We start from the raw sequence: 282,411 nt of genomic DNA on the forward strand, positions 1-282,411 counted from the left end.
CTATTTTGACTTCTATCACCACCCGTTTTGCCTTCATGAAGTTCATGTAAATGGAATTATATATTATTTTCTGTTTTGTGCCTGGCTTCTTTAGCTCATTGCAATGTTTGTAAGATTTTATCCATATTGTTTTGTATATCTTTATTTATGCTTTTTTTTATTGCTGTTTAGTGTTTAATTGTATATTCATTCTCCTTTTGACGGATTCTGGGGTTGTTTCCAGTTTGGGGCTATTATTAATAATGCTGTTATGAATACTATTGTTTTAGTGGACATGTGTTGCCCTGGTTTTTGCTTTTGAAAATATAGTCAACATATTGTAGAATATGAATAAATGTCATGGAAAAAAAGACATAGGTTCTCACAAAAAGAATCTATTTCCTAGATGGGGTTTTTGTTAAGTGAAATGAAAAGTTAAATACCGTATAATGTCATTTAAATAACATTCTCCAAATGACAAAATTGTAGACGTGGAGAGGAGATTAATGGTTGCCCGGGGTTAGAGCTAGTGGGGGGAGGGAGGGAGGTGTGCTTACAAGGGCATCACACAAAGGAGATCTGTATGGGGATACAATGGTTCTCTATCCATTCAGGTGGTTACCTAAATCTACACATATGATAAAATGTCACAGAAGTATGCACACCATTGTGCCAATGTCAGTTGTGCCAATTGTGTCAAATTGTGCCAATTTCCTTCATTGCTTATAGTTATGTAAAATTCACCTTTAGTAGAGCTAGGTGAAGGGTACACAAGGACCTCTTTGTACTATTTACATAACTTCCTGAAAGCCTATAATTATTTCAAAACAAAAAGTTTTAAAAATCATTGCACAAAAAGATAACAAACAGAAAAGGTAATGTAATTAAAGCACCTAGTTCATGACAGATGCTCAATAAAAAGAAATCACTGTTCTTATTTTTTTTTTAATTTTTAGACTTTTATTAGGACAAATTTAAAATGTACAGAGAAGTGGAGAGCACAGTGTATTGAACTTCCATATACCCATCACCAGATTTTAACAATTGTTAACATTTAGCCACATTTTCTTCATCTGTTTTTATCTATCACATCAAGTCTTTTTTCCACAATGCTATTTTCACACTCAAAATTCTAGTAATTCCTTAATGTCATCTAATGCACATACTCAATTTCCCCCAATTTCTCAAAATGTTATTGTTTTTTTTTTTAGGTGAGGCAACCCTTGGTTGACCTCACAGATTGCCAGAACCTTGTCAACTTACAGTCCTTTTTTTTTTTTTTAATATTCTTTTTATGCCTACAGCACCTGGTCTTCCTAGGTGGTCTTCCATCCAAGTACTAACCAGGCCCAACCCTGCTTAGCTTCTAACACTGCTTAGCTTCTGAGATCAGACGGGATCAGGCTCGTTCAGGGTGGCATGGCCATAGACTCAAAAATGTTTTTTTTTTTTTTAATTGTGACAAGAACATTTAACATAAGATTTACCCTCTTAACATTTTTAAGTGCACCATATACTATTGGTAATTAGGCATAATGTTGTGCAGCAGCTCTCTAAAATTATTCATCCTGAATAACTGAAACTATACCCTTTGAACAGCAGCTCCTCATTTCCCCCTCCCTCCGGTATTTGGGAAATCATCGTTCTTATTGATGATAACATTATTACCATTGTTGTCTAGGAGACTGCGTCTTTTCCTCCCTGTTCTTATACCGTTGGGGATTTGAAGACCCATAAGTAGGACTCTCCAGTTGTTCCTGTTAAGATGCTTCTCGTAAAAGACAGTCTACATAGCTCCCGCCTTCTAAGGTCTCTGGAGTCCAGATGTGTCATCCGAAACGCTGACCTCTGTCAGCACGATGCTGAAGCTCTGCCCCCTCACTCTATCCTGCCATCTGTCTCCTCCCAGCCTCACAGCCTCCCAAAGGGGAGTTGTGTATTTGTAATTCACCATGGTCACTCCTCTTGGATGGGACCTCATCTCTGAGGAAGGGATACGGGGTTGTCACTCAGGATCTATCTCCCCATGTGGGCCCTGACCATTCATGAGAGGTGTGGACTCCCCTGAGATGAGCAGGACATGAGAGAATAAGAACGTCAAGGGCTTTAACAGAATGGTCGTTCTGTGACCTGGAAGAGAAAGCTGGCACAGCCTTAGTCACTGTTATCCACTATCGCCGTTCCTCACCACGTCTCCCCTCCGCTGCTGACTGTCAGGTCCAAGCCACCATCATCTTGCATTTGAGTCATTGTCATAGTTTCCTCACTGGTTTTGCCCACTTCATTCATTTTCCCCCTTCAGGCGATCTTCAGAACAGCAGCCAGAGTGATCTTATTAAGAACTAAAGTTAGGTCATGTCACTTGGCAACCTGAAACACTCCAAGGGCTTCCAAAGACCTCTAAGGCCCCACATGACTCGGCCCCCCACCGCCTTTTATCTCTCACTATTCTCCAGCTCCATCACTCTGCCGCAGCCCTGCTGGCCTCCCTTCTGTCAGTCAAACACACCAAGCTCTCTTGCTGTTCCCTCGGCCCGCCCGGAATGCTTTCTCCCCAGGTGACCGCATGCCTCGCTCCCTCGCGTCCTTCACTCCAATATCACCTTCTCAGGGATGCCTTCCTTGACCACTCTAAATATATCGCCATGGCCCCCAGATAAAATGTTTCCTCATCCTCTCCGCTTCATTTTTCCCTCCAGAACTTATCACCAGCTAACATAACATATCCTGTTTATTGATTTGCTTACTCTCTATCTCCCCCATACAGAATGTAAGCTCTAAGGTCTGGTGTTCACTGCTGTATTCCCAGCATGTACTAAGTGTTCAAAAAATCATTTGATCAATGAATACATGAATTGTCTAAGAGAAGTTTTAATGAGTGATACCATGGTTTTATTTTTTTGCTGTTTGTAGTGCCTAATGGCAGTAGGGCACGAAGAGAAATGAGTTTTAATTTGTAAAAAGGACAGCAGACCAGAGAGATATATGGAAAAGCTCACCAATCTTGAGCAGATAAATTCTAGATGGGTGAAAAAGACATCTTGATACTAGAAGCAGGCAGTAACCATCAATATTGGACTGTTCAACCATTGGCACCCAACCTTCGCTTTCAAATAATCCCCCAAACACAGGTCCCCAAGTTCTAATTCCATATTTCTGTTAACTAATTCATTTATTCAAAATATATTTATCAAACAACTCGAATGAACCAGTTAATTTGCTAGTTCCTGGACATATAGCCATGAGCAGAGCAGATAAAGACCCTGCTTCATGGAACTTTGAGTCTAGTGAGAGAGTCAGATAATAAGGAAATGAATAAGGTAACTTCAGATTCAAATAAATATTGTGAAGAAAATAAAACAGGTTGAAACGATGATGAGGAACCAAAGGTCATGAAGCCCTCTCTAAGGAAATGAAATCTGAGCTGAGTGCAGGAGGATGAGAAGGTGCCAGTCTTGCAAAGACCAGAATCAAAAAGGTTACAATCGTGAGTGTGGAAAGAAATCGATTTATCTGAGGAACAGGAAGGAGGCCAGCACGGTTGGAGTTTGAGGGCCTGGGGGAGGGGCCTGGGGGAGTCACAAGCTCCCCAAGTGGGGGGGAGTGTCCCCTGCACACAATCTGCAACAGTAGTGCCTTTCTTAGACCACGGGACACGTAGAGAAGGTGAAGACGTGTTTGGTTTTTTTCTGAGCAAAATTTCCATTTAGTACAAAAATTTGTACAGAGCCTACTGCTGTACCAGTCACTTCACTCAAAATAGAACTCGGCTTAGTATTTTCTAGACTCTAAACCCAGCGCTCCATCAGCGCGGCCCATGTCTTCTCCTCATTACCCCACCCCCCACCATACCTCTCTGTCCGGTGGAAGCTGGAAGCGGGGAGACAATCCTCCCTGGGTCCAGTGTGCAGCTGTCCCATGCACTCCCTCCTTAGCCCACCCCTCAGCAGCTGCTTTTGTCTGAAGAAGAGTAAAAGGGACTATTTAAAGAGTCAAGGGGGTTGGGGAGCAAAGGAGGCCTTGCTCGCACTCTGGATGAACAGAGGAGGCCAGAGAGGGCTGGTGACCATCCAGATGGGCCTGCAGATGGTTTTTCAGGTCTCCAGGGCTAGGCAAGTACATTGGGAAGAGAGGTGACCACAGGATGCATGCTGCTGGGGTCAGGGCAAGAGGGACGGACATGCTGTGATTGAAAGGTACCACCTGTCAGGTCTCTGTGGGAAACCCGAGCCTCCCAGGCCAAGGAGAGTGTTGTACCAACAGGGCGTAAACAATGCTCTTCTGAGACCCAAGGCTCCTGAAGTGGGGGTGGGGTGGAGTGGAAGGAGGGAGGAAGGTACAGGGGGGACAGGGACGGAGGAGCTGGGGGCTAGAGGCCTCTGGGGCTTAAAGGCAGCCCAGGAGTAAGGCCGCTCAGCTAGAAGAAGGAGACAGCTCCCAAGTCAGAAGGCAGAGGCCGCACAGGTAGGAGAAGCCCTGGGCCCCTTTCTAAGCCCCTCCCCTGCCTACCCCATCTACCAACCCCTCTCCCACCTTCCAAGGGCGGGAGCTTCCAAGCGGTGGGGCCCCACGGTTGGAGAAATCCAGGCTTTTTTCTAATTCTCTCCACTACTATGTCAACCGTCTTTAGAAGCCAGACTCAGGGACCCAGCCTTGGGGTGCTGAGAAACTTGAGATCACCTACAGAGCAGCTCACTGGTAGCCACCTTGCAGAGGACTTGACAGGAACCTGACAGGGTAGAGAGTCTCAACAGTCCAGCCAGGTAGGAAGACAGACTCCCTAAGCAGTTAAGAGTGGCCTCGCCCAGGGAGGGTCCCTGGCTGGGGCAAAGGACAGTAGAAGCCTCAGGACCACCTGAAGACAGACAAGGTGACAGTGGGTCTGGAGTTGTCAGCAGAACCATCAAATGTCATCTATATTATCTGGGGCTCGGAACTCGGGCTCCTGGGTTCCTTTCCTTTGGGTCTGCCGCCAAGAGCCGGGAGAGAGGGAGAGAGGAGCTGTCTGCAGTGCTGCCTCAGACACGAGACAGGGGTGGTACGAGGGCTTCCCGGGGAAGGAAGGAGGAAGGAAGGTGGAGAGGAACGAAGGAAGGAGAGGGCCTGCTGTGCCCTTAGAAGAGAGAGCGCTGAACTCCTGAGACATGTGTGTCTGTCCTTCCCGACCAGGGGTCCCCTCACTCTGGGCAGAAGCCTTTAAACGGACACTGGCTGAGGACCTGGTTGCAGCAGCATCTTTGGCGCAGGCTCCAGACTGGTCGTCAGGGGTTCTAGGAATGATCTGGCCATGAAATTGTCCTATGACTTTAGTCAAGGGACTTGAACGCCCCCAGCTCCAAATCCCTCATCTGTTCACCTATTCCCTAGGATTAGAGGAGGGGGGTGGGGGCGGTGGGGGGCGGGAGGGGGCGAGCGAGGTAAAGTGTGCACTGCAGCAAGAGCTGTGAGCTGCTCTAGAGTTGTTAATGCTGGGGGTGGGGGTGTTATCCTGGTTGCTGAGCGTTCTGGGTTTCTTCACTCCTTGTCTATTTATGACAAGCCTGGAGGGTGGAAAGCTGAGGTGATGAACACGCAAGATGGCCAAGGAGTGTGTGTGTGCGTGTGCGTGTGTGTGTGTGCGCGTGCGCACACCTGCCCTTCCCCTCCAACACGCCAAGCGTGTAGCACGTAGGTGAAAGAAAAGATGGTCGCAGCACTCTGCTATGTCTTAGCCAACCACGACCGCATTCTGAGGTATAGAAAGAGCTTGTTATCGACTCCCTGGCGTTCGGTTCTCTTTGCCTTGTCTCGCTAACTAAATGCCCTCACGGCTGGGTCAGGGCCTTAACCTGGCACAAGGCAGGGCAGAGGCCAACCTACGCCGTACGTGTACTGAGAGCTCCCTCCGTGCCAAGCACGCCTTGAAGTACTTCCTGTTCGCGGGCTTTCTAACCTCCCCAATCCCCGCTGCGGTGAGACTTGTTTTTACCTCCAGAAATCGAGACACTGGGAGGGCAGGTAGCTTGCTCAAGGTCACACAGTCAGTCAACTCTGGGAGCTGGGAGCCCATCGTAGGAAGCCTCCTACTGCTCCACACCGTCTTCCAAAGAAGAGCGTGGCGCAGGAAGGGATCGTGTGGGTCATTCGGACCAGCGTTTGCCATCCTCTCTTCTGCTAAACGTGGCGTTGCTCAAGGGGGTAGTAATAGTGGCTTCTCAGGAAAAATAGCAAAAAAGTAAAGGAAGCAAAAAATAATGATGATAATAATTCCTGGTCAAACACGTGTGGAGGAAAGTGAGTTAAATAAGGCTAAGCAAAGTTAAGGGTTCTCTACTATGGGGTATCTATTTAAGTGCTAACGAAGAATATTTCTAAAAGGATAAAGAGTAAGTTCTTTCTGGAACAACCTTAGCCAGAGAATAAATCCCTTCCCCCAAGCCCCTGTTAATGTCTTAGGAGACCCTAGTTTTCTACAGAACACAGTTCAGAAAACCTGATCTAGGCCAATCCTGTCATTGTCAGTGGAAACCGAAGCCCAGAGAGGCAAAGGGACTTGCTCAGGTCTTAGTGTGAGTGACTGGGAGGCAGGGGTCAAGGCCAGCTTCACGGCCTCCTGGCTCCCTGCTGATGTGCATTCCACGTCCTGGCTCATTTGCTGCCCTCTGGAAGGGGCCCAAGCGGGAGGGGTGGAGCTGGAGGCTCTGCAAATCCCGGCCTGCTTCCCAGGAAACAGTGGGAGCACCGAATCCAGGGACCCCAGGACTCTGGTCCGGGGGCAGTAGAACCCACATTAGTGGCAGGATAGAGCCACGGCCGTCATCTGCCTGTCTTCCTGCCTCTGTCCCAATTACCCAGGTGCCCTGGGTACTGTCACCCAGAACGATGGCACTGCAGAGGGCAGGAGGTATTTTTAGCCAGTGACAGGAGTGTCTACTTTTCTTTCTGCCTGAGTCATGCCCTGAACACTATTTGGGGATCATTTCTCTGTAAACAGACCCCCGAGAAGGGCAAGGGGATTCAGGAGCTGGCCCTGTCCCCCCACCCACCTGTTTTCTTAGATCCTAGAGTAGGTACAGTACTTGAACAGGAAACCCCAAGTTAGGATGTCGTAATCTCCCCGACTCCCGCCACCCGCAGGCAGTTGGGGGGTCAGGTTTCCCTGCAGAGATTAGGGAGAGAACATTTCTATTCTTCACCAACAGAAAGTCTTCCATGTCCGGGCCCACCTTTTCATAGAACCAGAGGCTGGCAGAGGATGCCCCAGGCCCAGAGACAAGCTGGCCCAGGCTTTCCCAAATTTCAGGCATTTTTCTACCACTTCCATGATTTAGCGACATCTGTACCACCTACATTCTGCTTTCCTGAATGCCTTCCTCTGAATTAACTTACGTTTAAATCCAATACATGTACTTTTATTTTTATTTTTTTATTCACTTTTCAAATTTTATTTTTTTTAACACCTGCAGCACCCAGTGCTCCTAGGTGGTCTCCCAACCAAGTATATTAACCAGGCCCGACCCTGCTTAGCTTCTGAGATGAGACGAGATTGGACACGTTCAGGGTGGCAAGGCTGTAGACCAATTCATGTGTTTTTAAACGAAACTTTATATCACTATTGGAAATGGAAACTCAGTATCATTGGCCAGAAATAGAAAGTAACAGTAAAAATAAATACGATGGAGACCAAACAGTATTACTAGACTCTGTCTTGACACTCCTGCCTGCTTTGGGCTGAGTCTGAGGCTAGCCACCTCCATTCAGAGGGGGAGAGTAGCACCTGCTCCACAGGTTTTGCTGGATGCCACTATGGCATTGTAGCCGCCTCGTCGTCTTGATCCAAGAGGCGAAATCCTTGAAAAGGCATCATGAGGCCCCAGTCACAACCTGCGGAGGACCAGGAGGTGAACGCCACCCAACCTCGCGTCGGCGGGGCCCGCACCCCACCTCTGGGGGAGCAGTGCTCTGCCCCTTCGTTTTGCCCCAAGGAAAACGGGTACTCGGGTCACATGTCCAAGTAGAGGGGACCCAGAACTGAACCGCAGGCCTCCAGCCTCTAGGCCGGTGGTGTCTGCAGGCAGGCCTTCACCTCACGCAAACACGGAGCGTGACCAGGTCGGCCTGTCTTCTCTTCCCAGAAATGGAGCAGAAGGAAGAGAAACCCTCTGAGGATGGGACCACTGTCTCCCCAACCGCAGGAACTCCGGGGTCGCTGGGAGGTGGAGCCTCCGCAGAGGAACAGGCCAAAGGCACGGCAGGGAGCCCCATCACAGAGGGGCCCCCCGATGGGGCAGGACGGCGGGAAAGAGCTCCAGCCCAGAATGGTGAGGCGGACGAATGCCAGGCAGAAGCTGATGGGTTGGGTGAAGTCGAGGGGGAGCCCCAGGCGAAGGCCGAGCCTCCAGCGGAGGACGGTCGGGGGGAAGAGACCACAGCTGCTCCTCAGGAGCTGAGCGACGGGAAAGAAGACAACAGAGCTGAACCCAAGCAGGCTGAGGGGAAAGAGGAGGCAGCGCAGGCCTCTGGGAAGCAGGAGGCTGGCACGAAAGCAGCCGAGCCCGAAGCCAGGGAGAAAGGCAAAGCGGGTGACGAGGCCAAGGCTGAGCCGAAGCGGGCCGCTGGGGAGCCGGAGACCACGGCGGCCTCTCGGGAGGAGAACCACCAGACAGAGACGCCCAAGGCCGAAGCCCAGGAGAAGGCAGGTGCCCCAGAGGCCAAGTCGGACTCCGAGGGGAGGGCTGCTCTGGAAGCCGAGGCCAAGGCCGAGCCGCAGGAGGGTGACCTGGAAGAGGCAGAGGTGAGTGAGGCGGAGCAGCGATGGGAGGGGGCCCCACCCCCTTCTGGAGTCCCCAAGCCCCCTGCTTTATTCCCTGGAGAAAGGCCAGTCTTCCTCCCACTGATATCAAGAGCCTGGGGTGGGGCGTGCAGCACTGTGGTCCCAGGCTGCCTTCTAGATCTTTCTGAAGTCCTCGCAAAGCCTTGGGCAGGCTCTTGTGTGACCACTGCTCACACAGATCACGTTTGTTCCAGAAGCCAGGTAGTCCCCGTGAAGAGCAGGATCAGGCTGTGGAGACAGTGTCGGAGGAAGGGGCAGAGGTGACCCCCAGCTCCCCCGAGGAGTGGCCCGAGAGCCCCACGGAGGAGGGCCACAGCCTCGGCCCAGGTGAGCGAGAGCCCAGGAGCCCAGGGGCTGCCGCAGGGGCCACCCGCAAGGGGCATGCAGGGAGCACGTCACTGTCGCTGGTGGCCCCACTTTCCTCCCTCCTGCTCCTTTCCTCCAGATGGGTTGGGCCCAGACACTGTAGCTTCTGGAGAGACCAGTCCTTCAGCCAGGTAATGTCCAACCGCAGGGCCCCGGCGCCAGGTCCCCCTACCACCTGCTCCCTTCTAAGTCTGCCCTCCCCTGAGCCTGGGCCTCCCCAGCACCTGACCTCTAGACGTTCCAGAATTCCTGGCATTTAGGCCCTCTCCCAGGGCAGAGCCCAAGAAACCAAAGCGACCAGAGCCAGGGGCGTGTGCGGCACACCTGGTCCACCTCTCGCTCACTCCTGAGGCCTCTCGGCATCCCTGACAGGTCTTATAGGGACCCTCATCTTGCCACTCAGCATGCTTCCAGGTTTCAGCACCATCCCTAGAGCATGGGCAGCGATGAGTTTGGACGAGGACTCTGCCTCTTACCAGCTGTGTGACCTTGGCCATGTCACTCTGCTGCTCCTCATCTGTGACCTGGGTGCAGTCACCGTGGTTCCCTCGCAGGATTATTGTGGGGCTTAAACTATGAAATGTGTGCAAAGCGCCTAGCGCAGTGCCTGGTGCCTGGTGGGCGCGAGATAAATCGAGAGCTCTATTCTTGCCATTGCCCTACTTTAGTCATTAGAAGCCTCTTCCTTTATTTTGGCCAGAAATCCACCTCCGTGTGACTTTCTTGGGGAAAGGTAACCAGTGACTATTCGCTGAGCACTCAGGCAGTCAGTCATGTGACAGACACAGCGGAGCGCTGTCCGTTCCCCGTCTTGCCCAAGCCTGAGAACCACCTGGGAGGGAGGTGTTGTCCCCATGTTATAGATGAGGAAGCCGAGGCCCAGAGAAGTGACATGGCAGCCCCGAGGTCACACAGCGAGGAAGAGGCAAAGCCAGGATTCTCACTCCGGTCAGACCTCGGACTTGTCCTAGTCCTGCCCGCACATCCCACCAGACCACGTGCTCCCCAAGTTAGATCGAGCCTCCTTGTTCCTTCGCAGCCCCCTCCTAGCGCTTGGCGCAGAGGAAGTGTGTACCCCTTGGAGGAAGTGGGTGCCCCAACTGTGCACGCCCCTTCAGACTGCGCCCCAGCCAGCCCCGCGCCCCTCCCTACGCCCTGCACTCTCCGGTCCCAGACCCTCTTACATGTCTTTAAACCTTTCCACGTAGCGAGCCTTCGCCCAGTGAGGTGCCCCAGAGTCCGGCGGAGCCCCCGCCCCCACAGGAGAAGAAGAAGGAGAAGGCGCCCGAACGCAGGGTGTCAGCCCCTGCCCGGCCCCGAGGGGCCCGTGCGCAGAACCGCAAAGCCATCGTGGACAAGTTCGGCGGGTAGGATACAGCCCTGGCTGGGCTGGGCTTTCTCCGGGAACCATGGCGGGTCTGGGGGAGGCCTGAGGGGCAGTGGTAACAGCCCAGGCCAAGGCGGGAGAGCTGACCCTGGCGCTGGGGCTCCTCCCCGAGGGGGCCTCCCAACGGCCTCCCACCTCTCTGGCCTGGGCTTCTCCGTCCCTCCCCTCACAGGGCGGCCTCGGGCCCCACGGCCCTGTTCCGGAACACTAAGGCAGCCGGCGCGGCCATCGGTAGCGTCAAGAACATGCTCTTAGAGTGGTGCCGAGCCATGACGAGAAACTACGAGGTGGGCACGGGACGGGGACCCTTCCCCAGGGCCAAAGTGCAGGGTCTGAGCAGGCGGGAGGCCCAGAGCGGGCCGAGCCCAGGCCCCGCGGCCTGAGGCTCACCGAGGCCTGCTCCGGCCTGCCCGCCTGCAGCACGTGGACATCCAGAACTTCTCCTCCAGCTGGAGCAGCGGCATGGCCTTCTGCGCCCTCATCCACAAGTTCTTCCCTGACGCCTTCGACTACGCCGGGCTGGACCCCACTGAGCGCCGACACAACTTCGCCCTGGCCTTCTCCACAGCAGAGTAAGCCGCAGCCGCAGACAGCAGGGCCGGCAGGGGCTCAGGGCGCCTAAGCCCAGCGCCTCACTCACAGCGCTTGGGGAGGGGGCTGCGGCCACACATTCAGGTAACCAATAGTGTTTGATGGCCAGTGAGTGAAACCCCCAAAATCCCTGCTCGCCATGGCCGATACTCCAAAGGGAGAGAGATCATAAACACACATGCGCGTGAAATACAGCACCGGGGGCAGGAGCCATAGAGGCAGTGCCAGCAGAGTGAGGGGCTGAGGCGGGGCAGGTCGGGTCTGCTGTTTTAGACAGGGTGGTGCAGAGAGTCAGGGTCAGGGGCAGACTCAGCCGTTTGTCGGCTGTGCGATCTTAGGCTCCTTTACCAACCGATCTGAGCCTCCACGTTCTCCTGTCCAAGTACTAACCAGGCCTGACCCTGCTCAGCCTCCGAGATCAGACAAGATCGGGCACATTCAGGGCGGGCTGGTCATAGATTGAGCCTCCATATTCTGATCATTAAAATGGTTTGAGGTTTCCTCTTTCGCAGGGCTATTGTGAGGTTTCCTCTTTCCCAGGGCTATTGTGAGAATTAAGGAAGTAACTAAGCAAGGACCCTATAACAGTGCCTAACCCGTGGCAAATGCTTCAAAATATCTTAATAGCTGTTCCTGTATTATAATGAATGATATCACAGCTGTTATGATAGCTATTATTTGCTTTGGAACCTGGAGGACATTTTATTCTCGAGATTCACATAGCTGGGTGCTCGGGTGGGGGCAGGATGGAGAAAGGGGGAGGTTCTAGAAAGGCAGGAGGGATGTGAGGAACAGTGTGGTCCAAGGAAGAACCTGAGAGGCAAAGACGAGACTTCGGTTGGCAGAGGAGGGGGAGGTTCTCTCACCAACAAAGCACCAAAACCAGCCTCGGTTGGAGACCTCCATCTCTACCCACCTGCAAGGCCCAAACACCCTGATGGCATTCAGGCCCCCAAGGAGCTCACACAGCGAGCCCCGGTTCTTCTGGCCCCAGAGAGAAGCTTCTGAGCTTTTCGGTAGAGACAGGACTGTGCAGAGGGCAACAGCCAATGAGGGTGGCTCCGGGTGCATTTCTAAAGCCCCATCACAGGGGAGAAGCCACCTGGGATGTTAGCAGCGCCTTGGCCTGGGAAGCTGAGCCCTCTGGTCCTGTCCAGGCCTGACCACCAACTCGCAGGGAGGCCTGGGGCAGCAACCTTCTCCTCTCTGGGCCTGCATGTCCCCATCAGCAAAACGTGAGGATTGAATATTGATCTGTGCTTTTCAGATGGTATTTTGTTTTTATTCAGCAGATTCCTCAAACCAAATATTAAGTGAACGCCCAACATATAAAACAGATTAAAATACATTTTTAGGTTGGGAGGGGTCCCTGGAACTCAGAGCCCGACCTCCCTTCCCAAGATGGCCCTGGAGGCATGTCTAAAGGGCCCCAGGGCACCAACAGTGCCATTTGGAAAACCACCAGGAGATCTCTCCCAGTTTCACAGGATCCTGCCTGGGGAAGGGGTGAGTGCCCCGGGGGTGGGCAGCCGAGAGGGTCAGGAGCACATGCCCTGCTCTGGGCTCAGAAACACCTTTAGTGTTGATGACGAGCCCCGGAATGGAGAGGGATTAGCTGCCAGGCGTTCTGCTAAGTGCTCTCCTTGGATCGTCCTACTCGATGCTCGTGGGGATCCTAGAGTGTGGACACGAGTGGAGAGGTTGTGTGACACCCCGGGGTCGTACAGGAGGGCTGTGGCAGAACCGGGATTTGCAAGTGGACTCCTGGTTGGGACCGAGAACTCCAAGTGAACATCGAAGGGCATGTGGCTCCACCCTGACCAGACGTCCCCGTCCCATGGGGCACTGGTCATTGTCCCGCGGCTGCCTTGCCTTGGTTCCAAGCCAGGCAGAGCCAGAAGAAGGCGGAAGGAATGGCCAGTGATAATGTCAGGCTGACAGGAGGCATCAGGCAGCAGTGAAAAGGGGAGGACACGGTGGGGACCGTGGGGCTGGAGGGTGGAGAATAGAGGTTGAGGTCTGGGTTTGAATCCTGCCTCCTGCCCAGCTCTGTGACCCTCGGCAGCTGACTTCACCTCTCTTAGGGGTTGGTGTGAAGATTAAATGTGCAAAGTAAGGGAGCCCCTGCTTTGGCCATCGCGCCCCACTGCCCATTCTAGAACTATCCTCTGATTCCTTGGAGTCCTGGCATGAGGGAGGGGAGCAGCCGGTGCTGGAGCCCCTGTGGGCTCGGTCAGCCATGCTGCTGGAGGAGTTGGACCGGCTCCGCAGGGCCAGTGGGAATGAAGCTTTTGCCTGTCCAGTGTGGAGGGACAGGGCCCGCAGGAGCCAAGATCACCGTGTTGGGTCCAGGGAGCTTGGCCTGTTCTTCGAAATCCTCCAGCCTGTGGTCCTCCCCCTTGCGCCCAGGCCAGTGCGGCTTGGGTTTCGGCCCAGCTGTCTCAGCCCCAAGAGAGGATTTCCGCCGGGGACCCTGGTTTCTCCTACTGCCAGCACCCATGGCGATCTGGCAGGCTGGGGCTGCTGGGGCCTGGCTCCAGGGCAAGGATGCCAAAGGTGGCGGGCCAGCCTGGGGTAGAGTCCCAGCTGTGTTACTCGCTTTGACCTTGGGCAAATCACCAAACCGCTGAGTCTCCAGTTCCTCTTCTGCTGGTTGAGGGCGGAGGGTAGGCGTGAATGAGACCGATCAGGCGGAAGCACTTGATAAAGTGCCCGGCACACGGCAGTGAGGCCCCAACAGTGGTTAACTCAGATGATCGGCCTTAGCGAAGCCAAGAGTGGCGGGTCGCCCCAAAGGGCAGCTGGGAAGTTAGAGAAAGAGGACTTGGGGCTAACTCCCACGCAGTTCCTCAGACACATCGAGCAGGCCTGTCTCGGGGCCTTTGCACATGCTGCTTCCACTGCCTGGGATCCTCTTTCCCCAGATTTATTCTCTTCGACCTCCCCTAAGCAACCTGTTAAAAATACCCACAATACGGGAAGGTACGCTGCCTCCCTTTCCTGCCTCATTTTTCTCCACGGCGCTTCTCCCCCGTCCGACGCGCTGTCTGTGACACGAGTTCGATGACTGTTTCCCACCACGAGAATGTCGGTGACGCGAGGGCAAGAAGTTTGGGTTTTGTTCAGCGCTCAATACTCTCAGTAAATACACGGAGACTGAGTGAAGACGGAGCCAGGGCGGCTGCAAGCCAGCCTAGGACCGGGGTTCTGTCCCTTAAGCGCTTCCTGAGGGGCCTGGCCCTCCGTGGGACAAATCCCAAATCCGGCAGCATGAGGAAGGGGCGGGTTAATGCAGAGCTGGAGACCAGAGGGTCTCGCGCCCATGTGAGAACACAGTGCAATGGAAACGGGAGCTTGGGGATCTGACTAAGCTGAGCCTGAGTTTTAAGGGTCGAGGCCTCTATTCCCTGACCTACACAGTGGGATGGTTGGCCCCGGCGACGCCCCATCTCTAACACACAGGATCCGTCCTTGTCGAGCTGCCCCCACCCTTTCCCCTAGCTCCCATGTCCTTTGCCTTTGGCTCTCTGCTCCTCACGCCGCCCCACCCCTGCCTCCCAGGAAACTGGCCGACTGTGCCCAGCTGCTGGAGGTGGATGATATGGTACGGCTGGCAGTGCCCGACTCCAAGTGCGTCTACACCTACATCCAAGAGCTGTATCGCAGCCTCGTGCAGAAGGGACTGGTGAAGACCAAGAAGAAATGAGCCGACCCAGCCCGTGGGCAGAGGTGGGCAGGACGCCCAGGTGGCCGGCCACGGCCCCGAGGCTCCCTTCTGCTCTGTGGAGACGGGAGAGTCGGGGCTCGGGCAAAGGGCAGGTGGCACTGGTCTTAGTGGCATTAAAAGTACTTTTGTAAAATCCTGTCTGGCCCCTCAGCGCTCCCTCCCTATCCCACCCAGGAAGCTCCCTTACTCAAATAAGAATAAACTCCAGCAGCTGCCAGGGTTGCTCACCTGGTACAATCCTCTCAACAACCATGGGAGGCATTTGGGAAAGGTCAATGGCCTGGGTCCTGCTGCTAACCAGCTGTGTGACCTTGGGCCAGTGAGTTAACTTCTCTGAGCCTCAGTTTACCACCGGAATGGGGATAACAGGAATTCAAACCTCATGAAGATGTTGCGAGGGTTAAATGAGATCACGAAAAGAAAAAAACCTTACCTGGCACCTGTCACATAAGTATTCAATAAGTGGTGGCCAAAAGTAAAAACAAATCTTACATTGCGAGCCATCGCTGGCACTTCTCCCAATTCTCTTCCCTCTTTCCACACTCCTCCCAGATTAGGGAGAGTTCCAAGGCAGGGGCTGGAATCGAAAACTCCCTAGAAATCTCACTCAAAGTGGGCTCGTTGGGCCTACGCTGATTTCTTTGGCTCAAAGATACTCTACATTCTGTCTCTTAAAAGCAGGTACTTTTCCAGTAGCCTAGAACCGCTGCACCCAGAAAGTTCTTCCTTTGAGTTAAGTTAATCCCTCCAACTCTGGCTGAAGTTCTGGCTTGTTTTATATTTTTCCATTGCCCGTTAGAGATGAACCGCTGAGCTGATGATAATGTCCTGCTAACAATCCTGTCTGGCTTTATCAGCCGCTCGGAGAATGTGTGCTGATGTGAACAGGCCATGAAAAACACAAAAACGAAAACCAGCCAGCTTGGTACTGCAGCAGGTGTGGACTCTGCCCTGACGGGCAGAGTGGACCTGGCAACGCACTGAAGCAATCCACTGTGCCTCTGTTGCCTCATCTACAAAATGGGGACATTACCCTTCCGGATGCGTTAACGGTCCCTCTGGCCGGGATGGCCTAGTCCCTCGTGGCCCCACGATGTCTGGGGTTACATGAGGCTTGAGGCCATCAGTTCATGGGAAGCAGGGTCACACCTTTTATTAGGTGGCTGCTAAGTCCCCGACCTTCTCCTCTCCTGATGAAATCACTCCATTCGTTCAGTGAGCACTGAGCCAGATTCCACAATTCATTTGTGACTTTATTTAATTTATTATTATTATTATTATTATTATTATTATTATTATTTTATTTTTATTTTTTTTACACCTATAGCACCTGGTCTTCTTAGGTGGTCTCCTATCCACGTACTAACCAGGCCTGACCCTGCTTAGCTTCCGAGATCAGATGAGATCGGGCACACTTGGGGTGACATGGCCGTAGACATCTGTGACTTTAATGGCTGCACAGACACATGGTTTCCATGACTCCCCCTGGATGGGACACTCCCTCTAGCCTGAAGCTTGGTCCCCAGTAAGGAGCAGCCCAATGAGGCTGCAAGTGGCTTTGAAACCATGTAGTCAGATGTCTAGGATAGATATCATATTCACCACTTAGTGATTCATCTGTGGAACAGAAAGGTTCAGCACCTAAACTATAGGTCTATCAGCAGCCTGGCCGATTTCAATCATACAATCAACCAAGTGCCCAATCATAAGTGACTCCCTCCGTATGTCTCACCTCTCACCCTTACTCCCCACCTCCCACCCCTCCCCCCTGATGCCTGGGGCCCAGGGAGATTCCGGTTGGCTGCCGGGCTCATTTCCTGTGAGCTGGCCTGGAAGGTGACCTGCATCTCTAAGATGGAACAACTAGTGAGACCAGGGTCCCCATGTCAGAGAGTACTGGAGAGCCGGCCTGTGACTCTGCAAACCTAAACTGCCTGACTCTGGCTCAGAGAGAGGGCGCGGGAAAGCACACCTGTGGCCAGGTGAACCTGGGACTGAGTCCATACACACTACATGCACAACCTAAGAAGGAAAAAAATGAGCAGGGAATGGGCCACGAACGGGCTCTGGGCCCCAGTCCATGTGTGTGTGTCCGTCACGCGCAGAGGGTCGGGAGCAGAGTTAGGAGGGCCGGTTCTCTCCAAACTTGAGGGTGAACTCTTCGGCCTCCCTGTAGAATAGCTCCGGGTCCTGATACTGCTCCAGCTCCGGTCTATTCACCAGCATGCACAGGTCCTCCAAGACTGGGGAGAGGCCAGATCAGCCCATCAGCACGGACAGAGAAACCCCGGGGAAGGAGGCAGTGGCTGCTCACTCCCGGACCCCCCCGCACCTCCGCGCACACTCCTTGGGGGACCCCCCCAAGGAGATTCCATAGTTCGGGATGACTCTCCAACCAAATCAAATGCCCTCACATTCCTGGCTGATGATGCCCAAAGCCCTGACTGGTTCCATCAGTGGTTTTCAAACTACGTTCTGTGGCTTCAGAGGCACCTCTGCAGGAGGGGTCAGTGGGATGAATGGGGTGTCTGGGTCCCCCTCCCCTTCTAACAATAACCAAGCCATTTTCCTCTGTTTGGTATTAGGATTCCGAATAGAATTTTATTTGGAGACAAAGAGTTCTGAGGCTAAAGACTGGACACCCCTACTGACCCGTGGCTCTGATCTTTTGCAGATGCCCTTGGCCCATGGCTCTGAGCTTTCGCAGATGCCCTGGGGAATGAGTGAGGCAGTGACCTGTTGCCCCGGGCACGTGTGCACATGCACGAACATGCAGTTCTGAGCTAAGAACGTTCCCAGAGCCCCTGAAGCTCATCCAAGGGCCACTCTGCCAGTCCCCCCAGGAGCCCCGTTCCCGGGATAAGACCTCCCGAGTGGGCCCTGAGGCAGAATCACACACAGCGATTACACCCAAAGGCTCAAAGGGACATGCTGTCCAACAAGGTGGCTGCTAGCCACGCGTGTATCTAAATTTAAATTAATTCAAATGAACTACAATTAGAAATTCATTTCCTCAGTCTCATTAGCCACATGTCAAGGGGTCGAGAGCCACATGTGCCAGTGACCATGGAATTGGACCATCGCGGCAGACAGTTCTGCCCGACGGGCTGCTCTAGAGTCAGCCAAGCCTGACTTCGCATCCCGGCTGCGCCACCTGAAACCCGTATGACCTTCGGCAAGTGCTTCACCTCTCCTTTGCCTGAGTGTCCTCATCTCTGAAACGGAGCTAACGAGAGCACCGTTCCGTGGGGTTGCTGGAGGGATTAAGCAAAACCGGTGTGTGAAGCTCTTCGCACAGTGCCAAACGCGCTAAATTAAGTGATGTGCGTTATCATTTTGGGGCCAATCCCCTCAACTGTCTGTTGTGTAGGGCACTGAGCCCTGGGAAGGAGCGAATCCTTCACTGAGGTCCACGGATAGGGCAGTGGGCATTCCCATCCCAAGCCCTTCCCTCTGCACTACAGCCCAGCTGCTTCTCTCGCTCATGAACCTGACAATGTTGCTGTCATACCTGCCTAGGTGTAAGAACAGGGGCAGGAACAGGTCAGCCAGCCTAGGATCTCAGGAGGCATCCCTTCTATCCGACAACAGCCTCAGCTGAGAGCCGTAATTTTTCATCTCCTCTCTTTTGGGCTTCTCTAACTCAAAATCAGCCCGTAAGCCCCACCTGGCCTTCAGGCACCGCCCAGCCTCACCTTGGTAGGTCTTGGTGTTAGGCTTCCAGTTCTCCTTGCTGATGATGGCCAGGCAAACCCGGCCGCTGCTGTCCACGTTGGGGTGGTAGATCTTGGTCGTGAACGTCACCTTGGGCGGCATGAAGGGATACTCCTCGGGGAAGGTGATGAGCAGGTTGAAGGCCCTGAGGTTGTAGGGCGGCTTTTCCTGTGCACCAGAAGAGGTTGCTCTGGAAAGATGGTTTTCCTCCTCGGCCTCAGTCTGGTTCCCACCCCCACCCCAGGGTCCTAGGCATCCTCCGTTCCACGCTTAGGAAGAATCATGAACAGGGACAGAGGGTTGGGAGTGGGGGGAAATGAGCATTTGTCAACTGATCTACGGTTTAGTGGAAGAGTGGAATCACAAAGAATACTGGCCTGGGGAGGGAGGTCACAAAAGTCGGATCCTGTGTGACCATGGGCCGGCACCTCCCATCTCTAGGCCTCAGTTTCCTCATTTGAAAAATGGGTAAAGTCTGACTAGATGAGTTTTAAGGGCCATCTCAGCTTCCCCCCACCTCCGCCCCAGCTTTATTAAAAAATACATAACATCTATCACTGTATCAGTTTAAGGCGTACGGAGTGATGGTTTGATTTACATGTATTATGAGATGATGACCGTGACAGGGTCAGCAAACACCCGTCTTCACAGACAGATACGATAAAAGGAAAGGAAAAAGGGGGAAAAAATGTCTTCCCGTGACAAGAACTCTCTGACAACTTTCCTACGTATCGTACAGCAGGGTGACCTGCAGTCCCCAGCCCGGGCACCGCGTCCCTGGCGGTTACTTATCTTACAACTGGACGTTCATATCTTTTAACCGCCTTGCTCAGTCCCCCCACTCCCAACCCTCTGCCTCTGGTAACCACGAGATGTCTTTTTCCAGCAGTTTTTTGTTTTGGGTGTCTTTTTTTTTTTTTTTTTTCTTTTTAGATTTCACATATAAGAGAGATCATATGGTATCTGCCTTTCTCAGTTTGCTTTCAAGGTCCACTCCTATTGTCACAAATGGTCATCTCGGCTTTAAAGTTTTGCTGAGAGTTATGGAAGAGGAGCTGTTTTGGAGCTGTTGGCAACTGCAAGAGAACCTAATCATTACAGGTGAGGAAAGCGAGAAAGTGAAGAAATCAGAAGAACTCAGAGCGTTGGGGGTGTAAAATGGTGCGGCCGCTGTGGAAAATCGTAAGACGGTTCCTCAGGAAATTAAACACAGAATTACTATATGATCCAGCGATTCCGCTACTGGGTAGACAGCACGAATAATCAAAAGCAGAGACTCACACAGGGATTTTCACACCTGTGTTCACAGCAGCACAATTCACAATAGCCAAAAGGTGGACACAACACAAATGTCCATTGATGAATGACCAAATAAGCAAAATGCGGCCTATACATACAGCAGAATATTATTCAGCTTTAAATAGGAACGAAACTCCGACACGTGCCACAACATGAACTTGGAAGACATTACGCCAAGTGGAATAAGTGGACGAAAAGGGATAAGTTTTGTATGACCGCACTTATGGGAGGTACCTAGAACAGTCAAATTCACAGACATAAAACAGAAAGGTAGTTACCAGAGGCTGGGGAGAAGGGGGAATGGGGGGTTAGTGTGTAATGGGTATAGTTTCAGTTTGGGAAAATGAAAAAGCCCTGGAGATGAGCGCTAGTAATGCCTGCATAACGACGCGAATGTACTTAGTGCCTCTGAACTGTCCATTTGAAAACAGTTAAGGTGGTAAATACTGTTACGTGTCTTCTACCATGATTTAAACAAATAAAGAACCCAGGGGCTGGAGTGACCAAGGGTTGGGAGCTGTCGGGATCAGGTAGGAAACCCTCCAGGTTTTGGGCAACCTGAAGATTTTCTTGAGGACCTACTCTGTGCTGGGCATGACACACAGTGGCCCATGTTGCAGAGTGTCGGAGTTACATGGACTCTGGAGCCAGCCTGCATGGGTGTGATTCTAGGCCCTGCCACTCCCTAGCTGTGCAACCGCAGGCCAGTAACCTAACCTCTCTGTACTTTCGTATGGCAATAATAACAGACTTCTTCATAGGACTTACGTGTGGATCAAATGAGTTACTTTATGCTAAGAACGGGGCCTGGGACATGCCCCAGGCTACGTATACATCAGCTATTACAATGGAAAGTATTATGAAAACTCACAATTATCGGCATCTCCATGTTCAGACTGAGGAAACTCAAGTTCAATGTACGCAGCTAACGTGCCCAGGGTCGCAGTGGCAGTGCCAGGATGGGAAGCCAGTGCTGTCAACTTTACGTCTCTACACGTGAGCACCACTCTCCATTCTTAGGGAGGAACCTCAGAAACTGGGTGACCCCAACATGGAGCACAGGGGCCTCCAGGCTGGTTCCAAAGCCTCAGACTCTTTCAAAACCTTCGTCATTGAGAAAACGGACAGGATGACATATGTATTTAAGCACAGAGGCAAGGATTTAAGAGCGGTCCTCTACCTCACCAGAAAGGCAAAAGAGAAGTCATAGTGGACTTGGATGTGTCTAAAACAGGAGATGAGGCAACTGCAAGGGAGATAAAGAAAATGTCTCAGCTTCATGTCCTCGATAGCAAGGGACTGGGACCTGGACAGCAGAGACAAGGCCAAGGGTTGGCCTCTTATCTGCAAGCTTTGGAATCTGAACAGCACTACTCCAGTATAACTAAGCAGTAACGTCGTGGGAAAACCTCTCCTAAATAAAACATTCTCGGTTCCGTTTGCTCATTTTTTGTGTCCATTTTCCCTGACCCCCTTCAGGATATTGCATGAAATATGCTTTATTTCGACAACCTTTTACTGAGGTCTCTCGTGTTCAATGTGTTAGCTTCACCGACGGTCTTGACATATAACAAATGTCTGGATAACACGCTGAGGTTGGCAAAATTTCGGAAACTAATCTTTACCCTCTATCAACTATGAGAAACAGGGAGATTATCTCTATCCCTTGATAAAGATCCAAGAGATTTTTTTTTTTTTTTTTTTTTTTTTTTGTCTGCTGAATCTTCTGTGGTGGGCTACCGGTTTGAGAAGGGGGTCTCCAACCCAGTCCAAAAGTCGTTTAGCTTTTTCATCAGTCAACTTCAGCCTCAGAAACAATCAATCCAGAGAGAGACTCCCTCTGCCAATGACAGGGGCAGTAAAAAAAAAAAGGGCTCTAAGGCAGGGAGAATTCTTGTGCAGTCCTAACCCTCCCTGCCCAGGCTCCTGGCCTCAGTCCCTTCGACCTAAGGTCATGATCCCGGGGACACTCACGGGCAGGAGGACTGCATGCCACACCAGGACGTTGTTGTCCTCGCAGGACAGTTTCCACAGGTACGGGGGGAGCTCGTTCTGAAGTCTCTCCAGCTCCTGCAGGAGGCACAGCAAGGGGACAGGTGACTAGTCTCTGACTTCCGCTGCACAGGCTGTCCCAAGTCCCGAACAGCACACCCTGGGGGACGGAAGCCTGCAAAGTCAGAGCCCCCATTTATCGAGCACTTCGTTTGTGTCAGGTGTGGCGCCAAGTGCTTTCAGTGACTTCCCCAGCATTAGCCTCGGCACCACCCTGTACGTGCTAGGTGGAGGGCAATGAAGGTCACTGCTTCACGGCGTCACAACTTAGAAGTCGATTTTCCTTGGAGCCTTCTGAAACCAAGGCACTTAACCTCTGTCCTCTAGTCCTTTTCCTAGAGAGTCACAAGGTCCTGATACCCGCCCTCCCTCCCTTCCTCCCATAGGCTCCACTGAGTGTCCAGCATGACAACGCCATGATAGGGCCCATGGCATCAGAGACATCGCCCTGTGCCTGTCAGACTGCTCCAGCCCAGGGCTGGGGAAGGGGGATGACTCAGATGGACCACAGCAAAGCAAAACTCTATACACCAAGCAGAGAAACAAGGGGATAAGAGTGACCGGCATTCCCAATCACCGAGACATCACTAAATTCTCCCAGCAGCCCTTTCATGAGCATCCTCTACGGACACCTGACTAAGGCAGAGCCCAGCTCTCAAGAACTTCTTTGGAATAATGGCAGAAGGAGGAATGTGATTATGTGGACAATGTGTGGAGACAGAATGGGGAAGGAAAGGAGAGGGCGGCAGGAAGGCTTCACAGAGGGTGATGGTGGGCTCGGCCACGTAGAATAAAGGAGCTCGCTGTGCAGAGAAGGGGGAGGCAGCAAGGCAAAGGGCCCCGTCAGAGCAACTGTGTATGGTGGGTCCCACGCGAGGTTAGTAGTTATTACAGGAAAAGGGTTCCATGGTCGAGTACATTGAGAAGCACTAGGTTGAACAGACTTCTTGTCTGCAGGACTTCCCAAAGCCTTTAAATGCTTTTGTGTATCGTCAGTCTTTAAGATGTGCGGCCAGGGCATGTGGCACTTCCCAAACGTATCTGACCAAGGAGCCCTTTCAAGGTCCATCCTGTGGGACAACAGACTTTTTTTGAGGGGCGGGGGGGGGAGGGAGGGTGGGAACAATTACAATATTAAAGATTAGAAGACATTCAAGGGCAGGTCACATGCTCTGAAACACTGAAGGCGTAAACCAGTGGTTCTCTACTTAGGGCAATTAGGGGATACTTGGCAATGTCTAGAATCATTTTGGGGTGTCACCATGGGGGAGTGCCACTAGTTATCTAGTGGGCAGAGGCCAAGGATGCTGATAAACAAATTATTAGGCCCAGAATGCCAATGGTGACGAGGCTGAGAAGCACTGGTGGAAATGAAGGCAGAGAGAAAACTTCCCACAGCCCGTCCACGGATGGGGAGGGTCTAACACTGTGGACCACCGAAATGTTCTCTACGCCCCACATGTAAACACGCCCGTCCCCCACTCCCTAGCTTTCTGCCCATACTCCGTGTCTGTCCATACTAATAATTGCTTCTAGAGCCTTCTGCCCAAAGTCTACTCTCTGACTTTCATTTATCTTTTATTTTTTCCCCCAGTTACCGTTAACATTGACTGTTATATTAGTTTTGGGTGTACAGCATAGTGGGTAGACACTACCCTCAAACTAGAAGCATCTGCTACTTCGAGTCCTAGTTCCAATATCAACTGTGTCTCTTTGGCAAGAACGAAGGTCAAGGCCGAAGAGAGAAGCCGTGGGATGGATGTTTTCCGGCTTCGCTGTAACCGGAAACACTTGGACTGTCATCAAAAGTCCCGCTGAGTTCTGCCAAAACTTTCCCAAAGTCTGAGGATGTCGAAACCCGAGTGAGGAAACACAGCTCTTCACCGATGCCTGTGAGGAAATCACTCGACTCAGAGGAACAGAAAATGAAAGTAGAGAGGCCACTCGAAATAACCTGCTGGGTGGAGCTCTACTGACCTGCGCTCAAATCCCAGCCCCCTCACTCCCGACTGGGTGACCCTGACATCTGAGTCATTATCTCTGAGCCTCAACTTCCTCATCTGTAAGGTGAGGGTATATGACTTATCTCACAGGGTTGCTGAGAGAATAAAATAAAATAACTAATATAAACTGCTTGGCACTTAATAGTGCCAATGGGCTAAACACCAAACACCAGCTCCTAGCTCTTTCCCATTTGGCTGGAAAGACCGTCTGTCCCGTCTGGGTGCCAGCCTCCTTGCTGCACCTGCTCTGGGTGCCCCCATCTGGGACCATCTTCATCTCAGAGGCTGAGGGTAGTAGGCACCCCCTTCTATTCCCCTCAAGACTGCACCCCACTCTGTACATTGTAGGGGAACTTCTGAGCTACTCCAAGTCTGGGAGGTGTCACACCCACCTCACCAGGATTGCTCTTCCTTCCCCATCTACTCCCGTCTCCATCTCCCGGCTGTTCTCCAGTCCTGCAAACACTCTGGGTTTTCCCTCCTCCCTGGGGGGAAACTGGTCCCTCCCTATCTTTCCGGGCTGCATTTCAAATTGTTTTTAATTGGAAAGAAAGCTCGCTGAGGGCAGGATTTTTGCTCCTCTCTGCCTCCCCAACTCCTAGAGCAGGAGGCAGCACACGACAGGAATTTAACACCTGTAGAACGAATGAACGCACGCCACCTACTCTAGGACGCCTTCCAGGTCCTCCTCGGCAGCGTTTCCTCCCAAGAATACCCAGGGAACTTTGCTCGCGACTCCTACTCAGCAGCATCCCAGACTTCTCGCGACTCTAGTTAGGCAGGTACCAAATTAGGGGGCGGGTCCTGAGCTATTCCGAGGCCAGGACCGTGTCCTAATTATGTCAGTTCAGAACCATCCCACCCCGCCCCCCAAGCAGAGAACCCGGTTCCTGGGACCCTTGGGCAACCTGAGACGCAAACAATTGTTATCACAAGTTTCTGGCAGATGAAAAGAAACTGAAACCAGTTTGGGAGAAGCCGGCTCATCCTCATCTCCTGCACAGCTTAGGGAGCCTGCGACATCCCCGCCGGATATGCCCCTGCCCCCCAAAACTCTCGCTCTGGCCCCTATGGAAGAACCACTCTTCCTCTAGGAGTGGACCGTGATAACAGGGTTCAGGCCGCCCCGAAACTGGGACAAACAAATGCACAGCGAGAGCCCGGGGGAAGGAAGGATGGAGAAGGGAGTGAGGAGGGCGAGGGGATCCGTGAGAAAGGGGTCACCTCCGCAGAGTTACCTTCGCCACTCGCTTGCTCGCCGTCATCTCGGGATGGAGTGTGGACTCTGGCGACTCCAGCGAGATTATGCGCTGGCCGGCGGCCTGGTGGCGCCCCGCCCCGGGGGCCTCCGGGAGCCCCGCCCGCGCTCCGCTCACCGGCGCGCCCTTGACCGTGTGGACCTGCTCCTTGCCTCCTCCGCTGACCTGGGAAGCCGTCGAGGGCAGGAGCCTCCCGGGCCCCACCGGCGCAGTGGACAGGGATACCCGGAACTCGCGCTCTTTGTGGGGGAACCCGGCGGGCCCGGGAGCGCGCGTCGTGGCGGGATCCCAGTATCCCACTGGGGGGCGCCGTGCACCAGGCTACGAGCGCTCGCAGGCTGGAGGCTGGGGTCCGCCCATCCGGGTTCTGATTCCAGCTCTGCCGCGGGAGACCGTGTGGGGGCTCCCCCATTTCCCCGCTGCCCCAAACAGACACTCCTCCTAAGTCAATACAGGATGCTGGCTTTGCTGTCGCAGCTCCCGACAGCTTGCTCTGCGGCTCCACCAACAGACCGCCGCCCTGAACTCCCCTAGCGAATTCCTCAGGCCCCCTAGACCAGTCATTTCCCCTCTCTGAGCCCAAAGCCTCATTACGCCCTCCAAAGACCCCTCCCCTAGCAGTTTGAGATCCTTTGTGTGGCTGCATGGCGAAAAGCACCCTGCAAAGGGGCGCTGTTGGACCCATTCTCTCTCGGTTTAGAGTTTGGGTCCTTTAGGTTTAGCTTCTAGTTGAGTTCCTACTATGTGCCCAATAAGGAAACAGTTGAAGGGGGCGGCCCTACGACGGATTAAAAGAGCCTCCCTTATTTTACCATCAGTCCATTACAAACCGCGGGCGTACCTTTTGCCCCCACAGACTTTAGCCAGGAGTGCAGAGATCCCCAGAAGGGCAGAGATCCCTTCCCCCAGCCCGGAGCTGAAGCTGCGGTGGAAGAGCAGCCGCTGAGCGCCGAGCAGCACCTGGGGAAGAATGTCCTAGTAATAACCAGACTCCTCGGGAGGACTGAACCCATCTTCCTCACCCCCGCCGCTTTTCGGCTCACTGCCTCCTGTAGTTTTCATCTAAGTGTCTTGGAACCAAATGACTTCTCCGTTCAGATGTGGGATGTATTTTCAGAACGATTAATTCTGTCTAATTCAATTCAATAAATTGTAAGTGGGCATCTTCTATATTCCAGAAATGAATAGGATGCTGTCCACAATCTTAACCCAGGTAGCGATGAGGCAACCCAGGCACTTGACCTTGCTTCTGGTCATTCATCTCGGTTAACATGCATTTACTACTGACTGTCAGGCACTGACTTTAGGGAACCGCCGGATGAGAAAGTGGGGTCCTTGTCCCTGAGAAGGGAAAGAATACAGCCTCTGCATTTTTAATGCACAGTGGTAAGCATGTAGGGTAAGGATACAGGGAACCATCTGGTGCTGCGAGAGCCTGCAGAAGAGTCACGTGATGCAGACTTAGAGAGGGGCAGAGGTTTCCTGGAAGAGAGAAAAATCCAAGAGAATTGCAAAGCACCGTGAGTTAGTTACAGTCAGAACGTAGGATTAGGGAGTTCCCAGAAGAGGATGAAGGTGCAGTGTATGGAAACTGAAAGCAGTTCCAGAACGTGGAACAGTTTGTCCCGCGCCAGAGAGACTCTGCGTCCCCGAAGCGAATTCGGAGTCATGGATTTAGCCCAGCCTCCCCATCCTGGCATGAATGCTAACCGCCCATATAGCTGGGACACTCACATGCATATCTTTGTACCCTCACACAGTGCAGGCCTTTGAGTGCCAGACCAAGCGCCCAGAAGACTCCAACTCTAGTTCCACATCCGCCCTCCAGAGCAGGATAGTCTCCATCCGCGGCCCCGCCCCCCATGCAGCATGGCCTCCGGTGGGCTGTGGAACCCCCCCACCTGCTTCCCAGGAACGCTGTGAGGCCAAGCTCACAGAAGTGGAGGAACTTTGAAAATTGTACCTTCTAGCTAGAAATAATCAGGGTTCAATCCCAGCTTGACTATTAATGGCTGAGTAACCTTGGGCAAAGTATTTAAGCTGTCTTTCTGAGCTTCCATGCCCTCATCTGTAAAATGGGACTAAGAATAATGGATGAGTCTATAGCCATGCTACCTTGAACAAGCCTGATCCTGTCCTATCTCAGAAGCTAAGCAGGACCTGGTTAGAACTTAGATGGGAGACCACCTAGGAAAACCAGATGCTGTAGGTGTAAAAAATAAATAAATAAGGAATTGTAAACTGATAAGGTCCTTGCAATTTGTGAGATCAACCAAGGGTTGTCGCGCCTAAAAAACAAACAAACAAAAAGAATAGTGGATGTGAAGAGTAATCAACTGATATTCGGACAATAACTGATAGTTATTATAGTAATATTTGCCTCTGTATGCCCGTAGCACGTCTAAAAGGACACATGATACTGTGACTGTCTTTGGGGAAGGTAGCTCCGGGACGGCATGTGGGAGGGGGAGGAAAACTTTTCACTATTAATCCCATTTCCTTTTAAATTTTTGAACAATGTGAAGATGCTACCTCTTCAAAAATAAATGACTTCAAATTGAACAACTTTTTATCTTTAAAACTGCAAAGTTTTTTACATTAAAATGTTTATTCCTGGCTTCTCTAAGAACATAAGACTCTGGCCAGTACTAGGCCGGTGATCCCTCATGAGGATGTTGGCCGGCTGGAGTTGGCCACCATGAGACTCTGGGCAATATTAGGCCCATGATCCCTCATGGGGATGTTGGCTGCTCCTTTAAAGCAGGAATGCAGGCCAGTTTACTGGTTTTCCATGGGCCTTACCACTCCCTGTTCCCCCTGCCTAGCCGGCCTCACCTGCTTTTTTAGCTGCCTAATCCTGTAAGGAATCCCCACTCTGGAGTCTCTTTACACTGGCTAACTTCCTATCTCTCAAACCCTCTCTTTTCTTTCTTTCCTAGGGTCAGGGTTTTTCATACCCCTTGATGGCTGTGGCCTTTGTAGACAGGGAAGTGTAATAGGGAGGTGTGACAGTGCCCGGTTCCCGGTCAGAACCATTCCAGGGACTTCACAGGGAAAAAATTGTCATCTTCCACTCCTGGCAGCTCTGTCATTGCTGGGAGAGGGGCAGGGGTCACAGAGACCATCTGAACAAAAGAAGGGAAAAATACTTTTCATACACCATCGACAATGCGGCATGTCAGTCGTGTGTTTAAAGACCACAGCGTATACATTTATGTTTGCATGTTAGAGACTAAGCTGGAAGACGCTTAAGAACCCAAGAGAGTAGTTATCAGCTGGGGAGGAAAAAATGTGGCTTGTATACAGCACACCCTTTTCAGATGTTCTGCCTTTCATCATCTTTGAGTTATTACACACTCTGTAAATTGTCGTAAGTGATGGCAGGCAAAATAACTCTCATAGACATGCAAATGATTTCTGTCCAATATAAGTTTAATTGATTTTCTTTCTCCTACCCTACGGAAAAATCAGCTTTGCTTTTAGTTGCATGTTCATTTCAATACTCTTGATCTATCTATAAACGTGCCTGTTTTCAGATTCTCTTTGGTTCTAACATCTGCCTTGTTCCCTTGTCAATTAATGAGTAGAACGAGATCTCAGATACGTATCCATTTTATATCTGTACGAGAGTCATGATTTTGCCTTTTTTCTGAAAATTATCTTTATCGAGTTGTAGACTAATCTGGAAGGATGCTTAAGAAACTGACAAGTGGTTTTACCCACTCAGTGCGGGAAGCTGTGAGTCCCAGGATGGAGCTGGAAAGAGGCTTCCTTTCCACTGTTTTGTACTTTTAAATTTTCCTACCATGTGAATAACTACCCATTCAAAACTATAAACAAATACTACATGTTTTTTTTTTTAAAGAAAATTAATCAGAAAGAGGGAAACAAGAACAGGACACATAACCTAGCAGTGAAGAACATGGGATTCAAGGTCAATTAGACCTAGATTTCCAGCTCTGACATTTTCTGAGTGATTTAGGGCAAATTACTTAACCTAAGTTTTAGCTGATCTATAAAATGGAGATAATAATACCTTGTTCTCAATATATTTGCGAGGATTATGTGAGATTTTAAAATGAAAAATTTTAGCCCAGGGCCTGACACACAGTGAGCACTCATAACAAACCTGGACCACAATAATGTGATAACCAACATCATCATTGTCTTCTCCATCACCAACAAGTCCAGTGTCTCCCAGGTACTGAATGAACCCACTAATGGGGTGTCAAGCAATTTTAGGTGGTACTAAATCACAGATTAAGAAAGTTTTTTCTTATTCAATATTTTTCCGGCCCTTATTGATTTCTCAAAGACAAAGTTTCAGTTTAGGGTTAGTGATCTTTTGTACCCAACACATGCTAATTTCATTTTTTAACAAGGAATGAGGAGGCATAGAAAAAAGGAGGTATAGAGATTTCAGCAGGCAGAATCAGCTAGAATTAAGTAACATCATTCTGTTTCATAGCTAGCTTTCTTTCTTTCTTTCTTTCTTTCTTTCTTTCTTTCTTTCTTTCTTTCTTTTTTTGGCCAGTTAAATTATATTTATTATATAAATCCTATAACTTGATATGAAAAACAAAGCAACTCCAATAAGTACTACAAAGGCAAAGAACATGAACATTTGACCAGAGAGAAACACAGCTACTCAAAAAACACAAATATTTAACCTTATCAATAATTAAGAAAATGATTGAGATGCCATTACTTGCTCATTCAAAGCACAAGGGTAACAGCAATTTCTACTTTTTCTATTTTCTAAATGTACTCAACTGTGCTATTTTTAGTCATAAAAAATTGAGTCTTTAAAAAAGAAACATTGAAAGTATGAAAATTTCTGCAGAAATCATAAAAAGCATGAAAATGAACCAACACTTGTATAGGCAGCAAGGTTCAGATCCCTAGAAGCCAATTCCTTTTATCTTGGTTCCTGAGTTTTATTATGGGATTGCCAATAAAAAGAAGGCTGTTCCTAATTTACACTGTGACAGCCTCCCAAGTGTAAGGGTCTACATACACACGTGTAAGTGTATATGTATGTATGTCAATGTCTATATGTAAATTTTTTCTTCAGGTAGATTATTATGCCAGGATAGGACTTCTTCAGAATCATTCAACCAGTGGAGATGCCCTTGGTACTGAAGAGGCTGAAAATCTACTTCAGTGTTGTCTGCAAGACAGCAGTATCCTAGACCTTCTGTGGCTAGCACCTTAGAGAATCTGAGATTAGTCCTGTCCTTCAAACATAGCCCAAAGGACATTTTTCTGATTCGATGCAGAACAGAGTATCTCCCGCTTGCTCAGATCATAGCCTTGAGGCAGATCACACAAAGCTCAAGATGCACAGGGCCTGAGCAGCACCAAGGCAACCAGCCCAGATCAAATCATCATGTTAGGGTGACTAAGTTAGGAGACTGAACTTCAAATTCTATAACTTTGTTCAGCATATTTCTTTGCTTTTATAATGTCATAACTTTCATTGATAAAGAAATGGGAAACAGAAAACAGCGGAGCCTAAATTGACCGAGCGAAAACAATTGTCTGAAACCTGAACGTCGCTAAATAATCTGTATAAAAGCAACTTTACAGAAAACAATATACAGGTAGGAAAAGTAAACAAATTTCATCGGAAGTAACAATTTAGTCAAATGCTGAATTTGGTTTACAATATGTCGTAGCCTTTCTCTATGTCGATCCGGTATGACTGCAAAGACTTTCTTCTCTGGCACTGAATTCCTCCTAGCGTTCCTTTATAGGCACATTCATTCCAGGGCTACATTCTGACTTTCAGGGTCCCTAGGTACTTTGGCCTTGGGGGGATCTTTTCTCCATTAAAAAAAAAGAAAAAAAATATTAAAAATTAAATTTTATGGTTGTAATGGCATAAACAATTAATCCAGGCCATATTCATTACTGTATTTAGTTTTTAAAAATTTTTTATAAGATTAAAAAGAAATTAAAATTAAAGGATTTTTGTAGGCCCCTAAAAGTATCCTAGGCTTGAGGCCCTGTGTTTGGTCTGCCCTGATTCATTCTATTAATAGTGAGGGCTACTGACTTTCCATTTCCAGAGAAGCTGTCAAATTTCCTTCTTATATAAATAAGTGTATTCAAGTAAACAACATGAGTCCATTAAATAGTATTGTATTAGTCAACTTGACTTGCCATAACGAAATGCCGTAGTCTGGGCGACATAAACAATAGAAAGTTATTGTCTTCCAGTTCCAGAGGCCGGAAGTGTGAGATCAGGGTGCTAGCATAGTAGAGGTCTCAGGACGATTCTCTTCCTGGCTTGCAGATGGCCTTTTCCCTTGGCGTCTTCATATGGAGGGTGTGTGTGTGACTCTCTTCCTCTTACAAAGTCACAGTCCAGTTGGATCTGGGCCCCGCCCTTACAACCTCAGTAAATCTTAATTACCTCCTTAAAACCCTAATTCCAGACACAATCACACTGCAGGTTAGGGCTTCAACATTTGAATTGTGGGGCAACACAGTTCAGTCCATAGCAAATACGATAATACATAGTAGTACAGGAGTGTATGAGAATATAACAAAAATGAAAGCCATCATTTTACAGAAGAGGAGTCTAGGGCTATAAAGCCCTCTGATATCAAGACTAGAATTCCTAAGCCTTCTGGACCCTTGAGGCACATTGGGATGAGGCACCTGGGCTCCTGCAGGGCAGCCCTGGGAACGGGGGGGGGGGGGGGGGACCCCTTCCCCACTGGCCTTACGTGGGCACAGGGGTGCGGGACTTACCGCACAGCTGCTCTTGCCCACCCCTGGGGTCTGGGGAGTCGGCTTCCAGAGAACCCAACTAGAACTGGGCTTTGTTTCCATCAGAACACTGCCCTAAAAACCATTTAGAGAGCCCAAGAAAGGACAAAGTCCCTTTAAATCCAGGCGGCAGCACCTTGTTACAAAATAATAATAATAAAGAAATGAGGGAGCTTTGAAGTAAAGTAAATTAGCGTTCTGTCTGGGGGCCTTTTCAAAGGCCTGCGGACTGACTCCTGTCACCCAGGTAACCAGATCCTGATCAGGGGATGCTTCCTAAAGTGAAAAGAAGGGGCCCTAGCTACCCCATCCCCCCAGGGTTTTGTTCTCCCCTCACTTTTCCATTTTAGCCCAGTGGAGAAGACGCCGAGGAGGGAGTCCAGAGGCGAAGCAGGAAAGCCACATCCACCAACGCACCAGCTTTTTGGGTCAGCTTTTCGTGTCATCTATCTGGATGGCAAATGAGAACGACAGTGGGGGACGAAAATGCAGTTCCGTGAGCTGGGAGCTTCTGCCGCTAGTCCGAGCTGCACCGCGGACCGAAGCAGGGACCAGAGAGGCCCCAGGGAGCTTCCGACTAAATGAAAAGACTCGGCCGGGTTCTGTTCCTGGACGGAACCGTCTGCACGCTCAGTAGTTCCAGCCAAGAGACAACTCTGAGATGATTTTATGAGAAGGAGCTTTATTGTGAGCCAGCAAGCAAGGACATTCTGGAGATTGTTCCTAGAGCCAAGTGTCCCTGAAGAAGCACCACATCCACCTTTATTAGGGGAAATCGAGCGTACACATCAAGGCAGACTTCGCCATAGGGCATTTCAGCACACACACAGTCAGAGTATATGGCTATGCATATATGCCTGTTCAAAAACAGCAGAAAATTTCTGCCCCTGGAAGGAGATTTTAGTATTATAATGAGTGCATAATGAGGACAGCTCACAAGGAGGTCACCGAAGGGTCTTTCCAGATGCTCTAGCCTTTTCCAGGCAGTTTCAGCTGGTTCGCCCCCTGGTCCTGTAAAACATCCTGGGCTTTTTCCTGAAAAACAGTTCTACCATTTTCCATCAACGTCAGAGTTGGCATACGTATGGATGAACATCTGACTAAGTCTTGATCTTTCTGTGAAACTTTCAGCAAATTACGAGATAGCATTGCACAAACCTTATACATTTTAGGGTGATCCAAGTGGGGTTGTAAGTTAATGGAGGCAAAGTTATGAACTCTAAACAAAGGTTAAGTTATGCTAGGTTACCTGAATAGGCTACATGTGTAGATTAGGTTACAGTTGAAATCCCAGATGAATACTAGGCTAAATGAGTCACCCCAGGGATGAAATGAAGATAGAATAGAGCTGGGTTAGATAGAAAGCAACAATCCAGCCCTATTTGTAATATTTAAAAATTTTCACCCAAAGATCATTTTCTTGTAGCACATACATAAATGTAGGCAACTAATGTAAATTTCTACTTATTTAATACAGTGGTGTTTTTAGTGGGAAAATGAGAGTAACCCAGGGCTAGCAGTCACAGGGAAAGCATGGCTGAAGTATGCTGGGGTACGGAGGTGGGGAAGGGCGAAGAACATGCCCTAGACTTAAATTGTTACTGTGCTCCTGGAATTTGAGGAAGGGCTTTCTCTCTCCTATCTCACACTCACCTCCAGGGAATACTTTTGCGTCTCTCCTCACTTAGCCTGATCAGTTCTCTAGAGAAGGTAACAGACACCTAGAAGCAGCTGCCAGAAGTGCCTGATGGATGTATAGGAGAAAATAACTGCTAGAAGGCACAGTGGGATGATTTCATCTGTGTCCTTGGTGGCCAGTATCAAAGGGCCTTGCTCATTGAATCAGTCAACGAATATCTACTGAGTTTCTGCTGTGTGCTGGTGATGGGCAGAAAGAAAGTTACATGGACCCAAAGTGGAATCTGAGCCTTTCGCATGGCAGGCGAGAATTTGGACTCTGAACCACAAGGACATCCCTGGGAGTACCCCACATTAGCCCCAGCCACACACAAGTTAACAGTGGACACAAGTTTGCAATTGGTGTGCTTCTTTTAAATCCCACTCTTAGAAACAATAAGCAAAAACAGTAAAGTTTCTGAATACAAAATCAATGTTCAAAAGTCCATAGTGTTCCTGTACTCTAATAACAAAGTGTCAGGTAATGAAGTGGAAAAAATAATTCCTTTTGTAATTGCAACAAAAAGAATAAAATACTTAGGAATAAATCTAACAAAACATGTGAAGAATCTATATAATGAAAACTATAAGACCCTGTTAAAAGAAATCGAAGAAGATACAGAGAAATGGAAAGATATTCCATCTTTTTAGATTGGAAGAATAAAAATAGTTAAAATGACCATATTACCTAAAGCATTATACAGATTTAATGCAGTCCCCATCAAAATCCAACAAAAAAAAAAAAATCAAAAGATTTATATGGAAGCACAAAAGATCTCGAATTGCCAAAGCCGTACTGAGAAAAAAGAATGAGGCTGGAGGCATTACTCTGCTCGTCTTCAAATTATACTACAAAGCAACAGTAATTAAAACGGCATGGTATCGGCATGCCAATAATTAAAACAGGCACATGGACCAGTGGAACAGAATCGAGAGTCCAGAAGTAAATCCATATTTATAGGGGCAAATAATTTTCAACAAAGGAGCCAAAACCTACAGTGGAGAAAGTAAAGCCTCTTCAATAAATGGTGCTGGGAAAACTGGAAAGCCACCTGCAAAAGAATGAAACTAGACTGTTGTCTATCACCACACACCAAAATTAACTCAAAATGGATTAAGTACCTGAGTATAAGACCTGGAACAATAAAATGCATAGAAGAAAACATAGGAACTGAACTCAAAGACCTTGGACTTAAAGAGGATTTTATGAATTTGACCTCAAAGGCAAGGGAAGTAAAAGCTAAAATAAGTGAATGGGACTACATCAAACTAAAAAGCTTCTGCTCAGCAAAAGAAATCGTCAACAAGGTAGAGAGACAATCATCTGAATGGGAAAATATATTTGCAAGCAACGCCTCCGATAAGGGCCTAATGTCCAAAATATACAAGAACTCATACGACTCAATAACAACAAAAAAATGGGCAGAGGACCTGAACAGACACTTCTCCCTAGAGGACATACAAATGGCCAACAAATATATAAAAAGATGCTCAACATCGCTAGCTATTAGGCAAATGCAAATCAAAACCACAATGGGATACCATCTTATACCTGTTAGAAAAGCTATGATCAATAGGACGAGTAATAATAAATGCTGGAGAGGATGTGGAGAGATAGGAACCCTCATACACTGCTGGTGGGACTGCAAATTGGTACAGCCACAATGGAAAACAGTATAGAGTTTCCTCAAAAAACTAAGAATTGATATATCATATCCCTCTATTGGGTATTTACCCCAAAGACTTGAAAATGCATATCCAAAAAGATATTTGCACACCGATGTTTATAGCAGCATTATTCATAGTGGCCAGGACATGGAAGCAACCGAAGTGTCCTACGACAGATGATTGGCTACAGAAGCTGTGGTACATATATACAATGGAATATTACTCAGTCATAAGAAGAGATGAAATATTGCCATTTGCAACAACATGGATGGACCTTGAAATAAGCATACTAAGTGAAATAAGCCAGACAGAAAAAAGGTGAAAATCACATGATATCACTTTTATGTGGGATATAAACCTGAAAGCAACAAATGAACAGGACAAACAAACAGAAACTCATGGACATGGACCATAGATTAGTGGTTCCTGGGGTAGGAAGGTAGCCAAGGGTGAAAATTTTAAATCACTTCTTCAAGTAAATAAGAAAGTTAATTAATTTTTAAAATATTAGAAATAAAATCTATTCCTCAAAAAAATAAATAAAAATTAAAAATACAATAAATAAATAAATAAACACCCACTCTTCCTGTTCATGGGTTGTCTTCTTCCTTTCACTTCCTCTGATGAAGGATGGAGAGGGATCAGAAAGACGAAATTGTTAGAGACCAACAGGTGGAAATTCCAAGTGCCTATAACTGGATAAAGAACTTTTGTACTGGGATCACTCCAAAGTAATTCACCCACCTCCTCGCCCAGACATGTATACCATGTACATATGAAGCTGAGAGTCCTTATGACTTTGATTAAAAATGCCTTTAAACTCTAGTTCTAGAAATCATATTGCTTTTTCTATATATACCCCTTAGTGACCTAGCCTTTCCCACAGATAATCAACAATCCCCAAGGCAGCAAAAGACAGTAGCCCAGACCTGATCAATGGTCACACGTTCTGAACCTCTGGCAGGATAAAGATAACATCTTGACCTAAGTTATGTTTCAGTTCCTGAGACCTAAGGTGGAACAACAGCCTGGCTACTTTCCCATGCGACTGGACAGAGGGGCTTCGGAAAAGACCTCAGAGCTGTCCTCAAGGTCTGAAGAAATGATTTATTACCCTTACCTCATCTCCAACAAATCAGCCCTAACCACAACCCCAAACCCCTAACCCATGGTGTTTTATAATTTTGTCCTATATAATCTGTAACCTACAAGCCATCAAGGATCCAGATTTTTGAGCATTAGCTCACCTGTGTCTCCAGACTTGCACCATTTCCTTAAATAAATCTTTACTTTCTTTGCTGCAAACCTCTGTTCGTGTCCTGTTTGGCTTTGATGCACACAGGCGAATGATCCCCTTTTAGTTTGGTAACACCAGGAACAGAAAGGTGAATGAGACAAACAGGGTCCCTGCCCTCGTGTAATTCACAGTGTGATGGGGAAGACAAATAATAATCAAATAAACAATGGGCAAATAAAATGGTTGTCCCTCTTGCGATAAATGTGATGAGAAAAATCAAAGGGCCACTCTTGTAGAGAATAGCACAGAGGGTGATCCGCAAGGTCTCTGAGGAGGCACATTTAAAAGCTCAAACCTGATGGATGAACCAGCCGCGCAAAAAAGTAGATGAAAGAGCAATTCTGGCACTGAGAATCGCAAGGGCAAAGGCAAGAAAAAGCAAACATCCCTAGAAACCGTCATTGGCGGGGTAGGTGGAATTAGGGGTTGAGTAATACAAGAGGGGTTGGCCAGGGAGGCTGAGGTTAGTTTGGATCAGTCTCGTTGGCCAAGCTAAATAGTTTAGATTTTATTATAAGTGTGGTGAGAAAGCTCATGGAAATGCAAATTATCTTTTTTTTTTTTTTTTAGATGAGGCAACCTTTGGTTGACCTCACAGATTGCAAGGACCTTGTCAGTTTACAATCCTTTATTTTTTTAATATATTTTATGCATACAGCACCTGGTCTACCTAGGTGGTCTCCCATCCAAGTACTAACCAGGCCCAATCCTGCTTAGCTGCCGAGGTCAGACAGGATCGGGCTTGTTCAGGGAAGCACGGTTGTAAACCCAATTCATCTTTTTACAGTTCTGGCTTTGAAATGGAGAATGCACAGAAGGGTCCGAGTGGAAGCATGGACACCAGTTAGGAAGCTAGTCAGTGGTCGGGGTGAGAGATGGCTGTAGCTAGACGGGGTTCATACTTCAGAGAAGGAGAGAAGTGAGTGGATTCTGGCTGGGTATGGGGTAAGATCAATCGTCCTCAGGCATTATGGGTGAGAGGTTGACCAGTCTTCCATCACTTTCTGCCCTCACACACTGAACTCCAATGGGAATACTGGATTCAGATTAGGATCTAAGATTGAAGACCCAAAGCCAACCAAATTCAGTGTACCTGGGGCTGAAAAGTAAGTACAACATCTAAGACCACTAGGCCAGTAATGAAACTAGGCCTTGGTACACAACCAGAAGAAAGGGGAACTAGACACAAAAATGATTTTTAATAATATAGATCAAACTAAAATATAAACTGTATTTACTAACATAAAATATATCAAGGACCTAGGAATAAAATGAGCACAAATAGGTGGAATACGGCTGCAGATAAAAGTATACAACTATCTTGAGAGACATTAAAGAAGACCCAAATAACTGGAAAACTATAATCTATTTACTTATTAGAACACTTGCCATTGTGACGTTGTCAATTTCATCCCACAAAATCTGTAGATGTGAAGTGATACCAGTCAAAATCCCAACGGTTTTGTTTGTTTGTTTGTTTGTTTTGTTCTGCAGAACCTGACAACCTGATTCTAAAATATGTATAGAAATGCAGGGATCAAAAAGAACAAAGATACTCTTGAAGAAAAAAAAAAAGTGGAGAGACTTGGTCTACCAGATATCAAAACTTATAAATGGTGCTGTCACAATTTGATATCCACATAGAAAAAAGAAGTTATACCACACTACTTTACCCCCTAGGAAAAAAAATTAGTTCCAAGTGGATTGTAAACTTAAATTTGAAAGCCCTTTCCCCAAAAAATTTTAGCTGACAAGAGAATACATCCTTAACCACGGATGGAAAAAATTTAAGAACGAATGCAAAATCATACTAATCGTAAAGGAAAAGAGTGATTAATTTGACTACATCGCAGTGAAGAATTTTTATTCTTCAAAAGACAGTATTTAAAATAGAAGGAAAAGGCAAACCACAGGATAGACTATATTTGTAACATATATAACTGACAAAAGACTTCTATCCAAAAAGAATTCCTAAATCAAAAGAAAACTCCAAATGGAGAAATGGATAAATATTAGTTAAAGTAGACTAACGGTTATGACAACCAAGTCCCAAATCTCAGTGTCATATACAATGAAAGCTGTAGAAATTTATCTCTTGCTCAGATAAAGTCCAAAATTAATGTTCCCCATCAGAGGAAGTTCTGCTCCAAAAAGTCACTCAGGCACCCAGGCTGACCGACACTTGGCTATCTTCAACATGTGGCCAAAGGCATCCTGGACATAAACATCCAGCCAGCAGATGGGAGAGAAAAGAGAGTTTCAGGAGTGAGAGGATTTTCAAGATCAGGCATAGAAATGGCTTGTGTCACTTCGACCTGCATTCCATTAGCTAGATCTCAGCCACATGCTCACATAACTGCAAGGGAAGATGGGAAATCCAGCCTAGCTGTACAGCCCGGAGAAAAAGGAAACAACTTGGATAAACACAGCTCATCAGTTTCTGCCACAAGGTATTTCACTAAAGAAAAAATCTGAATGGCTCATAAGCATGAAAAAGTACTCAATCTCATTAGTAATCAAGGAAATAAAAATTAAAACTATAATGAGACATTGATAGATTGGCTAAAAGTTTAAATTATGGCGATACCAAGTGTTGGGAGAATTTGATGGAAGAGTTAACTTTTTCTTTTAGACACCTCTTATTCATTCCTTCGGTGAGGGGGGGTATTACTGCCGTATGGTCAGTGGGGTGGTTGAGCACGTGACCCCGACACTGAACAGATAAGTAAGATCAATGGTAGCTTATTGGTCACAAATACTTACATCCCAAGGGGGGAAGATATCACATGCCACATAAGACCTCATGGAGATTTCATTCAGGGACAGAGTGAGCAACCAGGGTTGTGGGATGCAGACTTTCTAGTACCAAGAGGACGTGGGGCCCCCTGGTTCCCATGGGAGGGTGCACGTGACTGGCTTTGAATAATTCTGCAGGTTTGTAAGGAACTGAAACCCACCACTCAGAGGTAAGCAGGAACTCTGCCTGGTCTCCTTGATAAGGAAGTTAGTTTGACTAGGGGACCTTATCCAAGGGAGCAAAGAGGACAGGGGACTTGCAGTTAGGCCATTCAAATCTCTCAGGGTTTCACCAGTTTCACCGGGTGTTGAGGCAGCACAGAGGACTGAGTCTTCGGTTTAGGGCTGTATTAGGGTTAGCCTGAAAAGCAGAACCAATGGGACATGTGTGTGCACACACATGCGTGTGTGCGTGCTTATGTGTGTACATACATATATACATATACATATATAAATCAGTGGACTTTGAATAATACAGATTTCTAACTATGATCGGTTGAAGGCCTTGCTAGAACAAAACTGACCTTTGTCTGTCTGTCTCTCTTTCTTTTGATAGATCGATAAAATGGATAAGATAGATATAGATATATAGATGTCTCGATAGATATTTCAAAACAAGATTCAAAACAGGAAATCACGATTTGGAGAGAACTACATTCACAGCTAAGTAAATTGTCCAAATCTGTGGCTTCTATCCAAAGAAGTGGCAACAGAGAGCCGGAGTCAAAGGTCAAATAAAGAAATATGGCAGAGAACCCAGGTAAGCTGCTAGATGAGAAGTGTGAAAGTGGGCAGGCAAGAGGGAGCCTTTTGGAACCAGCATGCAATTGGGGGGTTAGAAATCAATCTAAATATCTCTCACTGCGAGATCAAAGAAATACTTTGTGATACGATGGAATACTATGCAGCTGTTAGGAAGAATGAAATAAAGCTGCCTATAATGACATGGTACAATGCCTGTGATATTTAATTAAGAAGAGGAATCATGAAAGAGTAATAACTATGTGTGGGGGAGAGGTGTATACAATTGTATATACAGAAAAGAGAGTCTGGAAGAATATACTTGTCACTGTTACCAGTAGTTCTATCTGGAATAACTTTTCATTTTCTACTTGTCAGGGGTGTCTGAAAACTTTTACAAATTTTTAAAAAACTTTGACGAAATAATATTAAAATGTCCTTAGAAAGAAATGAGCCCATTTACAACACCCATTAGGAGTCATAGCATGTTTCTCTTCCACTCATAAAAGTTTTATGTTCCTTGGCTTCTGGGATCTTCAAATAGGTTATGAATGTCAGGTTCAGAGTTTTGGTGTCTGAACAATTATTTGGATCTAATTCCTGTCTTTGTCCCTCATTTCCACCCACCTCCTACCAGAAGACTGAGGGAAGATGAAAAGAAGAGGATCTATCTTATTTTATTTTGAGAAGAACACAACACGAGATTTCTCGTCTTAACAAATTTTGATCGCACATTATTGTGGAGTATAGATATAATATTGTACAGCAAATCTCAAGAATTTGTTCATCTTATTTAACCAAAACTCTATGCCTGTCGATTAATATCTTCCTAGAACCCCCTCCCTCACAGCCTCTGATAACCACTATTCCAATCTTTGATTTTGTGAATTTGACTATTTTAGGTATCTCATATAAGTGACATCATATAGCATTTGTCTTTCTGCGTCTGGCTTATTTCATTCAGGTCCAATATGTTGTCTCTTATTGCAGAATTTCCTTCTTTTTTAAGGCTGAATAGTACTCCACTGTGATACATATCACATTTCTCTTTATCCATGTGTCGATGGACATTTAGCTACGGTGAACAGTGCTGCGGTGGACATGGGAGTGCTGATGTCTGAGAAGATGGTCTTCAGCAGAAAGGTTCTGTGAATGTAGACTGTCTGGTGGGTTGCCAGGAAGGCTTGGTCCTGGAGAGTTGAGCAGGAAGGAGCCCACGTGAGACAGACTGGTGAGGAAGGGAATGAGTGAAGATGTCAGGGGCACGCTGGCAGCAGGAACCCGCACGGCGGCCCCTCCACTCACGGCTGCCAAACCCGTGCCTTCCCGCAGGGAGGATTATGTAGGAGCAGGAGACACGGTTACAGAATATCTATAGCCCCACTAAAGGGAAAGCCACAACACTGTTCTCAGAACGGCAGAAACATTCTTACACAAATGCACAGTGAGAGCATGAATGAGACAAGCATCAGGAGGACAAAGCTGGTCCAAAGAATAATGCAAGAAAGCGGCGTGCGTGCGTGTGTGTGTGTGTGTGTGTGTATGGAGAACTCCGTGAAAAGAAAGAATGCTAGAATAACAAAGCTAAGTTAGCTACAGAACTGGCTACTGCCCTAAAGGACAAGAGGTCATAACCTTTAGTGTCATCATTATCATCTCTTCCAAATGTTTCCATTTCACACTCATCTCTACCAAACAGAAAAACATTCGTGTCTGATCCATAGTTAAGTAAGAAGCCAAAGAAAATTTTTTTCCCTTGAAATGGCATTTTTCAGCCAGGGTTCAGAAAGGGGACTGGGCCCTAATGCCTGAAGGGAACCAAAATTTGGCTCCCTTCCGAAGCTGTTTTTTGGATATTGATTTTAAGCCGTTTATTAAGAAACAAAGACTCGGAAAGAAACTGTGACCTTCCCCTCTTACATGCCCAAGAGATTCAGACAGAAAACCTCCCAGGCTCCGGAGGGAGCCTGGGCTTAGTCACCTTAAGAGTCTTTACCCTAGTGTTAGTCAGGGAGACTCCAAGCCTGTTAGCTGGACACCCCAGGCCCCATTGTTTCTAGGTGGCCAGCAAGGCTTTTCCTGCCATGTACATTCTGCTCTTCCTCAACTACCTATAAATCACCCATTCTAACTTCTGCAATCTAACACCTTGTCCCCTCCCTTTTTCCTTTGTCCAAAAATGTCTTATATATCCAAAATTGCCTCACTTTCTTTGGAATATTCATGCTTACGTGACTGTCTCTCACACATGTATTAAACATTTGAAATTCTTCTGTTAATCTATCTCTGTTAATTTGATTATTAGCCCAGCTAGAAGAACTTAGAAGGTGGGAGGAAAAGTATTATTTTTTTTTTTCATTTTTTTTAGCCCCCACATGCCCAAGGCATTCTTTGTAATCAATCAATTTCTCTGCAACTAGAGTGGGACTGCTGAGTTCTTCTGCCTGTATGGGAACTGAGAAAATTATCATTTGAATCATTCTCCATGTTCTGAGAATCACCTGATCCTAATTCTTCTGCTTTTTTTCCAAGTTTCGTATAATTTTTCTTTAGAGGGTAAACTAATCTATAGATATATAGATTGTGTGAAAGCATTCGCTGACAGCAACTTGTACGTTTAGTATCTGAGGACTCACCTGAAAGAAAAACCTAATAATAGTAATAACAATAACAACAACAACAACAATAAACTGTTTTGAGTACGGAGAGCTTTCGTGAGACCTTGAACTTCGTCTAATCCACAGGAGGGAGAAGCCATGTACATAAACAACATAAAGGAAGAGCTCCCTGTGGGCTCATCTGTCCTCACCCACCAGAAGGGTAGGTTCTCATGGCAGAGAAACCCTAGACCTGCCCCAGGGTTGGGGGAAGGACTGAATTCACAGCCTCAGGCTGATTGACTATCTGATCGACTAGGGAGAAATTCTCCACACACCTCAGTTAAGTCAACCACCAGCGTAAAAGGGCTAGTGCCTCAGTCGGGGAGAGCCTCAGCTTCAGAGCCAGCTTCCTCAGGCAGGGGAGTCTGCACAGAGCAGACACCCTCTCCTTTAAATGTCTGTCGTGCAGGGATAGCTTTGGTCAGAGCGCTAAGATGGCTAATAGCAGTAGACCCACGGGCTGGGAAAACCTCGCCATTGAGCCTTGTCTGCCCTGAGACTTCCGTCCACAGAGCATCAGGCTCCTGCACCTGGGCACAGGATGTTCACTCTGCTTCCTGCTTTGAGCTAGCCCTCAGTGTATTTTATTGGGGGTTAATACAAGATTTCAGGATTAAATAGACTTGCTCCATATCCTGGCTCTGTCACTAACTAGCTCTGTCAGTTAATTTCTGTCTCATTTTTTTTTTCATTCATTTAAGATGGGACTCATGTTAGCACCCACTTCATAGGTGTTGTGAGAATTAATGAGAGGATAAGCGAGGATGTTTTCCACTACCTTCTTTTTTGTTAAGCTGACCCATTTCCCAGAACCCACAAGCTCAATGTGCCTTCAGGGCCCTCGTCTTGGGCCCTGGGGATGGAGAAGTGGTATTGTGTGAGCAGCTGATCCAATCATGTGTCCAATGAACTCAAAAAAGAGTCTCGAAGCTTTGTCTAGAAATAAATGATGAAGATTTATTCAAGTCTTAGAGTTTGCAAACTGGAAATGCAACTAGATAATACCCAGAGCGTTCCAAAGAAGAAAGAAAAATTCAGTCCTTATAGTAAAAAGTGCTTGAGAGTAATCAGTCCTGCCCTCTTAGCCCTAGGATTGGTCCAGGATGTCTATTAGTCAGATGTCAGGCAGTCTGGATGATGGGTGACAGGTGGATGTTAGGTGATGTGGGTGCATGAGTTCTTCAGGAGGTAATCAGAGGGTTGTCTGGAGGTTCGATCAAATCCAGGCATCGACTCAGAACTGAGAAGTTCAAACCTTTACATTCCTAGCCTGGTTAAAACACGAATAGAGTCGCTTCCTCATACCTCATCCTACTTGATTTTAGTAATTTAGCAGCTTGACTATAGTGCCTCCATTTTATTTCTTCACTCTATTCCTCAAATGGCACTGAGGCGAAGGAATTTCCCCACAGTTGAGGAGGGTCCCAAAAGGCCACAGGGAATGAATGAAGCACTGGCAAAGCAGGAACAGAGTCTTTAGGGGTCTTTTCCAAGGACCCCCAAAGAGACACACAAACATCCTCTCGTTTCTGCCCTTGGTCAGTCCCCTAGAGTAGTAGTTCTGGAGCTGGCATCCAATAACTTCCTTTAATGTCCCAAATAGGACAAGCCCAGCAGCGAGACAATCATCAAACATTAGATCTGGATTAGGTCATTGGAGGCCACCTTGTTTTTAAAGGAGGTATGGTTGCCGGATTTAGTAAATAAGATACAGAATGCCCCCTTAAATGTGTATTTCAGAGAAATAACAAAAAAATTTTTCCCGTATAAGTATGTCCCAATAGTGCATGGAACATACTTCAGAAAACTGTGTTTGTTTATCCGAAATTCAAATTTAACGGGGCTTCCTGTATTTTATCTGGCAGCTCTTGCCGGAGTCACATAGCCTGGTCTGTTGGTTCCCAGGACACGGCTACTGTTCCCCACCAACACAGACACCCCCAGCTTTCCGCTTTTTTGCTTTTTTTCTCTTCCTTTCTTTTTTTTTACTTAAAGCTAATGCTTGCTGTACTGGGTGCCTCGGACTCCTTGTTTGTATTACAAAGGAAGAATCATTGATTCCAGGTCACCCAGAGGAGAAACGGCAGCCTCACCCCTCACCGCCGAGCCCAGGGGAGGGCAGGAGCGGGGCCGGGACCTTGGGAGATGCAGGTCGGTCCAGACCTGTCTCCAGTGAGAGTGGTCATGGGCCAGACCATCAGTGGTCCAAGGCTCTGTTTCTTAACTATCAAACCGGCACAGCCGGGTCTGTTTCGAAAGGGCGCCTCGGAAGATCAGCCGAGATGAGCAACAGCTGGTTGCTTGCGAACCGTGGAGCACAGTTTGTGTCTGTGCGGTTTTGTATCAGGACCCGAGAAGAAGGTGGGGGAAGCTTCGTTGCGCAAAGCCGAGAGCTGCGCCCAAGATTCCCCACCCTCCGGCTCCCAGAGGGCTTTGGGCTAAGTCCCTGGTTCGGCCCCCACAAAGCTCCATCAAGGGGTCTAGTCCCATCTGGTTTACGGGAACTCACACCAGCGATCAATCATCCTTAATTTGTAACTGGCCAGTGTTCTGGGCCAACCAATAGAGAAGACCTACCCCCACAACACACACACACCCCACCCTCCCTGACCCCGTGGGACTGTCCACTCAGTCTGCACTGAAACTGCCCAGCGACGAGGACTGGGAGCAGGTTTGCTTCTTGGGAGGGGAGAGGGGGTCCGGGGGCGGGGGTCCTCCTCATCTCTCTTTCCCTCCCCCAGTTTCCCCTCCCCTTTTATCTCTGCTGCCTGCAGGCTTCCACTCGAGACTTCTGCCTTCCCCCTCCCCTCCCCCCCTCTCTCCCCCTCTCTGTTCCCCTCTTGGGGCTGTCGCCCCCCGCCCCTCTGGACGTCCCCTCCTCCCCAAGCCTCTGGCCTCATTGTTTGGCTAGAGCAGAACCCCCGGAATGGAACAGATGGACAGACACCCCGACGAGGGTCCGGGGAAAGGCCGGGCCAGCCGGTGCCGGGAAAAAGGAGCGTTTTGGGGAAAACAAAACAGAGGGAGGAGCCGGGAAGGAGGTGGCCCCGAGCCCGGGAGGAGGGCTTTCGCGGAGAGGGGCTAGGACCTGGAATGGAATGGGGGCGGGCCCCAGGGTGGGGTCTCAGGGCCCCGGGGCTCAGAGCTGGCCCTGAAGGCCGACTGGCTCTGCAGGTCTGGGCTGACGTCGCCGCCCAGATGGCCTCCAGGCTGACCCCGCTGACCCTCCTGCTGCTGCTGCTGGCTGGGGTGAGTGGCCCCTTCGTGGAATGGGGGAGGGGGCTGAGGATTAACCCTTCAGGCCCTGGAGAATGAGGAGCGCGCCTCTTGGGATCAGCCAGTGTGACCCTTGCAGCGTCATTGGTAGAAAGCGTGAAAAGAGCGAAGAGCGGAGACCCAGAGTGACGCAGGTTCGAATTCGGGCCCGCTGTGCACCAGCCTTGGTGGCCTTGAGCAAGTCACTTCTCCCAGCCTACCCGCCCTGATTGACAAAGCGGAGAGTAAAGGAGATGGCCAGTATTTTGTGATATAAAAGCGAGGGGTTGTTGCGGAGGCTGAGCTGCGGGAGCAGGGGGTTTGCCTGCTGAAACGCACACTCCCCTGAGGGGCTGGAGCACGTGAAAACCCCAGGAGCGGCGGCCGCAGACACACCTGGGCCTAAGCGGGGAGTAATCCAGTGAGAGGTCTGGGAGGTCGTGGGTCGTGGGTAAGGGCTGAGCCCAGAGGCAGGTGGGTGCTTGCTTTCGCAGCGTGTTCACGTGTGTGGAAGTTGGCAGTCTGTGCCTTTTGAGATTTAGCAGGTGATGAGCAGGGACCTGGAATCAGACAGAGGTTTGCCTCAGTTTTTCTTTTGGCTTCTGTGAGCCCTTGGGCCAGTTACTTATGTTGCAGCATCAGTTTCTTTGATCAGTGAAATGGGATTAATACATGGTTTCTCAACCGGGAACTGCTAACATTTGGGGCTGGATAATTCCTCATTGTGAGGGGCTGTCCTGTGCATCGTGGGATGTTTCGCAGTATCCCAAGCCTCTCCCTGCCAAATGCCAGTAGCCTCTCTGCCCTCCCTCCATACCTCCTTTATGACAATCAAAAATGCCTGCAGATTTTGCCACGGGTCCTCTGGGGGCCAAAATTGTCTCTGATTGAAAGCCACTGATCTATACTATTTCTTCCTTCCCCCTTCTCTTTCCATCCCCTCTTCCTTCCTTCCTTCCTTCCTTCCTTCCTCCTTCCTTCCTTCCTTCCTTCCTTCCCTCCCTCCCTCCCTCCCTCCCTCCCTCCCTCCCTCCTTCCTTCCTTCCTTCCTTCCTTCCTTCCTTCCTTCCTTCCTTCCTTCCTTCCTTCCAGAATGCTGGTTATTTTCAATACCCACTAATGGTTGCAACCCACAATCTGAAAAGGCACTGTTCTAAGGCAAAGACCACAATTTCAAATGACTGGACTGACTAGGCAGGTGAGCCAGGACAGGCAGGTGTTTTTTAAAAATCGCAGGAACATAGGTAAATGGCTGTGGACACTTTAGCTCCAAAATTTGGGAAACTACTTCCTCTATAGCAGTAACTGCTCAGCACTGTCAGAGGCCCTGCCTGGTCTTCATCTTCTGTGGAGACCACCCCTGCCCCCACCCACCTCGCTCCTGCTTTGTGCTCCCCCCACCCCACCAAAGAATTAGCGGTGGTGGCTCCAGGGCAGGCGCCTCACCCACCAGGCTTTTTCAGGAAGTATTTTTCAGGTACAGGACATTGCCCATATCCTACCTTCTCTTGCCTTGAGTGTTTGAGGGAACTGTGCCTCAGAGAGAAATGAGAATGAGTTTCTTGAACCGCAGGATAGAACCTCAAGTCTGAATGGCATCAGCCGCAACACCAAAGACCCAAAGACCCTCCCAGGAGAAATCAAAGAAAACATCTCAGAGGAAGAGATCTCCGAGAACCTACCCACTCAATACACCGTGGGCTCTTCCGCCATGCCGACAACCAACTCAGCCATCCTAAGAGCCAATACCACCACGCAGCCTATCCAACCAACCACTGCACCCACTACTGTGGGCTCTTCCAACTCAACCAACTCAACCATCCTAAGAACCAGTACCACCACGCAGCCTATCCAGCCAACCACCACACCCACTACTGGGCCCCTGTGCCCGGAGCCTGTCGCTTTCTGCCCTGAGTCGAAGGGTCGTTCAGCAGAGACCTTGTTAGGGGAGGCTTTGGTAGATTTCTCCGTGAAGCTCTACCATGCCTTCTCGGCAGTGAAGCAGGTCGAGACCAACATGGCCTTCTCCCCTTTCAGCATCGCCAGCCTGCTCACGCAGGTCCTGCTTGGTAAGAACCTGACCGAATTCTTTCCAGGTTATATGTTGGGCCCTCCCGTGAGGGTCCCCAGCTCAGACACCTACACAGCTGTGCCTCAGTGAGGAAGCTGTGAAAATGGGCCACGTTATTTCTTGGGGGGGTGGGAGATGCATAATCTTTGTATTCTTGAACATTCATTTAACGATGACTTAATAGGTACTATTACTTATAAATCCCTACGGACCAGACAAGAACATATAAAACAAGGTGCCAGCCACCAACCATGGTTCAAGGTAAGGTGATAAAAGAGATGAAACCAAAGAGATAGGTGTAGAGAAGCCTTGCGATAATGCTGCTTCCTTGCTGTGTGACCTCGGGCAGGTCGCTTAACTTCTCTGAGGCCGAGTCTTCACGTGTAAAATGGAGATGGTCGTATTTACATCAGAAAATTAAGCTGATAGTAGCCCAATGCCTGGCTTGGTGGGAGGTCAAAGGATGTTACTTCCTGTGACCTCCTGAGGGATCAGTGTCAAGTCTCAAAGGGTAATTACCCTAGAAATGGCACAAACAAATTGCTACAAGCGGTGGAGACAGAGCCATCACTCTAAGGGAGAAATTCCAGGAAGGCTACTAGAGATAATACAATGAACATATGAGAACCTTCCCTCTGGAGTCCCAGAATCCTAATATCCTTAGCCTCTACCCACTACATCCTAGTAGCACCTCCCTACCCCCCATACCTCCCACATTATGACAACCAAAGTGTCTTCAGACATTTCCAAATGTCCTCTGGGGGGGCACATTTCAGTTGGTTGGTTTCAGTTAATTTCCTTATTGCCCAGAAGATGCCGATTGAATCCTGTCTCCATCCTCCACTAAGTAGGCTACTTAATCTCTTAAAACCCGTTTCTCATCTGCACAGCGGGGATAGTAATTGTCCTTATGGAGAAGGGTTATTGTGACTCAATGACATAATAGGAGAGAAACACTTTAATGCCTGGAACCAAGTAAGTACTCAATAAATTTTATCTATTGCTACACAAAGATATGCACAATACATATTTAATAATGAATAACTGAAGTATTGAAGATCCATCCTCACTTATGATGCTCTGTCCGATGTCTGCTCTTAATAGTGATCTAGTGTTTCTGCCTATAGGATGAACATTTAGTAAACTCAAACCAACTAAATAATAGTATGTCGAACAGGCAGTGATTGACCAGTCTTTGAATGATGAGTGGAATAAAAATTAGGTAGGAAAATGGGAGAGAATATTCAAAGCTCTAGAAAAACTTAACTGATTATTTATAATTCCCTACCCCTCTCTTTCTGATATACATGTTGTCTTGCGAAACCATGCGTCCAGCTGTGGTGATGCGTCATCCCTACCACAGCAAGCAACAACCCCCCATTCCAGCCTGGGCCTTCAAAAGTGGTTTTGAATGGTGGGTCCCCACACCTCCTGTAGGTGGCCCTCATCTCCACTCTTTGTTTAGGGGCTGGGAACAGCACCAAGACAAACCTGGAGACCACCCTCTCCTACCCTACGGACTTTGCCTGCGTCCACCAGGCCCTGCAGGCCTTCACATCCAAAGGCTTCACCTCAGCCTCACAGATCTTCCACAGCCCAGGTAAGTGCCCCGAGGAAGGGTGACAGCTGCTGAGCAGGGTCCTGAGGGGATTCTGAAGGGGACCCAGTACTGAGGAAAGAGGACAGAGGGAATGTTAGAGCTGGAACATCTCAGATGGGCTTCAGAGCAGGTGAGGGCCTCAGCAGACTTATGGGGTGGCTCCAGGAACTGGGTAGTTCCCCCTGGGGAGAGTTTGGGCAAATCATTTGCATTCATCAACTCTGTTTAGAATAAGAGTCCCTGAACAGATAGGGCTAGATAGCTTATAGAAGCAAACAAACAAACAAACAGATGTTAGCTAACACGAGTCAGGGGAATCTTGGGGTTCCTAGTCTTTGTACTTTTTTTGTATTATATCAATTTTTTTATCATTTACATGTGTTAGATTATTAAGTAGGTAATAAGAACAAAAGGATCTAATATAATTGATTTCAAATTTTGTTCCCCAGAGCCCCAGTGTTCTGCAGAGCTGCTTTGGGAGTCATGATGGGAGTTGGGGGATCAGGGTGGCTGAGTAGGGGTGGGGTACCACTTCCTATGAGCGAGAGATGGAGCCACATGGGCTCGGAAGTCACAGCAGCCTCAACCAGAGCCCTTTTATATTGTGTGCTTCAGATATGACTTTATTTGAAAACACAGTTCTGCTGTTTAATAAGATTTGAAAACTATAGATCTCGTCTGACCCCCTCTTTAAATAAAGGAAAAATTTTTTTCTGTCCTTTTTTTTAACTTATAGAAGTAATACTCATTCTTTTTAGAAACTGAGAAACATATAGAAAAGCAAAGAGAAAGCAAGAAAGAAAACTCACCTAAGATTATATTGGCTAAAAAAAAAAATCCTCTTTTTTTAAATTAAGTTTATTGGAGTAAAATTGGTTAACGTAATTATGTAATTTTCAGGTGTACATTTTAATTTGACATCTGCATATTCTATTGTGTGTTTACCACCAAAACCCTCTTTTTAGAAATGGGAAAATATGGCTCAGAGGTGTTCAAGTAATGTCGCATTTACTTACTTGCTATAAATCAGCTTTATCTTCTGTCTTGCTAGGTTGGTGGAAAATACAACTGTATTCAATATTAGTTGTTTAGTCCAGGAAATGTTTCTCTTTCAAACACTATTTTCCTCCGTGGACATGGGCTTTGGAGAGCAAAAGCCAGGAAGTCTTGTTACAAACTTTCCCGGAGACCAGGAAGCAAACTGTTCCCCCTTGAATTAAGGAACAAAAAAACTACAGGCTAACGGAAGTTCAGATCTCAAAGAGTTATCTTGCCGAGCCATGGTCACATGGCAAGCAGAGGCAGCAAGGTCCTAGGATGAATTCTGCTCCAAATTCAGGGTTTGCTGGCTTTGGCCCTCATTATAAGAGGAGTAGGCTGGACCCCTACTCCAACATGCTGCGTTGAGTGAGCACAAAGAGTGAAGGGGAGAAGGTGTTCAGGGGACTCTCGCCTCCTTTTTTGACCTGCCCACCCTCTGCTCCCCAGACCTGACCATAAAGGATGCCTTTGTGAGTGCCTCTAGGAGCTTATATGGCAGCATCCCCCAAGTCCTGGGAAATGACAGCAATGCCAACTTGGAGCTCGTCAACGCATGGGTGGCAGAGAAGACCAACCAAAAGATTAGCCAGATTCTAGACAGCCTGCCCTCTGATACCCGCCTCATCCTCCTCAACACGATCTACCTTAATGGTAAGGGGGCCCTGGACCAGGTCACCTGCCCATCCTGAGTCCTTCCTCCTCTGCTGGCTCCAAAGCCCACCCAAGCCCAAGCTCCACAGCTGGATCCCGTTGTACCTGCCCCACCCCTTGCAATCAGGGATTTTAGCTTTTCATCCTTTCCCCTACCTGCACTGGACTAACTAACCCTACCCCCCTCTCTTTCCTCCAGCCAAATGGAAGGTAACATTTGATCCAAAAAAAACTAAGAAGGAGACCTTTTACCACAAGCGCTCTGATTTAAAAGTGCCCATGATGATAAGCAAAAAGTACCCAGTGGCCCAGTTCACTGACGCGACTTTGAAAGCCAAGGTAGGTTCTGGCCTCTTCCCACTCTTGTTTCAGAGCCTCTTGTGTATCCTGATTTTGTTTCTGGTCTCAGTTTGGGGTGTACCCTTACTAATTCATCATTTCTACTCTTTCCCTCTGTTTTTCCACCCTGTCTTTTCTCCTTCCCCCCTCTCCAGCCTTGGCCGAGGCAGGCATTGTTTATGTTAGGCTGGAAAGCAGGATTCTAAAGTTTCTTCATTCATCTCTACTGCACTGAGTAGCAAAAAGTGAGTCACGTTTCTGTGCAGTGCATCTGATGTGTGCATGCATGTGCAGCATGCATATGTTTGTGTACACGTGTATAGGTATATTTGGGTGTGCCTGCACGTGGTAAGCATGTGCGTGTGCATGTCTTAAATGGCTTAAGTTTCTCAGCAGAAATTGAACTGTGTAATTTCAGCAGATGGGCGGGGAGGGAAGACAAAATCGGGAGCCCAGAGGATTCTAGTTAGTAAACTGTCTTACGTCAGCTATTTCTGCCTTGTTAGGTCAGCAAGACACAGACCTATGAGATAGGAAACAATGGGAGACACCCAGGGACTTAGTTCCAGGCTGACATGCCAGGTTCGTTTCCACTTTGGGAGGTGTCCCTAGCTTTCCCTCTGCCTGTAGCATTCTTCACTCAGGTTTTCACATAACTTGTTACTTCTCTTCTTCCAGGCGTCAGCTCAGAGGTCACTTTGGTGGAGGGGGCTTCCCCCTCCTTAAAGTAACCCCCTCCTCACCTTGTAACATCATCCCATTTTATTGTATTTGTGGTATTTATCGCTATCTGAAATGATGTTATTTGCTTATTTGATTACAATATTCTCTGTCTCCCTGAGATATTATCTCTCTACTTGGGAATAGAGCAACCTTATCTGTCTCGTTTATACTACAATGTCCCCAATGCCTAGACAATGCCACATAGAAGAAGTGTTCATTATATGTTTGCTGAATAAATGAATGAATTCAGTGCTAACATGAGTGGCTGGAAAGACTTCATGAAGGAGGTTACTTTTGACCATTCATGCACGTTTCCACCCAGTCATCCAGCCCTATTCAATGACTTTGACCATTCATAACTATTTAACAAAACCAGAATAGCATATGTATAAGGCCGAGAAAAGTAAATATATATGGCATGGTCCAGCCATTGCTCTCACTCATAGTATACAGGGGGAGGGTATCAACGTGAGGTCTTTTTTATGCCAAAGGAACAGGAGTTTTCTGCCTGAAATACAGTTCCTTGGATTTTAAATGGATAGTTGATTTAATGTTTTAATGTTATAAGTTCAAAATCAAAATCATACTTAAGCTTTTTAATTTTAAGCAAATTTACTACATTATAATTTTATTTAAACGCAATTTTGTTTATTCTCTAAGCCGCTTTGAACCGATTAAACTTGAAACCATTTGTTTAATTTACAAATATGGTTAATTAACATTCCCCAAAGCATTTCGAGTTTATGTGTATACTTTATAAATTTAATATACTTGATTTTTTTAAGGATGTCATACACTTGACAGGGCAGAATTACAGTCCTGCTTTGCCATATCTTCCTAGCACCTATAGCCTAATTGTAAACTGAAAATTAAATTTGAAGAATAAATCAACTTTCACTTAACATCTCAACATCATCCTCAAAGTTAGTGGAATTATGCTACCCCTTTTTGCTTAAAAGCATAAAACTAGCATGTCTGAGTCTCTTTAAAACTATGAACACTATTTTAAATAATAAACAGATTATCCTGAATTTATCACCTGGTGTTAATATTACAGAAGTGGTTCACTTTGTCCTTCTTATACTTAATTCTAAGTCTTCCTGGGACTTGAATATTTACCCAACTAAGGGGATTAGATTTATCAACTCAGGAATGCCAAGGTTACTGCCTTAGAAATCCAAGACCATATATGGTACTTCCTGGCTAGAGATTAGAGGTCCATATGCAAGGTTTGAAGAATACAGACTGCCCAGATGAGTACACCCTGTATTGTCTAAGGTTTCTCAGCCTTGGCACTGTTGATATTTCGAGTTGGATAATCCTTTGTCATGGGAAACTGTCCTGGACATTGTAGGATTTAGCATCATCCCTGACTTCTACCCACCAGTAGCACCATGAGCCTCCTCTCCTGTCGCACTCAAATGTGGCAACCGAAGTGTCTTCAGATATTGCCAAATGTCCATGGGGGGCCAAATTCACCCTTGGTTGAGAACCCCTACATTAGACCCAAGGGTCCTGCAGTTCTCACTTTTGTCTGGCCGTCAGTGAAAGTCTTCCTAATGGCCAACTGGAAAGGTAAGCTGGAATCAGCTTGTACACAATCTTGAATGCCACACTAAGAGATTTATACTTAGTCTCATAGGCAGCGAGGAGCCATAAGTCTTTAAAAGGACCGACCTGGTAACTGGTGATATCTTATGCACGTTATATTTTTTATGCACGACGCACTGGAGAGGAAGGGAACAGAATTCAGAGACATCGCGTCACTTGCCTGTGTTACATAGCTCGTCAGTAGCAGAGTTGGGGTGTGATCCTTGGCCCACGTGATCAGAAACGTGTGCTCGTCCTCCTGCATATCACCAGCGCAGAGTCAGACCAGCACTATTCCCCTAGCTGGCATCCCCGTTTCGTGGCAAAGCCTGGGAGCCTAGGCCTGTCTGCTGCTTGATGAAGTCGTACAGACTGCAGCAGCAGGCTGAAGATCAGCCTTGGGACCCAACAGCTAGGAAGACTGATAAGGTTCACTTCTTGTTCTCCAGGTGGGGCAGCTGCAGCTCTCCAACAACCTGAGCTTGGTGATCTTGGTGCCCCAGAGCATAAAACACCGTCTCGAAGACATGGAGCAGGCTCTCACCCCATATGTCTTCAAGGCCATCATGAGGAAGCTGGAGATGGCCAAGTTCCAGCCCACTTTTCTGATGATGCCCCGCATCAAAGTGAAGTCCAACCAGGACATGCTGGCAGTCATGGAGAAACTGGGTGAGCCCCAGCAGCTCGGGGTTGCTTCCAGACCATCCGAGGAGAAAAGTGGGTGGGGGGAGGGTCCCTAAAATGCAGTTAGCACTCTAGAGTATTTTTTACTTTCATAATTTCAGGTTGTCCCTCAATCCTTTAAGTTAGAAGGGCAGGTGCTTTTATCCCATTCGATCGTTAAGGAAGTGGCTCAGAAGGTTCACATGACTTAACCAAGGTCCTTTGAGCTAGTTAGAAGTGAGCCAGAACCTCAATCTAGGTCTCCAGGTCTCTTGACTGTTTCCACTATGGATCATTGTGACAGAGACACTGGGACAGGTGACTAAGGTGGGCCTTGGATGCTGCTGCTCCCCCAGACGTTTCATAACACTCAACCACCCCATGGAATATGTGAGAAGTGATCTGGGCAAGAGGGTCTGGAGGCTGCTGAATTTAGGAGAGGCTCCAGAAACTCCGTTCCCTGACCTTTAGCCTCGCTTCCTGATCTTTGACCTCATGTCCAGATATATCACTTTATTTTCCATTAAAAAACTTGACCTCCTAATAGATGATCCTGGTTGCTAGTGTGTGACATCACACCCTTGCCTGTGACCTCATTTGGTAACATGGGCCCTCTCTCTGATATAATACCTCACTTCCACGTTTTTGGTTGACAAGGAAGCAGTGACATTATTTTTCAGGGTTTTGGGGCGGGGTGGGGGCAAGGCCTCTCAGCAGCTGAGAGAAAGTGGTGGCTGGAATGACGATGGGCCCCCTGACAGAGCATCCCATGAACTGGACCAGAAGATGCGATGTATTTTTTTTTTTGATAAGCAAGAGGGAGGAAGAAGAGAGTATTGGGAGAAAATTCAGGAGCTAATTGGGAGAAAATTCAGTCTTGGACTCATTGTTTTTCTCTGGTCATGCCCTAGAATTCTTTGACTTTTCTTACGACCTCAACCTGTGCGGGCTGACAGAGGAGCAGGATCTTCAGGTGTCTGCGATGCAGCACCAGACAACGCTGGAGCTGACGGAGACGGGGGTGGAGGCGGCGGCGGCCTCGGCCATCTCTGTGGCCCGTACGCTGTTGCTCTTCGAAGTGCAGCAGCCTTTCCTCTTCTTGCTCTGGGACCAGCAGCACAAGTTCCCTGTCTTCATGGGGCGGGTGTATGACCCCACGGCCTAAGACCTACCCCTCAGGCCTCAGCTCTCCCAGTGACAGCCCTGCCGCCACCCGCCTGGACTTGCCTCCAGCCACCTCCCACCTCTGGCGTCTTCTGACCTTCACCTGGAGGGCTCCCTTGGGTTCTGGCAAAGGGACCTGCTTCTAGCATCCCTTCCCTCACCAAATCACTTTATGCAGCTTTCCCTGGTCTGAATTCACTAAACTACAAATAAAACCTGGCAGACCATGACTTTCTCTTTCATTTGCCTTTCGGTTTTAAAGGGCAAGCACTACCATGTCCCCACATCAGCCAGATATTGCCTTGTAATAAGCTCTCCAAACTAGTGGCTTCGAACAAGAATCGCTGGTTTCACCTAAGCCTCAGGTTGGCAAAATGGTTTTACGGATCCGGGCTGGACCCGGTTGATCTTCCTCAGGCTTGCTTACACATCTGAAGTAGTTGACAGGGTGATAGTTGGGGGAAGACTAACCTACAGTGGCCTCAGGTGGGACACCTTGGCTGTTGTCCACACCTACATCCCTCCAGCAGGCTCGCCTGCAGTGGCAGAATTCCAAAAAGGGAGTCAGGAACAGGCCATCTTTTTCACACCTCTGCACCTCTGCTTGCATCAAGTTTCCCATCAGCCAAAGCAAGCAAGTCACATGGCCAGACCTGGAGTCTGAGTTGAAAAGCACTAGTTACAGGGCAAAGTCATTAATTGGAGGCTATTCATGCAATTCATTTATCAGAGTTCTTATCTCCCTTATTTGGCTGTGACAACGGTAATAACACCATTGGGAACTCACACAAGCAGTCAAGAGCTTCACAGACAGTCATCCTCACAACTTTATATGGTGAACTCTCAACTCAGAGGCTACGTCTCACTCAGAGTCACGCAGTTAGGAAATGGCAGGACTGGGGTTCAAAAGCACGTCTCTGTGACTCTGAGCTCATGGCCGTTCCATGTCTCTGCTCTTCTATCTTAAAAATCCTGCCTTTTCTTCGTATTTTATTTGTTCAACAAACATAGTGCTCTTGTGTCTGCACTATGCTAAGTGCAGAGGATGTAAAGATGACTTAAACTAGCATCTGCCTTCAAAACCTACACCTCGAGACAGCTAGGAAGATAGATTTTTAACCCAGAGTGTTCTTGTCATCTCTGAAGATGTCTCATAATACATGTTACTCCGTTTCTAGTCTATTCTCATAGACTCACTGATGGTCTACCTCTTAGCCTTCCATCTCCCTCTTTCCCCTTCTCCTAGTCCCATTTTGGTCTGAATCCCATCTCTATTTATCCCCTTTTCTCCATCTTCGATGTCTTCTATTTATTTTTATTAAGTACACAGTACATTGGTTAGACATTTATATAGTTTATGAAATGATTGCCCTGCTCAGTCTGTCACTCATCCGGCTCTACACGTAGCCAGTCATGACCTCCGACTACATGCCCTATGCCGTGCTCCCAGCCCCCCCCCCCATAACTGTCTTCTCTCCCCATCTTTCCCTCGCCCAGGTAGTGTTGTCAACCCCAAGGGGCTGACCGATTTCTGGGTTTAGCCCTCTGGCTGCTGGTCTGATCATCCTTGGCCCTTCTCACTCACCTACCTGCCTTCGGCTCTCACTCAAGACATTCAGGTTCACAGCCACAAACAGCGCAGAGGTACCTGTCCCCCCACGCCGCCCCCCAGGTGATAATAGGGGTCTGGGCATCAGCCCACAGATATTTCTCAAGCATCTGCCCTACACAGAGACTTGATTTGCTAGTAGGGTCTCGGCTTAGGTCAAGGTGGTCCTGCCCAAGATATTGGTATGGGATGAGTCTTTTCCTTAAGGCCCTCAGAGGGACCAGGATATATGTTCACGTAATTGCTGCCCCTGCTTCAAGGATTTCCGCCAACCGCAGAGTCTAGTTTCCCAGTTCCCGCTCTCACGGACTACCCTGGTGATAAGGAGAAACTGAGGCATAGAGGCAGAATAGTGACTGACCTAGTTGGGTTCTTCGGCCAGGCTGGATGCTCTCAGCCCTCTGGGCTGGTCTCTTTCTCAATGGCCTGAGCTGGGTGCCAAGTTCCCAGATGAAATGCAAGATGGGAGGTGACCCAAGCTTCCACTGTGCTCTTTCTAGTTTATGCGTGCTTCAGTTGAGGTCAGGAGGTTCTGAGAGGGGAGGAAAGAAGACTAGGTTTGAGGATCATTCCTGGCTTAGCCCTTACCCCATCATTCAGTCATTCATCCGCTACCCCTTGCTTCCTATTTCAGGACCTGGCTCCCCACGCAGGCAAAACCTCAGGATGCCAGGTCCCAGGTCAGAGGCCTTCCTTGTAGTTCAGTCTCCCAGGCAAGGCTAAGAACCAAATGGGATTCACTCAGACTTGGCTTATAGCTCTGGGTGCATGGAGAGATCACCACTTCAAGTCAGGCTCGATTAGCAGAATGATCTCTGCCTGCCCTTCCCTACTTAGTTCCCCAAAAGACAAGTCTCTCAGGCTGCTGGGAAGATGCCAAATTCCTGCCTGGGCTGGTCCTACAGTGATTTCACCGATTTTTCTGTGAGAAACTGTTGAAAGCAAATACACCTCTCAAATTCGGAAAGACTCCCCGCTCTTGGGGGAGATGCTGACGTGATGAAATGTGACTGAGCAGTCAGAAGATGAGAAGCTACCCCCACAGTGCTTTGCGAATGTTTTAGCCCTCCCTCGCCCCATCATGAGAGTCAGGTATTATTCCTGTTAGTGAGATAAGGAAGCTAAAACTCAGAAAGGTTAAGTAACTATCCAAAGGTCACACAGCTGTACAGTGATCCCGTGTCTGAATTCAAATGTATTTGGTGGCTTGTTTGGCCAGGTTTATTTCCTTTATGCTCAAACCAGATTATAAAACAGTTCTGTTTTTTTTTAATGCCCTGCACCTTGTGCCCCCACCCTAGGCCCATCAAAGTGCCTTACACACACACACACAACACACACGACACACATACACACACACACACACACACACACACACAATCCATTGAGTGAATGACTGAATCACCTCATCTGGAAAGAGTAGGAAATCTGGAAATGAAGAGAATTTGAATATTTTCTGTTCTGAGATTTTTCTTGTAAGAGGCCATATGTCGCTTTTTTTTTTTTTTTTTTTTTGGTTTGTTTGTTTAAGACAATAAACATTTATTTAGCTCATGAGTCACCGAGTCCGGTGGGCCTGGCAGGTTTACAGTGGCCTTGGTTATGTGCCTGCTGCAGTCAGCTGGGGGCTAGCTGGGAGATCAGATGAGGTTTGGCTTTGCTGAACTTGTATAGTTTCTTTCACATGTCTTGAGCCTTAGCTGAGATGAATCAGCTGACAGGCTTTGCTCTATTTGGTCTCTCATCTTCCAAGGGGGCTAGTCTGGTAATTCATATGGAGGTTGCAGGGGTCTGATAAAGTGAGCAGAGGGATGCAAGAGGCCCTGCCCTCTTGAGTCGGAAGCTAGAAGGTAATATAGCATTACTTCTGCCTCATTCTATAGACCAAAGCAAGTCATGAGATCAGCTTAGATTCAAAGAGTAAGAGGAAAGTCCCCATTTTTTTAAAGATCTGCAAAGTCATTCTACAAAAGGCGTGGATATAAAACAAAAACATGAATAATCGTGACCAGTTTTCTATCTACCATAGTGGTCTCACATGTTTGTAGGGAGACTGTTAGCAATTTTCCCAGCAACTTGCTGTTCTAGATTTTCCTTAAAGAATCAAGAGCTTTTTGTCTGTATCATGACATTAGAAATGATTTATTATAGGAAGTCTCGAGTTGCTTACATGTAATTTTACTTTTTTCTGCTTTCTCTGACATACTTAACAAACCCTAGTTCCTCTACATGTGTGTGTCACTTTTGAGAAAGACAGAGGGCCATACACTCATAGACACACACACACACAAACACACACACACACAATCTAAGACCCCTGCCCTCCCAACGTGCCCTGCAGTAGTGCTCTGGGACAGACAACAAGACAACATTCCAGGGATCTGCTTCGTCTTCCCAGAGACACAACCTTCCACACGTGGTTTGGTTGAGGGCGTCCTGAGAAAGAGCCCTGAAATGCTGAAATGTAAGGGTCCGTTGCAGTTAGTCCTTGCTGCCACATGGTGTCACTGTTGAAACTTTGTCTCGCATAGCCTTTTGGATACTTGCAACTTCCTGTGAGCTTCCATATTCTTAAACCAACTGTGGAGATTTAAACTTTGATTCCAAAGTTTACAGTTCACACTCTCAAAGATCAATACGTTCAGGTTCTGCCTGGATTCCAGAAGGCTTTTGACCTGAGCCACACTCTGCGTCAGCACCAGCCCTTAGGGCTCATGTTGATAACCATAGAACTATCTAACAGCATCGAGCATTTACCAAGCTGTCCGGTGCTGCTGTGCTGAGAATTTCATGGATTACAGAAATTCGTATAAGGGGAGATGATACCTATGAAAAGGTGTTACTTAAGACATCAAATAATTCAAGACTTACATAATTTGACACTATATTTTCCAGAATAATTGTAAAAGTTAAGGGGAAAGGAATCTTCAACCACTGTAGCATACGTTTGCCTTTATGCTATTATTTTGTTAAACACTAAACACCAAAATCTCTAATGTTTCACAGAGGAGTCATTCCTAAGTTAACTGCTTGGCCTGCCATGACAATTTTGGGGCTTTTTCATGTTTTATCATACCTAACTTCCATTACAAAGCTATCAATTTTGGAGAGTGTTCTTTGGTATTTATGCTACCACTTAATGAACTCTAAGGATACAGAAAATATTTTAAATGATAATGCCGAATATTAAAATCACAGCGTGTTAGTCATTAATGTTACTATCAGAAGTTATGAAAAACATAAACAATAGCTTGAGTCACATGACATGAATATTGACAGCAATTATTTACTTTTGAAGCTCAGGTGACCCCATCCTGTGGCAATAGTTGGCAACAGTCTACAACCCGCTCAGTTCACCAATTGTAAAATCAATCAACCCTGATGATTTTTTTAATTTAGGGGAATTCGCAGTTTTTCAAATTTGCTTAATTCAATTTTACATAATATATGTTAACACCTCACCATTTTTATCTCCTTTTTGTAGATGAAAAATAAAGCCTGAGAGAGCAATTAACCCACTCTTTCGAGGGCTCATGGCTGGTGAAGAGTGGAGTTGAGAGGAGACCTCGGTACTTACTAACCTAGATTCCTCGCCTCTCAAGGTGATTTTATTTTAGAGAACTTACCGATATTCTTTGTCCTAAGTCTGGGTTGAAATTCCTCTCATTCATCTCAAAAGCTCTCTACAATTTTGAGTCTCTGGAAAAATTGTTGGGGAGATGTGAATTCCCCTTATGCCAGAAAAAAAACCCATGTACAGATTGAGACAAATCTGTCGTCCTGATCTGCTTAGGCTGCCAGGGGCTTTGGGGAGTGGCAGCATTCAGAGAGGCGTGGACGCTGGTCATTTCTGCTCCCTGGACAGGGGCTGCCTGCCTTTTGAATAACTTGGAGGGACCTGACAAGTGACTTCTTGAAACTGAAAGTCTGCTTCAAGTGATCCAGACAAAAGTCTAGCATTTTATACATTCTTCTCATTGCACATTTAATCTTTGTCTTGACTAGCAATTTAGCACACGTGCACACTCATATCCATGTAAGTACATGTGAACATGTATGTATGCAGAGATGTTCACCCGTGCACTAATACGAGAGTCACAAATATACACATATACTCACATGCACACATATGTACCAAAGCACGTGCACACCAGCCTTTGGGAGTCTGTGCCGGAGTTTCAGGGCAAACTTTGCATCCAGCCCAGCCCCCATCCCTGAGCAGGGCTTCCGGGCACGAAGGAGCAGGCAACACTCCCTCCAGGGAAGAATCTCAGAGCCAGTCAGCACTAATTACAAGCCATGGAATGGGCTCATCCATCATCCTGGAGTGGCAGGCTGGCTGTGGGGCCCACCTCCTGGCCTCCCGACCCCCATCCCATTCCTCTCCATTTCTCCTTGAGTGACCGCTGATGGCTCCTCGGAGTAAGAAGCAGCGTTTTAGTCGAGTATCAGTCCTCTCCGAAATCATAAACTTGGGCATGCCTCGGCTCAGAGGCTAGCCTTCAGCTCTTCTCGCTACAGACTGAGATCTCACGGAAACAGCCCCATGTCCTCCCGTGCATAATCCCCTTTCAACTGGGCTTTTACCACGTGCCCCACATGGAGCTCCATCTTCAGTATTTCACTGCAACTTTGACATAATCTTGTGACTTGGTATTATTTTGCCAGAGTTGCAAATGAAGAAAAAGAGCCTCTAAGATATAATTCGCTCGGGGTGACCCAGCAGGAAAACTAGATATTCAAACCAGTCTGTTATTTGTATCCCCCAGGATCCCAGCGCTTCTCCCATCCCACCCACCTCCATGCTGGAGGTGGCTCCCCAACTCTGCCATGTCAGTTTGAAAGGCCAGTTTATCGTTGAGCATGTCCTCTTAGAAACCCTAGGGCACTTCTTCCTTATCTTCTCTCTTAAATCAGCTTAAGAGCCAAAGTCTGAAGGAGTTTCACAGTGGGAGACCAGACACCAGCACCAAGGGCCAAAGGTCAGGGGCTGAGCAGAAAATGCACAGCACCAGCCAGCCAGAGTGAGACGGGGGAGGGGAGAGGGCTGGAGGACGGCCACACTGAGGACTGAGTCGGTGCGGACACAGCTTGCCTGACTGTTGGTGGCTTCGGGGTAGAGCATCAGAGCCAACTCCTGTGCTGCCGCCACAACCAGACTGTCAGCCCTGGATGCCCAATTCCTGCTCTTCAAGCTGTGCTTCTTGGGGACTGAGTGTCCTGGGGGTGCCTCTGGGACCCCTTCCGAGGCTGAGGCTGGGGCAGCGTGGGTCTCATTAAGAAAATCTGCTTCCCCACTGAAACAATTTGGGAAATCTGGGAGACGGAGACCACCCATGTCTTTTTGACGTTGTCCTCAGCTTCACTCACAGAGCTTAGCACCTACAGAGCTGGTGTTCAGTATCTATTGTCTGAAACAAAGGAAAGCAAACCAAAAAAAAATGCCTTTCTGAACTCTGTTCACTTATTTAAATGCTGCAGCTCTTCTAAGTCCAGTGTAAACCGCCATCCCTCAGCCTTGTCCTCTGCTCTCCCCAGCCGAGTGCATCTCTCCCTCCTCTAAACTCCATGCTGAACATGCGTGGTCTTGTATTTTTTGTACCATGTTCATGAGTATTTGCTTTTTCACTCCATCTACTAGGAAGCTCTTTAGGAACCTGATTTGGTCTGCGCTTCTCTGACACCATCTGTGCTTATAAATGCACTTTTGATTCAAAGTGTGCAATATCCGCATTTGGGTGAAGATTTTGCTTTACAAATGACAATGTCGATGTTAGTCTCTTTATGTGTCTCTTTGGTAAACCACTGGAGGAAGGGAAACCAAAGCATAGCGTCTTATATTTATTATCGGCTAAGGTTTTGCCTTTACAAATCGTCTCTCACCGTGGGAATTACACATCTGCATTTGGGTGGTCTTTTCTCCTCGCCGCTGCCCCCCAGCCTTTGATCCTTGGGTCAGAATTTAGGACTCCACTGGGGGATGGTTCTGCACCTTTCATGCAAGTAAGCATCTGGAGTCTGGAATTTTAGCTGCTCTAGAATTAAACAATGTGACAGTCTTAGGGGATTGTCTTTCCTTACCTATTCACATGGACCACCCAAAGATAATCTATATTATTATCCTAGAGGGTCTTTTCCCTTCTCCTCTCATTGATATGTAGTATCCGTAGAATTCCTACATCTACCCACTCCATTTCCACCTAAGATGTTTAACCTAACAATTATTCACATACAGAAAAACAAACAAACAAACAAACAAACAAAAAACCATGAAGGCCCCCACCCCAAGGGCATTGAAAGAAAGGAGAAAACTAGTCTCTGCAAAGAAGCACCAGCCCTGCATCATCATTCACAATAGCTTGAGGTGGAAGCATCCTAAAGGTCCATTGAATGAAAAATATGTGGATTAAAAAAGATGGTATAAATGTACAATGGAATATTATTCAGTCTTAAAAAAGGAAAAAATCCTGCCATATGCTACAACATAGATAAAACTTGAGGATGTTATGCTAAGTGAATAAACCAGTCACAAAAAGACAAATATTTTATGTGACTCCATTTATACGAGGTATCTAAAGGAGTCAAATTCTTAGAGTAGAATGGTGGCTGCCGGGGGCTGGAGGGAGGGGGAGAGGAGGAATTATTGTTCACTAGGTGCAGTGTTTCAGCTTTGCAAGATGAAAAAGTTCTAGAAATCTGTTGTACTATATGCACAGTACGGTGCACGTAATTAACACTACTGTACTGTACACTAAAAATGATTAAGAGAGTAAATTATATGGCATATGCTTTTACCACACACACACATGCACATGCGCACGTGCGCGCGCGCACACACACACACGTGCGCGCGCACACACACACACACACAAAGCATCATTCAAGGGTAATACCTGTCTCAGGGATTTCCCAGTACTATAATTCTCACCACAAACATGCACAATGTATGTATACCATTTTCCTCACTTAATAAAGAGAGGAAAGAGAAGTCCAGAGATGTATTTGAAGCTAGAGCCATCTGACTCCAGCAGCCGTGCTTTCTAACAACGTCTCAGACTCTTCTGCCCTCAGCTGGCACTGGGCTGGTGACCATCACTCCACAGATCAGAGCTGTGAGTGGGGACATGAGTGCAGAGGGGTTTCTCTGGTTTGGAAGGCCAGACTTTCTATGTCAGACTGCCTCTCCAGCCATTTCAACTGTCTCCCCCAGTAAGTTCTCCATTTTGTCCTTAATAATAGAACCTCTGATTTTCAGTTGGTTACTTGGCCCCCTGAAATAAAGACTTCCTCCCTTGAAGCTAGCTGTGGCCATGTGACTAGGTTCTGGCTAATGGGATGTAAGCAAGGGTATCATAGGTAACTTTTTAGAGGTCTCCTTGTAAGAGAGTATACCCTTCTTCAGTCCTCCTTCCTCCCTTCTGCTGGCTGAGATAAAAGATGATGGCTGGAGCCTGAGTGGCCATCATGGGCCATGAGGTAGACGTTAATCTTAACTGATAACTCAAACCATAGCAGGTTGATACAATCCTGTGAGGCCCTTGTGTACAATAAGCGCATCTGATTTATCATTGTTGCATCTGCTGCACATGGGAGAGATTCCAAGTCATTCCACGGGTCCTGGCATGTCTAGTAGAACCCACGTCTTTCGATGCTCATGGTTGGATAAAATCACAAGACACCAAGAGCCCACAAAGTATAGAGGTTTCCGAAGATAAACATTTACAAACTAGAAGCTGAGTTCATTCACCTCCAGTTTCCTCACTTATTCATTCATTCGACCAGTATTAATTGAATACCTGCTACGTACTAGGCATTGTTTTAGCACTGGAAATACAATGTCGCACAAGACAGACAGAGTCTTTGTCCACAGCCCCCTCAAAACGTTCACTTTCGTGAACTGATAACATCTTCCTTCCACTTCCCACCATGTGATGTGAAATGTTCCAGTGTATGTGGAGGGAGCAGGGAAGGACTGAAATGTGGAAGGGATTTTGAAATGTGGCCAAGAAGGAGCAATTTTCTCCTGCCCCAGATTTCCTCAGAATGTCCCATTTCGGAGGGACATAGGATACATACCAGCCCTGGCTTGCGCTGGTGCTTGAGGTTGAATGAGAGCTATAATATGAAGTCAACAACTCTCCTAGAAATCTACCAACTAAACCAGCTTTTAAGTTTCTCTGGGTATCCAAAGGGCCCTACATATCCTAAAAGTATTTCTGGCAGCAGTAATTGGCATATATGGTGAGTTCACCAGGGAGAAACCTGTATTTTGTAAACCAAAATCATGGCACGGGTCTGAGAAGTCCCTATACCTATGAAGTCCACTAAAACTGAAAACAGAACTCTCCCCAAATATAAATTTGGAGCATATGACATTGTATCATATTAGCTAAGCCCATCACCCTAAAACTCTTTGGCTGCTTGAAATAATAAATCTAGCAGTTCATTGTAGCACTATTCACAATATTCAAGATTTGGAAATAACCTAAATGTCCTTTGACAGTTGAATAGATTAAAATATTTATATTCATATTTATATAATATATATACATATAACAGAATATTATTCAGCCTTAAAAAAAATTAAATTCTGTAACATGGATGGACCTTGAGGACATAGGCTAAGTGAAATAAGCCTGTCACAGAAATAAAAATCTACATGATTCCACTTATCTAAAATAGGCAAGCTCTTAGAATCGAAGAATTAAGTAGTGGTTACCAAGGGCTGGAGGGAGGGGAAATGAGGAATTACTAATCAACCGGCATAAAGTTTGAATTAAGCAAGATGAACAAGTCCTAGAGATCGTACCTATGGTCAATGATACTTTATCACACATTTTAAATTTTTTCTTAAGTGGGCAGATTTTGTGTTAAGTGTTTAAGTGTTTTTACCACAATAAAAATAAATTTTAAAAAATAAGTAAACCTGGCAGTGAACCAACACTTTATTGGGGCGTTCTGATTGCCGGTCCTGAGAAACTTCCATTTTATCGGGGGATACAGGACAAGAAAAGAGGAAAGGCACAATCTCTGCTGTTGGGTTGGCTTTGGGTCTGGTGAGGAATCCGATAACAAATAACCCTAACCGCCGGAGGCAGAGCTACAGCTAGAAAGGCTAGAAGGGATGAACTGGGAGTTAGCCTTGAATGCCATGCCAAGAAGTTTGGAACATATTCTCTTTAAGAAAATCTAACCTGCAGGAAGATGAGAGGCTATGTGGTCAAGTGGGCAGGGTATATTAATAAGACTCCGGACAGGTCATGTTCGCCTTGGGATGCACAGCGAAACACAGAATACAAATTTTTCTAGAAAGAGTTACCCACAGTTTCATCAACTTCTTAAAAAAGAGTCCATGACCCAGCAAAGGTTAGGAAGCATTGTCTAGGCACCAGTGAGCCATCACAGTTTGTGACAGATCAATGATCCGTGTTGTGTACTATGGATTCACACTCTGACGGGGTGGAGGGTCAGAAGGAAAGTCTTTCAGAGGTGATACAAAACCCCAAGGTGGATACTAAGCTGGCAGGAGAACGGAGAAAAAGCACAGGGTTTGGGGCAATTTGGATGAAGGTGGCATAGGAAAGGAAAAGTAAAAATTCAAATTATGATTGGAACCCTAAGGAAAAAGACATAAAGATTTATGACTGACTTTCAAAAGACACAATTTCTTTTAATCTGCTTAGAAACAGAAGGTTATTTTCACAAATCCAGCCCAGGGTGCCTTCCAAACCACAAGCTCACCAGGCAGTTTGCCAGAATTTCATTTTAGTCTATGGTGTGTTTTGATATGAGAGTCAGACACACTATTCTCATCCTCGAAATCATGTGATTCACATCCAGAAATTCTTTAAGATCCTAATGACTTGGGGGGAAATGTAGAATTACTTATTTAATTGTGCTTAAGACTGTGTTCCATCGAGTTACTTTAGGATTTCCCCCATCTCTGCAAAGCAGGTCTGTAGAATCAACCTATGTTGCATGAGCTGTTCCAATTTCCACAACAGATAAGGAAGAGCAAAGATGATTACAAGGTCGTCAGTCCAAACAACTGTGTTACACTTTTAACTGTGAAATAGAACATAGGAAGGTTCGTGGGGAAAGGTGAAGGTAAGATAATTAAATTGGGTTTGGGCAAACTAAATTCAAGGTATCTCTGAGACATTTCATCAGTTAGAAACCTTTTTCTTGTGGGTGACAGAATCCATCTGAAACCAATGTAAGTAGAAGAGGCAACAACTTCTTGGTTTATTTACATAACTAAAAACTCAGGGAGGTTCTGCTGTAGGCATGGCTGCATCACTTCTCAAATGATGTTATCAGACACTTATCTCTCCCCATCTCCTGCCTTCTTGTTCTTATTTATGTTTTCATTTTAGGCGCATTCTCCTCCACCAACATGACCTCTGTGGTTTATGTTGTGACCACCAGCAATTTCAAGCTTACCTTCTTCTACCAACACAGCGACTCCAGCAACGCCACTTTCCCGAAGGTTCCAGCAAATATCTCAGGCCTAATTCTGATTGACTCTGATTGGATACCCATCCTTGAATCAAGTGTTGTGATTTAATCAGCTGAATCGGCTGTGGTTGACAGCAGATAAGCCCGAAGTCGGCCCCCAGTGATCCCATTTCCTCATAGCCATCCGCTCGTGTAATCCCCTCCTCTTGAGTAACTTCTAACCAATAGAATATGGTAACATGGAGGGGCTGTCACTTTTGTGATTAAGTTACAAAAGACTGTGACTTCCAACTCGCTAGCAGACTCCCTTGCTGACATTGATGATGCAAACTGCCACATAGGAGACATTCGCAATGCAAGGAACTGAAGGTGACCTACAACCAACAGCCACCAAAAACCGAGGCCCTCAGTCCAATAGCCCTTGAGGAACTGAATCCTGCCCACAATGGCGAAAGTGAGCTTGGAAGCAAATTCTTCCCCATTGAGCTTTAGATGACGCTTTGATTGCAATCTTATGAGAAACCGTGATTAGAAGACCCAAATAAGCCCTGACCAGATTCCTGACCCACAGAATTCGTAAGAAAATAAATGTGTGTTGTCTTAAGCGACTATGGTTTGGACTAATTTGTTACACAGCAATAGACAACTAATATACCTGGGTTGTGTGACTGCCCCTGAAGGGGCAGATGGGTCAGCCTCCTGTCAACCACAGGGACTAAGAGTAGAGAATAGGTGTCTCCCTGAAGGAAAGTTAAAGTGTCGTTAACAGAAGAGGGATGGAATCTGGGCAGCCAAAGGTACCAGGTGTCTACCTCACACATCTATATAGGAAACAGCTGCAAACACACCTGGAGATGCATGCAGATTTGGCATGATTCATGGCCAGCCATGTTGAAATTGTAAAAATGGATGGAATTGCCCCCAAGATAGAAGAGTCAAAGGCAGATCTCTCGAAAATGGCAACAATTAAGAGGCAAATGGAAGGGGCGAAGGTGATTAGGTGAGGACAGAGGTGTAGGAAGACGTATTTGATGATGGACAAATTTGGCTTGTCTCATCAGTAAGACATGTTAGAAATCTGGGCACCCTCAGTTCAGAAGTGGTATGTTAGGAAGCCACCAACATAGAAGTGACTGTTGAACTTAGGCAAATGAATGATTTTGTCCAGTGAGAAGGTATGGAGGGAGAAGAGGGTCAAGGAAAAATCCTTGTAGAATGTGTATATTCAGGCAACAGGGGAAGAAGACCCATGGGAAGGGACCTGAGAAGGAAGAGTTGGAGAGGTAAGAGACAATCCCATCCAGAAACAGTGGGTAATGGAGGCAAACGCTAAAGAGAGGTTATGTGTGATGAGGACTTGAGAAAGAATGCTGGGTCAATAATGAGGATGTCACTGGTGGTCTTAGTGGGAACAATTTGCAGTGGAAATTAGGGGCAGAAGCCAAACTGCCTGGGTTTAAGAATGGGTGGGGCATGAAGGAGAGATATAAAAAGCCAACTAGCATTGCGAGAAGTTTCATGGTAGGTTGTGGGAAGACCTGGGCTTATGTGTAGGCTGAGGGAAAAAGTCTGGGCTGTGTCCTTCCACTCCCATCTCAAGGTCATTTTAGTTGACTTTCTTGAGTTCTATTACATCTTTCTGAGGTAACAGGGCCCAAAACTGCCCACGAACTAGATGTTGGCAAACTTTTGTTGTAAAGAGCCAGGTAGTAAATGACCTAGGCTTCGCTGGCCATAGGGTCTTGTCACCACTGCTCAACTCTGCCTTTGTAGTGTGAAAGTAGGCAGAGACAGTATGCAACCAACTGACATGGCTGTGTTCCAGTGAACTTTATTGACAACAAACTGGTGGAGGGCTGGATTTGGCCTGTGGGCTGTAGCTTGTGGACCCTTGCTCGAGGCTCACAGAAAGGGACGGGAGGTGCAATAAGTGGGGCCACTGGTAAAGCAAGAATAGGATCAAGACCTCAAGGAAGTGGGTCTGCCCCAGAAGAAGGTTCTTGCATTTACTGGGGCACTGTTGCAGTCTGACTTCCTCTTTGTGCGTCTGCCTTGCACTCCTCGTCTGTGAGCACCTCCGGGCCAGGAATGTTTCCCAGCAATGATTCCAGAGCCTTCCACACAGGAAGTGCTCAGACACATAAGTGGTCGAGAGACGCAGGACAATAAGGATGCAGAGGTGCCTTATTGTGGAAGGAAGGGGAAATCGAAGAAACTCCCAGGGACAGGCCTTCAACATCTCCGTGAATTAGGAGCCACATGATCACCAACCCAGCTACCTCTGTTGTTTAAGCAGGGAGGCAAACTGTCCTCCAAGGTTTCGGATTCAGTCCTTCCAAGTGACAGAGGTCTTCTCGTCTCACAATTACAGCCTTCTATGTGGTGTACCCAGAGAGACATCTGGGTAGGACTCTAGGGGTTAAGGAGGAAGGCAAAGGGGGTACCTCCAGAACGGTCCTGGACTTGCTGTGGGGATGGCAGGAAAAGGAGGCTACGGCAAAGCCCAGGCACATTACGGAACTCCCAGAGGAGGAGGGAAGGGCACGGAGGTGGGGTGGGATGGCGAAGGTGGGGTGGGGTGGCTAGGAGCCAGATAGCTTTGGGCCTATTTTTTTTTTTTTTTACACTCTTATAACAGATTGGAGCATGTCTAGCTATTCCTGGCTGCCATTATCGACTTTCCCGAGAAGGGATGGGGCCAAAGAGGGATTTGGAAGGTGGAGAGTGAAAAAAGGAAGCCCTCTCTGTGCAGCTCATGCCTGGGCGGGAGGAATCCAGAGGCTGGAGACTGATCAGAGAGGGACCGAGGAGAGTCCATTCCCTGATGGGGACCTGGAGTCCTCTCTGCCCTGGGAAGGATGCTTGCGGAACATAGACAGGGGGCCTGCAAACTAAGGCAGAAGTGACAGAGAACTGAGGGTGGAGGCATTGGGGTTGCTGGAGGACGAGGTGAGAGGTGTTTCTTGGCGAGCAAAAAGGATGAAGGCATCCTTAAGAAAAATGATGTCCCTGGAGGTGAGCAGAGGACAGATGGAAGTGCTCAAGACCTCCACGACCTGTCCCGGCCTGCCTTTCCTTCCTTGCCATTCCCTCTCATACATCCCAGGTTCCCACTGAATTTCCATTCATCCTGAACACATCCCACTGTTTTCCCACCTTTCAGCCTTTGTGTTGTTTCTTCTTCTTCTTGGCATTTCCCCATCTTCTTTCTGTTTTTCACGTCTTAGATGCTACTTTCTCTAGGAAGCCTACTTAGCTTCCACTCTCCATTGGGAGCAATCCTTCCCTCCTCTGAACATCTTATCTGTCTGTCACCAGAGAAATCATTTCGCAATTTTTACCTAGTAAACAAATACTAGGTAGTAGTAAAGAAATACTGAGAACAAAAACGCAGCTCTGCGTCTTCTCCTTACCCATAGCACATTACCCAGGCAGAGGCCCTCGGGAAACGGGAATTGGACAAATACTGTATGAGCTCTGGCTTTTGCAGTGTCCCCTTTACCAGCTCCCTGTGGCGGTTCTCTCGCTACTAGGTTAGGACCCCACATGCACCAGTCCTAGCCTGTAGTTACCAGAATCCTGGACACTTTGCACCTCCCCACCTCCAGTAGCCCTGGCCCCTTGCTAATTCTACTTCCTGGTCCATCCAAGGATGAACCTAGAGCGGTCTTCACCTGCCTCTAGGCTTCCTTTCCTCATGGTGTGGAATGCCACCAGAATGTCTCTCAAACACATTGATCCAGGAAGTGGGATCCAGGCTGTACGCGAGCTTGTGGTTTAGCGTATCCAAGAGCTCTTGGTTGTCACATGCTGCTCAGAGGGCCTATCCGACCCTCCCATGGAGTTGGCTCTGCCTTGGTATCAACCATTTGTCCTGGGTCAGAGATGTACATTTATTGCATGAACTTAATGAGTATGTGTGGGGGCGTGCAGAGCCCCAAAGAGAGGTACTTAAAGTTTATAAGTACATGTTAACTTGTAGGCAAACATAACCTGCTACTTGCCCTTGGGCAAGTGACACCCCCACATCCTCAACCCTGTCGGTCTTGGTTTCTATCCTTCAAACACCAAGAAGGTTGGGCAAACCTGCGAATTCCCTGCTAGCCGAATCTTCCATCGTGTCGCAGGTGTGTGTGTCCTGGCTCCCTCGTGGGGACAGAGATGACAGACATGAGCATTCCTGACCAAGGAGGCAGGGATGTGAACCTCGCCTGGGTGTCAATGCCTCTGGTGATGTGTGACTTGGAGGATTTTGTACCTGAGGACAAAGAGAATTTTTTTTTCCCCCAATGAGAATCCTAGATGTTCTTCACCAGCGGGACAACAAAGATTCTGGACTTGCACTGGCCAATAGGGTAGCCTCTGGCTACATGTGGCTATTTAAAATTAATTAAAATTAAAAGGCCAGTTTCTCAGTCATGGTGACTACATTTCAAGTGCTCAATTCCCACATGTTGGTAGTGGCTACTGTATTGGATGACTCATCTATAGAACATTTCCATCTTCACACAGAAACTTCTATAGGACTGCGTTTTTCTAGACAGATCTTTTGCATATGAGGAAATTGAGGCCCAGAGAAGGGGTATGACCTGGCCTAGCATGTCATGAGCAGATCTGGGCGGAGAGAAAAGCCACCCCGAAACCCCAGGCCTGGCTCCCTGCCCCATTCCCTGCTGACTCCTTCCTCCATGCCTCTCTGGGCTCCCAACTCAGAGCCCCTACTAGGCCCAGCACTTGGGCCAGGCGGCCCGGCTGGTCCCAGGGGATGTTTATGACCGCGCAGAGCTCCAGATGCTGCACATTCCTCGTAGGGTCAGACCTGCCCCCTGGCACTCAGGGAATTAGCTTCTCTGAAGAGCCTCAGATCTTCTTTCCCGACCCTCGTCCCCGCCAGCCGCGGAGGCTGGTGGGTTCAGGAACGCTCTCTGGGTGAGGCTAAAAGGCTGCATGGCTTCCCTCGTGGAGAGGTACTGCTAGTCAAGGAGGCGTAGGAGGGGGACAGGAAATTGCACCCCTTCCATCTTCCAGGGGCTCCAAGTCCAGCACGAGGGGCATCTGGGAACAAGGTTTCTGCCAGCCCAACCTTGGGGCCGCATTTGGCGGGAACTGGATCTGCCTTCACCTGCAGCCCTATGGGGGGGGTGTGTGATGGAAAGAGCAGGGAGTGGGGCGTCCTGGGGTGGGGATGTGGGGGTGAGAGGCCAGGGGAGGGGGCGCCCGGGAGCGCCCTGACCTCGCGGGCTGTTGGGAGGCGGAGGGGATGGGGGTTGGGGGAGAAGAGGGGAGCCTGGCAGCCAATGAGAGGGAGGATCTCGTTTCAAAAGGGTTAACCCACAGCCAATGAGAGCCTGGGGGAGCGGATCCTGCTCACTCCATTCAAGAATCCCAAGTATTCAAGATGGACGGCAGGGAGTGTGGAAGGAGAAAGGGGGCGAGGGGGAAGAGCCAGATCCGCCGAGGAGAGGGCGCAGCGGCAGGCCGGCCCCGGGCCCTCGGTCCCGGGGGGCGGGCGGAGGCGCGGCCGCGGGGGGTCGGAGCCCGGCCCGGGAGAGGCGCTGGCGGAGGGCGAGAGGGCGTGAGAGAGGGGGAGCGCGGCCGGGGAGGGGAGCCAAGAGGGAGGGAAGGGCAGAGAAAGAGCCCGGGAAGAAGGAGGTGGCGGGCAGAGGAACGTAACGAAGAGCCATGTGTAGGTGTCGGGAGCTCCCAGAAGGGTAACGCCACCCGTTTTCGGTTTTATTCTCTCTCTGGGAGGGGAGGGGGTGGCCTGGGCTCTTTCTCTCTTCTTTCTCCCCTCTTCATTCTCCTCCACTCGTGGGCATCTCCTCTGTCTCCTCCTTTCGAAACAACCGTAACTGGGAAAGCACTAAGCCTGCCTTGCTGGGGCGGCTTCACTGTCATTTTCCAGTGGGGGGTGTGGTGGGTGGGGAGGGGTGGGGGGCTCTGCTGGGCAGGGCTGAGGCCGGGCCATCTGTCTGTGCCCGAGTGTGTGTGAGGGTGTGTGAGGGTGTGGGGCCTTGGCGGGAGCAGGACACAGCGAGTTCTGCATCTTGAGAAGTTGTGGGCTGAGCCCAGGGCCTGTGTGTGTGTGTGTGTGGGGAGGGGGAGCCCGCCCCTGCGCTAAGAGTTGTGGGGTGTCGAGGGGTGCGAGGGTGTGGGGCGCCGTGTGCTCACACTCCAGTGCTTGCGATTTGGGTTAAGTGTGTAGTAAGTGCAGAGTTGTGCAGCAAGTGTGGCTGAGAGTTGTGTGTGTGTGCCCGCGTGTGTGGTCCAGCCTCGAGGTGTGTGTGCACGGGGTGGGGGGGAGCACAGTGGGGTGTTGAGAGAGAGCGCCCCTCACCCCCTGCTTCCCCCCTGCCCCTCTCATCCCATTCACAGAACATGGCTTTCACTCCTCCTGTCGCCATGGCTGCGGGGAGGGGGTGGGAGGAGACAGTTGGGGCCAGCCGCTGCCCCTGCTGCTCCAGCTAACCCTCCACCTGCCCTTTCTCTCCCTTCCACAGGCTGGGCCCCATCCCCTGCTGCTCTGGGGGGCAGGGGCCGGAAGATGGTGGCCAATGAGGAGGGGGAGTGGAGAGAACTTGAGCCGGGCCTCCCCTCCCCCATTTCCTCCTCGGTCTCTACACCGCCTCTGGAAGGAGCTGGGGGATGGCTCCTGGGCCCAAGGTGGGGGAGGGGCCCGGCTGGCTGGTGAATCGCTGGGAATCCCGCTCTGGAATGAGTTGGGTGTGAGAGCTGAGTGGATCTTGGCTCCAGCCCCCTCTCCCTTATCTCTTCAAGGAGACATCTGGGCACTCCTTGGTGAAGAATCTTCCCTTGGCTCCCTGAAGCTCGCTGGGCAGTCCTGTCTTTGCCCCTCTGCTCTCTGTTGACAAGCTCCAGTTCCCAGCTGGGACTGGTTTGCCCAATCCAGGAGCAGAGGCCTGGCGATTGACCCTAGCCGGGCCTTAATTTCCATCCACTAGAACGACAAACTGTGGGACAGGGCCCCATGTTTGCAGATCTCAGGAACAAACTCCGCCTGGGAGGGCGGGAGAGAATCTTTCCTGCTTCCTGAGGGGGGTGGGAGAAGGCTGGAGGGGAAACCCAGAGAAGAGCTCCCAACTGGAATTCTGCCCTCCATCCCTCCTGCTGGCTGTGGAGTGGGGAGGAGGGCACGGCCCGGAGGCCTTCATTGGTCGGTGCTGGAGAGGAATAGCCCCAGCCTCTGCCCCTCTGGGCTGCACTCAGTTCACGGGGTCAGAACTGGAGCTGGGCTTCCTGGGCCACAGCTCTACCAGGAGTGCACCCCGCTGGAGCGCTGACCTGTCGGCTGTTCAGGTGTCCCCTAGGGCAGTCTTTTGGCTTCAGGTTTTAATCAGTCTCAAGATTGCTTATCCAAGGTTTAACTAAGGTAGGATGGGCAAGTTCTGGGTGAGCTTGAAGACTTCCTGATGGGAAGCCCTGGATAAAACAAGAAACAACTCAGATTCTAATCTCACTGCAAGTAGGGAAACCTATCCCTACTGCTCATGCGAGAGAGGAGCTCACTCTCGCTGTTCTGTTGCATGCGGAATCCATAAAACCCATAAGGTGGATTTTGAAGACCTCAATGAGGAGATGCAGGGGTGGGGTGTCACTTGCAGCTTCTGCCTCTGGGCTTGGAAGCTTCTCTGTGCCGCCTAAGGACCTGTGACAGTAGCCCCCCACCCTCTGGTCCTGGAGCTTCATGTGAGGTCCCCGTGAGGTGTGGAACTCCCCTGTAAACTATGAAAGAGCTTTGAGGGTAGGGAAGAAGAGAGAGCTCTGCAGTCCCAGTCAGGAAATCCTCCAGAGTGGAAGTGGGCAGAGACACAAATCCAGATAAACTGCTTCGTGTGAGTGTCCCCCAAACTGCCGGGACCCCTACCAGTCACTTCCTGTGAAGACTGCGTTTCAACCTCAAGGTATCCCCTTGGCTGCCTCCATGGATCTTGTTCACCATCTCAAGACCTCAAGTAAAAGGTGGTCTCAGTGCTGGGAAGGATGTAAGGAAGAAAGGCAAAAGGAGGAGTGGAGAGAAAATAGATTAACCCTCAGAATGGAGGAGAAGGGCAGAGGGAGGCGGGCTGGGTGGGCTGGGAGACCTGGACCAGGGGCGAGGAGGCAGGGCCGGCACGCCTCTGCTGCAGGCCGGAGCTCTTTTCACATTGTGCTACTGTCTGCACCTACCACTAGCAGTGCAATGTTAAAAGGGCATTGGCTGTGCAGCGCTACCAGCGCCGGCTGCCTCCTCGGCACCCCTTAGCGTCGAGACTTCCTCTCCCATCTGGGTGCCAATCTGCCACCCTGGTGGGAATGTGAGAAGCCTCACTATTATAGTCAAAAGAATAGCTCACGTTTATGGATGCACTACGGCATGCAGACCATGTCCTAGACACTTTTACGTTATGGTGAAGGCTAATGACTTGGCAATGCGCCCATTTTACAGATGGAAAAAACTGAGGGCTGGAAGGTTTAAGCAATGTGGCCAAGGTTATACAGCCCTGAAATTGCAGAGCCTAGATACGAGCCTGTCTTAGGTGTGACAGCTAACCCATCTTTTTGTAGACCTACCTGAAGAGATTTTGGTAGGTTCTCAACTGGGAGATTGCCTGAGCTGAGGGGTGTAAGGTTTTGTTGCCATCTGCTGGTTGTATGAAGGTATCTTCCAGTCTCAAGCCTTTAGAGATAAAAGTGATGGCTTGCTGGGTAAGAAGGAGGAGCCCCCAGAGTTGGCCTGGGATTAGAGGGTGGACAGAGAGGATTGGAAGAACACTCAGAACCTGAGTAGACCTCCATAAGACAAAGGGGATGCATAGGAAAGGGAAAAGGGTTAACCAAAGAGGACTGGCCCCAGCGACAAAAACATGGATTTTAGGACACTCTTAGTCCCATTCCACACCCATTGCTCCTTCCCTGGTCCTTGGGGCATAGAAAGGAGACCCCACCTCCACCTGTAATTAATTCCCAGCATGACCCCTCTTGGTCACAGGTATTTGATAATGCTTCTTGAGGCATCCGGGCTTTGGACAGCATTGCCCATGGGCTGTTCGTAGAAACTAAATAGGATCCCTGAGCTAAGCCCACGGAATGATTCTCTCAGAAGAGATTTCTCAGAAGAGATTACAAGAAACTCGAAAGCAATGACTGTCATTTACTTCTTCGTTTTCCACAGTGCCTAGGTGGCTTAATAAATTGAGAGAGGCATGTTTGAGCAGCCTTAAGAAGGCAGCTGGTTTGTGCCCGATTTTCAAGGTCAGAGCTTGGGGCTTCAGAAACCTTCCTAAACCTTGGTACAAGAAATGTGACCAAGCAGGACAGGGTTCTGGATTCCTTGCTGGAGCCTGAGAGGATCTCTAGGCATCACCAGGTATTCAGAAACTGAACGATGGCACAGACCCCTCCACCCCAAGTCCTCCCAGATGGCAGGGGGGTGGGGAGGTGCTGGACATCATTCCTCCATGGCTTGAATTTGCCTTCTTGCCCCTCTGCCAGTTCCTTCCAACCTTTGGCTCAGCTTCTCCAGGCTGACGTTGGTAATAGTATTGGTGATGCCCCTTCAGCCTATTAACATTTCTATTTGACTCTCTTCTCTGGGCACAAAATAGCTATTTAATGATGCCACTCCACTCTTGTTAAAAAAAAACAAAAAAACAACAAAAAAACTTTTCAGTGTTTCTCTAATGCCCCGGGATGATATCTAGATTCCCTGAGTGTTAGGGCTGCTGCCTGTCTTTCCTGTGTCATCTCATCTCACTTTTTTGGACCTACACTCCAGTTATAGGAAACTTATTTCCACACATAGATTAAGCTTGAGCCACGTGACACAATTCTCTGCCCGAAATCGTCTCCCTCCTCCCACTCTTCCCATTGCCCACCCAACTTCTCATCCTTCAAGCGCTATAATAGCCATTACTTCTGCAAAGCCTACCTTGACTCCTTAAATCTAGGCTAAGCCTCTCCTGTGAACTAGCTTACTCTCCATCCCTGTTCAGCACCCTTTTCACCTACTGGAATTGCTCAGCTATTGTTTGTCCTCGCAGTAGACTAAAAGCTCCATGAAATCAGGCCATGGCTGCCTTGTTCTCTACTGCATCCCCAGTGCTTAACGCAATGCCTGGCGAGTAATAGTTGCTCTACAAATATTTGCGATGTCAATGAATGAGTCTGGAAATAAGCTGGCTTACCAAAAAAAAAAAAATGATTTTTATGATGTGTACAGTCCTCCCTGCAGTTGTCGGTGACCCAACAACAATAGGAATTTCACGTCTCTGCCAAAAATTGCACTTGGGTCACATGGTTACACTGATGCTGCAATTTTGAGCTGTTTTGTTCCACTACGTATCAACCGCTAGGGCAGCATCTTGGCTGATTGATTTTCCTTTTAGCCTCAAGTGTGGCCATCAGCTGACCAAAACAGTACAGAATCAGGCGGAAAAGCAATGGGATCCAAGAACACCCTTCTTTCAGGGATGTTCCTCTTCCAGGTGTCCAATCCTGGGTCTAGGCAGAATATGATTAATTGTCAAGGCTCCGGAAGATGCACTATTTTGGATGCTCCAGCTGGACTACACACAGAAGCCATCTCTTACTAAGCAGAACCTCACCTGAATGCCCATCTGGTAAAAGCTGGAGGGGGCTCTTGTCACAGGCAGTGATTGCTGCCCCCTAGTGGCATGAAGGGACAGGTTTCTGGGGATGCACGTGACTGGTACAGGCATAAGGAAGGAAAGTCAGAGGATAGCGCCTCATAGCTGCTTTTCCCCCTTTTTATTAAAAATAGACCCAAACACTTTATATATCATACAAAAGTTTCATTCGCTGGTGGCAGCCACGAGGAAGCCTGGCCCCGTAGCACTGATTTCCCGCCACCCCTTCAAGGGCCTGGCTCCCAGGGAGCAGTGGCTGGGCCTCAGGATGCCCACAATGACTGCTCACTCGAAACTGCCAACTGGGTGGGGGCTGTTTTAGGGGCAGCTGACCCCAGCCCACCCAATGGCAAAGGTCAGATGCTCGAAAGTGCTTCTCTAGTGCCAAGATAAACAAGTGGAGTGAAATGGAAACCCTTCTGATTCCTTTTATTTCCCAGGGCCCGGGATAGGGATTTTTCCCTCCACCCCCCGAGTCCTTTCTCCTACAGAGGGGGCGGAATGCTTCACCCTTGGAGATTGGTATCTCCCAGTGTCTCAGGCCAAAATTTCACTCCAACCCAAGCCTCTTCTCATCTGCTATTCTGGGGCCCAGGATCTAGGGGCCCCACAACTCAAGATTCGTCCCCTGTTCACTCAAAAACTGACCCCTCCCATGGTCCTCTCTGCCTGAATCTATGCCCTGCCCTTGCCTCAGTTTACAGGACCTTGGGGCTAGGAGGGCCCACAACCATCCCTTTCTCCCAGCTCTGTCCCTGACTGCTGCCCACTCCTGAGCCTTGAACACCCCTGGAAGTGAAGATTGGAGGTGGAGGGTTTGGTGGGAGCTGGGTTCCCCCAGGGGTGGGGCAGTACTCATGCTGGTGTGGACTGCTTGGCAGGGCCAGGGGACAGGCGTGGGAGGGTGGGGCATGCGGAGGAAGGGCACAGCCTGCCTGAGCCCCTCAGTCCCAGCCGTTGTCCTTCACCATGTGTGACATTTCAATGATGTACTTTCCCTCCTTGTACTTCTGGCTCGTCTCAAAGGCCTGCTCCTGGTGGAGAGGAAGCAGTGAATGTGGGACCAAGCTGTTCCCTTCCAGGCCCTACTACTACTTCTATGACCCTTGCCCCCCAAATCCCCCCTCCCCACCCAGTCCGCCTGGTCCCATCCTCTTCCTTCTGGACCATGCGAAGACCTGACATGTGGTCACTGGGGCTTGGAGGGCCATGGAGACTGTCCACTTTGGAGGGTCCCCTCAGGTACTTACATATTTCCAGCCCAGCGTGGTTTTGCAGCTCTCACAGAAAATATCAGCTACCGAGTGCAGCCCCGTGAGCAGGAGGCGCTGTTCAGCTGGCCCGCAACCCACGTTGACCCTGTCTCAGGAAACAGGAAGGACCCAGCACCCAGTGGGGTAGCTCTGTCAGTCCAGCCCCCAAGTAGCCCAAGAGGAACTTCCATCTGGAGAGAGATTAGCCCACCCAACGGGAAGCCCCTGCCTTCAGCAATCCAGCCCTTCCGGACTCGCACCCGGGCCTCCTTTCTCCAGTGCAGTGAGTCCAGTTCTGCCCAGATTCCCCACAAGAGAACTGCAGACTGAGTTTCTGAACCCTTTTGCAAGAGGAGAGGCAAAACGGAAGGCGAAAGGCCACCTTCCGATGGCTCATCCCCTTTTCCACAGAGGAAAATTATGCACACACGGTCACACACACACAAGGAGAGAGGTGGACTCACACGGAGTTAAACAGGTAGGCTCGGCCATGGCTCCCTTGGAAAGACTGTGGAGACAGGACATACAGTGACTACTGGGTGGCCCATGGCCCCACCGCCTGAATCCCCAGGGGCATGGAGGGGGGAGGATAGGCTGCCTTGCCTCACCCCAGGTGAGTTTGGACAAGCCCAGTGGGAGAGAGGAGGGGAGCGGCAGGTGCTCGCTTGACGTACCTTGGAAATAAGCTCATCGTGTTTAGCCAGGTGTGCCCGGCAGTGGACGCAGCTGTAGGTGCGGTGGCAGCGGGGCAGGTAGCTACGGAATGTCTTGGTGGGGAGGCAGGCCGGGCCTGGGCCGGGGTCACAGCTGGGCATGACGGGCTGGAGGACGATGCCCTGGCGGGCTGGGGGGGCTGGCGCCGTGCAGCCCCCACACAGGCGGTCGCAGGTGAAGCAGCGGAGCAGGTTGGCTAGAGCCGTGTTTCAGAGCAGGCGCAATGCGGGGGGGCTGCCCGGCCAGGGCCCCCCCAGACGTGAACCAGATAGAAATAGAAGTCACCTGGGTAGAGGAGAAGGTGCGTCAGGAGAGCCGTGGCCTCGCGAGGCGCCCCTCCTGCGGGAATGGAGCAGATGGGGCTCATCTCGCCCCTGCCCCTCCGCCCCCATCGCCATCGGTCCTCTCGGCGTTCGGTCTCACTGAGCCTCCCGGTCCCGGGACTTCCCGCCTGCTTAGCAAGCCCGGCAGCGGCGCCCGGCCTCTGGTGCCACAGCCGGGGAGGTGGTGTCTCTCCCTCCTGGGGCGAGCGCAGCCTCCAGCATTTTCCACCGGGAGCAGCCCGCTGGCACGAATGCTGCCATGGGAGCAGCGTCATCTGCCAGCGCTCCCTCCTTGATTTCGGTTCTTTGGTGTGGATCTGCCTCCCACATGCTCTGATAGGCTCTGGGGCTCGAAGTCTTTTCAAAGTTGGGGATGCCTGGCAGTATTTCTGTTCTCCATTTGCGATGCAATTGGTCCTTCGTACAGTACATTTCGTGTGGGAGGAGGGGCACGCTGAGGGGGAGGGAGGGCAGGCGGGCAGGTGCGCACACCTTGCTTGGGCCCTCTCCTGGGGTTGGGGTCCTGGTCTCTGTGAAGCAGAACTTCAAGGATGGCCCCTTTAAGGACAGGGACCTCAGGCATGGCCACGGCCCATCTCTGCATTTTGGTCCAGTCATTTTGGCCCCGGAGAAGCGCCTGGCTGTCTTCTCAGCTTCTGAGCCCCTTCGGCTCTCTGTTGCTCCTTACTAACTGTTGCCTTAGTTCTCAGTTAAGGACTTAGCCCCTCAGCTGTAGGAGAGAAACTCCTTCAGGCAAATCCGACAGCTGGAATCAACAGGAAATGGGGACCACGGCAGGGAGGCCAGCGCTCCTGGGCTGAGCAGGCTGGGTGGCGTGGTGTGGGGGCACCGTCCACCGCGGGCAGCCAAAGGGGACTCGTTTTCAAAAGCTGTGCTTTGGGGTACAAGGCAGAAAATTTTTTTTTCCCCACCTTCTCTCAGGGACAGGGACAAATAGCAGTGCCTCTGCGGGTGACAGAAGATAAAATACTTGCTGGGTTCTGATTAGGAATTTTGAGAAAGATGTTGATATCTGTCCAAACTCCAGCCCCCAAGTGGCTGAGGGTGTGGAGGCAGAGGATAAGAAGGGAGGTGTCCTCTGTGGCTCCGATAAGCAGGTGAGCTGCTGCCTTCTTCACAGGGCCGTCGGGCTCCATCGTGAATGGTGTAGCCCAAGTTTGGTTTAGAGGTGCCAGCTGGGTATCTGGCAATGCCAGGCCATGAAGCAGAACGGAGGCAGCAAGGCTCCGGGTCACCAGGGCAAACAGGCTCCCATCCTGAGGTGGCTGCTAGTGCCCCAGCTGTTCCAGTCTGTCCTGGGGCCATCAGGAGGTCTCTCCACAAAAGCCCATCAGAGACCGCCTTCAGTTTCAGGTCCTCTCCCCCTGGCGTGGCCCCAGGAAGACACCTTGTGCTGAGTTCAGGGTGACATTGGGCTCTGGCCGCAGGAAGCGGGCCCTCCTCACCAGCACGACACTGGTCAGTGTCCACTTCACTGGTCTGCCTCCAACTGTGCCTGTGAGTACCCCTCTGCCGCGCCACCCAGCACACCTTCAAGGGGCAAGGGAGGGGGCCGGCCAGGTCTCTGCTCTGCCTCCTTCCCCAGCCTCCGTCACGCCTCCCGCCCTCTCCCCAGCTTCCCCGTCAAGCCAAGAAGAGGCTGCACAGAAGGCTAGAGAACCACTCACAGGAGGGGGAGAGGGGGCATTTCTTCCCCGACTCCCATCACCGGGAGAAGCAAGTTGGGCAAATGACTGGGAAAAAAACAAAGGCGAGCTGAGTGCTGGGGAGAGGATGTTCACCCAAGTGAGCCGGGGCTGGACCGTGGGAGGTAGCGGGGAGAGAGAGGGCTGGGGTGGGGGTGCCGAGCAACCCTTGCCGCCAGCAGAGGCCCAGAGGCAGAGGCTAGAGGAACCAGGTGCGAATCCCGTGCCTCTCAGGGGAAGAAAAAGGGAGGGGGCCACCTGCTCACAATGGATTTTCTCATCTGCTCTGAGGCTTTGGCCCCCTCTGGCTGGCATTCTCGGCATGGTATGGTCCAAAATCATTAGCAGCGCAGCCAGCTCCCGGGGCGGGCTTTGGGGGGTCTGCACCAGCAGCAAAACAATAAACAGTGATGCCTGATGCTGCAGCCAAAGTTGCCGGGAAATAAGTGCGGGAGCCGTGAGAGCTAAGGAGAGGGATGGAGGAGCTGAGAGAGGAGCGGAGGCAGCAGGGAGGGGGAAGGGAGGACAAAGGGTGGATGAATAATGCTTTTGCAAAGGGGAGAAAGCAACACGCAGCAGGAGGAGGAAATTTGCAAAGGGGAAAAAAAATTCGTTTGGAGAAGGGCTGCCCCCTCACCTTGAGGTCTGCTCCAGAGATCTCCGTCTATCTCTCTCTCTCTCTCTCAATCTCTCTGCTCACTCTTCTCTCTTCTCTTTCCGCTCCTTCAATTGGGAAGGGGATGGGGGCAGGGAGGGGAGTTAGGGGCTCAAGACGGGCTGCAAAGCTGGCCAGCTGCTGGGGGCCAGAGGTTGTCTCTCGTCTGTACCTCGGTCTGTGGGTGAATGTAGCTGTGTGTTGTGGAACTGCATCATAACACTGTGAGTCATCCATCCCCCACCCCCCTCACCTCCCACGTCAGAGCAGGGCTGGGAGACACAGGAGGCGGGTCGGGAGGAAGGGAGGGGGCAGGCATCCAGGGATGGGGCTGGGGGAGTTGAGGCAGGGGGTGGGAGCAGAGGGACGGGACAGGGAGTGGGCGAGAAAGAGGAGAGGCTGGTTGCTGAGGAGAAAGGCAGTGTGGCCAAGGAGATAGAACCTGGGGAGGAGGACAGGGCTGGGCAAGGATGGAGTACGGGTGGCAGGGCTATCGGAAAGGAGGTGGCGAGGCGGGTGATGATGAGAGATGGATGCAGAGTCAGGCGCGTGCACACACATTCAAGATGATACATTCTTCTTGTTAGCTCAGACGCCAGCCCTGATGCAGAGAAAAGATATACTAATTTAACACATATAGCAAACCGTGCCCCAAGCTTGTACCAGGCACTTAAAGCTTCAAAGTCTCAGCTTAATACCCTTGAAGGAGTCTAGACCAAATATGACATCTCACATACAGGAACCTCTCATCAACTATCTCCAAATTTCTTATGCTTCATGAACTGAGACACCCACGTTACATAAGGTTCTCTACTGGGCTGTAAACTTTCTGAGGCTACCCCTCTGGGCAACCCCTCTGCGTCCCAGGACTGCACTGCCTGGTGCAGAGATGATGCTCCCAAAACAGCAGTTGAGTTGCATCTTCAGACATGATTCAAGTGTCTGGCGTTGGTTTCAAAGAGACCTGGGTTGGAATCCCAGCTCTGCCAAAATACTCACCAGGAACCGCTGGGCAACCTACTTTGTGCCCCGGTTTTCCTCTTCTAAATGAAGCTAACAATATTTACGTCATGGGGATGTGAAGCCAAGTGAGATAACACGTAAACACCTAAAAAGTGCCTGGCACCTGATAGGCACTTAAGAAACAGAAGTTGTCGTTATTTCAAAACTGTATTCTCAATTTAATGAGCAGAAACCCAGAGAAAGTTTACTATAAAATTCTTTTTTTTTTTTTAACAATTATTCTTTTGTTTTAACAAATTTATTTTTTAATTCCCTCCCACACACCGGTAACCACTAGTTCATTGTCCATGTCAGTGAGTCTCTGTTTGTCCTGTTCATTTGTTGCATTTAGGTTTATATCCCACATATAAGTGATCCCATGTGATTTTCAACCTTTTCTGTCTGGCTTATTTTGCTTAGTATGATTATTTCAAGGTCCATCCATGTTATTGCAAATGGCAGTATTTCATCTCTTCTTATGGTTACTATACAACTGTGATACCTCAAGAGACCCGTGTCAAATTTGTGTCTTATGAAGAACTCACACCTTTCAGTGCTATTTTTCCATCATCTTCCAGTTGTAGTTTATTTGACTCAGAATATTTCTCATGGAGTGCTGCCCTGTGCATGTCACTGAAATATGTGGACAAGAACATATCACCCAAGAGAATCCCCCACCCCACCGATTTCCAACAGGCTTACATTCAGAAAATGTGTGACAAAGATAGGGACTTACAGAAAGGACTGCTTGTGAGCTTTTTTTTTTTTCTTTCACACGTAAAGAGAGGGAAAAATTAAGGTAAGGAAGTGTGCTAATGCGAGGCATTGCTAGCTGGGTAAGAATAAAGGAATTCTGAATATTTAATCAAAGATTCTGAGGTTTAAGGTAAATTCAGAAAAGACAATGTGGCTACCTTGAGTGATAGTACCAGAAGTTTGAAGTTGAGACGGTGAACTTGGTACAGAAAGAAGAGGGAAGTGTTCTTGTCTGGGGCAACAGATAAGAAAAGGAGGACTATGAGAAACCACTGTTGAGGAAAAACAGTGGGAAATGGGGGAAAGGAAGGTGAGTAGATTTTAGGACAAGAACGGAAAGTTTGGAAGCGAAAAGGATATCAGTTTAAATTAGCTCAGGAAGAAAATGCTCAAGGGTTTAGCTGGAGAGGAGATCGAAAAAGACATATGAAGACAGCATTATTTAGGGGTGGGGTGGAGATGGTGGGAATGCTTAGCGAAAGTGAGAAAAGAGTGTAGGCAAGCACAGATGCTTTAAATGTGCCCTTTCTGTGTTTAAGAAGCAAAATGGAGAGCAGTCTGGGGGGCGGGGCGGGGAGTGGTTCTTCATAAATTAAGCTCGAGATAGTTATAAAATATCCAAATAAAGATGACCTTCAGGTAATTGGATGAAATTGCCTCAAGGGAGAGAGTGTGGAGGTGAAGAAACAGACCTGGAAGACAGACTGCATGGAAACAGGAGAGGATGAGCTCACGGGGGGGGGGGGGGGGGGATTTGCGAATGGAAGCCTGGAATTGAATTTTTGAAGAATGATGAAAGATTGGGGGATACTGAATAGTTCATTGAAGAACTAACGCACGTATGGTGAATGAACAAAACAATTAAAGAAAACCATCAAAGGAAAAGCTGTAAGAAGTGAGAATGGCACTCTTAGAAAGTGAGTGCTAAGGTAGGGCCAATGGGACAAAGGCAAAACAGAAAATCGGATTAACTGTGTGAGCTGGACTCAAAAGAGTACTCATCTGTAAAGTGAAGATGACAATGATAGTATGTGCTTCACAGAATTCTTGTGATTAAATGAATCTACACCTGTATAGCTCATAATACGGTACCTGACATCTAACTCTATGTGTGTGTTTGCTATTATTATGGTAACTGGACTCAGACTCCAAAATCCTGGGTTTGAGTCCTAGCCCAGTCAAGTCCCTTCACCTATCTTCATCTCCCTCATGTGAAACTGGAGATAATAAAACTGACTTTCCGGGGTGCCTGTGAAAGAAGATACCTGAAATGTAAAACACTGTACAAATAAATGGCATTATTACAGCTCTCCCCTCCTCAAACTGTAATAAAAACTTAAAAGCTAACATCAGATGTGTTCTAAGTTACAGGCATCATGCTTAATATTTTATGTGTATCATCCCATTCAATCAACAAAACTCTGAGGTTAGGTATTTATCCCCACTTTGCAGGCAAGAAAGTGGGTCTAGCGAGTTTAAGCCTATGCCTTGCCCAAAGTCACACAGTGAGCAAGTGGCATAGCGAAGAATACAAGATTCCAAAGCCCAAGTTCCTGAGAAGAGACTTACAGACGTGGCCCAACCTGTTGCCCATCGGCTAAATGACCTTGTGTAACTGTCAGAGATTTGGGGAGTGAAAAGAGTGATGACAAAACTCCCCGCTCAACTGGAGAGAGGTGGTTGGATGACTGCGTAAGGAGTAACTTGGAGAAATTCTTGGAGTTTTATTTTTATTTAAATGTTTTTAAATGCCCTCTAAGGAAGAAAAATAATGAAAGAAAGGGAGAAAAAGAAAGAAAGAGAAAAAAGAAGAAAAGGAAGAAAAGGAAAAATAAAGAAAGAAAAAGAAAAAAACGCCCTCTAGGTGCCAAGTACTGTGTCAGTCAGGTAGGGGATAACGGCCCAGGTTAGCCTGTGACAGGCTGTTTTCCTCCACTTTCCCTACGCCTAGATTTCTTCGTGTCTAAAAGGAGTTAAGCTAATTTCGCCACTTATTGGCTTGTGGTCCAGACAAGCAGGTTATCATGCGACTCAGACAACGAGTCCTCCTCCCCGGGAAGCAGGCGAGAAGGAACACCGGGCAACAGTCCACATCTGCTGCGACCCGACGACCGTTGGCCCCTTGGCCAGTCCCAGCCCCGCGCGGGGGCGTAACGGTCACTCCTACCCTCGTCTGGCCGGCTTGGCGAACAATGACGGTCTCCGCCCCTCCCACCTTTGGCGTCACAATCAAAACAATCCTTTAACTACAACTCCCAGAAGGCCTAGCGGCTGCACGAGCGCAACCGCCCGCGGCTGTTCCACTACAACTACATGTCCCATGGGGCATCGCGCGACCGTGTCTACTCCACTGCGCAAGTGCGGAAACGCCTTTGTTTCCGGCGTGGCTTTGGTCTGGCCGGGCTCGCGATTGGTGTTAGGTCCTGCCTAGGAGGGCTTATTGGTTTATCATTCAGGGCTCGTGGCTGTGCAGGTGAGATAATAAGCTGAGAAACGCAACCGTCGCCTTCTTGGGTCCTAGGCAGATTTCCTATCCGGCGGGAATGTAGGGATGAGCGTATCCGTGAGTATTTCCTATCTCCAGACCTAGAGCTGCAGTCCGTTATCGGAAATAATTATTCCTCCGCATTTTCTAGTTTACGAAGTGGCTTTTTTTTTTTTTTTTCCCCTTTCCCTTTTCTCCCTCCAACAGTCCGGGTTAATCCCCAGAATAGCACTTTGTGTGAGGAAGTGTAAGTCCTTCCAGCTGACAGCTGAGGAAAAGGTTCAGAGAGGTTAAGTGATTTGTCTATAGACACTGCTTACTGTTCGGTGCTGAGCGGGGTCTTGATGCTAATCTGTAAGTCCAAAACCGGTATTCTCTGCTTTGCATCCGGATGGCAGATGCCCTTTCTTGTTGACTAAGAGGGTTAGTTAGGAAGTCAGCATCTCTTTCCTCCTCAAGTTTGGAGTTATCCCAGTAGAGTGAAGGGAGTGATGAGGTGATGTAATCAAGTTTTCTGTTAATTTGTAGATAGAGTTTTCTTACGTCTGAGCAATTTATTCACTCGATGTATTTATAGTGATGCCTACCGATTGTTAAGTCCTGTTCTAGATACTAGAGAGAGACAGCAGCAAACAAAAATGCCCAAACATAGGGTAGACAATAAAATGTATAGTGAGACAGATGGTGATCAGAGATAGGAGAAAGCAGGATAAGGGGAAACAGCCACTGGAGGATTTTGAATGGAGTTCTAACTTATGTTTAGATGCAAAGTTTAATTTGTGTTTTAGGCACAGCAGCTGCACAGAAAAGATGGGAGAGGAGGCCAATGATGACAAGAAGCCAACAACTAAATTTGAATTAGAGCGAGAGACAGAACTTCGCTTTGAGGTGGAGGCATCTCAGTCAGTTCAGTTGGAGCTGCTGGCTGGCATGGCAGAAATCTTCGGCACAGAGCTGACCCGAAACAAGAAATTCACCTTTGATGCTGGTGCGAAGGTGGCTGTTTTCACTTGGCATGGTTGTTCTCTACAACTGAGTGGCCGCACCGAGGTGGCATATGTCTCCAAGGACACCCCTATGTTGCTTTACCTCAACACACATACAGCCCTGGAGCAGATGCGGAGGCAGGCGGAGAAGGAAGAAGAGCGAGGCCCCCGGGTGATGGTGGTGGGCCCCACTGATGTGGGCAAGTCCACAGTATGCCGTCTACTGCTCAACTACGCAGTGCGTTTGGGCCGCCGTCCCACTTACGTGGAGCTGGATGTGGGCCAGGGTTCTGTGTCTATCCCTGGTACCATGGGGGCCCTCTACATTGAGCGGCCAGCAGATGTCGAAGAGGGATTCTCGATCCAGGCCCCTCTGGTATATCATTTTGGCTCAACCACTCCTGGCACCAACATCAAGCTTTATAATAAGGTCAGAGCCAAAGTGGGGTGGAGGGAAGGGCTGCTATCAAGAAGCTGTGCAGAAGTTTGCTGGTTAGAACTATCTGTGGCCATCTCTTTGCTCGCTCTCAGCTGATATTGCCACATGATTTTGGAAAAGACAGTTTCAAATATAAATCAGCCTCAGATTGTTAAATGTTTCTGTAGACCTATTAAGTAATTGTAAAATTTCTACAGATTTCCACTTAGGATGTGAAACAGGAGACAGAAGAAGCAACATAAAAATTCATATTATGAATGCAAAATCACGGTCATTAAAAATGTTGTTTTTTTCTGCATCATAATCAGTGGTTGTAAAGGAGGACAAAATAGCTATGGGTTTGTGCGTTTTTGGTTTTTTTCTTCACCTTGATTCTTTCTTCTGCAGATTACATCTCGTTTAGCAGATGTGTTCAACCAAAGGTGTGAAGTGAACCGAAGGGCTTCTGTTAGTGGCTGTGTCATTAACACCTGTGGCTGGGTCAAGGGCTCTGGTTACCAGGCCTTGGTGCATGCAGCCTCAGCCTTTGAAGTGGACGTGGTTGTGGTTCTGGATCAGGAACGACTGTACAATGAACTGAAACGGGACCTCCCTCACTTTGTGCGCACTGTGCTGCTCCCTAAATCGGGGGGTGTGGTGGAGCGTTCCAAGGACTTCCGGCGGGAATGTAGGGATGAGCGTATCCGTGAGTATTTCTATGGATTCCGGGGGTGTTTCTATCCCCATGCCTTCAATGTCAAGTTTTCAGATGTGAAAATCTACAAAGTGGGGGCACCTACCATCCCAGACTCCTGTTTGCCTTTGGGCATGTCTCAGGAGGACAATCAGCTCAAGCTAGTACCTGTCACCCCTGGGCGAGATATGGTGCACCATCTCCTGAGTGTTAGCACTGCCGAGGGCACAGAAGAGAACCTTTCTGAGACTAGTGTGGCTGGCTTCATTGTGGTGACCAGTGTGGACCTGGAGCATCAGGTGTTTACCGTTCTCTCTCCAGCCCCCCGCCCACTGCCTAAGAACTTCCTTCTCATCATGGATATCCGGTTCATGGATCTTAAGTAGAGATCTGGGGCATGGAGGCCTAGCCATCATGAAAGGCAGATGGGCTGAGGTATGAGAATCTGTTGAGGCCAGGCTGACCAGTAAATGGTGGACTAGCAGGAAACATGTATTCTACCTCTTAAAACAGATGGTAGTAACCCAACTCTTCTAATCTTGAACCTAAAGGAAAACCATGAGAATTTAATTGGTTTCTTAGATCACGTGAAGTGCTACTTCGAATTCTCTAAGGTTCTAGAGAATTCCATTTTTTTCCCGTTTTTATCACTGCTTTATATTTTGTATATAGCACCTGTTACCTCATTAACCCAGGATGAAAAAGTGTATTAGAAGGCCTCCTTCCAATAAAGTTCAAACTTGGGAAAAAAAATTATTTTAACATTTTTGCATATCATAGAAGTTGGTATATTTAGTTTTGTTTTTTCCCCTCAAAGAATTACAGAACAACATTGGAATGATTTATTGCTAAATACTTAGAGGAGAAGAAAGCCGAGAGCCCACCTGTGAGCCAAGCAGGTGAATTTTTATGATGGTTCTTTTCTCTGCACGTAGGTAAATAGACGCTAAATCTTTTGCCAATGTCAGGCTTACTATGAGGAACCAAAGAGGCTGGTAATAAACTTGGGTGGAGATTTCAGATCTGATCATTTTCCAGAGATAGCTCATTTTCTCCCAGCTGCAGCTATCTTTCCTATTGTGTATTTGATTGGAATCAGTTAGAGTGTAAGTCGAGTGTAAATTTCACGTCGTAAGCAACTGGGAAAGCCCATCGTCTGATCTCTTTCAAATAATTGGTGTTCTTGGTTTGGACGTGGATTACTGAATAAGTATCTGATGCCTTTCATTCATTCTTGCCACAAGTATTTATCAGGCACCCACTATTTGCCAGTAACCATCTACATAGATACAGGATAGACAAAGTCTTAGGGAACGTATTATAGAACAAACACAAGAAAGGTAAGTGGTGTACAGAGACTTAAAATTGGGTGATATGGGACAATGACTGAGAGGCTTCTTTAGATTAGGTGGTCAGGAGAGGCCTCTCTTGAGCTTACATTTCAAGTGAATACCTGAAAGGCCATATAAAATTCGGGCAAAGTCTTCCTGGTGGAGAGAGGAAAAAGCGTGATGTGTTTGGTGAAAGGAAAGGCCAGTATGGCTGGAGTATAGCGAATCAAGGGGAGAGGGGTAAAAATTTAGGCTGGAGGGAACAGCAAAGATGAGATAAAGTTTTTGTAATCCAACAGCAGTGGGAAGAAGTGGGAGGGGGGTGTGTCTAGTCCCTTCCATTTGCTATAACAACATACTACTGACTGTGTAGCTTATAAACACCAGAAACCTCATGGTTCTGGAGGCTGAAAAGTTCAAGATCAAGGCACCAGCATGGTCGTGTTATGATGAAGGCTCTCTTCCAGGCGGCAAACCGCCAACTTCTAGCTGTGTCCTCATGAAGTGGTAAGGGTAAGGGTGCCCTATGGACCCTCTTTGGAATAGGCACTAATTTCATTCATAAGGGCTCTATAGTCATGACCTAAGCACCAAAGGCCCCACCTCCTAATACCATCTTTAGGGGTTAGGATTTCAGTATGTGAATTCTGCGGGACACATTTAGACCCTAGCAGATAGTTAAAACAGAGGAATGAGATCTAGTTTACATTTTGAGATTACTGCTGTGTGGAACATAGATTATAGAGGCAAGAGTAGAAGCAAGGACACAAGTTAGTTTCAATGTGAGAATTGGTGAATTAGAGTAGGGCAGCAAAGGTGGAGCCAGTGAGTAAATTGGGACATTTTGGAGATAAAGTCGATAGGACTTGCTGATGGGAGTGGTGAGGAAAAGAAGTGGAATCAAAGATGATTCCTAGATTTTTTACTGGAACCACTAGATTGACTATGAGAAACTCCAGGAGGGAATAAAGGAATATCAGGAGTTCTACTTCGGCACTGTTAGGTTTGAATTATTAGTCATCCGTATGGAGATGCCATGTAGATGCTGGAAACATGAATCTGGAGGGTGGGGGAAAGTTAGGGCTGAAGGTTCTTGGGAGCTATTGACCAATAGAGGGCATTTAAGGAAGTGGTATTGGATGAAGTCACTTAGGGGACTGTGTAAGTGTTAATCAGAAGGCAGAAGAGGAATTTTCAGGGAACTCCCAGCATAAGAGGTGAAGTATAATGCGAGCTAGCAAAGGAGACTTGACTATGGATCTGGAAGCATGGATGTCAGTATTGACCTTGAACAGTACAGTCTTGGAATGGTGGGGGTAAAAGTCCTGTTGAAATATATTGAGGTAATATAAACTGTAGAAGTAGAGAACAATTATAGACAACCCTTTTAAGAAGCTTTGCTAAGAAAGGGACTGGGGTGGTGGTATGGGATTAAGGAAAAGTTTGTTAAGTCTTTTAGATAGGGTGCCTCAGCATATTGACAGACTCTGGAGGTTGAGAATTTAATGATGACCATGGTATGTTCTTGCCACCATTTTTTCAGTATGTTTTCATTTTTCAAATGTCAGAAAATTCAGAAGAAAATGCAGAGATGAAAGATGAGATCCAGAGCACAAAGAGAGAAACTGTCATCTAACACAAGCAGAGCTATTTCACAGGGACAGGAGGGAAGGCAGCAATATTTAAACAGGTTGGTGCTGCAAGGTCATTCCTCTCTGCGTCTAAATTCTAGGGTAGAATTTTGTTGTCTGCTTGTTTATTTGCCAATGAGTTGGTCTAAAAATGACACTGTGGTTTGCCTCCTATAGGCATGAGGAAATGCACGTGAACAGGATTTGAAAAAGTACAGATAAAGTACACTAGAAAAACTAGAGTATTTCTTGATGTACATAGCAAGTAATTTTTTTGAAGTTTGGTGGTCTGGCTAGCCCATTGTTTTAACCTAGATTTTACTGTTTAATACTTTGCAGAAGTGGCTGGCAGTTTAAACCTTATGCTCTATTAAACATTCTTTCCAGGAAATATCTTGCATGATCCTAAGGAAAACTGGACAGGAAACTGGAAACTCTCTAAACCTTTGTAGTGATGATACCAACTGTGCTCATCCACCTAGGAGCTTGGCATCCAGTAGTCCAGTATATCAAGAGAGTTTAGGATGGTGGGAGGTTTAATTTTTATTCCCATTTAGCACTTTCTAGCAAAGAGACAAAACAATTTGCAGCATCTTAGGCTCTTGAAAAGAAAGATGCCAAATTTGCGAAGTTGGGGAAATGAAGTTTTAAGATCTAAAAAATATATATAATAGAAAAAAAAGGAATTTGATCTCTTCCTGAGGAAACAAATTAACCTTAAAAGATAGAAAATTCTCTATAAATAAAAGAAATATTCTATCTTTGGTAGTACCCTAACTTTATCTTTTATAAAGTCTAAAGTATTTTAAAGATTTAATTTTTTAATACACACTCATTAAAGAGAACGCTCAGTGTGTTACAATAAATGGATTGAAGCCTTTAGCATGGATAAACTAAAACCTGATGTATATGCCATGCCAGAGAAGGAACTAGAGTAGACCCCAGAAAACAAGGTAGACCTTTCTCCTTCACCTTGCTGTCCAGTGCTAAAGTATCAGACCATAGTTAAACCACCACCATCTGACACCAAACCCCAAGACAGACCACAGGATTTAGAATCAGGTGAGGAACCTTGGCTTCAGAGAAGTAGCTGGTGTAACACTTTTTTGAAAGACTCTTATGTAATAGCCAGAGCTGCTTTCGTAAAAGAAATGGCCTTGAGCTTAATGAGAGAACACTTGGGCCTTGCTCTTGGGTTTACAGCTGTGTAGGGCTAATTAGAGCAAAGTGTGGCGCTGTGATCTGAGCTGGCCAACATCTCGCCAGGGACAGGAGAGCTTCTAGAGAACCTTTTCTTTCCACCGCGGTTAGGGATGCAGCGCCCATTCCTTGGGTTGCAGATGTAAAAACTAAGGAAATTAGGTGCAATCAAGAGCCGGGTCGCACCCCGGGGGGGCTGCCACCGCCCCAGATGGTGCGCACTCCCTGTGCCTCCTTCCACAGTGGACGCTACGGCTCCAAGGCTCGTGCCCGCTCTTCCCTCTTCATCCCGGGCCTTTGGCAGGAGCATCGCCCCACACTGATTCTTCCAGACCCGGGACCCCTTCCATGCAAGAGCCACAACCCAGACTGTTCCATCCCATTGGGATTCTGCTGGTTCTAGGAAACTCGCTGGACCGAGAACTGCTTCAAGTTTCTTTTAAATAAAGTTTTCTCCATCAAAAAAAAAAGGGGGGGGGAAGGGCTATTTACTCGCCAAACGTTTGGCCAATGCTTGAAGGAGGTGAAACAGGAAAACGCCGGGGCCTATACTGGTGATTGGTTACACTGGAAGCCAGTCTGGACTATACCACATTTGCTTGGGAGGGCTTAGCGAATTCGAGGGGGTAGCTCCTTGCTTTTGAGTTCTTCCAGCAGACACATATTACTACGTTTTTACTTCCAAGGATTTCTGTTTGGATCCAGCGGGAACAGAAAGTAGGACGTGGGAAAAAGGAACACTCGCCCGACCATTTCCCCATTTCTGACTCCTGCGCAGTACTCCAAACCCCCCTCTCCCAGTCGCCTGCGGAACCCCACGGCTTTGCGCGCGCGTTCTCGTTTTCTCGCGTGCGTACGGCGCTGTGCCTGTGCAGCCAATCAGAGCGCGAGGTCGCCGCGGTCGCCGGGGTTCGCGCGCACGCCATAGAGCGGCGTGGGGGTGGGGGCTATAGGTGAATGGGAGAGTGAGCGGGGGCGGGCGCGGCGGCGCGAGTCGCATGAATGAGAGAAACGTGCCCCGCTCGAGACGTCGCGCGCGTCCGGGACGGGGAGCCAATGGGAACGCGGGGAGGGCTAGAGACCTGGCACTGAGGGCAACGGCCGCGCGCCGGCTCGAAGACGAGCGCCGCCGAGCGGGAGCGCGCGGAGCAGGGCGGGCGTGGAGCGTGCGGGGGCCGCGCGCTGCTTCTCAGAGGCCGGACGGCACTGCTGGGAGGCGGCAGCGACGACGACGGCGGCGGTGACGGGAACCGCGCCGGGGGTGAGTATCGGGGACACCGGCCCCTGCGGAACCGGAAGTGCGGGGCCAGTGAGGTGGGAGGGGAGTGTGACCTCTAGGGAAGGGGGACTGAGGAGGAGGAGGTGGTGTGAGGCCCCATTCCTCCTTCGGGCCGGGTCATCCAACTGCGGCAGGACCTGTGGGCCCCGGAAACGGACGACGAGTAGAGGCCGGAGATCCACGGCCGCTGGGACTCAGAACGGGTTACTGCCCGGCTGCCCGGTCCTAGCCCGGGACCCAGGTCCCCTTCGGCGCCCGGTGCCCAGCCGCCACCCTTTCCGCCCCCGGCCGTACGCCGCGGGCTCTGCCGTCCTCCGCAGCCCTCTCCCGCAGCAGCCCGAGTGGGCCCTGCCACCGCGGATTCCGTCTTCTCAATCTCAGTCAGCGCTGCCCCATACGGTGATTCTCCTTGCCCCAGCTCCGGGGTGGGGACTGGGTGCTGTTCCCCTTTTATCTCCCTGCGTTTTAGGTCCCTCGCCCACTCTGCTGATACTTATTTTGGCTCAAGTCTCATCCTGTTACCTGTTGTCTCCCATCCGTCCGCTCCCTCGCCCCCTCCAGCCTGGTGCTCCATGCTTTTAGTACTGTGGACTTTTTACAAGCGGAGCTCGGATGTGATTGCCAATGTTTTATCTATAGGAATCTCTTTGTGGGACAGGGAGATTGAAGATGTTTTATCCACTTGGCCGAATGAAAATACTGAAATGTGAAGTAAGAAAGTGACTTAAAGTTATGAAGCGAGGGGTAGAATCAAATATGTTATATTCTAGACCATTTTTCTGCTCGGATATTTCACTTCCTGCTTAATGCCGTCTTGTCTAGGTTGATCTTATATTTTCATCCCTATCTCTTTATCCCAGTATCTCTCTCTACTGTATCAAATCTCTTCAGAAGGCTCATTATTACCCGTTCTTAAAAACCCACCTAATGCCTACAAGAATTGTATATCCATGTATTTTGCTCCTTCGGCATATAAAGGTAGAACCCATATTAAATTTCCACTTGACTCTTAAGCCAGTGTCTTGATATGTGGATTATTCCACGATACCTTGATTACTTAGTATTCAGATTTACTAAATTGTATTATTTCTCCACTTTATATCAACCAACAATATTTGTGCTATCAGTGGTACTGCCCGTATCCATTCACCCTTTAAAGGAGGTCCTGAATTAAACCTTTATTAAAGCCTTCAAACCGTATATTCTCTGATTTGTTTTATATATGCATATTTCCATTCCATAGATTACTCTGTGACTGAATATGCCCTATACATACATGCTTGTACACCTTTCTCATACTGGCGTGGACCCAGACTGCTGGCTCTGCTGAACCACACTCATCCTGTAGTCTTATCCCTACTACCCACAGCACTTCTGCTAAGACTTGGTGCTTCTTTATTATACCCAGTAAATTCTTAGGTTATGTCTCCTCCCTTCCAGTGTATACTCCCCAGACATCTCAGGTGCAGATCTCTTTTGTTTCTCAGTATTGTACTCCCAAATTGCATGGCCTTTTATGATCCTGCATTGCTATGGCAGTATTAGTTCATGTGATTTTTTTTTCTGTCAGAAAATATGATCTTAAATAATATATGGTGTCTAAATGATATTCTACTCCAGATAAAATAAAAGCAATGCAATTTCCATCTTCTCTATTCTTTTGGGCTTTGAGGGGAAAGTTTAATAGTACTATGTACAAACCAAGAATTTGCTTCTCATTGTTAGCAAAGATTCCTAGGCCTGCATTCAGATTGTTGGGATTTGATTAGGAAACCAAGAGTTAAGTCATAACGTTAGAGGCTAAAGAAGAGTTGTCTTTTCTAGGACTTGAACAATTTCTTGTAATCTCGGAGTATTCACTTTGTTCTTGTATTACTGTTTGGCCCTCTAAAATGCTGTGTCTTAAAGAGAGACATGATGTACCTTGAAGGAAGGCACCTTTGCCTTCAGTGCCATAGGTAAGAGAGGAAGTGATAAATTCCAGGGCATGTTTGTATTTCATTATCTGAATCTTTTGATGTTTTAATCTCTGGCTTTGATATTAAGGGAAATACTAGACCACTGGGTGCGATAAAACTTATTTTTAAATTCTAACAAGTAAAATTTTTAGTCTGCAGAGTCCAAGTTGTCACTTGGCAGGTAGTTTAGTGGATGAAAAAGGAGTAGAAAGGGTTTGTTGGCAAAGGCGCACATGAATGAACCCTTGCATTCTGAACTTGACTGCTCAAGTGATTCAGTGGAATGGCCTGAGGCATTCTCTAGCCTTCAATTTTTTGAAATGGTATAAGGGACTGCGTCACCGATAATGTGAGTTAAGTGCTTTGAGATCACTAGATGAAAAGCATCCTATAAAATCCAAAGTGCTAGGATTATTTTGCTACTGCCATCAACAGAAATAATTGTTATTCTTAATCATATTGCGGAAGGTGGGGCTCAGTTGACTTCCTAACAGGCTAATATAGGAACAAAAAACTGTTGAATTAGGTAGAAAAGGACCAGCCCTGTGGTTGACTCAGTTTCTCATACAGGGCATAAAACCTTTCAGTGCAAGAACATTTTTCGTTCAGGTCCTTTCATGTGTTATTCTAGAAGACCAAACATTCAGCTTCTACCTCTTCAGGGTTATAACTACAAAGCATAGAGGGATGAGAGAGAGGGAGACATGCACAGAAAGGAAATGAGACTAACTGTCCTAATTTTGAGGTTATTTTTTTCTCTTTTCATTGTAGCAATAAATACTCTTCGTCCAAAGAGAAATCTCTTTTCTAGGGCTGCCCTTCACTGCTGTGCCCTTGTTTGTTTTTAGATTTTGATATTTGTTACTATTTGTGTCAGGTGAGATGGGCCCCTTATAAGACGACCTGAGGCCAGGTGAAGCCAGGTTCTCTTTCTAATGTGAACAGCAAGCACTTAGAAAAGTGGAGGATCCATCTTCCTGCCAGTTCAGAGCCCCACATACACATAAGTGAAGTGGCAAATAATCTTTCTCTCAAAAGACACTTTTTAACAGAATGACCTGTGGGGTTTTAGCCTTGATGTTCTTAAGAAATGCCCCGAAAGAATTTCTTTGATAAAGATATTTGTTTTTTTTTTTTTTTTTTTTTTTTCCAGGTAAGGCCCTGTAACCCAGCGAAACTCTTCATCTAGAAAACCCAAGACTGAGGAAGAAAGAGCAGAGACATTGACTAACCTGGAAACGGGGACCCCTTTGGAACTTTGCTTTCATCCACAGAAAACTTTAAAAAGTATCATCGAGTGGAACTGAGTTCTTCCTCTTATTTTGCTTGTTGGGAAGAACATGGCTTCAGGGATTTTATGTTACGCTTTAGTTTTGCATGAACTCTCTAGGAAAAGAAGCTCTTGAAGGGCTTGGGAATAACAAGAAGATACTGAAGACATACAAGCTTGCTGTCTCTCTGTTTTCCCTCCCCCTTCAAAGAAAAGGATTTACAACTCAACCTTGTAACAGCTGCTGCCCAGCTTTAGCCATCAAGAGAAAATAAATAAAATTAAACCACCATTGCCAGACTACAAGCCCTGAAGTCAAGGTGTCATTGAGAAAACTGCCTAAAAAGGACAAAGACTGCAGTAAAAACAGCTTCTCTTTAAAGCTGGAAGGGGCCCCGGGTTCCTTCTCGGATTAAAATAGAAACACAGGGCACACCTCTTTGGGTGCAGCTCACATTCTGTGGAAGTGTAGTCGTGGAGGTACTAGAGTATCTCTTCAGAAGAATCTTTCTTTGCCCAAAGTATTCTGCCCTATCTTGATATTCTCCCCTTCTTTCCTTCTGAAGACTTATCTCCATCCATGAGCTATTTTTCCTTGATCTATCTGACTGCCTGTGTTCTCTACCTGCAACCATTTGCATGTGTACGGCCTATTGTTTGTCTTCAATTTTTAAACTGTACAAGCTGGGTTTCTTAATCTCTCCTGCCTTGTTCTGGGGAGGTGGTTATTCGTCACTTGGAATCACCTTTCCCCCTCCCATGCGCTTTCCTTCATTTGAGATCTTTTGACCTTTGGTTTTATTTGGGAGGGGGAAGGGTGATAATTTAAAGTTTTCTGTTCCCTGGTGTCCTTCTGTGCTCTTATTTCCGTTGTTGCCCTCGTCCTGTTTTCTTGTCTGTTCTGCCGCTGTGTGGGCCTGGGCTATGCGGCAGGGCAGATCTCCCATCAGAGCTCCAACATGCCCGCAGAGTCTGGAAAGAGATTCAAACCCAGCAAGTATGTTCCGGTCTCAGCAGCCGCCATCTTCTTAGTGGGAGCCACGACCCTCTTCTTTGCCTTTACGTGAGTTTCCTCCCAGTGGTATTTGGGGCCACTCCATGGTATTTGGGGCCACTCTGTGGTAGGTGAAGGGGTATTTTTTTTTTTCCTGAATTTTGCTTTCAAAGCCAAACGACTGGGCATGCCTAATGTTCGATAGAGGTAAATCCAGATCTAAGGGACATGGTAGGAAGAGTGAAGAAGAGCCTATCTCAGCCACGGTAGACATCTGACTCCATAGAATCCTCTACCTTCCCGTCTCCCTTCCTTTGGAATCACAGCTGTCTTCATATTTTCCTACCCAGCTCCATCATTAGATAACCCTGAACTAGGAAGGAAGTGGGAGGAAACCACCAGAAAGGCTTCAAGCAGTTTAAGCATTCAATTCTATGAAAGAAAAGAGAACTAGACTAGGTGAAAGGTTTTTCAGATAGTAATGGCTTTTCTCCTGGATATCTGAATCTAGATATGAGACCGACAGTACTGGAGAATTTCAGAAATGATTGAGACCTACCAATGAGACCGTTAGGGCTTTTACAATTACTCAGCTGGTTTTCAGTGTACTCTTAAGAACTAAAGCCTGGAGAATTGAAGGCCACTGGGAAAGGGCAAGTTTTTTGTAGGAAGAGAGTTCTAGAAGACTTCCTTTACATTAGTTCCTGCTGAAGAGGTGTCAGTAATTCTCCCCATTTCCTGGTCCTATTTGGAAAAGCGGTTGGTATTGAAAGATTTCCCACTTAATGGTATTCAGACTGTCTGCTTGTTATTGGAGGAGACTGAGTAACTTATTCTTCCCCTAGTCCCCAGTATTTTAGCTGTTAACCATCTGGCAAGCATCTTTGCTCTTACCTGTTTATAAATTAACAGGTACCACGGTTCTGAGCCTTAAATTGTCGAGTCATTGAGTTGGTCTTCTAGTTGTAGCTCTTGGAACAATCAGAGCATGGTAGATTTTCTGTGGATTTTACTTTGCTGTGATTCAGGCTCAAATCTAATTGTGAGGTGCTGTTTAGAGCAATGGGAGGTTACTGGGAAGAGGAAGAACGTGTATTGAAGTGGTAAGGAAGGAAGGCGGTTTGGACTCATCGAAGGGTGAACAAAGCAGGAATTGCTGGGGTGGGGACAGTTACTATTATGGGGGAGAAATCAAGAACAAATTAAATCTGAGATAGGGAGGGAACACCCCCAAATTGAGCTTCAGATGGCAAAAGGAATTAAAAATGTGAGTGGTTTGGCTAAAAGTCAGCAAAGTAATAGTGATGTTTTCTACTTAGTTTTTAAAAAGGGAAAAGTTCTGTTACCTAAGATGTGAGCATCATCCTACTTCTCACCTCTTCCTCTGATAAGTAGAAGTCATAGATTCTGCGGCCCCCTGCTCTCCAGCCCGAGCCTCCCTGCTGAATCCCTCAGGGGTGCAGGGCAGCCCTGTTCTTCTCTGGCTCCCCTTGTTCTTCATAATCTTTGTCTCTTGCTTTAACTCAGCATGCTCAGTGTTCTGTCCTTCATGCACTGACTACCAATAAGGAGGAATGAGTCTTCAGCATCAGGCTTGTTTTGGTTTCTGCTATTATGGCCAGTATGTAGAGTCAAATCAACATTATAACCAAGGGACATTTATGTGGGATCTTACTATCCTTGTAGCAGTTGCGCTGTGTCATGAGGGATATGTACAAGACCACTTGGATACCCACAGACCTGCTTAATTGGCGAGGGTCTATTTTCCTTCAAGGGACAAAGACTTTGGGAAGCTACAAAATTAAGGGGACTGACTGGTTTTTCCCTCAACCCATCTGTTCTTGAGATAGGGCAGGCAGAACCCTTGTCCTTAACTTGCTACTCTGGAGCCACTGAAGTACTTGGCTGGTTATACCAGTTTCACCACAAAGAGTTATCCTGACATAGACATTTTCTCAACTGATATTTGAAGCTATTTACCCTACTTTTTCATTCCGTAGTTCCAGAAAAGTAGGGGCCCTCCTTATTCTGTAGTTCCTCAACCCCAGGAAAAAGAATTTTGGAGGACAGTATTGACTCTATTTGGAATTATTGCCTTTAGTCCAAAGTTTGAAGCCTTAAGTCATGGTGAGAATTTCCCCTGGGAGTTTCTGGGCCCTCTTTTCCTCCCTAGGGTCTCCCCTGCACACCTGTGGAGGCATAGACACTATTTATCTTACTCTATCACCAGCTCTTGGAACCTCTGAAATTCTCATCTCTTCCTCTCCTGACCATAACAGTTCCTCTGCAAGCATGGATGTGGGCTGAGGTACCACTCTTTTCAAAAATTATTGTCCCTTTAGAGATTTAATTCCTTGGAGAACCCCCTGTTTAAAATCATATAGAACCTAAAAAAGGATTTATGATTTCAAATAGAAAGACAAGAGGAAGGCTGTCTTTGAACCAGCTCCTATTTGGAGCCCTAAATCTATAACAACTTTGTTGTCCTCCGGTTCTCTTTACTAGGCTACAGCTATCTGTTCTTACATCAATATAATAAGCCCAGGTGAGAATTACTATGGGACCTGGAGGACTGGGAGTAGGAGGAAATGTCCCCTTCAGCTGGCAGACAATTAGTGGAGGCAAAGTAGGCTTCAAACAATTAGGAACAATTTCTCCATCATGTTTCTTTGTCAAATAGAGAAATCTGTGAGCAGAAATTCTCAGTTGGGCTTGGTCATCAAAAAATGGTAGTCTTATCCTGCAGAGAAGCCTGAGTAGAACAATTGAGGTCTTCCTCCTAGAAGTCTAATCCTCTCATTCACTGAATTTGTCCAGTACTAAAACTAAGCAGGTAGGTTATTATGCATCATGACTTAATTCTTTTCCCTTTTCACTGTTCGAGGAGAATGTCTGCTAAAGTAACCCTCCCCCTCCCAATTAGATACAGATTCTGCACTTGAGAGAAGGTGCCTGGATCCTCATCTATCTGTCTTTAGTCTCCTTTGGTGATGGGCAAGGGGGCAGTGCTAGGTAAAAGGAGTAAGCACTTTTTGGGCATCAGGAGACTGATTTTAGTAAAGCCTGTTAATCTTCATGGACCTGTTTCTTCTATGTATATGAAGAAATTGACCTAGAGCAGTTTATTTAAGCAGCGTGACCCTTTTTTCAAATGAGATCTTATGTAGAACCCCAGTATATAAAACATAAGAGTAGGACTGTCTGGTTCAAGTGAGGCTAGTGCATAGAGCGCCAGCCCCTTCGTGTCTCCTCCTTGCCTGCCTTGGGGCACGAGACCTTTTTAGGGCTCCTTGCCCTACTGTTGGAAACAAATCACTGAATTGTATCTTTTATCTAAAGTCTTGAGCTGTGAGTGAAGTCAGCCAGTGTCTCGTTTATTTCTAAAATTGGTAGGGAGGGCGTGGGGGAAGTCTCTGCTGCAGGTGATAAAAGTCAGGGTTGTCCAGAGATTCGTGGTCTTTCCAGTGCCCACCCATGAGAGCTTTCTTCCTTTCAATTTCTGCCTTTGGTCCCTCCCAACCCTTTATTCCAAAGAGTTGGGCAACCTGAGTGACTCTCCCTCTGGTCCTTTTTCATGACTGTGGAGGTGTGAGCACCTGATTTGAGTGGGAGCAGCCTTGTGATTTAGGGCATTAATTGAGCAGTGGTTGTTCCTTTGCCTTCCCACGTCATCCAGGAATAAGTGCCCAGGTCCTATGTCTTTCACTGAGCTGCTCGGAAGTCTGGGTAACAGACCCACCACAAATGAAGAGTTTTAAGAGAAACTTACCTATAAGGAAGAAGTTGTTTTCCTATGGAGTGTTGAGGACCCCCCAGGGGCAGGAAGTGGGCTGTCTATTCTAGCCTTGCCTCATTGACAAGGAACACTAGTCATACACTCATACTGTTTGCTAGGCATGGGTGGAATGCATAGACCTATTCTTTAGGAGCGTAGTGCCTATGCTCTAAGTGCTGTTGAATCTCCTGTACCTGGGAGCAGGTGATGGGGGGAGTGGAATAAGGATGAAGGCGGAGCTGGAATGATAATTGATGATGATGGTAATAATTAAGAATGTTTTTTTTATGTGTCTTCTAGCCAGTGGATGCCCAGTATTAAGCCGGCTGGTTCTGAAAGAATCCTAAGATCTTTTCAAACATCGTCCCCTTCACTCTCATGTCTATGTTATGTAGCTGAAGTAACGAGTTTGGGAAGTTTCCTGTGGATTACCTAAGGCTAGTTATTGGCAGACCAGTGATGAGATAGGATTAAAACCCAAAGTTTTTTGACTCCTACTTTGTTTTTCTTACCAAGAATTAAACTTTTTTTCTTTCTTTTTTTTTTTTTTTTTAATATATGATGGGAAGTGTCAGGGCTAGGAAACATTTTCAGGAGTGTGGGTACTGAAACCTACTCACCTGATTTATTTGGCCTTGAAAACAGGAGTGATGAATGGGTGGGCAGAAGAACCTGTTCTTTCGGGGATGGTATAGGTCTGGGAGTTTCATCAATGAGTCAGCCAGCCTTCCGGGCTGGGGCCACTCCCTATACTTTGGAGCTCTGTGATTATTGCTATAGGCTGAGGACGAGCCCCAACAACTCCTCTCAACTCAGGCCTCATCTCCTTCCATCTAAGGCGACAGATTCAGACAGGCTACTTGGGGTGGTCACCTAGGAATCTGGCAAAATACCCTAGCAACAGCAAGCCTCTCCACAAGTCAAGCAGAATGTGGGAGATGGCAGAACAGGCTCTGCTCACGCACGCCTTCTTGGCAGGGTGCTCCTCAGAGCGTTCACGTTGGCAGCAGCGGTTCTCCGATTTGAATCTAGTAGCAAATACTGCCTGCGAAGTTGAGCTCTCTGCATCATTTCTAGGTGCTGCCACTCTGGGGGCAGGCTTTATTTTGACAGTAGATAGTGGATCTCAATTCTAGGACTTCACACTTCACCTGGGTTGGGTCGATATCAAGAAGGCTGTAGGGGTAAAGTTCGTTATCCAGGGCTAGGTGTTTGGCAGGCTACCCAAGAAATTGTGTGGTTTGCTTTGTTTGGAAATGCAGAAACTGAAGAAAGAATGGGGTCAGAATGACATTTGAGTGTGCGAGGGGGCTGATTTTTTATTCTCATTCACCTTAGTTTCCCTCAGGGATGGAGGTAACCCTTATTTCTTCAGAAGCTCAAGACGCCACAGTAGCCACAGTGGCCAGTTCTAGAAATGAGACTTTTAAATCATGGCACCTCAGTGTTCTAAGGATTTAATTTCTTTTTCCCTTCTAATTATCTTCCCAGGCTGTAGGAGTCAAGTGAGTCACCCTTTCTCCTCTTCCCCAGGCGGAAATTGAAGCGACAGCTAAGTACTAGGGAGGGGCCCTGACCTGGATGACCGGTTTTCAGTTTCTCTTCCTCTTTAGGAGCCTAGGAGGTCAGGCTTTAGGTGGGGCTGTGTAAGAACTCTTCCTTCAGCTTCTAGTTCATCCCAAACTCTGCCAAGGTAGAGGGACACCTTTTCTGAACCAGAGAACCCCCAGAGGAAGAGGCTTTCATAGGAGACTTGCTAGAATAAACTTAGAACTGTGACAGAAGGTCTCTTTTGTCCTTGAAATTGATGCTTTCGCTGTAGCTTCGTTATTTTATCTCCCAGTTATGTACTGACCTATCAGGAGAAGCAGAAAGTTAATTGATATTTATTGTCCAAAAAGGCTAACACATAATGGATATTTACTTCAAAAAATTTTTTTAATGATTAAATGGAATTTGAATAATTCCATTATTCAAATAGAGTGATGGTAGTCAGGACTTGTGAGATGCTTTGTGACAGTTTTGTCTCTTTTCATGAGTTTGTTTATATCTCATCAGGGAGCTCAGTTCCTGTTAACTGTCCTGAATCACTTTCCAGGGCTGTACTTTCTGTTTTGGTGGAGACAGATCACCTCTCAGCAGAATTCAGGACTGCGCTGTGGATGAATTCTCCAGACTCATGTGCTGTCTTGTTCTCTGGTCCCTCCTTCCTTTCTTTCAATGAACTCTTCCTTTCCTTTTGACTGGATTAGATAAAGGGGAGAAAGACAGATGCTGTCCTAATTCTGGAGATTAAGTTCTCAGCCAAAAAGCAGATTAGGGTATTTAGCCGCTGTCTTGTAATGAGAGTTCTTGAGCTGAGAGGGGAGAGAGGGCATTAGATACTACTGACAAAGCAAGTTGCACATCTGTGTTCTGAAACTTCCAGCTTCCAGGAAGTCATCAGAGAAAGGAAGAGCTCTTGCAGCATTCCTACTGGACTCATATCCTGACGGAAACTGAGCATAATTCTAGACCAGGGCACTCTTTTTTTTTTTTTTGGTCAAAGAAAAGTTACCCAAGTGTATCTCCTTGATTTGGACCCCATGGGAATACTGGATATGTTTGGCCAGTTCTTTTTTCCTATAGGATTTAAGGCTGCTTTGGTCTGATATCCTTTTTTTTTTTCTTTTTTTTCCTTCCCTGCTCTTCTGCTTCATTTATAGACCTCAAGGGTTCTAGTTCTGTGTCTCAAGACCCATCCTTTTCTGGCTGTGGTGTTTTTCTTTTCCCTACCTTGAGAACTAGCCTCTAGTTGAATAAAACTATCAAGAATATCTGATGCAGCGAAGAAACTTTAGGCATTTGAGAGTGGTTCAAAGCCAGAGGGAATAGGAACCATAGGCAGGTGGTATCCCATGCTTTGGGCCAATGTGCAGGTCAGTGGGGCATGGCTGGGATCCAGAAGCCTCTGGCTTCTCCAGAGGAGGGAGTGTAGCTGGCATCAGTTACATACTCAGTCCCTAACTCTTGTGCCTGGTTAAAAAGGAGAAAAGAACATATCGAAAACATAGAAAGATCCACCAGGGAAGAAAGTATCTGAAGAACATAGAACTTAGTGCAAGGGGTTTTGGAAGGAGAGATTCTGAGTCTTGTACCTTCATCTAAAATGAGCGTTTCCGTGGGAAACTGGATTCATTTGTTGGGAAGGATAAAAATAATTCGAGACAGCAAAGGTGAGCCACAGAAGATTTATATATAGGTATGGGGGCTGAATCTTGATAGATCTTTATATGGTTGGTGTCCAAAGGGTTAGAGGCAGCTTCTCATTTTTTTTCATATCTGTGCAGCTGTCCAGGACTAAGCCTCTATGTGTCACCTGCAGTGCCCATCTACAATGCGATTGTTTTTCTTTTTGTGCTGGCCAACTTCAGCATGGCCACCTTCATGGACCCAGGGATTTTCCCTCGAGGTAAGATTTCCCTCTCCTCTCTTGAAATTCCTTACTACATTTGAAAAATAAATATTTTAGACATACACATTTGGTTCTGGGCTTTAGGAGTCCTAGGGTTTTGGGATATTTTTACAGTCTAATGATGAAAAGCAGGTCAGGGTCTTCAGGAATATATGTCATAACTTTTAGCCATCTGATTCCCTTTCAGTCAACTTATTGATTTTCAATTAACTATTCAGAAATATTTCAAGCATATGGGTTGGATATTATTGCTAGGCACAATAATAGCCAAGAAAAATTAGAACAGTGTTTTACAAGCTGTAATAGAGGCACGAATAAGGTTCTCTGAGACTGTAGAAAATGGTGCCCTCACGTCTGCCTAGATAAATTGGGGAAGTGCTGCTAAAGGTAGATAGGAAAGACTTTACCAAATAGAGGATGGAGGGGAAGGGCGTTCTCTGCAGAGAAAGGAGCATATGCAGAAGATTGTGGCCATGAAATGCTGAACACAGTGGTATGGAAGATGGAGTGCATGGTGAAGCCAGAAGGAGCAAACTATAAACCCAGAGCCAAATTGTGGGAGGCTTTCGATCCTAAGTTAAATGGATTATATTTCTTCCTTTGGATAGCAAGACGTCTTTAATTGGAGGAATCACAGGATCAGATTTCATTTTATAAAAATAATTCTTGTAATAACACACAGATTCCATATGGGAGGCTATTGGATTAATGCAAACCAGATGAGAACTTGAATTCAAGGCTAGATTTATAGATTTTTCAAAAGTAGACTCAACAGAACTATTCATGACCAATTGCTTATTAGGGGAGAGTATGAGGGTGAAGGAATTATCTAAGACAGTTCCAAGGTTCCTGATGTGGAAGATAAGTTGGATGCTGATTTTTAGAAATCAAGATACGAGTTACAGGTTTGGAGGGAAGACAGAGCATCTTAGACATGTGAATTTGAGATACTTATTGGTCATTTAGGTAGAGTTACCCAGTGAGCAATTAAGTAGTCTGACTTGGAGTCTTCAGCCATGTGGTATTTGAAGCAACAGGGGTAGTAAGATTGTCTAGAGAAAGTAGAATGAGATTAGGAAAGAACCAAGGTCAGACCTGATCAGCACTGACATTTTAATGAGGAGCAGAGGATAAGGAGGCACCATTGAAGAGGGATTGAGCAAGAAGGGTTAGTAGGAGGAGAAACTGGACAAAGTGGGAGCTAAGGAAAGTTCATGTCGTCGCCAGTGGTTGACAGTATCAGATATTAGGTCCAATTGTGTGGAAATTCAGAATGCCCATTGTTTTGGTAACTAAGAAATTAGTGATATGAACAAGAGTAGTTTTAATGGTGTGTTTATATTTGCATGTGGGGGAGATACAGTTAAATTACCCAAATTGTAATGGTCTGTAAGGCAGTGAATGGGAAATGAGGAGGCAGAGTTAACGAGTGTTAGGATTACTCTTTCAAGGAGTGAAACCTAGACGGCAGAAGAAAGAATATCTTACAGGAAAGGAAGCGGGTTTTTTTTTTTGTTGTTTTTTTTTAATGATACAGAAGGCTTTAGCATGTTGGTAGCCTGAGGAGATAGAACCAGAATAGAGAGAGAAGCTAGAATAGAATAAAGGGGATAATTGAAGAGTGATCTTGAGCAGTGGTTGCCAACCTTTTTGGCACCAGGGAGCAATGCTCCTAAGAGAATCTAATGCTTAATGATCTGAGGTGGAGCTGAGGTGGCGATCCTGGGGAGCGGCTGCAAATACAGATGAAGCTTCACTCCCTGGCTGGCCGCTGCTCACCTGCTGCTGTGCTGCCAGATTCCTACTTGTTGGTGGCCTGGGGATTGGGGACCCCTGACCTAGAGGAAGGAGAAGTTTTTTCCCATGCACATGGAAGGGTTCTGCTTACAGAAGAAGTAGGCTGTTTCTGGGATAGGAGGTGAAAGTAAGAACCGTCATTAGTGGAATAAGAGATAGAAAGAGAAACTGATGAAGGTTGTTGCTGGTGACATCTGATTTTCTCCCGAATGTGGAATTGGAATAGCAATTTTGGTGAGATTAGGTTTTTCTGAAATTGTGCTCAGAAGCCTATGTCACTGCACTTTCTTTGTGACTTCTGTTTCAAAGATTAGGTGAATGAAAGGAACTTTGAGTCCCTAAAGCCAAGGAGGGCTGCTTTCATGAGCCATTAGTGATCTTTTAGCAAGCGTTTATTATCTATATGGAAGGCATTTTGGTCATTTGGAATGATTTTTTTTTTTTTTAAAGATCCTTAGTTTCAAATAGCTTTGTCTAGAGAAGGAGGTGAGGAAGACATTTATACGAATAAATACACTGTGATAGGTTATAAGAGTAATCAAAGAACTATGTAGTACTTTAAGAAGAGAAAGAGCTCACTTTTGATAGATGATGGGTGGAAGAAAAACGTTTTTTGAAAAGTAAAGATTTTAATAAATAGTGAATATTCATTATGTAGAAACTTCAGCTGTAATTTCACAGCCCAGAGATAGCTTCTGTTTATATCTCCGCATTTTTGAAGACATAGATACAGTAAACTATGTAGTTGTGTGTATTTTTATCTGTTCTCAAGGTGGGATTTTTTTTGTTTGTACCATTCTTCACCTCGCATTGTTTTCACTTACAAGCATTTCTCCAAGTCAGTAAAATTGGAAAATTTAATTTTTAACTCTACACCATATTTAAGTTTTCCTTCCCACATGTATTTTTTTCTAAATTAATAATAAAAAATAAAAATTGCACACTGTAACAATCTAAATGCCTATCAACAGACGATTGGATAAAGAAATTATGGTTCATATATACAATGGAATATTACTCAGCCATTAAAAAAAATGAAATCCATTTGCGATGACATGGATGGACCTAGAGGTTATTATACTGAGTGAAATAAGTCAGACAGAGAAAGATACCTTATGATTTCACTTATATGTGGTATCTAAGGAACAAAAAGAACAAACTAATCAAAACAGATTCACAAACATAGTGGACAATTTGGTGACAAACAGAGGGGACATGGGTTGGGAGGCTGGGAGAATGGGGTTAAGGATTAAAGAAGTACAAATTAGTAGTTAGTAGTTGGCCATGGGGAGCATGGAAGAGGTAATGTAGTCAACGTTAATATGATGGCTAAGTGGAGGGCCAGGGGAGGGAGGGAGCATTTGCAGAGTTCATTTTATGAACATTATAGATGTCTAACTAATGTACTGTATACTTGAAACTAATGTAAATAGATTTATTTTTTAAAAAATACACAGTGTCGATGAGAAGGCAAATAATGTCCTTTAAGTTTTGAAGTGGGATGGTGAGTTTTTGGTAGCTAATAATTGAAAGGCATTCAAGTAAAGAATGCTGAGAAACAGTACCAAAATATATATGTATAGGTAATACAGTGGGGGAAGATCTTTTGGGCAGGGGCTTTGTACACAGAATAATCCTCTCTTGGATTATTACAGTTCAGCCATGCACTTGTAGGTACTGAATTGTTATGCAAACTCATTATATATATGTGGTTTGATCTGTAAATTACTTCTTTTAAAATTCATAATATGCAAACCAAGACTGTCAGCATACCCATTATCAGGGCCACCTCTGAGTCATTCTCTTGAACCTTATTTCCAGTGCATAATAAATTGCTTCCTCATATGTATTCCCCATAGTGTTGTATGTAGAGCTGATCTCACGTTATTAAGATTAACTAGTTCTTAGTTTCTCTCCCCCATTAGTCTGAATTCCTTGAAAGCAGAGGCCATATTTTAAATATCACTGCATCCTTGGTGCTTTGTACAGTTCTGGCACAATTATTTTTTAACTGACTTCCTTTCTGCAGCTGAGGAGGATGAAGACAAGGAAGATGACTTCCGAGCTCCCCTTTACAAAACAGTGGAAATCAAGGGCATCCAGGTGCGCATGAAATGGTGCGCCACCTGCCGCTTCTATCGTCCTCCTCGATGTTCCCACTGCAGCGTCTGTGACAATTGCGTGGAGGTAAGAACCATGAGTCAGGTAAGACTTGCTACTGAACCTCACTTACCTTCTTCCTGTCCTAGAGTAGGATTCAAATCCTATAGGTTCTTGGCCTTGGATGAAATACAGTTCTGGCTAAGTATCTGGGCTAGGTGTTCTAGCTCTGTCAAAAAGTGTTAGTGGTGATGTACAGAGGAGAGGTAGAGCATAAATAGTCTGCTGTTACAGGGGGGGTCCCCAAGTGGCCATACGCTTTCTCAACACCAAGATTCATACATAGCTCCAGCTTTCCATCCTTTGGCTCATCTTTCTGGTTATTCGTACTGGCTTTATCTCTTGCTTCCACTACATCATGATGCATTTGAATTTTACAGTTATATTTCTCTTCCTGCTTATCTTTCTGCATCCCATGCTTTTATTTTTAACTTTTTTTTTCAGTCGGTTCTTACTTAGCTATTGTCTGCCAGATTTTCCTTCTAGTCTTCTTTTCTTGTGAATCTTGATGTTTTTACAAAGCCTCTGATATTTGTCCCTTTCATTGTTCCTTGATCACATAGGATAAGCTTTGAGAAGTGGCCTTGTCCTTTGATCAGCCTTTTGAAGCACTTCCTTTCAGATTGATAGAGCAAGATAAAAGTGCATGAGTCTGTTTTTAATTTTGCAACCAAATGATGAACATGATCACAGGTTACTGAAAACAACACTTAAGTTTTCTCATTTGTTCCTCCTCTTGACCAAAATGATCTATTGCTGTGGTACGAGGATGCCTCTCAGTCTGTCTCTTTTTGCCCCTAGGAATTTGATCATCACTGCCCCTGGGTGAACAACTGTATTGGTCGCCGGAACTACCGTTATTTCTTCCTCTTCCTCCTTTCCCTGACAGCGCACATTATGGGCGTGTTTGGCTTTGGCCTCCTTTATGTCCTCTACCACATGGAGGAACTCTCAGGGGTCCGCACGGCTGTCACGTATCCTTCAAGGCCTGTGGGTTGCACGATTGGGAGGGGGAAGAATGAGGGAAGTTGAATGCCATGCGGCGAGGTTCAAGGGAAAATGGCTACAGTTTGTGCCAGGGAGGGTGACATCGTGGTGCTCTGTTCTCCTTGACCGTTTGGCTTCAGAATGGCAGTGATGTGTGTGGCTGGCTTATTCTTCATCCCTGTAGCTGGCCTCACGGGATTTCACGTGGTGCTGGTGGCTAGGGGACGTACAACCAATGAACAGGTATGGGACGAAGTGACCAGAAGACCCCTGGAGAGCAGGCAGGGCATGTGTCTGTTAGCTCTCCGATTAGTGTGTAGCATAGAGCTTCCACAGACGTATGCTTAATGAATACTTTTTATGAGGAGGTGTCCAAGTTCCTCATGTAAGCATGAGAGCAGAGGCCATCTCTCAGTTAACAGATGTATACAGAATGCCTGCTGGGTACTGGACAGTTTGGGCTCTGAGCTTATAAGAAACTTAATAAAAGACCCAAGCCAGCCCTCAAGGAGCTTATAGTGCACTTAAAGGGAAACAAGTATTTTTGTGCTTATAATAGATAACCTTACTTGCTTGCTCTTAGTGTATCATGTTAGCTTTCAGTAGAGAGCTGTTCATCCCCATTTTACATGAGGAAACTGATGTTCAGGGTGAGATAGCTACCATGAGATCGGCCTAGGTTTGAACTAAGGACCCTGACTCTAGAGTTTCTGTTTTAACCATCATAGGTATAAGCTGCTTGTTGGCAGGATTGTGTTTTACCCATTTTTGTATCTCCTAGATAGTGGGTACACAATAATTTGTCATTGATTTGTGTTTTGGCCATTGGAGGTCAGGATCCTCATGTCTTGACTGATCGGGTCCTTTTTTCCTCCCTCTAGGTTACGGGTAAATTCCGGGGAGGTGTGAACCCCTTCACCAATGGCTGCTGTAACAATGTCAGCCGTGTACTCTGCAGTTCCCCAGCGCCCAGGTACGTCCACCCTTTGGTCTAGTGTTCACTTTTCATCAAAATTTGTGTTTTCTTTGGGGTTCATTCTGGTACAGGGGAAGTCTGGTGGGAGGGTGCTCTTAGAATGGAGAGTGCCTGCAAGGAGGAGACGTGCCATCCTTTGGACTCTGTGAGTTCAGTTGATATTCATCAGATATTATGTGTGATTACTCTCCTCCGAGAGTTGAGATTTACTCCAGAGTGCTTGAGCTAGGTATCTGCCCAGAGGCCTAATCTTCCTGCAGTTCTTCATGGAATCAAAGAAATCAATTCAGTGTTGACCTTGTCACTGGCCTTCTAGGACTGTTTCTTGTTTAAAAATGCTTTATTTGAGGTAGGCAACCAAAAGATACGCTGGAATGAATGAATGAAACCCCTTACTCTCGACACTCAGGTATTTGGGGAGACCAAAGAAAGAGAAGACAATTGTAATCCGACCTCCCTTCATTCGACCAGAAATGTCAGATGGGCAGATAACTGTGAAAATCATGGACAATGGCATCCAGGGAGAGCTAAGGAGAAGTAAGGTGAGGAATTTAGGGGAGTAAAGCTAGATTACTTAGGGACTCTCACTCATGGCAAAGACATGGAATCTTGCTTTTAGTTGACATCTCATAGCATTCATCACTTTCTTATTTGTGTTAAAATTATTTAAATACATCTTCTTTTCTCTGTTAGATTGTAAGTTCATTGACATTAAAAATCAAGTCCATTCATGTCTATGTCTTCATAGGACTTAACATAGCAGCTTGCAGATGGTAGGATCCCAACAAGTAGTTTTAGTGAAAATGAAAAAAAAAGTGACAGGATTAAACCCTTGTTGAAAACTTTTCTTTATCCAGTACTGTTCCCAAACTAACTCTTGTCCCGTATTTTCCAGGCCTTGTTTAGAAATATATGATAATTGCCTCCCCAAAACCCCTCGTATACTAGTTTAATACTTTGGGTTGTCCTGACACCCAGTTTGCCAATCTGATTTTCCCTCCTGTGTCCAGTCTAAGGGAAGCTTGGAGATCACAGAGAGCCAGTCTGCAGATGCCGAACCTCCACCTCCTCCTAAACCCGACCTGAGCCGTTACACGGGGCTGCGAACACACCTCAGCCTGGCTACTAATGAGGGTAAGGGCTGTTGCAGGTTAGGTGACTGAACAGGCAGGCAAAAGGCTGGGAGAGGATACTTGTGCTGTGTATGGGAATACCTGACAAGTGGTATTTGAGCCACCTCTTTGGACACTGAGAGAAAGGGGATACCACTTAGCTCTTGGGCATTTGTCGGGGGAACTGTCAGCTCTAGACAGAGCAGACCTGTTTGGTGCATTCTCTCATACTGAGTTCTGAGCTGGTATGAGTCATTAGTCTTGATATTAGCAAAATCATGTTCCCAGGACTTGCCGTTCGCTGGGGGTAGCGAGTCCTCCCTCGTTCTCCCCTGTACTTAGGAACCCTAGTCAGGCTAAGAGAGCAGCCTGTAAAGTGGTGTCCTGGGCCTCTCTTCCTGCAGATAGCAGCCTCTTGGGCAAGGACAGCCCCCCCACACCTACCATGTACAAGTATCGGCCAGGCTACAGCAGCAGCAGCGCGTCGGCCGCTATGCCTCACTCTTCCAGCGCCAAGGTACTGAGTTCTCTCTGAGAAGCAGGTCGTAATGTATGCCAGCTGTGGTGGAAAAAAGAAGATTGGGAGAAGAGAAAGAAGAGGCAGAGGGAGGAAAAGAGACCAAAGGCATTTTGCTAATTGTTGGTGTTGGTGGGATTGAATCTCCTTGATAATCTTACTTCATCAAAGGGGACAACTAGCATAATAGGTAAAAGCAGATTACAGCATCATACCTGACTTCAGAACCCATCAGTAAAAGTTACTTAACCTCGCTAAGCCTAATTTCTGTACCTTAAAATGAGATTATTTGTCCAACTGATAGATTTGCTTTAGAGATTAAATAAGATAATGCATGTAAATGATCTAAACTTATTGCTGGCACCTAAGAGAGTTTTTGACTGGCCCTGGGGCCCTGGGGCCTTGTGTCTGTCACATGAGGAACACTAAGAACCTGCTTTACTTTCTCCCCCAGTTGAGTCGTGGTGACAGCTTGAAGGAGCCCACCTCAATTGCAGAGAGCAGCCGCCATCCCAGCTACCGCTCAGAGCCCAGCTTGGAGCCCGAGAGCTTCCGTTCTCCCACCTTCGGCAAAAGCTTTCACTTTGATCCACTGTCCAGTGGCTCACGCTCCTCCAGTCTCAAGTCGGCCCAGGGCACAGGCTTTGAGCTGGGCCAGCTGCAGTCCATTCGTTCAGAGGGCACAACCTCCACCTCCTATAAGAGCCTGGCCAACCAGACACGCAATGGAAGCCTGTCTTACGACAGCCTGCTCACTCCTTCAGACAGCCCTGATTTTGAGTCCGTGCAGGCGGGGCCTGAGCCAGACCCGCCCCTAGGCTACACCTCTCCCTTCCTGTCGGCCCGGCTGGCCCAGCAACGGGAAGCTGAGAGGCACCCACATTTGGTGCCAACTGGCCCAACACACCGAGAGCCCTCACCAGTTCGGTACGACAATCTGTCGCGCCATATCGTGGCCTCCCTCCAGGAACGAGAGAAGCTGCTACGCCAGTCACCCCCACTCCCAAGCCGTGAGGAAGAATCAGCCTTGGGGGACTCTGGCATTCAGTCAACACCAGGCTCAGGCCATGCTCCTCGCACTAGTTCCTCCTCAGATGATTCGAAGAGATCACCCTTGGGCAAGACTCCACTGGGACGACCCACTGCGCCCCGTTTTGGCAAGCCAGATGGGCTAAGGGGCCGGGGGCTAGGGTCCCCTGAACCAGGCCCAACTGCCCCGTACCTGGGCCGATCTATATCTTACAGCAGCCAAAAAGCCCCACCTGGTGTCTCTGAGACAGAGGAAGTGGCTTTGCAGCCCTTACTGACACCCAAGTAAGTAATTAGCCCATCCTGGCCCTCTACAGACTTATAATTAGCATGCCGCCCCCTGCAGGTGTCAGGACTGAGCTGTACATTCTAGTACAGATGGACCCAGGATTAGCCCACTTGTAGATAGCTCTTCATTTTCACTCTCACTTCAGCTGCCTTCATCGGCCATTCCAGTTAAAAGACTGAAGATTAATACTTCTTTCTTAATCCCATCTTCCTAAAAAGTAATGTATTTGTCTGGGAGCAAGGTATGCAAGATAACCGTTATTGGAGAGAAGGAATTAGGGAATCAGGGGTTTAAGCAGAGCAATAAAATAGAAGGGAATGGTTGAGTAAGAAAGTGCATGTGTAGAAATGTAATTTTTTTCTCTAAACTTTTAAAACTGTCTCCCTTCTGTGTTTTATGTCCCACTTCCTGACATCTCCCTCTCCTTTTCTTCCCAGAGATGAAGTACAGCTCAAGACCGCCTACAGCAGATCCAACGGGCAGCCCAAGAGCATAGGCTCAGCCTCCCCTGGCCCAGGCCAGCCACCTCTCAGTAGCCCCACAAGGGGAGGAGTCAAGAAGGTGTCAGGGGTGGGCGGCACCACCTATGAGATTTCCGTGTGAGCCTTTGGCACCTCCCCTCCCCCACACCTCTACGCCTACACCAAAGGGCCCCAGGCGGCCACCGTCCTTTCCTCAAGGGGCTCCCCTCCCCTGCATGGACATTTTTTAAACCACCGATTCCGAGAGGATGAGGAGCGTTTTATAAAATGCAATGGGGTTGGGGAGTCGGAGAGTTGGGGCCCTGAGACGGGGTAGCAACCCCTTTACCTTTAAGACCCTCCCTTCCTTGACCCCTGGACCAGACTCAGTGGACATTTGTGCAATTGCTCGCCCTGGAGGGAACCAGATCATTTTTAAACCAGAAATAATTTTTTTTATTATTGTTACGGATTCTATTTTTTTCCTCTTCTGCGTTACCAGGTGTGTGTGTACATATATATATATATTATAAATATCAAAGAAATTATATATCTATCCCGGGATGGGAAAATGAGGGAGGGATGTTTAAGGAGGGGGATCTTACTCTTCCCATTCCTCAGACCAGCAGGAAAGGAAAATAGGGGATAGAAGTCTTCCTTTTCCCAAGGGTTCCCTCTCTTTTGTCCCGGTTACCAACTAAGGAAATAGCACCCCCTGTCGTTGGTGCTAAGTGAACAGGAAATAAACCAGGGAGAGGCGAGTTTGGGGTCTTGGTCAGAGGAAGGAAGGATTTGGAGAAGAGAGTTAGTTTTCTAGGCTTATTGGGAGTTTCCCCAGGAGAGGGGTCACAGCCCTATGACTTTGGTGGTGGTGGGCAGATCAGGAAGAGCTTTGCTGAACTCCAGAAACAATTTTGGAAAATCCCCCCTTCTTGGGGGAGAGGCATTTGGGTGGGCGTCTTCAACCAGCCCCTCAAAGCCTTCCCCCATCTCACACAGTTAATGTTATTTTTAAATCAAAGGCCGGGAGAGAAGAATCCAAAAAGCAATATTTTTCATCACATGCCAAAAATGGGATAGAGAGTAGGAGTGGCAGGCCTAGGCCCCTCCAGTTGTCCCTTGGGGGTTACCCTTCAGCCCACCTCAATATGGTGCTGGGTAGAGGGGATACCTGGGTTCTAACCTCTAACTAGGGGAGACCCCAGCCTCTAAGTAGAGGCCCTTTTATTTTTTATTCTGACTAGCCATTTTAAACCAACAAGGAATAAAAAAATCCTGATCTAACCAGCTCCCCCTGACTTGTGTTGTTTTGTCTGGTTAAAGCAGGGTGAGTAATCCCTGGTGGGAAGTTTGAAAATTTCATAAGCTTCTCTGGGCCTGACCCATTTTTAGGCATGACTACGTGAAAATAACCACTTAAAACAACAGGTCCTGTTTTTATTTCCATGATTTAATTAAAAAATTCCTGAAAGAAATCTTTTGCAACCACTAAAGCTTCTTGTCATTTTGAAGCTTAGAGAACCCTTTGACTTGTGCCATAATTGTTCCTTACTACAGAATTTTGTCTCCGGAAAGTAAAGTTCATTTTAGAGGCAGCCAAAGGGGAGACAGTGGGTGACCCAAGTATGCAAAAGGCAGATGGGACATACGGGTGGCAGTTCAATTTGCTAGCTCATGTTTTCTGTTCGCAAAAGACTCTACCCTAATTTTGACAGGTGTCCTCAGGCACTAAATCTCAGAACACTGGCCAGAACCCTTTATTTTCACTGTCTATAACTTTAGTATATAAACTCTTGTGCCGAAATCCTAGATTAAAACAAGTTAAATGATTGGTTTTCAGTCTACTGATCTAGGAACAACCTTGGCTTTGTGCAACAGATTTTAACTGTTCTGTGTCAAATGTAGCTTAAGTCAGATTACATTAGCTTGTTTATTCATGGATGTTTTCAGTTACCTGTCCTGCTGCAAAGACTGAAGGGATTTATTTTACATTTGCTAGTTTATGTTGCCTTTTTGTTGCCGTCTTAGAAGCTTTGAATTGTTTTCACATCAGCCAAATACTTTGATTGTTTTAACTCAGAAATGAGGCAGGTCAAAAGTTATTATTATAAAGATAAGGATTTACCTTTGCTTGCCAGTTGTTTACTTCAACGACAACAAAAAAAATCATAGGCTTGACCAAGAATCAACCTATTGAAATACACTGGTGACTGCGGGTACTTTTTCAGTTGGCTATTGTTTCAACACAAAATTGACCTAGAACACAGAGGAGCCCTAACTAGATCAGCTGTTCAGATGGAGCCTGAAGATCATCCAGGTGGTTTGGTTCTCAACATTATGGGCAAGGTGTTATGTGTCTGCTGTGGGAAGGTATTAGCAAAATCACCTAAATCTCATTTTGGTTTCTCTACCTGCTGATGAGATACTATAATACAAGACCCAAATCCCCTCAGATCTTAGCATGCCTTAGTTTAAACCCTGACCCTCACAGAAAGGCACTTACCTCTTAATAGGCAGCCACACTTAAGCCAGTTTGATAAATGCCATTTTTTTTTTAAAGAAAAAAAACCATAATAAATCAGATAAAGTCCCAAATCAGACAAATTGCACAAAAGAGATGAGATGAAAGCTTCCCCGGAGAGGAAGAGATGTCCACAAGAAAGCTGAGCTGAGCCTCGTAAAAAGCACGGCCCTTCTCTCACGATGCGTGAGCACAGTAGGAGCTGGCTTCTGTTCCAGCCTTTGGGGATGCTTCTAAGGCAGTGTCCGAGAGCCAACAGGCAGCTTTTGTCAGGTTTAGGACAGCAGGAGGCCATTCTGGCATAGTCCAGTGGTCCTGTTAGCGGAGGCTGCTGCTGCTGCTGGCCTGAGAGCTACCCATACCTGGATGGTCGGGACTGTGTCGGTTCTGGAGAAAGCAAAAGAGGGTAAGAAAACAGCCTTTATCAGGGCTGTACAGGAAAACACTGCAACATGCTCTGGGTTTTCAGTCTTTGGTGCAACCTGAGGCCAGGGACTCCACCCAGGACAGGGGTGGGACATGGGGAAACTTACTGGACTGCAGCACCAGGCCCCTACCCTACCTTCTTTTTCTTCTTCTCTTTCTTCTTCCTTTTCCGCTCAGGATCCTCTTCTTTTTTCTTTTTCTTCTTCTTGTGATCCGAATCAGATGGTGTTTCTGTAGGAGACATTAGGTAGCTATCATACGTAGAGCTCAAAATTCCCTCCTGCTAGCACTGTAAACTACAGGCAACCCCTAGTCAAGGACAACTGCATTTCCTCAGATGGCCAGAGAGGATACAGAGGTACTTTGCTAAGGCCAAGTTCCCACCTGCCTGGGGGACCCCAGTACATCAGTTTCTTCCTTCAGGAAAATTTGGGAGTCCAGGGCTCTGTAAGAAGAGCCCTGGGCTTTCAAATGAGGAAGGCTGAACCAGATTCAAAATGTCAGGTTTTCTGGCTTTGAATAGAACAGCTTCTTACCTGGGGGGACAGGATCTTGGGTACGGCTCTGTTTGTGCTTGTGCTTATTCTTCTTCTTGGGAGGCTGAATATGCATCAGACGACACTGCTCTGGCAACTGAAGGAACCAAAGGAAGGTCCAGGTGAGTGCAGCGGGGAAATCCCCCGCTCCCATCATCTGTTCTTCTCAATAAGCTAGGAAGGAACAGACTTGGACAGAAAAACCACCTCCATGCCTTTCAGGGCTCCCCATTTGGCTTCTTCCTCCCCAAGAGGGGACTTACCGGGCCAGTGTGGAGGCGAAAGCCAGCTAGCATGGTCCCTGTGATAGGATTGAAAGAGCCACCAAGAATAGGGGGCTTCTCGATGAGGGAGCGGAGGCTGCTGTTATCATGGGAACCAGGCAGATCAATCATCCCTGGCAGGTCAGGCAGGAAGTTGCTCAGCTTCTCTTTCACCTTCTTCCCACAGAATTTATTATAGGCATGTTCCAGGTTGTAGTGTGTGATCAGGTTAGTGCTGCCTGTCAGCTCAGTGTTGCCTAGAGGCCACAGGGAGTATTATGAAGTATTAGTCCCAAGAGTAGAGAATTTTTAAGTCACCCAAAGGGAAAGTGAAGACTAGATTTTAGCCTAAATAAGGAATCTTTTAAGTGAGAATTACAAAAAAATTTAAATTTATTTTTAAAGTAAGAATAGCAAAAGTAAGTTAAAAAACACTAAAAGTATGATATTATAGAAGGGTAAATTAGAATGGGAATGAGGAAAAAAATAGGCAAAAATCCAAATAGGGCAGAGATGGAAATAGCTCTACCCCAGTGAAAGAGACACTCCTCTCCTTGAATTAACCAGAATAATTTCCATGACACTTAACTCTGTGCTAAACACTGTTCTGGGTGTTTTTCATAGAAATTACTCTCCCTGACACAACCAGATTACTATTACCTCACAGCTCAGCTACAACCAAGCTAAGGGCCAAATATGACCCAATGGCTTCCTTTTTTTTTCCCCCTCCCAAGAAACACTGATCAACTTTATATGGAGAAACAGTCAGATTTTTCTAGCCACTGCTGCTAATGTATTACCATCATCTTCATTCCTCCTAATAATACCAAATTATTCTTAACAATTCTTCGTGAAGAAGAAATATTTGATTAGAAGTTGGGCAACTAGAATTCTAATCTTAATTGCCCTCTATGCCTCAGTTTCTTCTTATCCATGGAATGTCATAATAATTATCCTAACTATACTAAATTATTTTTTAAGGTTCAAATGAAAACGTGCTGAAAGGTATGAAGTGTATAAATGTAAAGCATTCTCAGTATAAATATTGCACGGCTGACTTTTTCTAAAGAACATAAACTTATTAGTAATAAGGATCCAGTGGCTAGGGTGGAAATATCCAGTCCACAACTTCATCTAGAGTAATGATGAACATGAAAGGTAAAATGACAAAAGTGGCCTGTTTATAATCACTCACTTGGAACACTCAGGTCTTGAATCGTAAGGCCCTTGAGGGCAGAGACAACACCTGTTAACTCATGGATGGCTGGTGCCCTGAATGCCACAGCATCGGTGCTCAATAACTATTAAAGGAATAAGATATTTTTCTCCATACCTCCAGGCCTTACCCTATTCTTTTCCTGGTAATTTTACGTCAAACATCTCAGAATTGTGGGCTACTGTTACTGGTATGAGGCTTGTGCCATAGCGCCTTTCCTCATAACTTGGCACTGCCTCCTGCTGTTATAATATCCTGATTTTTCCCCTCTTTCTGTCACCTCTCCTACTTCCAGGTGGTTATGCTCAAGGCTCAGGTGTGCTTTTTCTGAACTCTAACAAGAGTTCTATCTGACTTTTAGACTAGTGGTTCTATGAAGGTGATTTATAAATTTCTCTCTCCAGCCCTGACTCCTCTCCTGAAAACTAATCTTCCATTTCCAACTTCCTCTTAGTCAATTCTATGCAGATTCTCTTTTTTTCTTAAATGCCTACGGCACCTGGTGTTCCAAGGTGGTCTCCCATCCAAGTACTAACCAGGCCCGATCCTGCTTAGCTCCTGAGATAACTATTCAGGCGAGATCTGACACGTTCAGGGTGGCATGGCTGTAGACTCCTATTTTTTATTTTTAACTCCAAATCTTCCTCACCTCATTCATGGTTTCTCTATTTCAATACATAGCACACTCATTCTCTAGATATTTTTAGAAGCACTACTTCCCAGTTCAAAAATCTCAGTGGTTTCCTATCACCCTCAAAAAAGCTCAAATTCTTTTTTATCTGGCACTCATGGTTAAACATATCGTACTATATGATTTAGCTTTGAGGCCTACTCAACCACCAGTCCTCTATGCAAAATTTCTGATCCATACAAATGGGTTTCTACCATCTCCTGAAAAAAAAAACAAAACAACAACAACAACAAAAAACCCACCACTCATAGTGTTTCCTTTTTGGAAATTTCTTTTAGGAAAATTGACCTAATTATAGGAAAATTCTTCCTAATATTCCTCACCAATATGAATTCTTCAAGGTCCAGCTCAAGTGACAACTTCTTCCTGCTGTCATTTTGGATAACAAGAAACACATTTTGAAAAACATCATGTAGTTCTTAAAAGTTGCTGTATGTGAGGCATGACCATGAAGTAATGCAATTTGCCTTGACAAGAAATACAGTCACTACTTTATCCTTAAACCATATGATAGGCATCCCTAAGTAAAACAAGCTCCTTAAAAGCAAGAATCAAGCTTATTAATCTTTCTCCCCTTTCACCTCATGACCCCACCTTCCTATACCACCAGCATTTGCCCAGAATATCTATTCAGCATCCGTCAACTGATCAATATAAATAGGTACAAACAGAATTGGTAAGGTTAAAGAAACTGCTGGTAGACATGAACCACTAACCAACCAACCAAAGTTAACCTCTCTGTGCTTGTGTTTTTAACTATAAATTGCAGGTAACAATGCCTACTCAAGGGGCTAGTCTAAGAATGCAATATGTTCATTATTAATTCCCTCAACTATTGATGAAGCAGTAGGACTTACAATGAACTGAAAGGCATTTTGAAGCCTTAACATGTCCAAAATGACTTGACTTCCACCTCCTCAAACTTGTTCCTTCCTGGTCACTGCACTACCATCTGCTCAATTATTCAAACCAAGAATTTAAAAATCATCCCTTATTCCTCTCTTCCTCACTACTTTATTCAACCCTCCATTCCTGTCAGCTCTACCTCTAACATTTATCCTGCATCCATTCATTTCTCTCCTCTATTGTTATCACCTAGTCAAAACCATCATCTCTTTCATGGTTTCCCTACTTCCCATTCTTAATGTAGCTGCTTGAATGATTAAAAATAAATAAATTAGTTAGATCCTGTCACCTTCCTGTGTTAAAATGGATTCCCCTGACCTTAAAATCTAAATGCTTTATAAAGCCCTCTGCTTACCACCGCCCCACCACCCCTGCCTTTTCATCTTCTATCACTTTTTCCTTTTGTTCATGTTGCTGGAGTCCAAGTTTTTTTTCATGTGGGGGCTTCTGCTCTCATTTCCTGTATTTAGAATTATCTTTCCCTCTCATTCATACATGGCTGGCTCTTTCTCTATGCTTACCTTCTAGCTCCAATGTTATCTACTCAGGGCTTACCTGATTACTCTAGCTAAAGTAGTTATGCCCCCTCAATTCTTTATTACGTTTTCTCCTTGTAGCACTAGCCACCATCTTATCCTGTTTACTCTGTGCCTGCTCCACTGATACATAAACTTCAAAAACACAAGGATCTTGTCAGCCTCGTTCATAGCTGTATCGTCAGCATTTAGAACAGTGCTTGGTACATAGTAGGTCCTCAACAAAATAATTTTTTGATTGAAAGAATCTGGTTCAAATCTAATCACTTCAAACAGATGAAGAAACCCCAGAAGCCATGAGGCGGGTAACATGCCCCAAACCAACATTAAGTTTGTGGCAGATCTGAAACTAAAACCCTAGGTTCACAGGGATGTTAAATAGGGACTCTTGAGTTCCAAACTCAAACCCTGGATCATTTTTAGAGAGCCATAATCCAGTGTCGGGGACAGAGACCGGATATGACGTGAAAGATGGTCATGGAGATGCATTCTCTTCCCATTCCCAATCCATCCTAAGAATTCACATCATCCCTTTGGTTGTGAACCCTCAAAGGCCTTTCAATTTAGAGCTCCAAGGTGCTGGCACTCGTTGCCTAGGTTACTTGCACTTCTGCCACCTTAAAGCCACGCCCATCACCCTCTCGTTATGATCTGATTGGCTGACTTCGGCCAGGCCTAGTACTCACCTGGCAGTTCCCGCATTAGGTAGAAGGGACCACAACCAGCTGCTTTGTCGGCGCCGGGAGGGGCGGTGACCGCGATGGGGGGCGGAGCTGTGCCGGGTCCCCCGCCTGGAGGAGGGGGAGGCGGAGGTGGAGGTTTTCCGGGTCCGAAGCCGAGTGCAGTTGGGGGCGGCGGTGGGTCAGCCTGAGCTCCGAACAGCGCCGTGAAATTCTCCATTTTCCCCTCTGTCCGGCGCTGTCCCGGTGTCTGGCGCTAGTAATTTTCATTGGACAGTCCTTTCACGGCGTACCGTCCTTTTCCTCCCTGAGCCACTTATTATTGGATGCTTCGGGACCCGCCTACCTTTTCCCGGCAACTACTTCCGTCGCTGTTTGAGCACGTTCGGAAAGTGCTATCTAACCTTATTAAAACCTTTGTTCTCGCCGCCGGCCACATTCGCATATCCAATAAAATGACTTAGATGGAAAAAAGCGACAGCGAGATTGACGAATAAAGCATCAAGTCCCTTTTCCAGGGCCTCCCTGTCGCGGCGCCCAATCAGAGACCTGCTTCTGGCCCCGGAGGCGGTGCGTCCGAGGCCAGGCCCAATGGAAAGGCTGAACGGCGGGAGAGGCGGGGCCAGGCCCACCGACGCAGCAGAGCGGCGAGCGCCCCGGGGCCCAGAAGATGGCGGTGCTGGCACCACTAATTGCTCTGGTGTATTCGGTGCCGCGACTTTCACGATGGCTGGCCCGACCTTACTATCTTCTGTCAGCCCTGCTGTCTGCCGCCTTCCTACTCGTGAGGAAGCTGCCCCCGCTCTGCCACACTCTCCCCACGCAACGCGAAGACGGCAACCCGTGTGACTTTGACTGGGTGAGCGACCCCCGCCATGGGACCCCGCGACCTTGACTGTCCCTTCCCCCGCGGTTGCATCGGGGGACCCTAGGTTCACCTTTTTCAGAACACCTGAAGTTCCGATCCTGTAGCGAACTTACCATTAGAGTATAGGGCCTGGACCGCCATCGATGGCAAAACAGCAAGTTAGCCACCTGCACATCAGCCTGGGCCTTCTGACGCTTGAGTCTAGGATTCTTTCCATCTTACTATTCATATTCGTCAACAGCCCTACCCAAACGCTACACGCGCAGGTACGGTGTTTTACAGTGCTCTCATATATAAAGCCCCTTATGGAGCCAGAGAGATAGTCAAGTAGGAGTATTCCCGTCTTATTGGTGAAGAAATGATCTCTACGTGATTAGGAGACTTGTCCAAGGTCACAACCAGTGAGTGACTAGGATTTGAAATCACATTTCCGGTCACGGTACCTGCACACTCTTATCACCCATTTCTTAATTCAGTTAACACTAACAGAGTGCACGCTATATGCTAGACACTATGCTGCATCCTGAGGGTGCAAAAATGAATGAAACTGTTAGGCTTATTAAAAAGGAATTGTAAAAATTACATCGCAAAGAAATCTATCCCAAGCCTCTTGCTGTATTTCCTAAGTAGAGGTGGAGAGACCACTCAGGCAGATAAGCTGACATTCTAGGCCCTCTGCTCTGTGTTCTGAGAGAGGGTCATCCTGAGTTTTCCTTTTATTCCAGTCCAAAAATGAGTCTTGACCTTTACCAGAATCCACTTCCTTACTTTTATCCTCCACCTCTTGTTTTCTCTTTCATACTTCCCGGTCCTTTCTCAGACAGTGTTATTAAGTAGCTGAAGTGTCACCCTGCTATATCAAAAGATCTGACATGCTATACCACTTTAACCAAAATGGAACTAAAAGACATAAGTGGATAGTAAAAAAGATTTTAAAAAGGGTAGGGACATTTAATATAATGAATTTCTCTGTGTACTTTTGTCTAATACTATGCAAAATACTAGGAGGTTTTATATTTTGTTATTACTAATAGAATTTTTAACTTCAGATGGTCCCTGACTTAAGATAGTTTGACTTACAATTTTTCAACTAGGATCTAGGTGCGATATACATTCAGTAGAAACCATACATCAAATTTTGGACTTTGATCTTTTTCTGAACTAGCGATGTGTGTTACGGTACTCTTGTGATTTGGGGCATTGGCAGTGAGCCACAGCTCCCAGTCAGCCACACCATCAAGAGGCGAACAACATTTTCCACAGCGTAGTGTTGAATACCTTTTCAACTTACGATATTTTCAACTTTAATGATGGGTTTATCAGGTTCATTGTTGAGTCATAGAGCATCTCTGTTTAGGGTTCATAGCCAGTGTTTTCCTGGAAAATCTGTTTTGCTGATTTAACTCGGTGATTGGGAAGTTATGATAGTAAGGCAAATAATGCTAGCAATAACAGGTAAACCTCAAATTTTCTGTGGTTTAGCAGAATAAGAGCTTATTTCTATTTGCTTAAATAAAAGCAAAGAAGCATTTTTTTCCTGTGTATACTGTCTTTCAGCATAACCAAATAATAAGGAAATGTTGATTTCCTAATGGAAGAATTTGTACTAATAAATACAGAACGAATGATTAAATTTAAAAATCATTTAGCAATCCCTAATGAAATAATAACTCTATGCACTGATCATCTGTGGATGCTACAACCATCAGATGAAAAGTTGATATGTCCTCTAAAGGGATGCAGTCTAGCACCACTTGTGATGTCCTTTTGGCAAAAGATTTGAATTTCATTGTATTCAAACCTCTAAATTTCATTATTACTTTACAACAAATATGGAAGATAGAAGATCATCATGAGACAAATACCATGAGTATGCAAATAGCTAAATCCAGAAAGTGGGAAAGTTGACAGTACAACCAGCTCAATTTCTTCAACAGATAAATAACTTGGAGGGAAAAGGAAGAACAGGTATCTTTTAGAGATTAAGGAGGACCAAAGAATCACATCAGCCAAAGGCAGTGAGTGGATCTTGCTTGGTCCTGATTTGAACAAATAACAATAGAAAGGAAATTTGAGATAATTGAGATTTTTAAAATAAGGGCAAAGTATTAGGTGACATTAAAGAATTATTAATTGTGTTAGCTATGATAATGGTATTTTGGTTTTTTTAGAAAAAGAAATCTGTATCTGTAAGAGATACAGAAGTATATACAGGTGAAATGATACAGTTGGAATTTGCTTTAAGTTTTCTCCAGCAAAAAATTGGGTAGCATAGATGAAATGGAACCATTTTGGCAAAATGTTCCTGTTGAGTCTGAGTAATAGGAGTCCCTTTAAGTATTGTAGGGGAAGAAAAATAGCTTTCCATCTATCCTTCTGAGGTCTCAGCTGAGACCTCTAATAAAAGACAGATTAAAGACAAAAGACATAGAAGTCTATTAATATGTATACCTCATGTATACATGGGAGATACCCAGGGGAAAATGAGTAACTCCAAGAGGTGGCTTAGCACTCTGGCTTATGTAGCATCTTCAACGAAGAACAATAAATTTGTGGAGAAATGACTGGACAAGGGACAACAGTTTTAGGCTTCCAAGGGCAGCAAACTGTGGGAAGGTAAACTAATGGTAGATAAAGTCTAGTTTGTTATATAGATTCCTCTGGTGCTGTCTTCAGGCTGATAGGGTCTAAAGTTATCTCACTTGATTAACTTTTGTCTTTCTGGTACAGAGGGTTGAAAGGACACTTTTGAAATTTTATGTCCTACTTTTAGACAGAAAAGAGGAGGGCAGGGAGCTTTTCTTGTATCTACTTCTCATTTGCCTCAGGCTTAAAATAATCCTGAAGTGGCATATTTTGGAGTAGCATATTCTGTTTCCCTTCAGTATACTCCCTTGTGTATGTTTGAAAATTTCCATTTAAAAAAGTTTAAAAGCAATGAATAAACAAGCAGAACAGCCAAAGGGACTCTGCTTTATATAGTTATTCTGGAACCTGGGCTCATACTGTCTTCACCTTCCGGCCTTAAGATCATCTCAGTATCATGTAGACAGCAGCTGAAGAAAGAAAGCTGGAATGCAAGGCCACACCCTTTCTTACTGTGAGGATACAGAAGTGGCACATCACTTCCATTCAGGAGTGCTGGTCACACAGTTCTGCCTAGATGCTACTGAGAGTCTAGCTGCAATATGCCTAGGAAGAAAAGGAAATAAGGTTTGAAGTATACATAGCCAGTCTTCACCATAGACCCATTCTGTATCTTTAGAGAATATTTCTTTTTAGTCTTATCTTTGGTCTCCTGATTGACCACAGTTCGCTTTTTAAATTCCTCTTTCCACAGTTGGAAGTCCCAATTCTAACCCAATTTCATTTGTGAAAACTAATTTTGCTCAGGTGTATTTAGGAAAGTGTCATTTTTTCTCACCCCCACTTTACATGTCCATTTCTAAATCCGGTCAGTTACTCTTCGTTGAAGACTGAGGCTAAAAACCTAGGTCCCTAACTCCTAGTTGTAAGTCACAGTGGACTGGTTCTGTCTGAAATAATGATTTGGACCCCTGTATTATAAACAGAAGGGTACGGATGGTCTCAACCACCCAATCTACAGTTGCCCTCCTCCCATGCTTTCATATGGTCCTTGTTATTCTTCATTGCAGTCTTTACTCTTTAAAATTATTCTTTCTGGATGTGGTTCCATAGTGTAGCGCTTAGCACGTCTGCTTTACATGCAGAAGGTCCTGGGTTCACACCCCAGTGGAGGTGCGGTCTATGGTCTGTGGCCATGCCACCCTGAATAAGCCCAATGTCTGATCTTGGAAGCTAAGCAGGGTTGGGCCTGGTTAGTACTTGGATGGGAGACCACCTAGGAAGACCAGGTGCTGTAGGCATAAATTATAATTAAAAAATAGTAATAAAGTTATCCTTTCCTTGTTTTGTTTATTGTCTATCTCACTTGGCTCAAGTTGAATTTACATTCTGGAATGTGAGAAAGAACTCTAAGCCAAGGGTACTGGAAAGGGCCTTTGAGATCTCCGAAAGGCCTCCTTAAACTCTCAGATTATGTTGAAGGTACATGGATTATCACTATGATATTTGATGAAGAGGAACGATCTCAGTAAACTCAGATAGAATAACCAGATATTATATTAATGGAATATTACTGAGAAAGTTTCCCTGGAAGTTTTATTTTATCAGAGTCCACCTGAGTTGGTTGTAATATCTTACACTTTTACACCATTCATACTTTATACAGCTCTTCTATGCTTATTATCATTTAATCTTCACAATAGCATTTTGAAATAGGAAATCAAAGCTCAGTGGTTAAGTGACTTTCCGGAAGGCATCAGCCAGTTTGTGGCAGGGGCAGAACCTGAACCCAGATTTTTCTGGCCGGTGATTTTCCCTCTATGCCATAGCTAACTCCAGTTCTTTCTTTATCGTTACCATTTGGATCTCTGTTGCTTTTTTTGCTCCCTTACCTACCCAAATCGTCTCTGTTGACAGCATTCCTGTCACTTTGATTCTGTTCCAGAGAGAAGTAGAGATCCTGATGTTTCTCAGTGCCATTGTGATGATGAAGAACCGCAGATCCAGTGAGTTTAGCCTGCTTCTCAGTCTCCCAAGGGTGGGACTGACGCCCTCCAGAGGTGCTTTCATTCATGTTATGAGAGGGGCATTATTTGGTGAACTACTTTCTCATTCCACGCCAAGGCTGAATTTGATCTTAGACTTTTGTTCCCTCCCCCTCTCCAATTTCAAAGTACCTCAGGAAGAAAGACAAAGACTGGGATATAGGAGCATGCAGCCCAGCCTGACCTGTGACATCTTTGTGTTTCAGTCACCGTGGAGCAACATATAGGCAACATCTTCATGTTTAGTAAAGTGGCCAATGCAATTCTTTTCTTCCGCCTGGATATTCGCATGGGCCTGCTTTACATCACACTCTGCATAGGTAAGGAAACTACAGACTTGGTTGTGGGAACCCAATTGCAATCCCAAACCAGTTTCTTCATACCCTTCTTCCATATCTTTTACCTAATTGATTATGTGTGTGGCTGAGACGATAAGAATCTATGGAAACTATTTTAGGAGGAAGGGAACGTGTCAGTGGTCTGTGTATGTCCACAAAGTGTATACTTTGGTGCTTGAAATCTTTGAATTGGTTTGAAAGTAAATCCCCTCCCCAAGGCCTTGTATGGTTCCTCTGACATCTTTTTTCTATGTTTAGTGTTCCTGATGACGTGCAAACCTCCCCTGTACATGGGCCCTGAGTACATCAAGTACTTCAGTGATAAAACTATTGATGTGAGTGCTCATCCTCCTGTCTGTCTCTTGGGTGCCTGGCGGGTGATGTTGTAATTGTGCTCCGTACTCACCAGGAGCAACAGTGCTTCAGAATGGAAGTCAAGGGCACTGCGGATTTTCTTGGAGCTACGGGAGGCGGACAGGGGAAGCAGGGTGAAGAATTAGATGCTAAGGCCTGAATCTTTCCAGGAACCTGTGTGATCCAGCTCACTGTTTCTTCCCTGTGTGTGGCAGGAAGAGCTGGAGAGGGACAAGAGGGTCACTTGGATAGTGGAGTTCTTTGCCAATTGGTCTAGCGACTGCCAATCATTTGCTCCAATCTACGCTGACCTCTCCCTCAAGTGAGTAGTGCAGAGGGAGGGATGGCGGAAATTGCAGTGCTGCATCTTCCCTCTCATTGTTTTTGGCCTTGATTTTTGCACATTACAACCAAAGGCATCTCCCACCCCCTCTAATAGCTATACTTCTTCCCTCGATCCAGTCTCTTCTTTGACTATGTTAAATAATATGTTCTTCTTAGGTACAACTGTACCGGGCTAAATTTTGGGAAGGTGGACGTTGGACGCTACACCGATGTTAGTACGCGGTACGTAAGGGCCTAGGCAGAGGGTGTAAGCAGGGAGTCGCTTTGAGTGGTGTTTACAGGTGTATTTACAAAGTATTTTCTGGGCCCTGTAGGTACAAAGTGAGCACGTCGCCCCTTACCAAGCAGCTTCCTACCCTGATCCTGTTCCAAGGTGGCAAGGAAGTCATGCGGCGGCCACAGATTGACAAGAAAGGACGAGCTGTCTCTTGGACTTTCTCTGAGGTATAGAAGAGTGGGCCCATGGTTTGGAGAAGGGTGTGGAGCCCAACCTGGGTTTGATTCCTAGCTCTGCCACTTGCCTACAAGCCTTGAGAGTGTGGACTAGTTATTATCTCATTCCTGAATTCACTCAGCAGATTTATATTATGTTTCTACCATGTGTCAGACCTGCGAGTACTAGGGAACAGTTGTTAAGATTCAGTGTCAAAGGTCCTTGTATAAGTCATCTGTAGACTTGAGGTTCCTTAGTAATAAATTGGAGACAGTAACACTTGGCTCGCAGGGTGGTTTTGCAGATTACATTAAATGTTTAGGTGTAATTCTTGGCACAGTAATAGGTACTTAAATATTAGTTGACTTTTCCAGTTACCCAAAAAAGATTTAGGTTAGAGTAGACATTTGTCCTTTGCTTTCTCCTTTCCTAGACTGCTTCTAAATACCTTGCTTCCCAGGCTCTGAAGTCTCCTTTCCAACCTGAACCCTGTTGTGTGCATCTGTTTTGTGCAGGAGAACGTGATCCGTGAATTCAGCTTGAATGAGCTGTATCAACGGGCCAAGAAGCTATCGAAGGCTGGAGATAGTATTCCTGAGGAGCAGCCTGTGGCTCCAACCCCTATGGCAGTGCCAGAGGGGGAAAGCAAGAAGAACAAATAGGTTCCCTGCCTTGCTAGTGCCTCTCAACCATCCCAGGCACCTCTGAAACCCTGCCCCTTCTGTAACCACAAGCCTTGCCTGAGGCCTTGGCCTTTATTTATGTTTTCCCTGTTGGCTGTGCCTAGGTGGGGCAGGGTGCTGCTTCTCATTTTAAAGAAGCATCCAGGGAATCAACAGGCACCCTCCGAGAAGGCCTCCACTGCTGTGGCCAACTGTTTCACTGGAGGAAGGGGGAGAGCTCATGTGATGGCGAGGAAATGCTTTCCCCTCCAAGCTTGCATCAGTGTGCTGAGTGCTGCCCACCACTCATCTCCATCGCGCTGTGGTTTCATTATTCCTTAGTGGACCTACACAGACTACTTAGATTAGGTTAAACCTTCACGTAAGATGCCAGGGTACAGAGTCAGCACTAGGATTTTCCCGTCAAGGACCTTTACTACTTTAGACCCGTTTGGGTGGTCTGTGGCCTTCATTAAAAAGTATAAACCTAATTTTGTCACAGGTCCCAAGGAGAAGCCTTTAACCACAGTTTTCTCATTGAAAACAGTATTGAATCTATTTTATGGAGGTTGGGAGGAAGGGAAATAGAGGTTTGAGACCTTCCCTTGTGTAGTGGGCCTGGAGGAGAAGCCTCTGGGCAGAATTGGGGTTTCACTTACCCTCCTACTGATTCTCCCCACGCCCAGTTGCTGGTTTTCCATAATAAAGAGACTAGGATTTCCTTTTGATTGTGTCCTCTTGAGTTACTTGTGTGTTAAAAAGCCAGGCAATTGCAGAGGCATTGCCTACCTCCAACTTCACTCCAAAAGCCATTCTGATTAGTTTGATCAAACGTCATGTGACAGTCCCTGGGACTAGGAAGTCGGGGAAGTCCGGTTTCCATAAACCAGAGTACCAACCACTCCGAGTTAGACTGTAGACCTGGTGCCAGGGAGGAGGTTTTGAGGGCTGGTGGGGGTCGAGTTCATGATGCACTTGGTTTAGCCGGAGGCCCGGTTACAGAAAAACCAAGTTACCCTAGGTCCCGCCCCTGGCGTGCTCGCCCATCCCCACCCCTAAGCGCCAGTAGTTTGGTCTTGCTCTGGTACCGTACCTCCCCCCAATCTGCGCGCTGAGTGGCTGTGCCTGGAGGGCCCGCCTCCCCACCACGTGTGCGCCTGCGCCCCTCTTTCCACCGCTTGGCAGAGGTTTTGTTCTGCAGTGGAGTCCCTTAGCCTGCTGTTTGGAGCTCGGAGAGGGACCTTTCACTGTCGCGTGGCCGCTCAGTTGGCCGCGTCTTCACCCTATTCCCACCCCAGGTCGGCTCAGTTCCCGGCTGGGCTCCAGGTGCCATGGCTCCCGGCGGGAGGAAGCGGAAGGCCGAGGCGGCTGGGGTCGCAGCGGCCGAGAAGCGGGAGAAGCTGGCTGGCGGCCAGAAGGGAGTGGAGGTGGCGACCGTCGTTATCGAGCATTGGTGAGGGACCTGGAGGGTCACGGAGAGGGGGGCCAGGGCATTGCAGGCCCAGGGCCCCAGTCTCTGATGCTCCCCGTGTCTCCATAGCACTAGTTGACGCGTCTACGGGCGCAACGCCGCGGCCCTGAGCCAGGCGCTGCGCCTGGAGGCCCCGGAGCTTCCAGTGGAGGTGAACCCTGCCAAGCCCCGGAGGGGCAGCTTCGAGGTGACGTTGCTGCGCCCGGACGGCAGCAGTGAGTGGGGGCGCGGGTTTGGGGGGAGAGGGCGGGGGTCCGAGGCGGGGAAGGGCTGGTCTCAGAAGCCGCGGAGGAGAGAGAGAGTAACCTCATTCGGTCTTTTCCCAGGTGCGGAGCTCTGGACTGGGATTAAGAAGGGGCCCCCACGCAAACTCAAGTTCCCTGACCCGCAGGAGGTGGTGGAGGAGCTAAAGAAGTACCTTTCGTAGGGAGGTTGAGCAGCAGGCCTCGTGCTGAGGTTTGAAGGGGGGCGGGGGGCTAGGGAGGGGTTTGGTTCATCTTGTAGCTCTTTGTGAAGCAGCCCTTATTGTAGTCCCGCCTTTCACACAGGGGCTACAGTTTTTTTTGACACTTTTTCGTCAGTATTTCCTCTGCTGGGAATACCTCTCCTCCTTTTTACTGGTAGGAATAACTGAAATTGGCAAAAAAAAAAAAAGTTAGTTTTCTACCTAGTGTGCCCTTTGCTAATTGATGTTTTATTTCATGGTCTTTGAGCTAAGTCGTAGAACTGATAGACGTGTAAATGATTTATAGAAATGCAATTTTTGTCCTTTGAAGATGCAGTTAATTGTTACCCTGAAAGAATGGACCGGTTTTGTATTTTTGTTAAAAAAATTCATTTTCCACATCCCTGATGGCATGTGTTTTGATTCTTTGAAGTGGTTGTAAATTCCACCAGTTCCCTCCTTTATGAGTTAAATAAAATCATTGACATGTCTTTTTTTATTTGTATGGGTCGTGATTTTCCCCTTTTATTGGCAAAATCTTTGTGTAACTTTGGGTATGCTTAGGCTTACCCGTTTTTTGTTTCTTGTATGGTTAATAGCCTAGCCCCACGTGGTAACACTGTCTTACAGTACTCTCGCCCTTGGTTCCTTGGATTTAACCTTGTCTTTCTCCATAGTCTTTCATACAGTGCTTTGGCCTGTGGTCAGGCACCTGATATGTTGAGAGGTGGGAGGAGGATGCAATCCTTGAGCTCTGCAGAGTCTGTGGGTTCAAGGGTTGGGGGCATGTCTTCCTCAGGCTATGTGATTGCCTGGATCCCTTCTCTAACCTTTTTTCCCCTTATTTTCACAGCCATCTATACCTGGTGATGTTGGAGCATTTATGATGGGACATGGCTAAACTTCAGTCATGTGCCTGAAGCTATGGTTTCTTCTCCAGAAACGATGGTTCGGATGTGAGGCAACCCTCTAGTAAGGCATTGAAAAGATTTTGGATTTGATTTGTTTAATAAAAGTTGAAATAAAGTATTTGTGTAATAAAGTAAAAGTTAATCTTATGGTAAGGGATGGACAAAAGCCAGCCTTAAAGGATTGGTCCCCCCTACTTTTTTTCATAGCCTAAGGTCACCAATTAACCAAGAAATCCCAGGGTCTCTGGTAGAGCATGTGAAATACTTGTAAAAACTATGAGGGGGAAATAAATAATTTATTTTTTTAAAGCAACTTATTTTTTCAACTCACTTCTTGGAATTGATGATAGAAGTACTTGTTCCTGGCCCCTGCAGAGGTTTTGGCTAGACTTCCATACTGGCAATGGAAAAGCCCCACACATAGGTGCTGGACAACCTGTCACTCCCACTCACTTTGTTCCACCCCAGCACTGCTTCACACCTTCTGGAACATTTATTTTCTCTTGCATAGAATCCTACCATATAACCTGCCTCATAACCTGGTAGACCTGGCCTTGGCTATTATCTATGACCCATTAGAATTGAGGACCAAGCAATTTGTTTCATTTGTCAATAACTGGAAAATAGATTACAATAAGATGGTTCAAGTTCATAATTTTCTACCCATCATACTTATGCCTGGCTCCCAAAACCTAGGGAGTGGGGGGACAGGACATGTGCTAGCCTCTCTGCCAATAATCCTTTTGCTAGCCAAAGGATTATTCCCCCCAGTGCCCTAAACTGCCTTTCCCACTCCACTATGTTAGTATGTCTACCTCTGTTTCTGACTCTGAGGAAGGGTCAGGCCACATGGAAGGAATACTGGTCGGCACCAGCCTCCCCTCTGATGACCAGTCTACCACATCAATCTCTTCCTCTTCAGGGCTGGCAGGAAGTGGGTCCAGCTGCTCAGAGTTGCTACATACCTCCTTGCCTGTTTCTGGAGGAGAGTACACCTCATCTGTAGTTAGGGACACTTCCAGCCCAGTCTCCCCCCAGTTTGAACATGGAGGTGAGAGGTCTCCATAGGACCTTTGGGGAGGGTCAAGGGAGTCAATGTGGAGAAGTTTGTCTCTCTGATTATCTAGTGGCTGGGAGCTGGTAATTTCTAGGTCTTGAGTCCAAGAGCCTCCTACTGAAAGCACCTCACCTTCACTCATCTCAGAGGGCATGACAAGTGGGCTAAGGGGCTCAACAGGCTCTTTGTTTGCAGAGGACATGACAAGGGGACTAAAGGGTTCAGCTGGCTCTTTGTTCTCACCAACAGGTTCCTTTTCCAATCCTGTGAACTCCCTGGGCCAGAGTTCCACTTCTGGTAAATACCATTCTTCTCCTTCAATCCAGTTCTTCCCTGTTTCTGTCAGGTGATAACTAGGGGTCCTACAGCCCTCAGCTCCAGGACTCTCCAGAGATCCCGTAGGCAGCTTAACGTCTGAGCCACACAGCATGAAGTCCAGGATCTCCTCCAGCTCACTGGTGGCGGCAGCACTTGTGATTCCGTACTCCTCCGCTTCACAGGGTTGCCCGAGCAGGGATGTGTCAAATGCATACGGCTCTGTGCAGTCAATATCGAACTTAGGTTCCTTCCCTACCAGCTCTGGACTGGACCCAAACTCAGACTTCACCACTGGGGGGTCTGGGGAGTGGCTACCAGAAAGCAGAATGTCTTGTAACCTAGAGCACACTGGGGAGTCCTGACACACATCTATTCTTGCAGATGATATTTTCTGCTGGTTAACTGAGGATGGCTGAGTCCCTGGGGGTTCTTCTGAGTCTCCAGGTGCTGGGATCTGAGGACTGTCTGGAGAGTTTTTGGGGGGAGGCTCCTGCACCACCTCCCAGCAGGTCCCGTTGACAGTCTTCCGAAGTTTCACTCTCCCAACCTGTCCCTCTGCAGAGTCTGAATTAGGTGCCTTGGCTTCAGGGCTACGCTTCTTACTCCCACCTGTCTTTCCAAGACCAGATGGGCTTGGGGTGCTCGGTAGAGGACTAGTTCTCCCTGGTTTCTGCTTGTCCTCTGGTGCTTCTTTATTTATACTCTTTTGTCGCCAGAGACGCCGGCCAGGGGGTGTGGGCACTGAGCTGGGCCCACTTAAAATACTGGGAGGCTTGGATGTACAGACATCAGGAGATGGCTTTGAACGACTCAACCGGATCTTTCTGGGCAACAGTCGCTTATTCGTAGAGGGGTACAGGCTTGGGGGGGAAAGTGCTGTATGACCAAGGGCAGGGTCACTCTTGTTCTCTTTAGGCCCCTGACTATGGCTTGATGGTGAAGAGCTTTTTTCTTGTGGAGCTGGGCAGGCTCTGGCCTTCCTCTTGAGCAGAAGAGTGTCTGACAAGTTTTCTGCATTCTGTTGGCTGCTCTTGTCCTGGGCTCCCTCCTCCATCCCCAGTGACTTCAATCTCACTGCCCCAAGAGGACAGGGAGTCTGGGTAATAGGCAGTGGAGTTCGAGGACGGCGGCTGGATGCTACCACCCTGGCAGAGATGGGTGCAGCACTTGGAGGCTGTAAGCACTCCCTGTTGAGTCTTCTGCCCTGAGGGGCTTTCACCAACTTCCCACCCTCTAGCTGAAGGGATTCTAGTTCAGATACTCGGAGCTGACGGGCAGCAGAAAGCACATCCTGGGCTTCTTCTCGAGATACTTCCATCTCTGAGGTATACAGGAAGTTTACCAGCTTCCTAAGTGTCCTGATCTTCAGGCCTCCCAGCTCCAGCACCACCTTACGACCCTGAGCTGGCCTCTCCCGTTCCAGGCGCTCTGTGAAGAAGGGGCTGCAGGCAGACAAAATGCAGCAATGGGCTGGGACTGCCTCACCTGGGGGGAAACCCACATTGTTATTTCATGCAGACTGGAATGTTCATAAGCTAAGCATAGATACTACTACTACCCAACATGCTGCCCCTTCTCAATCTTCCTCCATGGAAGTTTAAGTAGAAGGAGAATTCTGTTCCTTTTGCTTTCCTGGAATCTGCCATTACCTAGCTAACTCAGTTTAGACATCACTTCTTTCAGAAAGCTTTCCCCCACTCTACCCCATATCTGGGTTAGATGCTCCTGGGGACAGAGGGGTATTCTATAGCTATCAGTATTGTCCATCTCCTTCACTAAACTGTAAGCTCTGTGAGGACAAAGACTGCCTGTCTTGCTCATTGAGGTATACCCAGGGTTTGACTAGGGGATCAAATACTTGCTGAATAAACTTTTGTGACTTACAAGAATTTAAAATTTTTTATAGAAGCTGCTTGTGGTCTAATAGAAAATATAAGCGCCAGATATGGAAATTCAGGGCTCATTTCTCTCCTGAGCTCTTTCCACTGCCTATCAGGCAGTGGTCTGTCCTGAGCCCCCTTCTCACTTTATGGGCACTTCCTGGGCAATCTCAGTCTCCCCCATGGTTTCAATTACCAAAGGATTCTGATGACTCCCAGATCCTACCTCTGGCCAGATTATCTTTCCTGAGATAGTAAATGTGCCATAGCCTGCATGTCTACGTGGAAGTCCCACAAGTACCTTCAATGCAACCTTTCTAGAAAATAAACTCATTCCTTATCCCCTAAAACCTCCTGTTTCTTTTATTAGAGGAAGGTATCACACCCAGTTGCCCAAGCTTGAGCACTAGAGGTCATCTTTGATTCTCTCTTACCCACTGCATTAATTTAATCAAACATTAATTTAAAGGAAAGCTAATAATACCTTATTATGTGCCAGGTATTATTCTAAGGGTTTTACCAGTATTAATTCATTTAATCTTCACTGGAACCCTATGACGTAGCTATTGTTATTACAAATAAATCAATTGTAGCATGGTTAAGTAACGTGCCCACAATTACGTGGTTAGTAAGTACCACACACAAGGTTTGAATCCAGGGGTCTCACAACTGCAACAAGTTTTATAAATTCTCTTTAACAGCTCAAAAGAATTTCTCTATTCTCAATGCTTTAGTTCAGGCCACCATTCCCTCTATTTTGGATTAAAAAACAGCCTCCTATCTGGGCTCAAGAATAACCCAATAATTCTCATAACGGCCTGAATGCTGTCTCTAAGCAGGTATCTGATCACGACCTTCTTAAAACCTTTAAATACAATTCCCAATGTTCTGAGGACAAGACTTGCTGCTTCCTTTGCATAACACTTTAGACCTTACATGACTGTTACTAATTTCTCTAGCAATATCTCTGGTCAATACACTTCCTGTTGTTCACACTCTAGGCATAATGAGCCACTCACATTCCTAGTCACATCTGATTGTATGTTCTTGCTGCTTCTTCCTACTTCTTCCTACTTCTGCTTGTCCTTCAGACCTCACCCAAGGTTTATTTCCTCCAAGAAAATCTCCCTAACCTCCATCCTCCAGCTTCCTCAAGTCTGTGAAGGATGCTGTGTAGCAGCCTATACTTACCCCAATATGTTATTTATCATACTGCTCAGTTACTTGAATACACTGGTAATTTGAATGTCTTCCCCTTCCATGATTTCCTTGTGAGGAACGACTTTTATCTTCATATATACTACATGCCCATGCCAATACATTATACTAACATACAACAGGTAATTGACACTTTTTTATTTTGAATTAAGGAATGAATCCCAACTCTGCACTTATTAAAAAAACTAACAAGCAAATCATTTAACTCTAGGCCTCAATTCACTCACCTGTAGAACTGGGACCATCTAACATCTCAAGGCTATAATAGGACACACTACAGTATATATACTCTGTAAACTGTAGAGTGCTACACAATAGTGGTTGTCATAATCCTTTTTTATAAATGAAGAAACTGAGCACTTGCCCATTTGTCACTTAGTTACTAAGTAACAAAGCTAGGATTTAAACTGACTCAGTCTTGGGTCTTTTACTGTATACCAGGCTTTACCTCATGATGATGTTACATTTCGACTGTTAAGGGAAGAGATAGAAATGAACTACATATTTTTAGGTCTAACAACAAACAACAAAAATCGTCAATTTGAAGACAAAAAATAATTAAGCAACACCCTGGCAGAAAATGGGAAAATAGGTAATACTGTCATCTAACACTTATAATGTGCCTCATACAATAAAAGCATTGTTCTACGTGCTTTATGTATGTTAATACAATCTTCACAACTACCCCATTATTATCTATATTTTATAGTTTCTACACTTAAAAAAAACTTTACAATTCATTTCATTTTTTAAGAGAAAGAGCACAGTCTTATTTTCATGCTTGAAAACAGTTCTAGGAACAAACAGCTCCTTACCGAACAGCTCACAGTGCTAACACATTTTTTTCTAGTTTTGTACTCCACTCCCTAGTCCTAAACTCATTTTATCTTATTCTAAGGTGATATGCAATTGAGTCTCCACTTAAGTAAATCCTCAATGCCATCGATAGGTTCTTAGAAATTGCAACTTTAAGCAAAATGACTGTAAAGAAACCAATTTTACCACAGGCTAACTGATGTAAACAACAGTTAAGTTCCTACAGCATATTTCTGGTCACAAAAATGTTACCCAACTCCTAAATAAAGAACAACCAACACATTTCTAATATTAAATATTGAAATAAATGTGAGTTACACATACATTTAAGCAGTAGTAATAAAAACAAGTCAGATAATTATTTTCCAATCTGCTTATTCCAGTTCAGTGTTGTAGGTGGCCAGAGTCTATCCTGGCAGCTAGGGCCCAAGTCAGGAATTAACTCTGGACAGGATGCCTTTCCATCTCAGGCTGCACTCGCACACAATCCCACACCCACAAAGGCTGGGACAATTCAGAATCTGCCAATTCATCTAACATACACATCTCTGGGATATGGAAAGAAACTAGAACACCTGGATAAAACTCACACAGGCATGGGGAGGAAATGTAAAATCCACAGAGACAATGGCCCCAGCCAGGAATCGATTTTTTTTCTCATTAATTTTATAATAAAACAATGTTGAATGGAAGGACGTTATTTGAGGACCTGCTGTAGTCTCTTACCTTCTGCCTGCAGAAGGACATCACAGAACACCCCACTCTGTTGCTGGTGATGAAGCTCCAGAAAAGCTAACCTGAGGAACCGGGGATTCCTATATAGGATTTTGGAACTAGCAGGAGAACACATGTTGGTCTATTAACAAAGCTAGGTTTTTACGGATCAGATTCCTGTGGGTGAGACATAATACATTTCAGAACCATGATTAAAACTAATTTTTTTTTTTCCGAATGGCAGGAGAATTTTGAAAAAGAGATAATAGCATGAGTTGAGGAGCCATAAGCCCAGAAATTGTGCCAATGGTATCCCAAGAAAGAATATCACAGTGGTTACATGTGGGAGCTCAGAGATACGCCTAGATTTGAATCTCAAGTAAATGACCTAACTTCTCTGAGTCTCATTTTTCTCATTTATGAAATGGGAATGATAACAGTAGTGACCTTGTGGGGTTGTTTCAAAGATTAAATGAGTCAATGCAGGTAAACTTGCTTAGCACTGTGAGTCCCTGGCATATAATAACTATCCCTCCACCCCCCATAAATGGTAGTTGTTATTATCCTTAAACCTTCCTCATTCATATTACTACTGAGACTCAACTCATTCAGTGCTGACTACTCATTCTTTCTGAGCACCACACTTCCAGGTTCAATACTTAAGAAAAAATACTGATATATAATTCTCCAGTAAACGTACACACTTCTCTGAGCTCACTCTATCATAGTAACCAGCAGAGGGTGCACAGTAAACAAAAGAAGCTGCTGGACTTAGTGGGAAGGTCTTAAAACAGAAAAAAGGACATTCCCAAACTTGGTTCAGAAGTTCTTGACCAAAGTGAGCCCGATTCCACCCGGAAATTGGCCTTTAGGTTTGTCAGTCTGTTTGATGGCCTGGCTAACAATGGAGCAAGAATAGTTAAGAATTCTACCCCTCCCCAAAACAAACTGGATATTCTGACTTCAGGCTGACTACATTTCCAGCTTTTTGCACTGAAACCCTCACACTCACTGCACAGCTGGTGTTCCTTTCCTGGCATACAGTTTTCGGTCAGGTGGCACTGAGGATCCGAAGTGTTCACGTCAAACTATCAGAAAGAAAAGAGTGAAAAGCTTAACTATGAAAGGGTAGATTCAATTTCCTTCACAGCGAGAGATGGGGTAGAGACTGGCAGCTGTTGCCAGGGCCCAAACCAAGGCCATGGGGAAGCTTCCCAGTCCACTAGCACCCGGCCATGCCCCTAGACCCAACCCGGACTAGCTCTGCAGCAGGAGTTGTTCCTGCTGTCCTCTCTGTGCTTGGGTCTTCGGTCCAGCCCGACTGACTTCCTCTCAATGTCCAGCCTCGCGCGCGCGCGCCCCCGCGCGCGCGCACGCGGAGGACTACCAAAGGAAGCAGCACAGGTCGGCGAATCGCCTGAGGGTTCTCTACCCAACCAAGTCCAATGGAATCAGGATTGGCGTTGAAAGCAGGGCCCTGCAAAGCTGAGCGCCTCGAACGCTCCAGGCGCCCTGGCCCAACTCCTTTGAAGAGAGACCCCCTCGGCGCGAAGGTTTCTGGGAATGGAGCGTGGGGATCCCTGAGGCCCGAACTAAGGGTTCACTCTCACCACCAGCTCCGGCCGCAGGGCTTTTGCAGCCACTGTCCGGTGCCCTCTTCCTGCCGCGGCCCCTGGCACCCTCATGCACTGGGAGATGGTGACAGCGACGGCCTGAGGCCACGCGGCTCGCGCCACACACCTCGCGCCGCTACCCTCGCGTAGAGCACGTCGCGAGGCCGACGTCCTTCTTCCTCCTCAGCCCTCGGGCTTGCGTCTGCCGGAATACGTCATTCTCATTGGCCGAAGGCTCCTGGGAGAGCCAATCACAGGAGGAGGAGCGCTTTAGGCGGGAGGCTAAGTCTCGAGGGACTTGAGAGCTGAGGAAAGGCCGTCAGGCCGTGAGAGGTAGGGGGAAGGGCCCGTCGGGGAGAAATTCGGAGGGCAGCCGGCTTCTCGCTCTGCTCTCCATGAAAACACTCCAAAAAGAGAGTCAGGATCTTCCAGTCAGGCAGGCTTCAAGGCGGCTGAAAGACATCTCTGGCTTCTCTCTGAGGAGGCTGCAAATGGCCGCGGCTCTGTGGCTAAGAACGCTCCCGGCTTAATGGAGGAAAATGCCCCTCGCACCTTGTCCCCCAAATCTCTCACCTATATATCTCCTTAAAGCCAGGGATGTTCCGGAGCGAGGTCCTTGGGTCAGTTTATGAATTTAAGGTTTCCCCAGATTCCACTCCAGCCCCAAATCTCAGAGAACTGGTGACTATGGGGGTCGCAGAACCGTCTGGTTTCCAGTGTCCTTCTAGAGCTGTTTTTTTTTTTTTTTTTTAGCGTACTTCCTGACTGGAAATAGCAGTTTTCAGGGGTGATATTAAAAAAATTAAGTGACCTCAAGATTAAACATTTAGCGAGAATGCCTCCCACAATATCAGTCTGGACAGCAAGTCTTTCCCCTGTGTGCGTTAGGCCCCGGGTCCTGGACTCTTGTTAGATGTCGCCTGACGTCCAGCTCTGACATCCAGCTCTGGACGGAAGTGGCTGAATCCAAAGCCATTAACGACAAAGTGTGATGACTTGAAACGGGGCAGCCCCCGCTGAGGCCAACCGGAGGCAGAAAAGGAAGCCGCCGAAAAGAAACCGAACCTGCAGAGGGACAAGACGTGGAGGGGTGAGTAGTACGGCACATACTAATATGTCTCCATTGGTATCTAAAACTTTTTCAAAAAGGATTCGAGGTAGTGGAATATGGGGGGGGGGGGGGTTGAGGTTTGGGCATTTTGAAGTATTATTTTCCTTAGTTTGAGGTCTTCGCTTTTAAGATGGAAAAAGAAACAAGAGCATAAGTCATTTTCGGTTGCAGCTGTTGTATTTTGAAGAGGAAGCAATTTGTGAAAGGACATGAAACTTAGCATAAGGACAGATTTTAGATGTTGTCTGCAGTGTGCAGACACACAAAAGCAAGCAAGCAAGCAAAGAGAAAAAAAGACAAGGCAGAACGGTGCTTGTTATGGCATCTGTTACTGTGGAATCAGGATATGATTAGGCAGGTAGAATATCACCAGTACAGTCATAGATGATTCTGTGGAGTTCTAACAAAAATATAAATATTCTATTCCTTCATGAATATATCATTATCAGGATTAGATTAATTTTCAGTAAGTAGAGAGGACTCACTTCTTGGTTGTTCCTTTTTTTTTTTTTTTTTTAAATTTCAATACCATTTTAGTTAAATCTTGTGTGAGTAGAATTCCTAAAAAGGATGATAAATGGCCATCCCTACCTAAGGCTTCAAAAATGACAAACTTTGGATGGTAACGTATAGCCACCAGAGGGTAGAATGGAGTAAAAATATTTTGTTTTCCTCTGTATGGATAGCCAGTGTTTTTTTGAAGTTGATTTTTTTTTTTTTTCCATTTCTTCTCCTCGGCATTTAGAGTTTTAGTCTATTTTGGAAGTAGAGTTATAACAGCACAGCACTCTGCCCTATGTAATAATTTTAATATTTATTTTTTTTAAATACAATTTTTCCTAGCTCTTTACTAATCTTTCACTGTTTAATGGTATCTTGCTTTTCTTTGTGTGTAACTGGTTATGGGTTGGGAAGTTAAACTTTGAGCATGGTAAAATCAACCATTGAATGTAATAGTCCTTGCATAAAAAACAAAAAAAAAGAAGAAAAAGGAAAAAAGGAAGGAAAAGGGAAAACCCCAAACAAAAAACAATGCTGTATCTTTAAACATATTCTCGATCCATTAACTTCTCCCCATTTTTTACTGCTACCACTATAGTGAACTCCCTATCACTATCACTTGATTTTCAAACTAATTTCCTTGCTTTCACTTTTGTTTTCTCTTTAATTCATTGTCACATTCATAGCCAGATCTTTTCAAAATGTGAGTTAGATCATGTTATTCTGCTGTTTAAAACCCTCACGTGCTTTCTCTACCTTAGAATAAAATCAAAACTCCTTTCTCTAACTTATAGAACTCTTCATATTGATTCCTGTCTACCCCTTATTTCCAACAGCTCTGCTGAATTCAGTGTGTTTCGGACCCACACTTTGGAGCTTGAGCATTAGTAGTGACCATTGCTCATATCTTCTCATGGATGACTGTTTCTTACCATTAAGATTTCAACTTAAATGCCACCTCTCCATAGAGTTTGTCCCTGGCATCCAATCTAGAACAAACCACCAGTCAGCCTCATCAATCTGTTTTAAAACTCTGCATAGTCCTCCATCTGACATCTTATTTATTAATCTCTCTCCCTCTGCTAGAGTGTAACTTTTTAAGAGCAGGAAACTTGTCTGTCTCATTATTATTGACATTTGCTAGAAGAGTACCTGGCTCACAGTAGGTGTTTAAAATAACGCAAGTGGGACTAGTCTTTTTACCTAATGAGTGTTAATGCTTGTGATGCTTTATTTGGAGATAGCTGTTTCAGATAAATTTAAATTTCAACTTTTCACTGAGTTATTTTTATTCGTATATAATTTTATTTTGAATGTTATCTACAAATTCATTGTTAAATGATTTGTTCAGGATTATGTAACTAGTAAGCCAAGAGACTTTGTTCACTCATTTATCTGTTGCTAAATATGAGATAGAAGGCTGAGCTCTGGGGATACACTATGAGCTAGAAATATATTGTTTCTACCTTTGTGGAGCTTATCTTCTGGTGGGGGAGATGAAACACACACACACACACACACACACACACACACACACACACACACGAAAAAGGAATGCAAAATACTTGCAAGCTGTTAGGGGTGATGTGAGGAAAACAAGACCAATCCATCTCTAGAACAGAATTCTTAGCGTATGGCTCTGATCTAGAAGCCAGTGAATCAACAAACATTTCTTGCTTTTCTTTGTGTGTAACTGGTTATGGGTTGGGAAGTTAAACTTTGAGCATGGTAAAATCAACCATTGAATGTAATAGTCCTTGCATAAAAAACAAACAAAAAAAAAAAAGAAGGAAAAAGGAAAAAAAGGAAGGAAAAGGGAAAACCCCAAACAAAAAACAATGCCATATCTTTAAACATATTCTCGATCCATTGACTTCTCCCCATTTTTACTGCTCCACTGCTGACTATTTTCCTTTGGCAATCATCTTTGGCTTTTGAACTTGCTGTGGAGGAGCAGGAATAGATGGAAAGTAGAAGTAGAGATGTGATAAGGTAATAGGAGAAGATTTGTAGATAATGAGAGTTAAAGGCTGTTCATTTCTCTGTTAAATGTATTCATTTCCCATTTTAGTTTGTTTAAATCCCATCGAACAAGTGCTGTGATGCCTGTTAGGTCTTCTAGCACTTTTAAGAGAAGTCCTTTTCAGCCACTGTAGACCAAATATGAGGGTCTATGAGACTTTAGACCAAATATGGGGTGGTGGATAGTGACTAGATTATCCTGATAAGAAGGAAACATCCATACTGAGGAGGAGCAGAACTGGAATTCCAGTTTAGATAATGAGGGCAGGTCAGATTATGTTTAATAAGTGTTGCTTTAATATATTGAACGAATAAATGTGGTACCTTGAAAACAGACGAGGAACTTGGTCTTTATCCTGATCACAGTGTAAGATGATGGAAAGAGCATGGGGCTTTGGAGTCAGATTGTTGAGGAGTTCACTTCTTAGGCAGATGAGCTCAGGCAAGTTTCTTAACCTTGATGAGCCTTGATTTCCTCATCTGTAACATGGTGGTAATACTATCTCTATGATGGTATTTGAGAAGTTACAGATAATGAGAGCACACCATCAGTGATGCTCCATCATTGATTGCTATTAGTGAGAGGTGATGAATCAATGTAAGTTTTGGGGCAGGGTAGATATTGATAATAATAACTCATTCTTAGTGAGATTACACTATGCTATACATTGTTTTAAGAACTTTATGTGTATTTTAATTCTCACAATAGTCCTGTGAAAGAGATAGTTACTAACTCCTTATAGTTAAGGAAACTGAGGCACATAGAGACTATATAATTTGTCCAAGCTCACATTTACTTGAGTAAGTGTACTTAGAAAAGAGGAAGTCTACAGCCATGCCACCCTGAACAAGCCCGATCTCATCTGATCTCAGAAGCTAAGTCAGGGTTGGGCCTGGTTAGTACTTGGATGGGAGACCACCTATGAAGACCAGGTGCTATATGAGTAAAAACTAAAAATAAAAAATAAGGGATTATAAACTGACAAGGTCCTTGCAATCTGTGAGGTCAACCAAGGGTTGCCTCGCTTAAAAAAATAAAAAGTAAATAAAATAAATAAAAAGAAAGGAGGAAGGTTTGAAGCCAGGCGGTCTGACTGCAGAACTTATGCTCTTAATCACTATTCTAAATTGTGAAAACTTTATGAAGATTTATTTGCTAGCAGTCTACTGGATAGATTTTAAATTTTTCAGTAAGAGAAAAAGGAAAATTTCAATTTATCATTATTACCTTTGATTAGTAACTCATAAAATACTAGTCTTTGTTAAGCATGTAAAAAAAAAATTCAATCTCTGTCCTTTATGACCTAAGTCTTAAGAACATATTAAGATAACTCTTATTCAGAAAAAGAATACCTGCATAATCCTTTATTTAGGTCAAATGTAAAAACAATGTATTAGATCATCTTAAGTTTCAAGTTTATTAAAAAAAAGCCAATATTTTTGATATGAGATTTATTTTCCTTACACAAGTTGTTATTGCCTCTAAATATATTGCCCGTTTTTTGGAGTCCATGTATTCTGTCCCTCAAACCCACATTTAAATTTGGGGACAAATGGGAAGACAGTGATTTTCTTCAACAGCCCATTCGATTCAGCTTCCTTCTAGTTAAAAGTACAGACATTAAGAACTGTTAACAAGTCCAGGCATTTATTTTTTCTAATTAGCTCAAATGCACTTAAACCAAAACAATGAAATTGAGAGTTTACCTCAGATACCTTCCATCATACCAATCAACACATAATAATCCTATTTTTAGGATTTCTGTCTTCCTCTCGTCCTGTCTTCCTTTGGGAAAGTGCTTTGGGGTAGAAAGCAACAAACCAAATAGCAGGCAAATAAAATCAGCTCTTTTCTCTTTCCCTACCCAGAAAATAAGGGAGAAGGAGCAAAAACCCCACCATCAAAGAGAACCGACTCTTAGGCGTGCCGGTCTAAAATGCTCTTGTTTCTTCAGCCCCCTTGGAGTTCTGCAGTAATTCCTCAGAGATTGTATGGTCTCCACTTTAAATATAAATATATATATAAAACTTCCCTGGTTTCTCTCCTCCTCTCCTTTTTTTTTTTTAATTTCCTATAATAAAGTTTCCTATTGGATAAAATAGGCTCCCTGATTTATGCCTGGCTCCTATTGGAAGTTCTCAGGGACTGACATCACTTAGGAAAGCGAGGGGGTAGGGCTGCCAGATCAGTTTGTCACCACCCAGGCTCCCTAGCCTTTGGCTGGGTGCAACTTCCATTTTAGGTGTTGGATCTAAGAGAAAAAAAAAGAGAGAGAGAAAGAAGACCAGGAAAGATCCTGAAAGGAGGAAGAGGTGGCCAAAAATCAACTACCTTGCTGGATTTGTCTTTCTCAGCACATTGACGAAGCCTTGGGTTTCTTTCTTAAAGGACTGGTTTTTAGAAGTCCACATTTGAGGTGTGTGCCTTTTATTAAAAAATGTATGTATAGACGGGTAAAGGAGGATAAGCCAAGTCGAATTTTTGTGTTATGGTAACTAGAAGGAATTCAAAAACGAGAGAGTCTACTATGCTGATGGGTGACTTTAAAGCCGTTATTATTTCTACTGACTTCGGGGAATTGTTATATTGAAAAGTAAAATATTCAAGACCCAGAAACAAACTTCTAGGTCTCTCTGTGAGAGGGAGATGAATAGATTCAGAGGGGTGAGAGCAGTTTTGTAAATTTACATTTTGGTATGTTCTTTGATTTTGTATGTTTTTCTGGATTATGCTAACAAACTTCTGTTTTCAGAGCCCAAATCAAAGGCTGGGTTTTTTTTTATTTTGGCATGTTGCGTGTAGGTTGGGAAAGGAATTTGCCCGGGTCGGAAGCTAATTATATATATGGTTCTTCATACGTTTCAAAACTTTTTTTTCCCTCTTTTATCATTAGATTTGTGGAAGTGGAAAGTTGCAGGGAGCTTTGCAGCTTAAATGGTGGTGTTTTTTTTTTTCCTCCCCCCAGAGAGTTTGAACAGCCCAGATCAGTTTCAGCCCTGCTGTTCTGGGTGGATCCCTCTTTTACTTTTCCAGGTGTGGTGGGTGGGAGCCTTATTCTCTGACTAGACGTTACCTCCCTGCTTTGCCTTATAAAAGAAAACAGATGGATCCGTGTTAACTGAATTGTAATCCCCTTTTCTTCTAAAACTACCTTAGTTGGCAAAGGTTTGTGGAGGTGTTGTATGTTCAGTCTGTAAATATGATAACGTTTGGTTTATGTGCTTAAAAAGGATAAGGAAATTCTAATTATGCTTTTTAGTTCACCTGAGTAAAGTGGCAACACACCTGAAAATATTTTCAATTTTGTTCTCTCTAGAAGGGCCATGGATTAAATAAGGTTAGGCTAAGAGAAAACATTTATACAAACTTTAGTGTATAGTATTTGAGAAAGCACAGAGGGAGTTCTTATTTTAAACCAAACAAAATTTTTTTTGGAGGTGAGTTTTTTGTTTGCTGTAAAATCAGAAATGTGTAAGAGCTGTGTTTTTGTATCTTATATTTAATCTTAGGATTTATTTTGTTTTTGCAAATACATTCTTGCAAAAATACCAATTCTAGATAATTATATAGCCAACTCATCAGTAGCTGAAAACTGGGCGTTCTCTTCCTTCTCTCTTTGAAAATGCGAATCAGTCTGAAAATTATAGCTGGATTAGATACTGCCCTAATTGTAACAAGATGGGCCTTAATATGTAAGCTGCTCATTAACTTCAAACTGGTATGTATCTAGAATCTCTGATTTTGTGCGCCTCCCCCAATTCTTTTTTAGACTAGAACATTTCCTTGAATTTCTTTTCTAGAACCGAGTATTTCTTGAAAGATGATTTCATCCTTGTGAGGTTGCGGCTTCATTGGAAACTGAACTTTGTTCCTCTTAATCTATGCAAGGTATACAGTAAGATTTTAATGTCTGGCTCTCATGATAGCAAGTGCAGTTAAGAAGAAAGAAAAAAGACAATTTGTATAGTCTGTTGGGTTGTAATTCTTATTTCATATTTTCCAATTTTTCTTTCAATATTCTCCGCCTTGACTCCAGCCTAAGGAGGGAGGGAGTGTTCTTGGTGGATCTTTCAAGGGTTGGTCATGTTGCTGCGAGAGTGTCGGTTTCTCACTCAACCTTTAGGGGGAGGGATGAGGGAATCTGAAGAAGGAGTACAAAGGCAGTTTGAAAATAGGTTCTGGATGACTGACTGGTGGTGATTTGGGTCCAGCTTTAAATACTGGGCTTTGTGTAGTTGCAGTGAGCATCCTAGTTAACTATCGTCCAGGACTATTTCCCTGAACTGAGGCGTTGTTTTGACTGGTATGTACTATATAGCGAGCCTTTTGGATGATAAAATGGAAGATTTATTCTTTACCTCACCTCTACTGGTTCTTTCAGAAAATATAATAAGGGCGAGAATAAGTAAATCTCCTATTTTTTGTTTTGCTCCTCATTTTGGTTTGGGGGTGAAAAATGACAAGCAAGTATGAGTTGTACAGATTTTTCTTTCCTTGTTTGACTCCTATATAGTGTTGGTTTCTTTGTTATATGACTAAGGTACGGTCTGTGTTCCAGGTGGGGGCCTCTTGTGGGTGGTTAGAGTTCTAGTGCCTTTTTTAGAGTTCTAATTACTGAGAGCCAGAGAGGCTTGAACATGTTCTTTCAGCTAGTATAAAAATTGGGACTATTGGAAATCTTTAAAAAAAAAAAAAAGCTCCCAGTAATTGCAATTCATCCTTAGGTTTATGAGATAGATGCTCTCCAGGGATGAGTGCGGATAAATTAAGCATAGGTCATTATTCAATTGGAATAACAAAATGATTAGCTCTGTATAATTTATTGCTTTCTATTTTGGTATCTGATGGTCCCCTGATACTGCTAGCCCCTCCCCCCTTGATTTTTTCCCCGTGTGCTAAGCATTTTGCATAAACTATTTACTTAGTTTCCCACAACAACTTATTTTTTGTTTTGTTTTAAAGGAACTTGAGCCTTAGAGAAGTTGAGGTTTGCTGGAAATCTCACTGCCCGTAAGTGGCCAAGACCAGGATTAAACCCTGGTCTGACTAACTACAAAGTCCATGGACTTAACCACTAATACATTGCCATTCTCCAGAGAGAATGGAAAAAAACTAAAATGAGCCCTTGCTAGAGGCAAGGGTGTTTCATCTTGCAGAGAGAGGGTCAGTCCTCACTTAGATTGCCAACCCGCTCCATGTTGGAATAACCTATGTGAAAAATGCATTTTCTCTAAAGCCATGTGGAGCTGGATGTGCTAGAATGGGTATTTCAATCTTTAGACGGGGATCTTTTGATATACACACTATTGCTGTCCTAATTTCTTAAATTTCAGACATGTGGTTTGGGATGACATTGCCATCTTGCAGGGCAGAGGCTTGTGGTAGGTAGTTCAAATACTATTTACCACACTATTAAAATTGTCTATTTTTGTCTTTCCCTCTAGACTGTGAGCTGCTTGAGTGTAGGTACTATCTTTGTATTCTCTTAGCACCTATGTTAGTGTGTGGTATATATTGAGGTGCTCAGTAAACCTTGGTTAAATAAGGCACTTGATGGGTATGAGTGAGGAAGCTTTTTGGAGAAGGCAGGAGGGAAATTGAGATAGGAAGCAATACCACATAGATTAATAAAATTGTAGTGTAATTTTGAAACTTACTGTAGTATGTAGTTTCAACCTTTGACATATCTCCTGCCTTCCATTTTTAAGTAAAGTTTCTGGAAATATTGAAGATTTTAATTTTTCTTTCATCCTGTTTCCTTTTCTGGGCAAGCAGCCCAAAGAATAGTATAAAAGAGTACCGGGTCCTAGTCAGTTCATTTCATTATATAGGCAGCTGTTAATTTCAACCACTGAAACCTTAGTGTAGCCATTTCTAGGGGAAGTGGAACTGCCTAGGGGAAATGGAACTTACCTAGAACAGGGGTGCCCAGCCCCTACACCATGAACCGGTACCGTTCTGTGGCCTCTTAGGAACCAGGCTGCATAGCAGGAGGTGAACGAGCAAAGCTTTATCTGTATTTGCAGCTGCTCCCCATTGCTAGCATCACCGCTTCAGCTCCACCTCAGATCACCAGGTATTAGATTCTCATAGGTGCACAGGTCCCTGGTGCCAAAAAGGTTGAGGACCACTGAGTAGAACATATTAGAGCAGCAACAGGGAAGTGAGTACTGCTTTCAGCTGTGTTAGAAGTGAGTGGTTTTTATACTTATTAGTAAACACATAAAAAGCTTGGGATGATAGTTTGAATATCAGTGTTTCATGAAAGTGTGTTTGAATATTATTTTGCTGCCATGGGACTTTAGGAATTTTGTTCACAAAGTGTATTAAGAAGTTTATAAGAACACAAATTAATTTTGATGGACAATTCAGAATGATAGTAACAAGAAACTTGCCTAAAGGAATGAATCGTAGCAGTATGTTATTTCATTCATGTTATCTGTCCTCTCAAAAGGGGTTAAATGCCATGAGAAGTTGAAATATAGATTGCTTTTCCTAAATGCAGCTGTCCCCAAGGTTTCTGATAGAGAGCACTGAGATAGCCTGGCAGGGAGATTGTAAGGGGAAGGGGGGTGGGGAACAACTTTTTAGTTAAATAGTGGTTAAGAGCATGGATGGTTAGCATAGTGGTTAAGAGTGTGGATGCTGAAACCAGACTGCCTGGGTTCAAATCTTGGTCTGCTACTTACTAGCCCTGTAACGTTGGGCAAATTGTTTAATTGCTCTATGCCTTAGTCTCCTTGTGACTATTAAGTGATTTAATTTTTGTAAAATTCATAGAACAGTGCCTAGCTTATGGTAATACTTTCTGTATGCTCTTAAAATGGATGCTTTAAATGAATTCAGACATCATTTGTCTGTTGAACTAAATGCCCTTTAAGCTCTTTTAAAACCTGAGACTCTGTGGTAGATAGAGATGCTTTGTTACAGAATAAATGGGCTTCCTGGATGGATAAGCTAACTTTTTTTTTTTTTTTTAAATGGGAAAAAAATGTCTTCAGTAATAGGCAAGTTTGGGGAGTTGTGTGAGTTGTCCAAAATAAATGTGCTTTGGGAATGGATAACTTTTAATGAAATGAGGACAAGAAACAAGTGGCAAAGCTTGAATATCTTGCAGTAATTTCTTCAGAGACTTGATTACTTAAAAACAGCAATACAAATTTCTTCCACCTTTTTGTATCGTTAAGAGACAGACAGATCTCTAGCATTCTAAGGTAAACTTTAGTTTTGGCAGAGAATGGATTAAAAAAAGCTTTGTTTGGATTTATCATTCTTGACTTTGAACCAGATTCTTTACCTTGAAGTCTCACTTGTCCAACCAGGATTTTGTAGGATAACATTCCATTACTAGTGGTTGTACAGGAAACAATAACATAGAAATGAAGGCAGGCTTTTACTATCCCTTTTTTTCCCCTTGAAATAAACCTCCCTCTTTTGTGTTCAGGAAACGTCATTCTCTATTTCAATTCTTATTTATTGACATGTGCAAAACTGAGACATGTAGAAATTGTGAGTTCATCAGTGCTTCCTGTGAAAAGTGTGCTTCCAAGAAAAAGGTCTACTCTTCTGTATGGAAAAGCCAAACTGTGGCCTGTGGGGAATATATATGTTAGATGCAGCCTTGCCTGAAAACTTCTAGATTTCTTCCAGCCTATAGTTTTCTTTTTTAATTTCCCTCATTCTAAATAACCCATGAAACTATTATGTTCTGAATAGTAGTTAAACTAATTCTGTTGGCACTCCTTAGCTTCCTGTCATAACTCCCCCTCCTGTCATAACTCCCTCACTCAGTTCTCCACACTTTAACCCACATTTTTCCTTGTACTGATTTTCTTATGTTTTCTCCTTTTCGTTTTCTTTTTTGTTCTCTGGTGTCTCTCTTTGGTCTCTCTTTGCCGCCCCTCTTTTTTCCTCTTAGGTTGGTGGTCTTTCTGAGTGTCACTTTGCCTCACTAATACAATATGGAAGAAGTTTCTGAATCTTGTGATAGAATAAATTATATTGATATGCTAAAGGTATAAGTAGTGGGATACTGCTTCTGGTTTATTTCAGTTAGATCTAAATTAGGATTAATTGTGATCCAAGAAGATCGATCTCTTAGCAATTCGGATTCGTTTTTAGCTTTTGCTTTTCATATCTCATCTACATTTACTAATTACTTACTTTGGTTCATTTGATGGTAGAATGAAAGAAATTTGCTTTTCACAGAGTAAATATCAGTTTCGTGTGTGCTTCCCTGTTCTGTATTTGAATGCTGTAGCACATTGAAAGTTTTCTTTGTAGCATCAAAAGATTTTTGTTTTAGGGAGCTTATATTTTAAGAAATATATTCTGATGGTTGTGGACATAAGACATTCCTATAGAAACTAGGTCAGCTTTTCAATACTTTTTATCAAGGCACCTGCAGTTCATTGCAAGTGAAATAAATCTCATTGAAATATAGTAGAAAACAGAGTCTATTTTAAAGGAGATGGTGGCTATCTGATTTCTTTCCATTGTTTCTTTGTTGGAATGGGAGTTTTGCTTTCCATTGACTACTTGGTTAAACCAGGGCAGAGTTGGCTATTTGAATGTCTACCCTCCTGAAGGTCTGCCAAATCTGCAGGTAAGGCTGTAGGAGACCAGCCTAAGGTAAGAATTAGGAAAAAAGTATAGAAAGAAAAATGAAACAAAGTTGATTTATTTTTCTAAAATTTAACTTTTTGGTTTACGGCCATGCCACCCAAAACACAACTGATCCCTTCTGATCTTGGAAGCTAAGCAGGGTTGGGGCTGGTTAGTACTTGGATGGGAGACCAACTAGGAAGACTAGGTGCTGTAGGCATAAAAAATAAAAAATAAGGAATTGTAAGCTGATAAGGTCCTTGCAGTCTGTGAGGTCAACCAAGGGTTGCCTCGCCTAAAAAAAAAAAATAAAAAGTAAAAAAAATAAGTAAAATTTAACTTTTTGTTTTCCTTGAAAAAGTAAAACATCTTCATTAATTCAAAAGAAATTTGAGAGTTGTATGCCATGCACTGGAATAAACAGTATGCCAAATAGATCTCACAGAGCTTACATTCTAGTAGAAAGAGACAGATAATAAGTAAGCAAGTAAATACATAGTATATCAGAGTGTGGTAATAACTGTTGAGGAAAAAAAAACTGCAGAATATGTCCAGTGGTGAATAAGAGGTGTGAAGGTGGCAGTGAGATTTTTTAAGAGCGGCCAGGGAAGGCCTAGCTTATAAGTAATGTTTGAGAGAGACCTAAAAGAAATTCGAGTGGAGTCTTGTAGCTATGTGTATGAAGAGTAAAGGTCCTGAGGCTGGTTGTTATCAGTGAGCAAGAGATAATGGGAGAAATAGATCTTACTTGTTCATAGGTGTGTGCTAGGGGAATGGGTACGATAATACAGGACCTCGTGCACTACACAGTACGAAAAGTCTCCTCACTTCAGACCCCAGAGACAGTGGCTGTTAACTTTTTGTGTACCGTTTGTAAGACGCTGAGGCAATACCTGACCTAGTCTCCATCTTTGCCCCATTGCAGAAGTTCATTTCAGTGTAATCACCGATTTGCAGAGAAGCAGATTTTGCATAGGTTGATGACCCTTGCCTTGGAGAATGATAATAATAAGGCAGTTACTTAGAATAAGCTCGTATGTACTTGGGAAGTGACATCAAAATTTTCTTCCCTACAGAAATGTATTTCTCCACCTTAGCTACATAGTAAGAGAAGCGACAGCCTAGATCTGGTACAATTTCCTTTTGAGTATGTTTGTTGATTTGGTTTATGTGCTTTTGACCAAATAGTAACCACTTATCTGCTGCTGCTTTTGCTCATCCGACCAAAAAGCTCCTGTTTTCCCAAAGCCCTAATTATTGGGATTTAATGGCTTTCAGGGACCACTTTATAGGTCGCCGTATCCATATTTCTGTCTTGCACATTGGGTAGATAGATGATCATCCCTGCTAACTAACTAACTGTATGTGTGTTTTCCCTTTCCATATATATGTATATTTCCATATGTATACATATACATGTATAAACATTCAGTAAAGGTTATTAAAGCATATTCTGAGCTAGCTACTGGTTGACTTTGGTGGGATTGAGGCATAAGCACCGGCTATTTAGTGATCGATGTTCTATGGCAACCCTATATGGGAAAGTAAAAGGATTTTCAATTACCAGAGTGCCGTGTCTTGAATCATCCATTCTTACTTTCACTCTCAAGATTTCTGGTTTAGCTAGTCTGTCCCTCAGTGAAGGAGTCTTTCTGCCTCCCTCTCCCTTTCCTAGAGTTTAGCCCTGGAACTTGACCTGGTTACCCTCTGTTCTTCCCTTTAATTATACCTATCTAGTTGTCATTCTGTCACTTAATACCATCTATGGGAGATTACCTTTTCCCCCTTCCATCTCTTTTTCCTTTGGTCAGGTAACTGTATCATCTTGCATAGGAAATACTCTACACAATCACAGATTCCCAAATTTTGAAGTTGCTTTGAATAATTGCTGGATATGTATTCAACATTTGTAGATGTTTGTAGTTGTCTTGAAAGTATATCTTTCAGTGCCATTTTTCTTTCTAAATCTTTAGTGACACATGCTTCCTTGTAGAAATACATTTCTCTTTATGGTTCTCCCAAAAACATTTGGTTATTCACTTGCTCTTACTCAAGTCAGAAGTTAAAGTGACTTGCTTGAGTAAGCGTCAGAGGTAACACTTGAATCCAGAGTTTCTGGTTATATCTGTTGTCAACTGGGCTGGAATCATCTAGGATCTTGAATGCTAGATTTAGGACTTCAGACTTCTTTTGGCATAGAATATGGACCCAGTCTTTGAAAGTGTGGAACAGCTCTTTGATCCTTGGAGGAAAGTTAAACTAAGTCATTTTAAAAATAATCAGGTTGGATGTGGTTCCATGGTATAGTGGTTAGCATGTCTGCTTTACATGCAGAAAGACCTTGGGTTCGTGCCCCAGTGGAGCCACAGTCCATGGTCTACGGTCATGCCACCCTGAACAAGCCCGATGTCTGATTTTGGAAGCTAAGCAGGGTTGGGCCCGGTTAGTGCTTGGATAGGAGACCACCTAGGAAGACCAGGTATTGTAGGCATAAATAATAACAAGAAATAATTTTAAAAAATCAAGTTGTCCAGTCTGCAGTGTAAATAGGGATATCCTTCAGTGTAGCAACTCAGGATTCTAAAGAAGTGAGACAGTTCTTTCTAGGTTCTGAGTCTAGAATATAGGATTTAGGACTGTGTCTTTTCATCTATCTTTAGATTTAAATCCATATTTTTCAAAGAGCCTCCAGTTCAGACTGAATAATGATTTGTCTGGTGAACAGTAAAGTAGACCCAAATAATGTATTTTATAACCAGTGCCTTTTTTGCAAGAGGGATGTTGTGGTCAGTTGTCGGGGATAGACCAATACGGTGGTTCTCAACAGCTGATGATCAGAATCACTTTGAGGGTGTTTTAAAAATATGAATTCCCTCCAGAAATCGAGGTATGGGAGGTAGATTTGGGAGACTTTTTAAAAAAGGCTTCCCAGGTGATTTTGATCATTTAGGTTTGAGGACCATAAAACCTGAAGATTTGAGTTAAGCTACACAACTATGTGATTTCTCAGTGAGTGGTCGTTTAATTGGTATGAGAAGTAGAGAAGAATATAGCTCGTGGTAGTAGACATGGCGAGCAGGTGGCTAATTTCAAGTTTTCTACCACTGTATCCTGCATTGTTTTGGAATTACAGATGTCACCACCTGATTTGGGGTTATGCCAGCACTTAGCATGTTATGGAGGACTTGCCCGTTAGGGGAGGGAAAGGGAAACTTTTGGATCATATCTCCATTTCCCCTCTCCATTTTGAAATTGTGGAACAAATTCAGGAGAGGATGTTAGCATTGAAACTCAACTGGACAATTTGTTTAAAACTGGACAGGAAGGGCCAATGTTACTTCCTGTCTGAAAAGGAACTACTGGCTTCCTTCCCTTCCTCCTTGGCTAACTCCGGTCAACTTAGAATATTGGGTGGGGGAGGGGCTGATCACGTTAATACTATTAACTGGCCACCCATGCCTTGAGAAATCAGGTTACCATCAGTGTTCAAGTGCAGAAGCATAATGTTCTTTCCCTTCCTTCCTTCCCTGAACCATGGAGGAGAGGGTGCTGTGTGGGTTTCTGTCTCCCTGCCCTTAATGCGGGAGTACTGGGTTTGGCTGTTGCAGTCCAGGAAGCCTTCCAGTCTCCCAGATACTCTTTTACATTCAACCTTATACCTCCCAAGTATTTTCTGACATTTGAAAATAGATCAAGGAGTTGTAGAGAAGAAACTGAAATCCATTTGACACTGAGGGGTTGGTTGTGGAAAAGAGAACATAATTGGGCAGAGGGGAGTAGATGATAGAGGTTTCTTATTTTTAAATTGAGCCAAGAAAACATTCCTTATAAGTGGGGCCAGTTGGCACTCTTCCTGCTATTTTAGTCCAGGCTTCTTCCTACTTACTGGTCCGCCAATTGTATTAAGTGTTTGATGTGAGTTTGAACTGTGGGCTCTGGATTTGAGGGGAGGGAGAGTGGTGGAAACAGCTGGTGCCTTCATCAAGCTATTTCAATTATGCTTCTTTTCAGAGCATGGGGGGTGGCGGCAGAATTGGATGTGTGTTAGCAGAGTCCCAGCAGCTCTCATGTAGTGCGATTGGATTCTCAGGCACTCTTAATACTATGCGGGATGTTGCCTAGTTGGAATGTAGCTAAACCTTTTCCAATCACATTCTTTTCTTTGCCTCCCCTCCTCTCAGTTCTTTTCAGCTTTGGGCCTGATTTGTTGAGAAAGAGTTATGTGGAAAGTTAGATAGCAGAACAGGTTCATACTTTTCTAATCATGGAGTATTTGGCTTACGTCTTTGGGCCCCTCCATTGACTCCTTACCTATTATTCCTTTGGTTGGGTTTTCTAAATATGTATACAAACAGCTCGAGATACAGTTTGAACCAAAACCTTTGGTGAAATCATGATGAATTGTAATCGGTTGGCTATTCTGGTCTCCTTTCCTCCCTCACACCCTGGGGTGACTATATTTCTGAGTCAGCACTCCATTTCTGTCTCACCTGCTCAATTTGAGGCAGAGAACCTGTTGAGCATCCTTTTGGAGCAGCAGTGCCATTGATAGAGGTGTGTCTGGTCCCTGTGTGGTTTTTACAACCCTCTCTTTAAAATATCTCAGAAAGCTCTCCTACTAGACTGTACTATTTTTATCTGCTTTTGTGTATCTACCTCACACTATAGTACTTAATTGACTAATTTATTTGGCCTGGGCTATGAATGAGGGAGAATCTGATAAGAATACTAAGAATTGTAACTAATTTTTCAGTTCTTGAGGGAAAAAGGGAGTTAGTCTGATTCAGTGCAAGGTAACAGATCTTAAGCTGTTGTTTTTGTGTGCTTCAATGATAGGGTTTGCGGTAGCTAGGCCCTGCAGTTGAAGTCTATTCCAAAACATAGTGTTGCTAAATTATTCTTTTATATCCAGCTCTAGAATGGCTGAGTGTTTCGTATATTCCTGCCCTACCTCTTTCTACCTGGTTGTATTTGATACAGACATGGACTAATTCTAAGTTGTGCTGTTTTAGAGTTAGTTCCTTGTGCATCACGAACTGTCTAAATCGGGGTTTAGCCTAGTATACTTCTAATAGATCCAAGAAGGAGGGGGAAGGAGTCTAGGAGAAAGGGAGGAGAAAAGATGAGAAATGATAACATATTACTAGTTAGTTGCCTACAGTGTTCCTTTGGTTGGAGAACTCTGTGCCCAGCTCTGTGTTCTTTATGCAAGTGGAATGGAGTGCTTTGGGCAAAGGGTGTTAGTTACTTCTTTGGAGCTTGACTTCTAACTGCAACTTTGCTTCTGAGGTTTAGGATTAACGTCCAGTGGGCTTGTATAAGATAATAGAAAAATGTCAATTATCCCATTCTTGGAAGCAGCTGAGGATCCTTGTTAGGAGGGGAGGCTTTCTTTTCTGACAAGTTTCCAAATCTACAGCTCCCTAACCTACTCTGGGGGCAGTGGTGAGCAGAAAAAACTGAGGTTGCTGTCTTGACCACTTTGTTGCCAGGGCTATTGTGTAATTCCTAGTGGTCTTCTTCTCATTCCCTAGGGAACTTTGCTCCCAGCACCTGCTGGTGCCCATATCCTGCCTCTTTGTAGGGTGGAGTCTGCTGCCTTTGTTTGTTTTTTTTTTTTTGTGGGGCCTCTTAGGAATCAACTTTATGCTTGTGGGGAAGAGTGTATGAAAGACTTTGAAAACAGTGGAAATGGGCGATGGAGAAGGTGAGTGATAGAGGATGTGTCCCAAAGTAGTTCTCCAGGTGGGAGTATTCCATTGACTGAATCCAGGTCGGAGATCAGATTGCTATGATGCAGCTTTCTTTGGGATGTGTTACATGTAGCTGAGCTGAGGATAATAGCAGCAGTAGCTTTAAAATCCCCAGTGCAGTGCCTCCGAAGTGGAGAAACTTGCCAAGTAGGAATCTTAAAAATCCCCTCACCCCCTCTGAACCCTTAGATCCACATGCAGTATCTTTCTGCTGATTCTTAAAGGCCTGAGCTTTGTCCTAAGTCGTGTTGGCTTGGGGCAGGGAGGAGGGTTGTTTTCCCCGAACATGATAAGGAACTGAGCAGGGCAAAGTGGGAGCTCTGGCTGGTGATTGGTAGACAGGATGCCCTGGAATGCGGTTGGCCTGCAGCCCAGAATCCAGCACTTTGTATTTGTTTGTTTCTGGGAGACTGTGGTCTGGTGCTACTGTGACAGGAAGTGAGAAAGCTGAGAGTGGGGGAATGGAGAGGGGCGATGTCTTTGTGGTTCTCCTGTGAAATCTCTTTGTCCCTGGAGAGCAGCTCTGCTGCTGGGCTCTACTGAGAAGAGAGCAGCCTTTGTGTGTCTAATGGGTCTCAGAGCATCTAAGCTACTCTGACGGATTAGGGAGTGTGAATTTTGACTGTGGCCTTGAGTTATATAAATGTCCTCGATCTCTTAGCATTGGGGATCTCACTGAGTGTTGTGTGCTGCTGATATATATATGTGTGTATATATATATGTGTGTGTGTGTGTATATATATATATATATATCTCCAGAGTTTAAGAAAGGAATTCTAGAAGGAGACAGATGTTTATATAATGACTTGTTGGGTTCGAAAGGAACAGAGAAATAGGCAGTGCTGGGGCCTTTTTAGGTCTCACCCTTCCAGTTGGCAGCCTATTACATCCAGAGCTGGAGAAACCTACCCATTGTTTGATTTCGGTGTTGAGAGGTAGTGGCAAGTCTCTGCACATAATTAGGGAATGAATGTTTGGTAGTTATCTGGGATCCTCGCCCTTCCCCCCCACCCCATCTAGACTGAAATAGCACCTGCAGTACTTCTGTTTCTCTGCTCCTTTCTTTTTCGCCTTGTTTTGTCTTTTCTCTGCCCTCCATTCCAGCTGTGAAACAGGCATCTCTTCTCACTTTGTGGATCGGGTGGCCGAGTCCTCAGACTTCTTGCCAGTCTGGCTAGTCCCTGAGCACACACATACAAATGGCCTTTGATTGCCCGGGAGGACAGCTGCCCTAGAGGCAGATTGCTAACATACCGCTAGAACAATCCCTCCCCTCTGTTCCGATGCTGGCTAGCACAGTCTTTCCTGCTTCTAGTTCCTTCTGTTTCCTACTCCAGCTCTGATCTCTGCCTTTGTTTTAGCGAGATGTCACATTAAATATGAGAGTAGGGATATTTGTGATTAGAATTTCTTTCTTAAGGTGGGGGTGATTAGAGATTGTGGCATGTAGCCAGATTTGTAGAGCGGGCCTTGTCGTGTAAAGGTAGGCGATTTTGTCCCTCACACCTTCCCTCGTGAGTTCTTCCTTATAAAATGGGAAATCTGAGGTAGATTGCAATCTCTTCTTCCCCAGAATTGAGTAAGGCCTTGTTCTTTTTAGTGAAGGTAAGACCAAACGTCTAGCAGCCTCCACCCTGTCCTCTCTCACTTCCTTCTTTTCTTCCCCCAAAAGTCTACTTGTGGTCAGCTTCTCTTGGAGTTAGAATGATTTTAACCACAAGAAGCATTGACAATTCATGCTACTTTCTCTCTGTCAAGGGGAAGGAACTTGGATGGGGAATAGAACAGATGCATTTACAACACTTCCTAGCTATATGGCCTTGGGTAGGATATGGATATATAGTTTAAAAAGAGGCCAACAGTACCTCAGAGGTTGTTGAGAAGATTATGTATGATAACTTACAGGGGGAGATTAATAATTAACAACTCAAAACTTTTCTTTCCCTGTAAGGTCAAATTTTCTTTTAGATAGGGAGAAACAGTCCTTTCAGCTCTCTGTCCTGTAGCTGAAATAGGACTTTCACGCTTCCTTTGATTACCTCATAGACTCGTACCTTCTCTGTTGCTTGTCTCAGAAGGAAGCCGTACTCTAAACCTGATGGAAGGTGCCTTGTTGCTCTTTTCAGGGCCTTGAGGAAGCAGGACTGTAAATATGACTCAATTACATGTTTTCATCTTCTCTAAATCATTTTCAAATGATGGGCAAAGAAATGGTGGGAATGCCAAAGATAGAAATAGAAAGTAAGGGGGATTAGTGAGAAGCTGCCTCTTTAAAAAAGGAATGTGAACTCAGCTCAGTTGGGTATTTCTAGTAAACCCTAAGGTTAAGCTTTTTTTCCATAAAATTTTTTTTTTCTCGTCTAGGGTAGGGAAGGGTATAAGGTGTCCTAGTTAATTTTAGGATTTCTCTTTTATGACACAAGAATTAAACAATGCCTTTCCATTTTGACTAGATTTTTTCTTATTTCCCATTGTGTACAAGACCTCTCTTTTTCTCCCTCCTCCTGTAGGAAGGAGAAAAGCAATTGGCCTCTCCCCTTCCTCCAGTCGCCACCTCCCTGTTTTTTGCCCCTCCCTCTTATCTTTGTTTCCTTATCGGCCTCTCCCTAAAGCTGTGCTTTCTCCTTATAAGGCCAGGTGAGGCGCCTTTGGCAGGGTTGCAATAGGGATCCAGGTAAGTAACCTAGTGTGCCTCAGACTTTCAGGATTGAGAGAAAATTCTGTTATCTGTCCCAGTGGAGGGCCTTGGAGAAGCACGTGGGGCAATGGGGGAGGAGGAGGCCTGGCCTGAGAGATCAGAAGGACTTGTTAGACCAGTCCTGTGTGTGTGTGTGTGTCATACATGCTCCAGAGAGAAGCAGGTTTTGTTTCTTTCCATACTCTTTCAGTTCGGGGCCCCTTCACTTGCTGAGAGCCACACCCTTCCTTTGCTTCAAAAGTCAGTCCAGCATTTAGCCATTTTAGTCTGTTATGGTTTGGAATTCCCAGGATACTTGGGAAAAGAGATCAAGAAGAATGTTACATCTGATTTCTGGATTTAAGGATAAGATAGTGGAGGTGTTTTTTTTTTTTTCCCTTGTAAAGTCATAGTAAAACTTTAAATCCTGACAGGTAACTTTGGGTCAGGATTATAAGACAGAAGTAAGTTTTAGGTGTCCTGTTGACCTATAGAGGTTGCCAGCGCAACCTCCTTTTCAACAAGGAGTATTTTTACAACTTTTATGTATATATTTTCCTTTTCTGTGAAATTCCAATTGGAGTGTGTCACTCTTTCTTCAGAAGAGAGCGGTTTGCCAGATTGCCTTAATTCATCAGAGAGATTCAAGATGGACACAGTGAGATCCATTCCTTCCTTGTGAAAATGAGACTCCTTCAGTCAGCCTTTGGATGCTCTTAAACTAGAGAAGACAGGCCTAGCAGGTCTACAGAAAAGTACAGAAACTAACACCTAAACAAGGCCATTTCTGGAATATCACTTTTGTAACTGAGAAGTGCCCAATTGAGATTGTGAATCTAGCAGAGTCCTCTTTAGTCTTAATGTAAATTATGTCTGGGTTCTTAGGATTAGTGCAGGAGCAAATCTTCCCAGTGAGGGGAGAAATATTTTTGACCTAGCATCAGATGGCAGGACATCAAGTGGTGGGTGGGGTACTTGAATTTTGGGGCAGATGCCAGTTAAGGCAAATAAATACCTTTTAGGTACCAAGTAAATACCTTTTAGGTATCTAGAAGACCTACCTTTCTTGGCTTGAGGCTTGAATGTTGTATAGTATAGTTCTTTAGTATTACAGGTGCTATATTTGTTTTATTGGTTGGTATTCTTCAGTAGGAGGGGGCTCAGTGTGCTTTTATTATTTATTTATTTATTTTTATCTTTATTTTCAGTGTGCATTTAAAAACCATTTAAAAGTCCCTAGGATGACACAGAAGAGGAGTTTTTTGCTTATTGCTTTTAGGGGGAAGAGCACAACTTTGTGACATTTGTTTTGATATCATAATGAAAGATAGGAAGAAAGGAAAGCTGATTTCGGGGTTGACTACAGAAGATAAAATTTCTTTCCTAAGAACTCACAGACTATTTTGTGGGGTTTAAAGTTCTCAGGACAAATGTTTCCTCTCTCTGCAGAGGCTTGCTTGCCTGATTATGGTTATGTCTTTGGATGTACTTCTCTGAATTGCATGGAGGTAGGAAAGAGGTTCAGAGTTGCCCAACTTAAAATTTTATACATATATTAGCTGAAAAGTAATAGAAATTGAAGCTTACAGGGGTTATAACTTCTCCAAGTTCCCACAGCTGGTTTTTGGCAGTGAGGACTTGAATCCCAGGTCTTTTGACCCCCTAATCTGGAGTTTTATTTTGTTTTCCCTTTGCGAGTATAAAGAATTCTTGTAGTTTACAGGGCAACTGTAAGTGTGAGCGGGGAGCATGGGGAGCAACGACACCAAGACCCTAGTCCTTTGTGTTATTTCTAGTAGTACTCTTATTAGTAACAATATTAAGTAGCTGTGTGTGTTGAGCCATTTTTCTAAGCACTTTATGTGGGTTGTTTCATTTAATCTTCACAACCACTCCATGTGTTTTATTCCATTTTACAAAAACAGAAACCAGAAGTTTAGGGAGATTGTGGTACGTTGCCCATAGCTAAGAAGCAGTGGAGCTGGGGTTTGAACCCAGTCAGTCTTATTCCAAAGTCTGTATTCTCAACTGTTAAGAATCGTGATTCCAAATTACATTTCTACAGCCAAGTTACAGTAGAGCAGATCATTCCAGAGACTGTGCTGTTGGCAAGTGATTTTTTATTTTTTTTTTGCCCCACTATATGGTTGTCATTGTCCAAATGTTTGGCTTTTCTGGATATTTGATTCAATTTAGCTTCTTTTGTTTTGGAATTACAGAAGAGACTGAATTTTTGCTATTGTCATTGCTTGAATGTGAGAGCCTTATTGTAGACTCACATCTGTAGCAGGGGTCCTCAAACTCTGGGCCGTGTGACTGGTACTGGGCCGTGGCCTGCCGGGAACTGGCTGCACAGCAGGTGAGCAGTGAGGAAGGGAAGCTTCATCTGTATCTGCAGCTGCTCAAGCATTAGATTCTCACAGGAGCACTGGTTCCTGGTGCCGAAAAGGTTGGAGACCGCTGCTCTATAGGACCTGTGGCTCGTTAAGAGTAAAATCAGTTATTCTCAGAAAATCTAGTTTTAGGGGAATAGCAAGGTTCACTTTATGTGCCCCCCTTCCCATTTCACTTGGGAATCTTTGATGGTCCTTTTTTAGTGAGAGCAAGTGTAATCCATTTGAAAATATTAAGTGGCAAACCTGGAAAGGTGTTGTGTTGGCCTGGACTCATAAGGCATTCCTGATTCTAACTGCCAAAGTAAGTTAATGGTTTGCAGATTCTGGTCTATAGCATACACACATGTGCACACGTGTGCATGCACGCACACACACACACTCACACATAAGTTTATGCACATATTTATGATGTTTACGGCATGGGGAAGAATCTTTCCTTAAGTCTCTGAGTTAATGAGGCAGGGTACCGTAGCTTGCCTAACTACTTTATTCTCTTCCCCGTGTACTTTTTCCCCCCTCCCATTTATTTCCATTCTCCCACTTATATGGATAACCCTTTAACCTAATGATAAATGAAAACCTTTTTTTTTTTCCCCTGTGATGTTTGTGAAGAAAGTTCTCAAGGGTTGTTGTGAAGAGGGTCTGGACCACCCATCTTGTACTGGACTTATATTTTATAGACTTGACAGCATGCAGTAGAAAGAGAACACAGACTTTGGAATGGCATAGATCTGGGATTAAATTCAAAATTTGCTATTAACTGAAACCTTGGGTAATTTCTATATCTAGGATCTGTTTTCTCACAGTAAAACTTACTTTCTTAGGGTTGTTGTTAGGATTGCCAAGATAATAAATGTAAAACATTTAGCAGTTGTTAGTTCTTTTCACCTTTCCTTTCTCCTTGGCAATAAAACTACAGAGGTCTCAAATAGGAATCAAGACCTTACTATAGCAGATGTGTAGTGCTCTGATGACTGCCAGGCACTAGAGAAGCACCCAATGTCCTAGAAACACTGGTCTAGGTGGGACCTTTTAGTAAATAGAATTGGAGTAGGGAAACCAGCTCATCTACTCCTTAGAATCCAGTTATGCTCTTGGTCCAGTTAATTTTATCTACTAGTTCACAAAATAGTTTTGGGCTGAGGCATTACTATTAAGTAATATAACTGGAAGATAGAAACTAACTCTTGAAACAACTTAACACCTCACATAACATACGTTATCTCACCTGATCCTTACAGCAAACTCTGAGTTAGACTGGGCTGGTGGTATTGGCATCTTACAGAGGAGAACATGACAGTGACTTACTGTCATTGTTGGCTAGTGCTTGAGCCAAGACTGGCACCGGTCTTCTGAGTCCCATTCAGCCTCTACTTCTGCCCTCTTTTAGGCAGAAAATCTCCTCATGCTCTTACACTTAGGAATCAGATCTCTTTCTATTTAACTATGCTGTCATCTTCTCCAAATTAGAGCCAGGTGGTCAGCTTTTAAAGCCATGGAGGTGTAGGAGAAGATACTGGTTCCTCACCTAGAGCCCTGGGTAGTTTCCTCCACTACCCCTCCTAACATCCTTTATTGAATTAAAACTGTGAGGACAAAAAGTGGCCATTTATGGCAGTGACAGACAATTTCTCTGTGCAGCAAGGGAGTGTTGTCACTGGATGACCTATAGTAGTGGTAGTTTGAGCTTTTATTAGCAAAGAAAATTACAGGGCGGAGGCCTCCGGAGTGGTAACTGCAATTCAGGCCCTGTTGAAACCCTTAACTGGAAGAATCTCCTTAACTCAGAGTCCTCTTAGTGTGCAAGGTTCATAGATCATTGTATATAGCAGATGAGGGCAAGTGTTTAAAATGAAGAAACGGAAATGAAAAGGGAGAAACACTTTTTTTTTTTTTTTTTTAAATAAGAATACTTATTAAAAACCTTCGAGTAGCCTGTTGGAATGTAGGATGGGAATATGAGAAAGTAACAGTGGGCTTCGGACCAAAAGGAAGAACAGTTATTGATAAGTGATTGTGGAGCCCATACCTGAGGGTGGAGGAATTTAGAGAAGGGCCATCACGTTCTTACATTCAGGGACTGGATTCACTGGAAGGAGTCATAGTGGTAGACAATTAATTAAGAAGTTTATTGGGCACCTGTTTATCAGCTCCTCTGGATACTCCTGCTTGCTTAATGCTGCATATGCAGGCATACCTCCTTTTGTTGTGCTTCACAGATGTTGCTTTTTTTCACAAATTGGAAGGCAAGACCCTCTACCAGCAAAAAGATTATGACTTACTTTATTGTGGTGATCTGAAATGGAACCACAATATCTCCAAGGTATGCCTGTACTCTGAGGCAAACAGGCCCAAATGTCTGCTTGGTGGGACTCTGGGGAGCGTGGGAAAAGGAACTGAAGCAGAATGCTCAGCCTAGGCTAGTCCCCACACGTCTTCCCCACTACACTGTTGCGCTGGTTTCTCAATGCCTTTGTGGGCATGCCGGGACTGGGCTCCGAGGTTTCTGCCTTAGGGGTGGGAAGGAGGGGGAAGGGCATTCCAACAGCATTTTTACCCCTACCTTGGTGCCTGGAAACAGGGAACAGTTGAATTTTTATCCATATTGTAATTGCTCCTGGTTCTGTGTATGTGTGTATATATGTATATATATGTTCTGTGTACACACACATACACAGAACATATATATACATATATATGTTTATATATATGTACATATATATATATGTATGTATATATATGTATGTATACATCGAGGAACCTCCGAACCGATGGCAGAATCCAGGTTTTAATGAAAGCTACATACAAGGTCCAAGTATCTGAAAACAGAGCAAAGTCCAGAGGGCATTTGTCACATTAAGCAATTCCAAGTCATATTTTAAATTACTCCTAGTCCCACATTGTCTTTCACCCAATACCTGCTAATGCTCTTTTTATTTTTTAATGTATTGGGTATTTTTTATTTTCCTCTCATTTCCATTTTTCCTCCAAATATTTCTGCAGCTCTCTCCTTCCTGCTTCCTCCTTGCTGTGGTGGCTGGGATGCTTCTCCCATGATTTTTTGAATCTAGACTGGGCTGTTCTCTGTGTTAAACCAATCAATTACGACCTTCTCTTAACAGGTGTGTATGTAAAATATTTATTAAGAATAAAAAAAATTAACTGTCTTTCTTTTGGAGGGGTCGATGAGAGTTTGGGTAATAGGGGGAGAGGGTTTTATTCTACAACCTGCCTTTCAACATGGTATACTTTGGACTGGCCATAAAGTCTGCCACAGCCAACTTCTAAGTGAGAAGTTGTAACAGTATGACTACACTGCCCCTTTATTTACTAGCCAACTTACAGTTTTTGTAAAAGAGTATGGGAAACTCGTCATTTCTATCTAATTCTCATTGTATATATAGTCCACATAAACCCTCTAGATATTTTGATATTTACCCTGAGTTAGAATAAGTAATGAGGTAAAAATACGGTTTATTTAGAGCTTCTGCAGGATATTAAATGTAGAAAGTTCTACTGAGGGAGAGCTTCTTAGTTTGAGCCTAATGTTCCTTTTTCTACTCTGCAAAGAGCTGAAGGTCACTGAAAATGGTGCCTTTTTTACACATAGAATATTTTGTGGTGCTGTTGTTTTCTTGTCTCCATTTGTCAAGGCACATGTTTTGCCCTCAGTGTTGTAGTATATAGTTTTAAAAAGTAGAAAGGCCTCTTCATAAATGTGTTAAATATGAGGGCTTAATTTCATTTCATGCCTTTGATGGTGGGAATTTTTTCACTCCTTTCATTTCTTACTGGCATTTTTATTTAACATCTTCATTTAGTATATTTTGCCACCACTGCAGCAATTTTCAGTGTTCAGATTTGGGAGGGCTTAAGAGACCTGTAGTGTCCTTTTTTCTCTGCAGGACAGTGAGCGCTTGTTTACTGTAGAATTACAACTTTCATTGAGTTGATGTCAGTAAAATTTTTTAGGAAGAAAATAATGTAATTGTAATCTCATGTCATGACTACAGCCCTTAGCCACATTCTCCCTCTCCTACCAGCAGTCTAGAGACTTGGACTTGGTTGCACCTTTCCTTTCAATAGTTATTTTCAGTAGGGTGTTGAAGAGGGTAGTGGGCAAAGTCCTGCTTGAGCAGACACTGGTGATGGGCTCCCAGGCTTGGTGGTGGCTCGCTTTCCACACTGCAGTAAAACCACAAGAGGGCATCTTTGGCTCTGGGATTAATAATTCATCTGTCTTCTCTGACCTGTGACCTTTTTCTCTCCTTTCTCTTACCTTTTCCCCGGTAGTGTGAAGTGAGGGGGGCCTTCTCCCTCCTTCCTCCTCCCTCTGTGATCCACCTTCCTTTTTACCCTGCCCTGCGGCGGCTCCGCCCCTTACCTTCATGGACGACTCAGAGGTGGAGTCGACCGCCAGCATCTTGGCCTCTGTGAAGGAACAGGAGGCCCAGTTTGAGAAGCTGACCCGGGCGCTGGAGGAGGAACGGCGCCACGTCTCGGCGCAACTGGAACGCGTCCGGGTCTCACCACAAGATGCCAACCCACTCATGGCCAACGGCACCCTCACCCGCCGGCATCAGGTAACCCCTCTCTCCATCAGACCTGCAGGTAGGACTTCGGCATGGTCTTAGAGAGGCTGTGATCCTTCTGGGGAAACTGCTTTCCATGGTGATGGGCTGCGCAGAGCCCATGCTTTATGACGAACCTTTACAACGGTAATAAATACTGATTAGGAGATAAGAAATATTACTGCTGTGTTGAGCTGGGCAGACTTTTCTCTAGAAGCGTCCATATAACTTCCTGTTTTGCTAGAGTGGGGTTTCTGGGTTGGGATGCAGTTCTGGTAATGGTAGCTTATATAGCTTGCAGCTGTATTTAGTTACTTCTGTTGTGTCCCTCCCCAACCCCACCCCCACGCCCCATTGCCATCAGAAATTCAGGAAAGTAAATGCCTGCTTAGTGGTTGGGGTGTTGGGCACCTTGCACTCTCAATTTAAGTTCAGTCTCCCTCAGGGAACAGTCTGTATTCAGGTGTGGCAGTGTCCATAAATCGTGTACTCCTCCTCCATATTGTCCTGTGTGCTGTTTTTATTGGCTGTGCAAATCATATCTCGGAGGAAGGGGTCATTGTTAATTCTGTTGGTTAGAGTTGGAGAGGGAGCATCATGCTGCTTTTAACCCAGATAACCACAGGAGCCAGTGGTCTCTGGGTTGGCTGACTGTGATGTGACTTGGGAAAGTTGGTGTTAGAAATGAGAAGTATCGTGTGTTTCCTATGGTTTCTCTAGTCAGACTTCACTATGATGTCATCTGTCTGAGGTTTGTGTGTGTGTGTGTGTGTGTGTGTGTGTGTGTGTGTGTGTGTGTGTATGTGAATGTGGTAGGAGGCATTGCCCCATAGACTGCGTCTTAAGAGATGAGATCTTTGGTGGAAACTAAGAACAGTGCTCATGTTTCATTAGTCCTTTTCACTGATTACAATTATTTTTTAAGACAGAAGGTCCCTCATACTGAAGAACTTGAGTGAGAGGACAGAGCTCCAGTTGGAGGATGATGAGGAGTTGGGAGGCAGTATGTTTGTAATGTTCCTAGGACTTTTATAGGAACCAGAATTAGGGTTAGGGATAACAAGTATATATTGAAAGAGGAGAACAGAACTGTTCAGGCTTGGAGATGATGGGGGAATTCCAGGCTTTAGTACATGGTTTCCCTCTCTATCTCTCTTTTTTAACTTCTGCTCAGCAATGAAACCACACCCTTCCTTCTTCCTGAAAGTAATGTTTAACTTCCTCTCCCTGCTGCCTTACCCTCTCTATGTAATAGGGTGGGGAAGAGTCTCCCAAGGTGGCTGGATCTCACTGTATTCTGTTGAAAGAGAGTCATATGTATTTTTACATAGTATAATGTCAATTTTACTTCTCGCTGTTCAAGACAGAACAACTTAAGGGTGACATTTTTTAAATGTGTTTTGCGACTCTAATAATTGGTGGTGAGGATGTTAAAATCTGTTGACTTGAGGGGAGTTGGGGTACTTGTTTTTTTCCTGCTTGGAAAGGGAGCCTCATCTCTTGCTTCTTTTAAAAGCTGCTTGGTATGGGAGTTTCCTTTGGTAGCAGAGCATGAAGATGTGTGGAACAATAAAGCAGGCTTTGGAAACCCCCCAACCTAGCCTTTCCAACTTATATTCTTACGGCTTTCCAAAATGGTTGTGTTTTGGGAAACTTACCTGAGTCTCTGCTATTTACTCAACAAGGAGTTTTTAAGTGCCTGTTATGTGCCAGGCACTGTTCAAGGCACTAGGGATATGTTATTGAGCAAAACTTAACCCCCACCCCCACCCTCATGGAGCTTACATTCTTATGTTCCAGAGACCCAGTCTGCTGATTCCAATTTTAAGGAAAATGCTCAGACTAAGGAGTGATTTTTTTTTTCCCCCCATAATGAGTACTGACAGAATGACTCCAGGCCACAGATACAAATATCTTCTTGAAAGCCCTTTTCCTGTTTGGAAAAAAGATCATTTGTGTTTGATAGAGCAAAGGAAGGCCACAAAATGAATTGTCTTCTTGTGGGCTATGTTTCAGAACGGTCGGTTTGTGGGCGATGGTGACCTTGAGCGACAGAAATTTTCAGATCTGAAACTCAACGGACCCCAGGTAATTCTTTTGGCTCAAGGTTTGGGTTGCTTCTTTTGTATCTTCTATAAGAGCATATTAGTGTCTTGTAAAGTGCCTGGCACATTGTAAGCACTGATTTATTTAGGAAAGTAAAAGAGTAGAGCTTCAAAATATATATGTAGTTTTGTTGTGGAATGAATTTTAATGATCATTGATCCAGTATTTGATCCTTCAGTTACTGTATCCCTTTTCTGGAATGGGTATACATCTACTTTGAGGAAAAGCCTACTGAAAATCTGGCTGGTCTTGAGCCTTAGGCTGTATCTGGAGAGTAACCTAGAGCTAGTCAGAAGATGGCTCTTACTGGGATTTTCTGATTCATCTTATAAGTTCTTTATTGGGTGAGTATTTTTGAAGGATCATGCAGATATAGATGTAGCTACAGTTAACAGTTCATATTTACTTAGATAACCAGAACTAGGAAGTTAAAACTGCTGTCTCTGTCACTTGGGCGTTGATGTGGCTATAGTTAACTCAGTTCAAATTTGTTAGAACTGGGAGATTATATCCTCTGCCCTTTTGTATAAGTTCAAAAGATGGGGACAGCCACCCCTCCAAAAAGTCTTGGGGCCCATGGAAGATACACGAGCAGTCTTTGTCCTCAGGGAATCAATGCTTTTCACTTGGTCGAATTGTTAACATATAGGGCTTAATAGTACCTTTTCCCTTTTCCGTATAGGATCACAGTCACCTTCTCTATAGCACCATCCCCAGGATGCAGGAGCCAGGGCAGATTGTGGAGACCTACACGGAAGAAGACCCTGAGGGAGCCATGTCTGTTGTCTCCGTGGAGACCTCAGATGATGGAACCACTCGTCGCACAGAGACCACAGTAAGCTAAGGCTTATATAAGGCCTGGGATGATGGAGGAGGTCTTCCTATGATCTCTATTAGGGGAGAGATTAAGCACTTAATTAAGGTGGATGAAGGGCCACTGATCTATAGCAAAAGCATAAAGAAAGTGATCTTTGTCCAGACAGAGAAGATAGAAGAGATGTGGGAAAATCTAATGGAATGGGGGAGAGAGACAGTATATCAAGGTCTATAGTAGCTTCCCTTACAGGCCTAGTTATTGCCAGGACAATTTTCCTGCCTGGAGACCTCCTTAGAAGATGGAGAGAAGGGGTAGATAGTAGGTTGTGAGGCATTTCTAAGTAAAGTGAGCTGGAGGTAGGGGTTTGTTTCTTTTTCTTAGAGTGGTCTAGAATTTAAGCTTATATTGTTCATTAATTTTTCTTTTCTCTTTTCTTTAAGGTCAAGAAAGTAGTGAAGACCGTGACAACACGGACAGTACAGCCAGTCCCTGTGGGACCAGACGGGCTGCCTATAGATGCCTCATCAGTTTCTAACAACTATATCCAGACTCTGGGTCGTGACTTCCGTAAGAATGGCAATGGGGGACCTGGTCCCTACGTGGGGCAAGCAGGCACTGCTACCCTTCCTAGGAACTTCCACTACCCTCCTGATGGATATAGCCGCCACTATGAAGATGGTTATCCAAGCAGCAGTGACAACTATGGCAGTCTGTCCCGGGTGACCCGCATTGAGGAGCGGTATAGGCCCAGCATGGAAGGTTACCGGGCACCTAGTAGACAGGATGTCTATGGGCCACAGCCCCAGGTTCGGGTAGGTGGGAGCAGTGTGGATCTGCATCGCTTTCACCCAGAGCCTTATGGTCTAGAGGATGACCAGCGTAGCATGGGCTACGATGACCTGGATTATGGCATGATGTCCGATTATGGCACTGCCCGTCGAACTGGGACACCCTCTGACCCTCGCCGACGCCTCAGGTAGGCAAGAAAACGGGTCTTTTCAAGGTAGTGGAAAGGGGTAGTTCTTTCTCCTCCTAAATGCTTTTTGGGATCAGAGACACTTAAGGCCCCCCTCCTTTGCCTGTTTTTTTTTGTTTGTTTGTTTGTTTTTGTTTTTTTTGGTGGAAGGCCACCCTGTTCTTCCCTTTTCTAATTTTACTAAGCATCGACTTGCTTTTTTGTCTCCTTTTTCCTTAGAAAAATCATGTTCTTATTATAGAAAACAACTTGTGATGGTTATTGGTCTCTGTCCTGAAGAATGTGGGCTTTGCTTCTTGCCAAGAGTTTCTGTTATTTCTGCCTAAGTCTGACCCCCTTTTGGTGCTAGGGAGCATTGCAGCGGAGCCTGGTGCCGGGGGCTATGGAATGCTCATTGTTCCTGTGAACTCCTTTAGCTTCTGGTTTGGTATTAAGACAGAGAGTTAAGGGTTTTAGGCTTTCAGGGCCAGAATAGACAGTTACAAGAACCCTCCCTGTGGTGGTTTTAATCTCAAGTTAAAAACAAACCTTGATCTCACAGAAGCCCTGGCACTTTACACCTGGGTTCTTACATTTGATTATAAAGTGAAATGGGGGTGGCATCCTTAGACAGTTGTATATTATTTACGCTCTGAGAGGTCACTAAGAAGCTGTCTAGTCTGATTGTCCTGCTCATCCCTGGGGATTCTTTGGTGATGCAAAATGGGAGTGATTGATGTTTTGACTGGTAGGTGGTTTGCCTTGAGAGAATACTTGAGAAAGGGGGTTGGCAAATCTTATCTGTAAATGACCAGATAGAACTATTTAGCCTTTGCAGGTCACATTTCATTTTTGTTGTATGTTGTTGTCATGTGTTCTTTTTACAATCTTTTAAAAATATACAAACCATTCTTAGTTCTGGGGCTGTACAAAAATAGGGTTGGCTCATGGGCTGCCAACCCTGCTTTAGAATAAATCAGAGACTGTGTTTTCCAGTCAAAGAGAAGTAATAAGAAATAAGGAAGATTTATGAATGTCTTGGTGGTAAGGATAGCCAGCATCTGTTGCCAAATTTCTGTATGAGGTCATGACCTTCTAAAACAAAAGCATTGGTGCTCATTTTCCTCATATTAAGTAGGTTGGTTAACAGTGACTGGGTTGGGCCCAGGGGTATAGGCCCCATTATCTAAGCTTGAGTCACTCACCTTTCAGGTAACTTTTAGACAGCTAATCCAACTCCCATGTGACTCACCTTTTATTCTTGGGGGTGGGGGTAAGGCACCAGACCTCAGCTGGTACAGCTTGGAGCAGTGGTAGATAATAGCTATCATCTAAGTGGTCTGTCCAGGGTGTTGGCTCCTTCTGCTTATTGACAAGTCTGCCTTTTCTGACTTCCTCATTAGTAAAGTGATTGGACCTAGGTGGGTGTGGGTGGCCAGGTCATTCTCTGCTGTCCCTAGCCGCGGCAGTTGACATAGAGAGGGTTTTGGGCCAAGTTCTTGGGTTTATTCCAGGGTGGCACTGAACTTGGAAACCTGCTTGACTAGCAGGAACATTTGTAGCTTCCTGTTCGGGGCCTAGGAGAGTAATACAAGGTCAAATGAAAATAGTAAAGCAGAATGATTAGTGGAAAAAGCACTGAACCAGAAGACCTTAGTTCTGGTTGTGCCTTTGCCACTAGCTCTGTACCTTCAAGCAAGTCATTTAATCTTTCTGGGCACAGCTTCGTTATTTGTAAAATAAAAGAATGTCATGATCCACTGCTTGTAAAAGAAGGAAATACTTCTTGAGTGGCCAAAATCTTGGTTATTGTAATTGCTTATATTAAAATAATAATAAAAGTAAAACATGTTAGTGCATTTCCTTCGAGTTCTTTTTCTGTGCATGTAAACATACTGACTTTATTTTCTCCTACGAAAATGGAATCTTACATAGTAATTAGTATCCTGCTTTCAAAATTTAGCTGTATAACCTATTCATTTGTTTCAATGGTATTAAAAACTAGTGATTTTTACTAAATGCTTTGTCCATCTAAATCACTGTCAAGAGTGGTTGATATTGACAGCTATGGGGCAAGCCCTCTGCTTAGGATAACCTTGAGGGTTTGCTGACAGTGGGAGTGGTTTTGTGGGACAAAAAAGGAGCTCGTTTGGAGAGTTCCACACAATAGATTCTCCTCTCTCCTGTGGGAGCCGCAGAGCAAGATGAGCTCACAGATAATGGGTCTCTTCCTTCCTGGTGGTTATGAATAAATAATAGTGTGACAGACTCACCCTCTAGTGGTTGTTGGTAGTACTGAAATAGGAATAATCTTTACCTTCAATTGCGTCGTCTCTTCCTTTTCTCAGTGACTGGGTATCCCAGTATGGTAGTGGTCGGTCTCTATTTTGACAGAATTGGAGGTATTGTCTTTAGAAGTTGGAGGCTAGAAATCACGTCTCCAACATATTTATTGAGTAAAATTAATGTTCAGGCTTATATACCTCATCAGTACTAAAGCCGAATCCTTGTATGGTGTAGCAAGAAGTCCTGTACCATGTTTACTAATCACCTCCTCTTCTATGATTTCCAAAATAGGATAAGGAGAGCCTGAAATGTAAAGTGTGTTTAAGGGTCTTATCCTACCAGCTGTTTCCTCTGTGTAAATGTCTCATGTCCTGTTTAGCTAAGGGCTTATAAGAACTGCTCTCAGACATTGTTTGCTGACTCCTGTGGCGTTGAATCAGTTGCTTTGGTTAACTGCTGTCTGAAGGTTTATTTCAATCTTTATCCAGAGGTTAACAGCTGTCAGGTACCATTCATTACTAAGCAGGGTTCGGTTCTGTGTGTGTGTGTGTGTGTGTGTGTGTGTGATTACCATCTCTGAGTGCTTGTTACTCTCCTCTGGGCTAGTAAACTTCACAGCAGGGAGAGGGTAGTTTTAATTTAATGGCAGATGCCTTTAAAATTATTACCTCATTAAGAAAAATTGATTATTTATGTAAATGAGAGAAGATCTAATGTAATAAAAATGGGGTTACTCTTACCTTAAAGATGAGAGGATAATGGGAGCTCTTTGAGAAACCAGACTTGACAGCTTTGATGTATTCTTCTTTCCTCTCGGTTCTTCCAACACTGTAGGAGCTATGAAGACATGATTGGTGAGGAGGTGCCATCAGACCAGTACTATTGGGCTCCTTTGGCCCAGCATGAACGGGGAAGTTTAGCAAGCTTGGATAGTCTGCGCAAGGGAGGGCCTCCACCCCCCAACTGGAGACAGCCAGAGCTGCCAGAGGTGATTGCCATGCTGGGCTTCCGCTTGGATGCTGTCAAATCCAATGCGGCTGCCTATCTGCAACATTTGTGCTATCGCAACGACAAGGTGAAGACTGATGTTCGGAAGCTCAAGGGCATCCCAGTACTGGTGGGATTGTTAGACCACCCCAAAAAGGAAGTGCACCTTGGAGCCTGTGGAGCACTCAAGAATATCTCTTTCGGGCGGGACCAGGATAACAAGATCGCCATAAAGAACTGTGATGGAGTTCCTGCCCTTGTGCGATTGCTCCGAAAGGCTCGCGATCTGGACCTCACTGAAGTCATTACTGGTGAGTTCTAGGCCCAAGGGAAGCTGCTAGAAAGTGGGGTCACTGTTACTTGTAGAGATGTTGAGAGCTGGAAGGATTTCTCGTCCTTTTCTTTTGATTAAGGTGGTGAACTGGTGGCCTTTGGGTCAGATTTCATGGGCTTGTTTGGATCATGCACAGTTTTCACAATTTTAAAGAATCAGTTGCTAATGTTTAAAATTCAGAAGATTTCACTTAAAATTCACAAATTTTTGGCTTCTATTAAAAATGTAAAAGGACTGGTAACAATGGATCCGTTTTGCTCCCTGACAGTAGTTGGTCTGAGCTGATGAGGCATGTGAACTCTGGTTTGCAATAATCCCCAACACATTCTGTTATGTCTGACCAACTACTGCCATATAGAAAGTGGTCACCCAAACATTGAAGCTGAGTGTCAATTGCCGTTTTTCTGTGTTCTTTCAGTTTCTTTAAATTATCTGCTTGTCCTGACTCACCTGCCTGGTGTATATAGATATTCGAGCTTGGTCCTTGCTTTAGAAGAGTGGTTTTTCAGGTTGCGGGGCGTGACCCTTTAGTGTGTATTGAACATAATTTTATGGATCACAGTCAGCATTAAAAAGAAAGAAAATGGCAATAATGATTGGTTCTCAGTTGGGGCAATCTCGACCCCTAGAGGATGTTTGCAATGTCTGGAGATGCTTTTGGTTGTCACAACTTGAGGAGAGAAAGAGGGAGTGCTACTGGCATCTGATGAGTAAAGGCCAGAGATACTGCTAAACATCTAACAATAGACAACACAGCTCCCCACAACAAAGAATTATCTAGCTCAAAAAGCCACTGGCGAAGAGGTTGAGAAACTCTGGTATATGTAGCTCAGAGAGCATTGCTTGTGTTGTTTTATGAAACTGTTTTCATGATATAGATGTTTGTATTGAGCCATAATATAAAATATATTTCTTAACTGTGGGTAACAGAAGCTTGAATGTCATTCATTACAAGGTATTTGGTCATTGAGGAAGACTGAGAAATGATGGAATAGGGATTCTCTTTGACATTCTTTGAATATATTATCTTGGGTACTAGAGAGCTATCTGACGATTTGTCTCTGCCAGGGACCCTGTGGAATCTCTCATCTCATGACTCAATCAAAATGGAGATTGTGGATCATGCGCTGCATGCCTTGACAGACGAAGTGATCATTCCGCATTCTGGTTGGGAGAGGGAACCTAATGAAGATTGTAAACCACGCCATATTGAGTGGGAGTCAGTGCTTACCAACACAGCTGGCTGCCTTAGGTAACATAGGACTTTGAGAGTATGAAGTTTGAATTTTTGAGAACTAACTTCAATTTCTTTAAAAAAAAAAAAAAAAAGTTAAAATTCTTTAGCCTACCATTCAGCCTTCATTCCTATCCATTGCATTCTATGACTCCAGCCTGTCTTTCTGCCTTGGTCACTGCTTCCTCATGTATGGCATACTCCTGCTATGTCAGTTTACCTGCTGTTGCCTATATATTTTCCTTGCTTCTATGCCTATTTGACTTTGTTCGTTTAATTTGGTGAACATTTATTCAACACCTCCCATAAGTAAGGCACTTGTCTAGTCCAGGGCTTGTGTCGGTGTTTGCATCCCTGCCCTCACTTATCTGTGTTTCAGGTCAGGCTGTGATCAGTGCAACAAAAAGAGTACAGAGTACTAGAAGGGTAGGAGGTAGCTGAGGAAGATCTTTCTGTCTGTAATGCCCTTCTCTCCTTATTCATCTTTTGGGGCTAAATTCAAGTACCTTTATTTCACAAAGGTTTTCCTGATTTTTTTCTTCTTAAGTCCTGTAATTGCTACAATATACTCTTTCTATCTTGGGGATATACTCCTTTATGCTCTGCCTTAGCCTTCATTTGTACTCGTAGGCAAAAAGTATCTATTCCATCTTGAATTGCTGTGGTTAATATATTTTATTTATGCCTTCCCTGTCCTCTGCCCCAGGCCTGGTTATAAATGTCCTGAAAACAGCGCCTGTCTTATTCAGCATTCAACTGGAGTGCCTTGCTTACAGTGTGTCTTCACTATTTGTAACAGTTAATTTTTTTTATTTTTTTTTTAAAGGGTAGTGAGGAGGCTTGTAGATGCTGAGGGATCTTAAAAGAGGATTTCTGGATTCGAGTCATCTTGACACTTCTCCCTTTCCCCTTAGGAATGTCAGCTCAGAGAGAAGTGAAGCTCGCCGGAAACTTCGAGAATGTGATGGTTTAGTGGATGCCCTCATTTTCATTGTTCAGGCTGAGATTGGGCAGAAGGATTCAGACAGCAAGGTTAGTTAATGGCTGAGTGAATTCTGTTCACAACAACCATGAGGTACCTGTAACGCCAGACCTATTATCTCAGGGTTTTAAATAACATTAGATACGTATACCCGCCCTTGCTCCCTCAAGTGGGTATTCACCTTACAGGAAAACTGTTTTCTTTAGAATTTCTTTCACCTGTATATTTTAAAGCTCCTTTGCTCTATTTCCAAGGTTGAACATTTTTCTAAGTAGAAGAAAATAAAAAACTTAGGACAGAGGCTCTACGTTTTATGTCATACACCAAATGGTGGCAGACACCTTCCATTAGCCTGAGGCTACAAGGATTTTGAGAAGCTTGGGGCACTTAGAGGCATTGTGAGAGTTGATGGGTTGGGCTATGCTTTTGAGGATCAGTAATAATATCTGAATCATGGAAGCCCGTAGTTGCTGGGACATCACTATAGGCATTCTCTTCTCTCATTGAGCCTTTTCTCTTATGTTTCCAAGCTTGTGGAGAACTGTGTTTGCCTTCTTCGCAACTTGTCGTATCAAGTTCACCGGGAGATCCCACAGGCAGAGCGTTACCAAGAGGCACCTCCCAATGTTGCCAACAGTACTGGGCCACATGCTGCCAGTTGCTTTGGGGCCAAGAAGGGCAAAGGTGAGTCTTAGTTCCTTGCTCCTTGCTCTTTAACATAGGACTGGGAAAGGAAGGAATACTTAGTTTTAGGTGCAAAATACTTGCCGAGCAGCATAGGAGTCTGCCTAGTCAAGGATGTCTTTTTGTTCTCTGCTGCTTCCTCTGTGTTGTGTGCTTTGTTCAAGGTGGTGGCAGTGGTGGTAGTGGTGGTGGTGGTGGTATTGGTACCAATGATTGGGGCTGTGAAGGATGAGAACTCAACTAATCTGGGGCCTTCTCCCCCATTCCTCCTTTGTGTTTCCTATGTTTTTCTTTTCCTCTCTGCTTTCCTGCTTATTTGCCCATGATCCTGTTGACACCTCTCTCCTGCATTTTTCCTCCTTCATTTCTCTGCTTTCCACCTTGGGTGACGCACTGGAAGATGAGTGGTTCTCCAGAGGTGAGTGGAATCTTTTAAGGCGCTTATCTACTTCTAATTTGCATGTTTTGTTTTTAGCTTCCCTAGTGTTTCCTTGCCTAACCCTTCCCTGTGGATGCATGTAGGAAAATTCAGTTGAGGAAGACCACTGAAACATGTTTAGCTCTTCTGAACTAATGGCTCATGGCATGCTATTCCTGGGCAGCAGCCCCAGTTGTCAGAACTCAGGGCAATAGCAACAGTGGTTAGCCTTATCTTACCGTTCTGCTGCCTGTTTTCTGTTCTTGTTTCTGTACAGCCCCCTGCTGGGACAAGCTGGGGGCCCAGTTGTTTTTTTTTTCTTTTTCCCCACTTGATGCATCTCTGATCCAAAGATTTTCACTGAAGAATAAAAAATGTACCAGGTGGACTTTTTCCTTTCGTAAAATTTTTACCCCTTCCTCCTTTTTTTAATTTCCAAAGGGAAGAAACCCACAGAAGATCCAGCAAACGATACAGTGGATTTCCCTAAAAGAACTAGTCCCGCTCGAGGTAAGTTATCTTTTTCTTTTCAGTCTCCAAGGGTCTCATAAACATAGTCCACAGATAAGTATTTGGTAGCCTAACAGTAGATTACACAACATGCTCACTGTTTTCTCTCTGATTTATGGATTTAAAGTGATGGTGAAAGTATTGGGAAGCTCTGGTATTACAGCAGTAACTTTCAAGGGACTGCTTGTAATGGCAACGGTTCACATTACTTGAGGATAGGATAAGGTTCTGATAGTAGCCCCAAGAACTATAGTGGCTATTAGGGTAACCGTGGTAGTCCCAAGAACTATAGTGGCTACTAGGGTAACCGTAGTTCTTGGGATTTAAACTTTACCTGTTACAAGAAGCCTCTTTATCACAGTTTGGGTCTTTATATTAATCCATACAGTGAGTCCAAAATTCCCAGGATATAAAAAGTTTGGATGTTGTTAAATCTGTGATAGGCCCTTTTTACTTAGTCACAGTAAAGGTCGGCAGAAGGACTCAGTTAAGTAAGAAATAATTCATTTGAGATGAGGAATCTTTAACCCTGAGTGCTCTCAATGAGCAAATGAATCACCTGAGTGTCAAGCGAGGCCAAGGTAAACTTTAGGAGAAAAGGGGCAAGGAGGAAGGATAGAGAAGAGTTGCATATGACGAGTTGATATCTGTTCTGCTTTTACCGTGGGTTAATATTGTTAAGGCATGGAGTCAAGTCTCTGAGTTTGCTCTTGGGTAAGTGGGAGAGTTTAGGGAACCTAATGGTCGAGAAGTGTAAACCCATCAATCCAGAGTACTAAGCCTGGATTTCAGCCAGCCACAGCCTGGTTTGTAAACACCGATTAGCATCCTTTGCTTTCTTGCCCTTTCTTGTGCAGGCTATGAGCTTTTATTTCAGCCAGAGGTGGTTCGGATATACATCTCACTCCTCAAGGAGAGCAAGACTCCTGCCATCCTAGAAGCCTCAGCTGGAGCTATCCAGAACTTGTGTGCTGGGCGCTGGACGGTGAGTACCTTTTTAGAAAATGGATTTGGAGGTGGGAGAATGTAGCTAACTAGTTTGCTGCCATTTGTAACCTGTTCCACCTCCATGTGCTACTTCTAGTATGGTCGATACATCCGCTCTGCTCTGCGTCAAGAGAAGGCTCTTTCGGCCATTGCTGACCTCCTGACCAGTGAACATGAGCGGGTAGTGAAAGCTGCATCTGGGGCACTGAGAAATCTGGCCGTGGATGCTCGCAACAAGGAATTAATTGGTAAGGAGCTGGGTGTTAACCATTGCATCAACACCTAATACAGAGAGAGCCTTTAACCCAGCTAGATAACTTATTGAAATGATTGAGAAGGTTATACAGTTGACCTTGAACAGTGCAGGGGTGGGGGCGGTTAGGAGCACTGACCCTCCACATAGTCAAATTCATGTATAACTTTTGACTCCCCAAAAGCTTAACTCTTAATAGTCTATTTTGGTCAGCAGTCTTGGTGATAGTGTTAGAAGTCGATTAACACATATTTAGTATATTAGATGTATTATATGCTATATTCACACAATGAAGTAAGCTAGAGAAAACAAAATGTTATTAAGAAAATCATTAAGGAAGAGAAAATACGCTTATGGTATTTATTTTTAAAAATGCACATATAAGTGGACCTGTATAGTTCAAACCTGTATTGTTCAAGGGTCAACCGTAGTTTAAATCGTTCTTGGAAAGACAAGACACAAGACAAGAAGTGATTTCCCTTCAAAAATAAAATAATGATAGCTACTATTTTTTAAGCATGTGCTTTGTTAGTAGGCCTTATTAAGCACTTCTGTATGTTCTCATTGTCACCACTTTACAAAGGTCCATTTTTTATAGAATAAGGAAACTCAGGGTCAAGTAAGCTATTTGCTCAGTTAATATAGTTCGAAGTAGCAGAGCCCAGTTTTTTGTCTTTCAAAATTTATAATAACTCAATTCTATTGAACTATTATTATATTAAATATACTGTTTTTATTAGAATATCTGAAAGGACTATCACATTGTTTCAATGTGACTGAAAAAGGAAAGAATAAATAAAGGAATAGGAAGTACAATAAGTTCATGGCATTCCAGGTCCTTTTCTCTTTGATATTATAATCCTATAGGAGAATGAAGTCGATTCACAGGGATAGTACCTGTTCTTTATATGATCAGTGCAGTTAAGAATAGTGTCAGGCTCCTCATAACCTGACTCAGCTTGTTCTCCCAGCACACGTTCCTTCTGTCTCACTGCTGTAGGTAAACATGCTATTCCTAACTTGGTGAAGAATCTACCAGGAGGGCAACAGAGCTCTTCTCAGAATTTCTCTGAGGACACCGTGGTCTCTATTTTGAATACCATCAATGAGGTTATTGCTGAGAACCTGGAGGCCGCCAAAAAGCTTCGAGAAACACAGGGTATCGAGAAGCTGGTGTTGATCAACAAATCAGGGTGAGCTTAACACTTAAAATTAAAACCGAAAGAATTTAATTATGAGAGGGGAGTTGCTGGGAAGGAGCTTTTCTCTTTTGTTTCTAAGGATATTTTCTCTTAATCACATGCAGGCTTTGCTTTCTTATCTGTTGTAATGTTGATCCATAATTCGACAACAGCCTTTTCCATCAAATATGTTTGTGTGTCACTGGGACTGAATATAGGACTTGGTGAATACTTGGTCTTGCCCATTTTGGCATTTACACTCTTAAGTTACTTATGTTAGAGAGAACAGGTTCTCGTCTTCTTCCCTGGTCTTAAATCCAAATTCCATATGGTGTTACTTTCCTCAAAAGGAACCGCTCAGAAAAAGAAGTTCGAGCAGCAGCACTTGTATTACAGACGATCTGGGGGTATAAGGAACTGCGGAAGCCACTGGAGAAAGAAGGGTGGAAGAAATCAGACTTTCAGGTGAGATGACTCTTGAGACCGAGACATTTACCTTTCCTCCCCTTGGTCTCAGGTAATGCTTCTGTCTTTGGTTTTTTCTGTTTCACTGTCATATTAAAGTCTACTTTTCACCTGTGTCTCTGGTAGTAAAGAAATTGTTTGATTTACTCTTCTCCCAAACTGAATGGTGCCCACAGTGCATTTGCTGCCAAAACAGCTCTAGTCTTCTTTGTCGTAGCATACTGTAAATGCTGGTGGCAGTGAAGGATGGTAGCCTTTTTGACTTTCCCCAAATCCGTCATAGCCCATTGATGAAGTTTGCTGTTTTCTCAGATTCTGTCTCCTGCTGATAGTATCGGTGTTTGGTACCTTTGTAATCTGTTCAGGAACACAGATAGAAGCCATAATATCCTAGTTTGTTTCACTACATAGGTATTTATTTAACCCTTACGATTACCATTTGGTAAGAGTCATATTTGGGAGCAGGGACCTAAAGGTTTGTGCCTGTTGTGCAACAAGATACCGCCCATATCTTATTATTATGACATTATTACATTTTATGTTTTCGCTTCCAGGTGAATCTAAACAATGCTTCTCGAAGCCAGAGCAGTCATTCATATGATGATAGCACACTCCCTCTCATTGACCGGAACCAGAAGTCAGGTGCAGTATCCGGGGGCATACCCCTCTGCTTTTGTTTCACCTCTGCTATTCGGTAGTGTACTTACTGTCTAAGAAGTAGCGTGTATATTTATTTCTGAGTGAGCTAGTCTTTGGTAGAGGGTAATAATACTTAACCTCAGGATTGAAGCTGGCAGAAAATAAAACAGCCACTGAGCCCGGGTGTGACCCCCTGTGTTTGCTTGTGGACTTAAAATGACTGGAAGGTGAACCCTAGTCTTATTTCCTCTATTTGAAATGTAATTGACATATAGACACTGTATAAATTTAGGGTGTACAACATGATTCGATATATGTATATATTGCAAAGTGATTATTTTTTTCCTTTTAAATTTCTATATAATACCAACTTATGCATGTTTACTGTTGAAAAATTAGAAAATACAGACAACCAGAAAAATAACAACAAAACTACTTATTTCTATCATCCAGAGACACCCACTACTATTTTAGGTTATGGCTTTTTAACTTTTTTTTTTTTACTTTACAATTTAATTTCTGTTGCTATTGGGAATGTGCTATTTCTTTTCAATACATTTTTAAAATCGTTGATGCCAATATATATATAGAAGAGTTGTCTGAACACTTTTGTCATGTGAGCAAATACATTTTTCCCCAAAAGGTGACATTTTATCATGAGGACACTTTCTTTTTCACTTAAGCATGTATTGTAATCCTATTTTCTTAATGACACTGGGCTTTTGCCTTGAGGAGGGTTCTTGAAATGGGGTCTAAGGATCCCCAAGTATGTCGGCATTTGTGCTGATGGTGCAAAACCGGTAGTGATGTTCCTGCTAAGGGCTGAGCACAAACCAGGCAGTGACCTCAAACCAGACTAGTCACTGCAGACTTCACTGCCACGTTCTCACAATGAAAAAAAGAGAACCCGTTTCACTTAAGAATGTGCTCGATGGAGCTGTGAAAATTATTAATTATATTGTTTCTACCTTGAGTACACATCTTTTTAATATCCTGTGCTGATGACGTAAGACGTACTCATGAAGCACTTCGCGGCATACCAAAGCGTGATGGTTGTCTTAAGGAAAATCAGTTTTGTCACTATTTATTTGGACTGGCCACTTTTTTTGTAGAACATCATTTTTACTTGAAAAAAACTACTTGAAAAAAGACAAACTATGGCTATTTGGACTTAGGTATTTGCAGACATTTCCTCAAAATTGAAAATAGTGAGCTTGTCACTTTGAGGAAAAATAACTGATTGTACTTGCTGCCTGAATTTTCGGGTGACAATTGTAATTTTGGAAGACTTGTATCTGTACTGGCAACATCCCAATATTTAAAAGACTTGAATGAAATCAGTGGTGATATTAATGAATGTGATTTAAACAGAGTATGAAGACATTAGTTTATATTCAGATTCCACATTGCTGCTAACCTTAAAGAAACTCTACTTGTCAAGTATTAGTGAACTATCAAAAAATATCCACAATTATCCGAAAAGACTATTAAAATTCTCCTTCCTTTTTTAACTTTTTATCTGTGTAAGCGTGGATTTTCTTTATCTATTTCAACCAAAATAACATCACAACAGATTGGATACAGAAGCAGATATGAGAATTCAGCTATCTTCTATTAAGCCAAACTTGAAAGAGATGTGAAAAATGTAAAACAATCCTTGTTTTAAAGAAGTTAATGGCGTTATTATTTCTATTGTTTTAGAGAGTTTTTTAAGAGTTTATTTGAGCCAAACTGACCACATATGCCAGGAGGCAAGATCTCAAATGCTCCTTTTAAAAGTGTTATTTATGTTAACGTAGAATAATTTCATTGTTACTTTTAAGTGAAATAAATAAATAGTTAAAATTTCTCAGTGGGATAACATTAATACATATAACCCACACCAATAAACATTCATTGGCTCCTCATAATTTTAAGACTGCAAAGGGGCCCCAAGACCAAATAATTTGAAAATGCTGGCTTAGAGAGAATGGTTTCTTATATTAGGAGTTGGAAAGTGATCTCTTTAAGTCCCATGAGGCTTTGATGAGGGTTCTTAGTAAAACTTAATGGGAGGAAGGGAGGACAGACCAGAGAGCAATTTTTATGATTATAGATTTTGAAGAGTTGGTTTTTGACCTGGATAACTTTCTTCATATATAGATAAGAAACCTGATCGGGAAGAAATTCAGATGAGCAATATGGGATCAAACACAAAATCATTAGGTAGGTGATGAATTCCAGCCTAAGGATATGGAATGATACTTCATTGGGATGAGGCGAGCTGTCAGGCTCTGCAGTTTTTTCTAGCACTCTCACCATTTACCACATTGGAAGAGCACTGGCTGGACGTTTCCATTTGGAAGGATGTGAGGAAATTTAGTAAAACTCAATTCATTCAGCTACTTTTTTTTTCACATTCTCACATACTCAGAAGTTAGAAAAAACAAATTTTATATGCCTTCCACATTACTACAGAATCATGTTTTGTGTCCCTAAAGTGTTACATCATAGCCTTTCATAGTCTGACCCCGGGCCCCTGTCTGTCTCCTTTCCACATACTCAGTTTCAGCCCACCCGATCTAACTTGCTTTTCTGTGTCTCGGTATTTTTCTGATTTTGCTCATTAGTACCCCTTACTGGAATGTTCTTCCTCATTTGCTTTTCTAAATTCTCTTCATCCGTAAAGGCTTAACTGAAGTCCCGTCTCCTTTTTAGGCCCTTCCTAACTTTGTGATATTCCTCACTCTCTCTTCTCATAATTCTATTACCTTTTATAGATAGATCTCTTCAGTTTAGCTTTATTAGCATACGTCATACTCTATGTATTCCATATATATTCTCAATTAGAGTCAAGTTCTTTTTAAGTCAGGGGCCACCAGAACTTAATGCCATTGTAGAACATTAGGCAAAGATCCGTTCCCAACAGAGGAACCTAATTCACACTTTGTTTAGTGTGTATTATACACTAGAGGAGAATATCATGTTTCTGTGTACTTTTTCACTAGATAGCAACTACTCTACACTGAATGAGAGAGGGGACCACAATAGAACACTGGATCGATCCGGGGATCTAGGTGAAATGGAGCCATTGAAGGGAACACCCCTGATGGTAAATTCTCTTTATGTACTATTGTCCTACGGCTGATTCTGTTTTGAAGCCTGCATGTTTTGTGAAATAGAGAAAAAGTAACCTAGTAATAGACAGCATCCTTTTCTGGTAAGGGCTTTCGGGGAAAGTAGGAGTTTTGACTCCTGTTTAGATTTCTTGGGCTGTTGTTCTGCGCTTGTCGAGGTGGGGGAAGGAAGACTATAAGTGTGTTACAGACGTGACTAGTGCTAATTGGTCTACTCTTACCCATTACTCTCTTCCTGTCCCGCCAGCATTTTCTCGAATATCTTGCCCTTCTCTCGCTATTATCTTGTTTTGTTTGAGTTCACAGATTTGGGGATTTTCCCTAGATCTGGCACATACTCACAAGGTTTCTGTTTCCTTACTCTCATACTAACAAATTGCATGTGTTCACAGCCGGACGAGGGGCAGGAATCTCTGGAGGAAGAGTTGGATATGTTGGTTTTGGATGAGGAGGGGGACCACGTGTCCTACTCCCCCATGGTATGTCCTCCAGCCACCCCCAAGATCATCATTGAGGAAGGAGGCCCCTGTGTGCCAGCAGTTTGCCAATCACGCTGATCTGATCAGGCCAGAGACACAAGTCTCAGCCACATGGTGCTTGGGGTGCGAGTCTGTGATTGTTACCTCCTCTGAGGCTGGGACGTGCTGCTGCTGATCTGATTCTCCATTGTGTGCTACTTCCCTGCCTCCAGATTTGTTAGCTGTCTTTGGGGCCTTTTTATTCCCAACCCTATTAACATCTTTCTCTTTTTTCCCCACAGCAGAAGATTTAGCACCACTATCTCCGCTACATCCGGGCTTATAATATATGTACTTTTATTTTTTGGTGGTGAAATGGACTGATGATTTTTTCCCTTTCTTCGCTGGACTATTGTGCCAACTGCCAGGCCGCCTCCTGCCCTTACAGCCCTAAGTGGCTGCCTTCTTTCCGTTGACTCCTAACTCCTTCCAGTGAAGTTTAATTGTCCCCCTTCCCCATTCCCGATCCCCTCCTATTGCTCCCAAGACCCCTGACTCAGTTATATGCATATCTTGAGAAACTGCTGCAGGTTAGCTCTTTTTGCCAGCTCTCCCTGGAACTCTTGGCCTTGTGTGGAGGGAGGGAGAGAGTGGAGATCTTCACTGGAAGCCATGGAAGAATTGGAAGTTACGTGCTGTATATGCATTGTACAGCAATCCGATAAACCGATGCTTCTTTACCAAGATTTTGATTTTCTTGGTGAGAAAAGGACTTTTTGGTTTTTTTTGGAGGATGGGAAGTGTGAGCTCTTCCCTTATTCCTAAGTGACTGTTTTGAAGCAAAGAAGGCTGGCAACATTAGCACATACCACCGGCAAGGGTTCTTGAGTAAGTGAAGGTCTCCTAGAACCGAGATTAAGAAACCTTGCTTGTCTCATCTCCAGGGCAGGGACCATCAAGAACTTACAGACTCCATCTCTTCTCCAAGTTTCATGCCAACTGGGCTGCTGCCACCACCCCTACTGAGGCTGTCCCTAACTCTTCTCTCCCAACCTGTGATAATGTCTGCTGGCTTGGCCATTTGCAAGAGGCTGTAGGAACAGGAGAATGTGTCAAGGAAGACTTTTGAGTGAGAAGGAGCAGAAAGATGTCTTCTGGGGAGGAGAAAAAACTTTAGGAGCTAGTAGGAATGTCCATGAATCAGTCTGAAACTGGCAGGAAGCTTCAAAGCTGGCTTCCCCCTGCCCTTATTTCTCCTTTTCCCACCCTTACAGCCCTGCCCTCCCCCGTCTACTCCCTGGATTGGTTGGCTGACTAAAGGACTTGATGTACATACTTCTGTCCCCTTTACCCTAAAAGGCAGGGATTGCCCCTGGCTTTGCCTATTCTTTGTGCCTTTGGCCTGGGGTGCATCTCCTCCTTCCCTTCCATGTGCCTTTCTTTGCCTCTGCAGTCTCATTTCTCATGGTTTTGCAAATTATATTTTGTTGATTCTTATCCATTATTGGCCCTAAATAGCAGAAAGAAGAGGAGAGGTGACCTAGAGAACCCCAGATTCTTCTTTGGGAATTGGCATAGCCTCTAGTTTCAGCCAGAGCAAGCTTTTGCTCACCAGTATATGGTTGGGATTTTGCAAAAATCCTGTTCTGGTGAATCTCAAAATGAGGTTGATGGGAGGAATGAGTGGTATGATTCTTACTCCTTAGTTGCCCAGAATGTACCATCTCTGAAGGGGTTGTAGGGAAGTCATTTCTGTCCCCCATCCCCAAATACCCCCTCCTTTTAGTTCAGTGTGTATTCACTGGTTGGGCTAGTTTACTCCCGTTAGTCTAGAAGCTCAGTTCAGTGCAAACTGGAAAGCGTCACCCTCTCTCCCCATTCCCTTATCTATGGAGGCTATGGGATAGGAGAAACGTGCACAGCCCACTGCCCTTTTCCCCTTCCTCCTTCCCTTATGCATTAGAATCCGTTACTTACCCTTTCCCCCTCCCTCCTCCCATTTCTTCCCGCTCCTTTTCTGGCAAAAAGGAGCCCTTTCCTCTCTGTGACCCTAAGAACATACTGCACAGGGGAAGCCGCCCCCATTGGACCTGGCTCCACTCTTGGTTTCTCATATCCTCTTCTCTTTTCCTGGTGCTCTTTTTCTTGGTGGGGTGTGGGTAATAGAACAGCCATGGGCTTTGGGGGACCTTTAACTGTTTTTTTTTTTCTCTTTCGTTTATAAAAACACTAAACATTCAATTCCAGAGAACCAAAAATCACACCTTTCCACCAAACACTACTAAGGGGCATGTCTTCTGCTCCATACCTTTTCTGTTTTTCTTTCTTGTTAATGCTTTTGAAAACAAATGAGTTTTTTATATAAATAAAGTTTTTAAAGTGTGTATGTAGGGGGTCTGTGTCATTCTTCAATCTGTACCTCTTTTCTTATTTTTATCTTGGTTACCTTCGGTATTGGCGGACTTTGTCTCTCTGGTGCACTCAGAAAAGGGGGTCATACCAGTATGGATTTATTTTGAGCTCAATCCCAACATTATCAGGCAACGGTTTTCCTCTTAAGATTCTTAAAAATCTGGCTAAGAGTACAGGAAGCTTATTGCTAACTTAGAGATAGGAAAATAAAGTATAAAGAATTAATGACTTCCTTAGTCACTGGGATTCTTTTGCAGCATTTGACAAAAAGAACGGAATAAAGCCTATTGCAGTAGAAGGCCCTCTTAAGAGAATGTAATGTTTGTGGGTAGAAGATTAGAAGCTACCAACTCCAACTGCCCTTCTAATACTTAAAAAATGTAGAATTAAAAGTCTCACGTATAGAAGTGCTGAAAACTGGGCCATAATGTTGTTTCTCCTGTAAACTGCAACCCTTCAGTAAGAAGACAAGGGCCAGGCCAGTGTCCTGTGTGTCCTACCAAATAATGCCTGGGTGGGCAGCAAGTACTGGGATTAGCAGAGGTTGTCTTTAATGCAGAGATCAAGGATTAAGACCTGTGGAAAGTGACTTATTTTTCTGGGGTCCATATTTCCTGTTCTATAATTTAAAGTCTGGAGAATTTATGTGTCTGTGTGCCCAATCTTTAGATTAAAATATATATAGCTGCTTCTGATTATGCTTACGTCTCAATTTTGAATAGGTCTTCCATATGAAAATTGTCTTGGGTTAATGAGACCAGGAAATTAAAGCATTGTAACTGATAACCATTTAAAGTTTGGTTTGTGTCTGACAGTTTAGTTTTAAACTAGAAGGATGAAGCGCAGAGCTAAAAAGCTGTTAAGAATTTGCTTTCCAAAGAGGTTCAGGAACCCTACTTGAGGTGGTTTTTTTACTTGCAGAAAAAACATGGTCACCTTAATTTCCTTACATTATAGCCTTTAAATAACCTTTATTTTATTTCTTTTATATTCTTTATTATTCACTGGCATTGAGTTGTATACAAACCTTACTCTTCTCCTCTCTCCCTGGATTGGTTCATTTGTTTTATCTCATTTAATAAATATCTACTGAGCATCTTCTATATACTAGGCATTGTTGTGGACGTTAAATTTAGAGGAAAAAACTGATGAACCCTATCTCACATATATTATAGCCCATGAGGATCCAGTGTAGCAAAGATCTGTGAACTTCTAAAAACACTTTTCCTCTCTGTTTGTAAAATAAGGTGTTTGACAGTGATCTATAAAGCCTTTATAGCTCTTAAGTTTCTTGACACTAATTTAGTAATGTTTTTGAAGCCACTTGGTATCTCTTACACCAGTTCTAGGACTCAGGCCTATGGATTTTGTCCAGACTTGCCTGTGCATTCCCTGATTCTGAGAGCCTCAGTGGTTTTTCTGTAAGTGTGTATATATAGATGGCACTCAACCACTCTTCTGTCTCAATGAGACTTTTGTTATTGTTAACATGTTTGTGCAATAATGAGTTTTGCTGTGGTGTACTTACTGACAGAGCTCAAAACTATGGCCACACTTGGCCACTTGTTCTTTCTTGCTGAACTAATTGTACTTTGTTACAGACTGGAAACATCTCACCCAGGAAGAAGGTTGTTATTTCTAATTTTGTCTATCTTTATATCCGAAGTATAAAATAGTAAAGGTTTGTTTTGGCACTGGCGTAGATAGTTATGGACCAACTGGACCTAGTCTCACAGATCTGAGAAGTACACACAGGAATTAACTGGGAAACTTATTAAAAATGCAGATTCGTGGTTCCATTTCCCAAAATTAATTCGATATGTAGAACTCGGGATTCCGAAGTCTCGTTAAGCCACCTGGTCAATTGCAATTTGATTCTGATTCTGATTTAGTGACTTGCATAAGACTCCAGTCTCAAAATGGAATCCAAGATGACTGGCTCCATTTCCATGGCAGATATACTAGTTTCATGGTGGTTGTGATGATAACCACAGAAAGGGAGAATTCATAGAGGAGACTATTTTAAAGGACTAGATTACTTGCTGTAGTATTTGAGATAATAGCGATAGACTGATGTGTATGTAGCACGTGGATTGGAGAAACTTCTTACCTTGCAAATCATGTTATGTAGGTAATGCTCAGGCTGCTGAGAGGTGAAGCTAGTCCTTGATATGCAGCCCCCCCAAGGCATGTAGAATCCCCTGGAGTTGCTGACTTTGATTAGTGTCACTTCTGGCTACAAAGGATACCTCAGCTAGTGAGAAAGTGGCCCCATTGGCCGAGGAGGTATGTCTGGACACTTAAATCACACCTGAGAGACAACCTATCTCAAGAAAGAAAACACAAAAAAGTAAGAAAAGATACTGTAGGAGCTAATATATTTTTCCTATAACTTTGCGACCTCTTGACTTTCCTGTTGTCTGACTGTCCCTGTAAGTATTAGTTCCTCAGCTGATCACCCAGAACTTAGGGGCAGACCTGGATGGAGAGAAAGCTGGAGGAAATGTGTTAGGGAAAGCATCAATGAAAATGTTTTAGTCTGTCTGTATTAATATTATATTGTTGATGTAAAAGTGTCCAAACTTGTAGAGAATTTTTTAAAAAATTTGAGTCAAACAGAGGATATGCCTGGATGCAAGATCTCAAAAGACTGAGAAAAACACATCCTAGAATGAGGGTTCGCAGTTTCTCTCATATATATTTGAAATAAATGAGGGAACCTAAGGAAGATTAAATGAAAGTGGGAGATAGCAAGGTGGGAGATTGGATTACAGGATGCTTAACAAGATTACGTTCTCCCTTGAGGGTGGTTATGAGGGTCTGGGTTACTCTGGCATTTCAAAGGTTAACCTAGAAGCACAGGAAAATTGGACAGCGCTTGCTTAAGGCAAAGATAAACCTGAAGTTATATGCCTGGGGCGTGACTACCCACCATGACTTGCCCAGTTAGGAATTCACGATCAGATCACCCTGTGAGGTTACTTTCTATAGATCTTTTATCCACAGTATCCTGACTTAGGTTTTTCTCCTTTTATGTAGTATGAAATGACCAGGGCCAGCCATCCACGAACGGATCGAGCCAAGAGCTTTTACACCTGTTATCACTGTTGTAGGAGCCATAAGCATTATTGTAAGCACGGGGCCACTAGCTTTTTTGGTTTCTTTTTAGCTGATGGAAAGTGCTGTACTCCATACACATTTCTATTTTGTTGAAAAGGACGAGTCCTTCTACTTCATGGAGGATATAGGAGGGATTACTATCTTGCTGCCTTCCCCAGATATTTGCAATGCTAATGGACAAATAGTCTAAATGTCAGAAGACATTTGTGTCCGAGGAAAAGAGAAATATGGGATATTTGTGGTGACATGACACCAGGTACTTTACTTTTGTCCTCACCCCAGTCCTTTTTTATTTCACCTTTATAGCAGGGTTAGAATTGATCTTTTTTGCAAACTTTGGCCTCGGCCTTTTTACAACCCATTCTTGTCAGAGTCAAGGTTGGGGGTAGGTATAGTGTGTGTAGTTTGAATTAATTCAGGCTTCTGTTTTTAGCATTGTAGTGGATTAGATACTCTGAAGTCCTTTCAACAGAAACAAGATCCTGGATAAAATGTATTTTAATAATTGCTTATAAACATTTGCTGGATAAGCACAAAAATAAGAAATCCACAGATCTTCAAAATGAAGTGAAAACAAATCCTAGGACGTAAGCAGTGGCTAAAAGCTAGCTTTTACTCAGAGTTTTTGACTTTAACCATCTACTTTAGTGACTACACAGGGTTTGGGAAATAGGAAATGAATCTAGCAGGTGACTTCAGGTAAAACTAGTATACCCCAGTGTTAATGTGAATAAGAAACTCTAGAATAGAAGGAGACAACAAGGAACATACTTATCTCAACCTAGGTGCTAGATGGGAGGGAAAATCTTCCCTGAGAGTGTGTAACCGGAAGATGGTCCCTCTGTGGGTTTTCAGTCCAAATTTCTGCTACCAGTATGATCCAAAATATCTTAACTAGGGAATTTAAAGTGGTACTGTTGGTCATGCCTCTGGGTGATGTCCAAAGGCAAATGCAAACCATGACACAGTTCCCTCAGATAAACTAAGGCAGATGAGCAGCTCTAAAGTTAGAAAATGCACAAAGAAATAAGGCATTGCGATGAGGCAGCCTGGGTGAATCTCCTCGACTCAAGCCCTACATCCGCCGCGAGAGAGGTTCCTTGACTCTGCAGAGGAAAGAATTCAGGGGCGAGCCAGAGTTAGAGACAAAAGAAAATTTGATCAGAGAAGGAATAACGCTTCACACAGACGCAGTCTGCTCTCAGAATGAGAGATCTCAAGTGTTAGAGGAATTCAATTTTACGTTTTTCTTTCCCGGTGCGTGTCTGCAGTGGGGAACTAGTTGTTAGTCATCTCAGCAGGAATCTTTAGGTTCCCGTGTCTAGCTGCACATAGCAGGCTCTGAATACAACCTGGGTTATTATTTAGTCAACTTGCATAGTTCTCATTCCTCTGTCCTTTACTAGCAAGTGAAAAAAGGATCTAAAAGACAGAAACTGATCCTTAAATACTTGATGTTGGTATTGAAACACGACTTTGATGAAATGACATTTTGATTAATGAACTACAAAACAAATTTGGAAGTAACAGAGGAAAACAATCCAGCAGATTTTTTGGGGGGGGGGGGATGGGAAGGAGGAAGCCTTGAATTAGAAATAAAAAATAACAAATTTGAGATAAAAAATTGGACTAAATAGACTGGAGAAACTGAAGGGATACCAGTGAATTGAAAGATAGTTCTCAAGAAATAATTCTGGATGTAGTCCATGGAAGAAAAAGAGAAGGAAGAATGAAAAATAGCAAAGGAGTTGAGATGTGGACCATAGAGCACAATAGAGTGAGGAGGTGGTCACAGGAAGAGGCACTGTCCGAGGCTGATAAATTCTCAGAGTTGGCGAAAGGTAACAAAGCTCAGATTTTGGAATCCCAGTGAATTCCTAGCAAGATAAAAAGCAACATATCCATAGATATCAAGGCAAAAAGCAGAAAACAAGATCTTGTGCCACTAGAGAGAAAAAATGTGAACTATGGAAAAAAGCCCGGAGGGATGACTTCTCAGCATCAACAATGAAAGCCAGAGAACAGTGGAATTCTTACCCTTTGACTGTTCAGGACAAAAGACCTGTTACCATGGAAACTGAAAAACTTTCAAGAAAGGCTAAAAACTTTCAGATAAAAGCAGTTTGCCACTCTTTTCTATTGTTTATCAGCTTTGCTTCCAACTTTTATTAAATTGGACTTCTGGATATTTCACTTAAAAACAGGATTCTGATGCCTTAAAATTTTACTCTAACCATTGTGGGAACAATTGAATATTTTAAAGACTATTGATTTGTCCTGCAGAAGATTGGAAAGAGGAAAGTCAGCTAAGAGACTTATGATAGCACAAATGAATGAGAAATTTGTTTTAAGATGAATTTAGCTAATAGAGATTTGGTCCAGGAGGTAAATCTTTTATGGTAACATTTGTAATAGTTGTTTCCCAGGCCACAATTCTGAGAAGGACAACAAAGAGGGTGTGGAATTATGCTCACTTCTCTAATAGCAGAGTCAGTCTCCAAGTACCTACTAGAGTATGGGCTGAAATGCAGCTCCCTGTCCTATTCCACTCTGGGCAGAGCACCTGGAGAACGGGTGTCCTTCCTTGTGGCCGCCTCAGCATCTCTAGTGGGTCTACCTGTGCATGACAGTGTAGGAGGTAGGGAATGACACCAGTTCCTTGAGCTCATGACAAACGCTTCTATCATGGCTACCTTGACTACCTCAGACACGCCCCACCACATCTACTTGACAGTTCTCTAGCTTCTTATAGTCCTTTGAACTCCAGACTATAAACCCAACATTTAACCCCCTTTTTCTTCCCTTATCTCCACAACCTTAGAGTCTGTTCTAGGACAGTCCACTGACCTTCCCTTCCCTGGAGCTAGGGTTGCCCTGATGCCTGTGCCTGTGTGCCACACCCCATGCACCAAGTTTCCTGTGGCTAAGAAACAGAAGTTATTAACATTACAGATTCGTAGGGGAAAATGGTTTGGGTGCATCCTCACTGGTCTCCAGCCTATTGGCTTCCACTCTATCCAGGTTCTGCTGGGTTTCTGGTAGTTTCGCTCTGTGGTTTAAAAAAACGACAACAAAAAAACCCCTTTCCCTTGCCTTTTTGACTTGATGCTTGAACGAGGGCTCCTAAGTTCTTTTGTGCTTATCAAGATCATTCTTAGCCTTCTTGAATTATGGAACTCCTTGAGAATCTGGCGATAGTTTGGACCTTCTCCAGAAAATACACACAGCATTTTCCTTACAGTTTACAAATCTCTAGAATTTTAAAGCTGTGCTCAATACATCAGGAAAGCTTTTGGTGGTAAAAATGCAGTGTTCTTGGCTCTACCCCAGACTGTTAAATCAGAATTTTTGACGGTAGAGTGTAAGAATCAGCAATTTAAACAATTTTAGTATACTAAAATTTGAGAAATTCTGCTCTAAAGATCCATCTTATTTCCACAGTCTATCTCATCTTCCCCTCCCGCCATGTAACTATGGCTACAGGGGTCCAAACTCTGGAGTCCCGGTCCTCACCCACAGAAAATAACTGCTTCCTCTTAGGGCCGAAGTGAAGCCTTTTCTTGGGGGAGCCCTAGAGTGTGACAGTTAGACTAGGTCACTCATTTTTAGGCATAGTCTTGAATTTAGAGAGCCAAGTCCTGCCTCAGAGAGTCACATTTCCCTCCTTCCTTTATCTATTGCTCATCAATTCTCTCAGCTTCCTCCAATCCAGAGTCGAACCTACCCTGTTGTAGAGATGGATTCCCACCAAAAGCAAGATGTCCCTCTGCTTCTGCCTATTTGCCTCGTCTCAGGTACATTGTTCTGCGGATGGCTGGGGGTTCCACAGGAGCCTTGTTGGTGGGGCAGGGGGTGCAGCAAACAGGCTTGCAGCGTTAAGCCTTCCTACACACTAGCAGGTCCACCTATATGCTGAGGTTCAAAACTGATGACAGAGGAGGTCATTAGGTAACTTCCTTTTAATTGATTCTTTTACTGGCTGTGAAAAAAAATTTAAATATAATTTAAAACAATTTAGGAAATGCAGAAAGGTTTTTTTTGTTGTTTTTTTGTTTGTTTGTTTGTTTTGTTTTTAAGAGCAGAAAACTTCGTTATAACCCTGGGTCCTGCCATCCAGACGCAACCACTATTGACATTTTGGCATCCTACCATCTAGTGTTTTCTTCTTCTTTTTTTAATAATAGAACTTATTAATATAGACAACACAGTTATTCGCTTCTCTTGTCTAACATTATTTTATAACATTTCCCAGTTAATTCTTCAAAACCATAATTTTTTTTCGTGGCTGCGTGATATTTAATCAAATGGATAGACCATTATTTATTTAACTTTTGCTCAGTTGTTGTATACTTAGGTGTAATACTTATGTATATAGTACTATAAATATGCTGTAATAAACATCTTAGCGCCTAAATCTTTGTCATCTGGATAATTTCCTTAGAAGAGGAATTGGTGGGCCACTTAAGGCTCTTGATCTCCTGCGTCAAATTATTTTCCAGAAAGGTTAGCTCAGTGGAATGTCTCACAGCACTTAGAGTTGCGCTGCATAACAATGGACTTCAAAGGGTTTGCCCATAAGCAAGATAGTATTATGATAGAGGAGAGGATAAATGAAAACAACCCCTTTTCTCCCTCGAGGAGGTGGGGTCTGTTTTGTTAATAGTAGGAGCATAACTTTTCAGTCTTGCATCACATCGTATCATAGACTTCAGGCCTGAGTAAAGTTAAGACAGTTTTGGACCACCATCCCCCACCTCGTGTGCTGTTGGTATTCCAAACTCTCAGTAGGTATGCCTTCTTTGTTCTTGTTCTTTCTGCTGTGGCTACTGTTATTTCTCCTTGCTAAGACCACCACTCTCTTTTTTCCCATGCTATTTCTGCCTTGGCATTGGAATACAAATGGCCCCCTTCAGTTAGTAGAAGCCCCTGTTGGCCAACTCTGGATTCTCAGCTCTAATGACCCTGTCACCAACCCCCAACCTCCCATGTCTGCTCAAGAGCGGCTTTGCTCTTTCAATTTCTTACAGTTCCCTCCATTCAAGAAATTGGAACATGTTCCCCAGAGACCAAGGTGGGAGTCTCTTGTAAATAGAACTCTGGTGTCCTGTCTTATCCCAGATTTGCTAAAATGTATTTGCACAGAAGATCCCCCCACCCCTTGCCCATTATACTCCCATTAGTAAATGAACACATCTCTGAAATTTCCTACAGTTAAACTCAGATTGAAAAATTGGTAGATTAGATTATCTTCTGACACAGGTTAAAAACACTTGGGTACTTGTAGGACAGCATGCTGGGTGAGGTAACCAGAAGGCCAAAGGCTACTGATCCATCCAGCACCCTCCTCTTAAAGCAAGAGAGTGTCACAGAGAGAAGTACACCCTCGTTTCTGCCCAAGCTTGGAACTCTGGCTCTGGGATTTTGCACAGGAAAAGAGGCAGGCTTTAAAATGGAGAACACTAAAGTTCTTTCTTAAGAAACAGACTATTTGAAACAGTGTGTAGGCAAGTTCAGGTTTAAGGATGGTCTCAAAAAAATGATGCAGGTTTTGTTAAAAAAATTAAAAAATAAGAGGAAGCTGGTAACATTGTGAGTGATACAAGCTAAACCACAGGCCAGCAAGTTTACCAGAGAAAACCAGGGAAAATGACAGCTAAGAGAGCCCTCCTGGGGACAGAACAAACCAAAAATGACCTCTACAAAGGAGTACAAATTGAATTGAATTGAACTGTGGAGTAATTAATGTCCCAGGGCATTGTAAGAAACCATAGCTCAATAAGCTGGCAATTAGTGAGCAGAAGAGCTGGGAGTAATGAAGAGGAAGTGGAAGAGAGCCCTGCTGAACCCCACTGTCACCCTAGGGGGCCTGTGTGCATGTCCCCGTACTGCACCCTCTGAGGAGCAAGACCAGAGCCTTCGTACTGTGGAGGAAATAGACTTTGCTAAAATAGTCCAGCCAGTCAATAAACACAGATAATACAAGCCCTGGAGGGAGAGGGAGGGGGCTGGTATCCAGAGTTACTACTATGTATTATTAACTGAAGTGTCTGTCCAATTTCAACAAAAATTATGTCACATTCAAAGAAACAGGAAAGTGTGACCCCCTACACAGGAAAAAAAAAAAAGGAGGCAACATCAAAATTAAAAACTTGTACATCAAAGAACATTATCAAAAGAATGAAAAGATAACTTATCGAATGGGAGAAATGCTTACAAATTATATCCGTTCAAAGACTTGTATCTAGAATATATGAAGAACACAACTCAATAATAAAAAATATAAATAACCCAATTAACAATGGGCACTCAATCTGAATATACATTTTACTCCAAAGAAGAGGTGCACATGGTCAATAAGTACACGAAAAGATGCTTGATGTTTTTAATAACAAAAGACCGATCATAACAAGTTTTGGTGAGAATGTATGGAAATTGGAATCCTCATGTGTTACTTGTGAGAATGTACAACAATGTAGCCGCTTTGGAAAACAATCTAGAAATTCCTCAAAAGTTTAAACATAGAGTTTCTGTACAACTCTAGGATTTCACGCCTAGAGAATTGAAAATATAATTTCATACAAAAACTTGTACTTGAATGTTTATAGCAGCATTATTCATTATAGCTAAAAGGTAGAAACAATCCAAATGTCTTTTGACTGATGAATAGATAAACGGGTTGTGGTATATCCATGCAACGGACTATTTAGCCAGAAAGAAGAATGAAGTACTGATGAACCTTGAAAACACTATGCTAAGTATGTGAGTCTGTTTATATGAGCTGTCCAGACAAATCTATTGAGACATAAAGTAGATGAAAGGGTTGAAGGATGTAGAGGGATTGGAGGATGACAGCTAAGTGATACAGGATTTTTTTGGAGGATGACGAAAAGGTTCTAAAATTACTTGTGATGGTTGTGCAAGTCTGTGAATATACTAAAAATCACTGAAATGTGTACTTCAAATGGGTGAAGTGAAATCTAGAAAAAAACATATATATTGATCTCTGAATTCTGATTGCTGACACAGGAGCCTAAAATCCTTATAATTTCTTAAGTGATAAGAACACTAGGAACATCTTGGGTTCTAACATTTGGCCTGTGTCCCTGGTTCCCAACACAGAGCTCCTGAATCCTTTGGAATTTCCTGGACGAAAGCAATGTCTTTTTGTTCTGATAAGACCACTCTGGGTGGGCTTCTGAATGGGAGCTGGTCACCAGAAAGGCCAAGCCATGATTAGGAGCTTGGAATTTTCAGCCCCACTTCTCATTCTCCCGGAAGGGGGAGGGCCGAAAGTGGAATTAATAATTGATCATGCCTATACGATAAAGCCTCCATAAAAATCTCAATAGTATGGGGTTCATGAACTTCAGGGTTGGTGAACCCATCTACATGTTGAGAGAGTGGCACACCCCAACTCTGTGGGGATAGAAGCTCGTGCTCTTGGGACCCCATTGGACCTCACCCTATGTTTCTCTTCATTTGGTGTTTATCTGTATCCTTTATCATAGCCTTAATTTTATAACAAACTGACAAAAGTGAGTGTTTCCCTGAGTTTTGTGAATTGTTTTAGCAAATAATTGAATCTAAGGGGAGGAAGTCATCAGTACATCTGATTTGTGGCCAGATTGGACAGAAGTTGTGGGTAACTTGGGGACCCACTCCTTGCAATTGGTATCTGAAGTAGGAGGCAGTCTCATGGGGTCTGAGCTAAGTTTGGTTAGTGTCAGAATTGAATTGAATTGTAGGACATCCAACTGGTGTTGCAGAGAATTGCTTAGTGTGGGGAAGAAAAACAACCTACGCATCCAGTGTCAAAAGTTTTGTGAGTGTGATAGTAGTGTAAGAGAAAAGGAGAAACACAGGAACAGAAGTGTTTAATTTTTTCCTGTACTTCGGTGAATTGTAGAGTATGTGAATTATATTTCGATAAAGTCGTTACAGATATAATTGTTATAAAAACAAATTGTTTAGACTTAGAGATATGAAGATAGGTGAGCGTGAACAAAAAATTAATGAATTAAAATTCAGATAATCATTAACTTTTGTGTACATCCACACCTCTTAACTTCCTTCCTATACCAAATTTGACTTTTTAGTTTTAGTAGACAAGTAATCATTTAAAGTTATCTCATGGTCTACTGTCTGTCAGCCAGTGGTGTTACATGATCGGTGTTGCCCTTTAAATATGACAGTGCTTGCGTAATCACTTGAATGTTTTGTTTCATATTTGCCCTTATTTATAAAAGTATAGTCGAAAATGGAAAATATAAAGTGCTGATGTTAATGATTTTATAATCGAGACAAAGGAAGATATCATTTGGTATGCCAAGAGCAGTAAATTTGATGCTTATTGAATTTAAGAAAGCCTGACAACTGTGTTTGATTGGAAAGGAAAACAACAGAATTTAAAACACATGTACAAAATGCTATGAAAAAAAAGTTGCTGAAGTTTGTGGCTAAAAGGTAAGGTGTAGCAATGAAGTAAATGTGTGGATCTTTATGATTAGGTGTCGTAGCTAGCATCTTATTTTAGTATGCTGATTTTTTTCTAATCATTTTTTTGTTTGTTTGTTTTTTACCCAGTGATCTTTCCTCTCTTGGCAGCCATGCCTTGGTAAGGTTGTTCCTGCATAGTGAAAATACCAAACAAAAGTCAATCCCTGGACTTTGAGGTTTAAAATATGTTTTGAAAACTCAAAGCGGAGATAAAATTTTTGTGATAAAAAGCCTTTAAACTTCAAAAACTGGAACCGTCAATAACCCAGGGCATAAACTCATGCCTAACCACAGGCACATAAGAGTATGTGATCAGTCAGAACCGGTTTTCTCAGTGCTTTTTTTTTCCCCTCAAAGACTAGATAAAAATTCTCTCAGCTTATAAGGGCAGAAGTGAGCTTAGAGGCCGGCGAATCCCTAGGAAGGAAACTTATGGCCCAGTCTCTAGAGCTTCCTTACCTCTTGAGGTGTAGGAGACATGGGTAAGAAATGGCTGAGTTGGCAGGACCAGGCAGAGAGCCTGAGACAACCTTCCCACTGACCCAGTGGCCCAGGAGAGTGGCTGAGTGTGTCCGATGCCCTCTGAGAGGGAAAAAGGAGTAGCCGAGAGTCTAGAGTAACCTTCCTTTGGGACATGCAGTCCTGACTATGACTTCAAGGTCTGGTGACTGGAGACTCGATGGGAACAAGATGTCACAGTAAATACCTGCATGGACAGACCATGGCAGAGGGCCAGGCAATATCCCTACCTCTCTCATCCTTATTGCTTGGTACTCTCTAAGCCCTAAGAAAGAGGAGTGCGTGTCCAGGTGGGTGTCGGGGGGAGAAGGAAGTTAAATCACCCTGAGACTCTTCTGAATTGACAGAGAGAATGTTTTGCCATCTGGCTGATGAGCGCAAAAAGAGAACTTGCCAAGAAAAAAAAAAAAAAGCAACACTTTTTGTACAGGTGAGTTTGAAGCGTTGGATAAGCACCTATTCTAAACAGGCTGGGAGTCAGCATCAGCTGACACTTCACAGAGGGAAGATCACAGTCCACCAAGATGGTGACAGTTACAGGCTCTGTTCTCAGGGGAGAAAGACAGCCAGCGTTTAAATTTTCTCTTCACGAATTTTTCAAGAGCATTGAAATGACACTTTCACAGTTACACAATCTCCTGCTCTATCATTTACATAATTACTATTAGCAGATCTTTAGATCCAACATTAAAATTAAATCTCTTTATCAAATATCATTTCAAGTAAACTGAATTAACAAGGATTTTTCGGCTGCAGAGTTATACCGGCAAATTAAATTCGATGGTCAATATTAAAGTAGAACTTATTTTTAATAATTTACATATCGATGTATACAGAATATAACATTCAGATATAAATAAAATTAAGCATTTATATCATATATGAGACTTTATAATTCTTTTTAGCCCTCTGAGTTGAATCCTCGCTCTCCCTCCTTCCCTTCAAAACAAATAAAACATGTAAGTATAAAGTTCAAATTTCAGGCATTCCACTTTCTAAAACATTTTCCAGGAAAGCCTGTCCAGGAAAAGCAGGGACTCATTAGTGGGAAAATAACCCTTGTACTCACTCCTCATCTCAGAATATCTAAATAAAAATGGTCAAGCCACTGACGATTCCAAGAGTTTATCTGTATCGTGGTCTTTGGCCTATCCAATTGCAGTGAATTATAAACGAGTCAGTTCATTCACTGCCTCGGGCCAAAGGCATGGTATAGTGGAAATAGCACTGGATTTTGAGTCTAAATATCTGGGTTTGGTTTCAGTGCTTTGTCATTTTTGTGGTCTTCATCTTTTTCTTTATATATTTTTTAAAAATATTCAAAAACTTTATTAAAATCACATATTAAAAAATATTAAATAGCAAACTCCACATGCAAAAAAATGTATAAAACCTATACCATTTAAAGAATATTGCTAAAAAACCCCACACCCACATATGTACCATACACCTTAGAAATAGAATGTTACAAGTATCTTTAAACGTACTTACGAATCTCTTGGGGATCGTGTTAAAATGCAGATCTGATTCAGTAGGTTTGGGGAAGAGCCTGAGATTCTGCACTTCTTACCAGCTCCCAGGTGACACAGATGTTGGTGGCCACAGGTCACACGTTGAGTAGCATGATCTAAGAAGGCTCTCCCTAATTTCACCCCTCCCCCCCACCAACAAAGAGGAAAACACAATCCTAAATTTTGTGTCAATCACTCTTTGCTCTATTTTCAATAGTTTTACCATCTGTGAATGCATTTCTAAATGTTATAATTGTTTAGTTTTGCCAGTTTTAAGATTTTACAAATAGAATGCTACTGTGTGCATCCTTCTGTTACTTCCCTGTGTCACTCGACCTTATGTTTTAGGGATGTATTCATGTGCATGTGTAGACCTATAGTTCATTACTTTGACCCTATTTGGTTTCTATTGTACGACTGTGCCCTATTTTATTGATCTATTTCTATTGTCGATAGACATTTGTGTTGACTTCACTTTTTTTGCTGCGACAAGCAATGCTGCTAGAAGCATTTCTGGTACATATTTCATAATGCAAAAGTGCAAGAATTTCTCTAGATTATATGCCTACCAATAGAACTACTAGATCTTACTGTATATACATGGTCAAATTTTTAATTTGCTGTCATATCATCAAAGTGGTCAGTCCAGTTTATGCACAGCCATTGCTAACGTTCAGGTTGCTTTTTTGTCTTTTAATTTAATTTATATTGTATTAAATTTACTGGGGTGACATTGGTTAATAAAATTAAATAGGTTTCAAGTGTACAATTCAATAAGATGTCATATATATCACATTGTGTGTTCACCACCCAAAATCAAGTCTCCTTCCGTCACCATACACTTGATCTCCTTTACCCTTATCTACCTCCTCAACCCTTTCCTTTTGTAACTGCTCACTTTTTTGCTATTTTGGAATGCATAAAAGTGCACCTTGGGATTTAAATTTTCATTTCCCTAATTGCTGATGAGGTTTTCAAATGTTTATTGGCTAACCAGGTCCTACATGTCTCCTTATTAGCTATGACAACTCGGATGTGTTGCTGAACTTGGATCTTTTCAGTAAAAGGAGGATAATAGTGTACACCTCACAGGATATTGCCCTTTAGGGGGAAAGACCTGTCACTGCCAAAATGACATTTACTTCGCTTACTTTTAGATGTCGCTTTGAGCAGAATTGCTCTCGGGGGCAGGTTATTTGGGAGTGCATCTCCAAACGATTCAATGAGCAGTGGACAGATGATGGGAGCATTCGGAGAGACAGCCTGGGAGAAAGGAGAGGGCTGTATCAGCTGGTGAAAAATACCAAAAAAAAAAAAAACAACCCCTAAAGTTCATTCTTCTAGTTAAGGTAACTTTAAGAGCTTTAACAAATCCCAAATTTCAAAATAAAGTTTATTTCTTGTTCGCAGTTAGGAGGCAGCTTTTTCCCGCCTGGGTTCCTCTCACATGACTCTGCTGCGCCCTGGGCCATGAAGTCCCAGCTTCTATCTGTCCACAAGAAAACAGAGGGTCAAGAGGTCCTAACACCCACCCACTCCTTAAAAGTCTGTGTCTTGAAGTGAAATCTCTTCTGATTACACTTCTTCGGTGAGACCTAGTCACGTGGCCACATTTGTATATGCAAGGGAACCCCCGAAATGTAGCCCTGGTTTGGGCTGCCGCCTGCCAGCAACGACAGGACATTATGGAGCGCTAACCTGTGACACCAACCCTTCGCACCATCATTCAGACAGTCACATGGCATTGTCACCCTGTCATCTCATCCCCACTTAGGAAACACGATGCCCCTGTTCGTGCTGATTCACTCTCCCTAATGCTCATATTAATGTAGATCACACACAATGGTGTAAAGGGGTCAGACAAAGAAAATACGTAATATTCTCACTTCTTGGCTTTTGCCAATGCGTTTTCCGTCTGCTAGGAACACTCTCCGGCTAAACTGTGAGCTCTGGGAAAAGAATTGCCTACCTTGTCCTTGCGAATTTAGAGCAGAATTGAGGCGTGTGGTTCAGCGCTTTTCAAACTTTAATGTATACGTGAATTACCTGGGGATCTTGTTAAAATGAAGATACTGATTCAGTAGGTCTGGAGAGGAGAGCTGGCTCCTGCATTTCTCAAAAGCTCTCAGGTGATAACAATGCCACTGGTCCAAGGAAAACAAGCATGTAGACACCCCTTTACTCATTTATTGCACAGATGTTTACTGAGTGCCTACAACGTGCCAGGCACTTTTTTAGACATTGAGAATACGACAGTGAATGGACAGGGGATTAATTTGCACTCCTCAGGTTGAAAAGCTATAAATATTTGTTTGACATTTACATAGTTGTGGTGGAGAGCCCCTAATAATCTCTTAATTAAAATTGTACGGTAGAGTAATCTCATATATGCATTCGACTCCTGTATTTTTTTCTCTGACTTTCATGTTTTTAAAATGCTTTTTTTTCATGGTTTCTTATTCTTTCTTCAGGAGTTTATGTGGCCCTCCACCTAGCCAACGTGTTAATGGTAACTGCAATCCCTATGCCGTGCTCCCCATCCCTGTGACCAACTATCAAATACTAATTTGTACTTCTTTAACCCTTCACCCCATTCTCTTAGCCTCCCCAACCCCCTTCCCTCTGTCTGTCACCACATTGTCCACTATATTTGTGAGTCTGTTTTTGATTAGTTTGTTCTTTTCGTTCTTTAGATTCTTCATATAAGTGAAATCATATAGTATTTATCTTTGTCTGATTTATTTCACTTAGCATAAGAACCTCTAGGTCCATCCATGTCATTGTAAATGGTAGGATTTCATTTTTTTAAATACCTGAGTAATATTCCATTGTATGTATGAACCATAATTTCTTTATCCAATCGTCTGTAGATGAGCATTTAGGTTACTTCTATATCTTGGCTATTGTAAGTTGTGCTGCCATGAATATTGGGGTGCATAGGTCTTTATAAATTGTTGTTTTGACTTTCTTTGGATAAATACCCAGAAGTGCCATTGCTGAGTCAAAAGATATAACCATTTTCAATTTTTTGAGAAACCTCCAGACTGTTTTCCATAGTTGCTATACCAATTTGCAATCCCACCAACAATGTATGAGGGCTCCCTTTTCTCCACATCCTCACCAACACTTGTTGTTTTTATATTTATTGATGATGATAGCCATTCTGACAAGTGTGAGGGGATATCTCACTGTGGTTTTAATTTGAATTTCTCTGATGATGATTAGCAACCGTATCATTTCTTATGTCAATTAGCCATCTGTATCTCCTCTTTGGAGAAATATCTGTTCAGGTTTTCCACCCATTTTTTAATTGGATTATTTGTTTTTTTCATGTTGAGCTGAAAACTTTTGAAGCCTTTGTGGTGTTAATTTACTGACATTATCGGGTTTATTTGTTACTGATCTGAATAACAAATGTTCTTTTTTTTTTAACCGTGTCCTGAGTATTAATCCAGATAGGGCCTACCACAATGTGTTACACCTAATTGCCTCATAAATATTTTTGTGAGTGAGTGAATTAGATTAATTTTTACCAAGTCTCTTCACTGTAATGTTCCAGTCCTGACTTCAACTGCAGGCACGTACTAAAAACTTGGTTTATATGTTAAAAAATGTGGCACACAGGAGGGATTTAGTAAATATTGGCTTAATGAAAAAAAAAGACAAAAGGGAGAAATTTTCACACTCAGCTTCCTGGAAAGGATTTCTTTAATTATTTGTTTTTAGAATAAAATATCAAAATTAAACATGCTCATTAGAAAAGTTTTGAAAAATTTTTTAGAAAAATACAAAAATATTTTCCCATGGTGCTACTACTCTAATAAAACCATTGTTTACATTTCTGTGGTTCTTCCCAGGCTGTTTGCCACTCATTTTGTTACACTTTTGCAATCACACTCTAGAAGTTCTGGCCTGCTGCTTCCCATGCTATTCGTAAGGATAATTTTTAGTGCTCACCTCATAATCCATCTAGGGGATAAACCAGTTCATCCTTTTCCACTTTTGAATCTTTAGGTTGTCTTTAATTTTCTATTTTCAAGAATGATCCTGTGATAAACCTGTTTGTGTGGTAAGATTTTCTATATTTAGAACTAAATTTCCTTAAGATAGAGCTGAAAAAAAAAAAAAAAAGTCTTTTTAATGATCCAGAAATCTTGGCTGAAGCTGACTCAGTTCAGGTTAGGACTTTATGTTAATTTGAGAGCATGACTTCCAGTCCTGTGTTCAATCCGGAATTAGGTCAAGTTCAGCTTTTTCATTTGTATGATTCTCTAAAATACAGATACTCACCATATCACATGTATATTTAAAGATGTTCAGACCAAATATATATTTTTTGAATCGGTCTCCTAAAGCACAGTATCTTATATAATGCTGTAACTGGCCAAATGTCACACGTGTGCACGCGCGCGCACACACACACACACACGCACGCATCCCTGAGAATTATGAGACATGTACATACATCTGGCTAGAAAACAGATGTGTGAGGCAAGCTTTCTCTTGATCCTGAGGTTTTATTTAATGGAACCGCTCAGCAAAATGCAGCAGTAGTAAGGAATAAGGAGTTATATCCCAGTCGTCTTTCTTTTTTTAGAACAGGAATTAAAAACAGCCACCTGTAGTCTACCCCCACTTCAATAAGTCAGCGGCAAATCAGAAATGATTGTGCGGCCCCTTGTCCGATGTTTCTTAGACGTTAAAATGAGCTGCCAATAATAGACATAACTCGTGCCCGTGGTATAATGGACTATCCCCAGTTTTGGTGTGCAAGGCCTGATGCATACACATTCTCTCACTAACTGTACGGCTTCAGGTAATTATCTTTGCCAAGTTACGTATCCTTCATTTGTGAAATGAGATCCTCATGACAATGGCTGCCTCACAATACGGTGGCGAAGATCTGATATGAAAAAGGATAAAAAGATGCTTTAAAAACCGCGGTGCTCTGTATGGAGTATGATATTTGCTGTTTCTTCTTTACTTCTTCCACTTTCTTCAAAACCGAGGGCTGCTCTCAGTTTGGTTGACTCATGATAAGATTTGGAAGATGCCTTCCTCGTTCTGACAAACATCATCGCAGGGCTCAGCAGGGTAAGATGTTGACCTGGAGCCTCCTCTGCAGGGCGTCTTTCACCTCCTTGTTCCGGAGGCTATAGATGAAGGGGTTGAGCATGGGGATTATGATGGTGTAGAAGACGGACACTATTTGGCCACTGGTATCGTTGGTGGATTGATGAGGCTGGACGTAAGTGAAAACCACAGTGCCATAGAAAATGGCAATGGCCAGGAAGTGGGAGGCACATGTGGAGAGAGCTTTCTCCCTCCCAGCTGCTGAGCACATCCTCCCAATGACCACCAAAACTAAGCTGTAGGAGGTGAGGATTACTGCAGCAGGCAGAAGGGTAACTAGAGCAGAGAAGATATAGAGGACCATTCTTGCGGTGGCTGTGTTGGCACAAGCCAGCCGGAGGAGGGGTAGGATGTCACAGAAGTAGTGTGTTACCTGGTTGGGCCCACAGAAAGGCAGGGCAAAGACATTCCCGGTTTGGATAGCGGAGTTAATGCAACCAAACGCATAGGAAGCAGTCACCAGCTGGAGACAGATCCCCTTGGTCATGAGAGGACCATAATGGAGGGGTCGGCAGATGGCCATGAAGCGATCGTAGGCCATGGAGGCCAGCAGGAAGCTCTCGGTTGTCACATGCATCACGAAGAAGGTCAGCTGGACCACACAGGCCTTGAAAGAGATGGACTTGTCAGAGGCCAGAAAGTTAACCAACAGCTTGGGTGTGATCACAGAAGAGTAACAAATATCAAGAAAAGAGAGGACGCTGAGGAAGAAATACATGGGGCTGTGGAGGTGAGAATCTGTGAAGATGAGCGCCACCATTCCCAGGTTGCCCGCCACTGTCATGGCATAGATGAGCAAGAAGCCTCCGAAAAGAAGCTCCTGGAAGTCTGGATAATTGGAGAATCCCAGCAAGATGAACTGCGTAACTGGGGTGTGGTTGCCACTGGCGAGGGCTAGTTCTCCAGGTGTCATCTGCAGAAGTGACAGTTGGTTACCTGAGCATGCCCACTGCTGTGCAAGGTACAATGAAGGACACCACCAAGCAAGTATAAGGCTTCTCTTAAGGAGCTAACGGAAGTCTCATGCCAGAGTGGATAGGACATGGACTGTGACCCCAGAGAGACCCGAGTCTTCATTCTGACTATGGCACTAACTGGTCGTGTGTCCTCAGATAAACTGTATCTACGAGCCTTAGCTTTCTCATCTATGAAATAAAGTGCGCCTCTTTCTCAGGGTTGCTGTGTGGCCTAAATGAAAAAATGAATGTGAAATGTCTGAATGTCTGGGACACAGTAGGTGACCAACAAATGGGAGGCCTCTTCCCCAATCTCTTGTGCCCATATCGATAAATATGCTTATGAGTCTGCTTAACAATTTATTCTCTTTCTAAAATCAAGGTATAATTCATATACCACGAAATTTACCACTTTTAAATGTGAAATTTCGTGGTTGTTGGTATATTCACAGGGTTGTGCACCATCTCAATATTTATTGCAGAATATTTTCAGCACCCCCCCCCCAAAAGAAAACCCCATACCCAATAGTAGTCACTCCCCACTCTCCCCTAACCACTGGAAACGATTAATCTACTTTCCACCTGTGGATTTGCCTATTCTGGACATTTCATATAAATGGGTTCATACAATATGTGGCCCTTTGTGTCTGGTTTCTTTTACTTAATGCTAAGGCTCATCTATGTTGTAGTGTGTATTGGGATTTGTTCTGTCTTATATTTAGACATCTTTCAGGGTGTCCCCTCCTCTATATCATAACCATTTTGTCCTTTGAGACTCCATTGAATTGATTGTCACCTGGGAGACCATCATCTTGGAAACAGTGTTTTAGTGCTCGCTTGACTGTCCCCCAAGATGTTCACTCATAGGAGGACGGGAAATGCCCAGAGCCCTTTCCTTCCTCCCCACAGCTCTGTCTTCTGAACCTTCATTTCCCTTCTCCTTGAAGGTCTGAGCTACGCCCTCAAAATCAGTTTTAGGAAGACCTCACCAACCTTTCCATCCATGTCAAGCAGTTTATGTAGAGGACAAGGAGGACATGCGGTGTCAGTTTGCAGAGGAACATAGAACAGCTCTGTCCCCACCTGTTATGATAGTTACAGGGTGTGGCAGAAAGAGCAGTGGACTGACAGGATGGAGACCTGCTTTCTAGATCTGGCTCCGTTGTCTAAAATGAGCTTTGTTAGCGTGGTCAGTTCTCTCTCTGGGCTTGATTTCCCATTGGCAAAGTCAAGGTTTGACGTGGAAGATCCCCAAGGTCACGTCTCATCCTGACACTCTGACAGGGAGCCAGCGCCTCTTCCCAAGACTTCCTGCCCGAGTATGGATCTTTGTGTCAATGTAGCCCCAAGCAACACGAAAAGAATCCATGTGAATTAGTTTAGTCAAAGGAAAGTCTATACATAATCGTAACATGGTTTTAGGAGGGTCTGTCCAGCTCATGACAATCTATACGAATACCTTTGCTACTCAAATATCTCGTTCATGAAGTAGGAAGTTCTGAGAACTTCACTTTATTTAAAGATTGCACTGGCTTAAAAAAACTTATAGGCAGTCATTAAAGTCATTTACCTTTTCAACACATATCTATGACATTATCTCTTTGTGGGGCAGCCTGGAAGTTTCATACGCTGGTGAAATAACTTATACTAACTCATTCAGGATGAGTTGGAAGTATGCACTTCTTTTCAAAAGTGAGAGAAGGGCAATTGTGACAGGGTGCAGAACCCCCGTTACAGATGCATTCTCAGGGATATTGCTCAGTAGACACTGAGGTTCTGGAAATTACTTCCTTTAAATCAATATTGCCTACAAACCCCTCAAAAACTCTTTACTTACCCTCAAGGGTTCACAACCCCAGTTTGAAGCCTGTGGCCTTAGAAGAACTAGTCCCTTTTAGGATGCTGCCGTCTGCTCTGCTGCCTTTCAGAGCCGGGCTTGTGACTGTGTGACTGTAGAATTCACTGGAACCCCCCATGCCCTTTACAAACCGACCTTCTGTTTATTGTAAAGGTCAGAATATGCAACCCCAGAAGTCAGGGTCCTGGCAGTGTGGCAGGAAGAATCCTATCGCATGATTCAGTCTTGCAGCCTGACCCAGCAAAGGTCCTGCCCTGCACTCCGGTTTCTCCATCCAGGTGCCTTGTGTGTTTCTGATGTTTGCTCTTCCTTTTCTAACTTTCTTAGGGGTTTAGTTCCTGTCCATGAGTCTCTGATCTACAATGAATATTAATGTCTTCCTTTTTCTCTGATAGAATGACAGCTCAATTCTCTAGACACACACACACACACACACACACACACACACACACACACACACACACACGTCGCTCTTAGCATCGTATTTCAGCTGAGCTCCTGGATCCTGTTCTCCAGTAAATGAGGTTTCTTGTCCTCCTCCCCAACTCCCCCTCTTTCACCATCTTCCCATGGTCCAGATTGCTTTCTCTCCTTACCCTCTACCACTCCCGTTCCATCTCCCAGCTGGCCATTCGATTCCTTCAGAGGCTCACCTCTCAAAATTCTCAATTGTGGTGACCTTGACCAACAGCCTTACAGAGGTACTTTGAGGTTCTCAGTTTGCAAAGTGCCTCTGGGTTTCCTGCATAACTCCTGCGAAGCCGTCCCTCAGCCTTCTAGTCAGCCTTCCCTTACCCTACTGAATTCTCTTTTTGGTGGAAGTTGAATTTGCTCACAGAGATGTCTTTAGAATTGTTTAGCAGGGCTTTGTTACTGTTTCTAAGTCTTTCTCCACCCCCCCCCCCCACCAGTGGTTTGTTTTGCTTCAATATCACACTATGACTTCTCAAAGCAGAGGCTGCTCTAAGTTTTGGATCAAATAAACAGAAAATATTTGAACAACTACTGTTATCCAAAAGTATTTGAACAACTACAGCTGTTCAAAAGCATTTAAATAATTACAGTTGTTCAAAGTAGTGAAATAACTGCTTTCAAACTAGTGTAGGAAGACATGGCTTTGGCCATTTAGGATATTGAAATTTTGTTGAGAGACAAAATTGCTTCCATGACACAAGAGTGAGTTTGGGTGGCGCCGGCTCTGCATTTGGAATCCATCAGTCATCTGGGAAGGCCTCAGAGAGAGGAGGGACAGGGCTGGGCCTTGAAGAATGAGGAAGATGGGCTTTGTGGAGGAGATGGGGAAGTGCGTCAGCCAGAAGTGGGGACTAATCTCAATCAACATTTCTTTACTAGGCAAAAGGTGCACTGGAGAGTCAGACACCTGGTAGAATTACTCAACCTCTTTGAACCTTATTTTCCTCAGTTTCTATAAAGGCTGAAAGATACTCTCTGTCAAAGTACTTAGCATACTTCCGGAAAGAGGGTAGTCCCTCCCTGTCCACGGGGCGAACTCTCCAAGACCCCCAGTGGATGCTGGAAACCGTGAATAGTACTGAACCTTATATATATATATGTGTGTGTTTTTTTCCCATACATACATACTTATGATAAAGTTTAACTTATCAATTAGGCAATTTCATGAGTAGACGATTCATTTTTACTGTAGATCTTAAAAACCTCAGCATACAATTTTTTTTTTCTTTCCTTATTAAGTCGGGAACTTTTACTGTTCTACTTAAAGGAAGCGCTTTAGGGCTTCTCTTTGGCATATCCCATGCCAGCATTTCTGCTCTTGTGCTGCGAGGCCATGATTAAGTAAAATAAGGGTGACCTGAACGCAAGCACTGTGATACCGCGGCAGCTGATCTGATCACCTAGCTGGCTACTGTGTGACAAACAGGCGAAGCACGTCTACAATGCAGAGACACTGGACCAAGGGATGAGTCACGTCCTGGGCGGGACGGAGAGGGATGACCTGAGATTTCATCACCGTGCTCAGAACAGCACTCGGTTTAAAACTTACGAACTGTCTATTTCTGAAAATTTCCATTGAATATTTTTAGACCATGATTTCCCACAGGTAATTAAAATCATGGAAAGAGAAACCACGGGTACGGGGGAAACTCCTATACACGTTGACTTCGATCCCCTGGCAAGCTAGATCCCAAATGCGTAATGGGCAGGGAGGCCGGAAGAGATCGCTCAGGATCCCAGAAGGCAGCGGGATCTCAGGAAATGCTTGGAGGCTGACAGAGGCGAGGATGAGGAGGGCGCGAATATGGGGAGAGAGGAAGGAGAAGAGGGCAGACCACCTCGCTTTGTGAATCCACTCCCCTGGGCTTTCTCACGGACAGATACCAACCTTAGCAGATGACGCTGCCCAGCCTGAGTCTCCTGCAGAGGCGACTCAAGATCCTCTCAACCAGCCTCGAGGGGGATTCTGGGACTCGCTCTTACTCTAGACTGCGTCTTTCAGGTTCTCATCCCTAAAGCTGTTTCTGGGTTGCCCACGCATCCAGACCCGTCGACGAGGCACACAGCTCAGGCAAACAGAACGTGACGCTGGAGACCGAAGCTGTGGATGCGTCCTGGTGCCGTCGGAGCTAACAGAGCTGGCTCCTCATGATCGCCCGTGGCTCCGGAGCCTCAGAGCTCTGGGGAGGTCCTGAAACAGCCTCACCTCCATGTCCTCTCCTGGGTCCCGGAAGGTTCAGGGCTCAGGGACAAAGACATTGTCCCCTATAGATTTTGGTCACTTACTTTGTGACCAGAGGGAGGTTACGGTCTCCTTGAGGAGTTAAGCTTATGGTTTCATTCTTGCCAGCGGAAAGGCACAGGAGGGGGACAGGTAGAGCCTTCCCTGGATTCTGAAGTTTGGAGGAAGAAAAGTCGTCTTGCCCCTTGGGAGCTCACAGGAACCTGGGGGAGGGTTTACCCAGCTATTCCTAAATGACCCAGGGACATTGCTGGCATCGAGGCCCGGTCCGCAGCCCTACTACTGTTCAAACACACTGGTGACAGTGAGCTCCACGGAGCGTGTGTCTAAGGCTGGAGGAGGTTGAGGCGCCTTTCCTTTTCTGTGTCCCAGAGGCGGTGGGGCAGCAAGAGGATTTGGGGGCACGCGGGGCAGGCATTCTGGGGCCTGACCCTCTCCAGGAAGTTCTGGCTGCCAGGGAATCTTCTGAGGAGGCACTGGGGGCCTCATTAATGGAATGGGTAGTTTGTTTACCTTAGCAATTTAAAAATGATGTATTTAAAAATGAAGCCAACGTCTAAGCACAGGAAAAGCCAATGGGCATGAGGAGGGGCGGAGGGAATTGTTTTGCCAGGAGCAAAGACGCACACTGACTGCCTCCCTGGAGTCGCCTTCCCCCTCCTTTTCCTCTGACTGTGCTTTGCCGGGCGGGGAGGGGGAAAGGCTTCCTTCCCGCCTGCTCCTCAGCCCAGCTCTCCGGAGACTGAGTCATGCTGGGCTCAGCGCGGGGCTACTGCAGCAGTGGAGCCCACGGGTCTGTGAATCGGGGATCGCGAGCACTGGAGAGAACGACAGAGCATCCAGCCCAGGGGGCGCTCAGCTCAGGTGTGACAGTTCAGCCAGCAGTGCCTCTGAGTCAGGACAGCAACCCCTGGGGGGAAGACCAGGGGCACCGAGGCGCCCGCAAAGTGTCAACGTTAAACAAAAGACATGACTGGGTGTTTAAAAAAAAAGTACCGGGAAAGGCTAGGACGTTGGGATTTGCTTTAAAATAATCTTGGTGGATACACAGGGAGAAATATAAAAGAGCATTTTGGAGACAATTGACAAGATCTGAATATGAGCTGTGGATTACGTAATAGCGCTACATCACCGTACGCTGTCCTGCTTTTGATAACTGTATTGCTACATAAGAGAACCACCTACTCTTAGAAAGTCGTCACCGAAGTGCTTCACGATAAATGGCTTGAAAATAATTTTCATCATATATGAATATTATATATATACTATGTATATATGTATTAAAATGAAATAAAATATAAATAATTGGTGACTTTGGATAAAGGATATCTAGAGTTCCTATATTATTCTTGCAACTTCAAAAATTATATTTAAATACATAACACGTATAAAATAAATTATATCAAAGTAAAAAGGTAAAAATAAAAAAAAATAAGCTGGGTGGGTGGAGTAGTGTGGGCAGACATAAAGCAACAGCTGGCTATAAATTGATGACTGTTGAAGCTGGACGATAGGTACATGGGTGTTAATTTACCACACTGCCTGCCTGGTATATATTTGAACCTTTTAAAGATAGTTTTAAAGTTCACCGGAGCATCACAGAAAAATCACAACTTTCTTGAAATTTCTTACACGTAGTTTGCAATTTAAAATTCGTCAAGGCAGTGATGCGCACTATAATGTCTCAGTGTTTATCTGGCAGAAAACAAAATTGTATTTAAAAGAAGGTATTTAAAGAAGAGGAGCTGCTAGGAGCTTACGGGTCCAGCAAGCTTTTGGTGGTATTAAGTCCTTCCGAGGCCCCTCTCCTTGGATCGCACACAGCCTTTCCTCATCGTCTTTCCTCATGTGTCTGTGTTCTAATCCCCTCCTCTTATAGGGACAGTAGTCGCACTGGGTTAGGGCCCACATGACCTCCTTTTACCTTAATTACCTCTTTAGAGGCCCTCTTTCTAAATACAGTCACATTCGAAGGTAGTCAAGGTTAGAATTTCAACATGCGAGTTTTGAGGGGAACAAGACTGACCTAATAACACAAGGACTCCAACAGATGCTTGGACACCAATGTTCTTAGCGGCCTTGTTCACAATAACCCAAAGATGAACAGATGTGCAGATAAAGAAAATGTGGAATATACATACAGTGGAATATCATTCAGCCGGAAGAAGGAATGGAATTTTGACACACAGCTCAACGTGAATAAACCTTAAAATCTTCATGCTAAGTGAAATGAGTCAGACAAAAAAAAAAAAAAAGACACATATTACGTAATCCCACTTATATTAAGTACCTAGAATAGGCAAATTCATAGACGTGGAAGTAGAATAGAGGTTACCATGGGCTGGGGGAGGAGGGAAAGGGAGCTGTTGTTTAATGAGTATGGAGTTCCTGTTTGGGATAAGACGCTCCAGAACTGGATAGTGATGTAGTTGGACCACATTCTGAATGTACTTAATGTACTTAACAATGGTCAAAATGGTAAATTTCGTTACATATATTTTACCGTAATAAAAAAGGAGATGGAAGGGTAATGGTATCTGACTTCTGGGCTTGCTATGAGAGTTAAATAATATATTATTTGTGAAAGCACCTCCTGGCCACACAGCAGATGCTCAGTAAATTGCAGATGCTACCTGTTTCTTCCTCTTCTTCTCCCTCATTTCCTTCATCATCTTCTTCATCTTCTTCTGATTCGTGTTAATTTTCAAGATCAAGGCCTGTGTGGATTGAATTGCGTGCCCTTCAAATCATACATTGAAGCCCTAACCCCCAATTCGACTGTATTGGAGATAGTGCCTTTAGGGAGGCAATGAAGGTTAAATGAGGTCATATAGGTGGGGCCCTAATCTGACAGGACTGGTGCCCTCATAAGAAGAGGAGGATACACCGGAGGGTGCATCACCCCTTCCCCCCGCCCCACCAGATGCCACATGAGGACACAGTGAGAAGGCAGCCATCTGCAAACCAAGTAGAGAGCCCCCGCCTGACAGCAATCCTGATGGCACCTTGATCATAGACATCCAGCCTCCAGAACTGTGAGAAAATAAATTCCTGCTGTTTAAGGCCCTCAGTCTGTGCTGTTTTGTTACTGGCAGCCCTGGCGGATTAACATGGCATCTGAGGACATGGTTACTTGGCCTACCTTCCACTATCCACACAGGTATTACTTTATAACCTCCTTCACTTCTGATCCTACCAGGTGGTTGCCTTTCTCAGCTTGGGCTTTTTCACCCTGCTATTAGTAGGTGAGTATTTAGAAAGTTCAAGTTTATCTTAGTGTGAGTCTGAGGAAAACATGATTAGAAGGGAAATCTGCTAGAAAAGCACATTACCTTGAGTTAGGTTTGGAACATCTGTATAACTGCTCTCTCCACATGGATGCTGATAACCACGTGCTGACTGTAAGGGACGCAAATATAGATATAGAAATGAAAGTGCACTCATGGATTATTCAAATGGCATAAGCCCAAAGGAACTAATCTACTTGGAAGTGAGAGAATGAAGTAGAAAAAGCATGGCTTTTGCAATTAAATAGTTAAGACAATCTGTCTTCATCACTTTTACAAATTGTATGACCTTAGGTAGGTCAGCTAAGTTTTTCTCTTTGCAAAATGAGGTAAAGTACTTATTCCAAAATGTAATTATAAAGATTTATATGAGACAATGACTGCAAAACATGGATAAACTCTAATTGTCCTCTTTTTCTATTTTGGAATAGAATTAATCAAGCAGATGTTTTCTTATAGACCCATAGAATGTAAAATAGTGGAGAGGAAAGACCAATATTCCCCAAAGGGTAAAGACAGCAGAAAGAGAACATGTGAGGAATGGCAAATTTAGTGAAAGGTGAGAACTAGATAAGGCTTAGGTCTTAGTAGGGGCTTAAGAACAAAATCTGTTGAATTAAATGGAGTTATTAGGTGAATATGTTACATCTGTCTAGCTACAAACCACAAAACTCAAGCAAGAAGTCTTAAGTGATAAGGATACTTATTCTTTATTTAATAATGACTTTGGTGATAGAATTCTTTTAATCAGTCAACAAATATCTTGCCCAGAAATCAGGTAGCTAATTTCTCCTGAAAGCTCCTTGGCTAGAAGTAGACCACTTTGTCACCTCTAACCACAAAGGTGAGTGGGACGGAGTAACAGGCCTATTAAGCCTCTGTAGTTTCAGGCAGGTAAGGGAGAGGACGTAGGGATGGTTGCTGTGTCTGCACCACTGGGCTTAGTTGCCAGGAGAGACAGGAATGACTACTTCATCTACTGATGTTCGTGGAAGGTCAAAAGACATGACCTAGATGGATCCGGTGTCAATATTTATACCACTTTCTCTATGAAGGAAAAACGAAACCTTCCTTTTATCCCATCTTGAATATTTTCTCCCTTTATTACATGTTCGAATTCTATTTACATATAAATGCCAATCGTTAAGTCATCGCACACATGTGTAGGCATTCGTTCATTTATTAATTTATTTAATAGATATCGATTGGAATACCTACGGTGTCAAGGAACTGTGCATGTTTCCTTCGTCTTAGGTAAGCAATTTGTTTCAGACATCTAAAGGAAGCAGGGATAAGTGCCTGGCACAAGCTAAAAACAGAGGACTCTAGGAACTCACCAAATGAACACGTGTGGTTTCGTGACTGTAAAGATTCATCAGAGACAATACTTGCGATTTTTCTGGGATGTGAATTCAAACCACATGCACGATCCTGCTGGTGTGTGGAGTGAGTCACTTTCCTAGTGAGTGAATTTAGCTGAGCCCACAGCATTTGCATGCCAATGTGCCTTTGTTGAATACATATTTTATAAGGAAATTTTATGCCACGGTGACATTTCCAAGATTGACGATTGGATGAGTTTTCATAAAAATCACTCAATGATATAAAAATATAGTCTAGTGCCATGTTTTCTAAAAGTCAGTCATGACGTTTTGCTGAATTTACATGCTACTTGCAGCATTCGGTTAATATTTAAAAAAGCCAATTCATCTAAAAATGAACTAAATCTAGCCCTACCTTAAGAAAAAAAAACTGTAAAATTCATGGATTAAATGTACCAGTTGTATTTTCAAATGCATATTAAAAGAAAAATAACATTAAAATAAATTTGTTAACTTGCATCTCACCTAAAATCCTGTGGTCCACTAACATGGCCTCGGAAATCACTCAAACTGGATTTAAATCCAGGTTCTGAGATTTATTAGTAGGGTAGCCTAGGATAAATTACGTAATGTCTACGACTCCCAGGTTCCTCACCTGTAAAATGGGGCTTAAAATCCCTGCCTCACAAAGAATGTTGAGAGAACCCAACAAGATACAGCACAGACCGGATGTGGATTAGCGTGGTGCCTCGTACACGGTAAGTTCCAGTTAATGATAGCTTATATCGATTATGGTTGCAATTTAGATTTACTCATTGCTGAATATAGCTTTGTCTTCCTGGAAACAGATAAAAAGAGTAACCTATCTGATTCCATTCTAGTAGAACAGATTTTCCTCAGGGTGCCAAATGTAGGCATTGCAAGGTGACAGAATTGCCTTAAGCAGGCAACTGGAGGTTGATAAATGGCCGCGATTGGTAAATGGAGATTGGAATGAAGAAGAAAAAGGCGAATGAATCTGAGGTAGAATGGGAACAAGCTGTCACATACAGACTCCCATGGCCAATGGGAGGACAAGCCTGGAGCGAGTGCTGTCCAGCCGCGCGGGTGCTGAAATGGCACAGGGCCACAGATAGCGAGTCGCAAGTAATTTTGTCTGAACGTGTCTCTGCTTCCTATAAATCATATCTTCGGTATGCCTCCCCTTCTCCACCTTTCTCACAGTCTGTCACCTCAAATTTCCATCGATAGCTACCTTGCTCATTGATTGCTCACTTTCCTACAGATAATGCTCGCTGCTCCCAGCACATGTTTTGTTTCTGGGATGGTGTTGAGTGTGGGAGGTACCTAGAATAAGACTCTGAGAGCTGATGACTACAAGAGGCTTTCTCCTTCAGTCATAAATAGCCCCCAGTGTTAATGTGGCTGGACTACAGCCTCAAGGACTGAAGATGCTGAGGATGACAGAAACCTGGTCCTAGCTGCCTCTTCCGCGTGATAACCATTCAGCTTTACTTCCCATGTCTCTCAGCATGGGCTGCCCCTGTGCTCCATCCAGTCAGGGCTTTGCATGAAATGCCTTGCTAACTCCTGTTTTGTCCTTCAAGCTTAGGATGGCCTTCTTTCTTCCCCAATCGAAATTCATCTTTCCTATATTTAAGTGTCCAATTTAAACTTCCCCTTCTCCAGACCATTCTAACGGAAAACAATGTTCCTTCCTTCCGAAATCCTACAGCAGTGTCACCTTGGTGATGTCATCTAGTCCTTAGTTATAAACTACCTTAAGCTCATTTAAATAATTAGTAAACATGTGGCAGTTTTGCTTCTCCAGCCAAACTATAGGCACCTTAGGGTGCAGGGACCAAGGTATTTGCATGCTCTGTATTCCATACAGTTCCAAACATATAGCAGGATACACAGTTGCACTCAATAAATATTTGTTGGTTGAATAATAGAAGAAAATGACTTTGGGGAAAATGAAAGAAACAGAAAAGTGAACTGAAAATCGGCTAATGGCAACAGCTCAAAAAGGGCACAGGACTAGGGTTCTTCCACCCCCTCAATTAGGCCCAAAAAGATGACTGGGGATCGGACATGGGAAGAATTGGTTGGAGCTGAGGCAGAGCAGGCTACATCAGGATTTGCAGATACAGACTCTGGTATGCTTAGCCTAAAATTTGAGAGTTGAAGGAACTTCAATTAAAACTCATCTGATTAAATTGTCATAGAGAGGTAGAATCACAGAGTTTGAAGGGACATCAGGGGTCACCCCAAAAGGCATTGGCTGGTGCATGATTCACTTTATCAACACCCTGGCCAAGTAGGCATTTACTCTAATCAGACCCTCTAGAGCTAGGGCCTTTACTAGCTATAGAGAGAGTAAATTCAATGGAATGGAATTCAGTTGGGCTCCGTTCAGCAATTAATAAAAAATGAGAACCTCATATACACCTACTATTGTACTATGTGCACCTCCAGTGGTTGTACATTTCTGTAGATGCTGGGGAGTTTTCCATAACTATTTGCCAGGTTCACCTCTAGTTTTCTACCATTCTTCTGTGGTTAATTCCTCCCGCAACTTTGTTCTTTTATCCTTTTTTTTTTTCTTCGTATATTCACCATGATTTAGACTTTCCAGAAGCATTCAAATCCTGAGGATTGGCTTCTTGGAACTACTGAAGGCAAAGAAAATTATTACTCTCTGTGCTAAGAACATACATAAAAGACAGAAGAAACCTTTAAGATTTTGTGCTCAACTCGGTCATGTAAAAGGAGATACTAAGGGTCAGAGTGGAAGGATGCATCACCCCTGATGACCCGGTTATATAGTGAGGGTGTGTGAGATTAGCAGTTAATATTTTCACATAGTAGATCCCAGGAGAACATTCTCTGTGACCGATCTCCGGTATATAAAATCAAAGGACTGTAATAGTTTGAGCTGGCGAGGTTGTCACTTCTACATATCATTTCCATACGCCCACTTCAGCTCCCTGAAGTCTCTTCTCAGTTATTTCTCAAGGGAGAATGTATCATTGCATCCCTTGTTTGTAATTTTTAGCTTTTCATTTCTCTGTTCCTCTTACCCACTCAGAGTCGTTGGCCCAGTTCCCCTGCAGCATGCAAAGGGAAAAAAGTATTCGCAGAACTTTAAAATTAAACTTCAGGCAACTGTGTTTCTCTGACCATCTGGTCCCTGCCAGAACCACCACTTCTCACAGGCAGAGGCTCTTGACCTCAGTGTTCCACCCAGTACTCAGAAAAAGGGGGTGCTCAGCGAATAAGTCCCAGGCTGGAGAGGCTGATGGGTGACAGTCAGAGCCATCCACAGATAGTGGGGACAGGAGGCCTGGCAAGAATTTTAAGGCGAGGCTGTATATTCTTGGAGGGGATATAGCACACTATCTCCAGTGCTTAGTCTAGCATGACTAGACCATATATATTTGTTGAAAGCATCAAAGTTTCACATACAGTTATGTGAAGAGTGTTACACCCTTCTGTGAGGGTATAAAAGCCAAATGTCAGTTGGCTATCTACTGAATGAATCACCTCTAGAGAAAATGCCATTTCCTGCTTTTGGAAACTTCGCAACCTTCTCCCGTTTGATCTTGGTCATAGCTTTTGGGAGTAGATATCCCCTGAGGAAGAGCCACAAGTATACAAATATGGTAGACAAGTATAATGTGTTATTTTTGATGTAATTAATGGATTTATCAATTTGGGAAACAAATATTCCCAGCTCTAGATCAGATCCCTGGGAGCCAGAGTTACCAAATTTATCCTCAAGAACTTGTCAGAGAAGGGTGACACATACGTAAGTTCTTAATAAAGCAGCACTGAGGAATCCAGTTTGAGTCAGCCGAAACTGACTCCAAAGAGGGGAATTTATCACGGGGTTCCCGAGGCATCCCGCGGCCCTGGTGCTGTTTTTGAGCACCCGAGGGTTCTCCTTTCACGGGGTGGAGCCCAGGCTGGACTTAGTGCCTGACTCCTAACAGATGGCATCTGGAAGAAGTGCTGCGTGACCTCTGGGCCCAGGTCATTGTATGAGTTTCTTAGCGCTGCTGCAACAATGTAGCACAAAGTGGGGGGACTTCGACAAAAGAAATGTAACATGCCATGGTCCTGGCGGCGGGACTTCTGAGATGGAGGTGTCAGCAGAGTTATGTGCTTCCGAGGCTGGGAGGGAGGACCTGCTCCGTGCCTGTCGCCCAGCTTCTGGTGGTTTGCGGCGACCGCTGGGTATCCGTCCCCATCTCTGCTTTCGTTGTCACATGGTGTTTTCCCTGTACACGTGTCTGTATTTTTGGCCAAAGTCTCCCCTTTTTCTAAGGACAGCATCACATTGAATTAAGGCCCACTCTCATGACCCCATTTTAACGTGATTACCTCCGTGAAGATCTTATCTCTAAATAAGGTCACACTCTGAGGCACCGAGAGTTAGGACTTCAACGTGAATTTTGGGGAGGACACGATTCAACCCATGGCAGTCATAAAAATCCTCGTGACTTCTCCCCTGCTCTTTCACTTGGATCACTCACTCTAGGCAGCGGTCTCCAGCTTCTGAGCCATGGACTGGGACCAGTCTGTGGCCTGTTAGGAACCGGGCCGCACAGCAGGAGGTGAGGACGGGCGAGCGAGTGAAGCTTCATCTGTATTTGCAGCCGCTCGCCAGCGCCGGCATCACGGCCTCAGCTCCACCTCAGATCATCAGGCGTTAGGTTCTCATAGGAGTACCGGCCCCTGGTGCCGAAAATGTCGGGTACCATTGCTTTAGGGGGATGTTGTGAGACCATTCCAGAGGACCCATGGTGAGGTCCACAGGACAGGAAACGGAGGCCTCTTGCCAGCAACTAGATGAACAAGCCACACTGAAAGCAGCTCCTCCAGCCCCTGCTGAGCCGTGGGATGATGGGAGCTCTTGCTGACGTCACCCCCTCACCCAGCTTTATTGAGGTATAATTAGAAATTAGCAATTGTATATATTTAAGGCTTTCAAGTTGATGACGTGATAGACTTATACACTGCGAAATAATCACCACAATGAAGCTAATTAACATGATCATCACCTTACATAGGTATTGTATATGTTTGTGTGTGTGTGTGTGGGGGGGAGAATCCTTAAGATTTACCCTCAGCAAATTTCAAGTATGAAATACCGTGTTGCTAGCTATAGTCCAGTGTTGTATATTTGATCTGCAGAACTTGTTCATCCTGCACAACTGAACTTCATGCCGCCTGACTATCTCCCACCTCCTCTCCCGCTGCCCCAGCCCCTGACAACCGCCATCTGACTCTCTGCTTCCATGAGTCTGACTTTTCGATTTGACACATAAGTGAGACCATCCAGTGTGTCTGGTTTACCTCACTTAGCAAAATGTCTTCCAGGTCCATCCATGTTGTTGCAAATGGCAGGATTTCCTTCTTTTCTAAGGCTGAATAATATTCTTTCCGGCTGTCTATCTGTCTGTTTGTCTGTCTGTCTATTATCTATCTATCTATCTATCTATCTATCTATCTATCATCTATCATCTACTTATCATCTATCACATTTTAAAATCCATTCATCTGTTGACAACATTTAGGTCTTTCCATATCCTGGCTATTGTGAACAATGCTTGGGAGAGCAGATATCTATCTCTCTGAGATCCTGATTTCATTTCCTGTGGAAGCATACCCAGACTTGGGATTGCGGGATCAGAAGGTAGATCTAGTTGCACTTTTATGAGAAACTTGCACACCGCTTTCCACAATGACTCTACCAGTTTACGTTCCCACCAGCAGGATCCAGGGTTCTGGCTGACATCTGGACTGCGGCCTCAGCAGAGACTGAGCAGAATCATTTGGCTCAGCTGCTCTGGAGTTCCTGACCTGGAGAGACTGTGAGATAATGAATGTTTGTTGTTTTAAGCTGCTAATTTTTGGGATAGTTTCAATGTAGCAACAGATAACTGAAACAGACCCCATGGGAAGAGAGAAGGCAGGAACCGGGAGGACCTCTGTCTCTGGTCACTCGACATACTGGCTTTCTGCAGAACTTCATCCACAGAAACAAACGTCATCACCCCATGGCTCCTGAGTTTACACCTTACAGTGGTAGTGACACTGAAATCCCAATTCCAAATTTCTGAGTGAGAGAATGTGAAGTCCAACTTGCGTCAGCTGTGGCAGGGGGACAGGTTTGGGGACAAAGCCACATTTTGTGGGGCTTGACAATTATATCACTTAGAGGAGGGTTCATTAAGAAAAAGGACACGAGAGTACACAGCAAACGATGATGACCTGGAATGAACGGAAAAATAAAGAACAACGACTTAGAAATGTTCGAAAGCTGACCAATACCAAACATTATAAAATTTAAAAATTGCGTGATACTTATATGTTAACTTTGATCATTGGAAGAGGTTTCCATAGGCTGTCGTGTGGCTCTGTATGTTTCAAACCCACATACACCTGAGTGTGAGAGGACAGGTGGGTGCACGGATCTGAATTCTGGCTCCGCACTTTCATGGTCGATGCTGTGTGACTTGGTACAATGGGTGATCGCAGGGCTCCCGGAAGCCATCTCCACCGGGATGACTACCAATAATTTACCTACATTCAAAACTACTTACCAATCATATGAATATAAGTGTGGTGTATTCCTCCCTCGACTACCCTTTAGCTGGAGCTCACATTGCCCGCAGCTCCTCCAAACCTGCAGGAGGGAAATTGTGATGAAGGGGAAATTGAGGTGGAAAGACACAGTGGTTTTAACCAGTTGTGGTTAAAACATCTTCTTTTTAAAATTTTACAAGAAAATGTGATCACATGAACACACAGCTATGGCCTTCCCAAAGCTTGCAATGGTTTGGGCAGGTGAGGACCCTCAAGCCTTGGTCTGTCACCTTCATGGAAAATTTGGCGGCTGAAGAAATTAAAAACAAAAAAATGCTATGGCGGTAGCTCTTACGATGTACCGTGAGAAGAGGTTTGGGCGGACTAAGAGGGGATAAATGTGGAAGTGGGGGATTGACTCAAGTCTGCAGAAAGGCTCGCTGTGGAAAACGACATGGTGGGTGAGTTATCTAGGTTGAGTGGGAGTGAGGCGGGGCATGGGGCAGGCGGATAGGTAGCACATGTAGATGGAGGCGTTGCAAGAGACCCCGGCTGACTGGGGGGCACAGATACATCTCAGTGACGTCAGAGTGAAGTGTGTGAGGATGGGCTTGCCGAGCAGCAGCCCAGGAAATCAGCCGGGGTCAGATGGCAAGGAACCTGGCATGCCACACGAAGCTCTTTGGACTCTACCCTGAAGGAAGTGGGGGTTCGGAGCAGGGATTTGCATTCGTACGTCAGCCAGGTGCTTTCAGTCAGTATGGGAGACTTAGTGGTGTTAAAAAAAATTCTCCACAGACAATTTAGTGATCTGGCGGGCTTTTATTTGGCAATTTAAAAATTGGGCAGCATCCGATCTAACAGATAAAACGGAGCTCCCAAGAGCTGCGCAAGTGAGAGACTTTGATGGCCCAAAATGAGCAAGATCAAGGAAGTCAGACTGGACCTTGGCTGATTGCTTAAAGAGGGGTTACTTGCCTTATATGAAACAGAGGGACGTCTTGGCCGGGTCAGGTAAGTTGTACTGAGCAGGGAAGCACAGGTCGGTGGAGCCAGGCCTTCCTTTTCTGGAAGAACAGAGCATAGATACTTAGCAGAGTTTTAGTTTGTTGACATGCGGCTTAGCATTTTGGGCCCAATGCAAAGTGTTTACTAACAGCAGGAACAGGAACTCTCTCCCTTCTCAAACACAAAAATGCAGAAAAAAAAATTAATCATAAAATAAGGTGTAATCACTGAGTTGTACACCTGAAACTACTATAATCTGGTATGTCAACTATAATGGAAAAATTTTTTAAAAAATTTAAAAAATGTCATTTGAAGCATGTGATTGAGCTCCAATCTAAGGAAAGGAAACGTCCAAAAGTCAGAACTGCAGAGGCTTCTAAAAGCCGGAAAAACGGACCCCGAACAGTGGCCTCCAGGGGAAGGTGACCGGGTCAGGGTCTGTTCCGCTGGGGGCGGGGCTTCCGTGGCTGCACGGGGGCGGAGAGTCTGGACTGCGGGCTTGGCGCGCAGGCAGAGCGCTGGAACCAGCTCGGACGTCTCCCATCTGGCCATCCACAAAGGCTTCTGTGGATAAAAGATTAAGACACTGGAACACGGAGCAGATAAGGCGCCATTCCTTGCTGAGCTTCAAACACAGAGACCTCTCAGAGACCTTCGCTTGGAGGCTGTGGGCTGTGTTTGCCACCGACAGCACGTATTTATTGAGTTTCTACTATCTGCCAGGTCTCACATACTAGAGATATAAAGTACTTTATTTGCTTATTTTTTTAAAGCTGCTGAATGATTATCTGGGAACATATCCAGTGCGAAAATTTTGGAAAATCTTAGAATTTCTTCCCTTTCCCTGGTCCCAGCCTCAAGATTCTTCTGTCTTTTGCCATCCAAGCTCCTGCAGGGTCTTTAATTTAAGGATGCACATCCTGGCAGAACAAGGAAAGAGAAGGATCCCACCCCCAAGGAGGGACTATACATCTCCATCAAGGGTCCTGATCCTAGGTCTGGTGCCTTAACTAGGAATTTGTCTACAAGCGTGGGAATTTATCTATGAAGAGAGTCGCTCAGCTCAGCTGAGCATGGTATCTGTCTCCCAGAAAGCAGAACTGGGTGAAGGGTTAGTGAACTGATGATAATGGTCCACAAGGCCTGGGGATCTGCGGCCTTGCCTTAGGCAAGCAGTGAGCAAACAGCTCCAGGGGGAGGAGCAGGGTGTGTAAGGCTGGGTGGAGGTACCTGCACCCCAGAGGATTTATAGCTTTCTTCCTGCCAAAGGGTGTGGGCTGGAAAGGTAGAGGGCTTAATGTCTGGAAAGGACCGGAGGGACAAACTGCTGGCTGCTGCGTTTACCTGCCCAAGGCTGGGGGAGGGGGGCGGGGAGGACAGATTTTTATGGCACAGGGGCCACCAGAAATGAGTATCTCGTTCTCTGAGTTACAAACATCTTCTTGGAGCATAGATCATCTCATTGCATAGCTAAGATCTTGGACTCTGGGAGCCCCTTGGTGCCAGGAGAAGGGCAGCGTGAACCTCACTCTCTGTACGAAAACTTAGTCCTGCCCTGTCCAATATGGTAGCCACATGTGGCTACTGAGCCCTCGAGGTGCGGCTGATCCAAACTGAGATATGCGGTGAGTGGAAGATAAACTTGCATGTCAAAGACTTAGAATGAAAACAGGAATGTGGAATATCTCATGATGACTAGTTTTTAAATATTAAATGCATGCAGAAGTGCTACACGGGGTTAAATAAAATGTTATTAAAATTAATTTCATCTGCTTCTTTAAATTTAAAAAAATGTAACTCCTAGAAAATTTAAATGACACATGTGGCCTATATCTGTGGCTTGATTGCATTTCTGTTGGGCAGTGCTGTCTTGGTTCATCCATTTCCTCTCTGGACTCCGGGAAATGGATCACTTCTCCACAATCCTTACTCCTTCCTGCCACTGCCCTGAGAGCAGTAACGGTCAAACCTTGATGCGATCAGGGCCCAAGAAATAATCTTCAGGAATTGCTAGGAGGAATTGCCAAGTTGCTGCAGGAGAGGAGATGAGGACGGCCGAACCCCCACCCACGTTCTGCATAAGAAAAGGGCGAAAGAGCCGGCGAGCCCTCCAAGGCCTGCATCTCAACCGGGTGGCTTCCTCGCCGCTTGCGAGGGCCTGGGCAATGTGTGCGGAGACATCTATGCTTGTCACAACTGGAGGTGGGGCAGCGGCCACTGGCATCTTAGGTAGAGGCCAGAGATGCTGCTAAACATTCCACAATGCACAGGACAGCCTCCCAGAGCAAAGAATGATCCAGCCCCAAATGTTAAGAGCGTCAAGGTTGACAGGCCCTGGCCTGGGCCTAGCAAAGGCCTTTGATCTCCTCGAACAGGGGTCAGCAGGGCAGTTGTGGATGCTGACAGCACAGGAGACCGCTCTGCTCTGCCCTCTCCTGTTCCCTGGCTCCACCCCACCCCCCAATAGTGGCATTCCTGGTGTTTTCTTTTTTTTAAAAAAATTTTTATTTTATTACTTTTAAGTATATAGCACATTGGTTAGACATTTATATAGTCTTCTGTAAGACGATCCCCCTAATTGCCCTTTCTCTCCTCTGGCTCTCCACGTAGCCAATACATTAATGCTAACTGCATTCTCTGTGCCATGCTCCCCTTCTCCGTGTCCCTTGATCATCGGTGACTCATCGCCCTTCCCCTGCACTCCGGAGCCTGCCTGAACTCATCCTGTCAGAGAGACAAGGAACTCTGCTTCCCAGGTGTGACTCACATGACCTCTGCCTCAGATGGAGACCTCTCCCTGCTGATTAGCCTTGGACAGGTGGGGTGGGGGCGGGGGCAGGGCGGGTGGCATGAATCTAGAGAAGGGTCGGTCCAGAGGGCCTGTAGTTAGTCACCCAGTCTCTTCCCTTTATCTAGATTATTTACGTTCCCTGCTCTGTTCCCAGCTTCTTCTGCATCTGCCCTGAAGCTCACTGGAAGCTCCTGGTCAGAACAGACTCTACCTGAATTGTTGGGCAGATGTCAGCCCCTGGAGAAGAAGCTGGTGGATGCGGATAGGTTTTCTCCGTGAAAATAAAGACTGTAAACTTGCCTCTGGATTTTTTTTTTTTTTTTTTTTTTTTTTTAGCAACCCGGGCCTCCAGGGTCTGCGAGTTGGAGAATAGGTTCATTTGGTAACTTCCCAACTGGATTTCACTGAGTACAAATTCCAAATTCCAGCTCTGAAAGGCACACACCCTGCCTTCAAGAGATTTACTGTTCAGATGGGAACACAAGCCTGCACACTTAAAATGATTATAAGCGGCTTTAAAGGGGACTCAGTGGCAGTAGAGGCTTTACAGGAACAGAGCGCCAGGGCTCGGAGTGGCGATGGGGCCGCTCAGAGCTGTGGACAGAGCCTGTGTTCTGGGACCCTGCAGGCTGAGGCTACAATTTCCCAACCCTGTGACCTTCTCCACTAAGTAAAGGCAACAGTAAAATCTAGATTCTAGATTCTCCTTTTCCCGGTCCCCACGCACAGCTGGACAGAGGCTGTGCCAAGGAGGACCGCCTGCTGTGTCCAGATTGCTGTCTCCGTTGGAAGGTGGCTCACATGTGCAGCTTGCTGATTCAGAGGTGAGGGTATCAGCTCCTTACAAGAAAGAAGCAATTTGAATCAAGGAGAAAGAGAGAAGAGGAAAAAGTCATTTTTAAAGAAGTAAAGATTTGCAAGTTGCATAGTTACAGCTGTTTGGGCTTTATGTAGAGGCATCCCTCCCTCACCTTTGAAGAAAGGTTCCTGCCCATTATTTGGCCTTATGCGTTCTTCTGGCAAGAGCTATAGTTTGCTGAGCATCTATTATGTGCCAGACACTGTGCTGGGCACTTTGGTGCATTATCTCATTTAAGCCAAGCAACAAGCCATGATTGAACATTATCTCCGTATCCCACACCTGGCCAGGGGCTGAGGGACCAGGACATAAGATTAAAAGAGACAGAACACTGCAGGCACTCATGTCTAATGAGAGAGAACAGCAAAACTGACATTTATAGTGCAGCGTGTGAGCACTGCTGTGGAGATAAATGATCAGCCCTGCCTGGGTCTCCTGGACCGATGACCAGGTACACTGCGCTGGGTGACTCCCTCCTGATTCAGGCACCTCGTGCACCTGCCAAGGCAGCTGGATGCCACAGCCCGACCTGAGCCAGACAGCACATGCGTGTGCGCCCAGGAAGACCACCTCCATCCAAGCCAGATCAATGCACTGGGTCCCTAACTAAAGCCCAGGTGCCAGCAGCTCCTGGGTAATGCCCAGGGACTTTGCTTTTCTACCATGGGGAAGGGACAGTCCACGGCCTTCTGGCTTTAGTAAACTCCCTCATTTTTCCTCCCATGTGCGCCAATCTGAAGTTTTCCTGGACTGTACTGGATCGAGCTTTCTGCTTAATCGTAGAAACAACTTTTTTTTTTTCTCCCCACTTGGCACACAATATTTGGTTTCTAATAGTCAAAAAAAAATTTTTTTTTTCTTTAACAAAGGTAAACTAGCGCACAGAGAAAGGAACGATGAATTCTATCCGTAGGAGTTGGAAAAGTATTCCGGAAGAGGTTGCCCTTAAGGCTGGGAACAGAATGCTAACAGAGAGATTTTTTTACAAGCTGACAAAGAAATGGAGGAAACACATTCCAGGCTTTAAGTAAGAGATGAGCAAAGGAAGGCCTACGTGCAAATCTATGACCCGTGCAGGCCAGGCCGGCCATTTAGTTGTGGTCACAGGGTAGATGTTTGATGAGAACTGTAGGGTGCTTCCTGGAAAGTGAGGTTGAGACAGACTTCAAAGATAATACTCAGGGGTTGAGAATTTTCCTGTGAACCAAGGGTTGGAAACTCAAATGCCTGCAAGGGCCTCTAAGATAACCTTAAACGAATGAAAAAGGTCGATTTTATTCTTTATACATGGACACATTTTTGAGGGGAGCAGAGGGCGCTCACATTGTACCTATAGGGATATTCTACACCTCCAACAAATAAATACAATCTTTATTCATTCAGCGAGTACTGATTGAGCATATTCTGTGTGCCAGGCGCTGTTCAAAGCACTGGCTGGTTTTTTTGTGTGTGTGTTTTTTTGAAAATGTAGACCTCTAAGTTTGTGTTTTCTCACTCTTACTAGAGATGTGAATATAATATATATTTTTTGTTTACTATTAAGTAAAGCTCAGAGCAAGGCAACGGACACTCTAAAAAGAGTGGTGGGGAAATTGGACAGGTGAGGGAGAATTGGAGAGTCCGTGTCCTCTCTGAAAGGGCATCTTTGATTATGGCTATGCTGGACATAAGAATGGTGGAGTGATCATTTCAGTTTTTTTTTTCCTTCAGAGTAAATGGGAATATGGAGTTTAACACTGTAATTTCACCCAATTTTTTATGTTACTTACAAGCTTTTATCTTACTGTGCTGTCTACAAACAACCTGTCGGCAGGGACAACAGAGTTGTGTGTGAGCCGTCAGTTCTCTGCCATGCTCTGCTCTAGGCAGTAGAGGCGTGGCCACGGCTGGATTCTTATCCACTATTCATCGTCCCCTTCTTTCGTAAAAACAGCAACCTGAGGTAGTCAAGGTGGCAATGTGCCCAGCTAGTGACCATATTTCCCAGCCTCCTTTGCAGACATATGACTCCCATGTGACTAAGTCTGGCCATTGAGAGACAATGGCTGTGACTGATTGTTTTGCGGAAGGATATGAAAGGAATAGACAGCTGACAATTTTCTCCATTTCTTTATCTTTCTTCTTCAAACATTGAACTGATGGCTAGAGCTTCAGCAGGCATAGCGGGTCAAGGGGCAGACTTGAGTACAGAAGCTGTATTAGTTTTCTCAGGCAGTCGCATCAATACTACAGACCGAAATAACCAAACTTTATTTTCTCACAGTTCTGGAGACTGGAAGTCAAAGATGAGGGTGCCGGCTAGTTCGGTTTCTTCCGCAGCCTTTCTCCTTTGAAGATGACTGCCTCTTGCCTCGTCCTCACACGGTCTCTCCTCCTTCAGTGAACAAACCTCATGTTTCTTTGATTGCCCAAGTGTCCTCTTCTAAAGACATCGGTCACATTGTATTCAGGCTCACTCTCATGGCCGCATTTTAATTTAATCACTTCTTTGAAGGCCGTGTCTCCCAACAGAGTGAAATTCTGAGGTACGGGAGATTTGGCCCTCAACATATGACTTTTGGGCAGGACACGATTCAGCCCATAACAGAAGCTCTGCACTAAAAATGCTGGGACAGGAGGGTAGAAGGCACCTGGACCTCCACTGCCTTCACGGAGCCTCCACGCCAGCTTGAGCCATTTCCAGCCTTTAAAAATATACATGCAATTCTCACCCAACTCAGGAAGCATGGGGATGACTTCCCTGGTCCCTTTGTCAGCCCGAAAAATCTCTGTCATCATTCTCGTCCCAGCTAAAATGTAACCTCTTCTGGGAAACTTCTCTCCTTCATCCACGTGGAATTCTTCCTAATAAACCTTAGGAGTTTAAACGGCTGTCATCAGTTTTCAGTTACTATGATTGGAAGGTAATACTTGGCGATTGATGGGGCTTCCCAAAAGAGGAGGGATTGAGCTCGGTGTGTTTTTTCCATGTGTTTGAATGAGAGGAGGGACATTTGGAGGGAAGGAGAGAAAACTGTAGACGAGAAGGTCGAGACAGTCATGCTTTTGGAAATGAATTCAAGACGTGAGTTCAGGGCACTTCATCATGACTCAGGACACCTGGGTTCTCTGTTCTAAGCTATTTTATGGCCTTCCAGTGCGTCCTAGAGCTAGTTGGTTCAACTTCTCAGATTTTTTTTTTTTGGGGGGGGTCGATTTTCTGGAAAATGGGGTAATAACACCAGTCTTGCCAATCTTACAGAGTTTGATAAAGATCAAATAAAAGAATAAATGCGAATATGTTTTGAAAAGAACCAATATATCAGTGTTTCTCAAGCCCTCTGTTCACTTCCTTTGTGATATTCTGTCTTGTATATCACCTATATGGCCATTTTTCAAAATATTAGACTGTTTTCAAGAATTATTTATTTTAAAATACTTTTTGTACAGCTGGAACTTATTGGATTTTGTTAACTAATGTCACCTTAAAATAAGTAAATTAATTTAAAAAACGAAAATTAACAATAAAAATAAATTAATTAAAATCAAAATACTTTTTATCAGAATTATAAGAAAAGTAACATAATAAATGAAAATGAAAGCAATAGCTACTTACTGTTAAGTGCAAAGAATTGCTCTCTCTGTTAAAAAGGGAGACTGAATAAAGGAAGGTTTAAGGCAAACTAGTACAAGTAGACTTCTACTTTGACATAATGAGAAGAGTTTAAAAAAAGAGAATCGAAAAAGGAAGAACTTCTTGTGATTCAGTTAAATGCTACTGAATGACAGCTACATAATCTGGATTTACTCTTAAAAAACATTGACGTATAAGAATATTTAGTTCTGTGGGGAGGTTTCCTTAGGAAAGAAAGGAAACTAATGGTGTGTGAATATTCGTTTGTGCCCATCTCTGTCTGAGCCCTTTTACCCTCGTGGGAAGCTCGTAATAACCAGTTGATATGGGTGTTAGAGTCTCTTTTCGCTTGGGAAAACCAAGGGTCGGGGGTGGCGTACCTTGACTTGACATCACACAGATGTCAAGAGCGTCACTCAGAGGCAACGCGAACTCAGGTGTGCTGGCTCAAAGCCTATGGTCCCTCCCATTCCACTTTATAATATTATGATCCAGGTACTCCTTCTGATACATGGAATTTAAGAAAAATGGTGTCCGTTGTCCGTCTATGAGATGCAGTTATCGGAAAGAGGCAATATAGCATATTGTTTGAGAACATGGTGTCTGGGGACGGACTGCCTGGATTTGTAATCCTGGCTCTGCCTCAGATTAGCTGGATGACCTTGGGCCAGTTACTCAGCCTCTCTGTGCCTCAGATTCCTAAAGGATAATTACAGTGCCCATTTCATATGGTGGTTGTGAAGATTAAAAGAGTCGACCTGTGTAAAGGCTTTAAAATAATGCTGGCACACATTTTGCTCTGTCTAAGTGCTAATACTATCCATGCTTTGTGTTCTGGCTACCGTGGTACGGCTGGGGGTAGAATGTTTCACGTTTGGTTAGGAAGGCAGCTTGCCAAGGCACCTCCTCTTTAAAGCAACTTTGACGTCTTTATTCCTCAGGCTATAGATCAGAGGGTTCAGCATAGGGATGACCACAGTGTAGAAGACTGACACAAACTTGTTCTGATCGGTGGAACTGGGAGAGCTCGGCTGAGCATACATGAAGGTGATGGTGCCATAGTAGAGGCAGATGATAGCGAGGTGGGAGGCACAGGTGGAGAGTGCTTTGCTCTGAGCCGCCAGGGAACGCATCCTGCAGATAGTCACCAGGATGTAGGCGTAGGAGACCAGGATGATGCTGATGGTAAAGAGGATGATCAGGGCACAAGCTATGAAGACGATGGTTTCAACCTCAGCAGTGTCAGCACAGGCAAGTTGGAGCACTGGGGGGACGTCACAGAAATAGTGGTTGATGATGTTGGGGCCACAGTAGGGCAGCTGGAAGATGTACCCAGTCAACAAAGCTGAATTGGCCACAGAAGCTGTATAGGTGGCTGCCACCAGCTGGATGCACAAACGTTGGGACATGATGGCATGGTAGAGGAGAGGATAGCAGATGGCGGCAAGTCTATCGTAAGCCATGATGGCCAGAAGCAGACACTCAGCAGTACCGTAGAGAATCGTGAGGGCCATCTGGGCCACACAGCCCACAAAGGAGATGGACTGGCCTGAGGTGAGGAAGTTCTCCAGCAGCTTGGGGGTATCGACTGTGGAGAAAGAGGAGTCCGTGAAGGAGAGGACGCTCAGGAAGAAGTACATGGGGGTGTGGAGCTGTGGGTCTGTGTGGATCAGGGTGATCATGCCCAGGTTTCCCGTGAGGGTGACTGCGTAAATGAACAAGAAGAGCACAAAGAGGGGGCCCCTGAGCCCTTCCTGCTCTGTGAGCCCCCGCAGGACGAACCAGGCGACCTGGGTGCAGTTCTCCACTGTGGTGCACGTGTCCCTGCAGGGAGACCAAATAAGGCAATTTTGACCATATCTGGGGACGAAGGCCCCAAAAATATCAGTTCTCAAGGCCAGAGACAAGGGCAGTCGAGACTAATGTCATCAGAATGTAGGGTGACACAGTGACTGAGTCCTCTCTCCCAGTGTCATGGATTGAAATGTCTCTCCCAAAAAGCTATGTTGAAGTCTGACCCCCGGTACCTGTGAATGTGATGTTTTCTGGAACTAGGGTTTGCATAAGTAATGAAGTTGAGATCATACTCTGGTAGGGTGGGCCTTTAATCTAATATGACTGGTGTCCTATTATAAGAAGAGAAAGTGGAGACAGAGCGGGGAGAATGCCATGTGAAGATAAGACACAGAGGGAAGATGGCCAGGTGGACAACGGAGGCGGAGAGTGGAGTCATGCTGCCAGCAGCCAAGGGACGCCTGGGGCTTCCAGGGAGAGGAGGCTTGGGAGGGACCCTGGATGGGCCTGCCAACACCTGATTTTGGACCTCTAGCCTCCAGAACAATGGGGGAATAAATGTCTCTTGCTTTAAGTCCCCGAGTCTGTGGTACTTTGTTACATCAGCCCCTAATCCACCCAGGAACTAATACGCCCAGTTGCGGTTGGTCCTAGCTTTTGAGGCGCTGATGCTTTGAACGAGGCATCCTGATGAGTTAGTTGCCAAGAGATAGAGCTTTCCTGATCCCTCTGTGCTGACAGAGGTAATAATCCACGGAGAAAAAATGAAATAAAATAGATTAAAATTAAGTCTGTGTTGTTATTTACTACTAACTAGAAAAATATTTGACTGGCACAACTGGGAGCTATGGTAAGTATGTCAACTGCATCTCAACAAACTGCAACCGAGGGACCATGGTCTTGTGTGTTAGCTAGGAACAACTGAAGACAGTAGGACATGCCAGGTTTGTGGCTTTGGGGTCCAGCGCAGGACACAGTTTCAGGTCATAATTGGAGGTAAGGTATCTCACCTGGTCTGCCTCCTTATGCTACATAGAAGGGCTTCATGTTTATGGAAGTTTTCTCAGCGGTTGTCATGTACTCAAGAACTTGCCTCTGTGGATCCTCACTCTTTAGGTTTTCAAATAACCAAAGCGGGTATTCAGAAAGGAAGCTCTTATATAGGAGACCAGACAGGGTCCCTCTGCTTAGTCAGACATTTGGTATTACGTTTTACCATAGGTTCTGTTTGTTTGTTTGGGCCACTTGTGTGATGTGTAGAGTTTAGAAAGACAGACAAACATTAGTAATCACATGAATTATTGAAAAATTGCAATTGGAACAAGAGCTCCAAAATTGAGGTGCTTAATGCTATAAGTCTAAAACTTTGAATCAGGGAGATGAAGGAGGATTTGCCCTAGGAAGAGTGTTCCATAGGATGAAAGAGTTGGAAAGTCCATTAAAAGACCCTGAGGTCTGAAAGAGCCTTCCAGAAGGTGAAAAAAGGCCAGTGTGGGTGGAAGGCTGAGAGAGAGAGAGAGAGAGAGAGAGAGAGAGAGGGAGGTGTGAGCTGAGGCCAGCAGGAGGGCAATGTTCTGTAACATTTTTTGAGTGCTTGCTGTGTGTTGGGCTCTGTTCCCCATACCATTAATTCATGGCATCCTCTCAACAACCCGATGACATATCCTATTGAAATCTTCATTTTCCATATGAAGAAACTGAGGCATAGAATAGTTATGGAAATTGCCCAAACTCAACTGGTAAGTGGCAGAGCTGGGGTCTGAATTCAGGTGGTCAGGTGTCAGAGCTCACACTATTGTTACCCAGCACCCTAGGCCATGGTAGGGAATTTGTTGCTTATGGGCTGCCACTAAATAATTTTGGCCAGGGAGATGATGAGGTCATATTTGCTTTCTGGCAAGATACCCCGAGTGCCTCGTGGGGAAATGATTGGAGAGGGTTCAGTGGTGGAGCTGTGTTGGGAACCTTAACTAGTGTGAGGGAGATGGAGACAGGTGGAGGTAGATGGATTTGAGAGACGTTTGGCTGTAAGTATGGCAGCATTTGGTGATAGACTGATGAGGCCAGCGTGAGGAGGGGAGCAGAGTCAGGGTGAACTCCGGGGTGTCTGGTGTACGAGATAAAGCTGGGAGTTGAGGCTAAGAGATGAAAATTGTGCCAGGGAGTGTGCAAGCTGTAAAAGACAAGAGACTGGGGCTAGAACCCTAAGGAAATTCATTTCAATTTTACTGCACACTGCTTCTGAGCTGTGATCGTTTTTCTCATTCACCTCAGGGCTGGGTTGAGGATAGGATTCGCAGTTTGAACATGGCTCATGAGGAAGGGAGGATAAAGGAGTTGACTCCATGCCACAAACCTGGCATGTCCTACTGCCTTACCGGTGATAGGATTCCACCCCTCAGCCCACTTACCTGTGGTTGAGCAGAGACTCTCCCTCCATGAGCCTTGTTTTTGGAGACTCCTTGGAGATGTTGCTCTCCCCTTCTCATTGATTGACTCCGACCTGTTTTCTCCAGAGAACTTCTCAGACAGTTGTGAACAAAGCTTAGAGATCCTGGTTGGTGGGAGGGCTCCTGTCTTAAGAACTATCTGGCTTTTTTCATTCTGACCCCTTGGGTTCTGAGATGTGTCAGTGGGAATTGGTGACTGGTTCTCCCAGGAGAAGATTACTAGGAGCTGTAGGTTGTCTTCAGGGATGCTAGGGATCTTGGTGAGTAAACGTTTGATGAGAACTGTAGTGTGCTTCCTGGAAAGTGAGGTTGAGACAGACTTCAAAGATAATACTCAGGGGTTGAAAATTTTCCCTGTGGACCAAGGGTTACAAACTAAATGCCTACAAGGGCCTCTGAGGTAACCTTAAATGAATGAAAATGTAGATTTTATTCTTTCTACATGGACCCAATTTTGAGGGGAGCAGAGGGCGCTCACATTGTACCTATAGGGATATTCTTCACATTCCATCAAATAAACACAATCTTTATTCATTCAAAGAGTACTGATTGAGCATCTTCTGTGTGCCAGGCGCTGTTCTAAGCACGGGGTAGTTTTTGTTTTTTGATTTTTGAAAATGCAGACCTCTAAGTTCGTGTTTTCTTTTCTACTTTTTCTAGAGATATGAACATAATAATTTTTTTCTTTAACTGTTAAAAAGAGCTTAGAGCGTGGAAGCAAGGCAACAGATACTCTAAAAAGAGTGGTGGAGTAATTGGAGGAGCGAGGGAGAATTGGAGAGTCCGTGTCCTGTCTGAAAGGGCATCTTTGATTATGGCTATGCTGGGGATAAGAATGGTGGAGTGATTATTTCAGTTTTTTTTTTCCTTCAGAGTAAATGGGAATATGGAGTTTAAAAATGTCATCTCACTAAATTTTTATCTTACTGAAAAGCTTTTAACTTACTGAGCTGTCCACACACAACCTTTTGGCAGGGACAGCAGAGTTTTGTGTGAGTCGTCAGTTCTCTGCTATGCTCTGCTCTAGGCAGTAGAGGCGTGGCCACGGCTGGATTCTTATCCACTATTCATCGGCCCCTTCTTTCGTAAAAACAGAAACCCAAGATAGTCAAGGTAGCAATGTGCCCAGCTAGTGACCATATTTCCCAGCCTCCTTTGCAGACATATGACTCCCATGTGACTAAATTCTGGCCATTGAGAGACAAATGGCTGTGATTGGCTGTTTTGGGGAAGGATATCAAAGGAATAGACAACTGGCAATTTTCTCCATTTCTTTATCTTTCTTCTTCAAACGTTGAACTGATGGCTAGAGCTTCAGCAGGCATAGTGGGCCAAGAAGCACTTTGAGTATAGAATCTGTATTAGTTTGCCCAGGCTGTCACGTAAATACCACACCCGAAACGTCCAAACTTTATTTTCTCACAGTTCTGAAGACTGGAAGTCAAAGATCAGGGTGCCGGGTAGTTTGGTTTCATCCGCAGCCTTTCTCCTTTGAAGGTGACTGCCACTTGCCTTGTCCTCACACGGTCTCTCCTTCAGTGAACAAACCTCTTGTTTCTTTGTTTGCCTAAATGACCTCTTCTAAAGACATTGGTCAGATTGTATTCAGGCTCACTCTCATGGCCGCGTTTTAATTTAATCACCTCTTTGAAGGCCCTGTCTGTGAACAAATTTAAATTCTGAGGTACAGGAGATTAGGGGAGGACACGATTCAGCCCATAACAGAAGCTATGCAGTAAAAATGTTCGGACAGGAGGGTAGAAGGCACCTGGACCTCCACTGCCTTCACGGAGCCTCCACACCAGCTTGAGCCATTTCCAGCCTTTAAAAATATACCTGTAATTCTTACCCAATTCGGGAAGCATGGGGATGACTTCCCTGCTCCCTTTGTCAGCCTGAAAAATCTCTGTCATCATTCTCGTCCCAGCTAAAATGTAGCCTCTTTGGGGAAACTTCTCTGATTCAATTACGTGGTATCCTTCGTAATAAACCTTAGGAGTTTAAACGGCTGTCATCAGGTTTCAGTTACTATGATTGGAAGGTATTTACTAGGAGATTGATGGGGCTTCCCAAAAGAGGAGGGATTGAGCTCGGTGTGTCTTTTTCCATGTGTTCGAATGAGAGGAGGGACATTTGGAGGCAAGGAGAGAAAACTGTAGCCGAGAAGGTCGAGGACGGTCATGCCTTTTGAAATGAATTTGAGACCTGTTTTCGGGGCACTTCACCATGACTCAGGACACCTGGGTTCTCTGTTCTAAGGTATTTTATTGCCTTCCAGTGAGACCTAGAGCTAGTGGGTTCAACCTCTCAGATTTATTTTTTTGGAGGATGTTCCTGGAAAATGAGGTAATAACACCTGGCTTGCCAATCTTACAGAGTTTGAAGAAGATCGAATGAAAGAATAAATGCGAATATGTTTTGAAAAGCATGAATCTATATCAGTGTTTCTAAAGCCCTCTGTTTACCTCCTTTATGATATTTTGTCTTGTATATCACCTATATGTCGATTTTTCTTAAAATTAGACTGTTTTCAACCATTGTTTATTTTCAAATACTTTTTGTACAGCGAAACTAATTGGTTTTTTTTTAACTAACATCACCATAAAAATAAGTAAATTAATTAAAAAATAAAAATAAAAATAAATTAATTAAAAAATGAAATACTTTTTATCAGAATCATAAGATAAGTAACATAATAAATGAAAATGAAAGCAATAGCTACTTACTGTTAAGTGCTAAGAATTCTTCTGAATTAAGGACAGTTTAAAGGCAAACTAGTACAAGTAGACTTCTACTTTGATATAATGAGAAGAGTTTTAAAAAAGAGAATTCGAATAGGAAAAACGTCTTGTGATTCAGTTAAATGCTACTGAGTGACAGCTACGTAATCTGGATTTACTCTTAAAAAACATTGACATAAGAGTATTGGGTGTTGTGGGGAGGTTTCCTTAAAAGAAAGGAAACTAATGGTTTGTGAATATTTGTTTGTGCCCGTCTCTGTGTGAGCCCCTTTTACCCTCGTGGGAAGCTTGTAGTAACAAGTCGATATGGGTGTTAGAGTCTCTTTTCACTTGGGAAAACCAAGGGTCAGGGGTGGCGTACCTTGACTTGATATCACACAAATATCAAGGGAGTTGCTCAGAGGCAACACAAACTCGGATGTGTTGGCTCAAAGTCCATGGTCCCTCCCATACCCCTTCATAATATTATGATCCGGTAATCCTTCTGATACATGGAATTTAAGAATAATGGAGCCCGTTGTCCATCTATGAGATGCGGTCATCAGAAAGAGGCAATATAGCATATTGTTTGAGAACATGGTGTCAGGGGGCAGACTGCCTGGATTCGTAATCCTGGCACTGCCTCAGATTAGCTGGATGACCTTGGGCCAGTTACTCAGCCTCTCTGTGCCTCAGATTCCTAAAGGATAATTACAGTGTCACTTTCATATGGTAGTTGTAAAGAATAAATGAGTCGACCTGTGTAAATGCTTTAAAACAATGCTGGCATATATTTTGCTCTAAGTGCTAATACTATCCATGCTTTGTGTTCTGGCTACCGTGGTATGGCTTGGGGTAGAATGTTTCATGTTTGATTAGGAAGGCAGCTTGCCAAGGCACCTCCTCTTTAAAGCAGCTTTCACATCTTTATTCCTCAGGCTGTAGATCAGAGGGTTCAGCATAGGGATGACCACAGTGTAGAAGACAGACACAAACTTGTTCTGGTCGGTGGAACTGGGAGAGCTCGGCTGAGCATACATGAAGGTGGTGGTGCCATAGTAGAGGCAGATAATGGCGAGGTGGGAGGCACAGGTGGAGAGTGCTTTGCTCTGAGCCGCCAGGGAACGCATCCTGCAGATAGTCACCAGGATGTAGGCATAGGAGACCAAGATGATGGTGATGGTAAAGAGGATGATCAGGGCACAAGCTATGAAGATGATGGTTTCAACCTCAGCAGTGTCAGCACAGGCAAGTCGGAGCACGGGGGGCATGTCACAAAAATAGTGGTTAATGATGTTCGGGCCACAGTAAGGCAGCTGGAAGATGGACCCAGTCAACAAAGCTGAATTGGCCACAGAAGCTGTATAGGTGGCTGCCACCAGCTGGTTGCACAAACGTTGGGACATGATGGCATGGTAGAGGAGAGGATAGCAGATGGCGGTGAATCGATCGTAAGCCATGATGGCCAGAAGCAGACACTCAGCAGTACCATGGACATTCATGAGGGCCATCTGGGCCACACAGCCCGCAAAAGAGATGGACTGGCCTGAGGTGAGGAAGTTCTCCAGCAGCTTGGGGGTATTGACCGTGGAGGAAGTGGAGTCCGTGAAGGAGAGGACGCTCAGGAAGAAGTACATGGGGGTGTGGAGCTGTGGGTCTGTGTGGATCAGGGTGATCATGCCCAGGTTTCCCGTGAGTGTGACTGCGTAAATGAACAAGAAGAGCACAAAGAGGGGGCCCCTGAGCCCTTCCTGCTCTGTGAGCCCCTGCAGGACGAACCAGGCGACCTGGGTGCAGTTCTCCACTGTGGTGCACGTGTCCCTGCAGGGAGACCAAATAAGGCAATTTTGACCATATCTGGGCATGAAGGCCCCAAAAGTATCAGTTCTCGAGGCCAGAGACAAGGGCTGTTGAGACTAATGTCATCAAAATGTAGGGTTACACGGTGACTCAGTCCTCTCTCCCAGTGAGGTGGATTGACATCTATCTCCCAGAAAGCTATGTTGAAGTCTGACCCCTGGTACCTGTGAATGTGATCTTTTTTGGAACTAGAGTCTTTGCATAAGTAATGAAGTTGAGATCATACCCTGTTAGGGTGGGTCCTTAATCTAATATGACTGGTGTCCTTATAAGAAGAGAAAATGGAAACAGAGCAGGGAGAATGCAATGTGAAGATAAGACACAGAGGGAAGATGACCAGGTGGACAACGGAGGCGGAGAGTGGAGTCATGCTGCCAGCAGCCAAGGAACGCCTGGGGCTTCCAGGTAGAGGAGGCTTGGGAGGGACCCTGGATGGCCCTGCCAACACCTTGATTTTGGCCCTCTAGCCTCCAGAACAATGGGGGAATAAATGTCTCTTGCTTTAAGTCCCTGAGTCTGTGGTACTTTGTTACATCAGCCCGTAATACATCCAGGAACTAACACACCCATTTGGGGTTGGTCCCGGCTATTGAGGCTCTGATGCTTTGAACGAGGCATCTGATGAGTTATTTGCCCAGATATAGAGCTTTCCTGATCCCTCTGTGCTGACAGAGGTAATAATCCACGGAGAAAAAATGAAATAGAATAGATTAAAATTAAGTCTGTGTTGTTATTTACTACTAACTAGAAAAATATTTGACTGGCAGAACTGGAAGCTATAGTAAGTATGTAAACTCCATCTCAACAAACTGCAACCGAGGGACCATGGTCTTGTGTGTTAGCTAGGAACAACTGAAGACAGTAGGACATGCCAGGTTTGTGGCTTTGGGGTCCAGTGCAGGACACAGTTTCAGGTCATAGTTGAAGGTAAGGTCTCTCACCTGGTCTGCCTCCTTATGCTACCCCGAAGGGCTTCATGTTTATGGAAGTTTTCTCAGCGGTTGTCATGTTCTCAAGAATTTGCCTCTGTGGATCCTCACTCTTTAGGTTTTCAAATAACCAAAGCGGGTATTCAGAATCGAAGTTCTTATTTAGGAGACCAGACAGGGTCCCTCTGCTTAGTCAGACATCTGGTATTACGTTTTACCATAGGTTCTGTTTGTTTGTTTGGGCCACTCGTGTGATGTGTAGAATTTAGAAAGACAGACAAACATTAGTAAAGTAATCACACGAATTATTGAGAAATTGCAATTGGAACAAGAGCTCCAAAATTGAGGTGCTTAATGCTATGAGTCTAAAACTTTGAATCAGGGAGATGAAGGAGGATTTGCCCTAGGAAGATTGTTCCGTTGGAGAGAAGAGTGGAAAAGTCCATTAAAAGGCCCTGAGGTCTGAAAGAGCCTTCCATAAGGTGAATAAAGGCTAGTGTCGGTGGAAGGCTGAGAGAGAGAGAGAGAGAGAGAAAGAGAGAGAGAGAGAGAGAGAGGTAGAGGTGTGAGCTGAGGCCAGCAGGAGGGCAATGTTTTGTAACATTTTTTGAGTGCTTGCTGTGTGTTGGGCTCTGTTCCCCATACCATTAATTCATGGCATCCTCTCAACAACCCAATGACATATCCTATTGAAATCTTCATTTTCCATATGAAGAAACTGAGGCACAGAATAGTTATGGAAATTGCCCAAACTCAACTGGTAAGTGGCAGAGCTGGGGTCTGAATTCAAGTGGTCAGGTGTCAGAGCTCACACTATTGTTACCCAGCATGGTAGGCCATGTTAGGGAATTTGTTGCTTATGGGCTGCCACTAAAGAATTATTGCCAGGGAGATGATGAGTTCATATTTGCTTCTGGCAAGATTACTCTGAGTGCTTTGTGGGGAAATGATTGGAGAGGGTTCAGTGGTGGAGTTGTGTTGGGAACCTCAACTAGTGTGAGGGTGGTGGAGACAGGTGGAGGTAGATGGATTTGAGAGACGTTTGGCTGTAAGTATGGCAGCATTTGGTGATAGACTGATGAGGCCAGTGTGAGGAGAGGAGCAGAGTCAGGGTGAACTCCAGGGTCTCTGGTGTACGAGATAAAGCTGGGAGTTGAGGCTAAGAGAGGAAAGTTTTACCAGGGAGTGTGCAAGCTGTACAAGACAAGAGACCCGGGCTAGAACCCTAAGGAAATTAATTTAATTTACTGCACACTGCTTCTGAGCTGTGATCGTTTTTCTCATTCATCTCAGGGCTGGGTTGAGGATAGGATTCGCAGTTTGAACATGGCTCATGAAGAAGGGAGGATAAAAGAGTCTAATCCCTTACTGGTGATAGGATTCCACCCCTCAGCCCACTTACCTGTGGTTGAGTAGAGACTCTCCCTCCATGAGCCTTGTTTTTGGAGACTTCTTGGAGATGTTGCTCTCTCCTTCTCATTGATTGACTCCGACCTGTTTTCTCCAGAGAACTTCTCAGACAATTGTGAACAAAGCTTAGAGATCCTAGTTGGTGGGAGGGCTCCTGTCTTAAGAACTATCTGGCTTTTTTCATTCTGACCCCTTGGGTTCTGAGGTGTGTCAGTGGGAATTGGTGACTGGTTCTCCCAGGAGAAGATTATTAGGAGCTGTAGGTTGTCTCTCAGGGATGCTAGGGATCTTGGTGAGTAAACGTTTGATGAGAACTGTAGTGTGCTTCCTGGAAAGTGAGGTTGAGACAGACTTCAAAGATAATACTCAGGGGTTGAGAATTTTCCCTGTGGACCAAGGGTTGCAAACTAAATGCCTACAAGGGCCTCTGAGGTAACCTTAAATGAATGAAAATGTAGATTTTATTCTTTCTACATGGACCCAATTTTGAGGGGAGCAGAGGGCGCTCACATTGTACCTATAGGGATATTCTTCACATTCCACAAATAAACACAATCTTTATTCATTCAACGAGTACTGATTGAGCATCTTCTGTGTGCCAGGCAGTGTTCTGAGCACTGGCTGGTTTTATGTGTGTGGTTTTTTTTGTAAATGTAGTAGACCTCCAAGTTTGTGTTTTCTTTTCTCTTTTTTACTAGCGATGTGAATTTAATAATTTTTTTTTGTTTACTATTAAGTAAAACTCAGAGCATGGAGGCAAGGCAAGAGACACTCTAAAAAGAGTGATGGGGAAAATTGGACAGGTGAGGGAGAATTGGAGAGTTCGTGTCTTGTCTGAAAGGGCATCTTCGATTATGGCTATGCTGGGGATAAAAATGGTGGAGTGATCATTTCAGTTTTTTTTTTCCTTCAGAGTAAATGGGAATATCGAGTTTAAAAATGTCATCTCACTAAATTTTTATGTTACTGAAAAGCTTTTAACATACTGAGCCGTCCACACACAACCTGTTGGCAGGGACAACAGAGTTGTGTGTGAGCCGTCAGTTCTCTGCCATGCTCTGCTCTAGGCAGTAGAGGCGTGGCCACGGCTGGATTCTTATCCACTATTCATCATCTCCTTCTTTCGTAAAAACAGAATCCCGAGGTAGTCGAGGTGGCAATGTGCCCAGCTAGTGACCATATTTCCCAGCCTCCTTTGCAGACATATGACTCCCATGTGACTAAGTTCTGGCCATTGAGAGACAAATGGCTGTGACTGGCTGTTTAGGGGAAGGATATGAAAGGAATAGACAGCTGGCAATTTTCTCCATTTCTTTATCTTTCTTCTTCAAACATCGAACTATGGCTACAGCTTCGGTAGGCATAGGGGACCAAGAGGCACCCTTGAGTGCAGAAGCTGTATTAGTTTGCACAGGCTGTCACATCAATACCACACACGAAACGTCCAAACTTTATTTTCTCACAGTTCTGGAGACTGGAGTGAAAGTCAGGGTGCCGGCTAGTTCGGTTTCTTCCACAGCCTTTCTCCTTTGAAGATGACTGCCTCTTGCCTCGTCCTCACACGGTCTCTCTTCCTTCAGTGAACAAACCTCATGTTTCTTTGTTTGCCCAAATGTTCTCTTCTAAAGACATTGGTCAGATTGTATTCAGGCTCACTCTCATGGCCACATTTTAATTTAATCACCTCTTTGAAGGCCGTGTCTCCCAACAGAGTGAAATTCTGAGTTATGGAAGATTAGGCCCTCAACATATGACTTTTGCGCAGGACACGATTCAGCCCATAACAGAAGCTATGCACTAAAAATATTGGGACAGGAGGGTAGAAGGCACCTGGACCTCCACTGCCTTCATGGAGCCTCCATACTGGCTTGAGCCATTTCCAGCCTTTAAAAATATCCATGTAAATCTAACCATGTAATTCAGGAAGGATGGGGATGACTTCCCTGGTCCCTTTGTCAGCCTGAAAAATCTCTGTCATCATTCTTGTCCCCGCTAAAATGTAACCTCTTCTGGGAAACTTCTCTGATTCAATCACGTGGAATCCTTCGTATTAAACCTTAGGAGTTTAAAAGGCTGTCATCAGTTTTCAGTTGCTAGGATTGGAGGGTAACAACTAGGAGATTCATGGGGCTTCCCAAAAGAGGAGCGAATGAGCTCTGTGTGTCTTTTCCACGTGTTTGAATGAGAGGAGGGACATTTGGAGGCATGAGAGAAAACTGTAGCCGAGAAGTTACACGACGGTCATGCCTTTTGAAATGAATTTGAGACGTGTATTCGAGGCACTTCATCATGACTCAGGACACCTGGGTTCTCTTTTCTAAGGTATTTTATTGCCTTCCAGTGAGACCTAGAGCTAGTGGGTTCAACCTCTCAGATTTATTTTTTTGGAGGATGTTCCTGGAAAATGAGGTAATAACACCGGGCTTGCCAATCTTACAGAGTTTGAAGAAGATCGAATGAAAGAATAAATGCGAATATGTTTTGAAAAGCATGAATCTATATCAGTGTTTCTAAAGCCCTCTGTTTACCTCCTTTGTGATATTTTGTCTTGTATATCACCTATGTGTCGATTTTTCTTAAAATTAGACTGTTCTCAACAATCGTTTATTTTAAAATACTTTTTGTACAGCGAAACTTATTGGGTTTTGTTAACTAACATCACCATAAAAATAAGTAAATTAATTAAAAAAAATAAAAATAAAAATAAATTAATTCAAAAATGAAATACTTTTTATCAGAATCATAAGAAAAGTGACATAATAAAGAAAATGAAAGCAATAGCTACTTACTGTTAAGTGCTAAGAATTGCTCTCTCTGTTAAAAAGGGAGACTGAATTAAGGAAGGTTTACAGGCAAACTAGTACAAGTAGACTTCAACTGTGACATAATGAGAAAAGTTTAAAAAAAGAGAATCAGAAAAGGAAGAACTTCTTGTGATTCATTTAAATGCTACTGAGTGACAGCTACGTAATCTAGACTTGCTGTTAAAAAACATTGATATGTAAGAATATTGGGTTCTGTGGGAGAGGTTTTTTTAGGAAAGAAAGGAAACTAATGGTGTGTGAATATTTGTTTGTGCCCGTCTTTGTCTGAGCCCCTTTTACTCTCGTGGGAAGCTCGTAATAACCAGTTGATATGGGTGTTAGAGTCTCTTTTCACTTGGGAAAACCCGGGGTCTGGGGTGGCGTACCTTGAGTTGACATCACGCAGATGTCAAGAGCGTCACTCAGAGGCAACACGAACTCAGGTGTGCTGGCTCAAAGCCCATGGTCCCTCCCATACCACTTTATAATATTATGATCCAGGTACTCCTACTGATACATGAAATTTAAGAAAAATGGTGTCTGTTGTCCATCTATGAGATGAGGTCATCAGAAAGAGGCAATATAGCATATTGTTTGAGAACATGGTGTCTGGGGGCAGACTGCCTGGATTCGTAATCCTGGCTCTGCCTCAGATTAGCTGGATGACCTTGGGCCGGTTACTCAGCCTCTCTGTGCCTCAGATTCCTAAAGGATAATTACAGTGCCCCTTTCATATGGTGGTTGTGAAGATTAAACAAGTCTACCTGTGTAAAGGCTTTAAAATAATGCTGGCACATATTTCGCTGTGTCCAAGTGCTAATACTATCCATGCTTTGTGTTCTGGCTACCGTGGTATGGCTTGGGGTAGAATGTTTCATGTTTGATTAGGAAGGCAGCTTGCCAAGGCACCTCCTCTTTAAAGCAGCTTTCACATCTCTGTTCCTCAGGCTGTAGATCAGAGGGTTCAGCATAGGGATGACCACAGTGAAGAAGACAGACACAAACTTGTTCTGATCAGTGGAACTGGGAGAGCTCGGCTGAGCATACATGAAGGTGATGGTGCCATAGAAGAGGCAGATGATGGCGAGGTGGGAGGAACAGGTGGTGAGTGCTTTGCTCTGAGCCGCCAGGGAACGCATCCTGCAGATGGTCGCCAGGATGTAGGCATAGGAGACCAGGATGATGGTGATGGTAAAGAGGATGATCAGGGCACAAGATATGAAGAGGATGCTTTCAACCTTAGTAGTGTCAGCACAGGCAAGTTGGAGCACTGGGGGGACGTCACAGAAATAGTGGTTGATGATGTTGGGGCCACAGTAGGGCAGCTGGAAGATGGACCCAGTCGACAAAGCTGAATTGGCCACAGAAGCTATATAGGTGGCTGCCACCAACTGGATGCACAAACGTTGGGACATGATGGCATGGTAGAGGAGAGGATAGCAGATGGCAGCGAGTCGATCGTAAGCCATGATGGCCAGAAGCAGACACTCAGCAGTACCATGAAAAGTCATGAGGGCCATCTGGGCTACACAGCCAGCAAAAGAGATGGACTGGCCTGAGGTGAGGAAGTTCTCCAGCAGCTTGGGGGTATCGACCGTGGAGGAAGAGGAGTCCGTGAAGGAGAGGACGCTCAGGAAGAAGTACATGGGGGTGTGGAGCTGTGGGTTTGTGTGGATCAGGGTGATCATGCCCAGGTTTCCCGTGAGGGTGACTGCGTAAATGAACAAGAAGAGTACAAAGAGGGGGCCTCTGAGCCCTTCCTGCTCTGTGAGCCCCAGCAGGACGAACCAGGCGACCTGGGTGCAGTTCTCCACTGTGGTGCACGTGTCCCTGCAGGGAGACCAAATAAGGCAATTTTGACCATATCTGGGGACGAAGGCCCCAAAAGTATCAGTTCTCGAGGTCAGAGACAAGGGCAGTTGAGACTAATGTCATCAAAATGTAGGGTGATACAATGAGTCAGTCCTCTCTCCCAGAGTTGAGGATGAATTGTATCTCCCAAAAAGCTATGTTGAAGTCTTAACCCCCAGTATCTGTTGTGACCTTTTTTGGAACTAGGGTTTGCAGAAGTAATGAAGTTAAGTTGTCATACTTCGTTAGGGTGGATCCTTAATCTAATATGACTGGTGTCCATATAAGAAGAGAAAGTGGAGACAGAGCGGGGAGAATGCCATGTGAAGATAAGACACAGAGGGAAGATGGCCAGGTGGACAACGGAGGCGGAGAGTGGAGTCATGCTGCCAGCAGCCAAGGGACATCTGGGGCTTCCAGGGAGAGGAGGCTTGGGAGGGACCCTGGATGGGCCTGCCAACACCTTAATTTTGGACCTCTAGCCTCCAGAACAATGAGGTAATAAATGTCTCTTGCTTTAAGTCCCCAAGTCTGTGGTACTTTGTTACATCAGCCCCTAATACGCCCAGGAACTAACACACCCATTTAGGGTTGGTCCTGGCTATTGCGGCTCTGTTGCTTTGAACGAGGCATCCTGAACGGTTAGTTGCCAAGAGATAGAGCTTTCACGATCCCTCTGTACTGACAGAGGTAATAATCCAGGGAGAGGAAATGAAGTAAAATAGATTAAAATTAAGTCTGTGTTATTATTTACTACTAACTAAGAAAAATATTCGTCTTGCAGAACTGGAAGCTATAGTAAGTATGAAAACTCCATCTCAACAACCTTCAACTGTGGGACCATGGTCTTGTGCATTAGCTAGGAACAACTGAAGACAGTAGGACATGCCAGGTTTGTGGCTTTGGGGTCCAGTGCAGGACACAGTTTCAGGTCATAATTGGAGGTAAGGTCTCTCACCTGGTCTGCCTCCTGAATCTACCCCGAAGGGCTTTATGTTTATGGAATTTTTCTCAGCGTTTTCATGTTCTCAAGAATTTGCCTCTGTGGATCCTCACTCTTTAGGTTTTCAAATAACCAAAGTGGGTATTCAGAAAGGAATCTCTTATATGGGAGACCAGCCAGGGTCTGCTCTGCTTAGTCAGACATCTGTTATGATTGATTTACTGTAGTTTCTGATGATTTATTTGGGCCACTGTTGTGATGTCTAGAGTTAGAAAGATAGATGAACATTAATGCAGTAATCCCACGAATTATTGAAAAATTGCAATTGGAACAAGAGCTCCAAAGTTGAGGTGCTTAATGCTATGAGCCTAAAAGTTTGAATCAGGGAGATCAAGGAAGATTTTGCTCTAGGATGATTGTTCCATAGGAGTGAAGAGTTGGAAAGTCCATTAAAAGGTCCTGAGATCTCAAAGAGCCTTGCAGAGGATGAATAAAGGCCAGTGTGGGTGGAGGGGAGAGAGAGAGAGAGAGAGAGAGGTGTGAGCTGAGGCCAGCAGGAGGGCAATGTTTTGTAACATTTTTTGAGTGCTTTGTGTGAGTTGGGGTCTGTCCCCCATATCATTAATTTCATCGCGTCCTCTCAACAACCCTAGGACAGGTACTATTGAAATCTTCATTTTCCATATGAAGAAACTGAGGCACATAATAGTTAAGGAAGTTGCCCAAAACTCAGCTGGTAAGTGGCAGAGCTGGGGTTTGAATTCAGGTGGTCAGGTTTCAGAACTCACACTATTGTTACCCAGCACCCTAGGCCATGGTAGGGAATTTGTTGCTTATGGACTGTCACTAAAGAATTTTTGTCAGAGAGATGATGAGGTCATATGTGCTTTCTGGCAAGGTTACCCCGAGTGCCTTGTGGGGAAATGATTGGAGGAGGGTCAGTGGATGGAGATTTGTTGGACGATATTGAAGTCCTTCAGGGAAGATACGGAACTTCAACTAGCATGTGGGTGGTGGAGACAGGTGGAGGTAGATGGATTTGAGAGACGTTTGGCTGTAAGTACTGCAGGATTTGGTGATAGACTGATGAGGCCAACGTGAAGAGAGGAGCAGAGTCAGGGTGAACTCCAGGGTCTCTGGTGTACAAGATAAAGCTGGAAGTTGAGCAAAGAGAGGACAGTTGTGCCAGGGAGCGTGCAAGCTGTACAAGACAAGAGGCCCAGGGCAGAACCCTAAGGAAAATAATTTCAAATTTACTGAACACTGCTTCTGAGCTCTGATTGTTTTTCTCGTTCATCTTGGGGGTAGGCATGAGGATCGGATCTGGAGTTTGACATGGCTTATGAGGAAGAGAGGATAAAGAAGTCTAAGCCCTTATGGGTAATAGGATTCCACCCCTCAGCCCACTTACCTGTGGTTGAGCAGAGACTCTCCCTCCATGAGCCTTATTTTTGGAGACTTCTTGGGGGTGTTTCTCTCCCCTTCTCATTGATTTGTAATGGCTGAAAAAAATACTACTAGAAATTTTTTACCTCTAGGAAAATTACTGCTTGCCCGTGTTCATGGGAACATCGCTATGTCCATGGGAACATAAGCTGTCACCCATAGGAGCATAATATTGTAACAATAAGCTTTCTGCTTCTGTACCCCCGCTTATGCACCTGACCTGTGAGTTTCAGGTAATGAATAGAAGAAGGATAGACCTTAGATGGAATGAAGAATGAGAGTTTGGGCTTAAAAACACTGTACCTCTACATTTTGGGGCTGCTTAATTTGGGGTCCGCGTACCCCTGGCAGACCCAGCTGCCTGAATATAGAGTGTATCCTATAACTCACTGACTTCCAGTGGTCCGTGTGTCTTTTGGGGACTGGTGGCTACAATAGATAGACTCTGACCAGTTTTCTCAAGAGAACTTCTCCGACAGTTGTGAACCAAGCTTGGAGATTCCTATTTGGTGGGAAGGCTCCTGTCTTAAGATTTATCTGGCTTTTTTCCTCCTGACCCATTGAGTTCAGATGTGCCAGTGGGAATTCGTGACTGGTTCTCCCAGGAGAAGATTACCAGGAGCTGTAGGTTGTCTCTCAGGAATTCTGGCGGGATCTTGGTGAGGTTGCCTGAGATACCTCAGGAATCAGGGGTCCTCTAGAAAATGTCAGGACAGACCCTCTTCATATACAGTGTCCATCCCCTGGGGACCTCTTTTTTTTCCTGTTACTGAGACTCCAAAGGCTCTCAAGGCCAAGAGGTACACAAAGATTGTGTCAATATAATCTCCAGGTCTCACAAGAAGTGACTGAAAGTGCTAATATATCAAGGTCTAGATGTGGCTCTCCCAGCTCCCCTGTTGCCATCTCCTTTGGTCAAAGTGACCCTGGGAAATGTGCTTGATTTTTTAATTTTTTTTATTGTATAGAGATAATAATAAGATTCTATCATAATTGCTTTATCAACTCAACAATATTGAAAGTACAGCTCTCCACCTCAAAACCACATAATTCCTCCCCCTACAAAATGGCTTTATTGTCTTTGTAGAAATAACAATGCTGCTTGTGAAAATTTTTAAGCAACAGAAAAGAACCAAGAAGAAAGGAAAACGTTATCTGAAATCCCACCACCACAGAAAATGGGAACCTGTGTTTTTGTTCTAAATCTCTCAATGTCCTCATAAAAAGAATCAGACAATACAAGCTATTCTGTGGTTTGCTTTCTCCCTCAGGGAGACGCCATGGACATATTCCCATATCAATCAATAAGGAATAGTCTACATCATCTTATTCGATGGCTGCGTATTGTTTTGTTGCCTACGTGTGCCATCATTAACTTAACTGCCCCCCTGGGTTGACAATAAGGTATTTCCAACTTTTCACTGTTATAAACAACTCTCTGAAAGACACCCCCAGGTGTGAGTCCTGGAGGGCCAATTCCAATGAGAATGGGGCGTAGAGAGACTGCTTTTCCTAGGCCAGGAAGGAAGAAATTGGCTCTGTCCTTGGGGAATCTGGCAACTAGGGTTCCACAATCATGGGGGAAATCACCATGCAATGCAAAGCAAAGGGACTTGTTAGGCAAATGACTTGTTTGGGTAAAAAAAAAAAAAAAAAAATTCAGCCCCTAGACTACCCATCTGGAAGAGAGTCTCAGCAGACCAGAGGCTGGATTGCTCATGGCTTCTGCAGGTAAAAGTGAGTTTATTCACCCTAGAGACACTTGTAAATCTCACCTGTGAATCTCACCTATAGAGGTGAAACAGCGCTGAGTCCTTGGACCTTGCCCACTGCGTTCCAACCTGCACAAGTTGTCTGACGTGTCTTCCTCGCAAATGCCCCCTTCATGGTGTCAATCTCCTTCTCACAAATATACAACAGTCTCCTCTCTGCTGAGCATCGAAGCTGATCAGTTACACCCACATATTCACTATTGGGACTGAGAGCAGAGACTTCTTTCCTACGGCAATGTGACTTAACTAATTGTTCTAGGAAATTCAGGCCTGGGATGATTTGACTGTAAACCAATAAATAACTTCACTATTTGATTTGCGAAATTCATCAAGTCGATTTATTTGAATAAATGGTTGCTCCTCTGGGCAAATAGCTCTCCTATCAGGACAAGAGATGACTCACTTAGGCAAACAGTTTTCTTAACAAACAATAGTTTACTTATCAAGATCTGCTCTCAGGGCCTTTCCCCCCTGTATCCACCAAACCTAAACTATAACGTCAGGAATGATGTCCAGTCCCGATCTACTTCCCGATTGCAAAGATCCACCTTAAAATTCTTGAGCCAAGACCCCTGAATTCTACAAATACCCTCCACTGGTTTACTCCTTTTGAGATGACACCAAGATTCTGTTTTCTCTCTTACTAGTGGGTCTAATCAACTCGGCTTTGGTTGTGCAGTAGGCTTTCTGGCTGTCTTTGGAAAAGTTATCAGTTGACAATTTACTCTCTACCTAGAATTACTGAGGGTATTGGATTCCTTGCATGGCCACCTTTATCTCTCCAATAATGATAATTGGAGAGGGGGAGCAGAGTCACATTGCCTCTGATAGAGGCTACCCGATCAGTATATCTTTTATCATGTAGGTTCACAGGTACTGACAAGAAGGTTGGGATTTCACCCGAATGTCATGACTACAAGGCGTTTTACACAGATCATTTTTTTTGGGGGGGGGGCTATTTTAAGCAATATCACTTCTTCTCTAAGCCCCCCGTTTTTCATCCAATCAATGAATCACTACTTGTCCACTCTCAAAACCAGCCTGGACTTGCCTTGGAAGAAGAAGTGGCTTCGTTATTTGTTGTGACTCATAAAGAAAATGTCACTCTAGCCATAAGAGGAACCCAAGAAGGGATGGAGGGAGAAATAATTGGCTTACGGAAGTGAGACCCTCTTTGGTGGCAAGAGGTGTGGCGCCCGTGCAATGGCACCAGGGGCTCTTTCATTTTCTAATTCTTTCTGCCCCTTTTATCCCATTTCCTTATTCCTGGTCCAAGTTGCTCTTCCGGTGTTCTGTAGAAATGGGAAATTCCTGAGTGAAGGCTCTATGGGATTAGCAGAAAGCTAGGCCCTGGTGGGAAAGATGGAAGCAGCTGTGATTTTTAAAAAATATTTTTTATTTAAAAAAAAAATTTTTTTTTTTTTTGGAAGGAATAGAAGTGTAAACCTGTCACATACCTTTCTGCAAAGGGTTTCAGGCACTAGAGTAGAGCATAGGCTTTGGGGTCAGCTGGTCCCAAGCCTACCAGTTATGAACCATGTGTGGTCTTAGGTGACTGTCTTAGATTCCCCGTTTCCTCATACGTGAACTATGCCTAAGCTCTTCATAGAACTCTTGTGAGGATTGAGTGATGTAGTGTGTACAAGGTGCCTGGCACATAATATATGTTCAATAAATATTAGTTGTAAATTATCATTATTGGGAAAATGCCTCCTTCAGGGAGCAGAAGTGTTTGATTAAAGTCTGAGCCTTATAGAGTAACAACGATGGGTATTTTTTTCTATCACCTGCTGTCTAAAAGCCTAATATCCAAAAAGGAATAGGTGTGTATGTGTATATATAATATTAATATTAATATATAAATAAATGTGCCTTAACTCTGTTTAAGTACCTGGCACTGTATTAAGCTCAGTCGAAGAGGGAAGGAAGTATGAGCTTTGGTTCCTCCCTCCGGGAGTGGGGGAACTCCACTTCTAACTAAACGGGGAGCTCCCCAGTTTGGTTGGGGAGGTGAGACACAGAGCCAGATAATACGGGTGGGCAGAGTCTGCGGAAATGTCACTCTGTACGAATCATTCAGCGCTGTCCCAGTGACAGATGTGTGTGTGTCTGTTTGCTGTTGCTGGGTGTGGAGAGCTTGCGAGAAAACAGGGCTGTACTTGACGTCCTTGAGACTGTTATGTTACTATTATAGTCACTATATATAGTGCCAGGTGGGTATTAGACTAATCGGGGGAATCACTTCATAAATTGTATAAACATCTAACCACTATTCACTACGCCTGAAACTAATATAACATAATATTGAATGTCAACTCTAATTGAAAAAAAAAAAATTAAAAACCCCAGTGAAACCTTTGAGGCCCATATGGGCAATGACAAAACAAAAACACAAACAAAATCAGAGGTTGGGGAAGAAACAGGTGTACACACTTCGCTGCAGCCTCGGAAGTGCTGTCCTTGGCCACCGTCTCTTATCTGGAGCAATAGGCGTGAGAGGTCAATGTCAGGCACCGGCACATGAGAGGAAGGGTCTTCAAAGGCAGCTTCATTTCAAACAAACTTTGTGCATCAGCAGGAATAGGGAAGGATCCGGAAACATCCTTCTACTCAGAGTCTGGCTCCTCATGAGTCAGCTGTGACTTCTAATGGCCTTACGGACCAGGGATTCAGTATTTGTCTTGCCCCCAAGGGTACCACCTGTTCTTCTAACTTCATGTCTGATCCTGATTTCACTCATGAAGCTGCTTTTCTTGTCTCGAGCTGGGTTTTGAAATCTTATCCTTCTTCTCTTAGTATTTGGCCCTCAGCTCATCCTTGGTTTAGAGTCACCACTCTGCCCTCCAGAGTCCCATACCTTGTCCTGGTTCTTCCCTGAGACTGTGAGAGCTTGGCTGAGCATCTGCAAACATGGCGGAGCCACTGAAGAAAGGGGTAGTGGTGAGATGGAAGGCATGGGTGGAGCGAGCTTTGCTTTGTGCTTTCGGGGAATGCCTCCTCCAGAAGGTGACGGGGGTGACAGCGGTAGTGAACAGGGTGAGCAGGACAAAGGAAGAGGATAGCCTCAGCCTTGGCAATGTCAGCGCAGGCGAGTGGGCGTCCGGACAGACAGACGGAGGTCACAGAAGTCATGATGCTGAGGCCACAGAAGGGCAAAATGATGTCATTCGGTATGACCAGCAGCCAGGGCCTTTTTGATGCCCAGAACAGATAGTGCTGGGAGATATGGTGAAACTGGTGTCAAATAAACATCCACTGTAAACGCTGCTGTGTGTGAGGCTTTTTACCATATAAATATTTAGGCACGTGTGACTTCCTGGTGACTGCTGGACCTGAGGTAAGGGAGATGGGGGATTGGCATGGCAGAATGAGGGACTTGGAAAGGCCAGCCACCTCCCTGTGTTCCTCCAAGGCCCAGGAGTCTTTTCTGATGGAGAAGTATGGTTCACTGGTGGTGGATGCTGCTACCCTTGTCCTCATGCAGTCTGTGGCTTTATTAAACTGTCTCCACTGGTTAGAAATAATAAGAGGGATAAATAACAGAAGAACAACACCAGCTATAGAAATTATTCAGTGTAAAGATGACTAATAACAACAGCTAATATGTGCTGAACTCTAATTAAGGACCTGGCACTGTTCTAAGCGCTTTATAGGTGTTAAATCTCTTTTAATCCTCACAAACCACCTTATGAGGTAATTAATATTGACATACTCATTTTTCAGATAAAGAGGCCAAGGTCACACAGCTTCATGCGACAGAGCCGGAATCCAGTCCCAGGTCTGGCTATTTCTAAATCCCATCTTGTGAGTCTCAAGGACGTACTGCCTGCCCAGGGAAAATAGTAGTGAGACTGGATCAGACTGCACAGGCATAAAAACCAAGCTGGCTGGGGCCACCGCAGAGGACCCCACAAGTTCTTGGGAGCAAATTCAAAATAATTCAAGGATGACCCATTAGGATTATTTTGGTCACCTCCTGTTATATTAGAAACCCACTTGAAACGTAAGGTTTTAAAACCACAACGATGTGTTATTTCTCACAATTCCATGGGTTAGGAATTAGGGTGGGGCTTGGGATAAATCGTCCTGCTCCACGTGAGGTAGATCGAGGTCACTCACTCAAGTGCATGCGGCCGGCAGCTGGGTCGTGCTGGAAGGCAAGGCCTCACTCCATGTCTGTGCTTAGTGCCTCTCCACAGGGCTAGCTGGGCTCCCTCACAGCATGGTGGTCTCAGGGTGGGCTTCTGAGACGGGGGAGCTGGAAGCCTTAAGGTCAGGCACGGAACTGGCACGTTGTCGTTTCTGCCGTGTGCTATTTGTTGGTCAAAACAAGTCACAAGTGGAGTTGCCGGGTAAAGCACATGGAGCCCAGTTAAATTTGAATTTCAGATAAATAGTGAATAATCTTTGGTATGAATGTGTCTCATGCAATATTGGGCAAACTTATGCTAAAAATTATTCGTTGTTTATCTGAAATTCAATTTCAACGAGGCCTCCTGTATTTTTACCTGCAAAGGCTGGCAGTCCTAGTCACAAGACCAGTTCAGAGTCACAGGGAGTAAAAACGGACTCCCCTCCACCCCCGCCTCCAGCCGACCTCAGAGGAAGGAATGACATGTGCATTCAGAGAAGGAAGGAAGGAATGGTGAACATCCTTGGAGACTTGTTGTCTCAGGGATCCATGAAATGCTTTCTAATTATAGTGGAGACAATACAGCATAACGATCATGCCCGAGCAGTCCGGTGTCTGGGTTCCAGTCCTGCTTCTGCCACTTGTTAATTATGGAACCTCAGGCAAGTTACTTCACCCTTCGATTACTCAGTGTTCTTATCTTAAAAATGGGGCTATTAGTAGTTTGTGCCTCATAGGGATGGTTGGGGGGATTTAATGGGAAGATAAAAATAACGAGTCTGACATACAGAAGGTTTCTGATGATGAGTAGCTCTGATTAAGGCAGGATGTCAAGTGAAGGTTGGGGTGACCTTCCAGTCCTACCTCGTGGGAGAGAGAAGGGGCAGGAGCCCCCGGCTTCCACCCTGTTGTCCCTCACAGGATCACACGGGACGTGGACACCGTTTTTGTCACCGTCCTGGCACTGGCGGAGTGGCCAGTTGTATGCATCTCTGCGTTGTGCTCAGGCCTGCCCTGGAAATGAGCCAGCTAACACATGTGACATGTGCACGTTAGAAAATCCCTCCAAACAACAGAACAGTAGCAGAGCTGTATCGCCTTCCCAAGGTTTCAGTCACGCTGGGATGGTGAGCGTCACGCAGCATGGAAGACGGCCCCCGGGGGAGATAACCCGAGAAGCGAATGTCGCGTAGAAGAAGCGAAGGCTGAAATATTGGCGCTTTTTAGGATAACTCTAGCAAGATCCTCCTAACCCGTGCTTCTTGCAAGATGAAGACATCTTTGGGCCCCTTGAAGGGAGGAAACGACTTGACTTGAGCAGCGGGAGAGCAGGAGAAAGCAGCTTCATTACGTCCACGTTTGTGAGAAGCTGTCAGCCAGCCCCACGGTGGACGGGCGATTAGCATTTAACTCATATGTGAATTGGATTTAACCGACAGGAGTGGTAGTCACACTGAGTGAAAACTCTGGTGGACAGCAAGAGGTACTGGGAGCTGTGAGATGGCTTCCCCCGGGAGTTCCACCGTGGGGACCTCGGCACTGAGGCCCGCATAGGGGCAGAGCATCTGCGCACAGCTGCGGTGATTGGGCAAGTCAGAAGGGGAGAGTCACAAAGGCAGAGGCGTCAGAGGGGAACCCCTGAGAAACTTTGAAGACACTCATCCTGCTTATAGATCCTCGAGTCTTTCTGTGGCCCCTTTTTCCGCCTTGGTCTTCTTGGGGCACCCTCCGAGAGCTTGCCAGCCTTCTCCCATCACTTGTTTGCTGGTCTTTCACAAATTGGGCGATGGGGTCGTTTTTATAAAGAACGGCAGTTTCTAGCGCCAGTGAGTAGAACAAGGAAGCCACAGTGTTTAGACACTGAGGTCATGAGTTAGATGAATTGTTCCTTTGGCAGGTTTCATGGATTTGTGGGCATAGAGTTCCCTGGGTGTTAATGACTGGTGGGCTGGCCTGGAAGCCTCAGTCTTCCAGAGTGATGACAAACATCAGACTTTATAAGCATCTTGGAGTAGAAGAATGGCCTCTGAGACTGACTGGTGTCCCCTCCACTGAGCAAATCCACCTTTATAGGGCTCATTCCACACATCCCTGTGAGCCAGGCTTGCTTCTCGTATAACAGCTTCTTGGGGCGGGTGGCCAGTTTCTCTGAGGTCCTGGAAAGGGTAGGGATGACACTGGGTCTATGACAGTCTGGGGGGTGGCGGCAGCCGGTAAGGGAACAGTGTTCAGTACACTGACCTGCGAAGAGGGCAGGACAACCTTCTGGTGGGATCCAGTCTGCCCATCTGCCCCTCCTGGGGATGCTTGTTGCTTCTGACCAGCTCCAGCTGGAGATGTCCCCAGGCTCTCTTGGATTCTTTCTCCACGGGAAGGCCCCTGTCTCATGTGCATTTGGCTCCTTCCATCCTGCTTCAACTCGTGCCTGGAAGCGATGGCTGGAGAGACTTGCACTTGTGAGCGACAGCTGTCAACTGTCACTCAGGAGAGCCTGAGTTTTCTGCTGAAGATCCCAATGTCAGGGTTGACTCCTCACTTCATCACCACGTCCCTCTCCCAAGGGCCTCTAGGGTTGGTTGAAATGAGTTTGAGACTCTGGAGAATAAGATTAACATCCAGGAGATTCGAAGTGATTTACTTCCTTTCCATTTCCAAAGGGGAGATTATGGGAGCCATCTCTGTTCCACGCAGGACAGACCCGAGGGTACCAATATCCAATCATTCAACATCGATGGTTTGTCAGGACGGATGCTAGTGTGGCTGCCTGGCTAGGACCACACGCTGGTCATCCTTTCGGCACCCGTGGCTGGATCTGCCCCTTTCCCTTACGTTTGGCTAGATAAGTTCCAGATCTTTAGGTACTGGGTGTGTTCTGGTGGTCTTAAAACAGAGTGTAAATAAAAATTTAATTCCGAATTTAATCCCAATACTCTCGAGAGAGGTAACATCTGACCTCATTTCCCACCAACATTTCAGTGACTCCTGTTTGGTTTAGTGCCATGTGTTTTAGGGCAGTGATTATGGGGCCCAAGATGCTTTGTCTCTCTGGGCAAACTTTGTCATGTCACCAGCTGCTCCTGTACCTACTACCCCTCTGCCTCGTCTTCCCTTCGTTCCTCTTAGGCCACTCACTAATCGATTTTCCGGGAAGCCTGTTTCCTTCTTAGTCTGTGACCAGGTCGCCTAGGGCCGTGCAGTGATGTGTGCTCAGGAATTGGTGAGGTTAGAAAGCAGCGTTTGGGTTTACTAGGGTGATGAGTGAGAGGTTTGTACTCCGTTCTCTGTTCCCTGGCCCTGTGTCTCCTACGGAACAGGTATACTGTTTGAAACCATTAAGGATATCTGCTTCATTTGACTTGAAACATGAAAGATGGTTAACTAAACTGAATGAACTAAATTTATTTGCCTCTGATAAAATGCAGAAGAACATTTGATTTGCTAAATACATACATTTTGATTTTCTAATTTTGGGGAGTTGTTTAATTGTGTATGAAGATGTTTGAAGGGCTTGGGAAGTCAGGTACATAAATTTGTGATTGTAGTTTAAAAAGTTTAAGAGCATTCAATTATTCAAATTATAAATGGTATTTAAATGTTTAAGAGAATTTGCTTCTAAAGATTTTTTTTTTGGTGACTTTACTTTGAATAATTTTGAAAGAATTGTTAACAGTACTTAAATTATTTGGGGGGATTTGATCTGTTGAACTTTTGGGCTAAGAGAACACTAACCAGAGATCAAGTGTGATTGATTTAAATTTTAACAGACATTATTAGATATACGATTAAATTTATTATATTTGGAAATTTAATTTAATCGTCTAAAGAAAACTAAGTTCTAAATTCTCAACTTAAAACATTACAAATAATTAACGAAGAACTTTCCATGCACAAAGATCTGGACATTAAAAAATGTTGCTCATAGGTGATGGACAGAGGGGATGGGGGGTTGGGAGGCTGGGAGAATGGGGTGAAAGGTTAAAGAAGTACAAATTAGTAGTTGATAGATGGTCACAGGGATGGGGAGCATGGCAGAGGGAATGCAGTCTGCATTAATAAATTGGCTAGGTGGAAAACCAGGGGAGAGAAGGAGCAAATGGAGGGATCATTTTATAAACTATGTCAACGTCTAACCAACGTACTGTATACTTGAAACTAATAAAAACAATTTATTAAAATGTCAGTCATAGCATAGCTTTGTGGGAGCTCAAACACTTGTGCATTTGAACGTGTTGAGAGGGGAAACGTGGAGGAGCCACAGGACTGAGGACCTTCATTCTCTCTGGAGTGAGGCTGGGAGCACAGTGTGGTACAGGGAGCACTCTGCGAGCTGCCACGTCTGGGTATGTGATGTGGCACTGGGCAAGTCATTGGGACAAGGCGAGTTCTGTGTGCTCATCTGCAAAGCGCAGAGGCCAGCTCTTGGCTGGGCTTTTGGGAACAGGGGAAGACGGAGAGGGTAAAAACAGGCGCTTTGCTAAGAACGAAGTGCTTGTAATAATCCCGGGTGATTGTGGAGAGAGGAAGAGACGTCATGATGGAGGCAACAAGTATCCGTTGAGCCTCTGCTCTGTGCTATTCCCTGGGGCAAGCGCTCCCCCATCCCGACTTCATTTGAGAAGTGAGTAACCTGCTTGAGGCCACAAATAGATGAACTGATATTTGAACCTGGATGACCGTATGGGAAATAATTTGTATAATCCCCTCTTCATTGGGCAGGGATCGCAGCTTCAAGAAAGTAAACAAATAACACAAGCTGGAGAAATTGCTGAATGGGAACCAAATAGGGTAACCAGGAAAATACAGTAAAACCCAATCTTGCAGCCTGACGAAATCTGATGTTTGAACCAGAAATAACTCAGGAGAATGAAACACGTCCTAAGTAGAGCATGAGATCCCGACGAGGAGACTTTGTGGGGGAGTGTGGTCCTCCCACCTGAAGTCCTTGGCCACAGGTTCTAGTTCAGTCACCCAGTTGCAGAAGGGTCTCATACCCTCACCATTCACTCCTCCTCAGAGGGCGGCCCAGGTGTGCAGAATTTCTTCCACCTGCATGAAACTCAGGATGGCGGTTCTTGACCCCAGTGGCAGGTTCCATGCATCCCAAAAGGGAAATCGAGGCACCTCCCCCCCCCCCCCCCGGAATCATTCATTTTCCATGCTGCTAAAACACTGGCACCTTGGTAGCTCTGACCCCTGTTCCAAGAACTAATCTGCTTGGGGACTCACCAAGAGGGTGTTCGCAAATGTTTGTTGGACAAATCAATTTCATTGACTTTTTGGGTGGATGGAGGTATAGAATGAATAAGAGATTGTCTTTCAATTTTAGCTTTTGTCTTTTTGAACGGGAAACATGTTTCTATGGTACAAAATTCAGACTGGACTGGAGTGGCTGATTTCTCAGCTACTTGACTCTCTTCTTCAGAAGCTACCAGTCTCTTGTGTATCCATGTTTAGGTGTTGTTTATATAAGCAATATGTGTATCTATAGATCTCCTCTCTCTTTCAAAAGATACAAATGGTAGCAAACTAGGCACTTTGTTCTGTACCTTGTCTTTCTTTTTTTATTTAACATCCTACCTTGGGGATCATCCCCCCTCAGTAACTAAGTACTGCCCAGAGGTCATACAGTGCTGCATCTCCCGAATGTCCCATCTAACCAGGCTCCGGGTGAGGGACATTTAAGCGGCTGCCACTTTTACAGTTACCGACAAAACAGCACCTACCACAAAGTGGCTTTGGGTTAAAGCAATTTGGAGCCGATGGATGGCTGCGAAGACCCTCAATAAAAAACACCAGCGTGCAGCCGCTGACTTGGCTTTAGTGATGGATTTTGGGGAGAAGAAAATTGGCAATTCAGTGAGGGGCCCTGCCTAGCTTCCTCTTGCTTTTCTTTTTCCCCTCCTGGACAGGTGGGACAGACGTTCCAAAGCTGTGGCCTCTGATTTCAGCCTCTGGTCACCAGGGAACTTGTCCATCAGCGGCATCAACATCACGAGGTAAGCCTTAGAAATGCAGAGTTTGCTTCCACCCCAGGCCGCCCCCTGAGTTGCAACTGTGTTTCAACGAGGTCCCTGGCTGGTTCCCACTCTGGATAGAGTTTGGGACCGGCCGAGAGCAGCTTGAGTGGATTCAGCTCCTGTGCCAGTTGGATACCTGTGGAGAGGGACAGAGACGTGGGGGGCCCTGGTCGTCCCTATTTGTAAACTCCCTAACAGGGACCTCTGTGTGGAGAACATTCCCGAAAGTGGCCGCGCCTTAGCTGTGAATATCTGAAAGTGACTTGGGCAGCCAGCGAGGGGAGTGTCATGAGGCGGTGGATTTGCCGGAGTGGAGAGCCACTGGAAGGAGACCTTCCCCTCTAGCCTGGATGCAGGATATCAGAGAGAACCTTGGCCACCCTCCCTGGCCCATGAAGAAAACTCGCCATCCTCTTTATACGGGTTTTCAGTTCATATACGTGCCCAAAGAATGGCAATTGGCAGTATATTAAACGACATATATATGAATGGAAGATAAGCTTTGAACTTAATAACCAAACCTAGGGGCAGCCTCACCGATGGGCTCTCTGGGGACAGCTTATTGGTCCAGAGCCCCAGAGCCCAGGAGGACACGCAGACTTCGAATGTCTGGCATGGAGAATCCAGCTCCATGGGAAATGGCGAAGGTCTAGGTGGCCTAGAACAGAGAGATTCCCTATCCCTCTTCCTGTACCTGCCCCCAACCACTGCACATCAACTAGGTGGACCATTCATTGCCTTTAGAAGGGTTTCTTCCACCCACCGCTGGCTCCCAGGGCTGGTGGCTCATTTCTACCTAGTTGTTAAGGGCATGGGCCTTGGTTTTGCCCAGATCTGGATTTGAATCAAGTTTTGGGGCCCTGGGCAAGTTATTTAACCATATTCAGCTTTGTCTTCTGCAACGTGGGACTCACAGTACCTGACCTTAGGGTTGCAGGGAGGATTAAATGAAACGATACATTTGAAGCACTTGTCAGCGCGTTTGGTAGATGGCAAGTATTCAGAGCTTGCTGTTCTTTCTAAGTGGGGGCTCGAGGGTACAGGGAAAGAAGGGAAGCAAAGGAGAAGAGGTGGGGATCATCCGTGAGCACACTGACCAGGGACCGTCTCTCTGTCTGAGCCCGGCTCCCGGAGACCCCTGGCAGTGACTGTCCTTCCCTGCGTCCTTGGCTGCCTTGGAGTTCCAGGGGGCGGTGCTGTGGGATGTCCTGGCAGAGCTTTGGGTCTCTCCTCCCTGGGAAGCCTTCTCCGCTGAGCTCTTATCCAGTCTTTCCATCTGGACCTGTGAGTGCTGCCTCATTTTAGGTTGTCCCAGAAGCTGAGCGGGAAGCCAATGGCTGGTGGTCCAGGATACACAGGGAGAGGTGCCTGGAGGTGGAGCTCTGGTGGGGCGTCGGGTCTGGGACCTCTGGGGCTCCCGGCACCGGGCGATGCTCTTCATTTACCAAGGCTCTCCCCTGAGGGCCTCGAACTTCAGGTTAATGAGTGTGAGACTGGAGAGAGGGAGAATCACGCAGAAACATTGCCGAGCACTCATACAATATCATCTTCCTAGGGGCTTGAGGCAATTAATTTGTCCCCCTCATCAACAGCAGAGAGGTTGTTAGTGATCTTTTCCCTCTTTCTCATAAGACAAACGGCGAGACCCAATAAGGCTCACTAATTTTTTTTTCTGATTACTTAGCAAAGCACCGGTAATCATAATAACAACCAACCTTGGTAGTTTAGCGACAACTTGCATGTTTGTTATCTCTTTTTACCTTCATAGAAACTCTCAGAGGTCTGCGCAGCAAACACTCTTGTGTACTCACGATGGAGGGGGAAACTGAGGCTCAGGGAAGGGATGTGATGAGTCCAAGGTCATAGCTGGTGATGCAGTCAGGGCAAAAAGCCGGGGCCTTCCTGCCTTTGCCCTTTGCTCCCTCCCACAGCATCCGGCCTCTAGGCGTTTGGTCATGTTGGTGCTACTCGCTAATTACTGGTCCAGCCTAGAGAACTCATCCGACGTCGTACTCTGTGCCTCAGCACCGGCCTCCTTGATGAGAGTCCTGTGCTGTGCTAAACAGCACGTCTTGATAACAACGTTCCTACTGTTTTACCTCCAAACTTGTGTCCCGGTCAGGCCGGAGTTTTGTTTGTCATAGGACCTGGAGCCTGTTGCCGAATCCCAAATGGGTGGTTGCAGCCTGGCTCCCAAATGCCACTTTATCCCCGGGTTCTCTCCACCTGCATTCCTATTCATTTTCTCACCCACCTCCGGCCCAGAACCACATTTCATAACTTCAGGGGACTTCATTCACACTGCTTTCTTTGTGAATGTCACCTCCTGGAGCACTCCAATGAGACGGCCTGCTTGTCTCAACTTAGACCTGTCCTTGGCAGGCTTTGGAGGCTTTCCCATGTGATCAGCCTTTTTTTTTTTTTTTTTTTCTTGCAGCTGCTGCTCCCGAATCTGTCTCCTGCCACCTGAGATATCCCACCTTTTTCTCCCTGTGAATTTCTGTGGCTTCGGTTCCTGTTTCTGTTTGGCTATAGGTATCTGAGTCATGCCTGAGCAACTCTGAAGTGTGACAGCTAATTATCCTGAGGATCAGGTTGAACATCCTTCTGACAAAGGGACCAGTCATGTGTGTTTAGATTGTTTAAGAATAATTCGACCATAGAAAATAAGAGAGACTAAGAATAGAGGCAAGGAGTTTGTGAGAAAGGAAGCAGAGGATATGTGTGATGAATATTTACGGGAGGGCATGAACGGACCAAAGAGCAGCACATATTTATGAAGCACTCGATATTCATGAGGCATTAAACTGGCACTCTTGGGTGATGCCCATTTTTGGTCTCACTTGTTCTATGCCCCAGACATGCAGATAAAATGTTGTTTAATGAGTTACCGATGAGCTACAGCCACCGGCAAGACGTATTTGTTTCCCTGTCTTTCTGATGCAACACCGGTTGGCTCCAGGCACCCTCCGTCCTCTGACACCCTTTGTTTATTCTCGGCTCCATGTTCTCAAGACCATATGTCAGTAGGGAGGCTGGTGTGGGAGAGGAAGAGAGCGAGAAAGCACCAGCGTGGGAGATGGAGGTGCGGCCTTCCCACCCCACTCGCATTGTGTAACACAAGCTTCAGGGGGTGTGGTTCTTCCCTCCTGCTTGAACCGTTTCCTAAATGTGTCTCCACAAGTCCCCTCTGCAGGACTGAAGTCTGCTGTGTCCTCTGGATCTTGACTCTCTTACCTCCCATCGGATTTCACACCCATCTTCCTTGAATTCCGTTCATTGTTACGTTCTACCGCACAGAAACAGGCAATGGCTCCCTCTAATTTTACCAAATAACCGGAACAGGCTGAAAAACATGAAATGGCTTCATGTTCTTCTAGTCATGACCTTCAACTTACTCTGCCAGAAGTTTCTTCCCACCCTTGATGATGTCTTGGTCACATATAACCATTCTCAAGTATAGAAGCAAGGACTCAAAGTAGATTAATTATTAGCTCCAATCCCTCACCCCTCTCTGTATCCACGTCCCTTTTTAAGAGGAGTTTAAGCCAACTGCACAGTCAGTGGGCACAGTCTCCACACAAGACTGTCCAGGACTTTCGACACCACTTGCAAGGTGTTAGGGTCTAATAAGTTGGAGGAGTCTATGCAAGACCACCCTGACTTCTGACACCAAGTCCAAATTTGAGGGGGCTCCCAAACCACCCTCGGATTAGATAATCCTCTAGAAGGACTCACAGAACTCATTGAACGTTTATACTCAAAGTTATGGCATGAGGATTCGAATCAGTAGTTGAGATGTATGAAAATATCACGTCCTCCACAGGGAAAAGCTGTAGATGAGTGATGTCAATTCTGCAAGAAAAAGCAAAGACCTGGAGATAAATAAACATAGGAATTTCTGAAATGGATGGCTTTAAGATCATAAACTGTAAATTTGGGTGTGGAACTTTTTCATTTTCTGATTGAAGGTGAAATTAGTCGTGTGAAACATATCTGCCTGGGGAAGGAGCTGTAGTGAAAAGGTTAATGAAAAATACAAGATCCATGGATTACAGAAGCAGGTTGTTCTAGACAAACAATCAGATTATTCGACTGGGAGAATGGGGCACATTGTCCAAAATTTGGAGACATTTTAAATGGTTATGTGGTATTCAAGTTTGGTTATTTGTACAAAGGATTCATTTACCTTTGAATAGATCGTTGTCTCCTGCCAGTGGAGTGAGAGTTAATTTGTTTCTAAAATAGGACAGATTTTTTGGTTTCACCTAGGAGAGTGAATGGGTCTCTGTCTTTCAAGGTTGCTGTTTTTCTGCATTTCAGTCTCCGCAGAGATAAGGACTCCAGGGCCGCAGAATACAATAGGCTATTCTCGTACCTCAGATGTGACTGGGCTCCAGGAGTAGCCTCTGTTCTTGACCCTACACCCACCTTGAAGCGAGAACCTCGTTATCATTTCCCAGAAAGCAAATCCAATGCAACAAAGGATTAATGAATAATGACAATTTTACTGAAAATGTCTTGGGGAGCCCAAAAAGCTCAATGCGTACCAGGGAGATAGTTTTGATCTATGACAAAACCTAATAAAAGTCCCCATTAGTCACAAAGCACAAGCATTTCTCATTCCTTTCATCTCTTTTGTTTGCGTTCTCAAGCAAAACAACCGGATCTCTTTTCAAAGTCTCCAGTCTCTCACCCTCCCGTCTATCCCCATGCCTGGCAAAGGATGGACTCTCTGTAGGATCCGTTCAGAGATAGGCTGTGGAGACTGGCTGTAACTGGTAACCCACCCCCAGGCATCTCATGGACCAGTCCGCTCTCAGAGAGATGCTCGGAGTAAAGGTAAAGGGAGCCCCTAGTGCCACCCTCTACCTCCCCCGGATGGGTGAATGGGTCCATGGGATCAGGCCCCTCTCATTCACCCAACTCTGTGCACTGTGTGTGTGTGTGTGTGTGTGCTTTGAGGGGAGGGGGCTGTGCTTGGGGATTTGTTGGGCCCTGCCTGGGAGCTTTCGGGTTTAGAAGGAAAAGGAAAGGAGTGGAATTTCTAGTTTGGACTCCCTTCTGCTTCCTCTTCCTCTGAGTCACTGGTGACTCCCAAACCCTTAGAGGGGCACCCTTGGGTGAATTCCTCGGATCTTCTCACGTCACTTGTTAGGCGAAGACCCTGTGCCTTGCCTTAAATTCATAAACCATAATGAAGCACCCCCCCACCCCCCAACACTTGCATTTCATTGCAATCTTTTCCCCCAGGCGACTCTCTTTTCCGTAGGAGTTTTGAATTCAACTGAAAAATAAAAGGCTCACACGTACACAATTACTAAGCATAACAGTTCATGCCTTCAAAATATCTTCGCGGACCGTTCATAGATTAACTGGTATTTTTCTTTACCGTTGGACTCTGGTTTTTGTTGCCATTGACTGTGTCTTTATCTCTCTTCATGCTGATAAAAAAATTTGCCACTGAATTTTCATTCATTCATTCATTCATTCATTCATTCATTCAGTGTTTCTTGAGCACTCAGCATGGGCCAGGCAGTGTTCTAGGCACTGGATATAGAGCGACAAACAAGACTGAGAAGATTCCTGTTCTCGTGGGTCTTACATTACGATGGGAGATGCAAACATAAACAAACAAGGAAGTACCAGATGGTGACAAATTCTTTGAAGAAAATTAACAAAGAATGGCAGACAGGGCTGTGTTAAGGGTGTCTGGCACCAAGTGAATAGGAGTGGCCTTTGCGACAGAGGCGGCATTTGCTGACGTAACCCTTTAAGTTCGCAAAATAAATTTACGATTTACCTCTTTCCCCTTCCTCTCACAGTCTGAATTTCCGGGTCAGCGTTTTAATGTAGACTGTACACCTCCCATTTCCGAGGTGACTATGACCTAGACCAGGGATCAACAAACCGCTTCTGGAAAGGGCCGGAGTGTGAATATTTTTCTGCTTTGTAAGCCATACAGTCTCTGCAGCAACTGTACAACGCTGTGCCGTTGGCAGCAGAAAGGCGGCCATAGGCAACACGTAAGTGAACAGAGGTGGCTGCGTTCTGATGCAACCTCATTCACAGAGACGGATGTTAGGCCATGGCGGGCCCGCCCACCGCAGTGTGCTGACCTCTGACCTCTGTGCTTTGCCTTTATTTACTTCTAAGTGGCAGCAGCAATCCTTTTTCTTTGAGGGGAGAGTCCCCTCCCTATTAAATAGTCCTTTGCCTTGATTATTTGTCACTAGGAAAAAATACAAATTAATATAGACTAAATCAGAAAATTTATACAATAGACAAGAAAAGTAGAAAAAAATGAAAGCCTCTCTCGTATCTTGGAACACATCGTAAGAACCCAGTTAATGTGCATCTTTTCAGATTTTTCTATGTGTGTGTATACATAATAAGTATGTGCATGCAGACATCCAAATACGGATTTTTTTTCATTTTTCTTTGATGCCCTTCAGTTTCCTTTCCTACCTGCCTTTCTTTCCATCTCCCTCTCTTTCTCTCCCCTCCTCTCTCCTCTCCTCCCTGCCTCCCTCTCCCCCCACATCCCTCCTTTCTTTCTAAACCCACATGGGAGATTCTGAAATACTGCTCTGCGACTTGCTTGTTTCACCCCATTACATCACGTTATGCCTCTCTGGATCTGAGAGGCACGAATCCCACAGTTGGCGTCCTGCTGTTGCCAACCGATATGACGCGAGTGTTGAATTATTTTTGGTGAATGGTGCTATGAGCAGGTGGTGGTGGTGGGGGCCATTCTACGTCGCCTCCTACACCACCTCGCCACTGCTGGAGTGTTGTTGGTATGAGATCAAGTCTCAGACCAAATACCAGCAGCTGTACAGACCTTTCCTGGCCAGCAGGCACGAACAGCCGGTTAGGGGGTCGAAAGGGGGCTCTGTCTCAGTCATCGAGCGCCTAGGCCGGCACTGGCTTGGAAGGCTTGGCCCAAAGCAAGTACTTCTTACGATAGGATTGGTGCAGTCTTTTGTCCACACAATGGAGACAAATGGGCCCAAGGGACCCTGGAGCTCAAGCATCTCCTCCAGGTGGACTTTGGGAATTACTTTAGTTTTTAAAATACGTTCTTCATTGGAAAGCCATGAGTCTTGATACAAGATTTCAAGTTAATCACAGATCCCCTACTTCTTATTTATATAAACTGAAAGAATAACAACGAATACACGTATAACCTTTCTTCAGGCCCAAATGACATTGTTCTACATTTGCTTTGCCTATTTTTCTTTCTGTCTAAAAAAAGAATATATACATATATATACTCGCACATATATGCATACATTATAAATGCATATGCATACATATTTAAAATTTTTATTTTTAATTGTGGTTACAGAATAAATCACATATTCTATATCTAAAATAAATCACCACTCTAATATTTTAATGTCCCTTAGGCCAATTACCTAGGGGCTGAATAAAATCAATTTTTCTCTAGTAAGTTTCTGTCTTTAGTTCAGCTGCTGGGAAATGTCAAAGTCGAGGCCCACATAATTCTTTTTGCTTTTTTTCGCATTGAATGACATATGCACCAAAAAGGATGAGGATATTTGTTTTGTTCTTGCTGTAACTCTGTGGGTTGGAAGAGTGCCTGGCACGTAGCAGATACTCCTTAACTGAACGCTTGTTGAATGGCTCGTCGTGGCTCCAGATATCACTTAAGGGCTACAGGCAGTGGAACAGAGGGCAAGATACAAAAGAAGGAAGAAACCCTATGTCAAGAAAGTGAAACATTCCTGGGAAATCCATAGCCAATGGATTGAAATTCGTAGCTTTGTCCACTTGGACTGCATTGGCCAGAGCTCAAGGCTACCCATAAGAGAGGCTGGGACACAGAGTTTTCAGCTTGGTACATGACTGTCACATGCACAAGCAAATTTAGGCTAATTGTCCCTGAGCTATTTTTGATAGTTAATCTGAAGACCCCATCGCACAGGGCTGGATCCATGTTGCAAACCAGATTTTCCTGGCAGTGAATTCAGGCTAACACTCGCGATGAATCAGAAATTGTATTTTTATTTTATCTGAAGCAATTAGGAGTGGCTACCACAAAGGAATTATTATGGTTAAACACGAGGAATTGAAAAGATGATTTTATGTGGGTTTCCTTCCATGACTCCACTAAAATGTCAGGGAAAGAAAAAAGTCTCCCTGAGGAAGTCTCTAAAGACTCAGGAGCTGGGGACACAAAGTATCTTTAGGAGGAGGGATAAGCTGAGCATCAAAGAAAGGAGGCAATTGAAAGTCCAAACCAAGAGCAGTTGCACTCAGAGTCCCTTACTGTGTCCCAATAAGAGACTGGGGGCAACTCTTTTCTCTGGAGAACTTAAACCACAGAGCTTTTGGGTTTGGGGATACCAGGTAGTGTTGAGGGCAGCAGTCAGGTACCAGACTGAAGGAGATTTATGAAAGTCTACAAAAGGATCCTCTAGCTTGTTCAGCCCTATCTGGCTCCCAGAAAGCAGGTGGCCAGACTCATAGCTACCAAGCAGGGAGGCAAAAAAAATCTTCTCTAGGGAGATCACTAACTAGGAGAAGAGTGCTACCTTTATCCTGCACCCCCAAAGCCAGTGCCCCTCTAAACCGCTCTTTGCTGATGCCCACGAGTCAAGAAGCCCTGCCCAGCCATGTCAAACCAGGCCTCACTCTTAAACAGGAATGGACAGCCACAGCCTTTGGGGGAAAGACACTAGAAGGGGAGACAAGATCAAAGTCAACAAATTGAAAGGAACTTTGAGAAAACAGAACACAGGGATTAGAGGTCAACTTCAAAACATCATATGAGAGCTGAGAGGGGATGTGTGAAATAGGCACCCCCATCGCTTTCCGTTTCGTTCCTTGCTTAAATCTCTCTCTTTTTGGTAACATCATCACCTCCTGATATCATATGGTATATCTATTAGTTGTTTACTCTCCATTTCTCCCCGTCTAGTGGAAGCTCTATGAGAGCAGGGACTCTGTGTTGCTTATTTATCGGTGACCAGTCCTCATGACTAACACAGAATAGGTATTCAACAAATATTATTGGTTGAATGGATAAAAACTGTATTTGTAAACAAGAAGAGAGTACTATAAAAAAGAAGCAGTAAAGATCAGAAAAGACATTTGACTACTAATAGTATGAGAAAAAAATTAAAAATTCAATAGGAGATTTGAAAAATAAAATTGGGAAAATATCTTCAAAATGTAAAATAAAACACTGGAAAATAATAAAGAAAATTATTTGTTAAATAAATAATAAGTAATAAAGAAGAAAGAAGAAAAGTAGCATATCAGAGGAAGAATTTTAACATCTAAGTAATAAAAATTCTAGAAAGAAAGAACAGAAAAACCGGAGAGGAAACTATCGCAGAAATGATGAAGAAAAATTTCTAGCACTGAAAGATATGACTTTCCATAATTGAGAAGTGCACTGAGCATCTGGGAAAATCAAAGACAACGGAACTGTCTCAGGGCACATAATCATGAAATTTCAGATAGCAGGGATAATAAGAAACTCCTATAAGGCTTCTAGAGAGATAAAAGAGACCACAAACAAAGGATGAGTATCAGACTTCTCAATAGCAGAACTGAAAGCCAGAAGACAGTGGGGTAGCACATTCAAAAGACTGAGAGAAGGTGACCTTCAACCTTGAACTCTATACTTAGACAAACTATGAAAAGAATGGGTGGTAAAATAAAGAATGGCTCAGATATGTCAGATCATAAAAATATACCTCTCGCGCATCTTGTCTCAGGAAGCTACGGAGAAAGTGGCAAAATTAGGAAATAAATCAAGAAAAAGGAAGGCCTAGGATCCAGCAGAGAATCCAAAGAGGAGAGAGGGGAATGGCGATCCCACCGAGGGTGGTCCTAGGATGACAGCCTGTGTCAGAGCAGAAGGGCAACCAGGCCAGAGAGGAGCAGGAGCGTGCAGGGCCCTGGGAGCTGTGTCTCTGAGAAATAAACTGAACAAATGGCTTACCCGATGCGTTTGTTTGGAGATGGGTTTTAGTTCTATTTGGAAATAATTTGGGGAGCGTTCGAGTATGTGTTAATTATAGGTACATAAAAAACTAAGCATAAAGCGATTATTATTTCAGGAGAAAGTCATCCAAGGAAGGGTATGTGATATAACATACCAAATGACTCGGTTATGAACACCATTTTTATTGTCAATGTAAGCACTGAATATCAATTAACAAAATATCTTCATATAATTGTTGAGAGCGTGATATAGAAAGGATAAAAGGACATGGGTGTGGTGTGTGGGTTAAAAGAACTAAATCCTTGTTTTCCATCTTATGAAGTCAAAAATGGAAATCTTGAAATGAAAAGCAGAATAAAAAAACCATAAGCATGTGATCTAGAAATAGAACATTAGACACTATAAAAAACAGACGAGGGAGTTGAAAGCTATCGCTTTAGGGTGTGGAGACGGGTGGGGCTTAGGGAGGAGCAGATCAGGGAAGCTTTTTCTTCTTCTAAGCCTCGAGGTGCTGTTTGACTCTTTAAATTGCATAACGAAGTCCTTTGATAACGAATCTATAGAAAGCAACATGCTAATGAGGTGACTGGTCTTCCCTACCACCTCATCTGTAATCGATTTGGAGGATTTGGACTCGTGGTGTGCTGTCTACAGTGAGGGCTGGAGACAGCTGCATCCCCGGGGCTTAGTCATGCGGAAGGTGGTCTCTCCTTTGAAGTCCTCACGAGCTATCCTGTGTGACTCTCCCTGGGAATAGAAGGCCTGGGAACCAAGTCGTGGAAACAGGCATGGTGGAGTCTCTCATTCACTTAAAGATAAACAAACATGCAAACACACACGAACACTTGCTTATTTCTTCTAGTTGAAAAAAACCACCCCTCGAACCTTCTTTTGACACTCCCCTCCCCCCTCCAGCTATCGCCCTATTTTTTTCTGCATCAGTTTACAGCCATATTTCTCTAAAAAGTTGTCCACGCTCATTGTCTTAAATTCTTCTGCCATTCTCCCTTGGACCTGTTCCAATAAGCTTTCCCTCTCACTGCGAATCTACGAAAACCAGCTTCTTTTCAGGATCTTTCATGGCCTCCATGTTACTAAACCCAACGGTGAATTTGGTTTTTATCTTATTCAACGTCCTGACACAGTCGATGATGCTGGAATCCCTGAAACGCTCTTTCCACTTGGCACCCACACGCCATGCTCCCCCAGTTTTCTTTCCACTGCCGGCTGCTCCTTCTCTGCCTCTTTTGTGGGTTCCTCCTCACCTCCCAGCCTCACGATGCAGAAGTGCCCAGGAAGTAGTTCTTGGATGGCTTCTCTTTCTAACCCACACTCGCTCACTAGGCAGGCTCAGGCAGTCTCCTTGCTTCAACTGTAATCTGTAAACTGAAGACTTCTAGGTTTTATATCCCCAGCTCTGAAATTCAGAGTTACTGATTCAGTTCCCTTCTTAATCTCTCTTCTTGGATATATCCAAAGGGGAGGGGGTTCCGAAGCCAAACTCTGGTCTTCCCCCCCAGCAAGCCTGCTCTTCCCAAGGCTTTTAACGCGTGTATTAGAGGCTAATCCTAGTGGATCAGGTCAAACCTTGGTACTGTCCTCGTCTCTTCTCTTTCCTTTGAACCTCACATTTTATCCAAAATTCCTTTTGTCTGCACTTTTCAAATGTATCCACTTCTTATCCCTTCTACTGCTGCTTCTCTGGTCCAAGCCACTGTGATTGTCCACCGGGATTACTGCGATAGCTTCCTAACTAATCTTTCTTCTTCTCCCTTTGCTCCTCCGTTGCAGTCTATTTTTAAAGATTCAATGGCCGGAGCAATCCTTTCAATACTCAAGCCAGACCATGCCACCTCTCTGCTCACATCTCTTCACTGGGTTCCCATATAACTCTCTTTTTAGGAATGTCATTTTCCCTTAACGTTTTAAACAGGTTTTTCTTTATAAAATTTTGACTTTATGTGTTTAAATTTGTAAGGTACTATATCTTCTTGGTGGAGTACATCTCTACTCAACATAAAATGATATTGTAAAAATGAATGCTTCTCTTTGTCCCCCTTTTATCTTATTAAATTAATATTGCCACACATACTTCCCTTTTAAAGGTGGTCCCCCGCCCCCTCTGTTACTGTATTACTCAGGGCAGCTTCAGCTATGCCGCAGTAATAGACAGATCCCATATAAACAACATAGTTTTATTTCTCACTCATGTTAGGCGTCCAGAGATGGTTGGCAAGAGGGACTCAGGCTCACTGCCACTTCTGGTTCTAGGGCCAGGGGGGAGAGAAACTGGCAGTGCCTGTTCCCAGTGACATAGGGGCTTCCACTGCTTCAGCCTGGAAGTGACAGACATCTCTTTCCCTCACATTTCATTTGGCAGAACCAGTCCTCCATGTGTCCAGGAAGAAGGAAAATAAATGAGATTTGGTGAACAGAAAGTATGAGTTTTGCCTCGGTCACTTCTTAGGATGACGCATGCGTCTGAGGTCCAAGGGAGTATACGTACCATCGTGGATTTGTACCTGCAGTTTGGTTATGACACATACCTCATTATTATTTTAAAAAATCTTACTTACATAATTCGCAAAGTGAGCTTTCTACTTTTCTCCTGCTCCTGAGCGAGAATGTGTGGGGTCCCCATCTTTGCCCTGAAGCAACTCTACTGCAGAGCTCAACAACTCTTCCAATTCTTTTAACCTCTACAAGTAAGCTTGAGACCTAATTATCCTCAATTTAGAGATCGGGAAGTGTAGACCAGAGAGGTGTAGTACGGTATCTAAGGTCACACAGCAAGTAAGTGGCTGAACTAGGATGCCAGTGTGAGGTTTCTGACTCCTGCCGTGGTTTCCGAATGTACTATTAAGAGATGACGGCTCTTCTTCCCATCTAGCCCCATAGCTCTTTGCTGCCCTCTCCTGACTTCCGCAGCCATGGTTGGGTGAGAAGTTGCTGCAATGAACACTGTTCTGGCAGTCTCTAAGGTGACGACAACCTGTGTGCTCTCTTCTTGACATTTCACACGCCTAGCTCCTCTGATTCCCAGGTGTTGAGTACATAGTAGGGACTAGTAAATATTCGTATTGATTAATGTTTGAGAGCAATTCCAATTGCTACTTTTTTTCTTACGTTTTCCCTGACTCTTCCTTTCTCTCTCCATATCTGACACAGAAACACAATTACAGTCGTGGTCCCTGGAAGTCTGAGGTTACGAAAGCACTGTTGACGTTCTCTCTGTCGTGTGGTCTTGGGAATGAAGGTTGAATGGCTTCTTCTAGGGACGGCAAAAGTATGTTGTTACTTGTGAGCCTCTGCCTGGGCTTGAGCTCAACCGGCAGACGTTACCAACCAATTGCAATGTCCTTTCCAAGTCTCAGCCTGGGAATTCTCCTCTCTGCTTCCCTCCCGGTCTAGGTCGAGTTTCTGCAAGGAGTTTTCCAACTGCAGGTTTCTGCTCTAACACAGAACGCGGTGTGGGATTATGGGTGGTACAGTCTAGTTGCATCTTGGTGAGGAAAGCAGGGGAGCACACGAGTGTCAGGTGAGGGGAATAAGAACATCACATCCCTCTGGCCAAGGCCGTTGACCTGATTTCTTTGGAGTTAGTGAGATGTCTCTCACTGTGGGAGAGGTATTTTCTCTTTTACACTGGGCTTACATGTGTGAGGACAGAAGTCTGGAGCTGCTGGCAGTCACCCTGCCACCAAATGGAGAGGGCTTGTTGAGAGCGAAGCCAAAAGAGAGGTGGACGAAACAGAAGGATGCAGAAAGCTGGCCCTGAGAATCTCGTTTACAAACTCTTCAGTTATACAAGTTTATAAGCTGGAGTTCTTGATTGAGAGAGCTTGAGTCGGTTTTTCTGTTATTTGCATCCAAAATATTTCTGATAGACAAGATCTCATTTTATACATAAAGAATCTGAGGACCAGAGAGGGGGAAGTGACGTCCCGATGGCATATGCATGTTAAGTGGCATTCATCATCTCGGCCATGAATTGGAAACCAGTTTCATTCTAATCACATGGGGATTGCACAGCCCTGTAGTTTATGCAGTTTATTTTTGAATCCTTTTATAATTGGTTTCAAGGGCTGTCATATTTTCCTTTCTTAGTGCTTCTAGGAATAACCGAAATTCAGGTCAAATATTCTTACCGTGCAATTGAATTAATATGTTTATTTAATAGAGACTATTACAACACACACATAGACACACACACACACACACACTCATACACACCCACACACCCCCATCATTTAATCAGTGATTCTGTACTCATGTGTGAACTCCTGTGGGGTGGGCATCCTCACGATTCAGACCTCACCATTTCCCTCATGTAAAGGGATGTCCCTGAAAGCTCCTACTCTAGTCCTCCCCATGGCCAATGTCGGACACGCATTTATTTGGTCTCATTCTCTCTTTTGTGTACTCAGGTTGTACTGAACCTTGGAGGCTGAGCTGCTATACCTTCTGCTGCCTGCTACTCCTCTGAATCCACAATATAAATTCATTCTCACAGGTGCTTGCACTGGGATCTGCTACAGTAACCCTTTTCTGAACACCTTTCATCTGTTCGTTCATTTCACAATTATTAAATCCTCACTATGTCCTAAGCAGAAAGCTATGAATGACACGGGTAAATTCCGGCCCTTGTAGAATTTACAAATATATTCCAGAGGGAATACAGTTGTCTTCCTGGTTGCTTCCCCGGATTTACAAAGCCTGTGGATTTATGTTAATAATCCCTTGTTTATTGTGCACAGGTTGAAGGGTACTGGAAGGGAAGAAAACTTCGCTTCATTGGTGATAGTTTTTTTTTTTTTTTTCTGATTTTAATCCTTGTTCCCTGTTGTCTGGAGAGTCATTTCCTGTTCCCTTTTGTTTCTCTCTTCCTGTTGATTCTCTAAAGACCTCTATACCCACTGGATCCTCTGTCCCCTTTGTAATGTGTTCTAATACCAGGTGCATCCTAATAAACTTGAGACACGCTAGATAGTGTGCTATGTGCCCTACACAAATCACTCCTTAACGTTCTCCACAGCCCCCTGTGGGTTTAGTAGTTGTGTATCCTAGGAATGATTTTATTCTAAAATGAGTTAAATTCAAATCTTTATTTTAATTCCATTCAATCTACTCTATTATTGTTTGAATTCTGAGTATTAAGAAAAGATTCAGTTAATATTTAACCTTGATGGCCTCTTGTATGCCTGGTGCTTTAGTAACGTGCGACAGATGGAGAAACAATTAAGCCTGGCTAAGGTGGCATTCAGTACCACAAGCTGAGCTGGTCTGGCCATGTGGGCCGTCAGAATTCTGACCACGATGGAGGTGTACACAGTCCATCTATCTAACTTTAAGAATACCGACTGATAGCCATATCAAGATGTGGTTCATGCTTCAAGAACTCCCTCTGCTCCACAAACATGGCAGTACCAAATAAAACCAAAAGAGAACACGGAAGAAGGCATTGTCAGGCTTAAATACAAGACAAGCATTTCCGAAGATCCGAGCTGGCACAGAAACAGAGTCATCAGGGCCGAAGGGGTGGGTGGACTTGCTGAAATTCAGATGCTGAGACAGTCAGTGGTGGTAAATGAGTCGAAAGAATTCCTCCTGTGATGGGGAAGCAGAGACAGTTTCACCAACTGAAGCCCGGGGCGAGGGTGGTGTTCATTCCTCATCCTCTACCCTCGGGAGAGTAGGCTAAAAATGAAGCAGTCTCTAAATGCTGAAGGAGCAATGGCTCATAACCAGCCCCAGGCTGAGAGACAAAGATGAGAGATCACCTCATGACCAAGGACTGAGTCAAGGTTCCCCCGTGACCCAGCCTGGATCTGCTACAGCCCAGGGGTTCTGCAGGACGGTCTCTCTAATTGTCCTTACTAGACCTGGATCTGACCTGGGGACCCCCAAAGTTGCTTAACAGGATAGCTGAATATGGAGGAAAAGTAGCGGGGAGGAGAGAATTCTGTAACAAACAAACAAACAAACAAACAAACTGCCTCATATTCTAAACGTAAGCCAACTAAAAGAGTGATGAATAAAAGCTAATACAATAAAAGAAAAACAGTGAACAAACCAACTATCGAAATATAGATTCACTTCAGATGAAATTGATTTTACAGAACGATCAGGCAAGACTTTAAAGTAAATATATTGATTATTTCATATAATTAAGTGAAACAAAAATGGCCACTAAAATAATAAAAATTGTAAAAGAAACAGCCTAAAAACAACAATGTGGAGCTATGAAAAAGGACCAGTTAGAATATTCGAACATAAAAAAATAGAGTCGTTGAAATAAAAGATGTGGGGCTTTGAGTTACTATGGCTGTTTGGCTAGATATACCCAAGTTCATGACCTTTCTAAAACATGGTAAAATTATAGTAAAGACAGAAAGAAAGAAAGAAAGAAAGAAAGAAAGAAAGAAAGAAAGAAAGAAAGAAAAAGAAGGAAGGAAGGAGGAAAGAAAGAAGGAAGGAAAGAAGGAAGGAGGAAGGTAGGAAGGAAGGAAGGAAGGAGGAAGGAAGGAAGGAAGGAAGGAAGGAAGGAAGGAAGGAAGGAAGGAAGGAAGGAGGAAGGAAGGAAGAAGAAAACCCAACAAGAATGAGGAGAATAGGCGATGAGATGGCAACAGTACTTTGGAATCTGGAAATGAGATGAGTGAGTGATAACTGACTGGCAAACCCGGGACAACCAGACCTTTATGCCATTATGGTCTGTGAAAACTGAAGATGAAAATGAACCCAGTTGTTGCTGAGAACCTTCTAAGTCTCAGGAATTAGCAAGTCTAGAAACTCTGGGCCTGGATCAAAAGTAGAGGCTAAAACAAAAGGATTGGGTTTGAGAAGCAACTGTACATCTCTAGACCTCTCGCTACCACAGTGCTAGACAGCTGCCCCTCCCTATCCCAGGATAATTTGGAGGCTTACCCCTGGAAATGATAAAAAGAGCGAGTACGAGTAGGAACAAGAGTATATCGGGCACAGTTGAGGGTGGCGACACCACATTAAAAGCAGGAGTATTAAGTGACAATATGTATAAAGAATACTGAGTGCTTGACTTCAGGCCTTGGCTCTCAGAATGCTGGTGGCCAACCCTCTACCTTCTGTAAGCAGTTTGGAGGGTTCTTCCATGAGGAAAAGAATCAGTCTAAGAGAAAATTTCTAAAGGTACAGACTTTGGGGGCTGCCCAGAAAATGACCTACTCAGATCACCATAGGGGAACACTCCTGACCGACAGATCACACCTGTCTGCTCAAAACGTCCAAAATGCTCTCAAATCCCTTTTACTCTTAGTCCAGAGGAAAGCCTATGGCCACGCTACCTTGAACAAGCCCTATCCCATCTGATCTTAGACGCCAATCAGGGTTGGGCCTGGTTAGTATTTGGACGGGAGACCACGTAGAAAGACTAGGCGCTGTAGGTGTAAAAAATAAAAAAAGGAATAAGGGATTGTAAGATGACATGGTCTTTGCAATCTTTGAAGTCAACCAAGGGTTGCCTCGCCTAAAAAAAAAAAATCCCGAGGAGAAAAACCTAAGATTTCCAGAAATGTGAGCAAAGCCTCCGATGTGGGAGATAGAAAACACAATGGACAGAAAAAGCAACTTGCAGGAAGCAAAGACTACACAGAGGAATGGGGAAAAAACAAACAAGCAAAAAAAAAAATCAAATATTAATATTGTTAGAGGGGTAAAAAAAGATACTTTATGAAACAACAAAAAACTCAGAAAAAAAATTTTTTTAGAGGACATTTGGAAATTAAAAACACAATGGCAGAAATGAAAAAACACAATGATAGTACTGGAAGATGAAGTTAAGAATCTACCTAGAAATTAGAACAAAAATATAGAGAGAAAGAAATAAGAGAGAAAAAAATTGGAGGACCAATCAGTCCAGGAAATTTAACATGATAATAACATGAGTTCTAGAGGAAGAGAATAGAAAAAAGGATAGAAAAAAATTAATAAAATAATACAAGAAAATTTCCCACATTAAAGGATATGGATTTGGATATTAAAAGGGCTCATCAAATGCCCAATAGACCGAGAAAGGAGGCAGAGGTGGGAGGGTAACTTCTCACTGTTTCCTTTTGTGTAATCTTTGGATTTGAACCATATGATTGTACTACTTATTAAAAATATATTAAAAAACAGTAATGAATGGAATGAACTCTTGACCAGGCAGAGGAAAAAAAAAAAGAACTAAAGAATAGAAAAATAGAATATAGGAACTCACTCAGAAACAACACAGAGAGTGGAGAGCTAAAACCTGCAAGGTCTGTATGCAGAGAAATGACAGGCTGACAGCAAACTTCTTATAAATAAAAATAGATATTGGGAGATCACAGTATAATAACTTTAAAGAGCTGAAAGAAAAACTGT

The 282,411-nt window shown here is 44.9% G+C and overlaps 15 protein-coding genes and 6 pseudogenes across 32 annotated transcripts; 10 read left to right on the forward strand and 11 right to left on the reverse strand.

Moving 5' to 3' along the window:
• Nucleotides 1–1,274: 1,274 nt before the first annotated feature.
• Nucleotides 1,275–1,410, reverse strand: LOC118603195 (annotated as a pseudogene).
• A 6,620-nt stretch (nt 1,411–8,030) lies between these two features.
• Nucleotides 8,031–14,990, forward strand: SMTNL1 (smoothelin like 1). The gene is made up of 7 exons (XM_036221256.1): nt 8,031–8,800; nt 8,986–9,118; nt 9,237–9,288; nt 10,366–10,524; nt 10,717–10,831; nt 10,965–11,116; nt 14,697–14,990. Exons 1-7 carry the CDS (start codon nt 8,096–8,098, stop codon nt 14,839–14,841), a joined length of 1,461 nt encoding a protein of 486 aa, XP_036077149.1. The 5' UTR covers nt 8,031–8,095; the 3' UTR covers nt 14,842–14,990.
• Nucleotides 14,991–16,180: 1,190 nt separating this feature from the next.
• LOC118603732 lies at nt 16,181–16,299 on the reverse strand (annotated as a pseudogene).
• A 1,144-nt stretch (nt 16,300–17,443) lies between these two features.
• On the reverse strand, nt 17,444–25,538 carry UBE2L6 (ubiquitin conjugating enzyme E2 L6). 2 transcript variants are annotated; one of them, XM_036221257.1, is made up of 4 exons: nt 25,169–25,538; nt 21,850–21,945; nt 18,558–18,744; nt 17,444–18,116 (listed from the first exon to the last, which is right to left on the reverse strand). In XM_036221257.1, exons 1-4 carry the CDS (start codon nt 25,193–25,195, stop codon nt 17,896–17,898), a joined length of 531 nt encoding a protein of 176 aa, XP_036077150.1. In that variant the 5' UTR covers nt 25,196–25,538; the 3' UTR covers nt 17,444–17,895. The 2 variants fall into 2 exon arrangements, with proteins under 2 accessions (XP_036077150.1, XP_036077151.1); XM_036221258.1 differs by lacking the exon at nt 25,169–25,538 and having other exon boundaries at nt 18,558–18,766; nt 21,850–25,161.
• Nucleotides 25,539–37,257: 11,719 nt separating this feature from the next.
• Nucleotides 37,258–37,376, reverse strand: LOC118603692 (annotated as a pseudogene).
• An 8,047-nt stretch (nt 37,377–45,423) lies between these two features.
• SERPING1 (serpin family G member 1) lies at nt 45,424–56,132 on the forward strand. Its single transcript, XM_016160062.2, has 8 exons — nt 45,424–45,476; nt 45,980–46,054; nt 47,634–48,129; nt 49,597–49,731; nt 51,220–51,423; nt 51,623–51,762; nt 54,525–54,744; nt 55,650–56,132. The coding sequence occupies exons 2-8, from the start codon at nt 46,004–46,006 to the stop codon at nt 55,901–55,903; spliced, it is 1,500 nt and encodes a 499-aa protein (XP_016015548.2). The 5' UTR covers nt 45,424–45,476; nt 45,980–46,003; the 3' UTR covers nt 55,904–56,132.
• Nucleotides 56,133–74,726: 18,594 nt separating this feature from the next.
• YPEL4 (yippee like 4) lies at nt 74,727–84,247 on the reverse strand. The gene is made up of 5 exons (XM_016160017.2): nt 83,249–84,247; nt 80,543–80,867; nt 80,333–80,376; nt 79,866–79,974; nt 74,727–79,649 (listed from the first exon to the last, which is right to left on the reverse strand). The coding sequence occupies exons 2-5, from the start codon at nt 80,681–80,683 to the stop codon at nt 79,560–79,562; spliced, it is 384 nt and encodes a 127-aa protein (XP_016015503.1). The 5' UTR covers nt 80,684–80,867; nt 83,249–84,247; the 3' UTR covers nt 74,727–79,559.
• On the forward strand, nt 82,004–90,386 carry CLP1 (cleavage factor polyribonucleotide kinase subunit 1). Of its 3 annotated transcripts, none has more exons than XM_016160011.2 (3): nt 82,004–82,423; nt 88,298–88,925; nt 89,322–90,386. In XM_016160011.2, exons 2-3 carry the CDS (start codon nt 88,320–88,322, stop codon nt 89,991–89,993), a joined length of 1,278 nt encoding a protein of 425 aa, XP_016015497.1. In that variant the 5' UTR covers nt 82,004–82,423; nt 88,298–88,319; the 3' UTR covers nt 89,994–90,386. The 3 variants fall into 3 exon arrangements, with proteins under 3 accessions (XP_016015497.1, XP_016015496.1, XP_016015498.1); XM_016160010.2 differs by lacking the exon at nt 82,004–82,423 and adding an exon at nt 87,374–87,497; XM_016160012.2 differs by lacking the exon at nt 82,004–82,423 and adding an exon at nt 87,452–87,587.
• A 4,359-nt stretch (nt 90,387–94,745) lies between these two features.
• ZDHHC5 (zinc finger DHHC-type palmitoyltransferase 5) lies at nt 94,746–117,118 on the forward strand. Its single transcript, XM_016160005.2, has 12 exons — nt 94,746–95,030; nt 98,160–99,339; nt 106,375–106,496; nt 110,326–110,483; nt 111,258–111,430; nt 111,584–111,686; nt 112,325–112,416; nt 112,829–112,961; nt 113,430–113,553; nt 113,936–114,048; nt 114,503–115,362; nt 115,804–117,118. Exons 2-12 carry the CDS (start codon nt 99,236–99,238, stop codon nt 115,967–115,969), a joined length of 2,148 nt encoding a protein of 715 aa, XP_016015491.1. The 5' UTR covers nt 94,746–95,030; nt 98,160–99,235; the 3' UTR covers nt 115,970–117,118.
• A 138-nt stretch (nt 117,119–117,256) lies between these two features.
• On the reverse strand, nt 117,257–124,029 carry MED19 (mediator complex subunit 19). The gene is made up of 5 exons (XM_016160015.2): nt 123,609–124,029; nt 119,574–119,830; nt 119,311–119,407; nt 118,911–119,005; nt 117,257–118,735 (listed from the first exon to the last, which is right to left on the reverse strand). Exons 1-5 carry the CDS (start codon nt 123,820–123,822, stop codon nt 118,667–118,669), a joined length of 732 nt encoding a protein of 243 aa, XP_016015501.2. The 5' UTR covers nt 123,823–124,029; the 3' UTR covers nt 117,257–118,666.
• A 197-nt stretch (nt 124,030–124,226) lies between these two features.
• TMX2 (thioredoxin related transmembrane protein 2) lies at nt 124,227–131,961 on the forward strand. 2 transcript variants are annotated; one of them, XM_016159993.2, is made up of 8 exons: nt 124,227–124,461; nt 129,002–129,062; nt 129,308–129,421; nt 129,698–129,774; nt 130,009–130,115; nt 130,295–130,360; nt 130,453–130,582; nt 131,087–131,961. In XM_016159993.2, exons 1-8 carry the CDS (start codon nt 124,273–124,275, stop codon nt 131,231–131,233), a joined length of 891 nt encoding a protein of 296 aa, XP_016015479.1. In that variant the 5' UTR covers nt 124,227–124,272; the 3' UTR covers nt 131,234–131,961. The 2 variants fall into 2 exon arrangements, with proteins under 2 accessions (XP_016015479.1, XP_036077064.1); XM_036221171.1 differs by lacking the exon at nt 131,087–131,961 and having other exon boundaries at nt 124,229–124,461; nt 130,295–130,349; nt 130,453–130,545.
• On the forward strand, nt 128,242–128,357 carry LOC118603432 (annotated as a pseudogene).
• A 387-nt stretch (nt 131,962–132,348) lies between the features above and the next one.
• On the forward strand, nt 132,349–134,373 carry SELENOH (selenoprotein H). Its single transcript, XM_016159992.2, has 4 exons — nt 132,349–132,686; nt 132,774–132,919; nt 133,031–133,160; nt 134,003–134,373. Exons 1-3 carry the CDS (start codon nt 132,565–132,567, stop codon nt 133,129–133,131), a joined length of 369 nt encoding a protein of 122 aa, XP_016015478.1. The 5' UTR covers nt 132,349–132,564; the 3' UTR covers nt 133,132–133,160; nt 134,003–134,373.
• Nucleotides 134,374–134,433: 60 nt separating this feature from the next.
• BTBD18 (BTB domain containing 18) lies at nt 134,434–142,413 on the reverse strand. 2 transcript variants are annotated; one of them, XM_016159991.2, is made up of 4 exons: nt 141,804–142,413; nt 141,076–141,151; nt 140,076–140,240; nt 134,434–136,920 (listed from the first exon to the last, which is right to left on the reverse strand). In XM_016159991.2, the coding sequence occupies exons 3-4, from the start codon at nt 140,197–140,199 to the stop codon at nt 134,858–134,860; spliced, it is 2,187 nt and encodes a 728-aa protein (XP_016015477.2). In that variant the 5' UTR covers nt 140,200–140,240; nt 141,076–141,151; nt 141,804–142,413; the 3' UTR covers nt 134,434–134,857. The 2 variants fall into 2 exon arrangements, with proteins under 2 accessions (XP_016015477.2, XP_036077062.1); XM_036221169.1 differs by lacking the exons at nt 141,076–141,151; nt 141,804–142,413 and having other exon boundaries at nt 140,076–140,402.
• Nucleotides 142,414–146,135: 3,722 nt separating this feature from the next.
• LOC118603581 lies at nt 146,136–146,255 on the forward strand (annotated as a pseudogene).
• A 1,235-nt stretch (nt 146,256–147,490) lies between these two features.
• CTNND1 (catenin delta 1) lies at nt 147,491–190,834 on the forward strand. 11 transcript variants are annotated; one of them, XM_036221167.1, is made up of 21 exons: nt 147,492–147,727; nt 149,112–149,199; nt 167,745–167,863; nt 169,035–169,324; nt 171,329–171,400; nt 172,101–172,253; nt 172,676–173,211; nt 176,311–176,774; nt 177,866–178,049; nt 178,946–179,063; nt 179,544–179,697; nt 180,098–180,115; nt 180,557–180,625; nt 181,483–181,610; nt 181,710–181,860; nt 182,866–183,058; nt 183,397–183,511; nt 184,066–184,153; nt 186,293–186,355; nt 187,138–187,241; nt 187,659–188,015. In XM_036221167.1, exons 4-21 carry the CDS (start codon nt 169,130–169,132, stop codon nt 187,821–187,823), a joined length of 2,970 nt encoding a protein of 989 aa, XP_036077060.1. In that variant the 5' UTR covers nt 147,492–147,727; nt 149,112–149,199; nt 167,745–167,863; nt 169,035–169,129; the 3' UTR covers nt 187,824–188,015. The 11 variants fall into 11 exon arrangements, with proteins under 11 accessions (XP_016015471.2, XP_036077060.1, XP_016015459.2 ...); XM_016159973.2 differs by lacking the exon at nt 149,112–149,199; XM_016159987.2 differs by lacking the exons at nt 149,112–149,199; nt 187,659–188,015 and adding an exon at nt 188,027–190,834 and having other exon boundaries at nt 147,493–147,727.
• Nucleotides 154,017–154,135, forward strand: LOC118603637 (annotated as a pseudogene).
• Nucleotides 190,835–208,868: 18,034 nt separating the features above from the next.
• Nucleotides 208,869–209,828, reverse strand: LOC107518385 (olfactory receptor 1052-like). The gene has a single exon (XM_016159967.2). The coding sequence runs from the start codon at nt 209,826–209,828 to the stop codon at nt 208,869–208,871; it is 960 nt and encodes a 319-aa protein (XP_016015453.2).
• Nucleotides 209,829–234,797: 24,969 nt separating this feature from the next.
• Nucleotides 234,798–236,790, reverse strand: LOC107518384 (olfactory receptor 476-like). Its single transcript, XM_036221667.1, is given in 3 exon segments — nt 234,798–235,743; nt 236,724–236,760; nt 236,763–236,790. Coding segments are annotated over 3 exon segments (1,011 nt in total).
• Nucleotides 236,791–241,758: 4,968 nt separating this feature from the next.
• Nucleotides 241,759–243,858, reverse strand: LOC107518380 (olfactory receptor 476-like). Its single transcript, XM_036221853.1, is given in 3 exon segments — nt 241,759–242,704; nt 243,685–243,721; nt 243,724–243,858. Coding segments are annotated over 3 exon segments (1,011 nt in total). The 5' UTR covers nt 243,752–243,858.
• A 3,309-nt stretch (nt 243,859–247,167) lies between these two features.
• LOC107518425 (olfactory receptor 482-like) lies at nt 247,168–254,156 on the reverse strand. 3 transcript variants are annotated; one of them, XM_036221769.1, is made up of 4 exons: nt 253,902–253,920; nt 252,092–252,182; nt 250,696–250,942; nt 247,168–249,716 (listed from the first exon to the last, which is right to left on the reverse strand). In XM_036221769.1, exon 4 carries the CDS (start codon nt 249,572–249,574, stop codon nt 248,771–248,773), a length of 804 nt encoding a protein of 267 aa, XP_036077662.1. In that variant the 5' UTR covers nt 249,575–249,716; nt 250,696–250,942; nt 252,092–252,182; nt 253,902–253,920; the 3' UTR covers nt 247,168–248,770. The 3 variants fall into 3 exon arrangements, with proteins under 3 accessions (XP_036077662.1, XP_036077660.1, XP_036077661.1); XM_036221767.1 differs by lacking the exon at nt 250,696–250,942 and having other exon boundaries at nt 253,902–254,156; XM_036221768.1 differs by lacking the exon at nt 250,696–250,942 and having other exon boundaries at nt 252,092–252,194; nt 253,902–254,156.
• Between the last annotated feature and the right edge of the window lie 28,255 nt (nt 254,157–282,411).

The sequence above is a fragment of the Rousettus aegyptiacus genome, unplaced genomic scaffold, assembly GCF_014176215.1.
Source record: "Rousettus aegyptiacus isolate mRouAeg1 unplaced genomic scaffold, mRouAeg1.p scaffold_m13_p_5, whole genome shotgun sequence".
In the NCBI taxonomy this organism is placed as follows: Eukaryota; Metazoa; Chordata; class Mammalia; order Chiroptera; family Pteropodidae; genus Rousettus; species Rousettus aegyptiacus.

Coding starts and splice junctions, on each gene's coding strand:
- SMTNL1 (XM_036221256.1), top strand. CDS start 8,096: ATGGAGCAGAAGGAAGAGAAACCCTCTGAGGATGGGACCACTGTCTCC. Junction 8,801..8,985: donor GGGCCCCACCCCCTTCTGGA/GTCCCCAAGCCC, acceptor CGTTTGTTCCAG/AAGCCAGGTAGTCCCCGTGA. Junction 11,117..14,696: donor CTGGCCTTCTCCACAGCAGA/GTAAGCCGCAGC, acceptor CCTGCCTCCCAG/GAAACTGGCCGACTGTGCCC.
- UBE2L6 (XM_036221257.1), bottom strand. CDS start 25,195: ATGACGGCGAGCAAGCGAGTGGCGAAG. Junction 21,946..25,168: donor CGAGCAAGCGAGTGGCGAAG/GTAACTCTGCGG, acceptor TGCCTCCTGCAG/GAGCTGGAGAGACTTCAGAA. Junction 18,745..21,849: donor GGCATGCAGTCCTCCTGCCC/GTGAGTGTCCCC, acceptor TCTGGTGCACAG/GAAAAGCCGCCCTACAACCT.
- SERPING1 (XM_016160062.2), top strand. CDS start 46,004: ATGGCCTCCAGGCTGACCCCGCTGACCCTCCTGCTGCTGCTGCTGGCT. Junction 49,732..51,219: donor ACAGATCTTCCACAGCCCAG/GTAAGTGCCCCG, acceptor TCTGCTCCCCAG/ACCTGACCATAAAGGATGCC. Junction 51,424..51,622: donor CAACACGATCTACCTTAATG/GTAAGGGGGCCC, acceptor TCTTTCCTCCAG/CCAAATGGAAGGTAACATTT.
- YPEL4 (XM_016160017.2), bottom strand. CDS start 80,683: ATGCCCAGCTGTGACCCCGGCCCAGGCCCGGCCTGCCTCCCCACCAAG. Junction 80,377..80,542: donor ACGATGAGCTTATTTCCAAG/GTACGTCAAGCG, acceptor CTGTCTCCACAG/TCTTTCCAAGGGAGCCATGG. Junction 79,650..79,865: donor CCACGCTGGGCTGGAAATAT/GTAAGTACCTGA, acceptor CCTCTCCACCAG/GAGCAGGCCTTTGAGACGAG.
- CLP1 (XM_016160011.2), top strand. CDS start 88,320: ATGGGAGAGGAGGCCAATGATGACAAGAAGCCAACAACTAAATTTGAA. Junction 88,926..89,321: donor ACATCAAGCTTTATAATAAG/GTCAGAGCCAAA, acceptor TTTCTTCTGCAG/ATTACATCTCGTTTAGCAGA.
- ZDHHC5 (XM_016160005.2), top strand. CDS start 99,236: ATGCCCGCAGAGTCTGGAAAGAGATTCAAACCCAGCAAGTATGTTCCG. Junction 106,497..110,325: donor CCCAGGGATTTTCCCTCGAG/GTAAGATTTCCC, acceptor TCCTTTCTGCAG/CTGAGGAGGATGAAGACAAG. Junction 114,049..114,502: donor CTCACTCTTCCAGCGCCAAG/GTACTGAGTTCT, acceptor TTTCTCCCCCAG/TTGAGTCGTGGTGACAGCTT.
- MED19 (XM_016160015.2), bottom strand. CDS start 123,822: ATGGAGAATTTCACGGCGCTGTTCGGAGCTCAGGCTGACCCACCGCCG. Junction 119,831..123,608: donor CCTAATGCGGGAACTGCCAG/GTGAGTACTAGG, acceptor TGTGGCCTCTAG/GCAACACTGAGCTGACAGGC. Junction 119,408..119,573: donor TTCGCCTCCACACTGGCCCG/GTAAGTCCCCTC, acceptor TGGTTCCTTCAG/TTGCCAGAGCAGTGTCGTCT.
- TMX2 (XM_016159993.2), top strand. CDS start 124,273: ATGGCGGTGCTGGCACCACTAATTGCTCTGGTGTATTCGGTGCCGCGA. Junction 130,116..130,294: donor TACGCTGACCTCTCCCTCAA/GTGAGTAGTGCA, acceptor TGTTCTTCTTAG/GTACAACTGTACCGGGCTAA. Junction 130,583..131,086: donor TCTCTTGGACTTTCTCTGAG/GTATAGAAGAGT, acceptor TGTTTTGTGCAG/GAGAACGTGATCCGTGAATT.
- BTBD18 (XM_016159991.2), bottom strand. CDS start 140,199: ATGTGTTCTCCTGCTAGTTCCAAAATCCTATATAGGAATCCCCGGTTC. Junction 136,921..140,075: donor TGTCCTTCTGCAGGCAGAAG/GTAAGAGACTAC, acceptor GTTTCCCCCCAG/GTGAGGCAGTCCCAGCCCAT.
- CTNND1 (XM_036221167.1), top strand. CDS start 169,130: ATGGACGACTCAGAGGTGGAGTCGACCGCCAGCATCTTGGCCTCTGTG. Junction 172,254..172,675: donor CTCGTCGCACAGAGACCACA/GTAAGCTAAGGC, acceptor CTTTTCTTTAAG/GTCAAGAAAGTAGTGAAGAC. Junction 181,611..181,709: donor TGTGTGCTGGGCGCTGGACG/GTGAGTACCTTT, acceptor TGCTACTTCTAG/TATGGTCGATACATCCGCTC.
- LOC107518385 (XM_016159967.2), bottom strand. CDS start 209,828: ATGACACCTGGAGAACTAGCCCTCGCCAGTGGCAACCACACCCCAGTT.
- LOC107518425 (XM_036221767.1), bottom strand. CDS start 252,120: ATGGAGGGAGAGTCTCTGCTCAACCACAG. Junction 249,717..252,091: donor GAGTCTCTGCTCAACCACAG/GTAAGTGGGCTG, acceptor GTCTCCCTGCAG/GGACACGTGCACCACAGTGG.